The 288,358-nt window shown below is 42.4% G+C and overlaps 9 protein-coding genes and 2 non-coding genes across 12 annotated transcripts; 7 read left to right on the top strand and 4 right to left on the bottom strand.

Moving 5' to 3' along the window:
- Nucleotides 1-72,953: 72,953 nt before the first annotated feature.
- On the top strand, nt 72,954-114,507 carry SUSD5 (sushi domain containing 5). The gene is made up of 5 exons (XM_009492618.2): nt 72,954-73,047; nt 81,248-81,425; nt 94,219-94,337; nt 103,360-103,548; nt 113,225-114,507. Exons 1-5 carry the CDS (start codon nt 72,954-72,956, stop codon nt 114,505-114,507), a joined length of 1,863 nt encoding a protein of 620 aa, XP_009490893.1.
- Nucleotides 114,508-123,608: 9,101 nt separating this feature from the next.
- Nucleotides 123,609-147,265, bottom strand: CRTAP (cartilage associated protein). Its single transcript, XM_075705011.1, has 7 exons — nt 146,816-147,265; nt 143,099-143,248; nt 142,323-142,494; nt 140,374-140,502; nt 138,062-138,207; nt 135,518-135,601; nt 123,609-123,668 (listed from the first exon to the last, which is right to left on the bottom strand). The coding sequence occupies exons 1-7, from the start codon at nt 147,263-147,265 to the stop codon at nt 123,609-123,611; spliced, it is 1,191 nt and encodes a 396-aa protein (XP_075561126.1).
- Nucleotides 147,266-148,124: 859 nt separating this feature from the next.
- GLB1 (galactosidase beta 1) lies at nt 148,125-194,734 on the top strand. The gene is made up of 16 exons (XM_075705010.1): nt 148,125-148,178; nt 159,940-160,109; nt 167,573-167,723; nt 168,028-168,088; nt 168,917-169,011; nt 170,316-170,496; nt 171,783-171,841; nt 172,737-172,858; nt 172,957-172,997; nt 173,459-173,571; nt 176,597-176,671; nt 182,404-182,493; nt 183,771-183,884; nt 185,004-185,135; nt 190,137-190,376; nt 194,469-194,734. Exons 1-16 carry the CDS (start codon nt 148,125-148,127, stop codon nt 194,727-194,729), a joined length of 1,959 nt encoding a protein of 652 aa, XP_075561125.1. The 3' UTR covers nt 194,730-194,734.
- Nucleotides 151,148-152,932, top strand: TMPPE (transmembrane protein with metallophosphoesterase domain). Its single transcript, XM_009478885.2, has one exon. The coding sequence runs from the start codon at nt 151,229-151,231 to the stop codon at nt 152,546-152,548; it is 1,320 nt and encodes a 439-aa protein (XP_009477160.1). The 5' UTR covers nt 151,148-151,228; the 3' UTR covers nt 152,549-152,932.
- Nucleotides 194,735-211,304: 16,570 nt separating the features above from the next.
- On the bottom strand, nt 211,305-212,434 carry CCR4 (C-C motif chemokine receptor 4). Its single transcript, XM_009478886.2, has one exon. It carries the CDS (start codon nt 212,432-212,434, stop codon nt 211,361-211,363), a length of 1,074 nt encoding a protein of 357 aa, XP_009477161.1. The 3' UTR covers nt 211,305-211,360.
- Nucleotides 212,435-225,413: 12,979 nt separating this feature from the next.
- CX3CR1 (C-X3-C motif chemokine receptor 1) lies at nt 225,414-233,504 on the bottom strand. Its single transcript, XM_075706033.1, has 2 exons — nt 233,496-233,504; nt 225,414-226,492 (listed from the first exon to the last, which is right to left on the bottom strand). Exon 2 carries the CDS (start codon nt 226,476-226,478, stop codon nt 225,414-225,416), a length of 1,065 nt encoding a protein of 354 aa, XP_075562148.1. The 5' UTR covers nt 226,479-226,492; nt 233,496-233,504.
- Nucleotides 233,505-257,590: 24,086 nt separating this feature from the next.
- On the bottom strand, nt 257,591-260,717 carry LOC104029469 (C-C chemokine receptor type 4-like). The gene is made up of 3 exons (XM_009480819.2): nt 260,703-260,717; nt 259,864-259,911; nt 257,591-258,667 (listed from the first exon to the last, which is right to left on the bottom strand). The coding sequence occupies exons 1-3, from the start codon at nt 260,715-260,717 to the stop codon at nt 257,591-257,593; spliced, it is 1,140 nt and encodes a 379-aa protein (XP_009479094.2).
- A 6,378-nt stretch (nt 260,718-267,095) lies between these two features.
- Nucleotides 267,096-273,352, top strand: SLC25A38 (solute carrier family 25 member 38). Its single transcript, XM_075705864.1, has 7 exons — nt 267,096-267,116; nt 268,182-268,303; nt 268,955-269,039; nt 269,589-269,768; nt 270,232-270,400; nt 271,041-271,207; nt 272,619-273,352. The coding sequence occupies exons 1-7, from the start codon at nt 267,096-267,098 to the stop codon at nt 272,739-272,741; spliced, it is 867 nt and encodes a 288-aa protein (XP_075561979.1). The 3' UTR covers nt 272,742-273,352.
- A 9,819-nt stretch (nt 273,353-283,171) lies between these two features.
- On the top strand, nt 283,172-287,350 carry RPSA (ribosomal protein SA). 2 transcript variants are annotated; one of them, XM_075704847.1, is made up of 7 exons: nt 283,172-283,200; nt 283,460-283,627; nt 284,137-284,255; nt 285,553-285,798; nt 286,581-286,709; nt 286,945-287,113; nt 287,209-287,350. In XM_075704847.1, exons 2-7 carry the CDS (start codon nt 283,495-283,497, stop codon nt 287,301-287,303), a joined length of 891 nt encoding a protein of 296 aa, XP_075560962.1. In that variant the 5' UTR covers nt 283,172-283,200; nt 283,460-283,494; the 3' UTR covers nt 287,304-287,350. The 2 variants fall into 2 exon arrangements, with proteins under 2 accessions (XP_075560962.1, XP_075560961.1); XM_075704846.1 differs by lacking the exon at nt 283,172-283,200 and having other exon boundaries at nt 284,137-284,267.
- On the top strand, nt 284,881-285,040 carry LOC142593077 (small nucleolar RNA SNORA62/SNORA6 family). Its single transcript, XR_012830879.1, has one exon. It is a non-coding gene; the product is annotated as a small nucleolar RNA SNORA62/SNORA6 family (small nucleolar RNA).
- LOC142593076 (small nucleolar RNA SNORA62/SNORA6 family) lies at nt 285,960-286,118 on the top strand. The gene has a single exon (XR_012830878.1). It is a non-coding gene; the product is annotated as a small nucleolar RNA SNORA62/SNORA6 family (small nucleolar RNA).
- Nucleotides 287,351-288,358: the final 1,008 nt, after the last annotated feature.

The following is a 288,358-nucleotide window of genomic DNA, read 5'->3' as shown; positions in this document are numbered from 1 at the left end:
TTTAACATACCTCTTATGAATAAATTTAAGGGGTTTATATTACAAATGTACTTAAATATAATATACTGAAGTAACTTAATTGCTCCAAACCACAATAGCTTCTTATAGCAAAAGAGGATCATAACTTAATTTCATTCCTTCTCCTGAATTCCATGCTACAAACATAGCCTCTCAAAGGGCAACACCAGTAGGTACAACATAAGAAACATAAGAAACATAAAAACCATAAAAATCCAATACTGTGTTTCTAAACAGCACAAAGGTTTCAGACACAGAAAAGGATAACCAACAGAAGGACCACAGACCTGTGGGGTTTTCTTTATTATGTCTTAGCAAATGAGAAACACAAGCTTTTTTAAAGGCAACTGAAAAGATTATGTTAAAGCTCCAAGTCTTCTTAGACACATTCAGATAGAGGCAGATGCCAAAATGTTTCTCCTACCTCTGTAAGATCTTCATTTTTAACATCAGTATAGCAGAGGAGTTGGCAATAAAATTTTAAAAGAGCGGTGAAAAAAATTTACCCTATATATTATTGTAAAGCTTTAGGCACAGTTTGAACCACGGTTAGCAAAATATACCAAATGAAACCCATCTGGATTTTATTCATGCAACTGAGAAGCTAAAAAATAAAATCCAGAAGCAAATTCATTATTGTATTCTAAATTTAATTTGTATCATCAAACAACAAACAATAAACCAGTTCAGATTCAATTAAAGAATTGTATTTCCCCGTCTTCATTTTCAGATGTCATTTTATTTTGTTATGCACATCTATGATAGCATTAACACAGACATGTTTTTCTAATGGAAGACAAGACTGCCCTAATCCCTTCATTATATGCTGAAAAGGACTTTAATCCACATATACCCGCGTTTCAGGCAAGGTTCAAACCTTATAAAACAAATGTTCATAAAATGGTAATCAGATACACACCAAATCAAATCTAGGCAAGTCAGCGGTAAGAAAAGTTGTTCAGCATTTTATTGTTTCAATCTCCAAGTCCTATAGCCAAGTGTCCAGAGAGCTTTCAGCACTAGATGGCACCCTCACAGAGAGAGACTCGGGACCACCAACAAAATTATCCTCTGGATCGTGAAAGTGATTTGGAGGATCTCACTCTGTCCAGAGGCACCATTTATACCTTTACTTTCTGGAAATGAGCAGCTTTGAATTTCTAGAGCCCTGTATGTATATCATATATGCAAATTATCTGATACATAGCTGGCACCCAAAATTGAAATACTCATCCAGTGTAAAAAAAGTCAAATACAGAGTTCTTTTTCCATTTGCTCCTTCAAAGTATTATTACCTTGAACTTTAGCCTTTAAAACGTGTGAAAGCAAGCACAGTCTACGGGATAGGCAAAATGGGCTATGCTCTTAAATATAACCATAGGAAAGAAAAAAACCCAAAGACACTAACCTCTATATCCGTTTGAAAGTTAAAGAGGTCTATTCTTTGCCAGTTGCTTCCATCCAGAGCTAAAACATTCCATGCCTACAGAAAACAAATACAGCTTATTTATTACCTCCACTGACTGCTCCCTTCATTTGCCTCTAAGCAATTCAAATATAACAAACTCAAATATAACAAAATATACAATTTCAGGTAGCATTTTTTAAAAAGAAATATAATTGTAGGTATTAGTAGTCATGTAATATCAACTAGTTGAAAACATAGAATCTGTGGAAATGAATCTCAAATCTCCTACATGGCTACACTTCAAAGGCTAACTTATGCCCATAAAACATGCAGGAAAGCAAGAAATTAATGGTCAAGTACATACATGGACACAGCAAGATTTATCCCTCCATTTTTAAAAAAGCTTTTGTAAATTTGTCTAGTGAGTTACTTTTGCTAGATCTATATGGAGAAAAGTGACTGCAGATGAGATTCCTTCCAATAAAACCACAGCTCCTCAACCTCACTAGTTACTATTCTGAGAGGAACAGAAACCTTTCAGAAAACTGCTGACTTTCCACTGTTAGGATCAGGCCTTTCCTTTACACATGCTAAGTTACATGTACGTATTTGAGAATTTGTCCTTCACTGTTGAAGCAACAGTTGTTCAAAGGAAAACAAAATAAAAAAGCCAGAAAAACACAAATATACTCAAAAAACCAGAAAAAAGAATACTGCATCCAACTGACAGGTAGTTCTGAGAGAAAAACACAACTTAGAAAAACACTTTGGTTTTCTTCCACTGTATTCTAGGCTTTAGCTGAAAGTTCTGAGAAAACCTGGTATGAGCTCACAAAACTTACTGAAGTTGCAGACCAGGGTGGTAAGGGTGTAGCAATGAAATGTATAATTAAGTGTGTAACAATTAAGTCAAACTAACAGAAAAAAAAAACCCAACAAAAAAAACCCCAAACCCCAATCCTCATTAAAAGAAGAAAAGCATGAAATAAAAAAGTTCATTCATGTTGTATAAGAATATACTTCATTGTACACACCTGATGTAGGAACAGTGTATTTTTCCTTTTAATTCAAGGAAAAAAAAAATCAAGACAAGCTAAACATAAAACCTTACTTAGCATGCTTTCTCTATTATCTTCTGTGTGCCTTTTTTCTCTACTAGTAGTCCATCTACTTAACACCTTTTGTACTTGGCAAGCAAACGATGGATGTACTTCTTAGACACATGGTGCACATTAACCGAACTACATGGAATTTTAAGCAGAAAATGTGTCTGAAAAATAGTGTTATACAGCCACATGCTTTATAAAAAGCAAATGCCATTATGCCAAACTGGGCTTAATCCTTTCTCCAGATACAGAGCATACACTACTGGATATCTTTTCCATAGCCTTTAAACAGAGGTCCAGTACAGAGCAACTAATTCCACATCTGAATGCAAAACTGGACCCACTGTTTATTTGTTTTAATAAACAAAGAGGCTGAGAGAACTATTTGATTTTTTTGACAGGAAGCAGATTGCCCTAAAGCCCATGATTTGCAAATAATTAAGAGAATAGCTTCCCAAAGAACAACAAAAAAACCCAACAGAAATACCTGCCTTGGAAACTTGTGCACATCGACACAAAGTAACTATGTCCAAGAAAGAAAATATTCTAGGAGGAAAGGAAAAGAGCAACAATTAAAATGTTTTATTATAAATTCAGACTAATACATGGATTCACAGTTCTGTAGTTCTATGGAAAGATACCAGTTACACAAGAAGCAAGTTAAATGCAATATGAGTGTTTTACCAAATTATCTTGCTTATTGAGACTTACGGAATAATATCATAGCTATCATCTAAATGCAGTCAACACCAACATACTAGAACCAGCAAATGCTTCCTCTGAAAATCTGTTTTCTGTTTCCCTCTCCTTACTACCCAAACATGTACGAATAATAACAAATTCTTTTATCTTCTTTTTGATTCAGAGAAACTAGATTATATACCTTTAATTGTGCAACAATTAAAGAAATAACTTACACAAATACAGGTGATGATTTCAGAGGCTGGTGAAGAGTAAGAAATGGGAAACAACACATAGACAAATCCAAGTTCAGGAATCTAAGTACTAACACAAAGAACAATGGCCTAAATTTCTAAAGGGGTTTCACAGCGACTACCAAGTCAAACACAGTCAGTATCTTTTTTTAATTTACTCTACAAGAAACAACTACAATTGAAAATTCAGTATTACTATTCTGATCATGGAACCAATTCCTCAAGGCTGCCAATTCTTAATAGTTTTCTGAAAGAAATTTTTCACTGTCAAAATGAATTTTGCTAAATACCATTTCCAAACAACAATGAAATTGGTTCAAAGGCTGTTCTCGGAGAAAAACAAATAATTAGCTTAAGCATGAAATATAGATCCTATTCCAAAATAATTTTCTATTACAGAGAATGAAAGATATGAAATATATGAAAGATGTTACTGTAATTCAGTTATAAACTGTTACCTGCTCACCAATGAACTTTTTCAGCCATCAAAACAATGAACAGTAATAATAACAATTTCATCTTATAGTACAATGTTAACACTGAGGAACAAACACAACTGGTAGGAGATGCTGAATTTAATAATGTAAAATTCTGGTTACTATTTTCGAAGTGGAAATCTGAAGCTAGAGCTCGAAATGGATGCCTACATCTTAAGGGCTGTGATTTTTAGCTCTGGTAAGAGTCAAAAAATGTAACGGATCTTAATGGAAGTACTTCTTAAGCATAACAGCCTTCTGGACATTTATTCTGATCACTTCAGATATTAGTTTTCCAATATTTCATTAACACATGAAAACACTTTCTCTTTTTCACCATACAGTAATACAATTTTTCTCAAAAAACTATTAGCCATGCAAACAGGACAGACATTCTCAGAAGCTATGAAACAATTCATAAAACCCTGTCGATAACATTTATTTTGATAGCATCTATTTAGTCATTTGAACATCCATTCTGAGGTCTGTCCACTTCAAGAAACTTAGCAGCATTTCATACACAAAGTACACATTTAATGTGCTCAGCAGGAAGCTGAACGGTTCAGATGAGCACTGAAAGCGTTCTCCCTCTTTTAAGAGCAGCATTTATACCAATGACCCACCATGAACCCTCTTCTGAAGTCACCTTTCCCCCCACCGTGAGGCAAGCGACAGACGATGAGAGTGTGGAGATTATGCTAGAGAGCTGCAAAAGCTTCTTGGCTTGTAGAAGCTTACTCATAGTATCACTGTTTGAGTGGAATCAGAGGGTTATCTTAGATTTACAGAAGCTGAAGCACAAAAGACAGATTTCTATGTTATTTTTAAGTAAGAAAGGAAGGGTTGTGACAAACCATTTCATGACACAATACTCTTGCCCAAATAAAGAACGTGACATGCTTTAGAAGTGATATATCAAGTTCTACTGAAATAAGAAATAACAGAAGGAATTGTAAGATGTTGAAGAAAGGGTATTTTATACACCCCCACTACTCTGAGTTGTCTGGCAGTCTGTCTTCATGTTTGATTGTTTATTGCTGTTAAGAGATTGATGTTGATGCGTGATTTCTGCTAAAAAAGTAAATTAAAACCAAATGCAGAACAGATGTATTTATTTTTGCTCCGTTCTGTATGAAGTGACTTTTTAAAAAGGCAAAAATTCTATGTTAAAAGAAGAAATATTTTAGTAAGTGTAAACATTCATGATGCTTTTAGTTTTCAATTTTTGTTCTAAAGAAGAAACTTTCTTGCAAGGTGGCCCAATCTGTCCCCATCAAAATAGATAACAATGTTAGGATGCATTATAACCCAGCACAATCAGAAAGATTATTATTCAGTTAAATACTATGATAGGTAAGAGATACCAGTAAATTCTTTTACAACTCCTAAGAGTCATTTTGCCAACTTGCTTGAAAACATTTTTTCCACACTTTTATATTTATTTACCCTCTACAGTACAGTCTTACAAGCAAACCACTAACACACACTTCCTTCTCTTCTTGCAGACCCACTAAACTACTAGCAAATACTTACCAGTCAGGCAAACTAGCCAACAAGACACAAGACGCTAAGGTTTAAAGTCATTTAAAGTCCTTAAAAGACTTTAAAGTCTTTAAGAGATTTTAAACGCAACCAACAAACTGAGATGGAGATAGCAACACTGACATTGTCAGTCATCTGTCAGTGTCAGACACTGACCCATCTGGCGCTTAGGGTGAAGGACTATGTCAGCAGGCACTTGTAATTTTAAAAAGTGGAAAAAACTACCAAGTAGGGCAGCTGATGGTTGTATAGCACATCTGTCCTCTACGACCGCAGCTACGCAGATGGAAGCTAATGCAGCCAGCAGCAGGATTAATTTCCACTTAAGCCTTTGGCAAGGATTAGTACAGGGAAACTGGAAATTAAGTTAATAGATCCACAGTAAAGTTTAGGATCATCTATTCTGACTTCCTATAACCCAGGCTATTAAATTTTCCTTAGTTATCCTGTATCAAGCTCAAGAAGGAGAATCTTCTTACCAATAACTGAAGCTCTTCAAGACTTTTCATGCCTAGGCACATACCACTCTGGACACATGCCTCATGAGCGTGGCCTTGGAGATCTTTCAATGTTAACAGTACCTGCAGCACACATGAGCTTCGTGCCAAAGGCACAAAGACTTGCACAAGCTCACAGTTCCTGAACTTCTTTATGGTAAACTTGTATTTGGCTGAAGTCTAACTTCCAGAAAAGGATCTATTCTTGATTTGAAAGCCTTCGAGAGATGGAAAATCACCACCGTCTCTGGTAGTTTGTTCCACTGGTTAATCACTCTGTTAAAATGTTTGCCTTATTTCCAAGGTGAATGTCTGACTTCCAGCTTTATGCTTTTTTTCTGCTTTTCTTCACCAAATTAAAGAGTGCTTTTGCAGTTAGTACTTTCTTCTCACCGAGTTTTAAAGCCACTTATCATGTCATCTTTAATTCTTCTTTTTAACAATCCTTTTACTTTAGTTCTTTAAATCTCATTTTCTCTGCACATTCTCCTTTTTTCCAGTACGTTTCTTCAAATGTAGGTATCAGAAGCATGTGTAGCATTAAAAAATTTATTAGTATCAACAAAGCTGTACACAGACAAAGTACGATTTCACTACTCCCATTTTCAGAGCCATTTCAGGCCACTCTAATAACCTTTTTGACACAGCATCAGACAAGAATCTTACAGTATCTTACCCATTTCACCCTCACATCCTCTTCTGGGAGTACACACTCCAGGCCACAGCTCTTTCTGTATCATTCTTTAGTTCTGTATATCTATCCATGTAAAATTAATCTGTAAAATTAATCTTGTTTGAACACAACCCAATTTATCATGTTATTTGGACTTCTTCAGGAGTACCTTGTCTTCACAGTAGTTTACCAGTTTACCATTACAGTTCTTTTTGTGTCATCTCTTACTTTTATCTCCAATGACTTCTGAAGCAGTGATTTCCAAAGCATTAAATTAAAAAAAAAAAAAAAAAAGAATGATATTGGGCCTACCTGTCGATTGCTGCAACAACTGTTAACCAATCCCAAATCCCTTTAACATGCACTGATATACTGCACAGTGCTACTTTTAAAATGAGAAGGTCAAATGTTAAAGTCAAATGTCTGAGTAGAAACATGTAATTTTGGTTGGTAAAGCCAACCGATTGTTTAATCTCAAATAATTATATTGTCCAATCACTTATTTTCCACAAAACCACAACTGGCATGTATTCCTCTCCCTCAATTTTCTATCAGACAAATCTATGGCAAGTTTTTCCACTGCATACTGAATATGAGGCTGAGTTTTCTGGTCATTTCTCCCTTGACGAGTTAAAAGTGTCACAGTCAAGATTCATATGCTTCTAGTCTTCTGGAATTTTCTCGATACCCAAGACTCACCAAAATTCAGCGTAAGAGGGCCAGATACCTCCTAAGTCACCTTTTTAAGGCATTTTCACTGCAATTTATATGGTCCTGCCAACTACAAGAAGTGATGACCTACAATCTCTATCATCTTCCCATGTATTTCCACACATGCTTCATTATTCCCATATGCTATAAACAGACTGTCCTGTGCCTTTCCAAACACAGGGGTGGCTGTCTCCTAATATTTTGTTTCCCTCCCTATGGAGCCACAGAAAGAAACAGCTATTTCTCAAAGCCCTAACACTGTGCAGTGTACCACCTACAGAGTGAGAAATCAAACGGTGCCAAGAGTCAAACTGCTTCTCTCTCACCTTTGTAAGGCCCTTCCCAATTTGATCACGTAAGGAATAAGCTTTTGCAGTAACAGCCCAGTAACTACTCATTTTAAGTATTTTGATACAATGCTATCTGGATTGATTAAAAAGTGGATAACAAAATGCATACAGTAAGTACCACACACACATACTGTGACTTCCTGGAATTTTTGGCCCAAAACCCCAAATTTGGTATGACAGAAATGCCTGACAATTTCTAAAAAGCTTCAGCAATAACATGTTAGGTTTTTTTAAAATAACTGACTTGAGAATGGAATTCTATTTCAGAACTTCTATTTTTTACCTCTTTTAAATTTATAGTGGTTTTGCACACAAAGAATGGTGGCAAACTCTATCAAAATGAAAATCAAAATAATAAGGATGAGAAATGCCTGACTGAAGACAGCACATCATCTAGATAATCTGCTGAGAAGACCCTTTCAACTTTACCACACCATCCAGTTGTTACAAAACAAACACACGACGAATTTGTCATGTCTTCCCCATTTTAGACTATGAACTTCTTAAGGAAGGGACTTCATTACTGATTTGTACAATTCCTTAAATAGCAAACCCACTCTCATGAAAGTCCTTTAGATGCTATTAGAATGTAAACGCAATATGGAAGAGTAAAGCCTACACATGTGAAAAAGTGTCACAGAGAGACAAAGTACAGCTTTCACAGATTTTATTTTCCTCTTTTAGCACATTTTTCTCAGAATTTTCTGGAATAATGCCCAAGCACACTCTGTTAACAAGCAACAGGGTAACAGCATCAGCCCCTCTCAATTCACTACTAATCACATTTGAACACATGCAGTCGCAAAGTCTTGCAACCACCATAGAAGCTGTCTTGTATTTCTCCTAAAACTTCCTATTCAATAAATACAAAACATTATTACAATTCTTTATATGTGGAAGGTTTCGCTTCTCTCTTTGTCCCCCATTTTACTAAACATCCTACCGAGGTATGATGCACGTCACCAATAGCTGTAGTCCAGCAGTACATATAAATACTACAATAAAAACATGCGGGCTAGAAAACACACACATAAGCTGAGTAATTTATAGCCATAATCAGTAAAAGTAGAATTTTGCATGCATAGATCTATATCTATATGATTAAATTAACAATTCTAGTGTTGGTGGTGTTCTAACCTTCACCAACTTTACAGGTAGGAACCTGCTCCATTGGTAAATTCCAGTAATATCTTATTCAATAAAACCCCATAATAATACTTGTCTTCGAAATGTAAATGGTGAAGCATACTAAAAGTTTGAGTCTGACTATTTTCTATTAAAAAAAAAAAAGTATCTTTTAGCTCATTTCTGTCAGAGTAAATTTTCAGTAGCATGTCAGAAAAGGCTGACAAACACCAATTTCTACATGAAGCACATATCTACTGACTCATCTAATGCTTGACCTTTCAGGTCAATTATTAAAACAAATCCCTTTTTACTAGGGATGTGCTACTTTGTGAAGTAAAGCACTTAAACTAGAACCGGTGTGAGACACTCCAAAACTTTCCAGTAACTTTTACCCTTACAATTTCCACTTGTAAACTACTCTGGCTAAGATGCCTTTCTCAGCAGACCTACGCAGCAAGTCTTTCAATAACAAACATGGCACCAAAACCCATTTCTTTACAAGCTAAACATTTTCTTTTGCCAAGATGATTATTGCTACACAGCCATTACATAAGTATTAGCAATTGCAAAAGAACAGGCTGTCTACAGGATGCCTAACATCTATTTTCAGTTGAAACAGAAGTCAGCTTTTTCTACAAATAATCAGTTCTGCTGGATTCATTTTATAGTTACAGGACAGCATCTAACTTTTATGGCCTATACATTACTTGGAAGACAAGTGAGTCATATTACTCGCTCCTTAAAAAAAAAAAATTGTACTTATTCGTAAAGTATGACCATATGTAACACAACTGCAACATTTCCACTACATAATTCTCTTAGTATCTGAAAGAAAATGTCTGATGATAAATTCAGGAAGGGCCAGTTCTGTTTAATTTGCCATCAAAAATACAGAATATAGCAACTACATTACATGGTAATTTCTTTTGCAGGGTCAATTATGTAGCTAACAGATACAAGTACGTTATGCAAATTACAAAGTAACTTTAGTCTGAAAATTAAATACAGAAGATAGCAGGTGAATGCATTCTTGTTGCATCTCTGATTTATATTTACTTGGATATTATGGATGAGTAGTACAACCTAAAAGGTCGTATTTTTGTAACCTTTTAGAAGTCAAGTTGAAGACTCGAACACAAAACTTGCATATAGTAAGTGTCCAAGAAAAGCTCAACCCATGAAACAGATTTTATCTAATGTTTCACAAAAGGTCAGATATATGCTAGAATCAGTTTCAGCATCGTTGCTTAGCTCTGTTTCACTCAAAACAGCTGTTGACCTAACAATTTTGAGCCATCGCCTCATTGCACTGGTTATCCTGATTCATATAATAGCAAGACATGAGGCTCTTAAGCAGAAAAACTGTGACAACTGTTACTAGAAAAGAATCTTAACATTTAACATCATTAAGTCTTTAATAATACTGGTTAGGAACCTCACTGTGGTGCTTCCAAGAGAGAAGCTGAAGTAGAAAGTTTCAGAATGTTTTCTTTACTATGAGTTTTCTGTCTCTTTTTTATGTTTGTTTGGGTTTTTTTAATAAAAATCATCTTCCTCCCTTCCCAAGACAATATTCATTAAAGACCAAACACTGTCTTTCAAACTAAAGGATAAGGCAAGTCATGTGCTCTACCTAGAGATGAACTGGTAACAAGCTAAGAGGACTCCCAACACCCCCTCACTCATCCTTCATGCACATCAACATCTCCACAACATCCTTCATGCCTTCCTAAAATTGGATTATTTGTAGAGGGAGATGATCCAGATTTCTAACTTTAAAAGCCTCATGGATTGTCCAGTTTAATCACTTCTTGTAAGTGCTGCATGAGCTACAATATTCTGTAATTTCTAGAACCCTGCATGTTGCAGCTCATATGACTCTAGCTTCATTATCAGGATTTTTATCAAAGTTTTAGCTACAGGTGCTCTTACCTAGAGCACAGGCTTTTTTTTTTTTTTGGGGGGGGGGGGCGTTTTGGGGTTTTTTTTGAGGCATCAACCAGTAGACAGAATTCTATAAAGAAAAATGGGGCTCAGCTGAAGGCTTCTAATTTACAGAAAACCATTTGATAAATGAGAAATGAACTACTACTTACAGGAAGACAGGAATTCATGAAAGGAGACACAGCCTGGGGAGGGATACTTCATGCACCCATACAGGCTGGGGGCCACCTGACTCAAAAGCAGCTTTGCAGTAAAGGACCTAGGGATCCTAGTGAGCACCATGTTGAAATTGCCTCAAAAGAGAAGGTTTGGGGGGATCTTATCAGTGTGTATAAATATCTGACAGTAGGGAGTGAAGATGACAGGCTTCTCAGTAATGTCCAGTAGCAAAAAATAGGCAACAGACACAAACTGAAATATAAGAAATTCCACTTAGACGAAAGAAAAACTTTTCCGATGTTGTCAAACACCGGACCAGGCTGAGTAGAGAGTTTATCAAGTCTCTATGCTTTGAGATATTCAAAACTCGACTGGACAATGCCAAAACCAGCCCTGCTCTAGCTGACCCTGCTCTCAGCAGGGGAGTTAGAATCATAGAATCATTTAGGTAGGAAAAGACCTTTAAGAACATTGAGTCCAACCGCAAACCTAACACTGCCACGTCTACCACTAAACCACGTCCCTAAACACCACATCTACGTGACTAGCTGATCTCCAGAGCTCACTTCCAACCTCAGCTATTCTATAATTTTTTGAATATAAATTCTATTTTTATGAAGTGATTTTATAAAGTACAAATTTGGCAAGTATAAAACATCTTACTAAATAAAAGCAGTTAGCCTAATGATTAGTTCAGAGTGGTTTTATTTGCAGCCCACAGTCCCAATCCAACCTGTTGGCCATTCCAACTATCCTAGGGTCTATCTTTTCCCACAAGTGAAGGAATTATATAGTTTGGGCACCAAACAGCCAAAAATCAACCACACCAACCCTGCACCCTAGTGGCTAGGTAGAGATGTGGAAAAATAACATGATGCCCTGGTGGTATGCAGCTTAGGGATGCTCCATAAACCATGATCGCTACAGCCATAAAGTTTATGGAAACTTTGGTTAGTTGCTGGACTAGGATTTGGTAGACCTGATCCAACCTGTAGCTTTGCTGCTGGCCTTGGAGGATGACCTCGAATAGAAGATTTCTCTTCCTGATGCCTGTGTCTGCATCAGGAAGACATAGATCAGAAATCACCTCTTCTTTAAATACTTCAGGAGTTACAGACAAAAAAAAAGTATAAATATTTGGTATTGTTATTTAAACTGTCTAGCATCAATATTTAACAAAATGAAAATTTTTTTTGTAGGGAGTTAGAGTATCTTTTGAATAGTCTTTATGTTTGGATGGCACTTTTAGCATGGAAATGAGGAAGAACAACGCTTCGCCCTCTGCCTCCCAAAACTCCATATAAAAAGCATGACTTCTTTATATCACTGATACTTCTGAACATTTGGCTGTGATAATTTGTTAATCAAGAGATTGAGTTTAAATAAGACTCCAGCTTCAAGGTAAATAAAGCTCTAAATAGAATTAAGTCTTGATTAGTTAAAGAACAGATTCTAAAGAGAAGCTTAATAGCAAATAAAAGAAAAACAAAATTAAACAAAATAAATGGTAATATATGATTCTAAGAGTTGTGTAAGTCATTGCTATATCCTCTTCAGCTGTTACTCCTGCTTCAAATGCTTGTTATTTACTTTCGTTTTTTCCAGTATGACAAATCCTTTGTCACATGCATGTTCTTACTGACAGATATCTGTACTCGAACCAGATAATGCTGTGTCCTGGTTTCGGCTGGGATAGAGTTAATTTTCTTCCTAGTAGCTGGCATAGTGCTGTGTTTTGGATTTAGTAGGAGAAGAATGTTGATAACACACTGATGTTTCAGTTGTTGCTACGTAGTGCTTACACTAGTCAAGGACTTTTCAACTTCTCATGCCCTGGCAGTGAGGAGCTGGGAGGGGGCACAGCCAGGATAGTTGACCCAAACTGGCCAAAGGGGTATTCCATACCATATGACATCATGCTCAGTATATAAGTGGGCGGGAGTTGGCCGGGGGGCAGCGATTGCTGCTTGGGGACTGGCTGGGCATTGGTCGGTGGGTGTTATCCAGGCAAGCACATTGTCACCTGGCTGCTCTGATGCTGGGACAATGGGGCCAGTAGCCTGGAACTAGAGGGTAGGGAAGCCAAGCAGCTGGGATCCCTTTCTAGGGAAGGGGGCATTGACAAAGTGATTGGAAAAGGAGCACAAACCCTCAGCCTCTGGAGGCGACTCCTGTCAGGTATGAAGGAAAGGTATCCCCTCAGGGAAGATGTTATATGTCACCCAGGCAAGTGGACCACCAGGGAGAGAGGTATCCCGTATCTGAGGGAATTAGCCATGCTGGAAGTGATTTATAGTGACCTGAACAATAAGCAGTTATCCAAAGATCCGGATGAAGTCAGGTGCACACGGCCCATGTGGCAGAAGCTTGTGTGGAAAGCACCATCGTCACATGCAAACTCATTGGCAGTAATGACATAGAAAGATGGAGAGGAACAGACGGTAGATGAATTGGCTGTCCAGCTCCAGCAATACGAAGAAAGTCTCTCTTCTTCCCTATGGGCCTGCATCTCAGCTGTGGAAAAACTGTCCCAGGAGTTCCAGCAACTCAAAGAGGCTATGTCCTACTCCCCACCTGTATTGACCAGTACCTCAGCCACTAGGAGTAAGTGTCCCTCTGCTCAAGAGAGAGGACATAGAGGGTACACACCACGGGCCAGCCTGTGGTTTTACCTGCATGACCATGGAGAGGACATGAGGAAGTGGGATGGAAAATCTACCTTGACCCTAGAGGCACGGGTATGTGAGTTGCAAGGGAAAACAATCACACAAGGGGGTTCTTCCAGGAAAATTGCTGCTACAGTTTCCAGTGAGCAGTTCCCCAGACCGAGTAGAAAGGCTGATCTTACTTCCGATCTTAATCAAGGGACTCCTGACTCGTATTTGCAAGAAGTGAGTAGCAAATACTATGACCAGGACTAGAGGGGCCCTGCCTCCAGGTGGAGGAAAGGGACAACCGGGTTTACTGGACTGTGTGGATTCAATGGCCTGGCACATCAGACCCACAGGAGTATAAGGCTCTAGTGGACACCAGTGCACAGCATACCCTAATGCCATCAAGTTATAAAGGGGCAGAATCCATCTGTATTTCTGGAGTGACAGGGGGATCCCAACAGCTAACTGTACTGGAGGCTGAAGTGAGCCTAACCGGGAATGAGTGGCAGAAGCACCCCATTGTGACTGGCCCAAAGGCTCTGTGCATCCTTGGCATAGACTGCCTCAGGAGAGGGTATTTCAAGGACCCAAAAGGGTACCAGTGGGCTTTTGGTACAGCTGCCTTGGAGACGGAGGAAATTAAACAGCTGTCTACCTTGCCCAGTCTCTCGGAGGACCCTTCTGTTGTGGGGTTGCTGAGGGTTGAAGAACAACAGGTGCTGATTGCTACCACAACAGCGCACCGGCGGCAATATCACACCGAGAATCCCTGATTCCCATCCATAAGCTGATTCGTCAACTGGAGAGCCAAGGAGTGATCAGCAAGTCTCGCTCACCCTTTAACAGTCCCATATGGCCAGTGCAAAAGTCAAATGGAGAGTGGAGACTAGCAGTAGACTGTTACTGTTCACTAACAGTGGCCTGAATGAAGTCACACCACTGCAGAGTGCTGCTGTGCCGGACATGCTAGAACTTCAATACGAACTGGAGTCAAAGGCAGCCAAGTGGTATGCCACAACTGATATCACTAAAGCATTTTTCTCAATCCCTTTGTCAGCAGAGTGCAGGCCACAGTTTGCTTTCACTTGGAGGGGCATCCAGTACACTTGGAATCGAATGCCCCAGGGGTGGAAACGCAGCCCTACCATTTGCCACGGACCGATCCAGATGGCACTGGAGCAGGGTGAAGCTCCAGAACACCCACAATACATTGATGATATCATCATATGGGGCAATACAGCAGAAGAAGTTTTTGAGAAGGGGAAGAAAATAGTCCAAATCCTTCTCAAGGCCGGTTTTGCCATCAAAGTAAGGTCAAGGGACCTGCACAGGAGATCCAGTTTTTAGGAATAAAATGGCAAGATGGACGTTGTCAGATCCCAATGGATGTGATCAACAAAAGAGCAGCTATGTCTCCACCAGCTAGCAAAAGGAAACACAAGCTTTCTTGGGCGTTGTGGGTTTTTGGAGAATGCATATTCCAAATTACAGTCTGACTGTAAGCCCTCTCTGTCAAGTGACCCAGAAGAAGAACAATTTCAAATGGGCCCTGAGCAATGACAAGCCTTTGAACAAATTAAATAGGAGACAGTTCATGCAGTAGCCCTTGGGCCAGTCCAGGCAGGGCAAGATGTAAATATGCTCTACACCACAGCCAGGGAGAATGGCCCTACCTGGAGCCTCTGGCAGAAAGCACCAGGGGAGACTCGAGGTCAACTCCTAGGGTTTTGGAGTCAGGGGTACAGAGGATCCGAGGCCCACTATACTCCAGCTGAAAAGGAGATATTGGCAGCACATGAAGGGGTTCAAATTTCTTTGGAAGTGGTTAGTACTGAAGCACAGCTCCTCCTGACACCCCAACTGCTGGAGCTGGGCTGGATGTTCAAAGGGAGGGTCCCCTCTACACATCATGCAACTGACGCTACGTGGAGTAAGCGGGTCACAAATCACACAACGGGCTCAAATAGGAAACCCCAGTCACCCAGGAATCTTGGAAGTGATCATGGGCTGGCCAGAACGCAAAGACGAGGAGGTGACACGTGCTGAAGAGGCCCCAATGTACAATAAACTGCCAGAAAATGAGAAGCAATATGCCCTGTTCACTGATGGGTCCTGTCGTCTTGTGGGAAAGCATCGGAGGTGGAAAGCTGCTGAATGGAGTCCTATACGACAAGTTGCAGAAACTGCTGAAGGAGAAGGGGAGTCGAGTCAGTTTGCAGAGGTGAAAGCCATCCAGCTGGCTTTAGATATTGCTGAACGAGAAAAGTGGCCAGTACTTTATCTCTATACTGATTCATGGATGGTGGCAAATGCCCTGTGGGGGTGGTTACAGCAATGGAAGCAGAGCAAGTGGCTGCCGCATTATGGCAAGATATTGCTGCCCAGGTAGAGAACCTGGTTCTAAAGTATGTCACGTAGATGCTCATGTACACAAGAGTCAGGCCACTGAAGAACATCAAAACTACCAGCAGGTGGATCAGGCTGCTAAGACTGTAAGTGGCTCAGCTGGATCTGGACTGGCAACATAAGGGTGAATTATTTATAGCTTGGTGGGCTCATGACACCTCAGACCATCAAGGAAGAGATGCAACATATAGATGGGCTTGTGATCAAGGGGTGGACTATGGACACTATTGCAGAGGTTATCCATGAATGCGAAACATGCGCTGCAATCAAGCAAGCCAAGCGGTTAAAGCCTCTCTGGTATGGAGGGCGATGGCTGAAATATAAAAAAGGGGAGACCTGGCAGATTGATTATATCGCACTCTCACAAACCTGCCAAGGCAAGCGCTATGTGCTCGCCATGGTGGAAGCAACCACCAGATGGCTGGAAACATATCCTCTGCCCCATGCCACTGCCTGGGAACACTATCCTGGGCCTTGAAAAGCAAGTCCGATGGTGACATGGCACCCCAGAAAGAATTGAGTCAGACAATGGAAGTAATTTCTGAAACAACTTCATAGACACCTGGGCCAAAGAGCACGGCACTGAGCGGGTACATCACATCCCCTATCATGCACCAGCCTCTGGGAAAATCGAACAATACAATGGACTGTTAAAGACTACCCTGAGAGCAATGGGTGGTGGGACATTCAAACATTGGGATACATGTTTAGCAAAGGCCACCTGGTTAGTCAACACTAGGGGATCTGCCAATCCAGCTGGCCCTGCCCAATCATAACTTTTATGTACTGTAGAAGGAGATAAAGTTCCTGTAGTGCATGTAAAAAATATGCTGGGGAAGACAGTCTGGTTTACTCCCCCTTGGGCAAAGGCCAACCCATTTGTGGGATTGCTTTTGCTCAAGGACCTGGGTGCACTTGTTGGGTAATGCAAAAGGATGGGGAATCCCAATGTGTACCTCAAGGGGATTTGATTTTGGGTGAAAATAGCCAATGAACTGAATTGTATGATGTTAATTGCTATATAATGCTGTATGTCATCTCTTTTATGGTTGCTATATGCCATATCAACGGTATCACCCAGATTAATGAAGAATGAACTTTGATGAAACGGAGAAAAGTGCAGCAGTAATGGAAACAGAACTGGCAATTCAACACCACACACTATCTCTCCTGCCCTGAAAGATTGTTATGACAGATGGCACCTAAAGTGATGGACTAAGTGAACTCAACAGACGCTTAAGAGGGATGGCCCATAGACTAAGGGAGCGATATCTGTGTGTATATATCAAGACAGGAAAAGTGGTGGTGATTAATTGGAATGTATTGGAAAGGGTAGAACCTGTGCATGACGTAGATGGTATAGAATAAGGGGCAGATACTGTCCTGGTTTTGGCTGGGATAGAGTTAATTTTCTTCCTAGTAGCTGGCATAGTGCTGCATTTTGGATTTAGTAGGAGAAGAATGTTGATAACACACTGATGTTTTAGTTGTTGCTAAGTACTGCTTACACTAGTCAAGGACTTTTCAACTTCTCATGCCCTGGCAGGGAGCTGGGAGGGGGCACAGCCAGGATAGTTGACCCAAACTGGCCAAAGGGATATTCCATACCATATGACATCACGCTCAGTATATAAGCTGGGGGGAGTTGGCCGGGGGGCAGCAATCGCTGCTTGGGGACTGGCTGGGCATTGGTCAGCAGGTGGTGAGCAATTCCATTTGGATCACTTGCTTTATATATTATTATTATTACTATTATTATTACTACTACTACTATTTTATTTTATGTCAATTATTAAACTGTTCTTATCTCAACCCACGAGTTTTCTCACTTTTACTCTTCCGATTCTCTCCCCCATCCCACCAAGGCAGGGCAAGTGAGCGAGCAGCTGTGTGGTGCTTATTTGCTAGCTAGGGTTAAACCACAACATGCTGAAGCACTCCATTTATAAGAATGCCCCAACTATTCAAGCAGAAACATTAAAGAAAGTATTTCTTTTTCAGAATTCACAAATCTTACTCAGAACCTTGACAGAAAAAAAATCTTAGATTCCAAAACCTCCTCTCTGCATTAACACGCTATACAAGAGCACTATCGTGCAACTTTCTGCTTGTGTTCTTAGAGCCTCTCACATTTTTAAAGTAATTCCATCTGAAACATCTCTGCCCCAAACATTCTGTTTTAAGCTTACTCTTACATTTGTCTGTGAACAAAACCAAATCACTTAAGTCTATTAAACAGAGGATGGCAGCTACCTACTCCAGTTTCAAAAGGCCAAACTTAACTGATCGTCTAATCATTTGCAAGTATTCAGCATCTCATACAAAGAATCCAGAAAATGCATACGAAGTGCCAACTCATGAGGCAAAGAACTGAAAAATATAAACTTGCATCTGGAACTGATCTTGGCAAGAATTTCATATGCAGACAAACAATACATGCAGCAGAGTAACAAAAGGTCAACATGAGACCTTTTCCATATTCTGAAGGGGGTACGCTGACCACCAAGCTGTTGAGTCTTTTGTTTTCTCAGACAGAGCAGAAATTCTGTCGTGAATTTGAGGTAAATCACTGGGAAGTTTTAAAACCCATTCCTACTTCAGAATAACTGGAAAATTTTCTAACAAAAGCTGATTAATCAGAAAACTGCGACTAGTTGCGTTCTCAATGTATATTCGAAGTTAGATATACCACCTTGAAGGCTGAAGGTACAGAGAAACTAAATTTTAGGGTTTTTAACATCATTTTAACATCAGTAAATCATGTTAAAACAAATAAAAATAGTATTGGTAGTGTGATATTACTTACCAATTGCTGCTAAAGCATGTAAGAATTCTGAAATCACCCAGTAAGTCTTAAATAGTCCTAAAGAATTACCATTCTGCTTTTTCCCTGGCTAAAGATCAAAATATTTAATCACTTTCCAGAGGCTTTATCTTGTCCATGACCTGTGCCTGTGGTTCATTCTGATCGCTTGCTCTGTTGGTTTTCTGGTCACTTTTTTGGAGGTAAGGACCACTGGAAATGAGTATATGACTCCACAGGAGTGAGTCTGAATTTGATATTATGCTGTTATCAGCTGTGGTGTTCTTGCTTGCTTCCTGTCAATGTTAGTCTCTGTATTTCTAGTTAACAAATATGCTTCCCTCACCCTTATCTAACAGAGTTTTCTACATTGAGTAGTTAGTGTGAGATTGGAGTGTTGTAGCTGCACTGCACTAATTCCTTGGACAGATGTATTTCAGGCATGCTAAATCAAAGGACTTTACTTAATGAAAGTTGCTTGTACAAGGCACTATTAGACTTCCCTTTACAGAAACCATAGATTTGTGTAAATATACAGAAAGGAAATAGTTTTACTTTCATAAGCAACTCCTATACAATCAATTCGGTTCATAATCTGTATGAATGCAGTTCATGTACTTGTATCAATTTGGTTGTTTCTGATTCTAAATAGCTATATTGTAATTGCTTGGCACACTACTATAGAGGACTTCAAAGAGATGCAAAATGTAGTCTACAATCAAAATAAATGGCTGCATGTGCATTATAAAACTGGAATGTTTTCCTGAGATTGTCAAACACTGAACAGCAGTCTTTGCTACTCCGGGTGAAATATTGCCCTATTTAATTATACAAAACCTTGAAGTGGGGAAAATTAATCATGTCTGAGATGATAGATTCTCCCCCCTTCAAAATACATGCATTGTCTATCTGCTTACAAAACTCTTAACAACTAAGAACAGTTCCAGACAAGTTTATATTTTTCAGTTCTTTGACTCACCAGTCAGTACTTTGTATGCTAAGATGCAGCAGCCGAATTTTACAGTGACTATGAGCCATTTAAGTACCTACAGTACCTAGCTAAGAAATACCAATGGCATTATGACAATTTCTTCTTGTAGCCTTTGCTATATTTCTTTTCTATTTCCCCCACAGTTAGCACACAGATGGTAAAGCATCACTTCAAATATACCAAATACTATGTTTGAATTCACTCATTTTAAGCTTCTGGTAATTCTTCTTCTCTATAATAATGAACACACTAAAAGCTGAGCAAAAAGCAGCATGCAGTAATAAAAACAAAGAATAGAAACATGAAAACATATATAATACTTCATTAGCCAACTCACAAACTCCATATTCTTGCATACAAGAAAAGCTGCTGCTGGAGCACAACTCCTGGGTTCCTCTCCTAATCTGAGTCCCAAAACCTTGCTTATCCTCTTTTAAATCTAATCGAGCATCCAAATTTTGAGTCTGATGACTAAGACCTATTATTCAAGTACATGTGCCCAATAAGTATGGTTTATAGCAGAACTCATAATAGCTTCTACATTTGTGGTACAATTTATGGAGTTGGTACTTTGTAGGCAGAAAGGAACTGAAAATGGTTCAAGTGGCCGAAAGGAATAAACACCTCTGTTTCTGGTGTGCCATTTTCGTGCAAAACCTTATAGCCACAATGTTAGCAGTTAAAATAAAAATGAACAAATGTTATCTGTCCTTCTACATTCCAAAAGTACTGGCTATACCTAAATTTTTAAACATGTAAAATATTTTTGGAAGCTGTTGGAAAGTCAGAACATTCTAACATTAACATTAATTACATTCACTTAAGTTTTTTTGTTTCCAATGCTGTTCAAACTCATACTGTAACTTTAAAAATCCATTTTTTTTTTCCCAACACATTACAAGGAAACAAAGAAAAAGATGATCCTCTTCAAGGCTGTGACATCTTACTGCAAAAGTTGTTACCATTAAAATTGCAATAGTCTATCTCTATTTCTGATTCTTCTGATGATAGATATGGGTTTATTAACTTTAGACACCAATGCAAATCCACAACTAATGTGCTGTATAATCAAATGATGCTTTTCCACAAACACACAGGCTAAGAAAAAAAAATAAAGCTACAATTGTCTGAAAACATTGTTTAAATTACATTGTTTATAATACCTCTGCAGGATTCTTACTCAAACATCATACAATTGAGCATTTATTCAACCTTTCACTTCTTGTAATATGTAAGAGCAGAGGGGAAAGAGTGTTCCTTGCCAACTGGCAAACTAATAGCACTGCAACAGCTAACAGGGGCGATCATTTTTCTTTTAGCTTGAACAGTACTACAAATCAAAGGTTTTAGAAGCAGCCTATTTCTTCCACGGGGGAAAAAAAAAAAGAAATTACTCCAGTATTACAAATAAAATTAAATGCCCATAAACCAGAAAAAGTTACAAATGAAACGCCTCCCTCTCTCCACTCAAGCTATTCTACTTACCTCGAAGCATAACTGGTCCCTCCAAACCAGGGTCTTCTTCAAAACCCCCACTGTCCATGTTAGTCAGATATCCTCTTCCTCCTCTGCCCAGTTATCTGGGTCTACTTGAGAAGGAACAAATCATCTCTGGTTTCGTAGCCTTTCAAATGAGCTTCTTGCCTGAAAAGCTGAGGGTTTCAGTCATTTACTTACAAGTGTAGTAGATATTCTGTAGAAAATGTGCAAGAGACATGACACTGCTCTGAAAACCTTCCAATCTAGTTCTAGTTGTTAGATAAATAACAATGAGAAAGAGTAAGAACTGCAGTGTAAGACCAAGGGCTTACTTTGTTCAACTTTAGAGTATGCAACTATAGCAAGAAATTAATAAATTTTAGAGTGGTAGTATTTCCTCAGTCTACCATCAGAATATGGTTTCTCAATTTTAGAGAAAAAAATGGGTTGCTTGTTACAGTCAGATTACAGAAGTTTAAATACTTGATGCAAATGAGAACAAGACCGATTCTTGCAATAGAAGAAATGGTGTTTACATTTCATTTCCAGATTATTTGTAACAAGATATTAAAAACTCTTTTTCCATGTGTCAAATTTTATGGTTTTTTTCTTTTTAAAAAGAGCTGTAGTGCTTTCCAACAGTTTTCATACATATCTGATATAAGCAAGCAATAAACTAAGTGCATTCGATGACACTTTCAACAGTATTTACTATTCAGTTCCGGCACTGTGAGTAAAATGTTTCCACTGCAACTGGTTTAGTCTCCTCTTAATTAAAGGTAGACTGCATAGTTAATATAGTAAAAATAATTAGGATATTAATTACACTCAGTGCAGCAATATTTAATCTCTCCTGTCATAACCATATGGCAAAACAATTTTAAAACATGGTGTAGCATGAGCATAAACTGTTTTAGGTGTTGAGCGACATTCAGGCTCAGTCTTACAAAAGCATTTATGTGCAGGAGCATAAAACAAATTCCCCACTGATAATCCTTCAGACAGCCAGGTTTGCACCCCTGAATTTCCCTAGCTGTCTACACTCTGCAGGGATGAGAACTCAGACCCACATCCTATCATAACACTCTCTCTAACATGCTCTGCCTCTGGCCTTGTGAGTTGGTCTCCGCAGCAGTACAATCTCAGAAGGAGGTTTACAGAGCATCTCTCCCACCCATCCCCTTCCTCTCCATTCCACAGCCCTGATGGTCAGCACAATAACATGGGCGTTATGAAATGTGGACATTATTTCTCTCTGGCTATGGGCAAACCACCACCTGAGTCCCAGCGTTCAGCACGAGATCATCATGGTCCTTACTGAGAAAGCTGACTGTCCCAATTCAATCTCTCCGATCATAACTCTTCTGGCTACAGCGGCAATGCTACTTTGGTAGATCACTCTGCAATTGCAAAGAGGACATACGTGCACAAGAACTAGATGGTTGGTTGAATCAGTTCTGTGTATGCTTGACCTGGGCTATTTTATTTTGCCATTCCAGCCGCAGGAAGCCCTTCAACCATGCAAAAGGCTTCTTTAGACACTGCCACGATAGTGTAGTGGCATTGCCTAGCTGCACCACTTCCTCAGTTGGTTGAATACAAGGTGAGCCTATATATCCTCCGTGTTGCTCTGTAAGAAGTTATCTTGAATACAAGAGCGAACAGCTAAGCCACTGGTACTGTCCAATTACTTGCACGTGGTTTCTTTTCCTGTTGAGTTCTTTAAAATGTCCTGTATCATAAGATATATGTTGGAACAAACATACTGCTCAATGAAACAAACAAGCTACTCCCTATATAACATTCTGAAGAACTTACCAAATTTGGTGTTGGAATACTGTGGTGGGTTGACCCTAGCTGGATGCCAAGTGCCCACCAGAGCCACTCTATCATTCCCCTTCTCAACTGGACAGGGGAGAGAAAATATAACGAAAAAAAAAAAAAAAAACTCGTGGGTTGAGATAAGGACAGGGAAATCACTCAGCAATTACCATCACAGGCAAAACAGGCTCCACTTAGGGAAAATCAGTTTAATTTATTACCAATCAAAACTGAGTAGGGTAATGAGAAATAAAACCAACTCTTAAAACACCTTCTCCCCACCCCTCCCTTCTTCCCAGGCTCAACTTCACTCCTGATTTTCTCTACCTCCTCCCCCCGAGCAGCGGAGGGGGATGGGTAATAGGGGTTGTGGTCAGTTCATCACACGTCTCTCTGCTGCTCCTTCCTCCTCAGGGGAGGACTCCTCACACTCTTCCCCTGCTCCAGCATGCGATCCCTCCCATGGGAGACAGTCCTCCACAAACTTCTCCAATGTGGGTGCTTCTCATGGGCTACAGTTCTTCATGAACTGCTCCAGTGTGGGTCCCTTCCACGAGGTGCAGTCCTTCAGGAGCAGACTGCTCCAGCGTGGGTCCCCCACGGGGTCACAAGTCCTGCCAGCAAACCTGCTCCAGCGTGGGCTCCTCTCTCTCCCACAGGTCCTGCCAGGAGCCTGCTCCAGTGCAGGCTTCCCATAGGGTCACAGCCTCCTTTGGGCACACCCACCTGCTCCAGCATGAGGTCCTCCCCGGGCTGCAGGTGGATATCTGCTCCACCATGGACCTCCATGGGCTGCAGGGGCACAGCCTGCCTCACCATGGTCTTCACCACGGGCTGCAGGGGAATCTCTGCTCCGGCGCCTGGAGCACCTCCTCCCTCTCCTTCATCACTGACCTTGGTGTCTGCAGAGTCGTTCCTCTCACATATTCTCACTCCTCACTCCAGCTGCAGTTTTGTGTCCCGTTGGTTTTTTTCCCCTTCTTAAATATGCTATCACAGAGGCGCCACCACTGTTGCTGACTGGTTTGGCCTTGGCCAGCGGCAGGTCCATCTTGGAGCCGGCTGGCATTGGCTCTATCGGACATACGGGAAGCTTCTAGTAGCTTCTCATAGAAGCCACCCCTGTAGCTCCCCCACTACCAAAACCTTGCCACGCAAACCCAGTACAAATACACAATTCAAGAGACTGACACCTAGAAGTCAGATGCAGGAATTCTCACAGTAAACCTCAACACATTAACTTTATACATGCTACTCATGATTACTCTAGTTTTACTTTCACTAAAAAAATAATCCAGCCACCAAGCCAGAAAATGTGAAATTAATTATTACTATACCCTTGACTGTTTTAGTGGTGGACTTGGTAGTGTTAGGTTAATGGTTGGACTTGATGATCTTAAAGGTCTTTTCCAACCTAAACGATTCTATGATTCTATGTAATTAGCATAGACACCATAATTTAGGAATTTAGTATCTATATAGCTTCACAGATAATTTTTTATCCTGCAATGAATACTGAGGCATACTACATAATCAATAAGTTATTTCAAAAGAAGATGTCTTTACTATCTCAGTGCACAGTACTTTTCACTGTCTAAACCACAGCAACAAATTCTGTTGAATTACATAAATGGGATACTTAGCACCCACAACAGTGGGTCAGTCATTTCCACAAACATTTGGAGAGTCCTACTGCTAGGAAAGAAGTGCTTGCAGATCATGATTCTTTGCTAAGGAGGCAGCATATTAAATTGACTTTTATCTTGTAGTTCATGTGTGGCATTGAGTGCAACAAAGCAAAGTTATTAGAATTTCTGTTCAGGGCATCATTCAGTGACGCGTCTCTTTTAATCACATTTTCTAAACAGTTCTACAAGTCTAATTTACAACACTGTCACCATATGGAATGAGTATTTCTCAACAAAAATGAAAATCTTTTTTAAATGCAACTCCTTTAACAACAGACTGCTTCTTTAATACCACCAAGAGACCATTGTGATAGTACAGACACAAAAAGAAGTTATAATGTTTTAAGAGCACTTTCTTCAGACACAAGATGGAAAATACCATTATTTGAGACATTTTCCCACTTCAAATCAAACAGGAAGCAATGACATACATACAAGCTAACCCAAACATCTCTTTCATGTATTAAGAAATCATCAGCTCAATTTCAATATCATCATCACTAAAAACTGTAATTGCACCATTATAAGCAAACACCATTTTTGTTTTTTCTTTCCCCTCAAGGAGTGGGCTGTAACAAAACCTATATGCGGGTACAGAAGACATTGCTAAGCCAGTTCAGTTCCAGCTCCGAAGCAGTCACATCCAGTTGAGCAGTATCTCCACATTTGGCAGCTTTGCTGGAAATCAACTTTCACCAAGATGAGAGCGTGAAGACATCCATCAGTGTCTCAATCATGGGCTGAACTTACTGATCTTGGTGTTGTAGCTAACTCCTGCAAAGGTGATTTACTCACACACCAGCAAGCTGATGAAATCTATGACTAGCCAAATGACTACAGTAAGAAAAATCCTCCTGTTGGTGCTACCTTACATAACACAGACTGGCAGTAATGGTAACAGGTAGCGCTCTTCACTGAAGTGACTTTTTGAAAACTTGGAAGTTGAATTTATATTTATTTTGTTATAACAAAGTTCATGACACGAAGAGTGTGAACTACATTAGAGAAAGGATTATAGGCTCTTCAGACAGATAAAACATTGTGCAGTGTGGAAGAGCTGACTACTCTGTACACCAAAGCTTTTTGGACATTTTATTTCTCTTCTTTTTCTCATATGCAAGGAAAAGATCACTATTAAATGACATCTTCCATGGTATAGTACAATTTGAACACATTATAACAAATCAAGACTAACGAAAGACAAGAAGTTCAAGAATTCCAAGAATTAAATCAGATATGATGCTATTTATTTCAAGACAGATTTAAGAAAGAATGAATAGCGCTTGACAGCCTGTAAGCCACATAAGCAATGTACGATCCTCAGGTTTTTACTCCTTAACATGTTATGTAGAATTACCTTAACAGAAGTTCTTTGGGTAGTTTTTTGTTAATAAGGGCTTCATCATTATTTGAGAAAACCTAGAAATGGAAAGAAAAAACATCATTTAAAAGGCCAACAAGAAAAACAGCTTTTAGAGAGTCTTTTCACCTTCTACTTAGGTGCTTAATTCTTTTAAATTACTGTTAATGTCAAGTTTTCAACTTGTTAGTTGGCAGTACTATAAAATTATTTCAGTATACACAACAGGGCCACACCCATGCATACACCTGCTCTTCTCTAGTACTAAGATTTGACTGCACAAAAATTGTGGAGCAACTTAATAATCATTAAACAAGCAATCAGAAGCCACACTTACACCCCATAAAGAAGTATTTTAGGCAGTAGTGAAACTTCTAGCAATAGCAAGACACAGAGGAAATGGGCTTAAGCTGCACCAGGGGAGGTTTAGATTGGAAATTAGGAAAAATTTCTTCGCCGAAAGGGTGGTCAAGCATTGGAACAGGCTGCCCAGAGAGGTGGCGGAGTCACCATCCCTGGAAGCATTCAAAAAAACGGGTAGACGTGGCACTTTGGGACATGGTTTAGCCTAGTCTACCCTTAACTGGTTTAGTGTGGACTTGGTAATGTTAGGTTAATGGTTGGACTGGATGATCTTAAAGGTCTTTTCCAACCTAAACGATTCTATGATTCTACAAACACGCACTAGTTGCACAGTCCTAAAACCATCCCATTACAGAAAACAGAAACTGGACACTTTCCAGTTATTCAGGTCCCTTCCTTCACTGTCTACAGCGTAAATACTTTGGCCCAGGTATGTGAATATGGATAAAATATAATAATCTAAAGATTTAAAGAATTTACTGCCACAGATATGACAGCAATTGCTATATAAGCAAGGGAAGCACCTCAAGAAATGCTACAAGAAAGACTAAAAATACCTCTCACCCAGAATTTCATGTTACTAACTTATCTCCTAAGACAAAGAAAGTGAAGACACTGAAAGAAAATGCCCAAGGGAAAAAGCAGGCAATACTAATATTATATAGGAAAATGTTTCCACAAAAGGAGAAAAGGATCAGTCAACAGTTACATAGAAAAACTAAACAAAGGAGATATTGACCAGACTTACAGCTTATTGTAAATATTTAGGTTTGAGAAATTTTGCCAGAGGAACACAGCAATAAACAAAAGTGAATCAGAATTTAAGGAACCATGGCATAGACTGGAGGAAATCAAAGTCACAAGGAATCACTTCCCCTGTAAAGAGAAGACCTTTATGGAGTCCGTTTGCTGTCCACATTACCAGAAAAAAAAGCTAGAAAGAGGGATCCAAAATAGCCAACAGTTTTCTGAATGCTAAAAGGTAAATATGAAAACTAGACAAAACAGAAACATGAAAAACAACTGGAATAAATCTTTCCCCTGTTCTTCACTGAGAATATGCTGTTTCTGACTCAAGCATCAGGGTATTACCCCTTGTCCAGCCAACCATCAACAGATATCACATAATTGGTAACTATTTGCTTTGCTTCTCAGTTTAAAAAAAACAAGGAAGCTCAACAAGAGCTTCTGAAAAAGGTACTGGTTCTGAAAAAAGGTACATCAAGCAAAGAATGAAGAAAAGCTGAATATAAGCTTGGCTCTGTTTTCATAAAAAAAAGGGAGACAGCAGAAAGTACACATCCAGGAATTCTGAAAATATCTCCCTAAAAAATACTGTAGGATTAGAAAACTTGAATTTCCTTCTGGCTGCCGTCAAGAACCTTTCTTCTCTTCCAGTACATCCTAGGCTAATTTCAGGTCTAACTGCATATTACTGTTTGTCAATTTTGACACAACAGCAAAAGCCGCTTTCTTCACCCACCATCTCTGTGCACAGTTATCCACACATCTAAGAACAATAAAACTGTCAACTTTCAATAGGACCAACAAATTCAATCAGGCTTCCTTTTCCTGCAACTGTAGCAGTACAATTATTCACAGACTGGTGACCGTAGACATTCAAAGCGTAAAACACCTATGCATATATATTTCAACAGGACAATTCTAGTTCCTTCAGAAGGGAGACATTCTTGGCTTTAAGCAGTTCCACATGGCTGACCACAGGTTCAGGTTTGCTCTGGTTCTGCTTTACATCCGATACCCATTGCTGTTGGTATTTTCAGCCTTTACGCTGAAAAACACTGGTTTTAGAACTGGTTGACTGCTTCTGAGCTTGGCTATGGATAGATTGATGAATTAGCTGCATGTATGCCATTTTAATATTATATGCTGCTCGCAGTTTGCAGCTTATAGCTTGAAAACAACAGTATATATTGGGATAATTTTTTAGAACAGTCAAAACATATGCCTAATTGTGTTTATTGCAGCACTCATTCAGAAAAAGGAGACACATATGCCATCCCCATAGAAGTTAAGATAACTACAGAGCAAAGTGGGGAAATATTCTTGTGCATTACAGGTTACAAAAAAAATTAATTTGCAAAAAAGGAAGTTACCTCCGTGAAAGCACACAAGGTCTGTGGTAAAACAGACAAGTGAACTTAGATCTCGTTAATTCTGGTCCAGAATCTGAGCATTCAGTATCGTAGACCACTAAAAATCCTCTTTTAACTTAATTATTCTATACTTGCAGATAATTCCTCAAAAGTTACATCATCTAGCATACACTTCCCACTAATATGCATAAGTATGTATTTTTAAATAAAGCTACTTTGCAGCCTGTTACTAGTTTACATGCGCGCCATCACTTTGCCAGTACAAAAGCTGTTATTATCCATTTTTTCTTTACACCATAGATTCCCAGATATACAGTAACATGGATATATGCTTACTGTGTGAAGGTGACACAGCATTTAAGTTAGTAAGCTATGAACAAGTTACTATTTTATACAAACAGCTACAATGTGTGCTCAAGACTTTTGAGCATTTCCAACTACTCATCGACTCCTGCATTAAAAAGCCAAATCACTAAAAACCATAACATGGATTCTTGGGAATAGCAAGTATTTTTCTACTGGGGCCAAGCTGAAAATCTAAACCTGTAATCAAACTGGCAACTCTTATGGGAAAAAGGCTTATAACCTCTATATGTTTATGTGAGGTATCTTTAGACTTTTAAGTTAAAGTTGGACGGACAAACTATTTTGAATACATGGCAGCAGGTATGACCAATATGGTTGCATATTGGAATCCCAGTTAAAACTGAAAAAAAATGCAGCTTTTACTACTGAATACGAGAAGCGTGCGACTTGCCCAGACACACAAGGTACCATGCCTGCCACACAAGTCACAGATGAGGCCACAAACACAGTCAAAGCTGTTTCCCCTCAAACAGTAAGTTTTATGTGTTCTTGTATGCATCAGCTATAGTTATCATATAATAAAGTATTGTTCTTATGGAATAAGAATATTTAGAAAAATGAAAGCATCTCTTTAAATTATTCTTTTACTCTGAAAAAAGTATATTAGCCTTTAGAGTCATACTGCATTTGCATCTCAGAGGAATAGAGGGACTTCTTTAAAGCCTCTTCAATACTAGTTTTCCCCCTCAAATGAAGAACAGGCATGGGACAGCTGCGGTAGTCATCTTCTAGATGAAGACTTGTAACGTGATTTTGAATATGTGCAAGCCAAGAGAAAAGGCAGAAGGTGTAAACAGGAGAATACATTTATTCTTTGAACAAATCCTGATAATCTAAAAACTTCCATTAATGAAATAAATACCCTGAGTACATTTATGTATCAACTCCCTGAAGTAAACAGTGACTTCCTTTTTATTTTTAACTTGATTTTTATCACACAACTTCTAGTTTTCTGTTGCTATTTATAAAAAACCCACCAAAACCAATCAGTCAAGGAAGTATTCAATCACTGTAAAAAATATTCTAATAACCTTGTCAAATATGATTTATTTTTCTGCAGTTACAGATAGTGCTGACAATGACATGCTCTCAAAATACCTGTATACAGTAATACAAAATAACAATTAAGAATACCGTGGATGTAGAAAGAATATTTCTTCCTCCTTTGCTTTTGCATTTGGTAACAAGTTTGACTGTGTTAATGACAGGTTATCTCAAACTCTAGAAAAGTCTGGTTTTAACTGCATAAAACCCCAAAATAAAAGACATATCTGTACAAGGAAAAAGGATAGGTGAGATTGAACATATGTAATAAATGTTACTCTAACAGTGGAGACACCCAATTGCTGCCTGTGCAATCGCCCTTCACCATGCTACTGAAATTGCCTCTTGGTTTAGCAGCAGAAAAGGCAGTAGACCAGTTTTGCTACCCAGAGCAGTTCACAAGCGCACTAAAGTAATGAATGGCACCCTAGAAACCTCTATATTTAAATACAGCAGAAAAATGGAGGAGGAAGAAGAAAAAGGAAAACAATCTTCCTTTACTATAAATTTTGTATTATCTCACGTTAGACTATAGAGTGCTCTCTAATGGTCAGAGAATTACTGCTAGCCGGCACTTCCTCCAGAAATGTACAATTAATGCATTAGGCAGACAGGCGGAATCATTTAACACCATGCAAGCAGCAAAATGTAACCGTATCTAGGCAACAAAAGGAGTGTTAGTCGAATGGATATGCATTGCCAACAGAACTGAAATAAGTGATATCAAAGACACAGCAGCTGATGGGCACAGGGCTAGCGTTAAATTTAGAACCCATGGTAAAGCTTTCTGTATAATCGATAAAATTACGACACACCTGATTGAACCTCGAAAGGCAATGCCCTCTCAAACCAAGCTCGTCTACAGCAGAGACAGACTGGCAAAGTCTTTCATTTCAACACACAGACACTATCTGCCCCCCAGGCTCTCACTCCCATGCTCCAGCTGCTCACCATGCTCTGTCTCAGGCTTTGACTTTGTGCACTTTAAAATCCCAGCCATCCTGGTCTGTCGTGGTCGCTAACCCCTTTTTTTCCTTGGACACCCTCTACCACAGCCCAGGGCATTGTCTTCAGTAGGCTTGTAGCTTCTTCCTTCCTGCCAAATACCCACTGGATCTTTTGCACCGGTCTTTCCTCAGGATCTTTTCCCGCACTGTGGGAAACTGACTGATCAAAAGCAACTCACACCTCATATGAAAGCCTCTTGTTCTCACTGTGTTAGTCATCTTAAACAGTTAAGCCTCACCTTCAGAGAACAAGATCAAATGCACCTGGGAACACCCCTCTGTCTTTCCATAAAGCCTTCCACTGACCTAGGGCTGCCTATAAGGGCCATATTGCTTTTAAAGTTTCCCCAGAGTAAGTGCTGTCCAATATAATAAAACCTGCCAGGCAGAAGCAGCTGGCCACACTGCCCACTTTGCTGCTTGGTTTTCTTCCAGAAGAGCCATCATTCTTGTTTTGCCAGCACTGGTATTCATACCACATCATTCACATTTTACTAGAGGGCATCGGTCTGGCCTTGCAAGGCCCTGTTCTCACTGGGTGACAGATCAAGGTCATTTGTGCACTTCAGAGCTGATGTCTGTAGCTGCACAACTCCATCTCAAGGCCTTTGGCCGTTCCAACTCAACTGCCTCTTAGCACGGAGCAGGAGGTGCTTGGAGGTTGCCTCGCCTGCTGTCTCGAGCACACCAGCTCATTCTCAGTTGACCAAATAGCACACATAACCCTTTCCTGTGTGTTTTTCAGAAGGGCAGCCACCTACTGCCAACAACGTATTTGGAAATCGCCAATCAAGCCTTCAAGAGTATGGCTTAATTACTGCAAGCAGCCAAGGTATCAAGGCCCAACAGGCCAGCCTGACCTGTTAGCAGAGCTGACCATCCGGTAATGCAAGACTTAACCTCATCTCCTACAAAGTCACCAAAGGGACAGCAATCCTCTGAACTAGCCCCACATAGTAAGCATACTTTAACATACTGCTGTCTTACCAGCACTGTTATTTAAGGTGCTGTGACACAGATTTATTTGACATTTAATTCATTGTAAATTCTGATACAAACCAGAGAGGCACAGAACAAAGTCAAAGTTGCCTAAATTTTTCTGTACCATGTCAACATTTCAGACTGACTTGAGTGTGATAGCTCCTACTTTAACTTGTTAAAAATTATGAAGGGAACATCCAATGTTTTGCAGAATTTGTGACTGACCTAATTACTTGCAGGCCTAAAATTCAGTTGAAAGATAGCATTTTATCAATACTTACTATCATGTAACTCATGTTTGGTAGCCTGCATGACAGAAAACATTAGGTTCAATCCAATACCTAACCAAAAGAAACAGGCATTACACTATTATTTGCAAAAAAGGTTTGCAAGTTCTGCTTCCCCCATGTCACACTGAGATAGGAGCTACATGGATGACTAACCCTCCATTCAGGTTATGATCCACCCAGTTCACACTTTGTCTTTTAAAGCATGTTGTTCTAACCACTACCAGAGATGGCAAAACAAACCTGAACCACATGGAAGAATAAACTGCCCCTTAACTAATCCTTCAAGACTAGAGACTGGTTCAGCTCGGGGGCGGGGGGCCGGAATATCCAACAACTACTGTTTAAACACTAAGAAATTTGCAAAAAGCTGCTAATTGTATGCCCATGTATTGTGTAAACATGCATAAAGAGACTGCTGAAAAAACAGGTTTGACAAAGTTTAATCCTCATCATCTGTTAGTCATACACTGATTGGTAAATCTTTTCTTCAGTTTGTTTTCTTAAAAAAAAAAAGTAATGACTATATATTCCTTCTTCAGCTATTTATCCATTATTCCTCTTCTAAGATCATGCACTTCCAAATAAAAACAGTCCATGGTGAAGCATTTAGACATTATTCCTATAAAATAATATAAAGCATTCAGTTAACAGTCAAATCTACAAATCACTTTAAAGTGGAACATGGGGAAACCCGTATCATCTACTTCACAGGCTTGGAGATCAATAGACCTGCAGCAGAAAATTAAAATCAAATGGATGAAGTAGTTGTTGACTGTAGTCTATCACAAGGGTAGATTATACATCATACAGATTCTGTGCTTTCTTTTTCTTGACCAGGTAAACAACAAATCCCTCCCTAAGCACCAAGCAGAGACTCAAATGCAATTTGCAAAAGCCTAGGTTCAAAACACCTGAGAAAGGTACTTTCCTTTGACCACTCAAGTACTTTGAGACTCTAAGCAGAAATACCGCAACGGATTGTAAGGCAGCTTCCACCACAACATTCACAGGGACTGTGCGCTCAAATTACAGTTTGTTTCATCACAAAAATAATTGATTTGGTTTCATGCAGTCTTGTAGAATCATGCTATGTAATACACATTCTCAGACATTCAGAGCATGATACATTTCTGAAAAATCAGGCCAACAGAAAAGTTGGTGTCCATTTGTTTTAATGCAGCAATATTTGGTTAGGGATAGCCATTCAGTCTCAGCCATCCAAATTTAATCCACATCACAGATTCATCAGGTCCCTTAGGAGCACACCTTTCAAACTCCTCCTCTGAATCATCACTTCTGCATATAGGTGTTTTTACTGCCATACATACAGCTAAGTTTTATTCCCAGTCTCCAGTATTATCATACAAACTAACCCACTGATGGCATGACAATGGAGATCTGAAATCCTCCCAGAGTGTGCACACAGATTCTTCTGCAGATCCATTTCTCCACGAGTTTGCACCATTCTAATTTGGACTGCCAGAGTCCTCCCTTCAGCCATGCAATCCCACATCCAGAAAGGCAATTCTTTTTCTTACCGTACTTAGCTCAAACTGTAAATGAAATTACAGCTTAAGTCCTGACTGCATGGTTGAAACAGAATCCCTTCTTCTAAGCACCTGTGAAACAAAAATGTTGGATACTAGTATTTTCCCCCCCAAGATAACTGTTCTTCAAAAATATATTTGAGACTTAAAAGGTATAGTTCATTACAGAAATGACTCTATAGCTTCTACAAAGCCATTTCAAAGCAGTGCTTGATCTGCATCATAAACACTATGTCAGAACCGATGTTTTTCCTAGTACTGAGAGTGTGAAATCTTTATTAAGATGAGCAAACCTTCTCTGCAAGGCAATCTCCCTAGAAAAAAAGATGACAAAATCTGTGTTGCGGCTGTACACGCCATATATGTAGTGTATAACTAATAAAAGCTTTCAGTTATAGAAGACAGAATTAGGTACCTCTTCATGATTACAAGCAGCAATTATAACTGACTTCAAAGGAAACAGCATCATAGTAGCATTTCCAAAACATTTTTTTCAAACTGTTTGAAGAAAGGTAAGAGGTTGAGATTTAGAGGAGAAACTGGACACTCACTTAATTGTTAGTATTTGCCAAAATTTATGGTTCTTGAATATCTGCAGAAATAAAATAGCCTTGATACTTCTGCTTAAGAAGTAAATTATAGACCATTTTCAGAACGACAAGCACACTCAGGCATTTTGTCCCTTAATACTCAGATAACTACTACGTAACATCAAGTCATGATATGGAAATGCTTTTCCCCTGTGAAGCCCTGACCTCAATTTCAACCTCTGAAGACAGACAAACTTGACATACTGGTAGAGTTTCATATTTATGCGGATTTGATATCTTGTCTCCTTACTGATTTAAATTTACAGAACACACTGGTTAACCAGTTGAACAGCAATCAAATCCAATGAAAACAGAGTTTACTATTTCCTTCTGCCTGAAGGAGAATACAGGAAAACACTGCGATAGTAAAAGAGAGTATACCATGAAGTATGGCCAATATTTTAAGGGCAGCAGCTTGATACCAAATCTTAAGTACTTTCTTGTGGGCTACACAGCAGCAGCTTGTGGTTCCAAGTAGTTGTAAGTGTGCAAGCCCAGAAAAAGGCACATTTCCAGTTCCAGTCCTCCACTAGCACGAGTGCAGTGGTTCCTCAAAGGCAAAGAAAACAACCCAGAGGGAATCACTCAAGAGATTGGCTGTAGTTGATTGTATCAGCTGAGGTGTGCTTGTATTTTAAACAACACAACTAGTGTTGCATTTCCACTACCTCTCTGTACCCAACAGAAATTATTTCAGTCCATTTAAATACTTAAATTTATACTGTAGTTTTGCTTGGTGGTTTTTGTGTTTTGTTTTGTTTGGGTTTTTTTTTTTTTTTTGGGGGGGGGGGGGTGGGGGGTGGGGGACAGTCAAATGCACTTTGCAAAAGCCTAAGTTCAAAACACCTGAGAAAGGTACCTTCCTTTGACCATTCAAGTAATTTTGAGACTCTACACAGACATACTGAAATAGAATCTAAGGCAGCTTCCACCACAACATCATTCACAGGGACTGTACTCAAATTAAAATTAATCTCATCACAAAAATAATCCATTTGGTTTCAAACAGTCTTGTAGAATCACACTAAATACACAGATTTTCAGACATTCATAGCACAGTACATTTTTTGAAAAATTAGTCTGAAAGAAAAGTTTGATTTTCACAAATCACTAGTAAAAAAAAAATTCTTCAATCTCAAGAACAATTAGTTTAAACTTTGATAGAGACATACAAGTAATTTCTTGATCCTGAAAAATAAAACATGGAATTGACAGAGGAGACGCCAGTATGCTGTGCATTTTAAGTCCATCATTATACTCTTTCAGTACCTTCTGTGTACCTTTTTCTGTTGTAACAACAGATAAAGATATCCTGCATTTTTAAGAATGCAAATCTGATTTTCACCATTTAGAAGTTACTCTGTGTTTACAATCCTCCTTCTCAGAAGCTTTACAAACAATTAGAATATCCCACCCCATGTTAAAAGTTCAAGTGGGAAAACTGTTTCGTAAAAGCTCAGGCAGACAGCTGGAGCCCAACCCTATGACATTCAAATCAAGTCACCCAAAATACATAGCTCAAGCATGATCAGAAATTGTACCAGTTTTTGCATTGTGCTAAAACATAAAGAGAAAAAAAAAAGAAAAAATCTATGGAGTACATGGATCACCTTCCTAAAAAAGTTATTAGAAAGAATGCAAGTCAATGTTGTGGCTATTGTCTAAACTAGCTCGAGGCTACTGTCTGAACTGCGAGGGAGAAATCTTTCGTTTCACAATTTCATCTGGTTTTGTCCTACTTCACGTATCCCATTTATGTGTATTTCTGATTCAGTAGAAACACTACCAGAACTTTTACACAAGTTGATAACAATTTATATGAAATTAGTGCAGTTATTTTGATTTCTAATTGACAAAACAGCTGAAGTACTGTTAATGTGTAGCTTTCTGCTGGCATTCAGATCGATATTGTCACAGTGCCAAGATTAGTACTACTTTCCTACACTAACCTAAAAATAGTTGCCATGCCTCAGTGAAAATCTGACTTTTATTTTAAACTTTCCACATCTGCTAGCCCCATGTTATCCCAAATTTTAACCAAGATGAGTAAATATTCCAGTCTATTATCAAAATATGAAAGCAATAATCTAATGGTCCTTCTGATTTGTACGAACACTGATATTCCCTATACTAAAAGGTCTGGTGTTAATTGGTCAAAATTAATTCTTTCCTCACCTTTCTTGAACTTTAAACTATGCAGCTATGAAGAATTAAGAGAGAAAGAACAACCTAAACAGGACTAACCCTATAACAGAGAGCAATTCAAGTATAAACATTCATTGAATAAAACATCAGAAAAATATGAAAAGAATAAAAAAAAAAAGACACTATTTCATCCTTTCTTATCAGCTGTCAAGTGCAACTAAGGAGCTGCCCAATATATGAATTTGCACAGCAGTAAAGCTTATCCAGTATAACTTCTGAGATCTTACCTGGGCAGTTACAGCAACAATTCAGCGCTGCTTTGCAGATTCTACATCTGCTGTGTCTAGACTGCTAAAGGTTATCTAATCAGGAATGTCAAAATGAACCATACCTGGAGTTCAGTAAATGGAAAATATTTACTTATATTGTGAAACAGTTTATAAAATATTTTGTTCATTGTTTTTCAGTCCATAATTTTTCCTAAGTTTAGAACATGAGATAAATCCATTTTATTCGACTGACTTTAAGACACTCCATATCAGAGAAGATACAGTAAGATGTGTGATGGAATACTAATGTGAAGTAGGACATGTCATTAAGTCGCTTCATAACCACTTCACCAATACTACACCATTTACTGATATTTACTCCTCCTTGTAGCAACAGATACATCCTAAGACCCTTGCAAACCAAATCCAAGATTATTCTACATAGAAGAGTACTGCAATCCCACACAGTCTATTCATACTTTTATTCCACCTCACGTTTTCGTTTTACAGGTTGTTTTGCATAGGTTCAAAACATACAGGCTAGAATCAGGAAGGAACAGAAGGCAAAGTGCAGGAGAAGAAAGAGAAGGCGCACGAACAAGCCTTCATGCAAAGGAAGGAGAGAAAGAAAAGTTACACCACCACGGGGATATGCTCCTTCCCTTTGTAAGGCTGAGTGCTCCCTCTCCCTCCCCAGAACTTGCTACAAGAAACCTACTATCATTACACACACGTAAATATACACATAAAGTGATTTTCTGCCTTAAAACACTGCGCATTTCCCCATGCATGAAAGGCTAGCAGCTGTGCCTTCTTCCTGTATAAAACTACCACTGCGAAGCAATAAGGCATCAGGCACTTAAGTTGTAATTGAAAACAGGGATCATACCAATATCCTTTCCAAACATGCCATGCCCGTCCCTACTCACTCCCCCTTACATGCCTTGTCATCTTCCTTTCACAAACATAGTGATGCACCTCTCCCCTGCCACTCGCTGCGTACACGTACTGTATCACGTCCCCACATACTCTCCCCGCAGAGCAAACCTCAACCACTCTTCCTCCTTTGCTGCACCCTCCACACACACACACTCCATGACACACCATCTCTACGTACAGATGCAACAAACCTCGTGCCCACCACATACATACCACAAATCTATTATATTTATAAATGCATCTCTGCATATACATAAACCATCACAGCTATGCATGCTTACACACGTAAGCAACTGGCACTGTATACACACAAAATACCATACCCTGTATCTGCTACATACATATAAAAGTACAGTTAATCCTTGCCACACCCATAGCATACATGCCTGTAAAAATACCCACATATTATGCCACATCCAGTGTTCACTATATATACACACACAGACACAAGCCCATACCAGACAGCAGTATACAGACGCAATTACATACATACGATGCCATGTCATGTCCCTGCACATAATGTCATATCCCTACTACGACACAAATACACATACATCAAAGCCCAAATCATAGCAGATACACACACACACTGATACAGAGGTGTAATATTACCCTCATGTCCTACCATACATCTGCTATTGTCCTGGTTTGGCTGGGATGGAGTTAATACTCTTCCTAGTAGCAGGCATAGTGCTGTGTTTTGGATTTAGTAGGAGAAGAATGTTGATAACACACTGATGTTTTTAGTTGTTGCTGAGTACTGCTTATGCTAGTCAAGGACTTTTCAGCTTCCCATGCTCTGCCAGGTGCACAAGAAACTGGGAGGGGGCACAGCCAGAATAGCTGATCCAAACTGACCAAAGGGCTATTCCATACTGTATGACATCATGCTCAGTATATAAACTGGGGAGAGTTGGCTGGGGGGCAGCGATCACTGCTCGGGAACTGGCCGGGCATCAGTCAGCGGGTGGTGAGCGGCTGCATCACTTGTTTCAGGTTTTTTTTCCCCTGGGTTTTGTTTCTCTCCCTCGTTGTTCTCCTTTTCATTACAATTTTTATTACTATAATTTTATTTCAATTATTAAACTGTTCTTACCTCAACCCATGAGTTTTCTTACTTCTGCCCTTCCGATTCTCTCCCCCATCCCAGCGGGGTGGGAGGGTGAGCGAGCGGCTTGGTTGCCGACATGGGCTAAACCGCGACAGCTTCACGCACGCATCCCAGGCCACACCCTGGCTTACTGCACACGCACAAGCGGACAGCATCAGCGGCCCACCCCGGCACCCCCGCTGTAACACCCCACGTCTGCTTGTGCACCGACACACACGTTAGCCTCACCCCTGCTTTATACAGGGGGACAACACCGCTATCGCGCCCCAGACGCTTTACGCACCCATATACACACGGTACCCCTCCTGTGTTATACGGGGAGGGGGGGGGGAGACGAGACGAGACGAGACGCACCCCTGCCACACCTGACCCGCACGGGCAGACTCCGAGCGTGGCTGCTCCGGCGTTATACAGGGAGGCAAGGCACCCCTCACAGCTCACCCGCAGGCATAGCCTCTCCCCGCCGGTGCTATAGCGAGGGACGACGCAGCCCCACCTGCTCTGGACAGACGGACAGACAGACAGACAGACACGCTCTCTCTTCCCCACCGTGACGGCGGGGGACGGCACAGCCCCCCGCAGGCACAGCCCCGCTCCCCGCGCCGCGCAGGCCCGCACGCCCGGCACCGCAGCCGCACCGCCCGTACCCTGCGTACCCCCGCCCGCCCGCCCGGCGCAGACATTACGCCTGCCCCGGCCGCCACCCTCCCCTCGGGGATGAGGGGCCCGCCCGGCCCCCGCGGCCGCTCCACACGGCCCGGCCAGCGCCCGCTCCCCGCCCCGCCACCTGCCCGCCCCGCCTTACCGCCGCTCCCCGCCCTGGGCCCCAGGCGGCCTGGGCCAGCCCCCCCCCAACACCCGGCGGCGGGCCGGGCCGGGCCGCAGGCTCACCATGGCAGAGGCGCCGCGGCGAGGCCGGTCGTCCTGGCGACGCGGAGCCCCGAGGAGGGCGCCAGGTGCAACGCCTGCGCGCTCGCCGCCGCCGCCGCCCCCCCGGCTGCCGGCCTCCTCCCGCCTCAGGTGGCGCTGTGAGGCGGGCGGCGAGATGGCGGCCGGCCTGCGGGAGAGGGTGGCTCTGCGGGGCGGGGGCTGCGAGCGGCGGGAAGGGGAGCCGGCCTCGGGTGGGTGCGTGGGTGGGGAGCCGGGAGCTGATAACATCTTCAGTCGCTACAGGGGAATCCCCAAAAGCCTGCCCGGCAGGGAGCCAGGCGCCCGGCAGCCGCCCGTGCTGCCAGAGAGGACAGCTCGCTTCTGCCAGCGCGCTGGCTGCCTAGAACCGCGCTCAAAGCCGAACGCGGTACTTGCTAACAGCAGGCTTTGCAGGTTACACCTGCTCGGCGGTGACAACACCACGTGCAAAAGTGAGGAGATGGCGGGGAAAAACTGAGGCGAGGAATCGATCCCAGCAGGTGGTGGTTTCTGTTGACTCAGCCCTTCAGACTTCTAAGAAACGTTAAGTGGCCTTTGCAGAATAACAGGAGTTTGCTATTTGGAACGGGCTGCACTCCTTCCTTTAAGGAATGAAACATTCTGGTTTGATTAACAGTAACAAATAGTTTCTTAACGACAGTGTCCTTTCTCAGAACCCGCACGGAAATAGTTGGTACATGCGCATACCATTTGTTGGCACATCTCTGAATCTACTCTCTTACAGGCTCCAGATTTTGGAGAATAACCTGGTTCATACAGTTGATCTGGTTTGTATAGTAGGGAAGAAAGCCTCAGAAATGTGAAATATGTATAAACAATTTAGACATGTTCAGCTGAATTGCAGAAGGCCCAGACTAGCAGTTTCTAAATTCTGTTGGTTCACATTAAAAAAAAAAAGAGACACGATTATCACATGATAGGTTTTCTTTTAGTTCAGTGCAAATCTCTGGACTCTATTATATAGTGACAGATTTTCCTATCACTACCGTAAAAAGAAATTTAGAGAGCTAGAATCAGTTTGAGTTGCAGCAACCTGAAGAAAAAGAAAAAAAAAATAGATTTTGCAAAATAATAACTGTGTTCGATGAAGAGGAGTTCAGGATAATTAGCCCAGTTGGGATCTGTTTGTGCGAGACAGGAGGCAAATGTGCGAGTAGACTTTCCGTGGCCTAACATCAGCTCTCATTTGATTGAAAACCGTCGGAAGGGGTGGAACGTTACAGAAAAGATTTGAATCAATATTTTATGTGTAAAAAGACTGTAGGAAAGAAAGCTCCTTGTTTCATCCCCCAAGAAAGAGAAGGCAGCCATATATTTGCCACCTGTGTATTTGTTTAGGATGTGAGAGGCTGAAATCCGTGTCCTTGGATCTGGACCAGCTAATGATGTTATAGCGCCGCACTGCTGACTTTCTGGACTCCTTTTTGTCTATGCTGTGGTAACACTTGAAAATTCAAGAAAAGCTTACTCAAAAAAGCCCTCTAGATTGGCTTGAGTTTTGTCAAATAAGCAAGTAGTTGTGGAAATGAGACTTCAGAAATGTGTGTACAGAAGTGTATACGTCTTGGTCTGTCTTCTCCATTTCCCATCTGTGGAATGTCTTAGTATACACATCTGAAGTGTTAAGAGAATATATCCATGTTTTGTGTGCTGTTTTCAACCAATCCACAGCAGTATTGTCTGATGAAAAATGTTTCATTGAAAAATTCCCAGCTAGCTCTAATTTTAGCATTCTTCTAAAATCATTACATTTTTAGATAATGCCTTTGCACTGGTCATTTTAGAATGACCAATTAAGTAAGTTATTACTGCTGTCTTTTTATATTTGGTAAACTGCAGAGCTACATTCAACAGCTTGATCTTTTAACTTGACTGTCTGAACTTCCTCCTAATTGATCTAGACTCTCATTGAATGTCAACCCAATTCTGTCTTTCTTACTTTTTTACCAAACTTAAATGAAAAATAGTTTAAATAGCTGTCAGAGAAAATGAACAAGTGCCACCCGTGAGAGAGTGCGTTAGTAGTATGATTCCGGAGGTCTTTGTTCTCACTAAACAGCAGCTTCAGGGCTGTTAGGTCCTACAGCCCAGAAGAGACTTTCAGATTCCAGAAAGCCATTGCAGAGACTGAGTAGCCCAGTCTTGCAAAAGGAGTTTTGTTTCTGGATTCCACCCATTCATGCTTTCCCCAGATTCACTCCATAACCAGTGAAGATTTCCCCATGTATGTTGTTTCTGAACCTTGCCAGGCTGCAGTAACTGAACCTTTTCAGTGCAGGAGGAAACTTGCCATGCAGTAGCTTTCTCTACACTGGTCCTTTGATCGTTGAACTCCCTTGAGTCTAGAAGTGGGTCGGTGTTCTTAGTAGTGGACATGTGCTTATAATTCTACATATAAATGTTTCCCAGAATTTGCCTTGCTGGCTGAAAGAATGTGGTTTGAAACAAGCTAATTGTTACATCTTTCCTTCCCTTTTCCCCATCTCTCTTTATGCGAGTCAAGTGGAATTACATCCCAGAGAATGGGCACAATACATTTAGGATCATAGAATCATAGAATCATAGAATCGTCTAGGTTGGAAAAGACCTTTAAGATCACCCAGTCCAACCATTAACCTACACTACCAAGCCCACCTAAACCAATCAAGGGCAGACTAGACTAAACCATATCCCGAAGTGCCACATCTACCCGTTTTTTGAACAATTCCAGGGATGGGGACTCCACCACCTCTCTGGGCAGCCTGTTCCAATGCTTGACCACCCTTTCCGTAAAGAAATTTTTCCTAATATCCAACCTAAACCTCCCCTGGCGCAGGTTAAGCCCATTTCCTCTCGTGCTATCGCTAGCTACTTGGGAGAAGAGACCAACACCCACCTCACTACAACCTCCTTTCAGGTAATTGTAGAGAGCGATAAGGTCTCCCCTCAGCCTCCTCTTCTCTAGGCTAAACAACCCCAGTTCCCTCAGCCGTTCCTCATAAGACTTGTTCTCCAGACCCTTCACCAGCCTTGTTGCCCGTCTCTGAACACGCTCCAGCACCTCAATGTCTTTCTTGTATTGAGGGGCCCAAAACTGGACACAGTATTCGAGGTGCGGCCTCACCAGCGCCGAGTACAGGGGGACAATCACCTCCCTGCTCCTGCTGGCCACAGCATTCCTGATACAAGCCAGGATGCTGTTGGCCTTCTTGGCCACCTGGGCACACTGCTGGCTCATGTTCAGCCGGCTATCTACCAACACCCCCAGATCCTTTTCGGCCAGGCAGCTTTCCAGCCACTCCTCCCCAAGCCTGTAGCGTTGCATGGGGTTGTTGTGACCGAAGTGCAGGACCCAGCACTTGGCCTTGTTGAACGGTTCCCACTGTTTATTACCGCTCTTGCTTCCATGGTGTTAGCAGAGGCTTGTGAAGCTTACTTGGTGGTAAGCTTCAAGCTAACTTGCACAAAGACTGATTGTGTTAACACAACTCAGCTGTGAAGGACTTTGACTACAAGCATGTAGGAAAGTGGTTGTAGGTAGTTAACTTTTTAAGCTACTATACTGTAGCTCGATGTCCACATGGAGACCGGTGACAAGTGGGGTCCCTCAGGGGTCCATACTGGGACCGGTGCTATTTAACGTCTTCATCAATGACACAGACAGTGGGATCGAGTGCACCCTCAGCAAGTTTGCAGATGACACCAAGCTGAGTGGTGCCGTTGACGCACCAGGAGGATGAGATGTCATCCAGAGGGACCTGGACAAGCTGGAGAGGTGGGCCTGTGTGAACCTCATGAGGTTCAACAAGGCCAAGTGCAAGGTCCTGCACCTGGGACAGGGCAACCCCCGGTATCAGTACAGGTTGGGGGATGAAGGGATTGAGAGCAGCCCTGCGGAGAAGGACCTGGGGGTACTGGGGGATGAAAAGCTGGACATGGGCCGGCAATGTGTGCTTGCAGCCCAGAAAGCCAGCCGTATCCTGGGCTGCATCAAAAGAAGCGTGGCCAGCAGGTCGAGGGAGGTGATTCTGCCCCTCAACTCTGCTCTGGTGAGACCTCACCTGGAGCACTGCATCCAGCTCTGGAGCCCTCAGCACAAGAAGGACATGGACCTGCTGGAGCGGGTCCAGAAGAGGGCCACAAAAATGATCCAAGGGCTGGAGCACCTCTCCTGTGAGGGCAGGCTGAGGGAGTTGGGATTGTTCAGCCTGGAGAAGAGAAGGCTACAGGGAGACCTTATTGCGACCTTCCAATACTTAAAGGGGGCCTGCAGGAAAGATGGGGAGAATCTTTTTAATAAGGCCTGTTGTGACAGGACAAGGAATAATGGATTTAAACTAAAGAAGAATAGATTTAGACTAGACATTAGAAAGAAGTTTTTTACAATGAGGGTGGTGAAGCACTGGAACAGGTTGCCCAGAGAGGTAGTGGAGGCCCCATCCCTAGAAACATTCAAGGTCAGGTTGGACGGGGCTCTGAGCAGCCTGATCTAGTTAAAGCTGTCCCTGCTCCCTGCAGGGGGGTTGGGCTAGATGACCTCTAAAGGTCCCTTCCAACCCAAAGCATTCTATGTTTCTATGAACTTTACCACAGTCACTCAAATAATGAGTTGGCAATGTCTGACAATTATTATCTGTGCGTGAGACTTGGATAAGTGGTGGCACCAGTCCTGTAAGTGCTTGTGTTGTTGGTTAGCCTCACCTACTGAAGTAGTTCAGTAAGCACAAAACCAGAGCTGCTATAGATGTTCCTCCGTATCCAGCTCCAGAATTTTCTCTATATGTACTTCTAACATGGTAGGTTTAAAGTGCGTTTCAGAGCACACTTTAATTTGCCCTGCAGAAGGATATCTGCTCAGGTGTTTTTAATTTAATTTCTAGTTTAAGTAAGAAGTGTTGAAATTTCTGTCGCATTTAACCTTAGAAGATATTTGTTTGGGAAAACTAGTTTGATAAAAGTTTGGAAAGTTGACTTATATTCCTGACAAGGACATAGTACATACATTTAACTGCTGTTGCGTATATCTATCAACAGTACACAGATACAGACTAACTTCCCATGTGGTACGGACTTGTGGTAGCATTTTGACCATGTATGGCTTCCCCGGTAGCCTAGTATATTTGGCTTAGAGCTATGTTAAAAAAACTGAAGTCAAAATTAGAGGAATAAAAAGTCACTGTAGTAAGATTTGTGTGGCTGCAAATAAAAATAAAACTTAGGTTCACGAGTAGAGTGGTATTTTATTGCATGTCCTAATCTTCTGCCTGTGTCAAAATAAATTTCAATAAAACTTACTGTTTAATACTTCTTTGAATTAGTTCCTATTTGTTGCATTCATGTGAAACATACTAGGATGACAGAAGCAGTGATGGAATAGGATACCCTTTATGAAGTCTGATAAGAGTCCTTTGCTCATACACTGTGCTGCTGTGCTTTTTGCTTTTTTCTTTTTAATTTACAGAATGAAATTTAATTTAATTTGTAAGCCACTCACTAGCAGATAGAAATGTGAACTCTTAAAGATATTTTGCAAAGATTTTTGCTTGAGCTTTGTGTTTTGGGGGAATGTATATGTATTTATTTGCATAAAAGCACCAGACAAAAATTTTCAGATTGTTGCACTCAAATTACCGGCAAAGTTTGGCAGCCCTATTTTGAGTTTAGATTAAGTGTGTGGTAGCATCCAACAGTTCTGCAGTTTGAAAATGATGTTTGATAAACCCGTTCTATGAAGTACGTAGTATCTTGGAATTTTCTAATAATGTTAGTTTGCTTTTTAGTGTAGTTAGTTGTTGGTCAGGTAAACTAAAAATCATTGTGTCTGTGTTGTCTTATCAGGTAGAAACCTGAATGGAGTTTATTTGGATAAAGCAGAGGAGAAGATAAATACTAGACTTTTAAATGGAGAATGAAAACGATTGTGGTCAAATGCCTTGGCAGCATGTCTACTTTCTCTAAACTTGGAATGCATGCTGTTGCTTTAACAGAACAGATATTTCATGCCTCTGCCATTTCCATTATCATCTATTTCTTATTTGTGATTTCTTAAATGTAAAAAATGTGCTTGATTCTTTGAAAAAGCAAACTTTATGAAACATTGGACTTTGGATTAGACTTAAACGTAGAGAGATCCTTCCCATCTGGCTCACCAACAGAAGGCTGGAGCACAGTAGGGAACTTAGATGAAGAGATAGCATAGATGCCTATTTTATGCAGTCTTCTGGTTCCTTCAGAGTCATTGCTCCTTTCAGTGATGATTCACTCCCAAATTACCACTTTGAACTGGACTCCTGAGGCTTTTGTTTTGTTTTGTTTGCATTCAGTTGCTTCAACGCACAATTTTGGACACAGCTGAGTTTTAGGCATCTAAATTAGCTGCTTAAATTAGAGAAACAGATTCCCTTTATAATGACCTGTGAGAAGTTAAGAATCCACCTGCTCCTTATTGACTGCATAGGGAACCGGAAATTAGATGCCTCAGGATGTAAACGCGGTTATATGGACAAAGTGAATCATAAATATTAATGTTATCAGGGTGTTTTTCTGTAGCATTTAGTGTAATAGGTCCCTGAGTGGGACCACTAGATACTGCCGCTACAGGAACAGCAGGTGGGTGTTACACATGTGATGCCCACATAGAAATAAAGAGTAGGGTAAGATCTTTCTGAAAATTTTGCTTTTTGTGGACTCTTCAGAAGGGTGCATTTCCACTGAAGATCTCAGTGTGCTTCTGTCACTGGCACCGTTAGTTCTCAAATTACCTAATGAAGCATTTTGTCCCCAAATGCCATGGGACAGTTTTTGTTTCTACTCTAAATCCAGGTAAACTGAAGCATGCAGACAGTATGGCCCATGTTCAAGTAGATATAGCTGGTCAGAAGCAGTGTTAGAAATAGAAAGCAGGAGTTACAGAACATGGTATACACTTGTAGTGCAAAACATGGGTTGCCTGAATGTTCTCCCAAAATTAAATGAACATTTGCAACCTAAGCTCCAATCCTCCAGACTCCCATTACTAAGTAGACTACTTGCTACTTTGATTTCACAAGGACTATTAATGGCAGCAAGCACTGCTTTGGATAGCAAGTGTTTGCAGATGGATCCCTAAATTGCCTTCTATGGAATACAAAGGAGAACAAGAATTTTGAGGGAGGTTGAAACAACTGCTAAACCTATTACTAATGGCTGATTGGAAATACTGTAACATATCCAAAAAAGTGTGCAATAACATAGAAAAACATGCAAAAACAAGGCCAGACCATACTTCTAAAGAATTTCCATAATCTCTGCATTTTTATGTAGGAAATGTATTTTAAATATTGAATACATGAGATCTAAAAATAACTTTCAGTTTGGTTTACATCAAATGGTGACAAAATCCTAATGGCAGCCCCTCAGCTATCTGTTGCAATAAGCACATTAGTGAAGAGAATAAAAAATTATGAAGGGTGAATCATACTTATTTCAGGTCAGATATATTATTAAGACAATATATAGATCCATACAGGATATATTTTTGTGTCCTTTCATGACCAGAAAAATAAAGGTGCACCAAAAAAAATGCTTAACTTTACTTCAACAGCTTCTTTCCTTGACAGTCACAGAACTAAATTAATCTCCACTGTAATTCTACTGACATCAATGAAATTAGTTCAAGAATTCATACTATCAATTTCACTTATAATTTTTTTCCTTTAATTATACTTTATATGGAAAAATAGAAACAGCCAAGCAATCTCAAGGGATTTCTAGAAATTATCAGTGAAATGCCATCTGCTTTCACAGAGGTTATCCATTGCAATACATACTTCTTTGGTACATGTATTATGATGCTGGTTTGATTTTCTGGAGGACAAGCTCTTTGCAGGAATAAAGATTTTCCAGAATTACAACAAATACACACACAGTGTACCCCAAATAGAGCAAATCTTTCACAGATACAAAACGGGACAAGTACTTTAATTAGTCTAGGGGCAAGGTCCCAATTTCATTAAGTCCATTGGAAAGATGACACTGGTATCAGTGGCCCAAGATTTGGCGTGGTTTAAGATTTCCTCAGAAGTCCATGAGCGTTTTACATTCAGTGCTAAGCGGTATAAAAGCATGTACCTTGTGCATGGCGAGGCCCTGATCTCTTGAATAGCTGCTGGTGGTCCCGTCTGACATTGAAGTGATGTCCCATGACTGGGAGAAGCCAACAGGAGTCCTCCAGGTTGTTCCTTGAAGAGCCTGAACATCACCTGCCACTAGGGGAAACATATTTAAAAGTGGCGTGCATGGACAACACGGATGATAGGTACCAGGTCTCACAAACATCCTGGGTTTCTGGCGTTCTCATGGCTAGTCAGTTCACGTGCAATGTCTCCGTTCTTACGTCAATTAATGTATTATTTAAGGTCACTTACTGGAGCGAGCCTTACCTCCTATTTTCTTCATCCATAGCAATATTACCAAGCCTGTGTATTTTTGCATGTGTTGTGTACGTTTTCTGCAGTCGGGTGACTGGCCTTACATGTTTTCTCTTCCTGTCAGTCACAGTCTGGCTAAAACTAAAGGTGGAAAACAGTCAGGTTTAAGCAGGCTTAAGATCTCTGAAACTATGGGGAGAAAAGTCAGAATTTGTAGGAGAGTGAAGATAGACGGAAAACAAATGTTATACAGAGGAATCGTGACAGCTGGGTGAAGCAATTACAAGTTTCAAGCAGAAAGAGTTATTGTTGTTTAAAGTGTGAGATTGATGCTAAGCTATTACTACCAATAATGTATACTGTGACCTTAGGTGGTATACTCTTTTATTTTGTTCTGAAGAAAAGTATCAATCCTGAAGTGAAGGCAAACAAAATAATCTTATGTGAGGAAGGTAGAGAAAGCTTTTTACATACCAGTTAAATGACTTTGCTCGCAAATACTCCTTATATAACATTCTGCAACATTATCTCTTCCTGATGCTTTCTCTGTGATTTTACATGGTTGCACTGGAGTTACCCATGGTCATCCTCCTGCTGTGTTCTTGGCATTCACTGACTACTGCACCAGTACAGGCTTGAGGTGTGGATTTAGGAGATAGGATGCTGGAAGAAAAAACTCAAATGGAAACACCGTAAGTCTCAACATTTCTCAAGAGTCAGCTCTATAGAGCTTATCAATTGGGAAGATAGCCATGATTTTAGACTAGCCTTAAAATCTTTCAGACTGCAACACAGTATTCATCTGCGTGCAGAATTTCAGACAGGGTGAAACGGACGTATGAGAGGTAACTACAGCTGCCTTTTCCAGCAGCTGTTTTTCTGAACAGCACACATAATGATTTAGAATTACGGAATCACAGAATAATTCAGCTTGGAGGGGACCTCAGGCAGTCATCCTGTCTGACTTGCAGCTCAGAGTAGGATTGGCTCTGAGATCAGAGCAGGTGGCTCAGGGCTTTAGCCAGTTTGGTCTTAAAAATCTCCAAGGATGGAGATGGCACAGTCTTTCTGGGCAACCTGTCCCACTGCCTGATTACCCTAATAGAGAAAAAGGTTTTCCTAATATCCAGTAAAAACCTCTCTTCTTTCATCTCATGTCTGTTGTCTCTTGTCGTCCCATCGTGCACCACTGTGTGAAGAGCCTGGCTCCGTCTTCTCAACAGCCTCCCAACAGGCACTGGCAGGCTTCTATTAGGTCCACCCAAAATCTTCCCTTCTCCAGGCTGAACAAGCTGTGCTCCCTCAGCCTATCCCCACAGGACAAGCACTCCACCCCTCCCTAACCATCTTGGTGGCCCTTCACTGAGCTCACTCCAATTTATCTTGTACTGGGAATCCGGAACTGTACACAGTATTCCAGACGTGGTCTAATGAGTAGAGGGAGGTAATAACTTCTCTGGAACTACTGGCTGTGTTCCCATTAATACAGCTCAGGATGCAGGTAGCCTTGTTTGAGGCCAGGGCTGATGTTCTTTGCTGCTGGCTGATGCTTGGCTTGCTGACCTCCAGGGCCACCAGAGTCTTTTCCACAGAACTGTGCCCCAGCCAAGGGGATGCCACTTTGTTCTGGCTTTACCTCTTCCACTCACCGTTACCTCTTCTGTTGACATGGACCCAGAGTCCAAAGGTTCCAGCTGTCCTGCAGGTGGATGGAACAAAGGGCGTTTCTTCGCAGAAAGGGTGTGATAGCCTAGGGCTGCAGATATTGCAAGATGAGCTGCAGCCTTTGTGTAATGGATGCAGTAGGAGTATGTGCATGGTATGTGTTAGCCCTATAAATGAGGCGTCTGCATTCCCCTTGTAGTGAATGAAGAGAGGCAGGCTCCTTTTTCAGTGAGGCAGGTGTGAGGCCGTGACTACACTAACAATTTCCCTCAGCAATCACTTTGCTCCCATCATTTGCTCTTCCTCAGCTGAGGAGAAGTCTGAGAATCTTAATTTCACACCCTCGCTGCACATCGTGGAATCTGAAATCACTGATGAATAAGTATTATCAGTTCCAGTTGCTTTATCCATCTTTATTTTTGTAGAATTATTTGTTTTTCTTTGCTTGTCTTTTTGCCCTTTCCAGATGAAATTCACACTTGACAGCCAGAGTGACCACTCCATGTTACAGAAAAGAACTGGAAAATGATACTGAGAAGCAAGACATTTGTGTGAGCATATTTGTAGAGGATTAGGCTTCGGGTGGGTGGAATGTGCCTGTTGCAAAGGTTCTGTGGTAAAATTTACTGGAGCACAACACTGGGGATTTGAAAGACATGGATAAGCCAAACCAACATATGTGTTTGCACTGTTCAGAGTGGCATTTACAACACAGGGTGGTAAACCAACCTCGTTTCAAAACAAACCAATTCTACAGGCACTGTTTAGATCAGCAGGAAATTGAAGCCTATGCTCAGAAAAAGGCCAGAATAGAAACTAGTACAGTTTGACAGACAATGCAGCACTGCACTAGGGTCATGACAGGAGGTGACGAGGTAGGAAAAGCTGGAAGAAAGTCAGTGTAATTAAAAATCGGACAAAGAAGAGTGGTGCAATTGCCTTTAGATCCCATGTTAATCTTTTTCACTTACTAAAAATGTATTTTTCAGTAGTATTACATTGAAAACAGTAAGTTATTGTGGTGACAAAAATTTATTTCCTTTATTCAGGTTATTTTCTGACAAAAAATAAGTCAGCTCTGGACTGGCACTTAACGTAGTCTGATGTCAGGATGTGTCACACTTCAGCTAAAACCAAGGGTGGTCAGAATCAGTTGTAGCTGTAATATATTTAATTGAATTTCACCAATTTAAGCTGACATAATTTGGAATAGTAATTTGGAATAATAATTTGGCATCACAGTAGCTGTTTAATTGGAGTGTTATTAAAAAATTCTGTAGTCATTCAGTATGCCACAGCTTTATACCACATGTTCATATTCTCAGAGTTGCTATTAAATTTAACAGTTGTTAATTTCCCTGTAGCTGGAAATAATACAGATAGTCCAAACTTCTGCTGCAAATTATACATTAAATTACCTAAACCTGTCATTCAAATAGCTTTTTAAAGATCCACAAACCCAACAGTTGTATCCTATCTGTGCCCAGTTTGGGGGCACATGTGCTTGCCCATAAGATTGCCTGTGTAGCATCTGTGCATGGACATTTAGGCCAAAAGTTTTAAAACAGAAGAAATTGCAAAAGAAGATATTGAGACCTCTGAACTTTGGAAACAAGGCTAGTAGGTAAGTGAATAAGTACTGACTTGCGAGTCAACCTTCTGACTCCTCCTGCACATTGTTAGAAAATGGTTTGTTGCTGGTGTTTCAATAGCCATAAATTGTAGTCAATTCCAAAGTGCAACAGAACATCCATGCACACAAAGAGAGTTTATTTTGCAATGATAAATAAAGTGAACAGCTACTTCACACTGGTAATTATGTGGCACTGTAAGCCTAGGGAGATAGAATGTTGACTTCCCAGCACCATTATTTTCTTTCAGAACCAGTATTTTCTTTCTCTTTTTCACTCTTTCTAATCTCCCAAATTGTTTTTTCAATGACACAGCTTACATGCATGTAATGCTTTTCATCCAGAACAATGCCAAAGTGCTATACAGACTCTGTATTGTATTAGTGAAGCTTCACAACAAATGCATTTTTCTGTATTAGCACTCTCTAGAAAGAAAAGGACCCTGTGTACATGACAGAAAGTACGTCAAGAAGACGAGAGCGTGTATATTCACATGTGGTATAAATTGTTAAACCAAGAGTGAAGATTAATGTAGAACCTCCAACACTGTTTGTATTCATTTTCCTTTTAATTAATTAATTAGTTCAAGTATTTTAATGGCATATTAGTTAAGGTTTCATGATTTGTAGGATAATCAGTAGATATTCCAGGCTTCTTGAAGTTATGAAAGAAAATGAAGCGGGAAACATAAAAAACTATAAAAAACTGGAAAATGTCATTCTGAATTTAATCTCCCCATATAAACTGCGTTTTCATTTCCATTTCGCTTCTTTTGGTTTTTGATAAATAGATGTCTACAACTCTCTTCTTTCTCTGTAACAGGGAAAAAAGCACAGATTTTTTGGTGATTTTTTTGTAAGTGTAACTATTATTGAATACTTTTTGGTTTGCATTTAACATCCAAAACATTGTAGTAGCATGTACATTGTAGTATTTTAAAAGCATATGGTATTACATATAGGTAAGACTTGCATTCGAAGTAAGTGTTACCTATATTTTCTCATAATTAGTTACGAAGCTTGCCCTTGATAAGTCCTCTGGGATATAAACCAGCTGAACTTTGCAGCTATTTATTATCTCTACAGGGGTTTAAATAAAAATGCTGCATAATAGTTTCTCGATTTGAGGGAATTTCAGTTCTAACTTTGACCCTAGCATTTCAGCAAGGTCTAAACCAGGTTGATTATCTATCTCCATAATTACAGTATTAAAAATGCAGCTTTATATCCTTGTAATGATATGAAACTCTTAGTTCTTTGCTTGAATCTTAAATAACAAAGCTCTGCTTTGGTAGGAACCACTGAAGAGACCTACCTTTTCCAAAATGTGGGGACCTGAAAGTATAGTGCCTCTGCAACTTCCATTTCAGTATACAACAAAAAAATTATGCATACTGTATTTCAGTTTCCTCTTTGAAAGGATTTTTGACCTCTGGGTCTGTTTGTGCGTCACATCTAATAGTTCTTGCATACCTCTTGTGTCTCTCCCTGTGCTATCATGTGCCTGTGAGTATTGGTTGTTGTGCGAATAACACATATCCACACGCTCAGTGAGACTCATCATAGATTTAAATAGGATCTTAACAGCAGCCCTATCATGCTGGATTGAATTTTCCCAGCAATGCCTATTGCTAGGCAAAAGTCTGAACTCCTTATCCATAGTGGTAGCTCTACTAGCACAAATACAAGGTCAAGCATTCAGCATTGCTTCCTCCTATCCCATGAGCAGAAGCACTCAGCAGTATAAATTTAAATTCCCTGTCACAAGTGTGACAAAAGTGCACCTACTGTACAGTTCTCTGCCTTGAGGTTTTGATTATTTGCTCAAAACTCTGGTGACCTTTGCAAGGGTGAGAGGGTGCTCTACCATGACACAATGGCAGCCATCACCGTCATCCTGCTTAGTGGTTTGCCTGGAAATTGCTTGCAGTTTAGAAAAGCTTTCCTTTTAATTTAGTGCATATGTGAAATAAATTATACTATGGAATGGTGCTGTCAAATATTTATTTAGTATCTCAGTACTTGAACTCACTTGCCAATCAGATAAAATTAGTTTTGAATTCTTTTATACTGACATCATTTTCCTAACTTACAAATTCACTCTCAGACACAGAAGTAACAAATGTTTGCATTGGCCTGTTGTGAATAGCAGCGATGTTTAGGAATTTTAATATACAGTTTAGTGTTTTCATAATGTCACTGTGAATCAGTGCTTAATTTTAGCTAGAGACAACTTTGTCCTTAAACTACTTACTTTGTGTGTTTTCCTATTTTCTAATTCAGCCTGAGTGTTAACGTTGGCTCCTTTTAGATGTTTTGCATAGAGTTTCAAAGGCATAGGATTTCCCAAGACATTACTAAGCAGCAACAGTGGCTGCAAAGCCAAGTGTATATTGCTGGGTCAACAAGTTTGGCTTTTAACAATCAAATAGAAAACATAATTGAGAATAATGACTAGTATTTTGAGAATTGTTTTACTGTATGTGTTACTTTGCCAACATCTTTCCACATAGTCCTGATGATTATCTCTCATAAAAATAGCATATTAACTTGTGAAGTTTATGAAAATAAGGCCTGCTCTAAAATGTGTTGAAGTCAGTGCAACTAGTTTAGAAATAGCTTTTCTTCTCTGGTATTTCCTTCATATAGGATGATAAGTTGTTATAAGATAAGTTATGCTTTAAGCACTTAGCTGAAAATTTTGTACAGACTTAAGTTAACCATGTAGTATACAGAAGTAGCATCTTATTTATATTCATTCTATATTGCTAGAGGTTGGTCAAAATCCAAAAAATAAACACAGACAAAAATGAGTCTATATGGTTTTGCTGAATTTGCTTGCTGAAATGTAGTAAACACTGAAAACGTAAGAGCTCTAATAACATTGCATTCCCATTGTGTATTTACCTTTTTACTTTGTGTTTTGCATGACTGAGAATTTTATCACTGTCAATTTTCAGTCAGAGAACAGAACATATTTGAATAAGCTTTGCATGGCCAACGTAAAAAAGAAGAAAACCGTGCATGAAATGATGGGGAACAATTCATTTTGAGTTTCCAGTTTTTCAGGTTTCTGGTTGGGTTTTGTTCCTTAAAGCCTTGTCTATGTGGCTGCGTTACTGATGCCTACCTCACTAGTGAGGGATCACCAAAGCAGCTGGGTTCTTGGGAGCACTGGTGGGAATGCTGCTGAAGCCATTAGTGGCGAACAGTAGAAATATGGGAAGGTGAAAACATCTCTTCCCCTTGACTGCCAGGAGAGAAAGAGAATCTCTCTGTATGTATGCTGACTGCCAAGGGTAAAACTTGAAGAATTAGGTTAATTGGGCAGCTACGAAAAAGAAAGGTTATTTTCTTAAGCATTGTCATATTTTAGGAAGAGGCATCACAACAAGTCTGTAATTCGAGTGGTTATTTTACTGTTTATTGATGAAAAGCCCTAACTGTGCTTTTATAAGGATTGCTTCTGTTTAACTGAGCCATACCAGCTTTTTACTAGAAGTTAAAATGGAAACAGCAATTAGATATAACCATATACAGTCTAACTTGGTAATAGAGTCCAGCTTCTGTGGGGCCATTTACATCTGTGATCATATAGAACAGCCTGCTACAGGATTATCCAAGAACAGAGTGAGCTCAGGCTGAAGAAATCCCAAAGAGTACTTTTGTACTCAGAATTTCTCAGTCATAACCAAATATGCAGCTTTCTTTTCATGTCGTGTTATGCACAACCAGACCATAGAAAGTATCACTTCCACCATTTACGGTGAAGAAGGCCAAGAAAAAAAGGCTGAGGAATTGAGGATCTGAAACTGTGGTGTGTGGATGGATAGCAGAGCTCTTTCTTGTGGTTCATTGAAAAAAAATTTTTAGAACTATAACATGGTAGATTAAGCTACCGGTACCGGAAGGGAACAGGGTCTTCAAGTAGATATTTTCCTTACAAAGTGGTCTGCTGACTGAAAATCTGGAGCACCATCAGAGTTCAACTAATTGAGCCAGACAGCTTGTTAGACTGTCTTATAAAAGCTGGATGTCTGGCTAGATAGCTTTTGGCACTTTGAAGAATAGAGAGGCAGATTTATGAACTGGACAAATGAGCGTTACAGTCAGGAATTTTTCTAACAGTTTGGCTGTATCTCTGAGACCCTTTGGCTTTCAAAAAGATGCTGCTTCAAAAGCCAATTTCTGCCAGCTCCTAAATGCACCATTCAGCCTCGGATATTACTGCTGATTTTAAGCACCTTATCTTCCTGTGCAGTTCACGTAAGAGCCAGGATAAGTTTAGAGTCTGTTTTATCCCCATTTACCCAGTAGCACAACAGCCTCAAAATGGCAAGAAGGTTCAGGAAAGAGACAAGTGTGCCTGCACGTAAAGGAGGAACAGGGTGATGTTAACATGCAGGAAGAGCATGATGCGCTTCTGGAAAGGTGAACCTGAATCTACGTTCTCCTAACATTCTGAGGCTTTAGAAACATTCAGCTTCCTCACAACGTACGTATATCTACAGCGGGCATGCATCTCTGCGACACACCCGTAAAACTCTTGCGTTAGGTTCAATTTGGACAAGAATTGCTGAATCCCTTCCATGGCTCACCCTCAGCAATTAAGCCCTAACTCACCATGTCCTGAACTACACTGTCGATTAGTCTCCACATCCTCGCCACCAGCAAACAGCCAACAGCAGCGCTGCCAAGGTTTCTGCACTTGTTTCTGCCTCCTCTGTGTGGAACGTCATTCCGATTCAGATCCATCAAACTATCCACCGCAGAAACTGAAACATCATGGGCAGAGGAATACACAAAATCAGAATTTCTTGGAAAAACCCCAGTCGCTGTAATTGTAAATAGCTGTTTTTCTTCTTTGTATGCTATTTCCTTTATGGATTCCACAGTTTCTGATTTCCGAATCTTAGATCAGCTTAGTGTGGAATAGATGGATTCGTGCCTGAAAATGGTTGAAAAATGAGGTAGTAGCTTCACAGAGAGGAACATGTCATGTGGTATTTCCAGTACGACTTGTGTTAATCAAACCAGAAATACTGTGATACCTACTGGATGCCAGACACGTTAGCTACACAAACAGAAGTAAACAACTGAGAACAGGGAACACTGTCGCACTTTTGTAATTTTTTGATGATTCTGCTCCCTCTCCTAACAAAACAAAATAGAACATGCAAAGCCAATGAGAGTTAAACACTTTTTCATCCATCAAAAAAATCTGGTCAGGTTTGGAGAAGTTTCTTATTTAAGCTGAGCCATTGCTGAGATGTCGTTAAGGCTATTAAAAGCAAAGCAAACAGGAGGAAACCAAATACCCCCCAAACCCAAGAAGAAGATGATGCTGTGGCCTTAGCATGTTGCCTTCTCACCCCTGGAAACCTGAGGAGAAATAATGCTCACCACTTGCCTGCGTTGTCACACTACCACTCATTTTTGTCATCATTTGCTATCTGTGGTCACAAGGGGACATGTAGCCTGGTGGACTAGCCCTAGAAACAAGGCAGAAAAGTGTGGTTGGTTCAGAGCCAGACTCAGAGCCCATCTTCATTTGGGAAGAGAGAAGGGAGGGAGCACAGCAGTCATGAAACTCCTGTATTCCCTGTTTTGATTGCTGCTGCTTCTTTTCACCAGTTTTCAGGGTGCACACTGCTGTTTTGCTGGCTTGCGGATGATAGATTTTAACAGTTGGTCTTCAAAAAATCCTGCACTACTAATAAGTAAGAGTAGAAGAGGAAGCAAACGTATGGAGGAAGCTCAGACTGATTTTTGGCAAATCCTACGCTTCATCCACGTTGCAGTGTTGCCAACACTAAGTGTTCCAAACTCATACATGATGAGGGTGGCTTAAAAATAATCAATTTGGAGTTCCTTTTTATTTGCCTTCTGGCTTAAAAATAATCAATTTGAGGTTCCTTTTATTTGCCTTTGGTTTCTTAGCCTTCAGGGTACGCTCAGATAATGTTTTCTCAGAAACCACGTGTGCTAGAAAGCTGCTTTCTCTTTTCCAAATAAAAATTACTATTTCTCAAGTCAAGCCCCAGCCCTATGCTAAGGCTTCACGTACCAAATAGCAGGAGATGTGCAGTAAGCTTACTAGAGTTGCAATCCTTCATCTTGTTCCCCTCATATTTTGTTTTGTTTGTTGTAATATGAAGTCTAAGGTAGGATGACAGAGAAAGAAGAAAGTGGACAAGTTAATATGGATAAAAACACGAGAACAGAGAGTTAGGGAAGGAGAGGCAACAACATAATAGCGGAAATATTAAACAGAGAAAGGGAAGCAAAGATGGAAACAGAGATGAAGCAGGAGGATGGCAATATTCACAGTAGGGGGAGATTTAGAAGAGAAAGCAAAGCAAACAAACAAGAAATGTCATTCTGCATATGCCTATCCTTTTAGTGTGGCAGCTGCTTTAGGGCTCTGGAAGCTATCAGGGCTATAAATAGCTATATATCTGTAATTAATGATTTGAAGCTGTGCCAGTATTTAACCAGGGATTAGCCCTGCCAGAGGAAATGGGCAGCAGCATGTGGACCTTTGGAGACCAGGTATTTTCAAGCTTTTAAATGTTGCACGCTCATATTGTTCTGCATATATGTGTCTTCCAGAGGACAAAGTTAACTTGAAATTCAGAGATCTTTAAGAGTGTTGGGTTGGAGGGACACTCTTAAAATTCTTAGGTCTGAAATTAAATCTGCAAAATTTGTTTTCTTTAGCAGGTATATAACGCTGCTGAGGACTGTCACAGTCTGCATTTACATAGCCCTAGTATTTGTGATGCCTGACTTTCAGAAGGCTTGAAAGAATATTTCAGCAAAACACACTGGTCCGGCTATTCCTTCAAAGTAGAAAGGTTGTTCTTAGTTTTAGCATTTCTTCCCCTTTTACCCCTCTGTATATTTTTTGCTAGTGTGTCTCCTGTAGCGTTCCTAACCCTTTCATTTGATGTATAATTTTCTTTTCATCGCTCTCTTTTATTAGACTTTTTAATGTTTCTCTCTCTGCCCCCAAAATCTGAGATGTCCTACTTAATTACATTGAACTGCCTCCCATCTCCTTCTAAATCTGTCATTGAATTTGCAAGATTTCTGGCTACAACATGCTCTCATTGTATCCATCTACTCTTTCTTACAGATTGTGAATTAGATGTGTCATGTTTAGTCCCTGTTTAGCCACTCCAAGTATCTTGTGTCACTATGGGACAAAGAGCAATTAATAAGTTATATAGTTCAGGAGGCTGGATTTACCTTTGTTGTAGTTGGTGAGCCATATTTAATCTAGGGTAAATGTCAGGAGGTTTTTTTTTCCCCAGATTCAAATGCAAAGCCCAAATTAAAAGAAGGTTCCTTGTACAATCTACCTGGATGGAAGTGTTTTCACTGAGGGTTGAATAAAAAAACAGAGAAATCTAAGGATAATCATAGAAGCACTGATACCGTGACTTGGGTGGGAAGCTAAGATTGCTTTTGTGGTACAACTCTGACTGGTAACGAAGGTTGAAACACTGAAAAAATAAAATTCTTTCTATTGCATTCAGAGGCACAGAATATTTGCACTTGCATTCATGTGCAAAGCTCTCATGCACTCATCTCTTCTCCCCTAAGACTGCTTGTCTTAGTAGTAAGTATTGGTTGTACTCCACAAGGGCAACAAATAGACTGAAAGAGACCGAAAAAGATCAGTCAGATAAAGAGAAGAGATGGATTGATAAATATGCTATCATCATAGACCAAGCCAGAATGAGCAGATATTATTTTAGGCACTATCTATTGGTCAATAATTCATTGCTGATTTAAAATTGGCTTTTAGTAAAGTAACTTGGTCAGCAATGCCTCAGCTACTGAAATTAGATAATATTTATTGTATAATTAAATGCTGGTTTATTTATTCAAATATTTTATCAGATACCTTACTAATTAACCTTCCTATTCCATAACCTTTTTTTGGCAAATATTGAGCTTTAAATCTAGATTAATTTCATGCTTTAGAGTGTCTTTTTCATACATTTACTGAAACATATCACATGTTCATGAGTTGCACAGAAAAAATATCAAAAGTTGTCCAAGTGGGAAGCCTTACCCACAAATCTAATTTTGGAGGTATCAGCATATGATGAGGTCTGCAACATTAGATCCATGTCTAATCATCACCTATTGCCAGGTCCTGAGCTGCAAAAATAAAGAAGCAAGGAAAGTTTTTCTCCTTTTTTCTCTTCCTTGCTCTTTCTCATACACCCGCATGAGCACACCCACCCACACGTGAGTGTTCATGCACGCATGCACGTAAGCACAAAAAGCTTCTGTTTTGATTCAGTTCTCCCAGCTTCTTTGTACAATTACAAATTGCAGATGTTCCAAACTTCAGGGCAGGGTTCAATTTCATTTGCAAATGAAATATATGATTTATATATTAAAAAAAAAAAAATTAGTCATCTCCTCAGTAGCAATATTCAACCCCCAGACTGGCCTGGGAATGCAGAGTTGTTACAAATTTCCTTCTACTTATAGAGCTAAAATGATCAGTTCTTTGAGGAAAACACAGTGTTGATTTTTCTTTTACCAAACAAGGGAGAATAATTCTTCTCTTTTTTAAATAAATATCTTAATATCAAAAATATCCTGGCTACTTCCACTGCTAAGAGTGCATGTTTTGATGTCAGTTTAAATTTAGTGTAACAACATACATATATTTTCAGTATTTTTTTACCTAATAATAATCCTCTACTTTTTTTGTAGTGGGTAATAAAAATCGATGGTTGCAATGTTAGTAGCCTTGCATTTGTGGATACACCAAGCACAATTTCTCACATTATTCAACTCAAACCTGCTTGCAAGAGCTGACCAGTTCGGGGGGCTGACATTAACTCATAGACTTTTAAGACCAGTTACTGATTTTGGTACACAAATTATGTTATTGCCCACCCCCAGTTGTCACTATGGCTTGTAGGGTGTACTTTAACAGCTGTTTAAGTGTTAGTCAACTCTTGATGATTGGACTTACTGCAAGGATGGAAGTGTAATGAATGAAAGAGTCCTTGAGTAGTGTAAGCACTGCTTAGCAACAACTAAAACATCAGTGTGTTATCAACTTCATTCTCAAACTAAATCCAAAACACAGCACTATGCCAGCTACTAGGAAGAAAATTAACTCTATCCCAGCCAAAACCAGGACAGTATCTGCCCCTTATTCTATACCATCTATGTCATGCACAGGTTCTACCCTTTCCAATACATTCCAATTAATCACCACCACTTCCCTGTCTTGATATCTACACACAGATATCATTCCTTTGATCTATGGGCCATCCGTCTAAAATGTCCATTGAGTTCATCTAGTCCATGACTTTGAGTTCCATCTGTGATCACAGTCTTTCAGGGCAGGAGAGATAGTGTGCACGGCGTTGGATTGTTACATGCTGAAGCCAGTTCTGGTTCCAACACTGCTGCCCTTTGCTCCGTTTCATCAAAGTTCATTCTTCATTAATCTGGGCGATTCTTACTGTAATACCATTGATGTGGCATATAGCAACCATAAAAGAGATGACATACAGTATTATGTAGCAATTAACATCATACAATTCAGTTCATTGGCTATTTTCACCCAAAATCAAATCCCCTTGAGGTACACATTGGGATTCCCCATCCTTTTGCATTACCCGACAAGTGCACCCAGGTCCTTGAGCAAAAGCAATCCCACAAATGGGTTGGCCTTTGCCCGAGGGGGAGTAAACCAGACTGTCTTCCCCAGCATCTTTTTTACATGCACTACAGGGACTTTATCTCCTTCTACAGTATGTAAAAGTTATGATTGGGCAGGGCCAGCTGGATTGGCTGATCCCCTAGTGTTGACTAACCAGGTGGCCTTTGCTAAACATGTATCCCAATGTTTGAATGTCCCACCACCCATTGCTCTCAGGGTAGTCTTTAACAGTCCATTGTATTGTTTGATTTTCCCAGAGGCTGGTGCATGATAGGGGATGTGATGTACCCGCTCAGTGCCGTGCTCTTTGGCCCAGGTGTCTATGAAGTTGTTTCAGAAATGAGTCCCGTTGTCTGACTCAATTCTTTCTGGGGTGCCATGTCACCATCAGACTTGCTTTTCAAGGCCCAGGATAGTGTTCCCAGGCAGTGGCACGGGGCAGAGAATATGTTTCCAGCCATCTGGTGGTTGCTTCCACCATGGTGAGCACATAGTGCTTGCCTTGGCAGGTTTGTGAGAGTGCGATATAATCAATCTGCCAGGTCTCCCCATATTTATATTTCAGCCATCGCCCTCCATACCAGAGAGGCTTTAACCACTTGGCTTGCTTGATTGCAGTGCATGTTTCGCATTCATGGATAACCTCTGCAATAGTGTCCATAGTCCACCCCTTGATCACAAGCCCATCTATATGTTGCATCTCTTCCTTGATGGTCTGAGGTGTCATGAGCCCACCAAGCTATAAATAATTCACCCTTATGTTGCCAGTCCAGATCCAGCTGAGCCACTTACAGTCTTAGCAGCCTGATCCACCTGCTGGTTGTTTTGATGTTCTTCAGTGGCCCGACTCTTGGGTACATGAGCATCTACGTGATGAACTTTTACAACCAGCTTCTCTACCCGGGCAGCAATATCTTGCCACAATGCGGCAGCCCAGATGGGTTTGCCTCTGCGCTGCCAGTTGCTCTGCTTCCATTGCTGTAACCACCCCCACAGGGCATTTGCCACCATCCATGAATCAGTATAGAGATAAAGGACTGGCCACTTTTCTCGTTCAGCAATATCTAAAGCCAGCTGGATGGCTTTCACCTCTGCAAACTGACTTGACTCCCCTTCTCCTTCAGCAGTTTCTGCGACTTGAAAATGACTTGAATTGTATGGTGGTGATTGCTATATAATACTGTATGTCATCTCTTTTATGGTTGCTATATGCCACATCTTTCCCAGGTGGCCAAGAAGGCCAACAGCATCCTGGCTTGTATCAGGAATGCTGTGGCCAGCAGGAGCAGGGAGATGATTGTTCCTCTGTACTTGGCGCTGGTGAGGCCGCACCTGGAATACTGTGTCCAGTTTTGGGCCTCTCAGTACAAGAAAGACATTGAGGTGCTGGAGCATGTTCAGAGAAGGGCAACAAGGCTGGTGAAGGGTCTAGAGTACAGGCCTTATGAGGAGCGGCTGAGGGAACTGGGATTGTTTAGCCTAGAGAAGAGGAGGCTGAGGGGAGACCTTATCGCTCTCTACAATTACCTGAAAGGAGGTTGTAGTGAGGTGGGTGTTGGTCTCTTCTCCCATGTAGTTAGCCATAGGACGAGAGGAAATGGGCTCAAGCTGCGCCAGGGGAGGTTTAGGTTGGAAATTAGGAAAAATTTCTTCACGAAGAGGGTAGTCAAGCATTGGAACAGGCTGCCCAGAGAGGTGGTGGAGTCCCCATCCCTGGAATTGTTCAAAAAACGGGTAGATGTGGCACTTCGGGACATGGTGTAGTCTAGTCTACCCTTGTTTGGTTTAGTGTGGACTTGGTAATGTTAGGTTAATGGTTGGCCTGGATGATCTTAAAGGTCTTTTCCAACCTAAATGATTCTATGATTCTATGACTTGTCGTATAGGACTCCATACAGCTGATGTATTACATCTTGCCCTGCCTGGACTGGCCCAAGGGCTACTGCATGAACTGTCTCCCTTTTAATTTGTTCAAAAGCTTGTTGTTGCTCAGGGCCCCATTTGAAATTGTACTTCTTCCGGGTCACTTGATAGAGAGGGCTTATGATCAGACTGTAATTTGGAATATGCGTTCTCCAAAAACCCACAACGCCCAAGAAAGCTTGTGTTTCCTTTTTGCTAGCTGGTGGGGACATAGCTGTTATTTTGTTGATCACATCCATTGGGATCTGACAATGTCCATCTTGCCATTTTATTCCTAAAAACTGGATTTCCTGTGCAGGTCCCTTGACCTTACTTGATGGCAAAACCGGCCTTGAGAAGGATTTGGACTATTTTCTTCCCCTTCTCAAAAACTTCTTCTGCTGTATTGCCCCATATGATGATGTCATCAATGTATTGCAGGTGTTCTGGAGCTTCACCCTGTTCCAGTGCCATCTGGATCAGTCCATGGCAAATGGTAGGGCTGCGTTTCCACCCCTGGGGCAGTCGATTCCAAGTGTACTGGATGCCCCTCCAAGTGAAAGCAAACTGTGGCCTGCACTCTACCACCAAAGGGGTGGAGAAAAATGCTTTAGTGATATCAGTTGTGGCATACCATTTGGCTGCCTTTGACTCCAGTTCATATTGAAGTTCTAGCATGTCCGGCACAGCAGCACTCTGCAGTGGTGTGACTTCATTCAGGCCACTGTTAGTGAACAGTAACAGTCTACTGCTAGTCTCCACTCCCCATTTGACTTTTGCACTGTCCATATGGGACTGTTAAAGGGTGAGCGAGACTTGCTGATCACTCCTTGGCTCTCCAGTTGATGAATCAGCTTATGGATGGGAATCAGGGATTCTCGGTGCGATATTGCCACCGGTGCACTGTTGTGGTAGCAATCAGCACCTGTTGTTCTTCGACCCTCAGCAACCCCACAACAGAAGGGTCCTCCGAGAGACTGGGCAAGGTAGACAGCTGTTTAATTTCCTCCGTCTCCAAGGCAGCTGTACCAAAAGCCCACTGGTACCCTTTTAGGTCCTTGAAATATCCTCTCCTGAGGCAGTCTATGCCAAGGATGCACAGAGCCTTTGGGCCAGTCACAATGGGGTGCTTCTGCCACTCATTCCCGGTTAGGCTCACTTCAGCCTCCAGTACAGTTAGCTGTTGGGATCCCCCTGTCACTCCAGAAATACAGATGGATTCTGCCCCTCTATAACTTGATGGCATTAGGGTATGCTGTGCACCGGTGTCCACTAGAGCCTTATACTCCTGTGGGTCTGATGTGCCAGGCCATTGAATCCACACAGTCCAGTAAACCCGGTTGTCCCTTTCCTCCACCTGGAGGCAGGGCCCCTCTAGTCCTGGTCATAGTATTTGCTACTCACTTCTTGCAAATACGAGTCAGGAGTCCCTTGATTAAGATCGGAAGTAAGATCAGCCTTTCTACTCGGTCTGGGGAACTGCTCACTGGAAACTGTAGCAGCAATTTTCCTGGAAGAACCCCCTTGTGTGATTGTTTTCCCTTGCAACTTACATACCCGTGCCTCTAGGGTCGAAGTAGGTTTTCCATCCTACTTCCTCGTGTCCTCTCCATGGTCACGCAGGTAAAACCACAGGGTGCCAATAATCAGCATTATTCTCATAGTAAATCCAAAACACAGCACTATACCAGCTGCTAGGAAGAAAATTAAGTCTATCCCAGCCAAAATCAGGACAGTATCCACCCCTTATTCTATACCATCTACATCATACCCAGGTTCTACCCTTTCTAATGCATTCCAGTTAATCACCACCACTTCCCCTGTCTTGATATGTACACACAGATATCATTCCCTAACTCTATTCCAGCCAAAACCAGGACACCTAGCCATTGTAAAGCTGATGGCAGGTAGGTCTGCTGTTGTAAGTTGCTTAGGTATTTGATCTTCTTTGAAACAACATTCTCAGTATCATCACAGCCCAACCTAACTGCCCCCTGCCAATTCCTCTGAACCCCTGGTAACCATCACCTTGCACGGGACCCTGTCACTCTCTTGGATTCAACTGCGCTTTTCTTGGGCCTGTGTCTGTCCAGCAAATCTGGCTCTGCTTCTTGAACCTTCCCCCCACCCGGAACAGCTAATGGTCAATATGAGACTGAGAAACTGAAGAGTTGGAGAAATGATGCAGAAAAGGTGCAGGAGAAGAGATTGAGAAGAACCTGATAAACATACTTTCTGAAAAGATGGAAAGCCACACTGTGGGCAGGGATATAGGTGGAAGATTGAGAAAACAGAAATTAGGCTTCTCCAACCTAAGAATGAAAGAGCTTGATCTTTTTCTTTCTATCCTTCTTCTCTCCATACTTCAGTGCCCCAGACTCCCGCAGTACCTTGGTACCATCTGTATCTGCATTAGCTTTTCTGATCTACTCTCTGTCATGCTAATTCCTCCAGTGATCTTTAGGCAAACCCCCACACATATCACTCAGCAACTCTGCACTCCCAGATGCTCAGTTCCACTCTCCTCAAGTACCTGCATATCTTGGGGAGATCACAGAGAGGTGTGAAAGAGGTTGGACTGTGAAAGCTAAGTGTGCTGACTGGAGGAAGAGAAGATGGGGACTGTGGAAGGGTATTTCCTTCCCAGGTATGAATGAGCATCTATGACAAGAAAGACTCAAAGCTTCTTCAGCATTTGCCTTTCTCGTATTCTCTATTGTGTTACCAAAAAGTTACAACAACCTCAGTAATGGCATGTTTGGCTTGCGCAAGGAGGGAAGGCATTTCAAAGATTGATATCAACAGCCATGCCTTCATGTCCCTGTACTCAGTTCTGCTGAGTTAGGAAACATGACAACATTATCTTAACTGCTTCAGTGTATTTGAGCAATGTCATTTTCCCCAAGTGGAATTAGGAAAACACAGCACTTTAGAGTTTGCATAAAACTCTACTTAAAAATACTACTGTTAAGTGCAAAGCACTATTGGAAGGTCTTGCATATGCTTTGCAAACTGCAAAGTGTCCAGGCCAAAACACACTTACATTTCATGACTATACCATGTCTGGTTACTGTGACAGCCTGCCATAAAAACCTTTTGCTTCAGCAGAGCCCTGTGCTCTCTTTGGCTCAGCCATTTGTTCCACCTTGACCTTGAACTCCAGGCGCTGAGGTGAGGAACTTTCTCAGTTGCGTTTTACTCAAAGCAGCACTTGGTCACATCCCCAGCAGCTGAGAAGCTGTGGGCTGGATCAGAGCCACAGGTTGAAATGCATAAGCATGCAATAAAGAAATTTCAGTTGAACTGGTTGGTATTGTAAAATGCTGGGGTTTAGGTGGGCTATATTTCAGAGTTCTGTTGTTTAAATGGCTACAAATGGACCGGTAACCCACTCGCAGGAGGCACAAAATATGTCGTCAGTTGAGTCAACATGTAGATTTTTGACCATTTAGCATTTGACCAGTCAGCTTTTAAACACCAACTGGGCTTTATGGCAAAGCCAGGAGGCTGTAACACAACATCCAGTCCCTGTGTTGCATGCAGCACTAGAGGGCAGAGCTAGCAGCTAATGAGAAATTAAGGGTGCCTTGAGGTCCAGGGAACATATGTTATAATGGAGTTAAACAAACTTTTAGGAAATAGCTGGAGAAGGAGGCTGAGACACAAAAGCCAAAATATTAGGTGACTGGTAAAATAAATGGCAAATTAATTGCTATGCTGGAAGCATGACAAACACTACAACCATGGCCTTGCGTATTCCCCACAGCCCTGGTTGGGAGCGTTTGCAGCTCTGAGAGACACCGTTTCCAACTTGCTGCACGCCTCCTTCTCCTCTATTTGCAAGGGTCTGTTTACAAATGGAAGGACTAGACATGTCCCTTTGAAAACCAAAGCTGAGATGCTGGAGCAAAATTGTGCTGTGGAAAGAAAACTCTGTGCCAAGTGCCACGTGCCAGAGAGGTGCCACCTTACAAATTTGCTGGGGCTGAACTCTTCCTGCCACAGGTGCTCTGGCCCTGCAGTATTCCTGGGTCACCATGCAATGGGGCTCACAGATGGCTGGAGGGACTCAAGGTGGGAGTGGATGGAGAAGGTGTGGGGATCTGTGATAAATGCTGAAGTTCAGCTGTTGCTTGTTGGTCCACATTGACCTTGTGTGTCCAAGTGGAGTATATCTCAGAGCAATGTCTGCAGCATGGCACCCCGCTGATGCAGGTACGGGTGCTGGTGTGGGCACCCTGCTTCAGAGGAGACTCCCAGCATCAGTGAGACCCCTAGAAAGGGACTGTCTTTAATTTGGTTGTTGCCCAGGGACCATGAGAAGATGAGTCACATCCCATGCTTGCTCACGCCGCATGTCCCCAGTGTGAGGCGGTCAGCAGCTATCAAATAGGTAGGTGCAGGTAGCCTTGAATTTAATTTAGTTGCTGTCTCTCATCTAACTGAAGACCATGGCTGGTGAAGGTTAGAGGGTGTGAGAAAAGGAGGGTGAAACTGTGAAACGGGAGTGGTTCGTCTGCAGGCTGAAGAGGGAAATCCAGGCAAGGTATTAGATTCTGTCTCTACCCAGACTTTTACAGGTGCCCACAGAGACCAAAGAGAAACCATTTGGCTAAACTTGAGTATTTTTTTACACTGCTACATAATTTTCACCCATTAAACTCCTGCAAGGTTTTAGAAAAAGAAGAAAGTAAAAATTATCACCCTCCCCCAGCCAAATAACACCAACCAAAACCAGGCAGATGTTTGGTTTACCTCTGTTTGTCAGGAAAAAAAATTGAGTTAAGTTTGTATATCACTAATACTGCGGCTGCCATTTTATGGCCAGATATCTTCATTCTCTTCTTGAGACTGCTCAGTCTTCAAGAAATGAAGTGTAATTTTTACAGTTTACATGGCAATGATTTATATGAGGGTCGTGGCCTGTCACATGACAACGCCTGACCCCGCATAACATGATGTAAGTGTAAGAATCACACTCTTTCTCAGGGTCAGCAGCACCATGACACAGGTCCCTGTGTTCAACACACCACCCACAAAGTTGGTGGTTTTTTTTTTTTTTTCTTTCCCTTTTTTTTTCAATTTTTTTTTTTTTTGTCAGCTCCCTGAATTACTTTCAGGTAGTTCTGCACGTTTCTACTTTTTCATTTAATTAGGTGCAAACACTCTGTATAAATAAAATAAAAAGTTCCCTGCAGCTAGTAGACTGTTGCAGACTGCCAGACACTGAAAAATGTTTGTCTCTGTTACTGTTGCTTAATAATTCACGTTTTATAAACAAAGAAATCTTTCTCTCTCTTTTTTTTCTTTCCCTTTTCCAGTTGGCTTTTGGGGGTTAGAAGCTTGGATACAGCTGCAGAATAAGTTTGGATCCCAGTATACAGTAGGTGTACTATCCGTGAATACAATAAGTGTACAGTACTACCAAGGTTTCCTGCCTGCCTTTCAGTCGCACAGACTCCATATCCTTTAGGAGATGTCAGTCATTGCAATGCTTATATGTAAATGCTATATCGTCTACTTGGCAAGCCGAGCCATAATTCTTTATGTCCTGTTTCTAGCACCAGCTCAAGTCACGCACTTCTGGAAGCAGATATCCCCCATAATAATGATATGATACTACAAAGGTATCTATAAAGAAACTTACATTGCTTTACAAAGAGTGTATCCGAATGGTGTGTAAAGTTGGTTGTCTCCATTTATAAGTGAAGAGAGAGAGTCTGAAGAGGTTGTGCAGTCTTACAAGTTGACGTGTTGGTAAGCTGCAGAACCCAAATCCTCTTGGTTTCCTCATTTCTCACCACTGTATCTAGGGAGAGCCATCGCCAACATCTCTGGCCTGCAGGAAATTAACTATTTAATGACATTTACATATATTAACTGGTATCTGAAAGTTTGGATAGGATATCTCGTACCTGGTCATGGATCACCATAAATGGTTATGGAGTTATCCAGTAGAGTCATCCTTTCATGCAGGCTCTGCAGCTGAGTGTAGGGCACATAAGAAGCTGTATGCTTCAGTTATTTCTGTATTTATGTCCTTTCAACTTCATCTGGAGACAGTACTTCTGAAGTTCCAGACTGTGTGATAAATTCTAATAATGACGCTGGTTAGAGCAATTTAGGTACCACCTTGCTCACATATTAATGTAGATCTCTTTCTTTAAAAAAAAAATTAAAATTTAGGATGATAAATAAACCTAAAGCCTATATTCCATTGAAATTCAGTTCTTCAAGCTAAATTATGCAGACTGTCAACATCTGAAGCTATTGCATTATGCAGAGAAACAAGCTAAACAGAATCTCATGCTTTAGTGACAGAGAAGAGAGGTATCTTTTTCTGAACAGAAACTTTATTTCTATTGTGCTTTATTCTGATATGAAAAGTGACCTTTCCTATGACTTTCCCACATTCTTCAAAGACCAGATTCTTTGCCAGCTGCAGCACTTTAACAAATCTGCCAACATCTGCCCAGCTTGGCTTGAGATAGCAAATGTTTCTGAGAGTGTCTATTTGCTCAAGGCCTTAGGATCCTAGGTCCTTATCTTGCAAAGGCTTAAGATCATGTGTTAGAATTTACAGAATTGGAGCCTTTACATCTATAATGTTTATAGTATATAATTTTTTAATGGTAGAAAGTAAATACTCCTAGTAGCAGATATGAAAGGACCAAATACAATAATCTCTATTGTAAATACACATGTTCCTGTCTTCAAATGTGTCTTTGTTCACTTGTATTTCTTTTAGGTGTTTTATTTAGTATTAAAAATCCACTCTAACTTGAATGACATATTCCAGATGTAAATGCATATAGATGCTCTTCAGGTACTAGATGCCCAAACCATTATTGTATGCTTCACAGCGCATGAGTGTTTTGTGTGTGTACATTCATATGTGTATGTACGTACTTTATGGCCCCGTGCCTTCACATGTCTTACTCCCTATGTAAAAGTTTGCATATAGTGAAGCACTGTTTTATAAAATATCACCCTTGGCACATTCACTACTCCCAAGGAAGGCATGATCTATGAGTTATGTAAAGCTGCATGTACAATTAATCTTTTGTAATGTGTCATAGTACATTGTACATCATACACTGAATAGTTTGACCAATGTGTTACTGTAGTGCTATGAATGCCAGAGATTTTGAGTAAAAGGTTATATCTGTTTCTAACCATCTTAACTTCCAGATCTCATTTTGAGGTTTTGGTTCCAAGAAGCCCAAAATCTAAAGTCAGGATTATTGTTGATTTCAATGCAAAACAATGTGTACATCATTTCATTACAAAACCTAATCTGCTCAGCTTTATGTAAATCTTCCAAAACAGACTAGGAGCCGGGATTTTTGCTGATAGAAATATTAGATTGGAAGGGCAACTGTTTGGCAGTAAGGTATTTACCTTCCAGGAGTTAATAACTCTAAGTGTCCTTACCTTTGCACACTTACAGACTAACTTTACAGTTGAGATGGGATGACAAGAAGAAGCCAGGTCATTCTACAGACTGGTCATGCCTTCAGAAAGGAACAGATCCTGTGGTCCCTTGTAATTCTTTAAAATCAGTAAGATGTTCTACTCAAGAATACAAGCTGAGATTTTCCAAGACAGGAGCCAGAGTGGCAACATGCCTTTACATATATCAACACAAGGAAATGATCCAATTACAGCAAAACTAATCCAACAGACCTTTGGAATTTTAGATGGAAATCCGGAAGATACTGTCCTTTCCTCCAGCTGCTTTGGCCAAACTCATGAGGACAGCAAAGGGCCAACAAAGTCATCAGCCCTATGACAAGTGCCAAGGAAACCTGGAGCTATTGCAGTGGTCACGTCAAGACTCTATTAATGGCTGTGTGTCTTGCTGTAATTACTTACTCAGTTTCATGGAATCTCTTTGCTATCTCACTATAAGTGTGCAGAGTCAACATATTCTCTCATCTTTTTGTGTCCACCGATTTTTAAAACAGGGGTAGAACTATTGGTGTATTGGAGGGTTAAAACTGCATTTTATGCTATTAGCTATGTCACTAGTAAAAGAAACTCAAATTCGAAGAATACTACCATTTTCTATTTTCTTTTCTGTCATGTTATATGTTAATTTCTGTTGTATAGAGCATACAGTTTCCATTGAAATGAAATGTAGTTACGTAGTTACATTATGCCAACCATTCCATGTTAAGGATGGAGTGAGCAAGAAACTGCCCTTCCTTCTAATTCTGGAGGTGTTCCTTAGAAGTTATGCTGGCAAGGCAATGTAAAGAAACCTGCTGCCATCTCTGTTCTCTGGATAAACAGAAAATTCAAAGCTACCTGTCTGAAAGCTTTCAGCGTGACCATTCACATGTCATGCATGGGTATAAAGAAGGGGAAGAAGGCTACAGTTCTTTAAAAGTCAACAGGATCGGAGCATTATGTGCCCAAATTCATCAAACATAGGTATTTTTAAAGCTTCCAGTATTATGGTGTTACTTGCTTCCTTGAATATCACATACAGAAGTTCCTGAGCTTGAGTCATTTCAGTCGGATGGAAAACAACATTGGGCAGGTTCGTCATTATCAGAAGATGCCTGCAACTGCCTACCAGCACCTTGCCATGTAGGACACCGGGGCCTCTGGTGGGTGGGGGGGGGTCATGTCCTTACTTCTGTTCCTGGTGGCTCAGAGTTTCTAGCAGACAGCATTTTTTTGTCCAGCTTCAAATTTCTAAGGGAAAAAATTTTAAGAAGCTGAAATAAAAGCAAAATAGGATCGGAATATGAAAACAACATTTCTGAGCCCTGTTCAGTTCCAACAGCAACACAAAACTATTCCGTTTATATATTTAGCGAAATAAATCCTGGCATCACCACCAGTATGTTTCCTCTTATTGTGGGGGTTTCTTTTGAGTTGTGTTGGGACAAATATAGGAGGAATGAGAATAAGGGACAGATGTCAGTGCTGTAAGTGCTAGTGGGAGCTGGAAACTCCTCTCATCAAGCTGCTTTCAGAGCATTCAAACCTGACCAGCACCAACCGATTAATCTGGACCAGGAGTGCTGATGGAGACCAGCTAACAGACTCCCGTTTCGACCTTCAGTTCTTCATGCCCATCCCAAGCCCAGGATCTGAAATAGCAGGATTAACCCATCCCAATCCCAATCCCAGGGAGGCTTGGCTGCCAGGGTCCCACACCATTTGCCACCTTTCCTCAGCCCTTACCTGAAGACCGTCACTCTTGCTGCAGCAGCCCTGACCTGCGACCCTCAGCAGTGTACCGCTGGCTGATTTCATGTTGCAGAGAGAAAACACTCCCTACGCCTGAACCCATCCCTCCGGAGATGCACAGCTAAGCCCACAAACTCACCGTGTACCAGTGCCAGCTATCTAGCTGCCCTTCTTCTCTCAGCCAGGGATTTCTTCTGCTTGTCACTTGTCCTTTCCCCCCCTTTTCTCTCCCTCCTGGCTTTTACATTTCTTCCACTGTGATCCGTTGGGTATTTACTGACAGGGTAATGTGACTTTTCACACCGGCTCTCTGCATGCACTGCCCTGCAGACTGGGCTGGATAAAGCCGCTCCCCAACCCCAGCTGGCTGGACATCTCCCCCCGCACCTTCCCCTCCCCTTCACACTAGCCAAGCCAAGGATTCCTCTCTCCCTCCCTCTTTTTTTTTTTTCCACCCCTCCCGCCTTCAGTGCAAACCCAAGACGCAGGATCCTGCCGAGGGAAAGCACTCCTTGAAATCATCACCGCAGACCCCACTGTGAAAGTGCAGAGGAGGAGAGAGAAAAAGCCTCGGCAGCCAACCTCCTGCGGCTGAGGGCTTTGCAAGCAGGGCAATGGCTTCAGGCTCTCAGAGACTGTCTCCCACCTTTCTCCGGGGCGTGGGATCTGTCTTCTTCATCCTTCAGATCATCTCTGTTCAGGCTGATGGTGAGTCCCCCATTCAGTTTGGGCTGGGTTGCTATGGCTGGAATGAAAGCTGTATGTTGAAATGTGTTATTGCAAAAAAAAAAAAAAACCCACTTATTTTTTTTTAATAAGAAACTTAAATACACGCCCCAGTTTGGGTTAGGAAACGTCTGATTCAGAGGTTTTTGAGACTCTACAAATATCCTGGGGTTAAGCACAGAAAGGAAATAAGATCCCAGAAGGCTAAGATTATTTTATTACAACAAAACGACAGGATAGTGAACTTTTCCAGAGGAAATAAGAATAATAAAACAAAGCCAGAACACGAATAAGAAGACTCAGCTATATTTTAGGAGAGCTGTCCTTATAATTAAAAGTATCTTTTCTCCAAAGAACTTCCCTATCTGCCCACTTCAGATGCCCCCCAATGTCAACCGATACAGGCAGGTACTCGAGGAAGGGAAGGCAAGAAATCAAAGGTTTCCTTATAACCTTTTCTGTTCGGTACCACACACGCTGAAGACGACTGCTGACCTTTCTGCACCTGAGTTTCATCTGCATTTCACTGACGAGGGATTTGATCAGGACATGAATTTGGCTGAAGCACCAGCTACCAGTTACTCTGAAATGGGACTTTTTACTCGCTGATGATAATCCTGAATAGCTGCATCCCTCGAAAGTTCCCAGTAGCCTATTGCCCTTTTAATGGTTAAGCCTGTAGTAATGTTGACCAACTTGCCTTAGCAAAAACACAATTTATTTTTGAAACAACTGTGTCTTTTCCTGGGAGAGCAATGCTGAATGGCCACATTTTTTCACTTTCACAGCTGCGATAGATTTATGCCTGATCTCAGGATTTTTTTTTTTCGGTACGCTAATCCTTTACCATTGATGTTTGCTGCATTATTGCAGAGAACAGATCTTAAACATTATAGGGCAATAAAAACCTCTTCTTTTTGTTCTCAGAGTGTTTTTCCTCTTTAACGTAAATTTATTTCAGCTGATGACAAAGTATGGCAAAGGAAAGGGAGAAAATTAATCTTGCCTGTATGTTTCTACCACTTTGTGTAAAATACCATTTATATAACAGAACCCTGTCTTGTAAATTTGAAGAAAATTACTTTTCATTAAGAGTAAAGGAAAATAAATGTGTCAGGCAACTGCACTGTGTTGCAATAGGGAAAACTGCGATTCTGATTTTAAGAAATACTCCTTCCCTAGCAAAATGCCTCTGAAATGAGGAAAAAAAATGCATACCCTTGAAAGAGGGTTCTCCACAGAACTTAAGAAAAGGGAAAAGGACAGGAATAATTAATTTCCCTTGCTAAGAGTGCTTCATCTGAAGAATTCCCTTATCTTTTCAAGACGACTTCCCAATTTGTATTATTTCTATAGAGTTAATGGCATCTTCTTGGTTCCTAAACAGACACCCTCTAAAAGAGAAAGGGAAAAAATGTTGGAGATCATTTTAAAGCAAAGTTCATGACAGATTTTAATTGTCATTCAACAGTTTGTCAAATTTACTTCACACATGGTAAAGCAATTATAAGAATGAAAGGGTAGAATATCTGAAGTACATTACAGTTGTAGAGCATTATTGTAATACTGTAGGTTCCATTTTTATTTAACTTCTAAGTATTATTGTGAAAAATGTGCAGGTCCTCTATTAACATGCTCTTCAGTGTGTTCTCCTAATATTCAAGCAAACAACTCTAACGCTGTCCTATAAACCATCTGGCTTATTATATGTTGATACAGAAGAAAACACTTTATGAGAACTTTAAAATTTACCACTACGTGTAGGCTTACGTGTTTAAGAAGATCTGAGAGTATGAAGCAGGATTAATACTTTCTTTTATAACAGATTCTGGCCTGATCCAGACAGGAAACCACCTTCTCATTTGTGTAAGCTGTAGGTGAAAATACAATTGTGCTACTCTCTGATGCATGCAAATGTCACTTAAGTGCCAAAGGACCGTTCTGGGTGACATATGTATTTGTGTATTTATTATTTTTAACTAGAAGTAACTGACTGTTTTGCAAACCGCTGAAGGGATTTTGAGTTCATCTTGTAAAAACCCTGTGAAATTCAGACTGGCCCCTGTTACAGGCAACCCTCCGAAACTGGTTACAATATATTTCCCTAGGGAAGACTTTCGCTTTATTATCTCGCACACAAATAATGACAGAAAGCAGGCAATAAAACTGGAGACCATCGAGGTCTGGTGAAGGTGTAAAGCCTCGAAGCTTAATTGATCTCTTTTGACTAGTATTTACCACAGCACAAATAGCTGTAATGCAGATAGACTCCAGAAAGACCAAGGTAAATGGTGAAGTAAAAGATAGCTTTGTTTCGCTTTGCAGTTTTTTTATGATTGAAATGTGCTTGCTCATAGCTGTTGAGGTCGGGGTCAGATGGACAGAAGGCTTCTCAAGGGCTTGTTCCTGCTCTGCTGTACCATCGCGTGCCACTACTGTTAGTGCAGTTACTGGAGAATAATATAGGTTATCGTGACAGCTCTCTGTTATACCAGTGCAAATGCAGGCTTTTTAAAATTTCTTTGCCTTTGCGCTGGAATAGGGGAACAAGGATGCGGCTTCATGCGTCCTGCACAGGAGTTGCCTCTGCTTTATTTTACTCCCTCTTTTGTCTTTTCACGGCTGCTAAAATATCCATACATATGAACCATAGTTTTCTGCAGAGTACTTGCTCTGAGATAGAGCATGTCAGGAGAGAATGATGGGGACTGATCTACCTTACTAAGACACTCCTGAACTGAAAAAATGTGCTAATTGCAAAACTTTACTAATTGTTCCAGAGTGGAGTTGGTCTGTTGGCTAAATTTGGGTTACATGAAAGATCTGTTGGTCAAGCCAGTCATCTGGTAGTGACCATGCATAGTGACTGCAGAGGTTGAAAAGTGGAAGGATCCCGAATCCAGAAAGCTAGGCACCATTAGGTGAGGATCTGAGATACGTACTTCTGACCTAGAAACAGATACGTCTGATGTCAAAGGTAGGAAAAAAACCCTACTATACTCTTTCCATTGGCTTGCTTTGCGCCTTTTTTGTAAAGAAAGGAAAAAAGTATGCTTTTTCTCTTCTGCTCTCTCTAGACACTTGCATTTGAGTAGCAGGTGTCTAAGTATTTCAGGCTCCCGCTGGCAAAACAGCACATATTCTTGTATGTTGCAAAAATAAATGCATAAACAATTCCAACTATTCGATCCTAAAGCGTGTAGTAAAATTAAAATTTAAGCTCAAACTGAATTTAGCTGAGGAGGAACTCAAAGGTGACCTCCCAGTTTTGCTATTTTTCTGGTGAGGTAATATTTTAAGCAATTTGAATTAAATAAGACATCATTCACTTTAGTTTCTCGCAGAAATACACTCTACATTCATGAACACTAAGCAGAACTGGTAATTACCCAAATCTCTGTCTGTAATTGTACAGTTTTACTGAATTCTCAACCCTTACTATTACAATCAAGGCCATTGTTACATACAGCCATAGAAATGGAAATTAAATTGCTCTTGAAGTATAGAAGTGACCTTCCCTTCCTCTGCTCTTTTTTACCTCAATTTGAAGTTTTTAACATTTAAGTAAAAATAAATTAGACTCCCCATTTGCACATCTTTCACTGCATTTATTTTGTTGAAACCTATTAGGTTTTATCCTTTGAACTAGTAAGTATCATGTCATGAGATCAGCACACTGGGCATGCCTTTTAAAGTGCTTTCATTTTATATTATTTGTGAGAGACATTTGTATTTCAAAGTATATTTGGCTATGCAGTTTTATGTCTCTTCTTCAAGCATGATGTAAATCCTGCTGAAGACATGGAGAACTTTGAGCTCATTTCAGTGGGCTTTGAACTGTGCCTGTGTGCCTCAGAAGAACTTCTTGTTGTATCTGTTACTGTATTAGAATAAATTAGCCAAGCTCTGTCTTCTTGGTAGCCAAGAAAATTCTGCTTATTTCCACTGAGATTCCTAAAAGTGTGAAGAAATGGGGTTTGGACTGATTTTATTTTTGAAGAGTCCCTTTTTTGCTCTTCCATGTATTTGATTATAGATGGCTCTTCAGCCCTGAAAGCATAATAAGGTGAGTTGTTAGAAGCTGAGTTTAGCATAATTTGAAACTGGAAATAAGGTGGAGTGAGAGTAATGAACCATTAGAACAGTTTACTATAAAGTGTGCTGTAAATTCTCCATTACTTGGAGTCATTGAATCATGACTGGATGCCTTTTGAAAAGACATGCTCTAGTTCAACCATGAATTTTTGGACTCGATGTTGGAATTACTGGGAGAAATCTACAGTCTAGTTATGCAGGAATTAAACAAGGTGATAAAAATCAATCCTAGAAGCCTTAAGATCTGTGCTTCTATGGGTATGTTTTCAATCAGAATATATTTGGGTACTTTTAAGTAAAAACTATATTCAGCTATTGCTTTTTTACAAAGCTTCAGTGTCAAACAATAATAAAAATGATTATTTTATCAATATATCAAAATAGAATCAATATTCTGTAATAATAGTGATCAGATGATGGTAGAGGCTAGCAATATAATATAGGCTAGTTATTAAAGAAAGGCTCTTCTTGGTTTCAAGTGTGAATTTTTTCTTTAGAACTATGAATCCAGCTGTTAATTAACAGTTGGAAGAATTATGTTTTACCATTTATGTCCTACCATTGAAATTAAAACTTTTTCACCGGTTTCAACGGGGAACCTGAAGAACCTTACTGTGACAAGAGCATTTTTCATTCTGAACCTGCTAAACTCAAGATGTGCATTAAGCCTCCTGAGAAAGACTACTTTGCAGGGATTTTTAGCTTCATCTTGAAACCAAAGGGACTGGCTTTGTTTAAAAAGGCTTCACAAAAGTACGTAGAGTTTTGGGAACTAATTTCCACACCACCTGTCTCATTATCACATTATGGGAAACAAATGTTACAGGGCAGAAATGGAGAGAGTTGAGAGGGAGCTCAAACATGGCGGCTGTTCAAAGGTACCACAACCAAACACATACTACATTCTTCACACAAATAAACACAAAAACAAGACCCTTCATCCTGTGCCTTATGGAAATATAGAACAATCTCATATTTAAGATTGCTTATTTAAAACAGAATTACAGTACATCTCATGATATTATCTCAGAGTAAATTGATTTCAACTATTCCAGACTGTCATAATATGCTAGAGAGAAAGGGGATACTGTTTGAATTTTTCACAGCCCCAGTACCAAAATTGCCTGTGATATCATCAGACAAACCTTTTTTAAAAACTTTTCATTACAACTAGCAGTGATAAAAGTTTTACAAATATTTAATGAGGACCCTTCAATCCCAAGCTTGAACATGACACTACTTCTGTGATTAAAAGTGAGAAGAGTTCAATATATTAATATCTCAAGCATATTAGCCATACCACCGTAAGGTGCAGAATTCGATTTTAGTCTTGTAGTCTTACTGATTTAAGGGGATTTCCTCTTTTGATGTGCTTTTGTATTTTCCTATTATCATGCTAGCATGTCTCCTATATTTTTTTCCCGTAAATGCCCCTCAGTATTGTGACACAGCTCAGGATACTGGCGATCCAGCTGTTCTGTTGGTCAAGCATCAGATAAGTGAACCCTACTTGCTACTATATTTTCTAAGAAATTCGGCAAAACAGAGGGCACATGTTAAAAACTGGGCAGAGGGCCATATTGCTTCTAAAGCTTTGGAGAACATTCCCAGGTCAGTCTGGTAAGCAGGTCAACCTTCTTTATCCACTTCTGGCTAACCAGAATTTCCTATAAGGCAGTTCACTATAATTTTCCCAACCAGTAAGTCCTTCCTAGCTTACCCTAAAACGTATTTGTCTACATAATTTGGATATCCCAGATACATTTTCGAAGGTCAGGAGTCTGTTTTGAACCAGCATCTTCATAGTTTCTAGTAAAAAGTTAATTTATCTTAAGTACTAGCAAACACGTAACAGTAGTTAAGGAAAGCTGTCTCAGCCCCAGTCTTGGCTAGCTAAACTCCTCTAAAAATGTAATTGTCACTTACTGGTAAAAAGATTAATGATTAACTTAATTTCTTCTAATTATATCTAGATGAAACTCGATTCTTAATGATTTTCTTTTAAGTCTTCTAACTAAAATACTAATGGCTGGAAAATAGGGCTTACTGCCATGTCAAACTAACATTTATGATTTAAGTCAGATGCTACACAAACTTGCCCTATATGTCTTTGATGATGCATCTCAATCCTGACAGCCAAATTGTGAATTGTAGAATGTGGACAAGTTTTTATTTGGGGCAAAGCCTCAGTAAAGCATTACACTTAATCCCTGCTTACCTTTACTAATGAAAGTTGTTCTGCAACTTGGGAATCATTGTTTAAAACCATCATCCTTCTGCTTATATTATCTCCCTCCCTACCCCATGCATACTTCACTAGTCTATTCATGGCTTTGGAAACAACAGCCTACAGTAGAGTTATGTGCATTATTTGGGGCATTTTGAAAGAATCCTGAGGTTTTGGTACTCAGGACTGTAGAGACTTGCTTTTTTCACTGTTCTGTGTAAACTCTCCTGTTCTAATTACAATTCACGGTATTGATTATAGCTGAGAAGCAAGAGACTATGTAATCTAGTGGTTAGGACACTGATCTGTGCTTCTGGGTTGCATTCCTTGGTCAACTACTGTTAACTGCATGAGAAAATCACTCTGAGTACTCTGAATTCCTTTTCCTTCTCCACACTGCTTGTCCTGCTTATTTAATTTACTATCTGCCCAAGTCAGGACAACTTCGTACTGTGCACATGTAGAATTCCCACCAAAGTAGGAATATTCATCACGGCCCATCCATGCTTGCTAGCTAATGTAAACACAAATGACATATTTACTTGAAAGAAACTGCATTTTTTGTTGTAAGGACTGTGATTCTTGCAGGGGGTTAAACTGTGCACAGGTGAGAACAGAAAAGCTTCCAGGTACAGACTTACCCTGTATCAGTTCCATATATTTAGGATTAGATTAATATTTATCAATTTGTTGAAATAATGTGCGGTGGGGGTGGCTCTTGGTACAGAATCAGGCTGAATGAGTCTGAGGGATTCCTGATATTGGTGAATATATCCTATGAGTGTGAAGCTAACTACATAGTGAACACTCAGTATGTGCTGGAAGCTATGCATATAACCACTACCACTAATCTATTCTTGAAATAGGACATAAGTGTTTTCAGGCATTTACTGAATGAACAGTGCTTAAAAGTTGTCTTCCTGCACCTGCAAGCAACCTAAATCTGTACCTTTGAAATTTAGAAGGTATTCTGAGGGATATTATCTTCAGAAGGAAGGCACTTACGGCTATTTAAACATCAGTATGATAAACTATCTCATTGTTTATTTCTTTTTCTGGAGACATCCTGCTAATGTGTTTCTTCTATAACCCAGTAACTTGTCAAGCTTTATTGCCAAAACCCCAATTGCCCTGTTCCCAGTTGCCAAAACCTCTAACTTTCACCCTTACAGCTCTCACAGTGTTAGATAAAGTAAAATAAACTGAACTGAAAATAAAAATAACACAAGAAATTGTTATGCTAAATGTGTTCTCATGCTCATTGAAAAAAGCTTTCCATTAAGAAAAAAACTCCTCTCTCTTTCCAGAAAGATACGAAGACAAAGAGGCTTTGCAGCAGCATTTAGGACAAGTTGCCATAGAATAACATAATTTTAATTTTAGAGAATATGTATAAACCTATTTCTGATGTGGAAGAGTGAGTTGCAATGATGGCTTTTAGTTTTGTGCTTACTTTATAGATGTCGTTGTTATAAACGTAACTATAATATGCTTAGTAATTAATTCCAGCATTATAGCTTACAGCAGATGTTCTGACTCTGACTATATATGTGCATGTGAGAGATCCCCAGATCTTAAGCACAGACCTATAGAGGCAAAAAAAGGTTCTCATATGGGCTGGGAGTGAACAGGGGCTTAGCCATACTTGCCTTTCTGTTGATGAACAAAACTAAAAGAAAAGCTAAGACAAGGGTATTTACAGTGTTGATAAAATTACTCATTCCAAGAAGTAGGTTGTGCATTAGAATGAACTTAGTAAAAGCAAGAAGACTTTATTTGGTGATAATTTGCAATATTTTTGTTGAATATGTATTGAGTACAATACCATGATGAGTGACATGTCCTTTCTTGGTGCTGCAGGGAAAGTGTTTGCACTTGAGTCCAAGAACAACTCTCAGGGTCTGGATTTAGCTGGAGCTGAGAAAGCTTGTGTTGACCTGAGTGCTCGCTTAGCAACTGCAGAAGAACTGAAAAGGGCTGTTCTGGACTGTTCTTTCGCTGGCTGTACCACAGGATGGCTCGCTGGTGGCTCCACTGGGTAAGGACAACAGCATAACCTTCCTGAGAAGTATGAATGACAGCTGTCAAGCAAGTTTTTCTCCTTGACTAAGAATATTGCTGAAAAACACTGGCCGCAATTCAAGCACCATGATGTATAGCTAAATAAGCCACTCTCCCCACTAAATCAATTTTGTACAGCTAATATTTCAGGGACGCAAATATTTATCAGTCTCAGATCACATATTCCACAGATCTGAAGTGATTTCCTCTTCCTCTTTCCTTCTGAATGATGTCATTGTGGTTCCTTTCCACCTGGCCTGTAGAGGGGTGCTGAGCCCTAAAGGAGCTTGCAGGCTGTCGGCACCGAGCTCAGTTTGCTGAGCTTCTCATGGAAACCACCTATCTGTCTCAGGTATTTATGTGTGTCTGCATAGACAGTAGGCATGTTCAAATAGGTATGACTTTAGGTGTACTTAGATATGATAATGCACATGTGGTAGAGAGCTTGTTGAGAAAGCTCACCAAGGAGCTGATACTGTCACTCGATGTGCTGAATGGTGTTACTTGAGGTAGCTTAGGTGACTCGACATGGCACTGGGCTGTTCTTCGCCTTGCATTACAGACAGTGTTGCCAGGTGTACTGGCCTGCCACAGCCTCTGCAGAAAGCATCGTTGCCTCTGTAGAGGCCAGTTCAAAGCAGGAACCTAAAAGTGTCCTGTGGTAGAAACTGCTTCCCTCTGTTGATCATCGTTTCAGGAGGCTAAGGTCAGCCTTCATGAATACTACGGAAGTCCAAATGACTTCCAGTGAAATTATGAGATTTTGAGAAGATTTTGAGAAGATTTTGAGAACATATGTCCACATAGGTGCTAGCTGTGTGCCAGAAGCAGCACGGCCCTGTCACCATGCCACTCTGCTGTGGCTGACGAGGGATTGCTGAACTCAAGCTAACTCTGGTTCATTCCAGTCTTGCACAGGTCTAGCTATGTGGCACTGCACTGGGCCAAGCACCCACATCCCAACTGCCCAGTGACTTGCAAAATGAAAGGCTTCACAGCATGCCTCAGGTATAGGTAGACAGGCTTCATATTTGACAGAGACTAAATCACAGAAAAATCAATTAAAAAAAAAAAAACCAAACCAAAATGGAGGAGCTGAGGGTTGACATAAATGTCTTGTGTCACTGAAGCTGGGACCATACAGGAATTGCCCAGAAGGAGCATGAGTGGATCTGAAGCCCCTTCTCTCTCGAATATTTCCTTCAGCAGGCTTACCAACCACAGCCTTAGCGTAATACGTATATATTAATTCCCTTGAGGTCCTTGACAAAGTTCTCATGAGTTAGAGGGTAATATCTAACCTACTGTCAATGTTCAATGGTGATAAAGTTTTGTTTTATCAAGGTATTGTTTCCAAGTTCCCAAACTTTAGTGTATTATTGCATTTTGTGACAGTTACCAGTTATTTAAGTAAGCATTGGTGTTTGTGTATTTTTGGTGATAAAGTTTCCAAAGGACAAAAAATTGCTACTATTAATGAAAGGTGATATTTAAACAACTTCAAGCAAAAGCAACTAGTTGTGGTGATCCTTTTTTTCCAGGTGAAAAATTGTTTGAAAATGTATTTCTTTTATATTTGTATTATTATAACAGTCATTTAAAAAGATCCAGAAATCTCTCAGGATATAAGACAGTGATCTAAACCCTAAAAATTTTTATCCTAAGCCAGTTGCTGAGATGTCGTGAAAGCTGACAAGCCAGGAAAGCTATCTGTCTCTAAGAAGTGCATGGAAAATTTGTTGTACAGGTTCTTTTATACAGCCTCTGAATTATGGAAGTAAGGAGTGCTGATGGGTAGGAGAAGAAACGGTCCCTTTTTTATCTAAGCAATACCACAGTTAGTCCTGAGACATCCTCAATTAATTACTGCAGGCACTGGAGCTACAACTATTAATAGACCAGTTGTGGACCTATCCCTGAATATATCAATATCAAAATTGGATACAGTGATAGTATTGTACACATCACACCATGATGAGGTGAGAATGTACACATCATCATACCCATGGGAAAGGAAGGAAAGGAAGGTTTTTCCTCCCTTCCAACTTTCCAAACTCCATTCCTCCAGTAAACCTGTTCTTAATATGGAAGTCTCTAAACTATTTATCAGAAAGGACATAATATAGTTGGGGCACATCGTCATGTCATTGCTGTGCAGTCACGATTATCTGACCTTCACTGGAGAGCTTCACCAGAGAGAAGAGTTCTTCAGAGCTGGAATTTGATACTTTCTTCTCTGGGACTATTTTACCCATGGGTGGGCAAGCACCAGAATGTATGTTACTCTGTTCGTTGAACTCAGTATTTTTGACTCTGGGCAAAACCAGGAAAAGTATAATGCCTAAAAAGGCTATACTGGTTTCACTGTTAGTTAATGCAGCCCTGTGGAAGGAAAAAAAAAAAGCAGTCGAGTGCAAAGTATGCAAATGAGACAAAGTTATTCAAGTTGGACAAGCTCAAGTAGAATATAAAGATTTTCAGAGGCATTTAGATGAATAGGCAAAATGACAACAAATGGAATTCAATGATAATACGTGCAGGAAGAATATGCAATCTACCTGAAAATATCTTACAGCGTTCTGATTTACCTCAGTCAGCCCAGGAAGGACATGAGGACATCACTATGGACAGCACAAGAATTTCCTAGAGTGCTTATGGAATGGAATGGAGAATATGAAAAATACATACATATATATACACACACATATAGATCAGTGTAACAGCCTCCTTTGGAATATTATATGTATTACTGTTACCACATCTTAAGAAAGGTACTAAAACAGGCTCAAAAAAGGGCTCAAGAATTATTAAAGGCATGAAAAAGATATTAAGAAGGGACTTAAAATATTTTACTAAATTAATTAGTTAATTTTAAAAATATATCTGTGGGTACCTATTCAATACTTTGGGCATTTACATGATAAATGGAAATATGATAGCAAGGATAAAGGATAGCTGGTAGATAGAAAAACCTCAATCCACACTCTCCTCAACTGATTTAACATGAAGAGGGGAAAACAGGCTTCACAGCATGCTTGGAAGGTTACAGAAGTAGGGAAAATTATTTCCAAAATAAAGGACTCTTCACTGTTATTCATCTTGATGGACCTTCACATCTTCAAATGTGATGGCATGGCCCAGGGAGAGAAGTGACCTCCCCATGTTTGCCAGGTCCAAATCCATTCAGGACTTTATAATTTGGGTCTAAAACCTTGGATTCCTCCTAGCAGCTGACTGGCATCCAGTGCAGATCACAGAGCTTCAGTCTAATATTTTCCCATATCCTATTGGACCATGTACATCAGAAAGGAGATGAATAGGAGGGAACATGATAAAAGAAGTTCCTCATTTCAGGAAGAATGCAGTTTGTTTTATTTATTTGGTACCTGGAAAGTATCCCAATCTTTCCCCCAAGGAAAAATGGATTAGACATTGGCGGTAGAAGCAAACACAAAAAATTACATGAGTGAAGTCATTACTGTGTTGCAGATTTTCTGACACACTTCAGTCCTCCTTTCACCACCTAGACTTAAAACTGAACATGAGCTCTAGCAGAGATGTAAGAGACTTTTTCACCTCTAGATTGATTTTCCAGGTTTTGCACAAGTCAGTGACTTGTTCAATTCTGATGGCTATTTTATGGTTTTAGTGAATGATTAGTGTCCCACTCGTAGTAAATATATCCATCACTGTTGGCTGTTGTGTCCTTATTATTTTTACAGCCAAATCAGGGCCTGGAAGCCCATGGGGGTTTCTCCTGTTATGACTGAGGCACATCACTGAGTCAGCGTGAGCGTGTTTGTACTGCCCACTCTTGGGGCTATACTTTTTGGTATGGGCAAAGAGGAAAATTCAGTCTGAAGAACTGGCCCTCTTGGGGTAATTGTCAAATTTCTGATGACCTGTATGTGAATTTCAGTCCATATGTAAGTACACAAAGATTTTGAGATTATAATGGGACATATTCTGTTGGATCCAACCAGGTCATTGCAGCCCAGCTCACTCCAACCTGCTTCTTACTGACCCACTGCAGTGACTGCTGCCTCCTCAGCTGTGCTGGTAAAGGTGCTCATCTCTAGCCTATTGTAAGCCAGAAGTGAGCAGGGTGGGCAACCAGCTAGTAGTCAGGGTGTTAAAAACCATTATTCTGCAGGGAGTGATGCCAGTGGAAGAAGACACCAATTTGCTGGTGGAGATATTCACCTTGCATTCTGTAACCCACTGCAGTCCCTGCAAACCAGGCTAGTCCAAGCAGCAGGTCTGAACAAATATGGTTCATTTCAACTGATGTAGGATGGAAATTGTTTAAACAAATAGCCCCCTGCCAGCAAATCCAAAGAGTCGATAAACTTGGTAGTGTTGTGGTTTGAGCAGCCTGGGTCAGAACCTCTTTGCAAGCATAAGGGGATGTTTTTCTTTTCCACTTTTAGTTGTTCAGATCAACCCAATTCAGACCTCAGGGCTGTTGTTGGCAGGTCTGAGGGCTTGGAAACTTTTAGAGAAGAGCCACTGACAGATAGATAGGGGTAAGAGGATAAGGGGTAACTTCTTCCGGCAGCCCAGAAGTAAATAATCTCCAAGTCAGTCCTGAAATGTGTAACTTACAAAGCATTACACATTGTTACATTTCAGGAAATGAAATGTCGTTAGGCAGGTCTCATTTGTCAGATGAGTCTTAATAGCTATTTATACTAAAATGACACTCATGACTTATTTGCATGTCAGACAAATGAGTCAGTAAACCAGCAAGCGATCTGCCAGAATATAAATGAAAAAAGGTGGCAGAGTTCTTTGAAGGCCTCTCACTGCTATCTTTTTAATTCAGCCGTCGTACTGGAAAACCCTCTGTCAAGTCCTCCAGCGCTGGGCAGCATGTTCTGTAGGGTCTTATGTTCATTTCTGGGGTTTTTGAAATTTGGAAAATGAACATGACACGATTTTTCTTGCGATCAGCCCTGTGCACAGAATAGTAGAAAGCAGCTATTTATTTTAGAAATTGTAAACATCCTCAACAGCTTGTATTAAGTTATTCATAGCAAATTTACTCATTTCCATCACTTTTTTAGGACTGAAAAGCTGAAGCTGTCCTATTCCTTGTCCTGTTCCTTTTTTGTCGACAAAAGAATGAGGCCATGTATCCGTTCTATAAGGGCTTTGAAGCTCTGCATAGACTTTCCATTCTATAATAGACCTCCTACAGGGCTGTCAACCTGTTCCTTTGCATGAAGTTGCCCTGGGCTGGTTCCTACCCAGTCCCTGGGGGATTTATCTTAGAGGGTATAACTCTGGAGTGAGCAAGCACAGTCAGCTAGAATAAGCCTAGCTGTGGGAGTCAAAAGACTGGGGTTCTTTTCTTGGCTGACCACAGACCAGATGTTTGCTGCTAGGAAAATTACTTCATCGCTATTTTTCCTTCCTTTTGTTAGCTCTTCGGGTTTTGCGCTGACTCCTATTGAATGCTTCTACAGTGTCAAACACAACAGAGCCCTCACTGCAGATGACACCAGTGGGAAATGTAATAATAAGACTCAGAAATGACATTTCGCAAGACTACCTACTTCTTTTTCTGCCTACCGCATGGGACTTGCCCAGCACCTGGCAGTAGGGTAATAACAGCACATTTCTTGGGAAAGAAAAAAGCAATATCCAAGGAATGAAATAAAGGTCAATTGCCAACCCGTGCCAGTCCTTTCATCTATGTGTGTAGACCCTTGGACTTGTGGGCCCTGTGAAGTCTATCCAGGTGTACATGCTATAACATGCCCACTTGCTTATTTGCAGAGCAGCAGTCCTAATAGTATGACAATTTGGCAAGCTCTCTTATTTCAAGGCTGTGCTCTGCTGCCTGATGATAACACATGTGAATGTGCTCCCAGATGTCTGTATGAGGTGGGTCAATTAATTCCCTTCAAGAGAAAAAAACAGACACAGCTGACAGGACATGGTCCAATTCAAAATGATAAAATTGGTTATGAAACAGTCTGAGGAGGTCTTGCACTCTGAAATGCCTTCATGTCACAAACTCTAGTCCCACAGCCCACAGCTGGTGTCATGCTTTGCTAGAAGATGACTTTGTCTTCTCATTGTTTCTTGTCAATCATCTCAGAAAGTCTCATACAGAGAAAAGGCAAAGTAGTTGTGTTTCAGGAATAGGGATTTCTACATGAAGCTCAGTCAAGAGACTTGATCTTAATGTATGGACATGGCCAGTTTACTCCAAGGAATGATATCACTGAGCAATGTGGACATGAGACATTTTGCATCAGCTTTGCGGGGGATGCTAATTTTTTCTTGGCACAACCTGGGAAGACAGCATGGGCAAAGTATGACAGCCATGGTTCTTGTAAAACAGCCCAATAATTGAAGAATTTTTTAGAAAATATACTTTTTCAGGAAAAGCATCATAAAAAAGAAAATAAATTTTTGATGTGTTTTCTAGGACAAGCACACAAAACACCATCTGCTAAAATGTAGCATGACAGTCCTCAGAGTAGCCATTTACTTAGCTGAGGATTGCGCTTTAAAATTGTATTTTTACTGGGAGGTTTTTTTAACAAACTTTGAGGGCTTTAGCAAAACTTCAGCAAACTTTGGCGCAAAAGTTAGGGGTATGCTAGTGAATGTAGTTAATGCCAGAAGGTTAGAACTCATTGATAATACCAAGGACAATCACAATATTGAAAAGGAAGGTAAGCCGACTTCAGAGATGGAGTAATAGAAATGTGGTGAAATATCACAGTATTATGTGAAAACTAATCAGAATTTCTGCCTTAAGCTAGCAGTTCAGCAGGAAAAGGCAGAGCAGGAGAAAGAGCTGGGTGTATTCACAGAACACAGGACAGCAGTGAGCCTGTTGTAAAATAAAATAACTCACATAAAAATTGTGAAAAAAAGGAAATGCAGTCCTTCTAAAAGACATCCAGCAGCTCTTCCAGGAGAGAGAGGGCAGTACTGGTGGCTTGAACAAGGCACTGGTGAGACACTACCTGCAACAGTGCAATGTAATTCTTGGTGTCCAAGCTCAGAAGGGATAAACTCAGGCTAGGATCAGTCTAAGAAAGCACCTCTCAGAAGTGATTAAAGGTGATAAGTTAGTTTAGCCTAAGAAAATTAAGGCAGAAGGGGGATATGTTTACTCTTAGCAAATGAATAAGAGCAACTAATACCAGGATTTTAACTTGCCAGTTAGCTCTAACAGGGTTGATTTTCTAATTTTCAAAAGAACTTCACCTATTTTCCCTTCTTTTACAGTGTCTGTAATGTTTAGTCCTATCTGAAAGCCTTGTGTCTGAGAATTTAGCTTCTTTGTAAATTAATAGCTCTCAGCAAATATTTTTGTATTTTTTTTAAACCCTTTGGTAACTAATCAATAACATCTGTTATGAAAGCCATGGATTAAATCGGAGCCCCTAAAATGAAATTGGGTAAAACCAACTTTCTAGTGACACTTGCCATGTCTTTGAGCACCCAGCTAGTCCAGGCCAGGAAGTGACACGATTCTCCTCTACATGCACTAAGAATGCCCAAATTATATGTACACAGCGATATTATAGTAAAATGGCTATATAAAATCTTTCATACTAGGCTACAGTATGAAAATCTGCATGAATGGGCCATATTTATTTAACGAACAGAGGCCTTACTATTTCAGTAGTCATAGGTACAATTTTAAGCACAAAAGACTGCATTTTGGTGTATATTTTTAAGAATCTAAAGGATATTGGTTCTGCCTTGGTAAGACCTCCTTTTGACATTTCCAGTGGCAGTATTGCTGTTGGAATGTCTTCATGTCACACTTAGCAGCTGCTTTCTTTGGGTCACATCCAGCCAAAATTAGCCTCTATAGTTCCCAGTCAATGGACTTTCCAAAGCCCACCTGTGCTCCCCTTCATGACTTTTCAGGGAAATTTTCTTCCCTTTGGTAATCATGAACATGTCATTTATATTTTATTCCTCATCAGAGCCAGCTTTATAATTTGCAGTTTCCCAAACTACAGAAGGGAAAGACTAAGAATAAAAATCCTCTAGTTTGGCTTCCAGACTATTGATTTTTTTTCTCTCACCCAGTTACTGAAACGCAAGTGGTAAAGCTGACCCATGAAAAAAAAATTAGCACAGGATTTTAAAGATTTATCTTGACTAAGAAAAGTGATGAAGTTTTTAACTCTCTAATTAGGGGAAGGTTTGTTACAGTTATGTTATGAACCAGACTTTCACGGTGCCTCAGCTAACACATTGTTGATGATGTTCTTCTGAGTTGAATATATTCATACGCAAGTTCATACTACTATGAATAAATGTCATAAGACCATTCTGACTCAGTTCAGTAAATTTATTGACTAAGACTACAAAACTTGCAATCAATTGACAGATAAAGTAGCAACGACAAAACATCCTAGTCCCACCTACTGGTTTCTGTGCTGATGGATCACGCTAAGTCATATAAACTCAGCTGTTAGCTCCATATGTTTTAACTTGGGTTTACTGAAAAGTTTTCAAGTATTACAAAAGTGCTATGTAATTATCTTATTAAGTAGAAGTACCGGTGGATACTACTATAAACAGAATTTATAATTTATATATAAATATTACATTTATTTTATGTATCTTCGTTATGCATACATATATACAATATATAAAATTCAGTATCATTACTATGGCTTGAGTAGATCATTATGATATACTTAATAATATATATTACATAATGGCATATTATAGCATATTGTGAAATAAATACTATTCATGCCAGTTTTTTCTGCTGTTTCCTTCTTTGAACAGAGGAATTAGGAGAAGTGCAAAATATACCAATTACTCATTTTTTACTCAATAGATTAGAAAAAAATTAACCAGCGCAAAAGTAAAAGCTTCTAGGAAGTCTGGTTCATACCTTATGGTGCTATATATTAAGTTCCGTCCTTATGCACACACATGACAGATGCAATGAGTCATGACCCAGAAAAACAATGATCAGCTTGGCCAACCTCTGATCTTTTTATCGGGGTAGGTACAAGGGAAAGACTCTTAATTGTTCTTAGTTGGATGAACTGTACGGCAGAAATTAAGCTGAGGTTCAACACAGTACAGAGCGTCCGTGGTTTCTTGCCTTCTCACTTGACATGAGAAGAGGCATCATGAAGCATGTTGTCCTTCTAAGCTGGGTAGCAGTGGACTGAGAAGATACTCAGTAGCTTTTGGCTTGGCTTGTCAAGAAACCAAAGGAAACGCCATCAGGCATGCTTCCACTTCCCATCAGAGAGCAGGGGCTGTTGTCAACACCACTAAGCCCCTTCATTTCCCAACCATATTTTTACCTTACTGATAGTATATTGTATTTATACTGTCTATAGCAATAGTATGTGTGATTGGGTTTTATGCTTTGATTGTGAGGGAGAGTTTTTCAGAGTTCATGGCAGTGTAAGAGTAATTTTCAGGAATGCAGCGATGTTTCAAGCAGATATATATTAAATACAGAGGATTATTATAGATGATCTGCAGTCTGAACTCAGTATGTTCTTTCTGAGCATGTCTACTTTCATGAGAGATCTCCACAGAAGGAAAAATATGTATGCCTAAAAAAAGTATTAACTTTGTGGCATTCTGTCAACCATGATGCATGCCCCAGTGCAACAATTCAAAATAGTAGAGGAACAAACTAGGTGACACATTTCCACAACCTCTTGCAGGGTGCTGGAAAGAGTAGGAAAAATGTACGATTTTTTGTTTGTTATTTCAGTATGGCAATGCTGCTGCTGAAGAAATTTTAAAGTACGTTGAATTCTGAATTTATAGACACTTTTTGGTCCTCAAATGAAAAAAAATTAATAAAGTTAAAAGCATCAAAAGCTACCTTTTAGAACTGAGACAAAAGGGTACCTATGTATTTAATCTAAAATTATAGCTGTAAACCTAGCATTTTAGGATTTAGGGAAACATATACCCACCCTCAAGAACTCAGAGAAAAGAGGCTATTATTGAATATTTTTAGTTATACCTGGAGTCCTGCTGACTGCAAAGAGACTATTTCTATACCAAAGGCGTTGCAGGTCTGATCGCTAGACCCGCTACTGAGAAATGCTGAGCACTCCTGACGCTCCTTTCAGCAGCAGTAATGGCAGCTTACTGAAGATGTTTAAAGCTTGCAGGATTGGGCTCTTGGTAGGAAACTACTGACAGAGAAGGAGGAATGGGAGACATGAAATAGATTCTTCTTTTTTTTTTTTCTTTATTTTTTGTATGCTTGCAAGACGTGACTTCTTTTATCTCAGAAGAATTATGTTAGAATGTTTGCAGTTTTAATCAGGTCAATTTTCATATGACAAAAATTGAAATTAAAGTCCTAAGTAAAAGATTAACCAGGTCTGGCCTGCTGTAGGAAAAAAAAGAAATAGACAGGAACAGCAAGTTTTAGACTTCATGTAGCAAAAAAGTTTAGTGAGAAATAAATTTTAAAAATCTTAATGTAATTTAAAGCCTTTCTTTATGTACAATGTTAAAACTATATGCAAGATACACCTTTGTAAGTCTGGTCTCATTGGATAGCAGCTGAGAAATGCTCTTAAAATTAATTAATTAAACAATATATTTTATCAACTATTAACTTGTAATTCATTGTACAATACTTGAAAAAGAAGTAAGAAAACTGCTCTTCAAGTACACAATCTTACATGTGAGCCAGGTATCCTGTTTTGGAGATGACCTGAGTATACCAAGGATGTGTCACCCACAGATAACTTTTTAGCCTCCTGAAGAAATGATAAAGAAATTACAGTGCTTTAGGCAGACGCAAATTATATTGGCTAGAAATTGGAATTAGAAATCAGAAAATTCAAGATAAGATTTTCAATAGTGGCTTCCAATTATCAGGAATTTTATTCATTGATTGAGCATAGAAAGGAATGTGGCCTGATTTTCAGATGGCAACAATCTTCAAAACAGTTTGGTGTTTGTTTTTTTTTTTTAAGAGAGTCTGAAGCCTTAAGTATACAATTACAGGCAAAAGGCACAAATTTTTAGACACATGTCACTATCTGGCTACTCAGTGTTGCAAGGCATAACTGATCCGGGTACCTAAGTGAGTGAGTAATTATAGGAAAGATTAAAGTTGGTAAGTCACTTTTTGAAGGGGAGCATAACTGTTTCATTCACTTAAGCCTTGTAAGACGTAGGAGAATAATATGTGAATATATACAAAAACTTTCTAATTGATGGCCTGATTCTCCCAGTCATCTGAACTTTCTTTGGCAGATCAAGTCACTTTTGTCTAGGTGCCTGATTACTGACTTAGGGGACTCGGACTTTAAATGCATTAAATTTTAAAAGAACTGGATTTTAAACTTGTATGCACAATATTGGTCTTCAAGTGACCCCCCCCCAAAAAATCAAGGGGTGTTTTCCTTACAAGAGAGACATATTTGATTTGAAATCCTAAAGGGGCTTTCAGTAGGGGATGACATTATATAATTTTCCAGGGCAGAAGTGTGGTAGGAACCATTCTGGTATGTATGCATGACCACCACCATATGGCTTGTTTCATGTTGCTTTTGTTTGTTTACATTAAAAGAACATTGAAGTTGTATATTTAACTGCTCAAAAGCTAACACATGCCAGAATTAAGATGGTCTGTACAATCGCAATTCACTCCACTTGTGTAAATCAATTGTTATATAGTATTTAAGTGCATGATCAAATACTGGGTTTGCACTGGATCTTTTCCACGCTCAGTGAATGGGCAGTTAGTCAACATTTATTTTATTCTCTAAACTGAGTGTGGGACTGACAGCAAAATTAGTTCAACCATTGCACAATACAAAATGATGAATTTTCTTCCACTGGAAAGATTCCTCTATGGAAAGCATTTTTTTTCTTGCTTTCACTCGAATAGCTGACCGTGCAACACTTCTACAAATCTGCTGTCCACAAAAAATAAAGCGCACACCATTAATATCCAGCTGCAAAAATTTGGGCTGAATTTGCTTTCCCAGCCTTTGTAACCTTCAGTGTAACAGTAAAACCAGTGTCTTCTATAACAAACTGTCTTTTATTTGTTAGTTTTAAGCAGCCAGTACAGCTGAGAGAAGAGATAATTAGTAGTCTCTTCCTTTATGTTCAGGATCTACAGAGTTCTAAAACCTAATACAGATTTATTACCTTTGTTCAAGCTGATGAAGGGCAACAGGATGGATTAGGTACTGCAGAATACCAAGCCAGAAGAAATGGAGTTTACACAAAGGTGTGGAATTACTGTAAAAAAAAAAAGCTAGCAGCTTTTTCTTGCAAGAACTCAAGACGAATTTTCTGAGCTTGCCTGTGTTAGCTTTTGAGCAGTTAAATATGCAACCTTAATGTTCTTTTAATGTAAAATGCTAATGATTTATAATCTTTCAGACCAAATCTTGAATTTTCTATTCATTTTTATCCAGGTGCCATTGGTGGGAATATGTATTGCTGGAATGTGAGAGCAGAATGTGGCTTTAAATATGCTGGGACTTGGTCTGATGTTTAGAAGTATTACTGAATATAATAAGATAAACATTCTCTATTGCTTCCTATGCCTTGAACTGATCTACAGCAAACATTTTTTTTAATTACTTCTAATTCTCCCTTGGCTTTTTTCATAGATCTTCCCACACTAATGCCTTATGTGCCAACTCTTAAAACAGTTAAGCTGAGGCTAAAGCCTGACTACTGTGATAAAAGATCTCCAAATTTCACCTGCGTGTACAACTCCAGAAGATTTCTGATTATTTTTTTCTTCTTCTTCTTTATTTTAGGACAATTATATGCAGAAAGACGGGCAGCAAACAGCAGAGCGTGAAAGCCATTGATGTTAAAATTGAAACCGATCCCTTTGTGAATGACCAATATGATGCTTTTTGTGTAAAGGATGAAGGTCAGCGCTGATATACTATTGAAATAATGCACAGTCATTGCTGTCTTGCAACATTAAAAGTTTTGCCTTCAATTTTTCTACTGCTGAGAGGCAAAGAGGGAATGATGAGGAATAAATCTTCATAGTAATCGCCCACTGAGGGAGCCAACTGCTACATTGGTTGCAGGAAATAAATTGCATTACTTTTTGTCTTTTGTCTTGCTGCAGTTTAGCAAGTTCAACCAGGACTCCTGATCTGGAAGAACACATTTTGGTGTTCACAGAACATGCTTTATGGAAAAGAATATGTCTGGCACCAATATAACTGAGATGCCTGAAGCATGTCCCATAACCCAGCACTGTAACTGAATGTACCTTGGAAAGCTGGCTTCCAACCACAAAACACCGCACTGTTGCACATCTATCAGTATACAACAGTTGTATGCAAATAGCTTCATTGCCTCCATTGTAAATTTTTGTTTGTTTGTGGGTTTTTTTTTTTTGTTAACATGCATAGACCAGACTGCTAGGGACTCAGGTATATCATGGATGAGTCTGAAACCCAAATTATTCCCAATTTAAATTGATGCTTAAATTTTTTTATTCAAATGCTGAAACCCACAGGCAAAGATGGAGTCTGAAGGCAAAAAATAAATTGTTACTGATAGGCAGGATTGTGTAAAGAAATGTGGGAACCCCTGAAAGATATTGTTGATATCTGCAGTGAAGTTTTGCGTCTCATTTCCAAGAAAAGCAGGGGCAAGCAGATGGCATTTACTGAGAAACAATAAGTTCACAACACAGGGGGGGCATTTTGATAAAGAGTCAGTGGCAGCAGTGGGCATAAAAATATGGTTGAAGTGAAATGTGGCAAAGGTGATGCATATTTGATGTGCAACCAGGCATTCAAAAATCGCAGAGTTTCATTGACCATCCTCTCAAATAACTCTCATGATATCAACTCCAGGCTCCGTGCTGCTATAAGCGATGCCAGCTCCGTCACCCAGTTGCTAATGGTGTCACACAAGCACCTTTGTGCTTTCTTCCATGCTGCTCCTCACATATAGGAGCAGCTCCCTGTAAACATCTGCAAAACTCTCTCATTGTCTTCTTCAAATCTCTCTTTTGTCATCATCCCCCCCTCGAGAAAAACCTTGTGGTGGGTGGAACAGCTGTGGGACGCTGAAATCATTGCTCTGGCCACTATTGTTCCATTGTGCCCTTGTGCTCCCCTGTCTGTCTCCACCTGCTGTGTCTGAGCTTACACGTAGATGCTGGATCTCGGGGAAGGAACTGTGTTTGCCTTTTGCATTTGGTTACTGCTCACAGTAAAGGGGCAGTAAAGGAGAAGATAAGAACATAGCCTGACAATGCTTGTTGGAGAGGAATACTGCATAGGACTCAGAAACTGCATAGTTAAAACTCAGAGGGAAATTCGCATAGTTTACAAAGAAGAGGCAATTTATGGACAACTTGTTTTGTACATGGCAGGGAGTTTCCTGATGACAGAATGGGATGACCATGCCAATACACTCACCAAATAGTCCTTATATACAGAAACATTTCTGGATGACAACAAGGTCCCCTCTTCTTTGAATATATAAAAACTTTTGGATGCAGGGTCAATGTTTGAATAGAAAGGCTTGAGTGAAGTTGTGTGGCAGAGCCTAGTCTGTAGTTGGTATGAAAAGAACAAAGTCCAGAAAGGAAATAGCCTTAACACGCAGGTGTAGCACGCAGTAACACACAAGCCAGCACAAAGCAGTTGACTGATGGAAGAACATCCTACACCTCAAGGATGCCACTTTCAGTTTTGGGAAGTAAATATCCAGCGAGAAGCAACACAGCAAACCCCACACCACAGCCCCAGACGTAGTGTATCTGTTCTGCTGTTTTGTACATGTGGCTAATAACTACACATCTAAGTTATGACTAAGGAATTGTTTCTTATTTGAAACCTCCCAAGTATTTTTTTTCTTTCAGAAAAGTGGACATTGCTTTTAATTGATACAATTTCAATTATAGTACAGTAATACATTAGTATTAAGACCTGTGTATTGAAATCAAGTGCAAAAAGCAAGTTGTTTTGCCCTGCTGAAAGTGATAAATCCCAGGTTTCTTACATTGAGACCTATATCCGCATACACAATAACCACAAGCCCTTTCATTTCTTCCATACCCATCCAACCAATAATCTGCAGTCCCACGTGAAATTCATCTGGTTCTTCCTCCAGTACTTCTTAACCTCACCCTCTACCCATCATCTCCCTGCCTTCAAGGCACTCTCAGCAACTTGCCAGGTCCTGGCATGGCTGGCTAGGCAGGAGGCAGCATGTTCTGTGGCTGCCCTAGAGGTATGAATATAGAATCATAGAATTGTTTAGATTGGAAAAGACCTTTAAGATCATCCATTCCAACCATTAACCTAACACTACCAAGTGCACCACTAAACCAATTAAGGGTAGAGTAGTAATTTCATGTTTCCTGGCTTGGTGGCTGGATTATTTTTTAATGAAAGTAAAAACTAGGAATCATTAAGGTTGGAAAGGATCTCTAAGATCATCAGTCCAACCATCAACCCAACACCACCATGCCCACTAAACCATGTCCATATGATGGATTGTCCGCCCATATGCAATGCCAATCAGCTGGCCAGCAGCGCTTCTGGAAAAGAGTAAGAGCTGAGTCCTACCTGTGCACATCCCAAATGAAAAAATGCCTGGCTTTGGATGTTTTCTTTTTAAACTCATCTTACCAAAATGAGCAGGTGCTCAGCAGCTCTCCCTCTTTGTCAGACTTGGCTGAAATCAGCCAAAAGCTCAGACAGACTGACAGGTTGAGGACGGACAGAGGGAACAGTCATATCAGCCTTCTTCAGAACCTAAGTTGATGATAGTAACTCTTCACAACTCTTTTCAGTTCTTAGGGTTGTGTAAAGGGCATCTCAAACCACCATGAAATTTCTGGTACAAACCATCACAAAATTCCCTTCTTAGGCCTTGATTTACAATTAATCTTTACTCAATTAACATTTAGCATGCAAATGAGTTCAGCTGAATTGCTTAAGCGTACACCTCAGCATGCCTCAACAGCTGGGGCAGTGGGCAATGCCAGCAAGAGCTCTGTGTGAGCTTACAGGATCAGGCTTTTACAAATAAAAATCCTGAAGAGAGAGATACCTCTTTTTGTGCTTCTGAAATGGATTTTTTTCTGTACACACAGAAGAATCACAGCAGCCTTTGATAGTAAGGGTTATGTTCTACAGGGCATTGGTACTAAAAGTTATGTTTGACAGGGAAAGGTGTAGCTGTAATGTGTTATGAATGCTGTGAGTATTGCTGCAGTTTTCACAGCACAGAGAAATGTATCTTCTCAGTTTCTCAGAAACAAATGTTTTATGCAGCCATTAGAGTCAGGAAGACAACTCTGTACCAGCTCGGGATCTGCTGAGATCAGAAAGTGTCTCTCAGCCCTGAGTGCCAAAAATTACCTAAAAATATATTAGATTCTACCTATTCTGAAAATGGAGTATCACACATAAGTCAGATCTGGCCCGTAGAGTGTCTATTTATTCTCTATCAAAGCTCATAAGAAAATGCTTCAAAGTATAAAAGACATAAAGCAAGTAAAACAGAAAGCTGGAATTTTTCCTACCAGTCTTATTTTTTTGTAGGACTGCATACCAGTCAATTTCATACGTATATAATCCTCTCAGTTCCCTTTCTTGTATTTTTTTAAAATGCAACAAAGGAAAGATCTCTTTGTTAATAAGTCCCAAGTTTTACTGCTTCTTTCTTTCAGTGACCCACTGATATTTACACGCAACAAGTAAGATCTCTATTCCATAAGGCTTTGATTTGCTGCCACCATAGAAAAACTAAACAGGCAGCAACTTGTAGTAGCATACAGCAAAAATGCAAATAAAACTTTGTTAAACATGACTGCTGGCTCCAGATGCCCATCAAAGCTTGATGGTTTGTGTACATATTTCAGTTTGCCTTTTTCAGCAGTGAGAAAAACAGAAATTAGTGTATTATTTACAGCAAATATATTAAATGTACTTTAAAAGAGCAATCAAACTACAATTTGCTTTATGTAATATTGAACCGTTTCTCTGTATTTGTCATGCTTTGCTATGGATATGAAGTTTTTCATTTTTTCATTGCTACAGCTCTCTTTTCCAGAGCTTTGCATATAGCTGACAGTGAATTTCCAGCTACCTGGTGATGTCATTTAAACTAATAAATGAAGTTATTCTTACAAGCCCTATCTGATGAAAGAGGTATTGGCATCCTAACATCAGCAGCTAACAAGCAGCACTTACATGGGCTATGACTGGGTTTTGGTTCTTTGTGCTCTATTTGTACTCAGTATTTTTATTCAAAAAGCAAAAATCCATACACTTTAGTGTCTCTGCAATCAAGAAGGAAAACAAACATCCACACTCATCTTTCACAGGGCTGAGCATTAAGAGTTGCGTTTTCCAATTTCTTAATGATGAGATGACATCCTATAAATTCCAGTGGTCTCTCTGGAAAAACTCTGCTGAATTGGGCGGTTGTAACAGGGGATGTTTTATTTCAAAGAGGATGTTTCATGTCAGCTTTCAGAGCATGGTACACAGTTAAAGTAGCAATTGTAGAAAATCAGATTTCAGTAGATTCCCAGTTCTGCCAGGTGTCATGGAAGCTGAAGTCTGCATCTTTTTCTTTTTTTTTTTTTTTTGCATTGACCTTAGGCTGTCCTTTCTGTAGACAGTATTTTATCAAGACATCTCAAAAAAATCTTTACAGACTGATGAGATGCTCATAGTTTAAATCAAGAAGATGCTTCTGGAGGAATCTGGAGTGGAGAGGAGGGGTGCTGTGTTCTTAAAGTGACTTGTGTCGACTCTTTGCCAGAAATCACCTGTCACAAACTCATTTCTACATGTGGTTTGGAGTTAAAGTTACTCTTTGGAGGGGCCATAATTCCTAAAAGCCAATCACAACTGAATGTGCTAACTCAATTAACAAGAGGTGTCTTCAGTCCCTTGTAAAAAATAGTTACTGAGTCTCTAAGAGGTCTGTAACCAGAGTCATCACTAGCCCTAACATATCTATGCTCAACACTTAGATCTTTGCTGTGCCACTTATTCCCATTCGGTTGCCAGATGTTGACTCTATCCTGATTTCTACCCATGTATATTGGGTTCTTGATTGACTGTGGTGGTGATTTTCACTCCAGGAGACAGTCTGTGCCAAATTACTGCTGACATGAGGATCTTCTGTGTCCTTCCACATTGCCACATATCTGTGCTGTGCTCTCTCGCTGCGTACGTAATCCATCCTTGCTTACTGCAGGTCAGCTACCAAGCTATGGAGCCCTGTTAGGTGTTTGACCTCACTGTCAATGTGGCTCAGATTTGCAATATCTCATCTTCATGAAATGACATCCAGGTCACCTGTCGAGTATGCTGCTTGCAGCTGATATTAGGACACCAGAGCTCTCTGTGGCAAACTCAGGAAGGGTCATGATGTCCAGAACCAGATTCCAAGTTTCCAGGTTTGAGGATGTGATCTTGCACACAAGCAGGCAGCTCAGGAGATCTGCTGGATGGGGCCTGAGTGCTGAGGCAAAATAATCAAGCATGTCAGGCTCTTCTACTGGGAAGCATGAATTGGGCTCATCCTTTAGCAACACCAAGAAAATATGCTCATTTACAGGAGGATAGATGAGGGGAAAAGCAGTAGTCCAGATGGAGAGTTCAGCACCTGTTCAGCACCAGAGGAGCCTGATCCCCATCTACAAGCATCACCACTCCAGGCAACCTCTGTAGTTGCCTTAACAAAGAGCCCTGCTGTTCCTCCAATTGACAAGCTGCTGCCAACACATCCTCTGTCACGCTTCGTGGCCCAGATCTGCCTCCTCTCTTCCAGCAAGAAAATAGCCTGAGTGCCAGCACTGAGCACAGGCTTTTGTTCCAAACAAGCCCATGCTTTGCCACCTCCTGGTACAAAGGCTGCAGACAAAAACCCGAAGGGTGTCCTCAGAAGTGGCTCAGTTTGATAAGCTGCTGTGCCAGTGTCACTTCTGTACATGCATTAGAAAGAACAGGTTTGGCAAAAGGCTGAGCAGGAATTGTCATAGCAACTGAGCCTGCAGCAGGATGAGGAGCTGAAAGATGCTGCAACCCTGAAAATTCCTGTACATCTTGCACGGGAGAGGACATCAGCAAAAGGGATGTAGGAACTCGAGTACGTCTTTGCAGGGTATCAGCTTTCACTTTGTCTTGTCCATGCTGTCACTCAATATGCTCTGCAGCAAAGACACAACCTTACGAAGTCTCATATGAGAGATTCAGAAGTTCAGTGTACAGTGGTCATCCATGAACATGTTTTAAATCTCTCCTTTTCTTTCTATTCACACATCAGCTGGATCTCTCTTTCAGGATCTCATTAGTCTCTGTTGCCACATGTTGCCAAATTTTACAGTAAAACTCCCTTCAGGTTCCTTCTTTCCTGGAAGGTTATAATGTGCTTTTTGAATGTGTTTGCCATAAGGTAAATGTATTTAACTAATGTAAGTGTTACTTGTCTGCTTCCTCTGGCCACAGGATTAAGAAGCAAGGCTTTGTAGATAAGAATACCCTCTGACATATAATTGTCCCATACAGCCTTGGGATCAATACTTCCCTCGGAGCGGATACACAGCTCCCATTTGTACCTACGGAAGTAGCTACATAAATAAAGTACATGAAGTGCAGGGGTCTGTAGCCTTCCTATGAGGCAATAAAATATTTTTTTATTCCTTTCATCCACATCAATCTCTATTCATCCAACCAGTTCACAGGAAAGGCATTAGCTGCTAACTGCTCCTCACTTCCTCAGATGCCAAGCCTCCATAAGATTGTACATAAACTGAGCTTTGTGTAGCCTCAAGAGCTTGTTTTTTCTGTCAGTATGTGTGTGCATAACTCCCACTAACTTCTGAAGGTGTTAGACAGTATATATGTATGTGTACAGTACAGAGAATAGACTTCAAAGCTTTGACTTCAGTAGCGTGTCCGTTAAATTAGTGGCAGATGTTTTTCAGCATACCCAGTTAAGAAGTGGTTAGCCAGGTCTATCAGACAATTTCTAAAATCCTGATCCAAAAGAACTTTCACAGGATATTTTTTGTAGGAAGTTCATTTCACTACGAGGTAAACAACTGGCAACTTAAATACATCGTATTTCTAGATAAACATGTATTTACCTATGCCCGGGTCAGAAGTGGGTAGATGATGGGAAAAGCTGGAGCCGGGACTCACAAGGATCTTGCAGAATGTCCCTGGGGCAAAAGCAGGAAAGCCTGAGCTTTTGCAGAAAGTAGATTGAAAAAAGCTTTTCTGTCAAAACTATTGCCCACTGAAAACCCTGGATGTAAATTGGTGTCAATGGAAATGTTGTTTGTAAGATCTTGTGCTGATGCTGTCCTAAAAGTAGACTCTAGCAAAGTAGCAAGGGTGGTCTCTGAAGATATTTCTCCTTCTGCATATTTAGGAGCATAATCTTGGAGGTCACTTTTTCAGCTTCCAAACAAAAGTCTTTACAAGGAACATAATCTTTGCTTAGCCAAGTAAGTATTTAGGTTTTTGTATCAAGGCAAACTGTTTCAACAGCAGAGATCAATAATACTAGAACACAGACCTGGCCCTAAGTTTCCCTTATCCCATATAATTACCAGAACTCCTGAGCTATTACCTATTACCATTTTCATTTTTGGTTGTTCTGTATCAGGACAACAGCAGGTTTTGAATCTTCAGCTATTTTGGCAAATGGAACAGTTTTTTTTTTCTTCCACAGTCAATAAGGGCTCTAGAACCATTGGAAAAAATCCCAGATTTGAAAAAGAATACAGAAGTGTTTGTTTGTAGCAACACTGCACATTTTGTCCACTGGGTTTCTTGGTAAGATCATGTTCTTACATTATAGGTTTTTTTTTGTTTTGTTCTGTTTTGGTTTGGTTTGGTTTTCTGTAACCAAGAGATGTCTATTCCAAAAAGGATTGTAAAAAGTCTGGAGAAAATGGGGATATGGAAAACGCCCCTTCAAGAACACTTCTGAGAGATGGAGACCTTTGAGAGAAAACACAATGCCTAGAAGTTCTCTAGAAGATCTTGACCCACCTTGTTAACAATAGCCAAGAGTTCAAATTCGGTTTACACTGATGTTGGCAGTTGCCTGCCTCCTCTCTGCACTTCTGTCATGCAACCAAAAACTCAATGAAATTGTTTTTGCTATTGTTTACTGTAGTTTTTTCTTCCTGGTTCTTAGTGCTGTCAGCAGAAGTATTATCAAACAACATCCTGTTAGATTTTATACCCCAATAAATTTAGCTCTTCAGATTCTAACAGAGAGCAGAGCTATGTTACCCCTGGGTTTTGTTAAGTTGAAGAGCATGAGTCACCATTTATTTTAGGATGTCTCTAACCTAAAATAGGGGAATTTTGAGTATCTGGGAAGCAACTTTTGATTTTGAGAAAGACTAGAAGCTTAGAGTCTGAAAAATGACTGGTGTCCATCTGGGTCTTTCCTTTCCATGACTGTGGACTGGGTCATTGCTCAGCCTCTGACCGCTTGCTACTATGTAGTAGACAACGTAGTGCCAAACAATTTCACAAGCTTTTCTGCAATTAAGAAAAATGACTGTGTCTAAGCTTTTGTTTTCCAGTCCCAACCTACCCAAGCCTTTGTTAGCCTTTGTAGAAGCAGGCAGAGAAAACAGCTGTAGTTTGACATCCTGGGCTGACTTGTTGGAAACAAAGACCCTCTAGATACATCACTGTTACACATTGGTAACATCACAGTTATCACATCACAGTTATAGCCCAATATATACCTTCCCAATTACAGCTGAAAATAGTTATGAAGGAGGATAAGGGCATGAATCAGATGAGGTGTATGAGTTCTGTGGGCGTGTGTAAGTTTGTCCTCAGGGTAACTCTTTTAGCACTGCTGTTAGCACTGCATTTAAAGCCTATTGCAAGGTCTCTACAATCTCATTTCTTCTTTCTTTTCAGACAAGCCCTGTGGGGACCCGCCATCCTTCCCCCACACCATCCTGCATGGCCACACTGGCTTTGAAATGGGGGACGAGCTGCTGTACGTTTGCGCCCAGGGGTATGTCATGGGCAACAAGGAGACGGCGTTCACGCTGTTCTGCGACAGCTGCGGGGAGTGGTACGGGCAGGTTCAGGCCTGTGTCAAAGGTAAGCTCACCCAGCACACCGAGCATCCCTCCGGGAGGTCGCAGCCTCCCATTGGCCTGACTGAGACAGTTTCAGGCTTACAAGGGTGTCTCCTGGGCATGTGCAATCCTGGTGAAGGACTTGGTGACTAGAGCATCAATGCCTTAGCTGGCCCAACAGGGCTTTTACAATCCCATTGGTAGACATCTCCAGTAAACCACAGGAGAAGATAATTTATTCACACTTATATAAGCATAAAGTTTCTTTCTGGGTGGTAGGAGCCATTCAAAATAAAAAATTGGAATTTTTTGTGCCATATTTATTTTTTCTGTATCCGCAAACCCCATTTCAGGGATTCACTGAGTCTTATCCCAGGGTTATCATTGAGCTCCTGCCTTCCAGTCCACCATCTTCCTTCTTTTTCCCCCAATACCCTTTTTCTTTAGTACTGAACATAATTTTTAATTACTGGAAAATAACCTTTGGGAAGATCCTTCACCTGTGTATTTAATACCAGAGCCAGCCCCTTTCTGGAAATCAGCTGTTTATAATCTTGTATGCGCTCATTCTGTTACTGGTTGAGGTTTGTAACTTTTCAATGTACTTACTTTGATAAGTCAGGGGAAGGGATTACTACGGATGTTACAGGAAATATCAGAGGTATTTTTTACAGAGTAGTTCAAAAGCCATGCCCAGGCAGTGTTAGTGAGCCAAAGACATTGTTTACCAGATAGAGTGCACAATGCAGGTTTTGTATGTCTTCTGCTATGTTTATTTTCATACGAAGCCACAGGGTTGCTACAGAGCAGGCTACTGAAATGAAAACTCGGTGTTTGTTCTCGCCTTTGGGATTCTAAAGCAAGTACAGAAAAAAGCCAGTGTCTTTTTGTAGGCATGCAGTAAGCATGGCCTGCATGCCAGTAACATCTTTCCTTACCATAGACGTGCTGAGGCTGTCCATGGCTTTATCACCTGGTCACCAGCCTTACATCTTCATATGGCGCTACATGCTGAGGCCCCTGAGATGGCATCCTCCTTACAGAAAAGACAGGATGCCATGGTGGTACTGTGGCCCCATGGAGACAGGGGTCCATACCTCTCAAAGGCACAGCAGACCCATACGCAACTCCCACTGCTTGTTTGTATTTTCTAGGTTGAATTGAGCTTACCATCCTTTAGGTGTTCTTGGATTTTTATTTGGGATGCAAAATGGGTAATATAATAGCTGTCCATCTTTTAAGCCCCAGACTTTGTCCACTGGCTTGTAAGAAGCTAGTTTGGCTGAACTAGCCCTTTCTAGTAGTTGCTTTAGTACTTTTGAACTTCTGGCCTTACATACATGATAAATGCTGCTTCCTTTTGGTAGGTTAGGAAAATTAAAGACCTATGTAAGTAAAGAGAGCTGCCCATACCACAGAAGAAGTCTGTGACAGAGTGGCAGAAATACAGTTTGGGTTAGAGCTAAGCAGTGAGATGGAAAAGTTAAAAAAAAAAAATATTTTTTAACTTGCCCCAAAAAAAGGCATACAATTTTTATCTGGTACCATGCTTTCAGGATTTTTGTCTACAAACACAACAGTAGCTACTCAGATATTTACTCAATTAAAAGGAATGAAAGTGGATTTTCTCACCAAATAACTTGACTCAAGGAATCAGGCTTTTATTAAAACAACAAAAACAAAATGTAAAACCTCTGGGAAATTATAATAATGACATTTCCTTAATTTAAACTTTCAAGAAAATCCACCTTGATGTGTTAGTTTCTGCAACAAACTTTTAACTTTCCCCTTGTTTAAACGTAAGCTAAATAGTACCATGAGTTCAGATGTGGATGCAATCCGAATTCCTCTTTCTCATTCTCTTTCTCATGTTACCCTGCTCAATGCATAAAGCTCACAATTTTTCCAGTATTTTGAACAGTCATCAGAGTATCTTACTACTTCTTTCAGAGAGATATCACATCTTTAAGATGGTATTTCTGGCAAAACAGATAAATGATAAGCAAAGGAATGGGCAGCTGTTGGGTAGGTGAGCTATCTATATGGTCTGGAGTTAGCATATCCATTTCAGAACCTATATATTCCTTAATGCCCAGGAGCTTGCAAGAAGTAATTTTTGCGCATTAATATATACCACCAGGCAGTGGATAATCAGGAGAAAAGGTCACACTTGTTCTTAGTAGAAACTGGTCATATCTGTGCACCAGGGAACCAGATATCCAAAAACCATCTAAATGGTATAGAGATTAAAAAAATTAAAAAAAAAAACAAACCAAAACATCTTTCTGAACTCTTTCAGCTTCCAGAACTGTAATTATAAACAGCAGTTCAGATGATTAAATGAAATATTGTGGGGGATAAAAGGGGAGCATGGAGGGAGAGAAGGAAAAAAGAGTATCTACATCTGATAACCCCGTGGGTCTGAATCTCCTATAATCTGCACCAAGTTGATACTTCTTTTTCCTTCCCTGAGATTAATGAAAATGCTAACTTTATCACACGCAGAAATAGAACTGTATTACACCAGAGTAAGGAAGAGAAAGAATCAGGCCATTTAAATTGTCTGTGTTTCACTGTTTTCCCTGGGTAAATAGTCTATTTCCCCTGTTTTTCCTGAGCCTTTCACACAGCCGCAGGGGAGAGAAAAATATTTTTAAAAGAAATAGGAAAGTGTGGCTGTAAAATCACAAACCTCAACAGTGGAACTTGAGGGCAGATGTAATATTGTGGATTATGATTTCTAAAATTATTTAAATGTAGACTTCATGCTGAGGGGCTTCCTTTGATTAATGTTTTTCAACCACTTTAAGGACCTGGGATAGAAAATGGTGTACGTGTTCAATTAATCATTATATATTCAATCTTCCTGATCATAATTCTTAAGAAAGGAGGCTTTACAGGAAGACTGAAATGTGTGATGCTGATGCTAGGATTCATTATTTTTAAAAAGTAAGGATTAAGTGAAAAAGAACAAAAAAATAGAATTTAATGGAAAGAAACCTGATTTACAGTTGACAGATATTTTGGGGTCATAGTAGAGAGAATAATTAATTAAGTACTCCAGAAGACAGCACACACACTGATTTTAAGTGCTTTGAGGCAAGAGAGTGACTTTCCTGTCATGAATGTTAATGACAGGAGAATTTATATCCCTCTTGGCAGAGTGGGCCATTTCTGTCCTAACTGGCTCACGACAGAGGAAAGATGATCGTAAAGCAACTCCAATGAACATTTAAGTGCTATATTTAGAGGCTGGTAAGATGATACAGTTCCCTTGTTCTGCATCCGCGCTGGGTGAGCAACTGGAAATGTGAAGTGGTCCCAATGCTTTTAGGTCAATGCAACAGGACCATGGGGAGAAACCTGCAGTCAGAGGATTAAAAGACATAAGGCCTGTTCCTACATCTTGCACTGTCTCTGAGACCATATTCTCTGCTGCTTCCTCCACCTCATCCCTGAAACAGCGATAATTTTTACCCAGTTTCATAAAGCTTTCTCAGATTTGTGGATGTTACAGCTGTGTGTTACTGTCCTACTTGGTAATGACCACATCATAACGCCCAGCTTTGCAAGCAGAATATCGGACTAAACAGCAATAATTGGGTTTTTCTCATGTTTATGTAAAAGCATTGGGCCTGCTTTACATTCCCAGTTTCTCACCCAGAGCAGATCCAGAGTCAAGGAAGTATCATCGTAGCAGCATCTAAATATAGCACTTAGATGTTCGCTGAAGTAGCTTTATGATCATCTTTCCTTTCTGTTTTGATCCAGTTAGAACAGATACGGTCCATTCTAGCACCCAGGATGTAAGGGTACAACTGTACAACTGGCAAATCCATAAATAAAATGAAAAAATGTATTATGCATCAATACATGCGTAATCCAAAATACGTTGGCAAAACTTGGCTATGGGCATAACTGAACAAAATCATTTTGGGGTTATATTAAGTAGATTCTGGACATAATAAAGTATGTTGTAAATTAAGAAAACAGTATAATGCAAATGGCTTTAATGTACATTGCACACGCTAGGTAATGGACTCTAATTTTTAATCAAGATACTTTTTAAGAAAAAAAGTGGCTCTCTATAGTTAGTGTTTTCCTGCAATTTCTCATCATGAAAAGACCCTGTGTTCTACCTGAAAACACAGGGATATTCAATGCAACAAAGCAACCTTAAGCAGAGAACAGGGAAATATATGCTTTTGCAGTTTATTATTTTTTCTATTTCTGTGGAGAGAACATATTTGTTTCACAAAATATATCCTGAAGATTGGCATTGTAGTAAGGTGTGAAAGCAGATGCTACGTGCCATGCTGTGGCTGTCCTGCAGGCACAGAGACTAAAGTGACTATTGCTAAATGACATTCTTGTTTTCCCCCCAAATGAACCATAGGTTCAATATTAGGAGCATTAATACTGACATTTCAGTGGGGGGTCAGGGCTGTATTGCATTAGGCTGTGTCCTCAAGAGTTTGCTTTCTCAAAGAGAAGGCAGATTAGATGGCTGGGAAATCATGTCACATGTCTGCCCTAACATTGGCTAAGACTAATGTCATATATTTATCCTTTTCCCTTGACTGCTTTGGTTTTTTTTAACTATAAGCTTGTGGCAGGAGAGGTCACATCTTCTGCATATTTAAGGGACCTCTCCTGTGTCAACACTTGGATACTTGTCTGGTGCACTCAGAGCTGGTCTGACTTTTCCACACTGAGGACCATACTTCTGATTTCAGTGTAAGGAGGATTTGGCTGACTTTGACAACCTCTGAAAGTTTCATCTACAGCTCCCAGTCTTTTTGCCTGATTCAACTATTCTTATTACTTCAAACATTGTTTTCTGAGTTTTCAAGAATAGTATTGATTCATATTCATGTGGTCTGTAAGCATGACTAGCCAGCATCATTTAATTCTTTTTCTTTTTCTTTTTCTTTTTTTTTTTTTAATGGGGAGAGTAAAACAAAATGTCTCTAGCTTTTCATCTTATGTGGGAATACTTCTTTTCCCCCGCCCCTGACAGTGCAAAGGGAGAGTTGTGACAGACAAATAAAATAAGCAACAAAATTTGTCCATGGCCTGTCAAAACAATTGTTATGACAAACTTTGGTTCTCTTTTCAGGTCTGTCACTGAGTGGTCGCATTAGATTAATGTAAAGTATCGATCTGGCATGAACTGATTGTGCCAAATCAAATTAGTTTAAAAAATTATGATGGGTTATTTATTTATATTAGCAGGGTTTCTGCTAGAATAAAAATCATCTTCCCTCTTGTAGCTGTTGGAAAAGACAAAAAGCAATACAAATTCTGTCTAGTGTACTCCGGTTGATTTGAGAAAAGTGTGTTCTTGTGCCTGATCCAAGTCAAATGGATAATACTTTGAGAGGCTGTAGTTCACAAATCTGACTGATCTTGGGCAAATCAGTCTACATGCTCTTTTCCTTCCCACCCTTAAAGACAGATGGCAGCTTGTTAATGTTTGCTGTAACTACTTTGAGACTCTTAGAATAAAGATGTTTTTATACAGTACAAATGTTTATGGTGATGGTCTACATAGAATCAAGTTTCAATTTCCTGTACTCCAAAAATACATCCACAAAATATGCAGTGCACTTTATGGTTGTCCAAAATAGCAACACTCAAAATAGAGCTTGGATGCCAATATGCTATCTAGAAGAAAAATTAAACTGATCCTAGAGTGTGGAAAACCAGCCTTTTTGGTTTTGCCTGTCTCTGTGTTTGGTCGCTGTTTTCACATTAGGATCAAAAGTTGAAGGAGATGAAAGCTCTTCAGGACTGGATGCTTCCCAGAAAGGACAAGGCTAAATTAAAAGGATTTTACCTTTTAATTGAGTTTCACATCTTTGGTAGTATGCCATTTCAGCATCTGTTGCTGTAAAATGTTCATTTCAGCCTCTGTAATCCCTCAGACAGTGAATCAAAACTCACTGATCCTTCAGTCTGCCAGAGGATGGTAGGGGGAAGACGTAGCAATGACCAAATATAGAAAGATTTTGGTCTTAGACTAATTAATTTCAGTGCTGGCTCTTCTTAAAACCAGACCTGCCTGGATAGGAAGAAAGATGCAACCACAGTTTAAACTGCTAACTGTTTTAAAATTGTGTATAAATAAAGCTTACAACTATTTGGATAAGAGGTGGAGCTGAATCTACTTTGGTTGTTGCTCTTCAGTACTGAGACTAAAATGCAGAGAGCTGGAAAGCTCAGGAAAGCACTGAGGAGGTGAGCAAAAAGAAGTGCAAAAGTTGCGCAATCTGTTCCTGGAAAATCAAGCTCACGGCTGACTTAAAAGATTGTCATGGTAACACAAACTCACTAAATACCAAGTCCAAGCCCCATTTGAAGGTCTGAGGCCCAGAAGACAGAATAGAGTATTATTACTGTGTAAGGCGATTCAGGATCATATAAATCAAAGCTTCAGAGTAAGGGGGTCTGTATTTCCTTTGATGGTTAGAGAGCTCAATAGTTGCTTTCATTCTGACATCCCATAAGCTAACATTAGTTATGTTGATAGTCTTTGCTATAAACTATACAAATATGGGAGATTGCATATGAAAATACATTATAGCAGCTTTACAACTTGGGCCACAATCTGATTGTCAGAAGGAACAAGACTCCCTTATGTGGTGACAAGCAGCGCATAATGAGCCCCAATCTCAGGCTCTATTTAGACTACAATGGGCTTTTTCTTTCCTCAGCTGAGCATTAAGAAAGCACCAATTCATTTCTATACATGCAGGATCAGGCCCAAAGACAGCAGGTTTGATGGAGACTTGATTGATGGTTCAACAAACCCTTAATATGTTCTGATAGAGCGAGGACTTATATTTTCCTAGGAGCACATGCTCTTTCCTGATGTGCCTTCATAGGACTTTCTTCTAAAGGGCTGAAAGTACATGGCAGGAGAGGCACTAAAGGGGAAAAGCTTCAAACTCTATAAAAAGCATGTTACTACAGTTGTTAAGCATTCACCAATGATCCATACATAAGATGAATACTAGCTGCCCGTTCATATTGCTAACCAAAGAATAGGTCTGGAGGAAACAACACAAATGTATGACTGTAATTTTTGTTCATGGGTGTGTGTGCATGCACCAGAACACCATAATGTAAAAATCAATGTTTCATCCTCAGCTGGATTACTGTAGTCTGAAAAGTAAATGAGTGGCAAAAATAGTTAGAGGTACAGAAGACATACAGGTGAAGACAGACTGGTGTTATGATTCATCTCAAAAAGAAAACAATGACAGTCATAGTTGGCAGATGGTGAGTTCTCACATTATGATGTTCCAGTTCATATATATCCAATAGACACCTATAGGCTATCCTGAGAGACACTGGACTTCAGCGAAGCAGGCATGCCAGATATCAACTTTTAGCAGAAGTCTGGATGGTAAGAGGACAAAATGGCTTGAGGCACCATTTCCATGCAAAGAGAGCACCAGGTAGAAAAATTCTTAAGTGAGAGTGAGACAAGGGACAAAGTGAGACTAGCATTGGATGGCTGCTACATTGGATAACTGCTACATAGCAATGGCCAGGGCCACACAGAGTTTCATAAATATGTTGCTAAAATGCTTTGGTATTCAGAGGTAGCCTCCAATCATTAACAAAGGTCTGAAATACTGTTGGAAAAGATTTTAGGATGAATAAGAAAAGTGAGAGTCCTACCAGGAAGCTTTCCACTCTGAGAGCTGGATTCCCCTGTCTGTTAAGTCGTCTTTGCACCAGAGGGAAGTTTTTTCCTGCTTTGGAGAGGACAGGGAGGATCTAGAGGATTACACAAGCAGATGAGGACACTGGGACTGGGAGGGAGAGAGGTCTGTTGTTGGCACTCTTACATTGTGCGCAGGTTTCCCCCGCACCCTTGCTGTGACATGGGAAGACCTGCTGAGAACATCTAGTTCTCTGGCATGATAGCTTTCACAGAGGAATTAACTCTCCACAGGCCATGTTGCACATTTCAGTTTCCTCAGAATAACTGCTTTGGTTTATGGTAGACCCGGACGCTCTTCCAAGAAAAATACCTTTTGCTAATACTCATTCTGTTCTGGCACCTGGCTTAAGCTGTTCTGGCAAAAAGTAAGTTGGTGCGAGCTGTATCACCACTAAGTGTTTTTGGTCAGACTGGTTTCACAATATTTCTAATCTTTCTTAAGAGTAGACCAAATATGGCTCTGCCAGAAGTCTAGGAAGCAGTCTCCAAGGAAAATGTGACTCATTTGGAAATTGAGGTGGGCCCCAGATGAAAATGTGATTCAAAGTTGGTTGAGTGTAAAAAGGCAAAAAAAGATAAGGCTTTATGAATGCATTGATTTGTAATACAGCTTCTTCTATTCATTTCTTGTTTCCTGTGTCATGCCAGGTCTATTGCTTCACTGTCTTCACAAAAGACTAAACACTCTCTTAAAAAGAAAAATTGTCACCATGATTCAGTTTGTTTTATTTTCCATATCCCAAGGCACTATTTTCTAGGACATTTAATGCCAGCATAAATCTCAGCAATTACATCAACTTTCTATGGAGTAAAACTTGTGTGAGCTGAAAATCAACCACCCTGTCTAGTTTGGAAAATTTTTCATTGAGCTAAGGTTTTAGAATAGTGGAAGAAATATAAATTACAATGCATTATTTCATTCAAATTCAAACATTTAGTTTCATGCTTTGAGTCAAGTCTATTTTGCTATGAGTGGTAGGTCTGTTGAAGCATGGGGAGTAATTTCTAAATTAAACTCAAACTTTGTGATGAATCCACCCCTCTGTTGACTCAGTTATTTTTTTGCCAGTTTGTTTTTGTTTTGGTTTGGTTTGGTTTTTTCTCTTTCCTTTTTGGTAACATTTAGTTTCTTAAAATTGGAAGCCCAAGAGTTGATTACAGATGGTATTATCTTGATACCCAGGTGTTAGACTTTAAGTGTTGGAGACAGAGTTTTCTATCCTTGCAGTCATGGCTGCATCTTGCTTTCTTCAGATGAAGAAGAGCAGAACTCAGTGTCAGCTTTGGTGGGGGGGGGGGGGGGGGTCTTCCTCGGGCACCTCTGAAGAGCTCTCATAGAATGAGAAATACCATTCAGCTCACCTGGCCCGAGATGTCGTATGACTGCAACACCAAGGTAATTGAAGAAAAGTAGTATAAAAAATTGAAAATAAGGTATTGAATATAATCCTTTAAGATCAGCTGGCTCAAAAGGGATGAAGTTGCGGTAAAACTTCTAGTTTTGGGGTTTTTTTTAAAGTCCAATTAGTAATTGATCACTTTTTGCTATACATTCCTCTCCACACCAATTTCTTGCTTGAATATGATGAAACTTTTTCCTCCAGTCCGGCAAAAAGAGTCATGTTAGGGAGAATGAAGGTTTGAGAAAGCAATGAGCAATTGCAGGAAGTCCTCTAACTGCAGATGGTAAGTTATGGATATACTTTTTTAAATTGGGAAAGATAAGATATTAGCGGTTAGCATTGACACCTATCCTGATTTTTTTTTAAAACTTGATACTGCCTATGAGCTCATGGTGGACCATCCCCTTTTCAAATAAACAATAACACTGAATGAAAAATGCTGTCTAAAAGTCACTCCTCATTGCACCTTTCTTCTTGGCTTCTTGTAGCAAATGAGCCCAGTGCTTTTCTGGAGAAATTAAATGTTGGCTTTTGTGGATTTTTTTTTTTAATGTTTCTAGATGAAACCGAGGCACACATTGACTATGAAGATAACTTCCCTGATGACAGATCGATACCTATTGTTGAAAACGAACATGTCAATGGCAAAGAGGAAATTGAGCAGGAGCAAGAAAAGCTTTCCTTCAGTAAAAGTTCAGAGGAAGGAAGAACTGGAAGTACCAAAGGTGTTACTCAGGACACAGACACTTCTGAAAAAGGAAGCAGGGCACCAACTGAGTCCCCCGTGTCACTCCTAAGCCAAAAAAACTTCTTTTGGTTTCCATCGGAGGCTTTCAGTGAGCCCGAATCAGAGAAGGAGACAGATGATTCCACTAAAGCACAGTTTTCTGAAGGTGATAACCACATTGGAGTGAAGACAGCCTATGATGAACCTGGTGCCAAAATGTTTTATGACAGTGAGGATTTCCCCATTGGACCTATTCTCACAACTAATGATACAAAGGCAGAGATAGATGCAGTTGCCATTACTGACGAGTCGTGGTTAGATGGCTATCCAGTAACACAAGAAGTAGTAGAGGATGATGAAGAAGAGAGCGATAAAGTTGATGGTTCAATGGGAACAGAAGACGACATCATCCTCACAACTGACCAACCAAATCACGTTGAAGTAAGAAAATCGGGCAATGGTAGCCCAGCTCCAGAGGAAGGTTTAACACAGATTGTGGCAGCAACAACGAGGATAGATGATGAAGGGGCCAAAGAGACACCGGTACCACTTACATCAGTGAGCGGTCTGGAGAACTTAAGCGTGAGCAGAGGTTATGATGATGCTTCATGGGACCACCCAACTACATCCCTGGAAACTGTGACTCAGGAGCCTGGTACAACAATGCTGTTTGACATAACCAGCTTAAAAATGTCCACGTCAGAAACCTCTGTGATGGTCAGCCCCTCTGATCACATACTGTATGCAGAACCAAAAGAAACAACCGCCTACCCAGCACAAGTAGCAACCACTGCGCCAGCTCCAGATATCATTACTGACATGTCATCCCAGGAATTAACTGAGCAAGAAAATCTCACCCAGGGCCTTGGAGAAAAGCCCATCCCCACTTCTGAGCCGTGTGAGGGAGAGGATTGTCCCAAGTCCAGTAAAGGTGCTATCATAGCAGTAATTGTGATTCTTCTCTGCTTGTTACTGGTTGCAGCTGTACTGGCTGTGTGGTTTTTCAAAAAACGGCAGCAGAAAAATTCTGTCTATAAACTAAATGGAAGGTGTCAACCCAGACATCATTGCTACCATCACTACCACCACCAGCACATCGAAATGCAGAAAGTTTAACCAGGGGTCTTTTGGCAGAGATGCTAGAAATCAGAAGAAAAACATATTGATGCTAGAAGGATCACATGACTCATGGATGCTAAAATCCAGCAGTGCAGAAAGCAGAAGAAAAAAGAATGCTAAAAGAACATAGAAGACAGAAAAGATTTCATCCTTCTGAAATTGCAGTTTAGCGTATTCGACCTTTCAGAGCTAAAGAATCTGTACATTTTTATCACAATGGTCTTTTGGAGACATCAGCAGGACACAGTGTGCTTGGTAGTACATCTACAATTTGTTCCGCTTTTACATTTTGCTCCTATTAATAATAAATTAATTGATTAATTTCTGTGTTACCTGGTTATAATGTAATGGCAGGGCTGGTCAGGCCTTCTTGGTCTATTCTCAGTGGAAGAGGGAAAGAAGGAGGGGAGAAGGATGTTTTTGGAGCAACCACACATTTGGTGTTTGTTTCTTTTTTAGAACCTGCCCAAGCTGTTCAGGATAAACCACCATAACAAATTATTACCTGACGTGTCTTAAAAAGAAAAACTATTTGCTACCATACTTTAAGGGATAGTATTGCAATGATTACTAAGGTACTTTTTCTTCAACGTTGTGAATTTAACAAGCCACAAATGTTGGATCATTACGCTATTTTTCTGGAAGGTGTTCTTTTAGCCTTAGTAAAGAAGTGCCATTCTTGTACTAATCTTTTTATAGAAATCATGATGTCTCCCTGGAATTCAGAGAATACTGTAAGTGCCATTCTTCCTTGAGTATCAGCAGGAGAGGAGTCAGAGCACCTTTGATTCCAGGTGTTATGATGAATAGCCTCTTATTACAGAGCCAAGCAGTGATGAAGCACTTTTCAGGGGAACCCTATGTAAAGTCGGCTGCTTTTCTGAACATGATACCGACTGACCAAGATACTGAATTTTAATTCACAGCCGGTAGTACTTCTGGCAACTGAAGCCATGTATAATACTTCTGCCATATGAACTCTGTGGAAGGACTGATTTTCACCATTCTGCTCTTTCATCAGCTGGAGGGGTGTCTGGGGTGGACACTGGCTATGGGAGACGGGTATCCATTTTGAATGCTGCTTATTGTGGTTTTAAAGATAAAGCAAACCTGGGAAAGAGAGAAATTGCATCCAGTTGAAAAAATGCAAACACTTGGCTTTTAGGCTGGGTGTTGGTGTGAAAACACAGAGGCTTTTCCAACAGCATGTTCCATTTCCAACAGTTCTGAAAATAAACAGGGAGAGAGGGGAGGATGTTTTCTAGAATCCCTTAACATAGTTCTGGTGAGTTTAGTATGAAATACCCTTCCTTACCTTTCCGAATGAACAGGAGACAGACTGGCAACTGTGAATAATCTGCAGGTCAGAAATAAATTCATCTGCCACTCTATTGTACAGCCTTAGCCAAAATATGCCAGTAGTTCAACACATCAAAATATTGGAGTAAGAAAAGGTGACTGGATGGAGTTCACCCATTTTCGTGTTCTGCCTTGAGTCACAGTGGTAACCATCTCTAACTCCATGGAAGGTAGACTTTATGAAATGGAGTGTAGAACTGGGCCCGTCGTATATGCAGCCATCAGTCTCAGTGCTGGTAAGGAAAACAAAGCATTTTTAGATGATGGCTATATGTTATCTTGGAGAATTTGACCTCAGAGTGGTAAGAGTTGAATCTAATTGCCTGGCAAGAGCCACAGTAAATAAAGAAGGACAGAAACTGTACAGATTTGTAAATATTGTGCTCTCTGACATATGCATGACTTTATGCTTTTAATGCATTCTAGACTATGAAATAACCTAGAATTTCTGTTGTAAACTATTTTTTTATGCAGCAACGTTTTAAAAAAAAAGCCAATGGATTTCACACCAAGCAACTTTGTGGAGACTGTTAACTCAACTAAAACATACTTTCTGTAATCTCATGGAAATATGCTGAAAAATAAACACAGGAACATCCATTAAAAATATTGTTCAACTGAAAGGTACAAGTACGTGTTACAGTTCTGTGTAGCATCATTCAAAATGAAAAGTCAATACTATTTGGCTCAGGAACTGAACATGTGAAAATGAGACTCAAAATGTAATTACAAACACAAATTGTACAGGGATCTTATTTGAGACTTAGAAATACTCGTTATTCGTGAACCAGAAGAAAATGTACATTAACATAACGCTTTGGAGGTATTTAAATAAAAATCAGGTTACAAAAAAAGGGAAAGGAAGTGCTTGTGTGTGTTCTTGTGCAAATCATCCATATGTTTATGGAGAAAAAATAAGTCTGTCACTTGGATAATTCTTGCAGAAGACACTTTGATTTTAAAAAAATTAGCTGAAAAGTGTTTAGCTTAGGCTGCCAGCCCCATTCTGCTTCAGAAGACCATCTACCTCCTTTTGCAGCAGCAACCGTTTGTACTCACAGTTTCCACTTTATCAGAATGATTCAGGGAGTTTGGGAAAACTAATTAACAAATGGGCATAAACAGCCCATGAGTGATACATTTGACTTCGATCTCCTTTTGTGTGCAAAACTTGGCTAATCAAAGACAGTAGGGATGGCGAACAATAAATATAGTGCAGTAAATACAAAATATGAAGATGATAAGGTCAAAATAAGTTACTTATTTACAGGAATTAAGAGCTGAAAGTGCCAGCTGTGCATTGGAATTAGGAAAGGAAAAAGGAAAGGGTGAAATATTGGGAGTGATTTTTGTGATGGTGACATCCAGTCATTAAGAGATTGATCTGTTGCTCAGTGATAAAAGTCATGTATCATCCTCTTCTAGGGAAGCCACGTAGTACAACAGGCTGGCCAGAATCAGCTCACTGGTGTTAAGACTGAGATATGATCTCCCTTTCCCCTCCTTTCCTTTATTAACAACTACCTGTTAACTGGGCCCTCATTTCATATAGATCATGTGCTGCTGCATTTGGGCAGAGCCCTGTATAGATTTGCTGTCAGGTAAGCTGAGGAGTGACACTGTGGGGTGTAACATCAAAACTACTGGCAGTGTTTGGGGGTTCAAGCCCTTGCAACCAAAAGATGTTTTCTCCCCTTTGCACAGAAACACTGGGATCATGGATTTTAGGTATTCAGTAAGTTCTCAGTCCGAAATCCTCTCAATTTCAGTGCTTGTCTTTTCATTTGCCACCTAAGATGACAATATATGGTTTATTGCATTGTACTGCCTTATTGCATACTATACCTCAAAAGTTATTATGCTGGGGATTTGTTACCATGGGCATTGAAGCCAGCATAGATTGATTTTTTTTTCCTTCAGTGAAAAGAATTTATGGGTTTTTTTCATATCCAGTAATTTGTAATGCAAAGATACAACATAATATGTAGCTGCGAAAGATGTAGCTATGAATGACCATTTTAAAAATTAGTCATAACAAGAAATTATTAGATAGTTGTAAGACTTCTCAAGCTACAGGGTTATCACCAGTTCAGGATAATACATAAATGCTTAATCCCTTTTCAGGTAAGTGATAGCGAGAATGGGGCAAAGGCATAAAGCCCTAATTTTTTTCTTTAAAGTTAGTAGTCACATAAAGTTACACCTCTGACCCGAATATTTCCACTTGAAAGCAAGCAAGTTCCATTACTTTGCAAAAGAATTAATCAGGAAAAAACCACATTTGTTGCTTCATGCTGCTTAAAAGGCCTGCCCATGAGATACATCAAAGGAAAGAGAAAGTTAAAAATAATCAAAGAAAACTTAGAAAGTTTTACTACAGAAAAGGTTAGCATTTATACACTTAAATTCAGAACTATCTACAGAATTTAGTTTCCATATATCATCAGTACTCTAAGGAGAGAGAAGAGGGGAGGGAGGAGAGATGGGTGTCTAAACCGCTGAATATTTCCTTGCCAAAAATAAATAAATAAATAGGTATCTATTTATTTTAGTATTTTTTCCTAGGCACTGAAGACGACGTAAGATACAAACCCCTGATTTGGTGGGGTGTGCAACCCAACTTACTTTGGCTATTTCTTACTTAACTTCTTTTTTGTATATAGCTTAAACTCTCCACACTAGGTCATTCAAGTCTTGAGTCACTAGAAAAAAGAAGTCGCTGTTTAAAGTATGGCAGACAACCAAAAGCTCAGACAGCTGCAATGAAGGATTAGTTGTGGGTTTTTCTCACTGCCTTGCTACAAACTGCATCACAGCTCTATGTTCAAACATTATTAAATGGGAATGTTTTCTCTGGCACTGACTACTTCTCCCCACAGTTTAAGTATTGAATTTTTTTAACTGAAGTAGCTTTGGTTTACAGCTCACATTAGAACTTAAAAACATATTTCCATAGTAGCTGGCATATGCAGGCAACTGTTTATTCTCAGTACCAGCCATAATAAACACTTGTACTTTTATAATCCAACAAATCTTTGTCTTATCACAACTCCGTTTTCAGAGCTGTAAAATTTGCATGCTATTTAAACAATTTTTCATGAAGACTCTCTAGAAATGGAAAGATTTTCTAAGTCTGCCTGCATTATCAATATAGAACAGTAATTCACTGAAAAAAGCATGTGGAGATACACGGTGGGTATTAATGGCAACAGTTTATTGAGAAAAAGCTTTGTAAAGCAGGACATGCTATAGGATTTTCAGGGGCATAGCTTGTCTTGGGGAAACGCACCTTTAATTCTACCTTGAACTTATTCTGGCAAGTAGGAAGAAACGGCACCTCCTTGGTCAGACGGGCTTTCCAGGTGAATCGAGAACAGCATCCGGCTAACTTTTGGGTTTACATTTTAGCATTCCAAAGCAGTAAAGTTCTGGAAAATGGAGCCATTTGAATTCACTTTTGGCTCATGCATTGTCAATAGAACTAATGAAGGTCTGCTTGTGGAATCACTACAGTGAATGAAAAGGCCCAGCAGGACATTTGAATTCCCGCTGAATTTGCCAGAACTGATCATTCTAAAAGTATTTGTTTTTTGTAGCTGACTTTATTGGCTATTGGAATTGCCAAGACACAGAAGTATGAAGCCTGCGATGCTGTTTTATGGGAACAGAATTAAACTTCAAGATTAAATCACTACCACCCTTCTTCCTTTTTTAATGACTATTGCTATTTATGAGGATGAATTAGCAAGAAGACGGTGATACATGAAGAACTACTATCGGTAAGAGCAGGTATTAATTTGAAAAAGATTACATACTCAGCACAGTCTGTCAGATACACTGATTTCCAACCTGTGAATGTCTTCCCTTGCCCAAGCTTTGGTTCTTACATAAGAAAGATTGTCCTGACAGCCGGCGGTCTTGTTTTTCATATAACCAAGTACCCACTGCAGTGCACCAGCATTTGTGATTCGTCTTCATCTTCAGCTTTCAAGCAGTTCCCCATCATGCAGGACCCCAGCCAACAAGAGATCAAGCACAGGACTCGCACTGTGTGCAGACCCTTGTGCTAGCCTTCTGCCAGAAGATGGACTTCACCCACTGTTAACCTCTAAGTGGTGACTGAATGACATGCTCAGAATTATTGCAGACTTGCTAGTGGGCAACAAAGGAGGATCGGAGGCCAACAGCAGCTACCGGAATAGCCAGCTTTGTTACTAATCAGAGCAATTATTAAAAAGTGTAATTGTACAGCTCCACAACAAGCAATACTACCACCAAGGTTGATATGAATTTTATCTCAAGGATCAGCGCGGAGTCAGCAGACACACAGTAGCAACGTTCCGTTCGAGTTAGTCACACGAACATGGTGGCTTCAACAAAATGACACTTCCCTGAGCATCAGCATCATACTGTAAGCTTTGTCAAAAAAAGAAATGGAGGCAAAAATCTAAATATCCCATTGGGTTAGGCAGAAGCTGCTAACATCTGAGGCAGACAACTTACAACAGCAAGAATTTGGGGTGGGAGAAGGGAGACAAGAACCATATTCCCGCAGCCTCCCAAGAAGAGCTGGCAGGATCAGAGAAGTGGAAGAAAAGACACTAATTTATTGCAGTCACATGTAAATGTTGGCATTTAACAATAGCAGCAGCAAAAGAAAAATCAGTTAAAAGAACCTGAGAATGCTGAAAAAAGCCACAATAAATACTGAAGAATTGGAAGAGGAGCTATTTCTCATTAGAAAAGAACAAAGGTTTGAGAACTACTTGTACTTATTAAGATTGAACTGGCTTGGGACCATATGTAATGGAAATTAAGAAAGCCAGACGAAATCCACAGACACTTGAACAAAATGAAAAAGGGATCACAGTGCCATTTCAGGAGGCCACAAGAGTATCAGTTGCCTCCTCAAGTTAAATGGAACGGTAAAGGACATCAGACTTCCTTCATGTAGGCTTAAGAAAAATAAATCACTGGCTAATGGGCATCTTAGTAAATCATGAAATCCCCACCTGAGAAGGCACAATGGCAAGGGATTTTAGCTGTAAGGTCAAGAGCTGAGGAAATAACTGAACATGAAAAGAGATCAGCTAAGGAAGCCTTAAAGACAGAATCACAAGCTTACCAGAAAATTGATAATACCCAAGAGACTTGCAATGGTTGAATAACTATTTGATGAAGAGGAAAATTTAGGGTTCATAGGTGCTAAATGTATCCCCAGTGTAACCCATTAAGTCAAATGAATCACAAAACAGGTTAAGTCTGGTGCTCAGTGTTTTACTGGTGGAATGAAAATATTACAATATTTTACCACATACTTTGTTCTTTAAAAAAGATTATAGCAATCTCTGACAATTAGTGCTGGAGAAGGGAAGGGAGTTCTTTAACTGGAAAGAAATGATTCTGGGTGGCAAACCAAAGAGATCCTGGAACTGATCTTCTGTCATCTTGTACCTACTGTAGTCTATGCTACTTGCTTCACCAACAGGCAAAAATCTGATTAGAAGCTTTATGCACACGTTATTTTCACACAAGATGTATTGTTACAGAAAACTTCAGGCCCAGGAACTTGAATTATAGGCACCTCTCTTGGAAGTCAATGTTTTGTATTGCAGTACCTACAGACAGCACACAAGAGCTAGGGCATCGCAGAAACAAATAGCCAGGTAACACTCTGTGCTTGGCAGAGCTCCTATGTTGGTTTGGTAAATGGTAATAAGAAAAAAGTAAACTAAAAATGTTGTAAAACAAAGGCAATGTAGATAGATCCATCCACCCCCAACCAACTCCATGCCCTTTAATGGCAGGATTTCTAGATTCGAAAGCTAGAGTATCAAAGATTAATTTATTTGGGCATATGATCTTAACATCAATGCTTGAGTTTCTGAGGAGGAAATCTGGAGTTGTCTTATGCAGGTTGGAAAGAAGAGGGACAAAAGAGGCCTCCCGAGCAGGAACCTCTCCCTTGAGCATACACACACCTCCAGCAAGAGAAAACTAGGGACAAACTGAAAAGCTACCCCAGCTGGGTATTATAGTACGTGTATTTCATGGGGAGGTAAGTGATGGTTTACAATCAACTGCTTGTAAGTTTTAAAAGCAAAGTTACATTCTTACATAAAATTACAATAAACGGAGTCCTAATATTCTGCGGAACACAAAGTGTAAGGAAATCTGATACACCCTCTGTATGCTCAAACTCTGGTCTTGTTACCACAAGTGGAGCTGTATAAATCTCCTAAAGTTAAAGGGCTCTTGATAGATTTTGAGAATAAAACAATCTGCCCATCAACTTCAGCAGATTTTTTATGATTTACACTAAAGAAGCTAAAAAACCCCAAATCTGATCCTGCAAACATCTTTCACACACCCTTTAACATTATAAAATGTTGCATTGCTTTCACAGGCTGGAGGACACTTACACCTGATCTTGTGGATTCCCCTTCTTGTTCTCTGTAGACACTCAACAGTGTAGACACTATACTTTTACAGCATATATAATCTATAGCACCAGGAACTCAGCAAGATAGTGTAGTTCCTGATTTGCCTTTTTAAAAACCTAAAGCAGATTTTGGTTTTGCAATTCACTTCCATTCAGCTGAATTAGGGTTCAGTCATGAAGGCACCGAATGCTCCTGTCTCCCCTTGATGTAAGTGGGATGAAACCACTTGCAGGACTTGGTCCTTAAAAATGAGAGAGGAAAGCAAAGGATGAAATCCTGGATCCTCCTCTGAGGTCAATGAGATTTCTGATCTTCAGTACTCTTGTGCACTAATTCACTACTCACCTCTAACACAGTATTTTTTGGGCCTTCAAAGTACTTCTTTGTATAGGACTCTGCCATATAAATGTCAAATAAAAATGTCAGGAATTCACATGCAAATATTTTTCATGATTACACTTAAAATTGCCTCAGTCTCCACCTGTACTTAATTTTGGATGAAAACTATGCAGATAGTCCCACAAGACAGAAAAAAACATGCAAACTTTTCTGCAGAAGAGAATACTAAATACATTGACCATCATTATTTTATACAAGATTGGCCCCACCTCACACAGGAACAACACGTTGTTTCAACAGAAAGAGTAAGAATTGGTAGGAAGAAGGAATTATTTATTATTCAGTTCTAAGTGACCTCAGTTTCACATCATGGAATTACACTGCTTACAGAATTCTTTAAGCAATTTTTACAAGACACTAGTTGTGCTTTGTTAATCATCTTATTTCAGCTACTTAAAGGTATCTTAACATCTTTCAGGTGCACTGGGATTCAGTATCACTTTATTCATCATCACAGGAAAAGACATATATAAATAATACAATACATAGCTCGGAAAGTCTCGAGGAACTGTTATGTCTTCTGTGGTTCATAATCTGACAAAAGTTCTTCAGAATTTAGCTGTACTGTTATAACTTAGTAGAACAGCACTGAAATGAGGAACCTTAGTGTTAGCCCAGAAAATACAAATAGTCTGCTTTGTTTGTGTAAATGAAAGAAGGCTCAAGAGGAAAACCCATATGCACCAATTCTGTAAATGCACAGTGAAAAGCCATGCTCACAGAAGGGTCAGTGCAGCATGGAAGTGATCTTTCAGGAGTGGATCTTGTGACATAAGGTGGAGCTTAAAGGAGCAGCTTTGAGGTATATCTAACTGGAACTACAGGTGACCAAAAACAATAGGAAGGAGCAATGGTGAGTCTTCACTTTTGTAAAATACTTCGTAGTGCTTTCACTCATCAGGATTCCTTCTTTTCCTCTACTTCTAACAGCTCATCAAGGAATTCCACAACTTCACCCTAGAAAGGATTAAATTTAAAAGAAATAAGTTAACCCTCTGCTGCAAAATCAGTGGAAAATTTTAACCATTTTAATCAAAGCATAAACTGTAATAATAGGTGTCTAAATATTTTTAACACCCTTCATACAGAAGCTAGCACAACAAGCCTATAAAATGCAAGTAAATGGCCCATATAGGGGTAGCAGAAGTACTTGCAGTGACATACAGACCTTAAAAGAAGGAAATGTTACACTTCACAGTAAATCCTCTTGTACTTTTTCAGGTATTTAAATAGATAATGAAATCCTCAAACTTAGAAAGTTGAGGCATAAGAGTTTAAAGCACCTGTTAAATTACGAAATTGTTAAAATACCATAAAACATTAAAGAATTTTAGAAAGCTTAAAAATTCAAAGCAAAAGTGTTTTGTAGAACTGTAATTTTGACTTTGCATCTGTCTGCTCTAACTGTTTATGTCCTCTGTTACACCCTTCAACACGCACCTTCTCTATTTTCAACCACAGATCTTCACATGACATGCTTCAATGCAGCAAAAATGTAAAGAACGAGAGATACTAGAAAGTTTTCCATCCTGGAAACAAATACATTTGGTCTAGATTCAGACCAGAAAATATATATTTACAAGCTCCACTCTGCCAATACAGGGTACCAACACAACATAACGATCCAACTTTCTTTATTTAAATTACTCCTGATGTAGTTGTATGTCATATACTGTAGTCAAATGTCTTCCTGCAGTCACGCCTGAGTACTTTGGGGTGATACAGCCCCACTAGCTGGAATTCACTGCCTTGTCAACCAAGCTACAGCAACTGAGCTAAAACCCGTTGTAATCACTTTCAGCCCAAGGTAACACCTTCAGTAGTGAAAAACAAGTAGCAAACAGCAAATGTGCAGCAGCATCTCAGACCGCTCAAAACTGACTGTAGCAGCCCACCTGCTGGCACCCTCAGAAATACCAGTATTTTCCAGTTTGCCTTCCATGCACAGTTCAGAAACAACACTACCTGAGATGGGAGACCCCGTGGGAATACCTGTGCATATTTACTTTTTTTGATACAACTCAAATACTGAGCTGTAAGAGAGATGTGGATGGTCAACATTACATTTCCAACCTTTTATTCTAATAACTAAAATGTTCCGTTAAACCGTTTTATCTGCATTTTTTTAAAACTTTCCTGCCCTTCTTTTCTTGACATAAACCTATGTTCTAAAAAGGTCTTAAGATGGCATGTAGTTTTTTTTCAAAACAGATAGTCACTTTCTGATAGAAAAATATTCTGCTGGAAAATCAGATCAGCTCTTACTCACTTTCATGTTTAAAATAATGAGAATTTATAACAGTTATGTTGAAAGCAAGTCATCCTTGCATGGATGCTCATTCTCCCTCTTCCCTTCACCCCCCATTCCAAGTCTCTGTGAACTGTATTAGGCTTCTGAGTCTGCTCGATGAAGACTGCAAACAGTATTTTACAATCCTAATTAAATTTTAAGCACACTTTTGCCTAGAAAGGCATTCCTTAGGAAGACAGCACCTTCCAGACACATGCAGTTTGAGACTCAAAGTTTTACAGTTTTCTGTTCTGGTGAGGAAAGGGCATTAAAACTTCTGTCAGTGAAAATTATAAGAGGAAATAGAGAATTTTTGTCTATTTTGAATACAACAATTGTCTTATGGATATGGTGATTAAAAATGTTAACATCACATTTTTCAGAAGTGTGATTAGCCAGGAGAGAAATAATGAGAACAAAGCAAACAAAACTAAAAGCAGGAAGAAAGCTGGCTGAAATAACTGCTGCTCTTGTTCCCTGCTTCACAGTTCCATCTTAAAAGACTGTTGCGTTTTTGCAACTGTGAAGTGGTTTTAGCAAGTCCTGAAGGATGGCAATTTATTTTGCTTTGAATTTGTTCAAAACATCTAAGTATCCAATTCAATAAAAACACAAGAAAAAATGCCAGTGCTTTCATATTCCCTACTTGTCTTCCTGGTTGCAGGAAATCTGGCAATTGGAAAACAGGAATTCAACATTTCTGCACGTTTTCCTTTGTTAGAAGTATTCTGATTGCCTAAGGAGCCCAATCGTGGGAGGAACTCAATACCACTTCATAAATGCACATGAAGAAAATAGCCACTAGGTCCAACAATCACTATGCAAGCAGTTGAAAGGTACAGAAAGAGAGGCATAGAGGACTTCAGGTCAAGTTTTATAGCACAGCTGCTAAAACTGTGGGCACAAGCATTTGGGGTGCCTCTTGAAGGACTGCAGACAGGCAGGTCCCATTAACTGTGAACAGAGTTATGAGACTGGGAATACAGGTGTCTACTACAGCGGTCCCAGATCTAATTTAGACTGATTCTTTTACACCTCTGGATCATAGTTTAATGAAAGAATAACATACATAAAAAAGGATTTCTCTCCTCGGCCTACTTGCAAAGACAATCCTCAAAAGGTAAGAGTCTGAGAGGTAGGGTGAAAGGCATAAGCATCTATTCTATGATTCTATGGTCTGACTGGATGACCCAGAATTAAGTATAAGGAAGACATGAGGATTTTAGTATTGTACCTTTGGTAACTCAACCATATGGGAACTTAATTCAATTCATATTATCGTCATACTCATCAGTAAGGTAGGGTATTTCAGAAGACAAAGAAGATCGAGACAGAATTCAGTTTTTTTTTCTTCTGGTACATTTTCAAATCCAGAAACCCATAAGAAGCCCAAGTTTTAAATGGAAAAGGATATTTAAAAGCAACAGTATTTGAAAAAAAATTGACTGAAATCTGAAATCTCCAGTGCGTGAAATTGATGTCTAAAGGAAAGTATGACAGAAACTAATGAGAAGTACTGGGGAGTAAGAGAGGTTGAATTATGGCAAAAATACAAAAAAGTTGCCAAAACAATATACATACAGAAAATATGCTGTAATGCAACTGAGTAATTGCCTGGATGTTGGTTATTTTTGAAAAGGCAAAAACTCCAGATTACAGTTAAAGACAAACAAAACTATAGTTAAAATATTTTTGCCTGCGCCTTCACGGTCAGAATGTAAAACATTTGCAAGTTGTCCATACTGTGGCTGGCAGCCTAATGAAAAGGTGATAATGCTACATCAGAAGAGCTGATCACATTGTCACACTAGCGGCTATGACCAGATTGATCACTGTCCTTGCCCCATTAGCACTCATTTGATACCGCATCAGGCATTTTGCATGACTGAAGTCAGCAAATATTTCACAGGTGTTCATTCCAGGGAAAAAGCCTCCTGCCTGCTGATACCTAATAACTTCATGCTGGCCTGCAGACCTGGAGTCTGAAAATGATTCTCTGATATCATTTAAGCATTCAGTGTGACAGAGTTCCTCCTGTTATCTGGTATGCTCTTTGGCTCCTACCTACCTTAATAGGAAGGACAGCAAATTTTACATGCAAAGCCAGCTGCAAACCCGTAATTCTTTCTGCTGCTAGCTACTAGAGGGGACAACAGCCACCCGGTTCTAATGTGGGTTACATAAATAACGCTGCTCAGACACAGTGCTGATGTAAATCAGAGTTGAGCAATATACGGCCCAAACCGTGATGTAGCTGTCTGGCTGCTAGGTAGTAAATCAGTATGTGAAGTCTGACTAAGCTCGGGGAAGAGACGGGTTTGCCGCCAGACCAGTACATGCCTGATAGTTAGGCAGCCAACAACTGGAAAGTACGCACATGTGGACTGCTTGATCAGCCGCAGTGAAGCACATCCTCATTAGCAAGCTGGCCCTCGGTCCACAGTCGCTGCCTCCTGGTTTGCACTGTACACGCTGCAGGTACAACAGCTCGCCTGGCACCCCGCGATCACCTCCCTCCCTGTGCTACCAACCTCTTCCCTCTCCCAATCCAGGGACAGTCAGTGGAAAGTGACAGCAAGGATGTACGGGAAAAGATGGGACAGGTATAGTGTGAAATATGGGAGGCATGATACCGAACAGCAGCAGGGGAATGCTCCCAAACTGGTGTGAGTGGTAGGAAGCATCAGAGAAGCTGATCTGATCAAGTGGAGCCTCTAATTCTCTGTCAGATATGCAAACTGAGCACCTTTGGCTTAGATTAACAACTGAACAGAGGCACAAACAGAAAGAACAAGTTTTGTACCACAGTAAGTAATTCAAGAAGGTTTTACAGAGGGTACATGAGTAGGTGGATTATAATAAAAAATAATTCTAAAACAGAGTTCTTGGTCAATTCTGAATAAGCTAACCCAGGTTAGTGAGATTGGTGCATCATTTTAAGTGAAGCTAGAGCATTTGAAAAAATAAGTCCCAAAAAGGAGAAAAATGCAGAACTCCTCACTTATTACCACAAGCTGAGTGTCCAAGACCAAGGTCCACATTGGGCCAGGGATTGTTGCCGGCCATTCCTTATGCAATATTAAATGCTGCATTCACACACACAAAACACCGGCTTTTAGAAGAAACATCTGTACTTTGGAGACTCCTAGCCAGCTATTAAAATGAACAGCAAAGAGGAAAAGCTACCAATATATGGCTCAGTTATGGCCCACTTGAAACGGACGGACCAACACCAACTTTTCTTTCGACAGCAGCATTTAAAAATAGTAGCAACCAGTAGCAGCTATACTGCTCCCTGACAGACCCAGACACTTTGCCTTTGGTTGCTAAGACTAAGTATTGCCTTCTGCATAGCAAATATTAATAATAAATAATCCGGAAAGGCGGATGTCCTGTTGGGAGTCTGCTATAGACCACCCAACCAGGATGTAGAGGTAGATGAGGCATTCTATAAACGGCTGGCAGAAGTCCCACAATCGCTAGCCCTTGTTCTTGTGGGGGACTTCAACTTGCCAGACATCTGCTGGAAATACCACACAGCAGAGAGGCAGCAGTCTTGGAAGTTCCTAGAGTATGTGGGGGACAACTTTCTAATGCAGCTGGTAAGCGAGCCTACCAGGGGAAGTGCCCCGCTTGACCTGCTGTTTACCAACAGAGAAGGGCTTGTGGGAAATGTCGAGGTCAGAGGCCGTCTCGGGCTTAGCGACCACGACATGATAAAGTTCTCAATTTTGAGTGATGCTAAGCGGAGGGGCAGCAAAACTATTACCATGGACTTCCGGAGGGCAGACTTTGGCCTCTTCAGGACCCTGGTTGGGAAAGTCCCTTGGGAGGCGGTCCTGAAGGGCAAAGGGGTCCAGGAAGGCTGGGCCCTCTTCAAGAAGGAAGTCTTAAGGGCGCAGGAGCGGGCTGTCCCCGTGTGTCGTAAGACCAACCGGCGGGGAAATCGACCGGCCTGGCTGAATAGGGAGCTTTTGCGGGGACTCAGGGAAAAAAGGAGAGTCTACCACCTTTGGAAGAAGGGGCGGGCAACTCAGGAGGTGTACAGGGATCTTGTTAGGTCCTGCAGGGAGGAAATTAGAAAGGCAAAAGCCCAGCTAGAACTCAATCTGGCCAGTGCTGTAAAAGACAATAAAAAATGCTTTTATAAGTACATCAGCAATAAAAGGAGAGCCAAGGAGGATCTCCACTCTTTGCTGGATGTGGGGGGGAACATTGTCACCGAGGACAAGGAAAAGGCTGAGGTACTTAACGCCTTCTTTGCCTCTGTGTATAACAGCCAGACCGGTCATCCCCAGGGTACTCAGGCCCCTGAGCTAGAGGATAGGGATGGGGACCAGAATGGAGCCCACATAGTCCAGGAGGAAGCAGTTAATGACCTGCTACGCCACCTGGATGCTCACAAGTCTATGGGGCCAGATGGGATCCACCCGAGAGTACTGAGGGAGCTGGCGGAGGAGCTTGCCAAGCCACTCTCCATCATCTATCAGCAGTCCTGGTTAACAGGGGAGGTCCCTGATGACTGGAGGCTTGCCAATGTGACGCCCATCTACAAGAAGGGCCGGAAGGAGGACCCGGGGAACTACAGGCCTGTCAGCCTGACCTCGGTGCCGGGGAAGATTATGGAGAGGTTCATATTGAGCGAACTCCACAGGCAAGTACAGGTCAACCAGGGGATCAGACCCAGCCAGCATGGGTTCACGAAAGGCAGGTCCTGCTTGACCAACCTGATCTCCTTCTATGACCTGGTGACCCGCCTGGTAGATGATGGAAAGGCTGTGGATGTCATCTACCTGGACTTTAGCAAAGCTTTTGACACCGTCTTGCATAATATCCTCCTCGGGAAGCTGGCAGCTCACGGCTTGGACAGGCATACTCTTTGCTGGGTAAAGAACTGGTTGGGTGGCCGAGCCCAGAGAGTAGTGGTAAATGGTGTTAAGTCCAGTTGGCAGCCGGTCACGAGTGGTGTTCCCCAGGGCTCTGTTTTAGGGCCAGCCTTGTTCAATATCTTTATCAATGATCTGGATGAGGGGATCGAGTGTGCCCTCAGTAAGTTTGCAGACGACACCAAATTGGGTGGGAGTATCAATCTGCTGGAGGGTAGGATGGCCCTGCAGAGGGACCTGGACAGGCTGGACCGATGGGCCGTGGCCAACTGTATGAGGTTCAACAAGGCCAAGTGCTGGGTCCTGCACTTCGGTCACAACAACCCCATGCAATGCTACAGGCTTGGGGAGGAGTGGCTGGAAAGCTGCCTGGCCAAAAAGGATCTGGGGGTGTTGGTAGATAGCCGGCTGAACATGAGCCAGCAGTGTGCCCAGGTGGCCAAGAAGGCCAACAGCATCCTGGCTTGTATCAGGAATGCTGTGGCCAGCAGGAGCAGGGAGGTGATTGTCCCCCTGTACTCGGCGCTGGTGAGGCCGCACCTCGAATACTGTGTCCAGTTTTGGGCCCCTCAATACAAGAAAGACATTGAGGTGCTGGAGCGTGTTCAGAGAAGGGCAACAAGGCTGGTGAAGGGTCTGGAGAACAAGTCTTATGAGGAGCAGCTGAGGGAAGTGGGGTTGTTTAGCCTAGAGAAGAGGAGGCTGAGGGGAGACCTTATTGCTCTCTACAACTACCTGAAAGGAGGTAGTAGTGAGGTGGGTGTTGGTCTCTTCTCCCAAGTAGCTAGCGATAGGACGAGAGGAAATGGGCTCAAGCTGCGCCAGGGGAGGTTTAGACTGGAAATTAGGAAAAATTTCTTTACGGAAAGGGTGGTCAAGCATTGGAACAGGCTGCCCAGAGAGGTGGTGGAGTCACCATCCCTGGAATTGTTCAAAAAACGGGTAGATGTGGCACTTCGGGATATGGTTTAGTCTAGTCTGCCCTTGATTGGTTTAGGTGGGCTTGGTAGTGTAGGTTAATGGTTGGACTGGATGATCTTAAAGGTCTTTTCCAACCTAGACGATTCTATGATTCTATGATTCTATGATTCTAACTGCCCTGGTAACTAATTTGAGTAACTAATGGGAGTAGTGACAAGGAGTTAGTTCATGAAAACCAGCAGATTTTGTTCAAGGACAAATAACCATCTTCTTGCAAGAGAGAAGACAAAGGTTTGATATGGCCGATGGTGGAGGATACATGCTCCGCAGGCCTGATAGAGCCTGCAAGCGCATACCACACAGCGCACTGGCCAGTGATATTTTGTGGGGGAACGACATTATTTTGGGATAACAGTAAAGGATGTGTCAATGGGTGGCTCAGCCTGAAAGGTTTATTCAGCATTTGACCAAGAAAATGTTCCTTCATCTAACCTTCAGTTAAAACACGCGAGTTCACTGTAACCACCTCAAAGCCCTCCCAGATCCTCCACGAGCAGTACAGACCAGGCTGGACATTCCTTGCATTCTAGCAGGGGAAAAAAAAAAATCCCTCAATTCTTTGTGCAGAAAAATTATTTGGCCCTTAACTTGTTTATTTTTCAGATGCTTAGTCCACAGTGTGACCCACTGTCACATGCTTTTAGGGGTTTTTTTTTTTAAATATTAAAAGAGCTTAGTTGTTCTTTAAATGTATGCTAACTTCTTTTCTCAAATATTTTTCCATGTCATTTTTAATGATATATTCTGAACATGTAACTGTTCTCTTCCCATATACTATGGGAGATTGCAGTAGACTGCAGTTATTACAATAGTATTTTACAGTAATCCAATAAATGTGCTTTCCTCTTAACATTTTTATAATGCCTATAAAACATGAGTCAACCCAGTTTCAGAACAACTTCAACACTGCTTCCATTGCACTGAAAACAGAAGCCTTCTAGTGGCTTTGTTTCTGAGCTCTGCTTATGCTCTCTTGGCTGCTTTATGCTGCACACAGAAGCTTAAGAAAATCTGGACAGGTAAAAATTCCTCCTAATGTCAGTACCTGCAGCTTGGGGACATCCTGCCATTTAAGTCCAACCATGCTTGCAGCTTCCCATGGTAGGTGGTTTAAATGGAAGGAGGAACACCTTTAACCAAGATACACATCCGATGGTAAAGAAGCAAGAAGGGAAAGCAGGAACGTTCTGGAGAGCCAGCCACATGGGCAGTTATCTCCACTAGGAAATGATTATGAAAAAATACTTTCTTTTTTCTTTAAAGAAATGTATGTTGAACAGGGACCATAACAATGCCAATAAGCTGCCAGCTCTCTCTGAAATAGATGCCACCCTCTTCCCGGTGTAGCCGTGCTATTGTAGCCGTGTTGGTCCGAGGTTGGAGGCAAGGCAAGTTTTACGGGTCTGCATTTACAACTTGCCGTTACGAGCGCACTTGTAGAAATCATTTGAACATATGCAAAAGCAAGTTAATAAAGCTGAAAATATGTTGTTAGCGATTTCTGAACAGAAAAACAGTCTGAATTCAGACTATTATTTGCTATCAGTAGTCCACTGGGCCCTCTTGGTTTGATGCTATTCCGTACGTTCTCTTTCCACCAGTCATATTAGTTCAACACTTATTCTCCTTTGCATCACACTTAGGAATAGAGCATTTGAATTTCAGTTACTACACAAATGGACACACATTATATACAAATAAAAAGAACGAGATGCGAAAAAAGTGGGTCAAAACTGCCAACAGTTTTTCACCTACTGAGTAAGTACTGAAAGAAAAATCACATTGTAGGATCATCCTAGCCAAATACTTGTGGTTCTTATGTAATTTAGAACAGTTAAGTAGCTAGCCCTGAAAAAAAATTCCTCAAGAACACTGATTTTATGGGCCAGAAACATGTCTCATACAATTAGTGTAGTGCTGAAGTTATATCTACACTAGCTGAGTATCTGGCTCTTAACGGCATTTCAGTTTGCTGTTTAAATCTGTGCAATACTAGGAGTTATATGTATTATAGCCTTTATGCATTACACATATGAACAGAAATCAAGAAGCTTGACTATCCATGGCCAAGTAAGATGACAACACTGTAATGTTCTTTTAACTTCACCGTGGAAAACTGTAAGGATATTTAATAATAATTACTTCTAAGAAAAAGTAATTTGTAGCTAGTTGGCGCTAATATTCTCTGTCACCTCTACTGTGTTAAATGTTTGAACTAGAGTTTTTCATTTCCTTGTGGAAAAACATTAATAAAGTAACACGAACAGGACAGTATTTCTTGTAGTGACATATGCAAAAATCATTACTGCATGTTCCAGCCTCTGCAATTACTGCAATGTATTATTGGAAGAAGCCACATGTTCTCACTCAGTTTGCTAATGGGATTTAAAAAGACACATGGATGATCTGGGATACAGGAGCACTCACAAGTCTGAATAAAGTGAGATTCTCCACTTGGGAATAATGACATATTCACACAGGAAGAGATCCTTTTGCCACACCAATCCTTTTGCTTCACTCAAGGACGAAGAATGATTTTTTCTGCAGATTATTTTATGGGCTTTTTTGGCCCACAAGCAACTTCACAGACAGCAAACATGGACCACAGAAACTCACAAGAGGTATGGCCTATGGCCCAAGAAGCACATGGTTTAAATAAACAGCGTGCATTAAAAAGAGAGGTTGCCTCCGTCCTTAACTATTTTTAATAAAGCTTTTGCTGTAACACCTTATCTGGGTGTTTCATCAGTTTTCAGCATTCCTATAGAATAAATTTTTCTATCCGTGCCAGGAGAAATATTAAAAAAAAATTCCACTTACGCTACCAGGTCCTGCCCATAGAGCAGAAACTGCAAGGTAGCGATTTTACCTTTGTGCTATTCCTGCTCTGTCTGGACTTCCTGGAAGGCTCCTGCAGCCAAAGAGAAGTTCTGGTAGCCAGGGATTTATGAGTTCACTAGCAAAGGCCAGAGCCAAGCCAGAGGCATGGACAGCCTCCATCCCTCCCAGGTTCTTCTGCTCTAGTAAGCGAGGGCACAGAAGCCCTTCAGCTTTTCCTCGGGAGAGGAGAATGATAACTTTCCTAATACTATGAGAGTGTGGGGTAGGGATACCTGTGGCATGACCAGGCCCAGTAATTTTGGTTGTTTAACCCAAACATATAATCCAGTGTAATGTGACTTCCTTGACGCTTCCCCAAAAGTTTAATTGACATTTCCACTGTACTTCCCTCCTGCAGATTGCAAGGTCATTTATAATTGCACTGGTGAAATGGGCTACAGGAATGAATGCCAGCAAATGAATGCTTGTTTATTCTACACACTGTGCTTGAGGCTGAAGATTGTTTCTCTAATCCTTTCTTGTAACAACATACAGGGAGAGCTGTCACAACGGACTGCTTCTCCCCTTCCTTAATTACTCATCCCTGTGTTTTGAAGCAGCAGATGTGAAAGAAGGAAAAAATTACAAATTAAGTTATGCCTAACATAAGAAAACATTATGGGCAAAGCACAAACCAACAAGGGAATATAAAAAAGTGCTCAAGTATTTCCCACCCTGATGAAAATCCGTACAGACTAGTCCTCATCTAAACTTAACCTTATAACAAGCTTATTAAACTGTCTTTCACAGAGTTTTATCACAATGGAAAGTCTTCCTAAAGTCTGGTAACCTTGCAATGGAATTTTACATATAGAGATGTTTTCAGGTCACTAGCCTACTGAAGGCAGCACAGGTATGTTATTACTTCTCCAACATAAAATATTAACTCTCCCTATGTGCTGGATAACATAAAAATTGCAAAGGTGATTTCATTTTTTGACATTAGCCATCTTTCTTTTTTCTAACTAAAAAAGACCTCAGCAGTGCTCATTACAAGTACCCTGCCCCATGCCATAACTGAACATAGCTCTTTCCCAATGCCAGCAACAAACTATTCCATCATTTGAAGATTTTTTTAAACCTTTAAATGAAAGGTTCTGAAAACAAAGCAAAACAAAAGGCAATCCAAAGCCTCCATGATTTATACTTTAATTTCAGCTGTGGGAGACAAAGAAATGCCCTTTCAACAATTTAACTACTTTTCTTGCACAAAAAATCCACTTCACATATTTCCAGTCTAATAGTAGTCATTATATGTTATTTGGCCATGAATTCTAACCATTTAAGAAGCAAGACTGGGTGACCAAAATGTTACTGTGCAGAAAAAAATAACAGATAACAAGACTTCCTTTTGACAAAAATTACAAATTAGGTCATTACTTCTAGACAAAATTATAAGGATCTTTAAATCTAATATAAACAACATTTCAGAAAAAAAAACAACAGAAAAACATTTGGTTTAAATATATATACTACTTCTCTGCCCCCTGGTGTTATAGCTTGCAAAGTGGATTTTCTTTTTTTGTGGGCTGAGTGCATTATATTTACCTTTGTGTTACTACTGCCTGTATTTTTTTAAATGGTATGTGATGTTCTTTGGGTTTGTTTCTTATATTCCATTTACAAAAGAAAAATGTATGATAAATTGGTCATGGTTACAAGAAAATTTTTGCATATTAGCTAAATCCTGGAATTCCATCTATGTATCATCTTCACTTTAATGCAATTGCTGGGTTTTTTGACCACGATTTCCTTTATAGAAAACTCACCTCATCATCATCCATCAGATGTTCCTTTGCGAATTCATACATTTCCAACTGGAGTGTGGTTATGTTGTGGTATCGAACTGCCTCCTATAAAAAAACCCAGAGTTTCTTTAGGGTAGCAAGACAGGGGAGTGTCATCACATGTCACCTGAAACTATTCCAGTGAGGTCAGACCCATACTTAGGAGAAAGGAGATCCCAGGGGGGCGGTTTTTAAAATGTTTAAGAAAGGAAACAGCAGAACAGCAAGCAGCATATCCAATGTCTTCTGTGGCTCTTTCTAAGCACTGGCTCCATCGGTGTGAGAAGAACAAAGCACTCTCCTCTCTCATGTTTCAAAGCATTGGCGAGTATGAGAATAAGGAATGAGACTGCCAGAGCTGAGCAGCAGCCTGTGCCTGCATTCCAGCGGGCTTTGGAGTGAGAAAGCCTCTGTCTCCCTGTGCGCTGGCGTATGGCGGCAGGCAGTTCTGGGAAAAAGAGACGCTAAGCTATTTTGCGTGATAATGACTCACCACCCCAGCCCGAGACTGGGCTAGGGAAATTCTGCATGGTCACCCACCTGTCCCTCCTCACTTCCCCGGCTGTTTGCCTGGACAGCACAGGTTAGCTCAGTCACCTACTCTCGTATTTGTGAATACCATCAATAATCTACTTTGATCATCCCGTTTAACTCTTTTTGGGGAGGAAAACAGGAGACTTCCTCCTTCACAAGAACATCTAAAGCTTAATGCCAGAGCCAAATGCTGCTGTCACCCCACTACCACTTTGTGAAAATAAACCAGAGGCATTATGGTTTTCATGGCAAGTGATTAGGACAGCAAGCAACTTCTGTTCATAGTTACACGGATCAAAGTACAAGAAAATACAGCTGTATGCATTTAATATTTTATATTTAAAAATTAAATTATCTGTAGTCCCCAGCTCCTGAGAAGTTATCAATGAAACATTCAGAGTTAATGTGTAGGGCCTTGTTCCGTCTTTTCTGCACGTGTATGCCAAATCTGTCTGTGGTTTGCAGTTTTATACTTTTGCTACCCCTCACTCCCACCACCGTCAAACATTGTCTCCCAATATGGCTATAAAGCACAGTTTTGTTCCCCAAAGCAGTGACAAAGGAGTGGTCCCTTTCCCCTGTGAGCTCAGACTCACTCCTGCTGACTGAAAGAACCAAATGCATTTTTGCTGTCTTCTGTCTCAGTGGGCCCTGCAGGGCAGATGTGGATTTCCAGTGTGCAGGTAAGGTGTGTTGCACATAACTCAAGAGCTGTCCACAACCAAAAAACACTTAACTCAAATGGAGTGGTATTTTTGACTTGAGCTGGCTGGCCTGAGAGGATGGAAAACGTAATTACCAAATCAGTGCAACCTACAAGGTGCGTATGTGAACTGCTCTGCAGTATTGCTACACGTAAAGCCAGTCACGTAAGCACTATATATATGTACTGAGCTTAATGCAGCATTAAGAATCAGGGGATATGCCTTTGGGCCAGTACAGGTCTCGGTGACTGAGATGTCTGAAGAAGCAACGTGGGAAAGGCAACTGGAACACTACCCTGTGGGATGCCTGCTGTTGCTTCAGCTAGGTTAACTTAAATGACTCTTCCACAGGGAAGTTGTGCCATAAGAGATAGAGGAGGCACTAGATTTAATTTATGGAACATGTATTGCTAATGACTAACTACTTGTACAACACATACCACTGATGCCTAAGGAGTCAGGTGTCACAAAGCAGTTAATTCAGTTGCATGACATAAATCCTGGTAACAAGAAATGACAGAAAATCCAACTTGATTATCATAGTCCAGGCTGCAGGACTCCAGAAACACAGCAAAGATATTATTACATGTAAAATTTCCTTGGACATGGAAATTTAAGAACAGCAAAGAAACCCATTTTTAGAGTCATTTGTCAAAGCCAGATCACAATTATTGCTGGATGGACTGATGTTTACTGTGGGTTCTTTGCAGCAAGCATTCTAACTGAGCTAATTAGGTGCATAATGGCTGTAAGCCTTTTCCCATCATCATCCACCCAACTATGTTCTAAATTGAGTAAGTGGAAAGTGAGTTTAGCTGGGGTTATCATATCTGGACACATTCCAATGTACACAGAACCTGAAATAACGAGCAGGTGGGCAACTACATGTTGGCAAATAATAAGTCATTGACAAAAGCCCTAATGTCCCTGGAGTGATCTTTTCATCAGGAGATTTCAGGGGCCAGCTGCTTTATTTATCAAGGTAGATAAAGATACAAATATACATAAGTGGCCGACAAGTATCAGCATGAATTTACTCATCATCATATCATATCATGTTATATCTTATTGTAGTATATGTCAACACAAAGGGAGGAACTATAATGAGATTCACTGTCTACATTTCACAGTACATCTCTGTGTACAACTTTCTGTATGGTGTTAATAAAACAGTATGTGTTTTAACTCCAGAACCAATAGATAACCTCCATTTTCACAAACTCTAACCCAGAGAGATTCAGGGAAATACCTGAATTTGTCTAGAATGCATTTTAAGTAATTCACCTACCGATCTGGGCTGAAAATCCTCTTCTTTAAGTCCCCATTTGTCTTTGTGGTACTGATAATAGACCATGTTCTGTTTCATTACTTCATCTTTCTGGTCAAACAGAAGGTAACTAGCAGCACAAGAAGCTGCATTCTTCATGTCATTCACTAATTAATAAACACACACACACACACACAAAAAAAATCGAGATAAGGTAAATTAACAAATTCCTGCTATTATCTAAGCTCTGAAAAACTCAGATAGAAACAGGACCCATTTTCTACCTCTCCACGAGCTACACAGAAAAAAAAAAATGCTTCCCAGAAAGGATATGCTATTTTTGTGTTCTGAAACAGGTAAGGCCATGATTCAGAAATGGGGACTTACCTCTGATAGTTTTCCATGGAAATCCTAACCAAATGTCCCTCCCAGGTATCCCAGTATCAGTGAGGTATCAGCCCACAGCTTGGTGATCTCCACTGGGGCATTTATTAAAACAACAACAACAACAACAACAAACTACCCCCCACATACACTTCTTTGTACTAGAATTGACAAAGAGGGAAGAGTCAATGTGTAAAATGTGTAGTCAAACAACATAAGCAAAAGTCATTAATAGCTTGATTCTACATGGCTGGATGTGTCTCCCCTTTGGGGCTGGAGCCTGCAGGAATAGCTGTAAGGGCTATCTGTGTTCTTTATAGTGCAGGTAGTTCCTCAAGAAACCACAAAATTCACTGAATGATTTACCTATCAAATGTGTAATCACTGAGCACCAGAACACTACAATTTCTGTTAAGTGGTCCCCTTTTTCTTCAAAACCCATTTAGTCCCATGTGCCCCATTCTAACAAGATTATAAGAATCTACTAGGAAAAAGCGAATGGTAAGAAATACTCTGAGTTTGTCTGTGGAAGAAATTCTGAATAGTAAATTGAAAAATGAGTATTTATTCAATAGAATAAGTGGTGTTATGTTAAATGTGTTGCCTTGAAGTCACAATCTTTCTTCTCTCTTAACTGAATGAGTTAAGAATGTTAGGAAGAAAATTCTTGTTAGAGCTATACATTCAGCTGCTTAACAACCATGTGGGTCTGACAACTTGACCACCATGGCTTTTTGGCACAAATCATGTTTTTTTGTACACAGGTGTACAAAATAGGTCTGTGTCATTGCATGTGTTCCAATATATAGGTGTCCTGGTTTCAGCTGGGATAGAATTAATTTTCTTCCTAGTAGCTGGTACAGTGCTGTGTTTTCAATTTAGTTTGAGAAAGAAGTTAATAACACACTGATGTTTTAGTTGTTGCTAAGTACTGCTTACACTAGTCAGGGACTTTTTAGGTTCCCATGCTCTGCCAGGTGCACAAGAAGCTGGGAGGGATCATAGCAAGGACAGCTGACCCAAACTGACCAAAGGGATATTCCATACATACCATATAACATCATGCTCAGTATATAAACTGGAGGGAGTTGGCCAGGGAGCAGCAATCACTGCTTGGGGACTGGCTGAGCATCAGTCAGCAGGTTAGTGAGCAATTGCATTGTGCATCACTTGTTTTGTATATTCTTTTATCATTATTATTATTATTACTTTCTCTTCCTCTGCTGTCCTATTAAACTGCCTTTATCTCAACCCATAGGTTTTACCTTTTTTTTTTCCCCGATTGTCTCCCCCATCCCACTGGGGGGATTGGGTGAGTGAGCAGCCGCGTGGTGCTTAGTTGCCGACTGGGGTTAAACCACGACAATAGGAAATGGCTGACACTGTTTACCTTAATATGTTATATTATGAGTGACTTCAGAAAGGCAGAAGAGTTGGTGTATCATTTAAACAGCTAAAATACATTTGATTAACATTTATCATTTATATGAAACTCTGAAAAGTGTAAGCAACTTGTGCTGGCAGTAGGTATCGTATAAAGAATGAAGGGCAGTGATGGATCAGATCACACTTAACTCTGTAACTGCGTCATTTTTCCAACACCCAAGTGGAGACCAGTTACAACCGTGCATAACTTAAAACAGGGGCCTGCCCTGGGCAAAATCCAGACCATGTGGGACTTAACGTTCAGCAATTTATCTTGTCATGGACAATTTTATGAGCACGGGCTCTATACATAACATTTATCTTCCATGTCTGTTACCCTACAGTTATACTGGGAGAAAAAGACGCCAGGCAGCTCAGACTTTCTGTCCCAGAACAGGTTAAAATGCAGATTCTGGAGGCCACTATTTACGCTCTAAAGCATTATAACCAGAGGGCAAAGATTATGAATGGAAACTGTCCCACATAATCCCAATGTTATTTAAGCACATTAAATCACTACTTACATTTATAATAAGCAAACTGCAAGTAATGGTACATGGTGGCCACAAATTTCTCAACAACAAAGCCTCCTATAATGGGTGTCAGATTACTCTCGCACTGCACTTTGCATGCAAGGACTTCAATATAATGATCTAGAAGGAAGAAAGCAACAACACAAGATATGGATAGCGCACAGTGAATTGTTATAATCCCTCCCATTAGCTACCCATTAAAATTTGGTCTTATAATGCTCTCCTGGGTCCTGTGCATCTGGATCTTGCTGCTTGGAAGTACTGAGCATGTACAACTCCATCTGAAATACATATGAAGTACTGGTACTCAGCCCTTCTGAGAAAATCAGTGTGGTCTGGACAAAGCTGCAATTCCAGAAAACTAAGCAGTTATGTTTCACTGACCCCTACAGGCAGTCTGTGGTGGTAGGTTTTATATAGAGTGTTAACGGAGTATCGCATTATTTCATAACTGTGAACTTAACAGTACTATTTTTTAAAAAATTTTGAGAGCCTTTGCAATTCCATTAAATTATTGCATGAATAAGGTCTGCATGCTGCTAAGTACAACTGCGTCACAGAGAAATACAGCAGGTGATTGGAAAATAAACCTCCAGAGAGGGCTGCATTTTATGCCTGCAGTTTGGATGTTCTAAAAGAGAAGACAGACACGAAGATGCTGCTCACTACAGAACAACTTTCAGCTAGAAAAGTTTAAGTTCACAAGCTTACGTGGTCTACAAAAGGTTGGTACAATGAGATAGGACTAGAGGTTATCTTATCTTCAAGAAAATACATTCTGAGAAGGCCTTCCATCAAAGAATTACAAGGGTTTTCAGGCTGTATCACAGACACCACCACCAAACAGAAATATTGTAAAGCCTTAGTTTCCCTGTTAGCCACATTTGGCAGGTGAAAGCAAGTTATCTAAGCTTGTGTAGCAAGTCTCTGACCAAGGCAAAAGAACGGAAAGGCCTCTTCTGTTGTTTTCATCTCTGACAACTCCTAACAATAGCCTGCAATAGCTATTCCACGTCAGCTGTACTGGTGGATACCAGTTCCTCACTGTGCGACAGTGTGGAGCTGCTCTTATACTTTACATTTATGTATCAATGTATTTCACAGAAGTTTCCCTCCACCAGCACATCTGATGGCTTCAGGACAAAAAGTTGGGCTGGTTTTCCTTCTGGCAACTTAGAAATTCCATTGCATTTTTCATGTTTTTAAGTTTGTTGAGAAAACATGCAAGCGTTCCCCACGCAACTATTGTCAACAACACTGAGTCCAAAGCACTGGAGAAATGACTTGTTTCTTTTGCTTCCAAAGAGCATAGATGAAATGTGGATGTGTCATTTTGACAGCACTCAAAGAGGTGGTATCTCTTTTTCTTTGCAAAGCAATGGATTATTTTTTTTAAGCTACGCACCAAAGAGAAAGAAATCTTATCTGCTAGCAAAACTCTGCTGTAGGAAAGATGAAAAAAGGCAACAGAAACTTGTCATGTTTATGAGAAAGGAGATACATATCACCAGGCATATACAACCCACAAAGCAGATTTTGAAGGCAGGCTAACCACTGAGCTTCAAAGTCAGCCAAACTGATACTGAAATTATGGTCAAGAGACCTGCCTGGATAACTATTGCTAGCCAGATGGATGGAGTAGTTGTTATTACTTACACATCCATTTTATTCTGACACACAACTTCCACATTAATGTAAGAACTCTGTTCTGATTTGCTGACAGGCCTCATTCATGTTACTGAAAAGAAGAAAAAAGTAAACCAGATTTCAAGCAGTTTTCCGTGAATAAACTCAGACTGGCCCAAACTGTGCAGGGGGCACCATGTGCATTTCACATTTCACACTGCAAACTGAGGAACAGGACTTTGGTAGCCAGTCCTAAAGATCAACTGAAATGGCGCTTTGGAGACATTTTTGCTTACTGTTTCCTAACCACTCACCTGCAATGGAGAGATAGAAGTCTTTAAAATCTTTGATCTCTCGGGAGCCTTCACAGGCTGCTGTACAGTCATCATAGGCTTTGAAGAAGTCAGGAAGGGCCAGTTCCATGTCCGAGATGGATGTTCTCCAGTTGTCACCGTTGTATGCTCTCACAGCCCTGACAAAGAGATTCTGAAAAATTGGCAGGACTGAAAAGCAGCAGTAACTGATCTGTGGAAAGCTGCGTGTAAACTCAAAACCAGTAAGTGATGTATATCTGGATTACTACGTAAACTGTTATGCAATGAAGATGAGGACAACAAATACAGATGACTAATGGATTTCCTAGAGAGCAGAGCACGTAATTCCATTTCAGATCAACAGAAAAACTTGCTGGACAGAGGGAACGGTGTGAGTCTAAAGCACAGGTTTTGATAAAGATTTTCAATGGAATGTTTAACCCCAAACGTCAGAGTTATTTTAAGCTGTGCTGCTACAGCACTTGTGCATTTGAATAACTCTATGCACCTGCTTAGCTGCAGTAGTGATCTGCATGTAGTAGCTTTCAGGTGTGGCACTGTCTATGCGCTACTGTGACTTATGGAACAGTGAAAAGCACAAGAGGTGAGAACTACTGAAAGCGTCAAGAAGGCAAAACAGAGATGATGGAGGAAGACAGCAAGAGGGACAGAAGAGTAAGAACTGAGAACACATAAGCAAATGAGATCCTTGAATCTCACCCAGCAAGAGGAGTAATAGAACAGTTCCAAAAGACCAGACTGAGTAAAAAGCATACCTCATAAGGTTTTGTCTCCAAGTCTTTAATATGCTCCTCAGCATCAGGTATGGTCTTATAGTAGGCCATATTTCTTTGCATCATTTCATCATCTGGATGCTTCAGAAGAAACGTGTGAGCTGCTGCAATAGCTTTTGGAAGGTTATTAGCCTAAACAGGGATAGGGAAAAGAGGAAGCAGGGAAAAAAGGTTAATTGGAAAAAAACCTGCAAAGTTTTTCAGTTTTTGTCAATGAACTTTCCTGCAGCCTCTATATTCCTAAAAACTTACTTCTGCTGAAACCACAGTCTCAGCAGACACAACAGTACAGTAAAACTGATAGAATTCTTCCCAGTTTTATCACTAGTTGCATCACTAGGAACATTTCATTGTTTTTTTAATTATATTTTAAAAATCAATTATTGGTGCAAATAGCATAGTTTTTTTCCCTTCCCCCTCCCCTGTTCATAAAGCTGACAAGGCACAAGAGTATTCTCTTGCTGCTGTGTGGGATTAATGTCCCAGCAATTACTGATGCTAACCTATGGATACTGGGCAGAAGTCATCACTGACCATGTTTACATGGTGTTTATGTCGCTTATTTGCCTAGCAGCACAGAATTCAATATTACAATAATGTATCTTCCTGATGGCATTACGAAGTTACAGCAAACAGAGGGGACTTACTCAGTAACTGTGTCCTAAGGTACTAGGTAATTTTCTGTACCCATTTTAAACCTAACTTTAAACCCCGTTGGAGATACTTTGTGAAACGTGTATTCCTCATGTACAACTGCATGTGCCAAATAGGCATGTACTTCTGTGTGCATGCATTTACAGTTTTTATTTTATAGATATACCTGTATTTTTATAAACTATATAGTATATGTACACATATTTAGGAAGAGTGAGAGAGAAAGTAAGTCTTAAGCATTTGTGAAGTGTTAAAGACTTTTCCCTTGTAAGCCAAGAGCCATATCAACCCATTCAGCATACTGATGTGTAGGTGATACAGTCCCGCCTCCCATCTGAAATAGCTTATGGATGTGTACGTATAAAATTATGAGCAAGAATCACAAGCACATATGCACATGCACTCTTCTGTTTGCATCTACAAAACCGTACCCTTTCATTTCAGAAAGAAACTTGAGAGATGACCACATCAAAGAAAGACTTCAGCCCTAACATGAGCTCTTGCTGCTGTACCGCTGTAAGTGGCCCGGCACTGGAACTCTGCCAGCTGCCTTTCCTGGCTGTCCCAAAACTATGCGCTTCCAGTCAGCCCAGACAGTGCTAAACGCAAAGGGAAATCTCAGCTGCACTTTCGTCAAATGCCTGGTTTCTTTTGTGCTTTATGCTTTGACCTTGTTTCTTGGTAGGCTGACAGGTCTCTCATTTTTGCTTAGTCCATAATTCACTCTTGGTTTCAATTTTCACCACTTTAAAAAAAAAAGAAAAAAGAAAAAAAAAAAAAAGTTTTGTAGAAACACATTTCTATTTGGACTCAGTGGCTATGAGAAAGCTCCCTCCAGAGGAGCAAGCAGCAGCGCAGAAACATCTCCCAGGATCAAAGACGTGGCAAAATTTCACTGTTGAACCCAACTGAATAAACACATGGTCACTCTAAAAAATGACATATAGCATTTCCCTCTGCCTTCTTCCTATATTATAAATGCTGGTGGCGGGGTGGGGGAAGTGATATTCCTTTCTTCAGAAAACCACCAGCCAGGAAAAAAGTCCTTTGTACAACAGCAGTCTGTACCTCTACAAGACCCATTCAGACTCCCCAAGTGAGTGATAAGAGCTCAGAGCTGGACTACAATCTAGTAAGAAAGACAATAGAAACAACTGACACTAAAGGCAAAAACACGAAACTGCACCGCTCAAACCGACTGCAAATGTGATTGAAAAACAGTTTAAAGGGAGGGGGGGGGGGGGGATTTCTCCAATTTCCCTCTCACATTCCTACCTGCCAGTTACTTAACTGTATCAGAAACAGTAAGCAGGAATGATTTTTGCTGTGATGCACACATTGCAAACTTTGTACGTACCACAAAGGGGGAATGAATAGTTAAAGTAAGACAAGAAATGGAAACATTTGTGGTGATGTCATTTTGGTATCCGTATATGGCTTTGGGAATGTGAGGAGTGCCTGCCCACTCTGTTATTCAAAATAAATGTCCCCTCTTTGATACCTTCTGTTCTGTGTGTGCAGAGGCTTTAATGCATAAAGTTAAGTTCTTCTGTATGGTCTTAGGGATGGCTTTACATGCACAGAATTTTGCCAGTGTGATTCTCTGCAGGTGGATACTGTTCCTGTTTTATGAGAACATATTTCCCTGCATCTGTTTGTGTAATTTGGGAAAACCATTGAATATTTTCATGAGAAAACAGCACTCCTACAAATAAGACACAGCAGAAGTTAAGATCTGTGTTTTCAAGCAGCAAACTCAAAAAGAATGCACAAGCATACAACCCTATGTAATGTATACAGGGATATGTGGGGAGTGAGTCCATAAAACAGAAAACAATGTAACCAAAAAGTTCAGCTTGCTTTCTCCCCCTCCATACGTCCCATTTGTTTGAAATGCAAGTATTTGCAGTATCTGAAGGGATGTCATGAGGGATGGACCTTGATTTAGAGAACAGAAGATGAAGATGAGGAGGGGGGAGAAAATTGTCAGTTAGATCCTGGACAGAAGAATGACAAGAAGCTAGAAAAACGGGATGAAATCTGTTAGGAGAGGTGTGTCCCCCCAGTCTTGGCTGACCCAAGAGCACAAAGTAAATACCTTTCCAGGGCTAGCATCAGCATCACACTTCAGCAGCCAATTTTCGCTTTATTCCTTCCCATGGCTGTAACAAAACTGGAGTTTTGCACGCATCAGGCTATCTGCAAGTCACAGGCTAGGGGCTGCTGCACTTGAAAGAACTGGACTAGGAGAGAGCAAGTGAGGAAGATGGACACACTGACGGAGAGAAAGCAGTGAAGAGTGCTTGCAATAGCAGAGTGGTGACATGGAGGGAATGAAAAAGGTTTCAGAGAAGGTTAGAAGAAAGTAAGGTGAATGGAAAGATGAGAGGGGCAGGGGTAGGAACCGCACAACTACAGGAGAAGGAGGCAGGGTCCAGTGGCTGGGAGTTTGGGAAGAACTGGAGGGGCTAATCGAGGGGACGTGCTGGATGATTTGTGGAAAAACTGGTGCAGAGCGAGCTGGATGGTACTACGTGGGCAAGCAGTGGGGAAGACAAGGCACAGGGTGGTCCCAGCGCGGGCCACACGAGGTGGGTGGGAGGATGCGGCCGAAAGACTTGACAGGGAGAAGATGATGATGTGCAGGGTGGGCAGCCCGGGAGGGCAGGGACTGGGGGGCCCGACCATGAGGTGGGAGAAATGGAAGTGGGGCGGATACGAATTGGCAGCTAAATTGGTGTGGAGGAGGTGACGGGGAACGAGGCTTCGGCCCAGCGTAACCAGCTTGGAGGACCTGGCGGGAGGTCGGCACGGCGGGAGGCTTTTCGCGCATGTGGCGCGCGGGGCACAGGAGTCCATCGAGGCTGTGCAGGGACACGCCACGCTGTCCCCCTCCGCCGCGACACCTTCGGGGTGTCGCCGACAGGCACGCTCGGCTCGGCTGGAGGGTGACACTGCGCCAGGCAAGGCCCAGGGGGGAGCCGAGGCAAGGCAGGGCAGCGAGATGGGACGGGAGGGGAGGAGGGATGAAGGGCCGGGCCTCACCTTGAAGTAGGCGAACTGCAGGTACTTGTAGGGCTCACGGCGCTGGAAGTCCTCGAGCAGGTCGCGGCCGGGCTGGGCCTGGCGGAAGGCGGGCAGCCCCTGCTTGCAGCGCCGCAGGCACTGGGCCCGCCGCAGCACCCCGGCCAGGAGGCGCAGCTCGGCCAGCTCTCCCCCGGCGGCGGGGGCGGCGGCGGCGGCGGGGGGGGGCTGCCCGGCGGTGCTGCAGTTGCGGTGGCAGAAGGCCTCGCTGTCCCGCAGCAGGCGGTAGAGCCGCATGCTGACCTCCAGGTAGTTGACGCTCTCGGGCCAGTTCTCGGTGCTGTACTGGTCCAGGCCGTAGCGGTAGGCGGACTCCAGCGGCATCAGCTCGTCCCGCGGGAAGCTGCGGAAGCTGTAGCGCTCGTACTGCGCCCCCGCCGCCGCCACCAGCGCCGCCAGCGCCAGCCACATGGCTGCGCCTCCGGCCGCCGCCCGGCCACCACGTCGCCGACACGGGGAGAGGGGAGCGGCGGGGCCGGGGGAAGGCTCGGCTGGCGGGGCGGGGGAAGCCGCTCCGGCCCCGCCCCGGGGAGGCCGCGGGAAGGCGGTGGTGGGGAAAGCGGGGCCGGGGGGGGGCTGATGGCGGCGTGCAGGCACGCTACCCTTACGGTGCCCGACCTTGGAAGCGAAGCAGCGGCGGGTCCCGGTAGTAACCCCACGATGGGAGACCCCCCGGGGACACTCTTTTGCCTCTGCCCCTTTCCGTTCTGGGGTTTTCCCCTGCCTTCTCTTGCCCTGGACTTCGTCGTCCTCCTTCTAAAGCCTCCTCGCACACGACGTGGAAATTGGCCGCGGGGGTGGAAATGGGCGTAGGGCCATCTCCCACCTCCTTTTTGTCCCGTCGGGGTCGCGGCCTGCAGCGTCAGCGCCCCCGGTGCTGGCCTGTAGACCGGGAGACGCATCTTCCACCGCCGTGGGGTAGGGTGGGGCGGGTGGAGGCGTGCGGGGCACTTCTGCCCGGCCCAGGCGGCGGGGGTGGGGGTGGGGGGGAGCTTCCTTCGTTCCCCGCAAGGAGCGGGGGCAAGCCCCCGGGCCTGGGCCGGAGGGAGCGTGTGGTGCGGCGGGAGGCGCAGGCAGGAAAGGCGCTGAGGGCCGAGCGCCAGCGCTGCGGGTGCGGGCGGGAAGGAGAGAGGCGGGCCGCTCCCCGGGCCCCTCCCCGGGCAGGCGGCGGGGCGGGCCCGTCCCGGCGGGACAGTCAGCTGACGCCGCCGTGTGAGGGGACGGCGGGCTGAGGAGCGTCCGCTCCGCCGCTGTTTCCTGCCCGCTCGCCATGCTGCGGCTCCTGCTGCCGCTGGCCGGCTTGGCGGGGCTCCTCCGGGCGGCGGTGAGTCCTCCCCCGCCTCCCCTTCCCTCCCCTCAGGGCGCCCGGGCCGGGCGGCCGCTTGGCTGTTGGGGGCGGCCCCCAGCTCTGAGGGGCGCGGGGGCCCGCCGGGCCGGCACGGCTCCCGGCTGGTAGGGGGCCTCCTCCCGCCCCCGGGGGAGGACGATGACTGCGGTCCCTGTGTGCTGCCTCGGCGATTCGTGGTGGTGCGGGCGCAGGTGCTGGGCCTGCGGCCGCGCCGAGGGGGAACTGGCCGGGGCAGGTGCGGCGGCGGCGGGGGGGGGGCGGCTCCTTGTCCTGAGCGGGCTTGCCCGCTCCCGGCCGCCGCCCCGGCCCCTCGCCGTTCCGTATTGAGGAAGGGCTGGCCGGTGCCTGCCCTGCTGTGCCGCCGCCTGAATTCAGGGGCTGGGCGCCGGGGTCGGTGCCTGCTGGGCGTGCGGGCCCGCACGGTGCTGCCAGGCTGTGCCTCTCCCACCGCTCAGACTCGGCTCCGAGTGGGAATGTATTACCAGGCCTCATTAAGCGACGCGGGGGGATGGAGTGGGGGGGGTGTGTGTGTGTGGGGGGGGGGTCAGAAACCGAGCGGCAGCTGCCTGATCCCGAGACTCCATGAGCAGATCCCACGGGAAAACGTGCTCTTCCTGTGGTGTGTGAGAGGAGTTGCTCCCCTTCTGCCCTGGTTTGGCATCGACTCTCTTGTTGCTGCTCGTCCGGTGGCATGCCGTACCGCTGCCTAAGCAGGGGCCTGGGCAAATCCTTAGTCTTTGGAATCGCTGTGGGAGCCGTGCCTTGCCGCTTATGCCTTGAGTTTGAAGCAGAGCGTCAGTTTTACCTTGATAGGTGTTGCAGTTGAGTGATGCACAGGTGGTTAAAGCTGTGTGAAAGGTCTCTCATGGGAGATACTTATCAAGGGGAAGATTGGGTGACAGTAACTGTGGTCTCTGAGGTGTGGGATTATGGCTGAGACTTAGAAAATTCTGAAGGTGGTGGGTAAGAGGAACAGAGAACCAATACTCACCAAATTTGGTAGTATTAGAAGAGTGGCACTTGGTGGATTTAGTAGATTAGTTTAAAAGAGAAAATACTTTAAAAGTATATAGTGAATTTCAGGAATCTGCTGTTACGGGAGGTTGTAGAAGTGGACAGTATTTAGCAGATTCCAAAAAAAAAAGTATTAGCCAAATTGAAGTACATCAGGTTCATAAACAACATCCAAAAATGACTAGGCAAGGGTTTGTCTTCTAACATCCCTAATGTAACAGCTTTGTCTGCTGGAGGAGTATGAAGGAAGCAGACCACAGACAATGGCTAGGGTCATGTCATTTCTTTAAACAGCATTTCTTATTGCTCTTGTCCAGACAGAATATAGCCTGGTGTCTAGAGGAACTATGGACTCAAACCAGTAGGCCATTCTTTATGCTGTTATCTTCCTTATTTTGTTTAGTTTATGTGGAGGCATGTGTGTAAAATAGCACTGTTTTTTAAGAATAGTGTTGTACAGCTGAGAGGGCTTGAGGAACTGAGGCTGGGAGGCACGATTTCTCTATCAACCCACAGGTCCCTGACCAAGCAATGAGAGAAGGGGTCATCTTAAAACTTGGTCTAGTCCTCAAAATATAGTAGGGTCCTATCACCACAGAGGTGCTAATATTCTTCTAAATTAGCTTGGGAAAGTATATGCTGCAGATAAGCAACCTGGCAAACTTGGGTTTGTAGACTTCTGGGTTCAAGCTCACTGCAGAGCCCTACAAGGCTGGTTTTGTGCCCTAGTTCTGAGATATTTTTGGCTCTAATGATTGCTTACTTTTTCTCTATTTAAGTGTGGACTGAGAGACAGGAAGTGTTTTGAAAGCCATGCAGTGACATACTTTAAGTAAGGTACTTTGTTATCTCAAACTTTGTCTCTATTGTATCTTATGAAAGACCATCCAAACTTTTTTCCAACTATGGTAAGAATAAAAGAGTAGGTTTATTTTAAATGGAAATTTGCAAACTAGGCACGAGTAGAAACATTATGAACTCTGAGCAAAATACAGAGCAAAACAGGGAATTCTGGTATGATTGAAGCATAGCTGATGCTTGCTTATTTATTTTCAATCTGGGAGCAGAGATGCATTGGACTTAGTGCTCCCTTTACTTCTAAAGGAGCACAGTGTGTGATGTTTTAATTCCCTTTCAACTTGATTGCATCCTGGTAGACTAGGATATGCTGAAATAGGTGTTGAGTCTTGGGAACTGTACATGTAGTGGAAGTAAGCAGGAAGTGAGTAGCAAAACACAGCGTGGGCTTCACTGGCTCTACCAATTTTGAGGGCTTTGGGGAAGTCTTATTGTCAACTGGAAGCAAGGATATCTGCCAATACTTCATCTGCAGTTTCTAGGACCACAGTTGCGTCTGGTAGCTATTCCGGTGGGGATTTCACTGCTGCTGTAGTACGTGTTAGTAGAACCTCTTGCATTCAGTAACAATGATGTAGGGCGATACCTGCTTTTGAAATGGAGCCCACTGCTTGGGAAGAAGAACAGAAAACACAGCATGTTAAGTTAACAGCAGAAGCAGCTTAGTCACAGAACATGTATGGGATTTACAAATACTATAATGATTGTTTGCAAATACTATAATGATTGTTTCCAGTGCTCATTTTATCACTGTTGTGATCTATTGCCATCTACTATAAGGAAGTTGTAATGAGGAAATGGCACATTAAAAAAAAAAAAAGCAGGGGGGGAGGAATCATTGAGGAAAGCAGGCAGGGAGCTTGGAAGTGGACTGCCAGAATCCAGTGTTTCCAGTTGTCTGATTTATTCCACATCAGGAAATCTCCTCCCTGTCTTTATGATAGTGATTTTGCATGACCCAGTGTCCTGGGTAGTATGTACAGAGCAACAGTCCTTTATTGCAGTCTGGGAAAAAGGGAATGTGTTTAATATTTTAAACCGGCTGATACTGGTTCCTGGTTGCAGGCTTCGTTGACCCAAGGCATCACTTCATAACCACACTATTGCCTACTGGAGACTTCTACAGAACAGAAGGGAACTGTCAGGAAGCAAAGATGATCTCCTTCAAGCAACTGCCTCTTGAAGCAAAGGCTGCAGTGGCTGCAGGAGTGGTTTTCTTCTCCATGATGCTATCACGGAGTTATCTGGCGGAACAACTTGAGCTCAGGACACGGCGTTGGCTTCTAAGGCTGCAGATGGCACTATTTGCTAATGCGCTCATGTTGATAGGATCTCTTCACGTTTGGAGAAGCACAGTCACCACGTTCTCCAGGTCTTCAGCTGCCAGCTCCTTCTGTTTCATGCCGTGGAAAATAGCTGTGTTCATGTTTCTAGCTCTGGCTCATTCAAGCTTCTTTACGTTGCTATTTCTTGTTGCAGAAGAGCCTTATTTCTTCTCTTTAGCTGCCTACACTTGCCTGGGGGCCTATATCATTCTTATCTTCTTCCTCTTCACTCTAGGCTCTGTAGAGCAGGCTTACAAGTTCTTGGCTGGGAGAGGTGCTAAGGCAGTTACTGGCAACAAGAACAGTAGAACAGCGATGAAACCAGTTTTGGCAGTCATGCTGACTGTTGTGCTGACTATTGTCGGGCTGTTAAATGCTTCCCAGCCTCCCACTGTCAATTCAGTGGAGGTTCCAGTTCACAAGCTGCCCTCAACAATGAATAATCTCAAAGTGGTGTTGCTGTCAGATATCCATCTGGGGCCTACGGTTGGGAAGACCAAGCTTGCCATGATTGTGAGAATGGTTAAGGCTTTGAAACCAGATATCACCGTGATTGTTGGGGACCTGACTGACTCTGAGGCAGAGATCATACGACCTGCTGTTGAGCCTCTTGGAGAACTTAACTCCCCTTTGGGGACTTACTTTGTCACAGGAAACCATGAGTACTACACATCAGATGTCAGCAACTGGTTTGAGCTGTTAAAATCATTTAACATTCGTCCACTCCATAATGAGAATGTGAAGATCGTTTCACCGAAGAGCACTGATGACTGGTTCTGCCTGGCTGGCGTTGATGATATTGAAGCAGATGTATTGCGCTACTCAGGGCATGGCATGGATTTAAAGAAAGCTCTCAGAGATTGTAGCAGTGAGCATGCAATAGTGCTGTTAGCTCATCAGCCAGTTGCTGCAAAGTGGGCCCTTCAGGAGAGACCAGACATAAATTTGATTCTCTCTGGCCATACTCACGGAGGGCAGATGTTCCCACTAAATGCTGGGGCTTATTTTCTGAATCCCTTCTTTGTTGGCTTGTACAAAGTTGGGCAGAACACCTTTGTATATGTCAGCCCGGGGACCATGTACTTTGGAATACCCATGAGGCTGGGCAGCAGAGCTGAAATAACGCAGATAATTCTACGTTCTCCTTGAGGAGTTTCCCATTTGACAGACTTCTACCATCCTTTTTGGTCAGTATATTGGCTTTTATGCTCTGAAAGCAAATCCTTTTACAGGGAAGCCAGAGAAGATGAGTTAGGGTGGACTTCAGCAGGTTCTGTTAAGCTTGAACAGAAAATGCTAACTGTGTCTTGGGCCTATGAAACAAATTGGGGGCATGTTAAGATACTGAAGAAATTAATTCTTTGAGTTCATTATTATTGAGGTTCTGCATTTAAAGATAACACTGATGTCATGGAGATAACGTGTGTCCTATGCATGTTTAGTAATATCTGTGTCCTGCGGCTACTTCACGTTCCACTGTTTATTACCCATCAGGCAGCTGCCTTACCGAATCTCAGACAGGTGAAGTTCTGATCTCTTGCAGTGAAATCACATGCATGTTTTGCGGAAGGGACTGCAGAGTGTCCAGTGAGTATGTAAACTCTAGAAGCCTTATGCTAGAATGTTACGTGAGGGGAATAGTTTTGGTTTTTTATTGAGGCTGGATAGCTTTATCCTGCTATCTGTATGCAGCATGCACTAGGGCTTCCAGTCTGAGCTCCTTACCAGTGCAGTAAGGTGCCAGGCATCAGTTCCTGAAATACAATTTTTTCCAGTTAAAAAGCTGGGGAGACTGATATCAAAGGGTAGAAGTAGCTGTGTTTCTGCAGGCGTCCCAGAATAACTGGGCATCTAGTAATTACTTACTGAAAATACTTCTAATAAAAGCAAATGAGAAAGAAAATTCGTAATTAACAGAACTTCTGTTGTTGTCTGAGCATACAGTACCTGCTGATGTAAAGCACAAAATCCAAAGATGAAATACACAGTCTCTCTTCATTCTGTATTTTTTGTTGTTTATGCTTAATTTTTCTTCTGTGATTTTTCCCTTACAAGAGTAAGGAGATGCTATTTGAAAACAATACAGATAGGTTAATGCTTGAATTTTGTTTAAGGTTTTAATATTTCAGGTAAATGGTATCCTTTTTAAGAAGACTAAACTTTGCAGCAGGTGACTTTCCTTAATAGCATTTGCACATCAATGTCCTGGTTGTCTGGTAGGCACATAGCAGAATAACTGCTACAGGATAATGAGGGATGGAGAATTTATGTCTGTCTTTCCTAGAAAGGCTTAACCCAAATTAATATCGTTCTGGGAAATTTGAGAGATTAGAAACTGTTAGTAAAAACGTTCTTGCTTCCATATCTTTGTGTTCGTCTAAGAAGGCCAGGATGTAAGTTAATGTGTGTATATTGTCCAGGCTGATAAAAGAGTTTACTTTTGCACATCTTCCTGTCTCCTCCCCTTCCACCTCAGCGTTGCTGTATGAAACGCCACAAACAATACAAGTCTGGGAATCCTGCCTCTGACTCTGAGGTCTCCAGCTGTAGCCACAGGGTCTCCCTTGCTCTGCCTTTCTGCTCACCAGGTTCCCCTCACGCAGACCTGTGTAGCATTGGGCAAAAGAGATCAGTGCTTACACAGGAGGCTGAGGATGGCAAGACCAGAACTGCAGTGTTGAGTCTTTTCCTGCCTTCCTGTGTGATCCTGAACCAGACACACTTCTTCTGGTTTGTTCTTCAGCTCCTGTTCTCATTTTGCAGGAGGTGTGTGTGGGGGGGTGTATTTGAAGAGTACCACAGGCTTGGAAAAGTTGAGTTTTTCTGTAAGTGAAGTTTCACTTCATCCACTCCTTTCAAGCCCCCTCCCCCCGGCACTTTCTAACTGCTAAGCTGTTTTTGTATCCTGGTCCTCTCTACAAATATCTTGCATTTTTTGTACTCACAGGAATATTGAGAAATACTGTAAATGTGTCTGTGCTCTGGAAGGTTGGTGGAAGAGCTGGAGAAGTCACTGCTCTTTTAGTCTGAAAACACCTGACCAGCCAGGCTCTCTACTTGCTGGACTAGATCATTTCTGTTTCCCAGCACCTATAATTTTGTAAACTTTTTTTATGCTTGGGCAATAATATCTGCTTAAGTATCCTAAAGTTTCCACATATATTTAACACTGCCCACATAGGGTTGTTCTGAGGTTCTTTCCCATCTGTGGTGTAGTGTCAAATGGTCTTGCATAGAGAGAATCTTGATAGCCTTGATAACCCCCTGTTTACTTATCAACATGCCTTCAGTTAAAAGCTGTGTTCTGGGTTTAGTAGCGCAGAGTATTCCCTCTAGGCCAGTGGTCCAGGAGGACAGCTTTCCATTTGTTACGCTGAAGATTAGTACTGTGTTAAGGCTAATTTTTAAGCAAGTTTCCTTATCGGGAGTCTTTTATGGGACTGGTTTTAGATGGTGTTAGTTTCCCAGTGAGTTGCTAGTATTATTTTTTCTTTTTCTTTTTTTCCCGCTGCCCTTTTTATTTCTCTCCTTGTTCTGTCCAAATGTGTGCAAAAACCTAGCTGAAATGGTCCTTCCATCCCAGGGGTGCACAGATGACTTCTTCAATAATTTGTACATGCCCTGCTTTGAGGATCTTTGTGTATCCTTTTAGGAACAGATACTATCCTTTTAGGAGTGGTCATATTATCATTTCAGAAATTTATCGAGTTCTCCAAATGTAATTTAGATCTTGCTGGGTTTTTTTCTTTAACTCCCTCCCTCTGAAAGCTTGTTTGCTTGATGATTAGTTATCACTTAAAATGTTTTCCTTCTGTGCCAAAACACTTCAATGTCTTTTCTTGTTTTGCTTTTTTTTAAGTATGAATGGAAAGTATCCTAGATCAACTTTCTTTTTGATAGTAAGAGGAATTAACCTTTTCTAAAATCTCTCTTAGGACAGCAATCCCTAATTGTCCTTCAAAGCTTTTTCTGCACTTTTTCCAGTTTGACTTGAATGTGCATGATTTAGACCTGTGTTCAGTATTCCAGATGAAAAAAATTGCTGTGCTGCTTATTTTGTAATTTTTTTTATTTTTTTTGTAATTTTTTTTTGTTTGTGTGGAATGTATTTTATCTGCAGAACTTAGCTAAATGAATATATATTTCTTCCTATAAAAGGCCAGTTCACTGTGGGGGGATTTAATGTCAGAATAATACCAGAATAGAATAGTATCATCACTTTGTCAAAGTTATATTTATCATGTTATATAATCAGTACAGAGTGGATTTGAAAATATGTAAATTGTGGTATAACAAATGCTTTAAATGTTGGGATTTAATAAAACTTTATTCGCTTATCAAGAAAGATGCCTCTAATGACCTTTTATTTTGTACCAATATTTATAGTAGCAGTATATGCTGAATAGTTTTAACACACTAATTTCATTTGCCAACAAAAAGCTACTGGCAATAAATCTGACTAGTTTTGGAAAATCTTACACCCACACTGCTAAGTGAGGCATGGTGGAAAGTGGGAAAGGTAAGGCCGCTATTAAATTTGCCTAATGCTTACTAGGGGGAAGAAGTACAGGCTGAAGAGATGAGGATGTGATGCGGAAGGAAGAACCACTGCAAGGGCAGGGAAAGGATACCAAGAGGTTTTTTTGGAAGGAGCAAAAGAAAATGAGTGCTTTGTGGTTCTCATTGTTGATACTTAAAGCTTTGGGGTAGAGAAAGGAATGTTCTGTGTTTGCATGGTCAATGTGAGAGATGCTAGAAATCTTCACAGGTGGAGGGGTTCATTGAGGATTTGTATCCATATTTGTTTGCTTTACAAGTAAGAAAAAAAGCACCTGTTTTTGTAAATTTGGAGAATGAGAGATTCTAGCTATTATTAAATAGGTTTGTATGCTGAAACTATGAATTTTTTTCCTATGTTGAGACACATGGGTGTTATAAAATGTTGAAAGAGCATTAAGGTTGCAAAAATAACTTCTTACTTGATTTAAGAAAGGACAAATTCTTTAGTTCTTCCCTTTTCCCTGTGAGCATGTTCTGAGCATGTAAGATGCGACATTATACCATTGCCTCTAAGGGTCTGACTTTTCAGCTGGGCATTAATATGATGTGGTATGAATGAACTGGTGTCCTAAACAGTGTGCAGTTAGTTTTGTGTCTGTTGAATCTGCTTACCAAACTAGCAGACCCACTACCCCATCTTCTAGGGAGATGCAGGGAATTCATTCCCACTGTATATTCACAACCATGAGTATACATTATTGTCAGAGACAGACAGATTCATGGGGAAAACTGTTTTGTTTTCGTTGCAAGCTCTGGTCTGCAAACAATGGGTAGAGACATGCACTGACAATAAAAGAATGTTGAATAAATGAAGGGAAGTCTGTTTACAATGGGCAATGAATGAGTTAAATCAAAGTACTCCGGAATGTACTTCCCTCTCCTCACCCCCATAATAATACTGTGTCAGGGAGTGTATGTGTAAGGAAGGTGATTTACAGTTACGGTCACAGCTTTAAAAGCATGGCCTTTAAATGGTAACCAGTTCAATGATGATCGCTTTCATAATTAATATCTTCTTTTCATTGTTCTATTGTTTTAAGAAATTCTTGTTTCTCTGCCAGAGGTGTCTTGTCCCCTGAGGGTGGAGTTGATTCAGTGTTTAGCATCTCCCAACAGTTAACTGCCATAAACGGAGCAAGTGTCTTTTCCATAGGCCTCTTGATTTGACATGGTTAGTCTAAGTGAGGGGGTTAAAATCCTCTTTCAGAAGGAAACAACAGCAATTTATTTTGACTCTCCTTCATTTCCAGGGATAATGGTCTTTTAATGTTTTTTTTTCTAATGCTTTTTTTCTTCCCTTTTTTTTTTTTTTTAATATTGCAGAATTGTGTTGCTGCACCTGGGTTCTGAGTTTCATTTAGTCATGCTCGTTTTGAAGCACTCAGTTCTTCATTAATGCTGCAGCTTGTCACAGTGCCCTAGAGTAAAAAACATCCGAAGAATGTGAAACATCTGCTTGGTGTTCATTAGGGTGAATGGTTTCCTTAGGAGATGGATACATACAGTACAATTCCATCCTAGTGCAGCATGTCCAGGAATCAAGGTACAGGTTATAGATTAAGTATCAGCAAAATGTCACTTAGATTTGAACTGAAAGAAAGTAAGCAGATGGTAGATACGTGTGCATCCTCCGCAGCAGTAATTTACTTGAGGTTTAGCAGCCTGGAGTTACTACAGCAACGTAATTTCCCAGGGAGAATCCCAACCTTTGAGTTACTTTTGTTTTGGAGCAGTTGGTTTGTATTTCTCAGCTCTGTAAAGGCCTGATTTTGTGGACAGCTAGCACATCCATACCTTTGTTTAGTCAAAATTTATTTCAACTTTCATGGAACTCTTTGTTATGTTAAGAATGGGTCCGTGTTTGTGGGATCAGGGCTTAAATAGCTTCCCCTATGCAATACTTCGCAGTCCCTTACAGTTCTTGTTTGCCCACCAGCTCAGGGCTATATCTTCTCACATCTGTTGCTACGTGTCCACCACACAGACAATTTTACTTGTTCACTGTTGGCAGAATGTTTTGGATTGCCACAACTTTATTTTAGGCTTTCTGTGAAGAAATGCCTTTATCACAGTTGCAGCGCACTGTAGTGTTCCTCCTCCTTCGAGTTTGCAGTCTTCAGATGTTTGTAGAATGTTATCTCAGTTGCTCCATTTGATGGCAGTCCAGGGGTAGGCATGTTTACTCAGCAATTTCATCCTCCAGTTTTCAGGAGAGTGTGTTTTTCTTTATACTCTTGTTCTTTTGGCCTGTGACACATTGCGCTGGCTCCTTTTTGCTCTCTTGTTGCACTGAGAGTATGGTCTTGGTTGGCAGCTGTGTCCAGTTGTTGGCCAGGAGTCTCAGTACTTGCAGCTGATGGTTATACATGCCTGCTGTATTTCACTTTTTCCATTCCTTTCTCTTTACCTGTAGTTGTACACACTATTGTAACAAAATTGTTCACCAGTTAACAGAAAGAAGTGATTTCATGGGAAGGGTCTTCAAAACTGTGTGGTCTGTTGGTCCCTACTTAACCTTTGGGCAGATTTCCTCAGATGGTGGATGGCTCTTGTGTAGTGGGGGTCACCTGGGGTTGAATGGCAGTCTACATCTCCCTTGCCTTTCTAATTTAATCGCTTTTGTTTCATGTAATCATTTTCTTAATTGCTAAGCCCCATTCTCAATATGGCCAAGGCCCATCTTTTCAAGAACAAGGCTAGTGTCCTTCAACAGCTTTTGATTTATGCTACTGAAAGGTGTATTTCGTTTGGACTAGTATCATGTCCAATGAATCATGCAGTTTGGTTGGTTGACTTCTGACTTATTTTCTGGTAGGTATGGAGAACTAACTGATTACATTTGCTGACTTGTGATTTTACTTCATAAATCCCTACTGATCTTTCATTGAAGGGATTTTTTTTTTTAATGTGCTCAGTAATGAGTCTGATAAAACACAAATGCAAAGTCATAGAACATGAAGACAAACAACAGACTATTCAGTGGTGTGTGGAGGACAAAAGTAGTACTAGTGACAGGGATGCCAAAGATACATGGGAAATGTGAGATGTTAAGGTTTGTTTAAAAAAAAAAACAAACCAAAACTAAAAGTTAAAGGTTCTTAAAGACATAGGGCCAGGCACTTAAAAAAAAGTCTGTTTCTCTTTGTTTTTAGCAAGCAAAAGAAGTAGTGCTGTTGGTCACAGTTTAAATATTACTAAGATCATAGGAGGATTAATCCTATGCTCTTGAAGCTAAGGTATTTTTCTTATGGGTCGGAAGTCCAGATTCTTGTTCTTAATTTACCTGTGTCTTTTTTAAGTTCACTGGTTTGGGTGTGCTTAGCAGGAAAAGTATTGAAAGTAGGACTTTCCCTGAAAATGACTGATTTTTAGTGACTTATATAAATGTATGCAGTTTGCCAGACTGATCTATCAAACAGTTTTATACTTACTAGAAACTAAGCTTCCAGATGTGTATGTATCAGTGCCCTGGAGCATTTAGAATGTGGTATTCGTACCTCAAAAGCTCCCAGCTGGCTTTCGCTTCTAGACTTGAGCGTGACATTAAGTTGGAATTAGGGCTGTATTTTCCAACATTTTAGTCAGTTGAAGCATTGAGTGCAGAAGTGTTGGCACTCACCAAATCTCCCCTAATGAATTCCTCATCATTTGCACTGGTGTAAGCAACTGCAAAATGTGTCACTGTAGAAAGATGGTACTATGTACTCGTTAAAATTGGAGAATGCATGTGGCATATTTTGGTGTAGTAGTGAATCCTGTCATTGCCGAGTGGTTGGCGGATGACCTTTGATGTATTAGGCTCAGGTGGGCTATATGTAGCTAGTGGAGAGCCATTCACCATCAGTTATTTCACCATCATTGTACCTTCTGTTGTGGACAACCCACAGATGTTGTGTAGACTCTTGTCTGTGTCTTTCAATGCAGAAAAAGATTATATTGTGTGTGGTTTGTTTTGTGGTTTTTTTTTTTTTTGTACACAGAACATACCCCAGCGGAGTTTTGGGATTGATTATGACTGTGACTGCTTTGTCAAGGATGGGAGACCTTTCCGTTACATCTCAGGTAGCATTCACTACTCACGGGTGCCCCAGTATTACTGGAGAGACCGCTTGTTGAAGATGAAGATGGCAGGACTTGATGCCATTCAAACGTAAGTAGCTGTTGACTTTCAAAGTGATTTGTAGTCCTGGGATATGCATGAGAAGTAGTTAAGTGGAATGCTACTATTGTTACTTGGTTTATTAATTTTTAAGTAATAGGTGAGAAAGCTCCAAAGAAGTGAAGGGTGATATAGGATGACCTCTAACAGCATAGACTGGGGCAATTGGGCAGGTTATAGCTAACAGTCTGCTTCGCTGCTGCTAGGCAACACCTCTTGCTTCACAACCCAGGGTGCAAATGTGACTTGAAATAAATTGGACTGAACTTTGGCAAATATGAAACAGTGGTATGTGCCCTGCCTCTGCCAAGGGCATTGTAATGTCTGGTCAAAAGGTAGATGAGGTGAGAGGGGACAATAACCTTTTAATACAGCCTAGGTTGTATCGCCCTGAAGCCTTGAAAATATTGGCAAAGGCTGCAGTAATATTTAAAGCTATTTCACCAGGAGTGTTTAAATTTAGAAAAATGGTTGGGAAGTAAGTGTGCTACTTTTTTTTTTTTTTCTTTTCCTTAAAAAAAAAGACCACCGTTTAAATAGCTCTCAGTTGCTTGTACCAAACCTTTAGTCCATCTTTTTTGTCTTTCCTACCTGGTGTGTACTTAATACAACAGGTGAGGCACAAATGAAAAAAAATGCAGCTTACTCTTATTTTCACCAAAGCTTCCTTGACAAGGGAAGAGGAGTGGTAGAAAAGTGTAAGGCACAGTCTTTTCAAGCAATGGCTGTACTTCCCACACATGTTTTTCTTTCTGAAATCATTACAAGGCTTAGAGCTTCTCTTTGAAACAGCCTGCTTGTGTGCTGTGGACTGCCAGACAGTGTTGGTTCTGGCACTGCAGAGCCTGTAGGCTGGGGCACTCCGCTCAGCGGTAGTGTTGCACCATCCCTCCTTCCCCTCCCTTGAAGTCTGTATTTTGTTTGACCTGCAAGTTGCAGGGTTGCCTTGTACACCTGGGGATGTGATTAGTAAGGGTTAGTACGTGAAGAACAGGTGGCAGGGAAAGAGAAGCAGCTGCTTGGTGTTTTTTGGGGTTTGGGGTTTTTTTTGGTGGTTCCCTCCCCCTCCCCCCCCCAGAATTTAGGGTTCTCTATTTTTTTGTATGTCTTAAATGGTTCTGTGTTGTGATGATGTAGTGACTTTTTCTTTGGTGGGTGTGTTTTGTTGTTTTCTGATAAAGCAAGCAAGTTCTATTTTCCCTCACATAAGAACAATGGGATTAAGTAATACACTTGCTCAGGACAGAGTTGCTGGAATTGCCTATGTAATTATTTTGTGCTGCAATAAAAGTAATCTCAAATGGGCCTGAAAATTACACATTTTGATGTCTGGCTTGACGATCAGCCTGGGTCCTGACAGCAGCTCTGTGACTCCTACGATGTAGTGTCTTATACTTCCCTTATATCTCTAATTTTTTATTTTCCTCCTCCTCCCAACACCCATATATCTTCAGCGTCCTCTGTTCATTTCCAGCTTTTTCAAGCAGTCACTTCCTTTTTTCTTTGGAATTGCCTGTTCATGTCTCTGCTGCGTCACTGGCCTTTTGAGATAGGAATCTTTTCTTTCCCATTCCCCCATCACTATTCAATGGCAAAATTGCTGCAGATCTGGGTCTTTTTTTCCTGTTGCTTCCTTCTTCCTTTGTAATCTTCAACTGACAAGGGTTTTTTTTCCCCTGCTTTATTTTTTTCCCACTTGTTGAGATCTCTTACTCTGTGCTTTACTGTTTTGCATTAGTGTCCTTCTCCTGTGCGGGAAAGAGTGGAGATTGTCTTCTGTTGCTGGTGTTGACTGGTTGCTGTTGGTCTTGGGAGAGCCAAGTTGTTTCTGTTTGGGCACAGAAGGTATGATACAGCTAGCAAGTGTTGCCCTGTGGTTATGTGACCTATGGCCTTAGGTATTGTTGCTGGATCACCAATGACAGATAACAGGTTTTTTACAATCTCCTCTTCTTTTTGTAGAGCAGACTGGGATTCTTTAACTTTCTGCCTCACCATTGCTTACCTTTGGATTTTTTCCACTGTGGTGTAAGATAGCTCCTGAATATGAATCTTACAAGCAGAAAGTACCTTGCATTTTCTACAAGAATCAAACCCATGCATCTTTCCATTTGACACTGACCCCTCTCTCTTTCTCTTGTGATGCCAAAAAAAAAGCCCCGCCCACCAAAACCTTTTTGTTTTTCTTTGAAGTTTGCAGATACCCAAGACCTACTGCTCTTGACAATTTATTGCTTTATCTCAAATAATCATGTTACCCCAGACAACTCTGCTGTGATTTTCTGTGGTTTTGGTAAAAGTGGAAATTGGTCTAGATGATTATTCAGTTGTGCTTTTGTTTTCTCTTTTTCTGCCTACTCTTTCCTGGATTAGTAAAACTGTTAGCAAGGGACTGAGATACAAGTTGTGTGAAGTTGTTCTGGAATGGGCAGCAGCACTGCCAGACCTTCTGGCAGAACGTGGTACTTGGACTCCCAACCTTGGGGCCACCTCTGAAGACTGATTTTGCTGCTTGGGGGTTTTCCCATGAGACAGGGAAGAGTCTTGCTATAATTTGAAATATGGGAGCCTTCCTTGTTCTTATCAAGGTGCTCCCTGTGAGGCTTCCCACTTCAAGGGAAACAGGATCTTTTTATTACAAGATTTGTCCTCGTAAATGCCTTGTGGTCAAAGCAAGCCAGACCTGTTCTCCCTCCTGCTCTCTGCAGCCTCATTTCCAAAAGACTAGCGATGCCTTGATGCATCATTCAGCTAATGACTGAGTCAGCAGCTCACCTGGGACTCTTGAATGGGTGAAGTCAGTATATGTATATAACCATCTGCACCTGGAAATATCTTAAGCAGTAAGAGAGTATGAGAAAACAGGTAACAGGAAACTTGATCTTATGTTAAAGCTTAAGATATCAAGGCCTAAACCTTCCAAATAGCAGAAGATGATGGAGGTGTACCTAGGAGCTCCACTCCTGACTGCAGCAGGTAGCATGCAGAGGCGTCTGGTCACACAAGGGTAACTGTCCTTGTTTTCCTGAACTGTGTCTCCCAACTAGAAAGGAATGTCATCAAAGACATCTGGAAAGGACTGAAAGTTGGTTTGGTTTGGCTTTTCTTGACATGGAGGAGATAAACAATTAACCACTAGATGGGGCTAAATATTTACAGATCAGTGGAGAAGATTCCTGGAATAATCAGCGGTTACCTTACAGGATTATAGAAAGCTAAAGAATGTTGAGCATTTTATTTCTTTTACTGTATTTGTTGACTACTTTAAACTGGTAGAAGCTTGCTCTAAGAAAGAGCTGCTGTGTAGAATACTTACCAATTAAAAAATAAGTAGAATATACTTTTTCTAAAGACTCATAAATGTGTAATTTAACTAGCATGTATAAAATCCTGCTCTGTTATTTATGAAATTAGTACAAGCTATTTAATATTACACTATTTAAAAACACCCCTGATACTACAAAGAGAATTATCCTGTGTATTAAGGTAGTTAAAGTGGGTTTTCTGTCTGTTGACATCTGTCTGAAGTAGGAGAGGAAAATTGTGACTTTTAAAGAAAAGGAAGGTTATAGGGTAAAGCTTAGAAATTGTGTGTAAATGTAGAGTAGACATTATTACTCAAATATTGAAGAAATACCACATCTCAAGTTTGAAAAATGAATGTGTCATTCCTTTACAAATTCATTATTCTGTAGCTAAAGCAGTGCAGCATTAACAACTGACTATACATTTGTACAAATGTATATAGGAATTATACCTGCTAATAATAACAATTTCAAAGTAAAATGATTTAATTTGAGGACATTGCTAGCTGTAGAAAATACACTGGGGGATTAAAGTGTATTAGTAACAATTTTTAGACCAGTGTTTAAAATAAATTTATATCATGATGCATTCTCTAAGAAAGCATTTCACATTTTTTTTCTCTTTTTTTTTCCTTCCCTTCTGCACTAAAATCTGCTTTTTTTTTTTTCTGGCCTTGTGGGGAAGCATGGGATATAAATTAAAACTGTTTCTGGAAGACTTTTTCTGTCTTCTTCCATCCTGAGCGTAATGGAGCTGGAGACACCCTTTTGTTCCCACCTCAGATGCTATTAGGCATATTTAAACTATCAGACTTGTTTCTAGAACAAGCTCATAAAACTCTCCAGTGAGCCTATTTTCCTAACTAACAGGTTACAGGGTGTAGTTAAATTACAGCTAGAATGTTTTTCTCACATTAACCTGTAGTTTACTTGCCAGTTATTTATAACTTGTTCGGTAGCCTAAAGAGAAAGAACTATAAGCAGTTGCTGTCTTTTTGTAGTTGTATTTCAGGCAGTGAGAAACTTACAAAGTTAGTATCTAGTTGTCTTTATGTAGCTCAAACAGGTGCAGCTCTCCGCTATGTTGCTACATCAACATGCCTGTTAATTCCTCCCAGAAAGAACTTTGTGTCTTACTGCAGCGTCATGTTGGTGATTCATAGTCAGATGGTACTTTCAGTCATACCTGCAGACCCTTTTCATATTAATACCACTTCCATGTGTCTTTCTCATTTTGTATTTTTTGTCTTTTCCTATGCAAGAGGGAATTAAGAAGTGGTAACTCTTAGTTCCTTGTTGATATCAGACCATGTTGCTCATTAGTTAAGAGCATTTAGAAACCTAATCATGTTCACTGACAAATTTGCAACTGCTCCCCATTTGCAAAGTGTGCTGTGCATTACATCACCTAGATGTCAATAAAAGCTTTGGATGTAGTTAGACCTACCAAAGAGACTTGAAATACCCCTCAAAATATCCCATTGCTTTCCCAGCAAATTGTGGGTCATTCTTTTGTGGTTAATTTTTATTCTATGTTAATGTTATACCAACTAGCCTCTTTTTTTTTTTTCTTGTTTCTTGTAGGGGTGTCGTACAGCAAAGTACGACCAAAAGCCGACTTAACAAAAGCCTTGCTAAGTCAAGCGACATCACCTTTTTTCCTTTTCTCTAATCCTTTAGGCAAGTTTTCCTGTGAACAAATGGAATTAGGTTTACCTGTCCTTGACAAATCCCTAGTCACATATATATAACTTTAAAAAATTCTGTATTTTTAAGCAATAGTTTTGAAAATAACATAACTGTTACGGCTTAGAGCAAACTAAAACTATTCTGCAGTGATAACCTGGATAATGGTATATGGAACAGGGAAAGCAAGCACAATATGATACTGTGGTATTGGCTTCTTTGAGGTAGGTTGGTCATTTGTTTGTTTTAAATAAGTTTTCCACTTCATCTACTTTGATCTTAAATGTCAGCAAACAGCTTGCTCCTCTGCTTGAAATTTAGACAAAGTGCACAAAACTAAATTAACATTGACCGTATTTTCACATGGTTCATATATTAATTAAATACACATTTAGTTTGTTCTACAAGTGAGTTAATCATCTGCTTTGGAAACAATTCAAGCAGGTTGACAAAGAAATAAAATACACTACATGGAGGGGAAAGTCTGCATTTTGATGCCTGAGTGTGTTGTTTTGACTCCATCCCAGCATACAAATTTTAAGCTTTATCTTTTCAAACAGAGGCTTAAGATTTTGACATTTGTGAGGCTATGATATTAACTAATGTTGCTGGAAGATTATAATTTTTGTATTCGATGTTCATGTGCATGTATGTCTGAGTGTGGCCATTTCAGTAGTGTGCTTATGTGAGGGTTCCTGTTTTTCTTGCTTAATGAAAGTAGTGTTTTCTGCACTTTCTTTCTCTCGTGGGTAGTTCTTACAAAATTAACTCTGGAAAATATAAACAAACCCAGACAGTAAGAAAAGTGTTGCCTGAGAGGATCTTTGCTTGACTAACCACAATTTTGGTTTTACAAATTTTTCTCAAATCTGTTCTCTCTGGAACAGTGGCAACAGTTCTCTTAGAGGGATTGCACACCTGTGTGCAAAAAAGTAAATGCATGGAGAACGAGTTTTCCCATCCTCTTGAATCCTTTCTCAGGCTGCACTCATCCCTAATTTTAATATCTGTCTATGTTACAACTGCCACTTACTACTATCCCAACCCAAAACTCTCATGGTTGTCAAGCATCGGCCATAAGCTACAACACTGCGCATACTAGTTGGTAGATAACATGTTTCTTTGTTGTCTTGCAACCAAGTGTATTTTTTTTATCTTCTGTGAGATGTTCTGTGGTGAGTTTGTGGTTTCCTAAGTCCTAGAAGTAGCAAAGGGGTGTTCTCTCAAATGGTTATCTGCTTGTTTGGCAGCTTTATTACTTGGTTGAAATGAAGTTTTACTTTGTCCAGGCTCCTGGGCACCTTAGCATCCTCTAACTTGACTGTTCTTCCCATGCTGGTTTTCAGAACCTGCATTGCTCCTGCTCAATGAAAACTTTTGGGACCTAGATGCAGTATGATTTGATACTTAGACATTTTTAAGTTCTTTGTAGTGGCAGCAGTATGGACCTGTCAGCCTAGTTGGTATTTCCTGTGCAAGCTAGGTAATCCATTCGCAAAGGGTCATGCGCTGTTTTGGGCAAGCTTCTTCTTGACCACCTCCTCTGCGAGTGCCTTACAGTATTCATCTCTTCGCAAACCTCCCACCACTCACTATACAAGTGGCAGCTGACTTGCTAACATCAAAACTGTTAGCTACTTAAATTTTGGAATAGACGTCATGGTTTCAAAATGGCTGTTGTGGTTTAACCTGGCAGGCAGCTAAAAGCCACCCAGCCGTTTGCTCGCTCCCCAGTGGGATGGGGGAGAGAATCGGGGGGGGGGAAGTAAAATTTGTGGGTTGAGATAAAGACAGTTTAATAGGACAGAAAAGGAAGGGAAAATAATAATAATATAGAAAACAAGTGATGCACAGTGCAGTTGGTCACCACCTGCTGACTGATACCCAGACAGTTCCTGAGCAGTGATCGCTGCCCCCCGGCCAACCCTCCCCAGTTTATATACTGAGCATAATGTCATATGGTATGGAATAGCCCTTTGGTCAGTTTGGATCAGCCTGCTTGGCTGTGCCCCCTCCCAGTTTCTTGCGGACCTGGCAGAGCATGGGAAGCTGAAACGTCCTTGACTAGCATAAGCAGTACTTATCAACAACTAAAACATCAGTGTGTTATCAACGTAATTCTCCTACTAAATCCAAACCACAGCACTATGCCTGCTACTAGGAAGAAAATTAACTCTATCCCAGCCGAAACCAGGACAATGGCACTACCAAAATCTGTTCTTGCATTGATACAGAATCCTGCGGACACACTGCAAAGTAAGCCTTATTTCAGTATTAATTTTAACACCTTCTGCCACATGAAGTACCTCACAGAAGAAAGGCCCCGGGAGTTATTCTTGTATTTTTCTGATCTGAAGATCAGTTCAGCATTCATCAGATCTCTGGGGCCTGTAGTGTAGTTGTTACTCGGAGTTCTGGTTTAGTCTTGCTTTCCTAATGGAAGGTGATCTTCTCTCTTCATAGGTATGTGCCGTGGAACTACCATGAACCCCAGCTGGGCGTGTATGATTTTTCTGGTGACAAAGATCTAGAGTATTTCCTGCAGCTTGCTAATGACACTGGTTTGCTGGTTATCCTGAGAGCTGGACCTTACATCTGTGCAGAATGGGACATGGTACAGCCTCTTGTAACAGTTATCTCATTTCTAGGGTAAATCTAAAGCAAGTATTTCTGTCTTAAAGCAGACAAACATACTTGGTGTATCCTTGGACAAGACTCTTGGTTTAGCGTATTAAAATCCATGCATCCTAAGTGATTCTTACAACGTAAGCTTACTTTGTGTTTCTTTTTTCATTGGGAATTATTACTTAGCTATAGAAAATCAATCTTCAGGTCTCAGTATATGTTTTGATAAAAGGCTAAATTCTTCTTGCATTTCCTAAAAGCGGTCACTGAAGTGATTCCCTTTCTTTTCCCAGGGAGGTCTTCCTGCATGGCTGTTGGAGAAGGAATCTATTGTTCTCAGGTCTTCTGATTCAGGTAGAGACATCAAAAAGGACTAGCAAAAATACATTTTAGCAGCAAGGCAATTTGCTGTTTGAGGCCATTACTAGATAATTCATATTTCATCTTACGTTATCTTGTGAGTAAAATCTTCAGTACTTCTAATTAGAAGTGTGCATTCAAGAAGTATATAGAATGAACAAAGCAGGGTGGAAAGGTTCCAAGGTATTGACAAGTTTCATGAAAATTGATGCCGAGAGAGAAATCATTGTCACCACTGAGGAGAAGACAGGTAGCTCTCAGCTTTGAATTTTTTGGTTTTGCAATGGCCAACTCGTCACCCATTGTGGAGGTCCTTCCTGGCTGGTCAGTGTGCAGGTAATTCCAGAACTAGCTACAGCATTCTTATGTGCTACCTGGTCATGGACCGGACATTGGAGGGATGAGATGAGACAGGAGATTAATATGGTTATTGGAGTGCGTATTAGAGGACAAAGATATGTATTGCATCTGATTTAAGTTCTGCTCATTGTGGGATAAATTACCTATTTAAGTAAAATAGTACACATCTCAACATTTGAATTTGTTTTCCTGTTGAAAGGTATTAGGACAACCTGTGTGAGACCTGTTGAAGTCTCTCTGGTGATTTTCACGGTTCATCAGTATTTAAATGTTTTATTTTTTAGTAAACTGTACTGGAAGCTGACATTTATGAACAGCTATGAGCACTTCAGTGCATTAAACGCTGTTCTGTTATACTTTACATATTTAGAACACTAGGTAAAAACTAGCCATATATAATTTAAAACAAAAACTAGAAAAAAGCAGAGAAGTTGTGAAAAATTTGTATTTTGTGTATCACAGATTACCTGGCAGCAGTAGAGAAATGGATGGGTGTCCTTTTGCCAAAGATGAGGCCTCACCTCTATCAGAATGGAGGTCCAATCATCATGGTGCAGGTAACTTCCTGAAAATCAGATGAACCCAAGCAGCATGGATGCTTATGTTGCTCTTGTAGATATTCCATGGGTGTTGGGTGATAATGTCACAAATGTTCCGTAACAGTTTCAGGTAGCTGAAAGATTTTGATGGAATCCTTTATCCTAAAGAACCAAATGCACCATTTCCAGAATTCAGAGAACACTCGTCTGCTCTGTCAAAGTTGGTACCCACAACTGCAGAAAGCAATAGAGGAAAATTGCAGAGCATTTTAGATCTGAGTTTATGCCAGTTCTTGCATAAAGCCACAATACATTACAATTGCCTGAAACCCTCTGACAGGAAAAAGGGGAATAAGGATACTTGGAGATAGAAGCAAAAGCAGTTTGGAGTAAGCCTAAGACAAAAACAGCCTCAAAATTTAGGCTTTTTAGTTCTTAGCACCTAATTTAAGCTGTAAATGTTTCAGGACACAATGTTGTGCGTTCATGGTGAGTAGCTTCTCTCTTAAACTCCTCCTAGATGTGCAGTGGTGACTGTTCCATATTCTCAGTATTTGACCATGACAAAAGCTTTGGGGTTTTTCTTTGTTGTGGTTTTTTTAAACTCCCTGGTTGGCACAGGATGGGATAGGAGACCCTTCTAATATGCCCAAGATCATTGTTCTTGAACAATGTGTTATGTCTATTGAGCAAAAGCACTGGGTAAAATTATTCCTTGGCAGAAACAAGATGCTTACAACAGGATTTTCAGAAATAACCTTCAAGTATGCGTGGCATTGGATCTGGAGCTTGAAAGTCCTAACCCTTGGGGAAAGGGCAAGATGTGTACCTCTCAGTAGTAGCAGGCTTGTCCTTTTCTCCTCAGTCCTTTGAGTCCATTGCAGGGCTTTGCTGTTCATGGGAGTACCTTGTAGGTGTCTCTGTTCTGGAAATCCAGTTTTGCTGCAGTTTTGATCATGTCACAACCTGTTCTGTGGTTTTATTGTTCTGCTTGGGAGGTGGGTCATGGTTTTCCATTTTTAACAGAGAGTGTGTTTTGATCATTGTTGCTAAGTAGCTAGGGTAGATATTTTTATGTGGAGGGTGATTTTTGTAGGAAAATGACTTACCTCCACAGAACGATTGCTCCACTGAAAGGTATGGGTGAGAGGAATAAGTGCCTAAAAGTGTTGTCTTCTATCACTCCTCAGGTCTAGAGTTAAAATTACATTTTCAGTGTTGCTGTCAAAGGAAGAGGACTGTTGGATTTGGGCTTTCCAGTTTTGGTGTTGGAGGCAGACTGAAATTGGCTACTGGTTTACTGACTTGCTTTTACTGTGCAGGTAGAGAATGAGTATGGAAGCTACTTTGCTTGCGACTATGACTATCTGCGTTCCCTTCTGAAGCTCTTTCGCCAGCATCTTGGGGATGAGGTGGTACTGTTCACAACTGATGGTGCAAGCCAGTTTCACTTGAGATGTGGAGCTCTTCAGGGTCTTTACGCAACAGTGGACTTTGCCCCAGGTTGGAGACTGCGGTTTGTTACCAAAAATTCTGTTGTGTGTGTGTTTGTGGCAGGACAAACTGACTTGACTGCTTGACAAACCTGACATCTTTGTTTAAATGGGGTAATAGAATATTTCAAGTTGGAAGGGATCCATAAGGATCATCCAGTCCAACTCCCTGTAATTTATGTATATTTGGTGTACTCTTAAGCATACAAGAATCACCCACAAGTACCCAGTTAGAGAGTCGTAATCACTTCCTTGCATCATGAAGTCATGAATAAACAGTTTACACTGCTCACAGTGTGTATCTCCTAGAAATTAGCAGTAATATTTGGCATTGATTCCATTGATTTTTTTTTTTAATTTTTTTTTTATGCTGGGGATTTTTGGTTGTTGTTTTGGTTTGGTTTTTTTTAATGTCCTCTGTCTGTCCCAGAATCCAGCCCTCATAGTTAGTCTCTTTATAAGCCAGTGGTTACTGGAAAAAAAAATTACTGATGAAGATCATCATTAGAAATGTGCACACTGCCACAATTTGCAGTGATGTGGGCTTGAAGAATGGCTAAGCAACCATGGTGTGTTCAGAAAGTGCACTTTTGATAGAAGAAGAGAGTTAATGAGGTAAAGGTTCATATACTGCATGGACTTAGCAAAATAGGCTTAAGGCACAAGAAACAAACTCCAGGGTAGATCTTCCCATATTTTTTTTTTTTTACATGTGGCCTCTTTTGTACATTATTCTCTCTACAGTCAAAGATGTGTGCTTAGCAGGAATCTGTTTTCTTACAAGTAGCTTGAAATTGTGAACTCCTTCATGCATGTCATCTATGAGATGGTGAGCTGCTCATGGAAGTAGTTATTTCCAGTCCCTATGGCTTGAGCCACTAGGAGTGATCAGAAGTGAAATTCCTCTTTAGAGATTGCCTGGCTTCTGTTCTTTCCTGTAGTTTTGGTACTGCAACCCCTGGCCTATACTTTCGAATGACCAAGTAGTGATTCTGACAAATCTCAGACTTTTTGGTGCCAGGATGTCATTCCTGAGAAAAGCTGGGTTTTCAGAAGATATATCTCAAAAGCAAAGATGTACATGCATGCATGCTTACCTGTATGTATATATTTTAAATAAGTTCTGCAACTTAAACACTGGAATCACAGGTATCGATTCCTGTGTTTTCTGAAGTAACTTTCTTGTCTGGATTTTTGCTGGGTGTTGGAAGGGACGTAAGACACCTATTACAGGGAAATGAAGGACTGAAAAAGTCATGGATGTAGCAACTCAGTTTTATTTCTATCTGCTTATAGGTGGCAATGTCACAGCAGCATTCTTGGCTCAAAGGGGCAGTGAACCTACGGGCCCTTTGGTATGTCTTTTCAATTAAATTTCTTGTATCATTCCTAATCTTGCAGTGGTTAGAGAGGAGTTGACAACAATGTGTTGGATGGTTTTAGGGACATGTTTATGAAGACCTAATTTCCAAGTCAGTCAGAAAAATTGAATAGAGGAGCTTCTCTGTGTGTTTGTCAAATCCACATTAACTGTTGTTCTGCAAATAGTATTTTAGTCTCAAAAGGTATTGATTTTGCTTCAGTATTTTTCCTTGCTAAGACAAATGTTTACAAAGCAGCGGAAACAGTATGTATGATTAGATGAGTTAGTGAGGTACATGTGTGGGTGGAAGTTAAAAGCAAAATTAAAAGGGCAGGTTAGAAGTTGCTTCCTGTTTTCAGCTACCCTAAAAGGTTTACACAAGCTATAATGGGATATGAGATCACTGGAAGCCATTTTGACAAAGGGAAGAAGACCTGTTGAGGCTACAAGATTATCTCTGTGCTATGAAATTGTTTAGAATGCAGTTTGAGTATTTGAAAGATTTATTTTTCATTACGTGTAGTTTACGTACACTATTCTGCAGAGATTGTGTTGGTTCCATCGTTTATTTGAATGCCAAGCACCTGAAACATGTTCAGGTTGATGAATTTCAAGGAAATCCATGCTTTTTGGTACTTAAGCAATTATTTTCAGTGTCCCTATAAAGTTATTGAAACAATCCTTTAATTTCTTTGACCGGTAATTTGCTGAAAAGGAGTGACTTGGTGTATACTTTGCTGTATTTATAGTAGTTTAAAAATGGCTCAAATGAGCCAAGGTGCCTTTTTTCCTTCCCTTTTACAGTTAGTAACCTTAAATCACATTGTGTTCTGTTCTTGTTCCCTCTTCATGTTTTCCCTTCCTCTTTTGCCCTTCCTCCATTTCAGGTTAATTCCGAGTTGTATACCGGATGGTTGGATCACTGGGGCCACCATCATTCTGTTGTGCCTGCACAAACTATAGCTAAAACACTGAATGAAATCCTGGCACGTGGTGCTAACGTTAATCTGTAAGTGTGTGTTCAGTAGAGGTTAATTTTGGGCAGATTTTTTTTTTTTCCAATTCAGCAAAACCTGATTTAAGTGGATGGCTTTTTTTCCTTTTTAGGTACATGTTTATAGGTGGGACTAACTTTGCCTATTGGAATGGTAAGAAATTATTTAAGTGATACTAATGATGTAGGGAAGCTGTTTATGAATTAGGTAGTACTGTATTCTGTGAAAGAATAAGCTATGCCTGCCTTCACATGGCAAAAGATGACTGCACTAGCTGTTCTCTGTCTATTGCCAGCATGTTGTACTAAACCCACATGGTATTTATCTTTGCTATTTATTTCTGTTTCACTCAGTCCTGTGAAACAGTTGAAACATGGATAAATTTGTTTCTCTTCAGAATATTTCTGAATGTGTAACAGAGCAGTGTGAGCTCAGAAGGACATTGTCCTCCATCAGGAATAGTTTCTCTATGCCAATTCCCAAATACCACGGCCTACATTGAATCTTAAAAAGTAGCAGAGTTGGCTGTGATTAGAAAGGATCCTGAAAGTTAATACCTTTGGAAAAAACAACTCTCTCACTGTTTCTATTGCTTCCCCCCCCCTCTCTCTTAGGTGCTAATATGCCCTATATGCCACAGCCCACTAGTTATGACTATGATGCTCCACTGAGTGAAGCGGGGGATCTGACAGAAAAATATTTTGCCTTGAGGGAAGTCATTGGTATGGTAAGTGTCTCTAGGACATGTTTAGATTGGTTCTTTGAAACATCCCTGGTGTACTGCAAGCTCTCTTGCTCTTGTGTTGGTATCAGTTACTTCTGAATTTACTGTTTTCTGTAGGTAAGAGAAGTAGAACAAGGTGATTAGGCCAACCTTGTTGTTACAAAAGGGGAAAGATCTTGCACCTCTCTGGCTATCCTTTCTGTCCCGATGGCTCCCCTCTTTCTTTCAGAGTTGGGGATACAGGTGCAGGTCTGATACCGAAATGATTCAGCTCTGCTTTTTTGCTACATTTGTTTTCTTTCAACTCAAGGTCAGTAAGCTGAGTTGGCTGGCTCAGTCAGATGGGAGCGGCGGCTGGCACAAGGGGAACAGAGGGAGGCAGGAAGGTTTGGCTGGGAGTAGAGATCGAGGAAGAGTGAACAGAGCTTTTCCCTTGTGGCATTGATCAGCCATTCAGTCAGCTCAGGCTTATCCCTTGCTGTCATCCTGATATGCACTGCAGCTTAGTTTTTTGGCTGTCTGTATCCCAAGCTTCACATTGTGGTTTTTGGGCCTCTGAGAAGGAACCTGCTTATCCAAATGAACACATCTTGGTTTTGTGGTGCCACAAACTGTAGCTAGTGGGTGGGACCAGCTTTGCCTTTGCTGTAAAAATACACAGTATCTCTACAAACTGGAGATTGAAGTGAATCCTGGAACCTGTATTTGGATTTTCAATAGCCTTGCACTAGAGGCCATTCAGATGAAGCTGAAAAACAGATTCCATCGGAATTGTAATGCCCAGTCTTGTGCTCGCTATCCTGTTGCATGCCAGCAACGTTCCTATTCACTAGAAGACATTTTGTTTGATGGGAGTAGATCTCCCAAAAGTGTATTACACTTTCTCTAAGGTTGAGAATGCCTTTATCTCCGTACCTGTGAAAGGCCTGGTACGGATCACTTTCTTCAATTTCTGTTATCCCTAAGCTTTCCATTAATGGGATAATTTTGATAGCCTTTCAAGGGGAACCTCCTGTCTTGATACAGCTTTTCTCACCAGATAAATTCCCAAACTTCCTGGTTTTGAGTTGTTTTCTTCAAGGCAAGATCCCTATTTGAAATGTAAGTCATGTTCTAGTGCACTGAGATAGCTTTGATAAGATCTGAAGCGTTCAGTATAACCTAAGGTGTGTTGGGTCATGGTACAGCTTTTTTTGGTGTGGTTTGTTTATCTCTTACCTTCGGTATCCATAGGATCTCAGTGAAGTTTTCCTGTTGCTGCTGTGGGTTCTGAACCTGTAACAGTCTATCTACTCAGTTGCAGTTTGAGATGGAGCTGTTGAAAGAAAACTAAGTTGCCTGTAACTAATGACTGCGTTCAACATGTTAGCTGTGCTACAAGGCTAACCTGTTACTATCTTCCTTTACTGTTTCCTTAGTTAATAAATGTAATAAAGAAGAAGGGTTTCAGTCTACAGCTCCTTTCAATTGCTGACAGCATTCTCTAATTTTTACTATTTGGGCTGAAATTTCCTACTTTTGGCTTCTTCTCTTCGGTGAATATAGTTTTTCTTTTTTTTAAGCCTAAATATATTGATTATTTTCAAATACAGAGAGAAAGAAATGAACTTGTTACCAGAAATATAAATCAGGCTTTTGTCAGTCCATAGTTGAAATTTGACAGGGGGGCATTGGGAATTATACTGTTGTGGTCTGGTAAAAAAAAAAAAAAAAAAAAAAGACCAGCTATGCAAAAAAACCCCTTCTCTTGGTGCAAAGGCAAGCTTTTGAGCATGAGTTTTATGCTGGAAATACCATGTGTAAGCCCAGCAAATCATGCCTTGTGCTAAAACTTTCAAGCTGAAATAAAAATAAAATTTCTTAAGAAAAATACCCTTTCAGCCCCTCACCAAATTTATTTAGAAAAAGAACTAGGAGCTGCCAAAATAAGCACTCAGAAGTCACCAAATGTGCAGATTAAGACAGCCTTCACAAGGGCAGTCATTTATGCATGTGTATTAAAACATAGGCTTAGATTGCTTGATCACATGGGTAGCTTGTCTGCAGAAGTTTTTTCTCTATAATGTGCAGACAGGGTCATGTTCAGTAAATGAAAGAACAGATGGGAAGAGTGGATGTTACAGGAGACTAGTAATGGCAGGAAAGGGAGAAGAGGATGATGGCAAGGAGAAAAGAAGGTTGTAGGCTCAGAACAGAGGAGGCTAGGGTATACGGGCAGAAAGCCACTGTCTAGACTTGCCATTCCTCAAGGCATCCAAGAAAGTGGTGGACATCCTTCACCCCTTCTCTCTGCTGATCTCAGGTGGTTCTTCCTAGAGATACAGGGCAAGAAGTAAACAGAAATAGCCTGGCAGTCAGAGTGTTTCCTTGTCATGTTTCCCTATGATTGACTGGGCAGTTGTCCAGACCAGGACCAGGGGGAAGCTAACGATGGGATCTCAAGGGTTCATGGAGCTGTGGAGGAGGCTGTGGTCTCAAGGCCTGCTTCTCAAAGAAACTAGCCCAGGCAGTAATGGATTAGCAGGTGGTGGTGGAGTGTAGGAACACTGAAAGGAAAGGCACAAGAGGCTAATAATTCCCATACGGAAGTACTGCTAAGGAAGGGTCAGGTGGAAATACTGCTCTATAGGCTTGGAAAGGTTAACTCAAGCTCCCATGGACTGGGGAGATGACCGCAGGAGGGTTGTAGAAGACAGTAGCGCAAGCTGTAGCCACAGGAGGGCTCCAAGGGCACTGTGATTCTTTGGCAGTTTGTTTGTTTGCTATGCTTTTTACTGCTACCTCGAGTTGAATACCTATTAAAAATTGTTTACTATATGTGATCAAGTCAGATACTTTTTTAAAAAAAAGAAACTCTGTCTTAGACTAGATGCAACTGTAATCGTTTAGCACAGTGAGATTATCTACTTTTAGCCAAAGTTCTGCTTTTGTAAATTGTGAAGTAGAAAGTGAGAATTCAGTTAAAGCATGTTTGTATTGAAGTTGTGTGGTTTGTTTTTTTTTTTTTTTTCCCTCCTTATCTTTCTAGTATAAGCAGTTACCAGAAGGTCTTATCCCTCCGACAACACCCAAATTTGCGTACGGGAAGGTTCGCTTGCAGAAGGTAAATTAGTATCTGTAATACATTGTGTATATTTCTGTGATGCTGTATGTTTGCTTTGTGCAAAAAATGTTTATGAGGGTGTCATGGCAGTCTCTAGATACCATACAAAATAAAGAGGAAAACCCTGAAAGCAAGCTTTCAGGAAGGAGGGAGCAGTGCTTGGGAGTTACGAATCATGCCCGTGATGGAAAATGAGAAAATGTATGTTATCTGGATATAAAAAGATAATTTTTACAATATGCAGTATGTGCCTGAAGTTTTACTAAACTGAAATTAATATATTATTAACAAAACAGAATCATAGTTGTCTAAAAACTCATGTATGAGTAATGCAGATGGGGGTATGCTAGCATGAGAGCTATGAGCGAACAGTGGTTTTGTAGCTGGTGATGCCTCTGAAGTAGAAGCAGCAGGTAGGATATACATATCTTTTAAATACTTCTAGGTGTTTAAATTTTGAAGATGGAACATTTATCAATAGGACTTACAGATTTATTGAAAGGTTTCTTACAAGATTTGTGAAAATCTATGGCTGATGAGAAGAATTAAATTAGTTTCCTGATGGGGAAAGCATGCAGAACCCAGCCTTGCTATGCCTGTCTGACAACAGTGGTGTAACTGGTCAGCACGTGGGTAGCTGGGGTTTGTCCACAGCACCATCATTTTAGGACCAGTGACAATCTCCTGTGAAATATAGTTGAGAACTAGGTTCCTGCAATGAGTGTAGAGGATGGTTTAAGGGGGGATGGAAGAGACAACAGGTATAAACTTGGCTATGTTCATTCTGCTGGGCACAGACAAGTTGTTTTGAGGTGGAGGATTACTGCAGTTGGTGTACTGGATACTGTAATTCATAATGCTTTGATTTTATACTTTGTACTTTTAATTTGGCAGCCACCTTTCCAATCAGTGATGTATCTGATCTGTTATGCACTGCAGCTGAAGTGCTGCAAAATTTCGTAGTGATAAGGCTTTGCAGGCATTTTCAAGTCATCCTACTGAAGTGGTGGGCAGAAATACTTTTTGTACAAAAGTGATTCACCAGGAAGTTGAAACAGATCTATATTATTCTCAACAACTTTTGAGTATCTTCAGACCTTTTAGGGCAGGGGTTCCCATATGAGGTTTCACTCAACTGGCTTATATTTGGTAGTGACTAATTATATACTGTTATCAGTACACCCACCACTTCTATTGCTATCATAAGTTGCCAGCATTTGGGAGCCTAGAAATCAGATTTTGACTCTCCCATCTTCTCATGATTCATGGTTCTCCAAGTAGGGCTGTCCAATTTCACTAGAATGATGAACTTCCTCTTTCATGCCTTCAAGAAATGAATGCTGCAGGGTGCCTGGCCCAGGCACCTGTCTTACCAAGGAGGAGTCAGATGACTAAACTTGCTCAAATATCACAGCTTTGAGCTGGCCATGACACTGGGAGCCCTGTTCCTGCACCTTCTCGCCTTCTACACTCCCTGTTTTTTTTTTTGAGAGGAGGTGTTTTACTCTCTACCCAGCAGTTTTTGGAATCCAGAGGGTATGTCTAAACTGCCAAGTGTGAGGTTCCTGTCATTGCCTGTACATATACTGCCATTTGCACTGAAAGCCTCTAGAATTGTTTTCTGGGAAAAAGGCTGCTTTTTGCTCTGTGAAACCACTGCTTAACTTTAGCAGCAGTTTAATTCTCTGCTTGATTACCCTGCAATACAGGATGAGTCTCAAATCACAGAGGGTTTGTACCGTCCCAGCCACAGCCATTCTCCCAACTCCATCATGTGTTCTAGCCCTGCTGGGACCAGGTGCAGTGCACCTTGTTGTATGGAGAAGTCTGAATGTATTTGGGTGAATATCAGAGAGGGAATATTCTAAATTATAGGACTTAGCTTTAGCAATAGTAAACTTCCTAGCTATGTTGTTTGGAGTGACAGTGCTAAAACAGGTACTATGTGAAGCTACACTGTGCAGTCAGGGTCCAGCAGTCAGTCTGCTATGCAGAGCATTGAATCTACTGCAGTGAACCAACTCCCTTGACACTTTTGCAGAAAGGAAGAGGGAAAGGAGACGCCAGAGTATTTTCAGGAGTCATATGGTGTACTTTACAGAGGTACGTGTAACCAGAGCAGGCTGTTCTCTATTTTCCACAAGATATTCTGTGACAATTCAGTCCTTAAGTGTCTGATCAGCTACTTGGGACCTAAACTTGAGGAAAAGAGATCTTTGCCCTTAGCAGTGCTGCCTGTCATATTTGCCAGTTTTTTGGAGGTTTGCAAATAGGTTGCCCGAGATGAAAATAATTGGGGAACCCAGGCTAGTTGGGGAGGGAAAAGAAATTAAAAAAAAAATTTAAAAAAAGGAAAAAATCCCCTGCTGTTCCCTGATCAGGCAGTTGTTCATTTTCAGCAACTGAATTATTTTAAAGAATTCTTCTGGGTGGGGAGAAAAAGGTAACTTATTAAAAGATGCTGGGGACACTGACGTTGCTACCGAAGAGCAGAAGACAGGAAAGCAGGCAATAAGGAAAAAAAATCTTATTGCATAGATGCAAAAGAGAAGGGTTGAAGGTGAGGAATGAGGACAGACAAAGTTAGAACAGCAATAGATGGGCTGAAGAAATGTGAGCAAGATGACAGGGTTTAGGGGTTTAAGACCCAGAATGTGGGGAGCATCCTTTCCAGAGGGAAATGAATGAGTCTTAGTGCCTGCAATGTGTCTATGTGGCTATGCAGGCTTGGGAGCCTGCACAAGTTTCTGGTCACCACTTGGAGGGCCCTGAGGAGTGCTTGGTCACAAGGAAATGCCTGCCCTAGCACTGCAGACTCATAGGTTCTGGAGTTGTACTCAGTTCTTGGGATTTGGAGAGCTCAAGCAATAGCAAGTAGCAGGCAACGCTGATGGGAGTTGGGGGTAGAAAGGGGGTTAAGCAAACAGGATGCTGCTTGTAGTTGATATCATTCCTGTTGGAGCTATTTTGGTTTGTTTTTTTTTTCATGCTTGATCTTACACTTTGGTTTTGAAGACCTTGCTCTGGAGGACAAAAAAGTACTGCTATTTTTTATTAGTAGTCATCTGTTGTTTTACAGGCTGAGTTTTTAAAAATTCTTGACAGTATTCATAATTTTTGAATTTACTGTTAAGTTTCTGTTGTGATACTGATTGTCCAGTAAGTAGCAGTCAACAGGAACTTGCAGCAAGAGCGAATCTTGTTTTGGATTTTTTTGTATGCACCACTTAAAAGTGAAAAGCTGAACAAAAATAATCCATTGAAGTTTCAAAGAAACAAGCTTCTACCAACCCGGTCCATAAGTGAATCATATGTGGTTGACCTGTGTTCAGAACAGAAGCCCCATTGGTAGCAGAAACTTAAAAAAAAAAAGTTAAACAGTCACATGTACAAGCTGCTAATAGTTCAGCAAGGCATAAAGCAGCACTTATTGCCAGTTAGTAGCTTATTCAAGTGACCATGTGTGTCTTAATGCCACTTACATTAATTTCTAATTTCGTTGTCCACCTGGGGCCAGGACTATTAATGCCCATAGGATTGTTGTTTAGTTCTATAATTCCTCTCTGTCAGTGTCTGTGCAAAGACTCATCTCTTGCTTCACCACTGTTGTACAAGACCTGGCAGTTCAATATCTCCTGTGGCCTGCAAAGTCCTGCATATTGCTTTAACACTACTGGCTCCCTTGCAGGAGCACAAGATAAGGAATGGAGCACATACACAGTCCAGAGCATTTGTGGAATTCTGCTCTACAAAAGCTGATTGTTATTTTAGGTGCGATGCTTAAACTGAAAACATAGGAGCTAACTACTCCCATCAAAATTTTGCAAGCCATTGTTTGACTGACCTATGGACTAGTGAGGGTGACCAACCTCCAGGTAGTGATGGCATTACCCTTTGTATACTTACGGCCTCCTTTTGCTTTCTTGTTCCTAGCTAAAGAGTTGAGAGAAGCTCATTTCAAAAGTCCGTTTAGATCTATGTCCACCCAGTTGTTGTGCTTTAACCCCAGTAGGCAGCTAAGTGCCACACAGCTGCTTGCTCACTCCCCCCTGGTGGGATGGGGGAGAGAATCAGAAAGGTAGAAGTGAGAAAACTTATGGGTTGAGATAAAGATAGTTTAATAGGTAAACCAAAAGCCGCACATTCAAGTGAAGCAAAATAAGGAATTCATTCACTACTTCCCATTGGAAGGCAGGTGTTCAGCCATCTCCAGGAAAGCAGGGCTCTGTTATGTGTAATGGTTACTTGACAAGACAAACACCATAACTCTGAACGTGTCGTGTGTCATTCCCTCCACCTTCCTCCTTCTTCCCCCAGCTTTTATTGCTGAGCATGACATCTTTTGGTATGGAATATCCCTTTGGTCAGTTGGGGTCAGCTGTCCCAGCTGCGTTCCCTCCCAACTCCTTGTGTGCCCCCAGCCTACTCGCTGGTGGGGTGGTGTGAGAAGCAGAAAAGGCCTTGACTCTGTGTGGGCACTGCTCAGCAATAATGAAAACATCCCTGTATTATCAACACTGTTTTCAGCACAAATCCAAAACGTAGCCCCATAAAGCTACTATGAAGAAATTTAACCCCAGCCAAAGCCAGTACTATATTGGAGAAATAATTGCGTGTACATGGATGATTCATGCTGACTTCTGTCACACACAGGATTTCGCACAATGTACTTTAATATATAATTTAATATTTCAGCACTGCTGAATTTCATGAATGCTCTGCAAAAATTCAATAGTTCTGTTATTGAAGTAGCCTCAGAAGTTTGTATTGCTGTGAATGCTCTTACAGTATAAGATTTTAAATGCCTAAATTTTTACTGGTTTTTTTTTTTCCCAAGCATTTGAAATCTGCATTTGAGAAATATTTTGAATGTCTGATGTCACTGAACAGTGACAATACTTCTGGTGAAACTGACATCTTGCATGAAAAATATGAATGCAATTGATTTTTTTTGAGCTTGTAAGACACTAGGCATATTGCGTTCATCTTGACTAACAAAATTGATAGTGGACTTAGAGAACTGTAGTGAGTAGAAAACTGTAATCACAAAAGGAAATTGCAGATGGCAACAAAAGGCAATTTAGTTGTACACGTATAAGTCCTTATTCAGCAAGGTACTTATGCATGTGACTAGCTTAAACCTTGCTCGCGGTCTCACTAAAATTAGTCCAGCTACTTATATGTGACACTGAATTACAGTGTTAGGGTTTCTAAAATCATTTAAGACTAAATAGGGTAAATTAATCTTGGATAACTCTTGATGGAAAGAAATTGTATCCCTACGTAGCTCAGAATGATTCCAGAGTAACTCACTGGAAATCAGTGGCATTTTTCCTAGCTTGATTATAATATATAATAGTATAATAGAGCAAAATTTAGATAATATAGTTGTTTTGTATTAATTGTCCAGAGCAGTTGTGTTTGTTTATAAAACTTCTGTGAGAAACTCCTGGGTTAGTTCTCGTTAAATAATAAAGGATCACTTTTATGAATGCATAGCAAATTTAGAACATCTGGATTTTTAAAACATTGCTCCACATGTAGCATGTTTCTTTTGGGGTTTTTCAGTTCTCTGTACTGTATTGTATTATTAATGTGTCTGTAAGGATGATGTAAGGGCTTAAGATTTCCTTGCTTTCTGGACAGATGCAGCTAGGTGGCTGGATGTGCAAGCTGTTACTTTTGGACTGAAATTTATTGACCTTCATATATCTGCTTTTTCTATGCTGCAGGTAGGCACTGTGCTGGAGGTTCTTGATGGACTGTCACCTGCAGGACCAGTGAAAAGCACTTACCCATTAACCTTTGTTCAGCTAAAACAGGTGAGGATTCCTTCAGTAAGCACTTTGCAGTAATTTTGTAAAGCTTATTTGAACAACCCTCTGTGGTATGACTCTTCTTATGTCTTACACCTTATCTCAGCATAGAGGTAATGATATTACGGCTCCTTGATCACTTCTGTGCCGAATTGCGCAGACTGAAGCATGGGTGCTAATTGCTTGCAGCTAAAGTAACTACTTGGAGACAATGTGATGGTGGTAGTAGCTGGAGGAGGGAGAAGAGATGGAAGCAGTTCAGCAGATGCCTGGGATATGGCATTAGTCAAGTAGGGGCTCAAAGCTCACATTTTTCCTTTCCAAGCCTCTAATAGAGAGATGTGAGAAAGGCTGCAAGTAGTGCATTGTGGCTGGGTGTAATTTCTAGTGGGCTTTTCTCTCTCATCTTCTGGCCTTCCCACCCTTAGTACTCTGCTTAGGAAAACGCCTGAGAGAAGAGGGCAGCCAGCGGAGCTTCCTAGCATATCTTTAATTTTTTTTTTCTTTCCCTCCCCCACGCCCCCCTTTTCTGGGCACCTTGTTTCAAATGTAATGCAAATATAGTAATTAATAGCAGAATGGAAATGGTTTACTCTCACTTCTTCCTGCCAGGGTTACGTTCTAATCCAAGTCTTGAAGATAAATGGTTTTGTGGCTACTCAGTGAAAGAGACAATGCATTTTTGACTTTTTTTTTAATTTGTGTTTCACTTTGTGATGAGAACAAATCCAATGACTGTGACTCTTTTTTCTTTCTTTCCTGATGGGGATCTTAGTGAAAAATATTCCAAAATGTTCCTGATGTATAATTGGGTAGTTCTTAATTGATAATATTAACTTGATGAATATGTCAATTTATGGGCACTGGGTGACAAGTGCACTTTCAAGTTTGTTATATAAACTCAGTTATGAAGGGATTTTCCAGCTATCTTTTCATTGATTTTAATGAAGAAATAATACTTTCAGTCATTAACTGCTTTGGTTTTGTTGAGGAAATACCTTCATAGCAAAGACCCTTATCTTTTGAAGTTACGTAAATGTTCTGATGAAACATTTAAAAATGGAAATGCTGTGGAATTTACACCCATTACTTAAAGGTCAAAGTGAACTCTAATCTGAAGCTGGCATCTGTGATAGATGCTATCTGAAGTGAATGTAAGTTAATGTTTCAATCTGAACATGTAGGCAGGAATGTGGGATATTTCTAATTCATGACCGGAACTGAAGCTACAGAATGACTTGTTTTGTTTTGGTTTTTTTTCCCCCTTTCTTTTCTTTTCTTAGTACTTTGGGTTTGTACTGTACAGAACTAAGCTTCCAAAAAACTGTACGGAGCCAACACAATTGTCTTCACCTTCAAACGGAGTCCATGACCGTGCCTATGTCTCTGTTGATGGGGTAAACATTGTTTGCTGGTATTCATTTCTTCTATGAGTGGCATTCATGAAAGTTATGGATACAGTCTGCCTTTTTTTTTTGTTTCTCCTTTCTCCAGCTTACCAAAACAATTTTATTAGATAATCTTATTTAGTCAGATGAAGGAAGTAAGGAGGTATACAGTTGACTCATACTAAATATTCATATTTCAGAAAATATGACTATCTGTTATTTCTAAGGAAAATGTAATTGTTTCCATTTTTGAGTGTTCATACAGATTCATGAATTCAGTGGGGGGAAAAAAAAAACCTAGAAGAAGGGTTTACTTGGAGGTTCATGAAATACATTAATGATATATATGGTTGGTGGTGGCTTTCTACAGTGTTTCCATAGATTTTTATTCCCCCCCCCGCCTCCACTTCTTTATTTTTCCTTTGAGGGTGGGGGGAAGTGGAAGCCTGAGCCTATGTCTTACCTTATGCAACTGGCTTCTGACCACAAGTTTAAAAAAAAAAAAAAGTTTATTGTACAGATGTGAACATTATCCTTCCCTTAAGCAGGGTTTTGTTCTGTTCCTGCTTAATGAGAATTAATATAAATTCATGGACTTAGCCTGTTTTTTAATTATTCTTTGACCTGTGCTGACTCATCACTTTTGTGTCCAGGTCCAGCTCTTCTTTCCTTATGTTGTGGGAATGGGAATAAATAAAGCTAAATATTGATGCGAGCTTAATTGGAAGATGAAGCCTGTTTTAATCATTGATATTGCCAAAATCTTTTCAGTCACTAGACTAAATTTGAGAACTTACTTTTTGTGCATCAGGTGCATCAAAAACACAAGGGTTCTAACAGTTGATTGGTTTAGTTGAATTCAGCTAAGGAAAGAGATGGTGTCACTTAGACAAATGCTGCCTAGTAGCGCATCCAGTTGATGTACTGAAATGTGAATATTGACATAGCAGCTTTTTGTGTGTGTGTGTGCTCACATGCAAGAGGAGGAAAGGAATTTTTGTTCTTTACTTTTCTTGTTTGTTTCCTTTGTCCCCTTTCTTTTCTTCATGCAAGTTGAAGAGATAAATAACAGGGTTTTGTTGGTTTTCAGTGGTTATCGTTTTCTTCCTCTTGGTGTAATTCATACAGGTTCCTCAAGGTGTCCTTGAAAGGGACAAATCACTTATGATAAATATAACTGGGAAGGCTGGAGCAAATCTGGACATCTTGGTAGAGAATATGGGCCGAGTCAACTTCGGTAGATACAATAATGACTTTAAGGTAAGTAAAATCAATTGAGTTACTGGATTGTGGTGGCTTTTCCTCTTTTCCACAGGTTAAAAAGAAAGTAGTGGGTTAGAGCAAAAGGATCAGGATTACACAGCTGTAACTCTACCTCAAAATGTAACTACTCACTAGTTTTCATTTGAGTTTTTCCAGTCACCAAAATCAAAGTGGAATTCAAAACTAACAGACATCTTTTAAATTTTTTTCATTGGTTCACTTATGTTATCAGCCAAAGTGTCGCCCACAAGACTTTCGGGTTGAGTTGAGCCTGTAGCTAACATTTTAAAAATGTGCAAAGCTGTTTGGATAAACTCCAAAAATGGGTTGGAAATCAGTCTAGACCTTGGTCATACTTCGAGGCTTGTGAATCCTGGGGTTGTGTGTGTGTATGTGTGTATGTATATATATATGTACACTTCTATATCTCTTTCCGTGTCCCATTTCATTTGTCAGTAGCATACCCTTGTAATATTTTCGGTGTGGCTAGGAAAGGCTGTCTCACAAGCACTTTACCATGCAAAATTGCCAGTTCAGATTTGGACTGATCAGGTGTTAGAGATAATTATCAGAAAGCTTCTGAATGCTTCTGGGTCAGTGCTACACTTTGGGACTGTCACTTGCCCACATGAGCAGCTGTGGTGGGTTGACCTTGGCTGGCTACCAGGTGCTCACTAAGCCACTCTATCACTCCTCTTCCATCAACAGGACAGGGAGAAAAGCTTGTGGGTTGAGATATGGACAGAGAGATCACTTAGCAATTACCGTCACAAGGCAAAACAGACTCAACTTGGGGAAATTAATTTATTGCCAGTTAAACAGAGTAGGAGAATGAGAAATAAGAACAAATCTTAAAAACACCTTCCCCCCACCACTCCCTTCTTCCCCAGGCTCAATTTTACTCCTGACTGTTCTGCCTTCTTCCCCTGAAAGGTGCAGGGGGGATGAGGAATGGAAGATGTGGTCAGTTGATAACGCTTTGTCTCGGCTATGCCTCCCTCCTCACACTCTTCCCTGCTCCAGCATGGTGTCCCATCCGCAGGATACAGTCCTTCGTGAATTCCTCCAATATGGGTCCTTCCCACGGGCTGCTCCAGCATGGGCCCTTTCCACAGGGTACAGTCTTTCAGGAACAGACTGCTCCAGCATGGGTCCCCCAAAAGGTCACAGCTCCTGCCAGAAAACCTGCTCCTGCTTGGGCTCCTCTCCATTGGCTACAGCTCCTTCCAGGAGCCTGCTGCAGTGTGGGCTTTCCATGAGCTGCAGCTTCATTCAGGGCACATCTGCCTGCTCCAGCATGGGGTTCTCCACAAGCTGCAGGGTGGATATCTGCTCCACTGTGGACCTGCACAGGCTGCAGGGGGACAGCCTGCGTCACTGTGGCCTTTGCCACGGGTTGCAGGGGAATTTCTGCTCTGGTGCCTGTAGCACTTCCTCCCCCTCCTTCACTGACCTTGATGACTGCAGGGCTGTTTCTCTCCCATTTTTCTCACTCCTCTCACAGCTGCTACACAGTGGGTTTTTTTTACCATTTCTGAAATATGTTATCACAGAGGTGCTACCAATGTCACTGATGGACTCAGCTTTGGCCAGCAGTGGGTGCATCTTGGAGCTGGCTGGAGCGGGCTTTGTCCAACATGGGGGCAGCTTCTGGCATCTTCTCACAGAATCCACCCCTGCAGCCCCTGCACTATCAAGACCTTGCCAGATAAACCCAATACAGTGGTGATGCCACTAATGTAACACTAGGAAGGACAGGGGCAAAATGGTTTTAGACTTCATGGGATCCCAAGTACTGTGTGATATTAGCTGAAGGAGGGTATTGTAGAGGCCAGTTGTGTGTTTCTACTGTGTTCAGTGCCACAGCACACTGTTCTGTTTTTTTTTTTTTTAGTTTTTGATATTTCTGGGTTACAAGTAATAATGAAATAATGACAAAGCTTTACAATTAAGAAGTCATTTGCAGCCCCGTAAGTGCAAGAATCTCTTAAACACCCCCTAGATTTGACTTGGCCTAAATTGATTTGGCAGTGTTCAGAAAGCTTGTCTAGTGTTTAACGACTCTCCACGTTAATAGCTCTCTGGTGATTGTGGTGCCTTCTGGTGCTAAGGTGATACCAGGTAAAATAGAAGCGTATGTTTCCTCTCAGTCTAAATTCTGACTGTGACAGATGTCTCAGAGCTGAATTAGGACTTGTCCAAAGTGTTTCTTGGTTAGCTTGGATGCAAGAGCTGGAGAAAGATAAATATTACAGGAAAGACATGTGCCTGAATAGTACCATTTAGTTATCAAGCAAAGGCACACATGCTGTGAGGAAGTAGGATTTTTAAGGTTTTAAGTAGGGGAAAAAGTAAACCCAAATATGTATGCATCTTGAGTAGCCTAATTGATGAGACCACAAACTCTGGTTGAGTTTGGGCCTGTTACAGCATCCAGTTCAATCATAAAACATAGACCGGAAAGAGACTTGCAAGATTTCCAGTAGGCACAATCTCCCGTTCTCACACTTGTATTGCGTTGGCATGAGTAGGATGGGCCTGTTTGCATTGTTACAGCAGGATATATTGGTTATGATTAAGCAGCATGGCAGAATTAAAGATGAGGCTTGGTTTAAAGGAGACTAGTTGACCAGTTATTTTACTCTTTAAGTGTATTGTGATGAGTATTTTTAAGTGTATTTCCAATTATGCTAAGACTCTAGTCAAGGCAAAGCCATATAACTCTCAGCATTTGCAAAGCTGCTAGCTTACAGGCTTTCACCATAACAAAAAGCAGTTTCACCCATCTTATGCTTTGGAAGGCATACAGTTATTTAAATCCTAATCAGAACAACACTGAATATATGTGGGGACTTTTAGGATGTATGAAAGCCTCTGAATTGAAAGCATCAGCAACTGAGGGTTTTCTGTGCTTGTGGTATATAAATTCAGTGGGCAGCAGGAGTGCCAACTCTGTTTATACTCTCTTCAAGGTACCTTGACTATCTCAGTGGCAAGAGAGGGCAGCTAGTTCCCCAATGTTTTGTCTTTCTGTAGAGGCAGCAGAAAAGTTGCATTTATTTATTTATTTAATAACAGGCCAGGTGATAAGGAACCTATGTGCTTAATGCTAAATTAAGGTAGCAGAATAGAGGGTTAGAGGTTAGATTAGGGATGTACTCAGTGTTGCTGTGGTTGAGCTGAAATTCACGCTTCTACCAGAGTTTCAACCTTCTAAAGATTTAAGAGTGAAAGCAAGTTTAGTAGATGCGTGCATTGTGAGAATAATCCTCTAAAAGCAGGATGCTTCTGTGTAGAAGAGGCAACCTTTCTCAGATAGCTTTGGAAAATGTGCATTGCTTCTTCCCACAGAATCCTTACTTCATGCTGTTCTTTGTGTTGATTTTGAAAACTGGGAATAATTTTACCTTAGGTTTTAGAGATTTTGGGCTTTGAAAAGTAACTTCAGGGGAAGACGTTCTTACCTTGTGAAGCCTTGCATTTTTAAGCAAGTAGGTTAGCTTTTCTGGGTTTTGGCTGGTTTTTTATTACTTTATTTTGAGCTTGAAATGGAATGAGGCATCTAGCTTTTGTGAAGGAATCTTAAAAGGGTTTTGGTTTTAAAACATCCTGCTGATCTAAGTCATGTTGTTGAAGGACACAAAGGAAGGAAGAGTGTGGTTTCTGTTTTTCTATATTTTTTCACATGCTGATTGCCACCTATATCTTTTGTTTTACTTGGAAAAATCTGGACTGTTGAATATGCATTGTTAATGCAGACCAAAGTAAGAATGCTTAGTAGGCACTTCATCTCATTTGAAAAATCACACTGTTTGTAGTGCCTAAAGATGGGCTTAAGGAGGCAGGTTAGAAAGCTTGGGCTAAAGTTATGTTGCATTGCTTAACTGTGTGCTAGACAGAATGAAGTCTAGGTTGTATAGAAAAGCTTTGCTACTTTGTGCAGATATTTTATTTTGATATAAGAAAAATAAGTTCCTGTTCTGTGAAGTGGGGACCTAGGTAAAGGAAGAGAAAACCAATTAGTGCTTGTACTGATGATGAGCCTTGTGGAGTCACTGCAATGCTTATTAGACATGAGAACAGACACATGACATAGTAGCAGCCCTCCAAGGCCACAGAAAATGTGGTTTTGCTTGTTCCTGTTAAACATGTGGTGTTTGCAACAGAATTTAAATTGCACTGAAAAACAGCTACTACACAGGGTCTATCCAAGCGATTATATGGATGTAGCAGCACTGGTTTAAAATCAGCCCCTTGCACTGCACTGAAACACAACTTTAGAAATAATTACTATAACACAACTAGGACATGTGCAGGGGTAACTTAATGTTCCTTTCACTCTTCTTAAAATCATGACCTTACCTTGCTTTTGCGTTCATTGTGCAGATACCCTGGTGTGCGGCAGACATAGTTCCATAGAAATGAAACAGGACTCTGTGGGTTTGGCGCTGACTGTAAACTTAAATAAAGTACTGAATCAGGGTCACAAAGCATGTGCCTTGATTTTGTGATAGTGTATGTTAGCTGTACAAGATTTGTAGGAAGTAAATACTGCTTTCTCTGCTATTGTGTAGGTTAATGTCTTGGGTTAGTGACTCAGTGTTGCCAAATCTCTTGATGGTATCGCAAACTTAAGATATTGAATGCTTTTTCTGCTTTTTATCAAGCCCCAGGTTTTGGAATCATGTTCATGTTAAAGCAAAACAAATTTTCACAGTTACGGGAAAAAAGTTCGAAAAAAACTTGGGCATCGGTGAAAGCTCAAAACTTTGAAGAGGAACAGATCTTCCACAGAGAATAAATGAAACCCTTTATTCTTAAGCAAAGCTTATAACTTGGTGAAGACCAGATGCTTTTTTTTTCATACACAGATTGGCAGCTGTTGCAAGTACTTCAAGTCAGTTTTTATTCCTGGCCGATTTATAGTTGCAGTCAAATAACTTCAATAACATGAAACTAATTATGTTATTTTTTTGGTGTGTTTTTTCCTCCTCCTAGGGTCTAGTTTCAAATTTAACTCTTGATCAAGATATACTTGTTGAATGGGAAATTTATCCTCTAGACATAGATGGAGCAGTGAACCGTGACATTAATGGCCACCTTGACCGACCAAAGAGATCTGTTGGAAATCCACTGAGTTATGAAGCACCTACTTTTTACACTGGTAGACTTTCAATTCCTGAAGGAATTCCAGATTTGCCTCAAGACACCTATGTCAAATTTCCTGGCTGGACAAAGGTACAACTTTTTGTTGTAAAAACTTGAAGTCTGCTCAGAAAGCTACTGAAACTTCTATGGACAATCAAAGTCCACCCCTCTTGGATGGGTAGAAGTTCGTTGTAGTGGTGGGGCGTCTCAAATATATTTAAACAACTAGGAAATGGATTCCTTGCTTTAAGTAAATCTGGAGATAAACTATTAAGTGAAGGGAAACATATTCAAAAGATACATGGTATTGGTCTAGAAAATGGAGCATCACAAAAAAACCCCATAGTTTTTCAACAGTGAGAAAGATGAACTGTCAGGCTATTTAGAAATGCTGCATTTAAGTTGTGTTGTTTTTTTTTTTATCTTGATGTGGAGCAGAAACAGCTTTTTGGAGGGAGGGAGTGAATACGTGCCTTGAGATAAAACAATTTTTTATTCTGGAAGAAGTAAGATGTTACAGAACACTTTCCTGGCTATATTGATTGATTAAAAGTAACAACATTTTTAACGGTGTTGCGCGAGGAAGTATGGATCCTGTTACAAAGCATAGAGAGCGTTGGACACAGCTGCTGGTGTTGTGCCCATAGATACAGATCCAATGGATGGAAGATGTTACTGCTTGTCTTCTGGAGGTTACCTGTAACTGGACTGAATGGATCAGAGAGCACTGCTCTAGGAAGCTTGTGAGCAGATCTCTGTTAATAGAAACTTCTTATAGGGCTGGAGCATAGCTAGGGCAGCAAAGAATGTGTTTTCACAGTGCCATGTTTGAAACGGCCAACGTGCAGGATGGGTAAGGACCAGCTCAACTAGCTGGTGGGAGGCACAGAGAGCACAATGTGTGCACTGAAGCATCACTCCTCTTGGAGGCCTAAGCATTTAAGTCCAGGCTTCAGGGAAGTGCCTGTGATAGTGTTCGGTAGCAAAATTATTCCTTTCTGAAAAAAATTAATTTACTGCTATTAAAATAGAGTAGGAGAAGGAGTTGCTGGTGATCTGTCTACAGTATTGTGGTGGTTAAAGCACTTCCCAATATGCAGAAGACTGATTCATTGCAGGCACTTAAAGCTGCTGGCACTGAGCTTGGATGAGGAAGTCTGACTTACGCACATATATAGGAACAGCGACTGTCTTACCCAATCACTGAATAAAATCCAAAAATAGCTCTTTGCACAGGAACTGGAATCTGAGACTTTTGCAGTGAATTCTGTGACCACATGAGTCATAAATCTTCAGGAAGCAAGATGACCATACCTGCTTGTTGGCAAAGTAATCTTTGAAGTGGCAAATGAGTCCAAGAAGTCTCATGTATTGGTGGGAATCTTTTCCTTTGACCTATTGAACATAGAAACTTCTGTTTTACATAGTGTTTATACCCTCTAAGGCAGTCAAAGTGAAGAGATCCCAGGCAAACTGTAAGTAGGGCTATTGAATTGATTGTTCAAGCTTTATATGGATTGGACCAAAGTTTTAGATAAGATACCTAGGAGTAATAAGATTGAGGTGATACTGGGTGTGGAAACTGAGACTTCCAGATAACTTCACCAATGAGCAAATGCCTTTAAAGCAGAGGGTCATAAAGGTTTAAATTTCACTCAGGTCTCACTGGATCTGGGCCTTACTTCCTTGAGTGGTGCTGTATAAATTGCTGAAGCCAAGGTGTGGAGAGGTTCTTTTAACAGGGGTTAAAACCCACCTGTTTGAGTAGTTGGAAAACCATGGAAACAACACTTACAAGAAAACATATAGTTCTAATGATGATCCTGTATTTGCATATTAAAGACAAGGAATAGGTTATGCTGGACAGCCTGGAAGAAGGGTGTAGCATTAATAGTCATGACCCGTGTTGTAGCTAGCTTGCCTTCAGCAGTTTTTAAACCCTTCATATTAATAAAACTTCCTCCACCCTTGCTTGAGGAAGCACAATGCCCTTAAGCGTACATGCCCCTAAATGTATGGTTAGATTTATTGGATAGGGTTTTTTTTTATTCAACAGAAAAGAGGATTTGGAGTCAGGACTGGTTTTGATTTCTGTGGAATCGTGGGTTGTAGCTGCTGACGCTGCTAAAGGAAATCTTGTTACTGAAGATAGAGATCCCCCCTCCTTTGTCTAGGGCATATTTATTGGTAGTGTGTATAGTGTCATGATTTACTGGTTTAGCGCATACAAATTCCTGAGTGTGCCGTCTTTAGAAACTGCAATGTTAATAAGGACAGTTTGGAATTGAGAAATTAAGTTCATAGCTTTACTGGAAAAATGTGTTACAACCAGTGACTGATTAAGATCAGAAACAGAGACCTGTCTGATCGTGCATGCTGCGTTAGAACTCTAATGCAGTTGTTTCCTACAGTAAACTCCTACTTCCCCTAGGGTTACGGTCACTGTCTGTAGTAGGTAGGCTACTGTCTGGTGGGTATATTCGCTAATTCATCTTGTGTGTGGGGAGGTTGCATTAATGCCATATTTTCTTCTAAAACTACTACAGAAGCAGAGTAGTACGCTTGAATAAATAGCTCTTCTCTTGCCTTTAGTACAGCAAAAACAAGCCACAAAGCAAGATAAACTTCATTTTAAAAAAAAAAAAAAACAACACCTTTGACTTCAAACTTTTTTTTTTTTAAATTAACACCTTGGCAGAACTGTGCAAGATAGGATCTTATACCACGGAAGTGGATACAGAGCTGAAATAACTCACGTGTGTTTGCAAATGTACTGACTCCTTATTAAATTTCTCTTGCGAGTTTCATAGTATTTGTTTTCATAAATACTTGAAAAAGAAAACACAAGAAAAATACCTCCAAAACAGCTTGAACAGCAATACTCACTATATTGCAGTTGTGCTTCTGTAAATCCTTTAAATTATTCTGATTATTCTGATTTCAGCCATCCCAGACAATTTTAGAACTCACCAAGAGTGCAGTAAAAGTTCTTACTTCCCAGGGATTTAGACTATTTTATTATTTTTATCAGTGTACATCAATGTCATGAGTGGTTTGTTTTTCCTCTATATTCTGATTACTAAAGGCCAAAGCAAGAGGGAAAGCACAGATGCGGTTATCTGTTCCCATCCCTTTTCTTGTCCACTGAGCTCTTGTCTGACTTATGGTGGAAAGACTTAGGAGGAGTAAAAGCAAATTATTTGTCCAAATCAGCTGTGTATCCTCCCTTATGTCTTGTTTAATGAACCAAGGTTCAGCTCAACTCAGTAGGAGTCCATTTACAGTTTTGCTGAATGTTCTGCAACTCACCAGTTTATAGCTTTTTGGAAAAATCTGCCTTTGTGTCACTTCGATGTGTCTATTTTGTGGTGTATAAATGACTGGTTTGACTTTTTTTCTTTCCTCTTGCCCAATTTTCTTTTATCTTTTGAACTTTAGCTACTTATAATGTAAGAACAGTATTTTGAACTAGCAGTTCTGGCCACCTCTGCTATAAAAAGTAATTTAAAGAGTTTGTATGCCAAGTTAACCACAATTTCATTGAACTTAAATTAATGCTAGCGGGCACCCAAAGATTTTAGTGGTTGTAGGTAACTACAATAAAATACAGCACTCTCTTGCAGTGTGATTTCACAAGTTCTTTTGTTGACTAAGCTGTTACAAGTATATTAAACATCTGAATTTCATGTTTCTAGACAAGCTGTATCTTTTTCATTAAATCATGCAACAGGAAGGGCCTACAAAGATAATGTAGTTTTACACTTGTACAGACAGCCACAACAGCATTAGGATCTGCTTTTTTCTTTTGTGAATTCTTTCTCCTATTAACAATCAGCTTCAAGCAAATACAGTTTTCAGGTTTGCTGTGGTCTGAAACTTGGTGCAAAATTCAGTGCCAGGAACCTGCAATTCTGTTTTCCTAAGTATTGTCATATTTGGAATTACTGCAGTATTTGACCTCTTTGTAAATATTAATGATGGCTTTAATTCAGCAGGGAATTTAGGTTCTTTTGACTGCCATTAGCATTTTCTTGAACAGTTTTTCTATCCTTGGATTCTATCAAACTGAAGGATGGAGGAAATTCAGTTACTATGCAAAGAGCATTATGCTTAAAGCTATTTTGTCATTTGATCTCTGTCAAATTATTAAAATGTCATTATGTTTTCTTTCTCTCTTAACAGGGGCAAATTTGGATCAATGGTTTTAATCTCGGTCGCTACTGGCCAGCCCGTGGTCCTCAGTTGACCCTTTTCGTTCCAAGGAATATACTTGTTTCATCGGTGCCAAACAACATAACAGTGTTGGAGCTGGAGTGTTCTCCTTGCAGCACCCAGGCATGCGAGATAGAATTCGTAGAAAAACCTAATATCAATGCAACTGCACAGTATGAAAAAGATGCCGCCCAACTCTTTGTTAGAGACATACAGCTGAACCATCTGTAATGATTTGAGTATTTCCTTATCTTCCCCCACTTTGCTTCCCTTTCCCTCAAACCTTACTTACCTTTTTTAAAGATGTGGTGTTAATCAGTAAGTTGTTTAGCTGAGGCAACTTTTAAAATTCTTCAAAGGCCTTTTATTTTTCCTAAATCTGCTAGAGTTAAATACTGAAATTCTCTTAAAAAATAAAAGCTGTACCTTTAGAATTTGCCTTGGACTGTGAAATTGAACTCAGCTGGAAGATAACGTTTGCATCAGTCTAGTAAAAATGTAGTCCTTGTAGGCTGCTTACATTACAGGAACCTTCTTAAGCTTTTGGGTTTTTTACCATGTTTTGCAGCTGGAGAGGAGCCTACAAAAGGGGTGCAGAGTCCCACTAGCTTTCTGTTTACTCATATGGACTGGTAGGTCAGAGCTGCCAATAGACTTTCAGCTGATTTTTATCATCTGGTTACTATCAGTAGTCTGAAGGGGCTCACTGCCAGTGTCAAGCAGACCTCATTTTTTTTCACCTCCATGCAACTGACCTTGTAAAAGTTTCAGCTGGTTTCTTAGGAGAGCAGTGAGAACTGTGGAAGAGAGCACTCAAAAGCAAGCTGGTCCAAACAGTAGTAATGTGGAGGGACCTTGTAGTCTGCATCTGTGCCCTCTTGGAAAGCCAGTTTACTGCTTCCCTTCTGCTATCTCTGAAGACTTCAAGTAAATTGATAAGTACAAGGATATATGTAAAATTTAGGCTGTTTTGGTTGGACCATAGCCTCTGATTAACCTGCCTGCAGAATGTAGTCTTAAAATGAGCCATTCTTCCTTCTAATGGATCCTTTTTTTTTTCTTGTTCCTTTTTTTTTTTCCCTTTCTTTCTCTAATGGGCCTGGAGTACCTGTTTTTCATAGACCAGGACCTTGGAAGTAGAAGGCTTTAAGTTAAAGAATTTTAATTCCCTTCTAGTCATTAATTCACATCTTCTGCTTTGTTCCAGTAAGCCGATGATCTTTGTAAGTGCAATGCACAATCCCTGTCAGTAAAGCTGACTTTCTACAACAGACCGAACCTTCTTTTTGATTCTTATGGGTTTGAGGTCAATCATGCAAACTCCTTGGTCAGATTTAAACAGCAAAAGATTACGATAATGGAGTCAAGTATTTTCATAATCTGTGGTTTCTTCCTTTGATTTTTATCTGACATTATTAAAATGGTTCTTTAAAGATTAAATCCTTCCTGTGTGTGTTTGGGAAGGAAAAAGGGGATGAGGAAGAGTTATGAGCAGTTATGGTATTAAGGGAGAAATGAGGTGGTAAAGTCTGTATGGACAGTGAGTTCTTGCTGATGTCTCATTTGTTTTCTGTGTTAGGAAGACGTGTGCAAAGTACAGCAAAACAAAGTAGTTGTAATGGGCTGTGTGGACCCCAGAGGTACCACCCTTTTCTGAGATGGCCAATGCAAAAACTTAGTCCTCATCGGCTGAGAAGAAATATCACTGTCACCTGAAGGGAGAGTGAAAAGGAGCACCACTCCCTTAAGTATCTACATCTCTGCTATGTGTTTGACATGTATTTGATGGGCTTTCAAACCAGACACATGCGGTTCACCTGAGCCAGAGAGTTTCTACTCTTAAATTCTCACCTCAAATGCAAAGTCTAATGTCTGGGGGCTGTGTGTTCAGTACCTGACACACTTCATTCTTGGAATAAAGTGGTCTCCCTTGACCCCAGATGTGTGTTTTTTATCGGCACCACCCCTATGCAGACCCTGGAACATGCTATGCAAGCAGTTTATTATGAAGGATTAATTACCTCAGAGCCAGGCCTTGAAAGTAAGGAATGGAACAGAATTAGTTTCCTACTGGTTGTGGGTTTTGTGGCTTGAAGTGTGCAGACAGTACTACTTAGTTGTTATTCCTACAACAGTTCAGTGCTTTAACAGCCAGGAGTACTTTATTTTTCTGGTGGCTAGTGCTGTGAGGGGAGTGGAACTCCTGGCTCTCATTGTAACTTCATTTTGGTTTACATTGTACGTGTGAAAATGTAGCGTAATCCATGAGACTTCACTTTTTGCCATTACTCTCTGTAATATTGAGAGCAGAAAGGCTTTGCATCAAGGATTACAAATATGCATCTGGTTAGATGTAAGACTAACAAGAACAACATGGAAAAAACAGGCTTAAAGTGTTTCAAGTAGGGCTCTACAGAGCTTCATTAACACACCTGCCTATTTACTGCTTTCAGTGGAGTGATCTCTTGTCTACAGAAAAGAACTGAAGTTGGGGCCCTGATTCCTAATCCGGTCTACCTACATGAAAACACCGCTAGAGGTTGCCAAGCGGTGCAGTGCGGTATTTATTTGAATATGCAGAAGGGAGGTCTCAGTGACAAGGGGCCTTCAGAGTACAGTGCTACCAAGAAGAACCTGTTGCCACTTGCTGCTGCTTTACCTAAGGATGTGTCTGTAGGTGCTGCAGGAGGGTGTTCTGCCCTGCCCATGTCTCATACTGCGTCGCTGTGCCCACACCACTGCTGCTACTACATGGCCGGGGCTTATCCTAGGTTTCCTAGCCTTGGCATGCAGTCCTCTTGGGACTGAGTATGTGATACAAAATGGAACAGCTTGGCATTTGCTCCTTTGCAGTCTTGAGCAGGTCAGTTATTTTAACCTTCCTCAGATGTGGTTCTGTCATCTATGACCAGGTGTTTTAATCTCTTCTAATATGTATCTTTTCCAGACTGCAAACACCATTTTAACAGATAATACAAGATGACAGGTTTGTGAGAGATGATCTAGCCCTGTGCCTCTGTACCTTAAGCCAAGTCATCTGTATCTAAAGAATTCCTGGTATATTTGTTTAACTTGTTCTTCAAAGTTTCTTGTGATGGAGACCCCAGACTTCCCTAGGCAAGCTATTCTAGTGTTTACTGTTAGGAAACTTGCCAACAGCTAACTGAAGTCTTCACTGCTGTATGTAAGCCAGCTATCAGTTTCACTGTCCACAGCCAACATGGAGTATGTTGTTGTGCCCTGAAACTGTTTTGTGCCTCTCTGTTACCTTCTTACCTCCCTGATGGACTGGATTTATGGAAGTTTTAAGAGGTGCAGAGCAACATAGAGAAGACTCGGAAAGGATGTGAAAGGGTGACAAGGTCCTGAATGACCTGGTGCAGGTGCTGCAGCAGCTTTTTTTGAAGAAATGACTGAGTTGCAAGAAAGCGGTCTTGCAGGCCAGGACTTAAAAGCATGGTAGCCAGCCTCGAGGTCCTGGCTGGAAGAACAAAAGGAACTGGAAGCTACAGAAGAATGAGGTCTCTTTTAATGGTTCTCCTTCAACAAGAAGGAAAAACTGGGCAGGATGAGATGATCTTGAGACTTGATGCAAAGGGCTGAATGGAAAAATGTTGGAAAAGATGTCATGGGCATCTTTGTCATGCTGAATAAAGTATGTATGTCTAAAAATCACTTGTGAGATGGTATTTCCTGTTGCTTGTTATGTTATCAAAGATGGGAGTAGTCAACCAGAGTCCCTAGCTTTGGGAGAAGTGTTGAAGGCACATGTTACCTACAAGAGATTTCACAGAACCAGTGCTAGTTTCAGGCCTTTGGTAGTGCAATCCCCTCTCAGTAGGATATTATGGTCTTTGTGGCCAAGGAATCAGCAACATATTTAAGAATTCCTGTTTTGGACTTTAGTATATACACCTGTCCCTCAGGAGCCAAGTATACATAGGACTCCAAAGCCAGGGTCTTAGGAAGATCCCACTTTTAATTCTGTTGTGTTGTAATGGGCAGCACAGTCTTACTCATTAAAATCTCCATCATGCCTTCATAGCAGACTTTGTGCAAGCATCATGATAAGATCACTATCTTGCACCTTTGTAATGCCCTTACAGCTGCATGACTGTAATTAGCCTGTTTAAATTTTTTTTTTTGTAGACAAGGGGGGGGAAAAAAACTCCCTAATGGAACTGGGAACTGAGTTTGAAACTCCAACAGAAAGGGCCTTTGTTGAGTAGAGCAGACCTGTTGAATACTGGTGCAAATCTAGTAGGAGAATGCAGCCAGTGTCTATGGTTTGAAACGATTTTTCTGATAAGTTTCTTTAGTCCTTATAAGTATATACACTGGTGGTTTTTTTTAAACTTGGTGCTTCTATACTAATAATTAACTGAGCATTTGCAGTGTTGTCTGTGGTTGTGGGCCACAGCAGAAGTCTGAGCACAATGTGGGGAAATGCCTAGCAATTGTGGGTCATCCCTCTAATGCTAGAGCTAAGAAATTATTCTTCTCTGTTTCCCATTTCATTCTTCCTTAAGTTATGCTGGTTCTTCCTCTCATACTAGGGAAGTCTTTTGTGTAGAGAAACTAAAAAAAATTTCCTTCAATGTGTCTTTGGTTGTCTGAAGCAGAGTTGATCTCCACCCCTTCCACCTATCCATCATTAGTTTGCAAGCTGGATGAAAATGCCTTTGCTTCCAGCTTGCTTACACCTTTCTCCTTTCTTCCAAATCCCATTCAAAGGTTCCTTTTCTCAAGTCCCACAGATCTTGGTCAGGTGCACAGAGCAAGCACTCTCTGGATCTCTATTCTGAATGTAGCCAGAGGTCTCCCCTGGTTGTGGACTTCTGCAATAGCACTCTCCAAACACTTGCCTTGGGAGAAGGTGAATGGCTGCGTGTTGTGCGTGGTGGCTGCAGGATCTGGATGTGTTCCTGCGCTATGGGTGAAGGGGCCTTCTGATAGAATTGTTGAGGAGAAGGAGGAAAAGAAACTTATATCTTACTCTTAACCTTCCTGATGCCATGTCTGTTGCTGAGCTTTAGACTGGAACCTTTCTCCTGTTTACTGAAAATTAGTTGCTGTTGTCACAGCAAGCACTTACAGGATAAGAAAGAAGCTGTGCAGAAGGAAAACTTGCACTCCTTTCTTGCCTCTTCCATGTTAAATTTTATTTCTGGATGTTGAAACACTGCTATACCAGCAAGACTTCCCAGAAGACTTCAGGATCTGAGGGATGGGTCTGGATCCTCCACACACCCTACATACCTTCTTTCAAGCTTTCTGACTTCACCCCCCCACACCCCCCCACCCCACCCCCTCAGTTTTAGGAAGTGGTTTGCACTAATCATGAATAGGTAGATCCGGTGTGCTGAAGAACCTTAGAACCTAGTACTGAACTCGGGAGGGGTTAGCATGATTTCCTGCAAAATTTTGACAAAGCAGTGACTTCTGCTACAGTGCATTCCTATGTTGCTCTTTTGGTGCTTTGATGCAGAGCAGTATCTTCTTCAAAAGCTGAAGTTAAAACAATGTGAGTCTTTTGACTACAGCTGAACATAGACGCCTGTAGATATGACTTTATTTAAAGCACTGAGTCCACCTAGCTCATGTTGAGGTAGAAGAAAATTGCTGCCGGTGGGTATCTGCTGAAGCAGCTCTTTTTTTTTTTTTTTTTTTTTTACTTTCTCAAGTCTAACCTCTCAGGTCTGTTTGCTTTGACTCAAAGGCTTCAGAGATGTTGAAGAAAACCTAGAGTTTCTACAGTTCCGTTCTAATTTTAACTGTCTGACACCAAGACAGTTGGTGTTTTAGTATTAGCTGAATTTTGGACTCATCTTAATGTCTTTTATTGGGGGGGAAAAAAGGGACACACCACCCCCTCTCCCCCCCCCACCCCACAATTAAGCTTGATCACCCATCCTAGGAAATAAAAAGAACTTGGACAGAAGGTGCCAGTAATTTAGATGCAAGAGTAGAAGCTAGCTATGCTGAAATAGCCCAAAAGGCTGCTTTTTTTTTTTTTTCCTAAATTCTGAAAAACCCAGTCTGTGCAAAGATACTGAAATGAGATTACAGTAGTTAGCCTACTTGACTTGCATGAAGGTTCTTTCTCCTTTGTACTGTCCCTACAGGAACAGTGCTGAAACAGGGGTTGTTTAAGCACTATGGAGATACAAGCAAACAAGAATATTCAGCGTTAGAAAACACCATCTGGATGAGAAGCCTTGTGAATACAGAGGAGAAAGCATAATAATGTGTCAGGTAAATAGTGGATTGTTTGTCAGGTTTTTTAAATTTTTTTTTCTTTTTTCAAACCCAAGCAGGTTGGCAGTGGAGAGGAGAAAGAAAATAATTTCTCTTTCGGTGCCTCCAGCCACCACCAACCAGGTACAGGCAACTGTACATAGGACAACTCACTGAACTGGCAAAGGCGAATGATGTTGAGCTCTGTAGCTTTCAGATTTTCATAGCTACAAGTAGAAGATTTTACATGACAGAAAGGAGGTGAACTGGGGTGAAGATTCAGCTCCCCTGGCTGGTTGTGCAGGGTGGGAAAAATATATCCAAATCCTAACAAAAATCCACCTAACTGCAAGGTTCTGAATACCCACAGCTCTGCTGGTACTTGCTCCCCAACTGCTTATCACCATCTTGTCTTCCATTTTATCCTTGCAATTCAAGGTAGAAACCATGCTTTTTCTGACAGTCCTTGATACGTATCACATATTTTCAGTTGTTCACAAAATAATAAGGCTAGATGCTGCCTGGTTTGGTTTCACTGTGGTTTCTGGTGAGCAAGTACCTTCTTCAGAAATACAACCACACTGTTGTACTTGTCCTGCAAGGTAGGTGAAAGAACATTCAAGGATTCCCACCATTTCTTCTCTCTCTGTGTAATAAGTTTGTCAAGGGTCTGCCCAATTGGCGCAGCACACGAGTATGCTTTTGTCTTGGAGGCCGAGGGCTTCAAAAATACACAGAGCTCAGCTCATATTAGTTGGTTTGTTTTCTTTTTCTCATTTAATAGAAGTGTATTTTTTAATATAAGAATAATGGTACTGAGTTTGACTAAGGTCCATCTAGCCCTGTATCCTCTTTTGAAGGTGAGCATATCTGATCATCTCTTTCTGAGTTTCAGTACCTGAAACTTTCAGGTGAAGTCTTTTTTTCTTACTAAGTTGAGCTGGAATTTCAGTGCTTTTAAAGTCTTTTCAGTAGAAGAGACTCCGCTTTGACTGCTGATTCAGCTGCTCACTGCTCGCTCACTGTGATTCAGTTTGCAAAACCACCCCCCGAACTCTAAAGCTCACACTCTGCAATGCAAACTGGTGTACAGCTATTGAGATTATTTAAAAGCATCAGCTCTCTTTTAACAACCTTGTTCTGTGCTCCATAGTGCATTTTGATTTTGGGGTTTACTCAGTTATTGTCAGGCTCTATGCCTTTTGATGCGAAAACGTGATGCTGGTTTGACTTGGAAAGAATGTTCCTGTTCTTATGAAGTACTTAATTTTTTCCTGCTACTTATTTTAGCATATTCATGCAAATTGGTGAAACCCCCTGCTGATTACAAACGTCAAAACGTGAAGTAAATCAGGCAAGCAAGTCTAAAAGGGGTAGGGGTTTTGTCTGCAAACCTTTGATTCAGGACAACAATCACCCGTTGACTGAGAAATGTTAGGAATAAATTGCTCAAAACCAAAGGTTTTTTCTTTAGAATAATGCATTATGAAATTGTTTTCATCTTCTGTGGAAGGAGATGAAACTTTTTGGGCTGTGAGTAAAAGAGTATGCATGGTTCTCAATGTCTTGAGACAAGGCAAGAAATCGAACAATGAATACACAGATTTTTGTCTCTATAATAATAAATACTTAGTTTTGTTGTAGTACTTCTCATCTGTAAATTGCCTTGTTTTACAAAGGAGGGCAGAGTCCTGATTTCCATGTAGCAGATGCAAGAGTGGAATTGACTGAGCAAGGCTGAAAACAACACGTTAAAAAAAGGTTTTCTGGTTTAAGTCTGCAGCGCAATAAGGATGCCAGTGCAGACAGTGGAAGCCATCTAGCAAGCTGCAGGTAATAAAACGTGTTTTTTTTCCTAAGCACAAGCATTGTCCACATGAACACGACCGGGGCCAGTTGCGGTCTACCACTGTGCGCCGCGGTCTGTCTGCATAGGACTCTCTGCATTTGCTGTCACAAAGGAGGAGCGTCCTTCCGTTCAAAGGGCACATCTGGCTGGTGGGTCTGTATGAGGTCTCGTGTACCTGGTTCTCAGCTGCTGCTCTTGTCGGAGTAGACACATCTAGCTTGTGCCATTCACTGACCAGGCAGACGCGGATTTTGCTGTGAAGGATTTTTTTTTTTTTTTTAACTGTACTGTGTTTTGCTTTTGCCAAAGCAGGAATTTTGTGGGATCTTGTGGCCTCAGGTCTAGAAAACATGGCAGATTTTATTAGGAGGTGTCACTAAAATAAACATTCATACTAGCTATCTATTTGCACCATTGTTAGGGAGTATCAGCTTTTCTACAGCTATTTCAGTACAAGTAGTTGACGTTTCTAGAGCTCTTTTTACATTTTTCCAGGAAACTGGAAGCCTTTACTTACCCAGTGGTTTATGTTGCCATGACAGTTCATGAATTGGGCATGTGGCCTCCTGAAAATCCAGCCCACATTCAGGCCTATCATATTATGACTTAGTTTTTTATTGTGAATTACCTTACAGAAAAAGTGAGCTTTTTTTTTCTTTTATGACACAATTAGTAGTTACCCTGCATCTGTACAAACCCATTCCTGGAATTAAAAAAACCCACATACACACACCCCCACCAAAAAAAAAAAAATATGCAAAGAAAAATTCTGCAGAATCTTGGATATCTAGTGCTGGCCTTGCTTTTTCAGTCCCTGACACAAATTGTTAAATAATTATCACTTAAGAGTTGACCTTTCATAAATGCTAAGTTGAGGTTTGATCATTTAAATTTTATTCACATAGTCCAATTTTCATAGAGTCTATAAAACACTGTAGTTTTTTTACACTATAGAAGCAACAAAAGTTAATTTGCTAAGCAAATTCTCATGAACAAAGTCAGTAGATTTAAAAAAAAACCACAACAAAAAAAACCTTTCCTGTCTGGTAGTCTCCCACAGTAACATTCATCACTTTACTGAAATTTTGCTTCTAATGCTAGCTTTTTCCTAAATTCTGGCACACTCCTAGGGGTATGTGGGATAAGCTACTGATTGAGCAATGTAGTAGACTTATTCTATTGGAGTTGTTAACAAAAAATGTATTGGATAAGACAAATTCATGAGTTCGACAATTTTTGGTTACATGAGGACTTTTGAAATTATCTTCTCCATCAGAATAAAATTTTAATAAGAATTCAGAACAGAAATAATTAAGTATTTGATTTCAATGATGTTGAAAAATAGGCTGCGCTTACTCTAAATGAGTTTTAATCTGAAGCTGAAACAAAACACAAAAAGCTGCTGCCAAAAATCTGTTCTCTCCAATGTTCAGATTTTCATGAAACTGCCTCTTCAAATGCAACATGTTCTGCCAATGTAGTCAGCAGACAGACATCATACTTGCGTGACCGCCACGTGCAGAGAATGAGCTTAAGCTGATGAGGAGATTAATAGATTTGCTCCCAACTTTATGTGACTGTGGGATAGGAGGTTGCAGCGTACACATTCATGCAAAAAGCCAGGAACAGATGGGACCCAGCCTCCCCATGGGGATCTTGGGGGTTTCCTAATATTTCTGAGGAAAGGAAGTGAGTACTGACCTGCATTATGCAAGGGTGGGCTGGTGAAGCAGAACTGAGGAGAAAACAGCCTAAATCCAAACTTCCTTTTTCTTTCCTTTTGTAAACTCTTCAGCCCCTTCTTTGCAGTGTTGCAGGTTTTTATGTGGCACCTCATGCTATGGGTTTCACTCTTCTAGAAACCGTAAACAAGATTTTTGATAGCGAGGGCAGACCTGTGTTCTGCAGCTTCTCAGCACTGTTTCTCTGCCGGGCCTGCAGACAACGTTGTTGTTCCTTGCAATCAGCCAGCCTGATTTTCTTGCCATTCCTGGTGCTTGTGAATGAGCAACAAGGGCATAAGTAACAGGAAAAGCCATCCTTCTCTTTCTTCTCTACGTGCTTTTTACACCTTTCCCAGATACTTTGGTAGTGGAAAAGGCAAGTCACTCAGTCTGCAGTCATGGTCTTACTTGCAGTCCAACTTCAGTTTACCAGTTATGAGCAAGTACAGAGATCTTTTGTGGTCTTTCTTCACTTGGATTAAAATACTTTTGTGTTACTACTAGCTGGTACGGCTCTTTCTGTTTGTGTGTGATGGCGACAGGTTAAAAGTCACGGAGGGACCCTCTTTTCGATCTACCTGCCCAAATCACAATACTTCTGTGGAGATATTTTAAGGAGTGCAAAGTCCCTGTGCAAGAGAGACGAATATGGTTTTCATGCAGGGATGTCCACCCGTTGTTCCAGTCACTGTCCCACGTACGAACCTCTTCCTGAACTTGGCTGCTTGGAGCTTCTTGGAAAATGCTGATCAAATGCCAGTAGCCTCTTTTGAGCAGAAGAGTGGATCTGGTAATGTCAATCTTCATTCAGTTTTTGTTGTCTTACAGGTTGCTAGCAGCACCGAGAGTGCCTTTTATGAGGGTTTCATATCTATGGAAACAGATCAGATTCTTGCAGATCAGATTCTTGATTACTTGCTATAGTCGTTAAAAGCAAAAGCAAGGAAACAAACATCGTCTTGGATTTTTAAAAAAGTCTTAGTGCCTTAGTAATTTTTATTTTGCAACACCTGAAATCATAAAAAGCTTGCAATGTGCAGTTACTGAGCAAAATAAGCTGAATTCATGCTGTTTCTCTGCAAGAAGAAACTAAAACCCAGAGGAACTTCAACCTTTCCAAGATGAACTTGAAATAAAAAAAAAAAACCCACCCCCACAAAAACTAAAGGAGTATGATGCACTGATCAATCATGTCTTTGGGCTGCATTTATACAGAGGATGAATTTGTTTCTCTTTTGGTCACCTGCAAACAGGTATCCTTGCTCTCTGGTGTTTTAAGACAGATAACACCCTCTGGTACCTGCTCCAGTGAAGAATATCTTTTATTGGAAGATGGCATTAGCTGGTCATCTTCGTCCACTTACCTCTAGACACCCTTCACATTAACCTGTGGTGGTCCTCGCAGAACCTGGATCCAGACGGGGACTTTCCTGGCTGGGCCATTTCAGATTTGGCTACCAGAAAGGGCACAGTAGGGGCAGCTCTTACCTGGAGTCCCCCTTTGTTCTGGTTTCGGGGGGAGTTGGCCGGGAGGCTGTGATTGCGGGGGTTGATCTCTGGATCATATTCTTAAATAGTTGTTTTATCATAAACAAGACCTGAACTGCATTCAGAAGATACAGCAGTAGGAGGATGCTGGTTTGAATATTGCAAGGATATTCAAAATTCTCAAGAGCTGTTGTAAGTAGCCTGAAGGAGAAAGGGATGGTGAAGGAGCAGGGGAAAGTGTCCCCCTTTGTCTCCCCAGTAGATCTGTTCTCCGAGGAGAAGAGGTAAAAAGTGTGATTTTTAATAGTTTCTGAGAAATGGCTCCCGAAGCTCCCAAAGTACAGGAACAATGGCAGTGCTGAGTACAATCTCATGACCGATAATTTTATCATACATAAGCCAGTGTTACACAGTACAGCAAAGCGATAACTTTAATCCAGCTCCCAGAGGTGATAAACAGCACCACAGGGAGCGCATACGGCAACCAAGGTGTTACATAGCACAACTCTGAGAACAAGCACAACAACTGTGAGAGCAAATGAATCAACATTGCAACCAGTGACTATTAAACTAATATAATGAATGCTTATCACAAATTGTTTTAACACACTCTGGTCAGATCTGTCGTTATCTCAAACCCTTCATGCCGCACATTGGGCACCAAAAAAAAAAGACTGTTGTGGTTTAACCTGGCAGGCAGCTAAACACCACCCAGCCGTTTGCTCACTCTTCCCCTCCCCAGTGGGATGTGCGAGAGAATTGGGAAAAAGAAAGTAAAATGTGTGGGTTGAAATAAAGACAGTTTAATAGGACAGAAAAGGAAGGGAAAATAATAATAATAATAATAGTAATATACAAAACAAGTGATGCACAATGCAATTGCTCACCACCTGCCAACTGATGCCCAGCCAGTTCCCGAGCAGCAATCGCGGCTCCCCAGCTAACTCCCCCCAGTTTATATACTGAGCATTACGTCATATGGTATAGAATACCCCTTTGGTCAGTTTGGATCAACTAGCTTGGCTGTGTCTCCTCCCAGTTTCTTGTGCGCCTGGCAGAGCATGGGAAGCTGAAAAAGTCCTTGGCTAGTGTAAGCAGTACTTAGCAACAACTAAAACATCAGTGTATTATCAGCATTATTCTCATACTAAATCCAAAACACAGCACTATACTAGGAAGAAAATTAACTCTATCCCAGCCGAAACCAGGATACCCTTACCAAGCTGGAATGCAAACCCTCCCCAAGGAGAGCTAGGAGGGCCCTGAGATTCTGTCAAAAACGTTCATTGTGCTCATAATGTCTGAGCTCTTGCTCTCTGCCTCAGCTCCCCTAGCTATAAGACAGCAGCGTTTTAATAATAAGGTTGAGTGGCCAGTGATGCAGAAGTGATGACATTAATTACTCTTTTCAGTAGAGATATCATATGCTACCATTTCTCAGAATTCAAAGGAGGACCAGAAATAAATTAAGAGAAAAGCCTAAGCATGACCTGTGAGCAGTCTTCTTTTGAGCTGAGCGCATGAGGGATATGTGGAGGGATATGCTCTGCCAAGGGAAAGAGAACAGCAGCATTGGTCAATCATGCCAGTGCTCCATCAAGGAGTTGGCAGAGGACTTGGATTTTGCTGGTCTGGAACAGACAAAGGGCTTTTCCACTTTCGAGCCTTATTTCTGTGAGAAGTGTCTTTGACTCAATGACTGTCCCATAAGATGGGATTTTGTTGATTTTTCTGATGGATGTTGCTGCTGAATGACTATGAAAAAGAAAATCGTCCTGGAAGCATCTAACTTGGTGTCTCCTCATTGATAGTGCCTGCTCCATTAGGAGTGGTTTCTCCATGACTGCCAGTGGCACCTGCATGCATCATTGCTGTGTTACGGTAAGATGACTGCAGATACAACCAGTACTACATGACCACCTTTGAGTGGTCTTATTGGTTATGCAAACGCTAGAAATCTCACCACAGTTACATTGACTATTCATTTCCAGTCTCCTACTTAAAAGCTTCTTTCATGTCTGGAGTAGCTAAGTCCTGTTGAGCTCTGTAGGCATTGCCTTAAGCACCATTTTAATGATCATTTTGATTGACATTACTAAATGGACATATTTGCATAGGAGATGGGAGTTGATGAGGTTGGTCTCTGGCTGTGTTAAGAGAGAGATGTTGGATAAAACTGGAAACCATTAAGAGCTCCTAGAGGAAAATGTGTGAGTGCAGATCCCTGCTGGCAGTTTTAGACCGGCAGCATCATGCTAACAGAGGAGCACTGTAGTGCCTGTTGAATTGCACCCTCCTTCAGACCAGGTGTGCAGAGCTGGTGCTGGGACAGTGGCAAGCAGTAATAGTGTAGGAAGGAGAACGGCGATTCCTTACCTTCTTTCCAGGGTTGGCTCTCAGACTGAGAGGAACAGATCAGGAGGCTGCTGATCATGATGCTTCTTCTGCACAATCAAAAGGGATGAAGCCATCTTCCAGACTAAAAGTGTATAATTCAGCTTTATGTTTAGGGACTAACTGTGGTGGCCTAAGTGCTGTATGAAAACAAACCAACCGACTTGTGTTTACCTTTTCATCATTATTTATATTTAATATGATTAAGCTGATTTTTTCCCCTTGTCTACCTTTCTAGGGCAGCTTAGTGCAAGTGAAGAGAGGACGCAGGCTGGCCTTCCAAGGAACCCTGATGTAAAAATGTGGGTTTACAAATGAGTCAGCTCTGCTTCACTCAAATATCTATCTATTCTCTTTCATGGTTCAGTAGGTCTGTACATACCGTCGTTTGTTGCTTGGAAACTCTTGTTCAGCTAAAATGACACCTTTGGTCAACTGACATTTTGAAAATCCCTGCTTTATTTTTGTCTGTATTAATACTATTATCTCATCCTTTCTCATCAGCAGATTTCAAAGCTCTCTCTCAAAAGAGGAGTGGCATTATTCACTGTAGCTCGGTGCATGGGGGCGGAAGGTTAGTTCCAGGTGACGGAGAGGATGATACCACCCAGGTTTGGTGAGCTCCAGTCCCAGGACCTGGATTCCTGAGCCCATCACTTAAAGGTGAGCTCCCCCTTCTACCCAATTCAGCAAACCTGCTCAGAGCACAGCTTTCAGCTCAGTTGCTCATCCAGCACACACACTGAGTAGCTGTATTACTGGGAGGAGTGGAAGAGATTATTTGGACAACATTCACGTGGGGGGAGCTCTGGCTGCACCAGGTACCCTCTGCACCAAAGGCACATGTGCACAGGCTGTGGGGCACAAAGCCAAGCAGCGATGTGAAGCACCTTTGAGTTTTGTGTGGAAAAGGGGCTTTACGCTAACTCCATTTATGGCAATGCTGCATGGCCACTGGGTGCGGCCTGTGAATTCCACACATGAGCAGATTCGGCATCCTCCCCCACCAGAGCCGAGCACAGCCTGAGAGCTGCTGGTAGTCTCGGTGCCATTCCTCAATACCGCTCTTAGCCCCAGAACTCTCGTATCTCACTGTCGTCAAGAGCCTACAGCTTGCTTTTTGCATGGTGGCCATCATTTTTGCCAGGCCAGCACAGGCAGCCCTTCCCCTGGTCTAGAAAGCAGGGTTTCTCAAAAGGACCCATTTATTCTTACTGACTAGAAGGATCACAGAGTAGGACCAAGAAAAAAATAACTGCACTGTGCTGTCCGCCTTCGAGGCTAGTCTGTGTACTTGACTGATGCATAGCTCAGCAGTTCACAATGCCTGTGCCATCAGTATCACATCTGTGAGGACAATATGCCATGCCGGCTTGGGACTGACATGTTGGGTTCAGTAACATCTGTGAGACTTTGAAGTACCTGACACTTGCAATTTGTCGTCTTCTTCCTTTTCAGAATAGGTAATGGATGGCTTAACCCACCCCTTGCAGCAGTTCTTCCCAAATTATTTACTCAGTGGCTTGTAAGGTTTTGAGTAGTAAGAATTTATAGTGTTTTTCTTGGGAAGGAAGACACTTTCTTACTATAAGTAATGTCTTCTACAGCTATTCTCATTATCTGCATTAATGCAGATCATTGCTTGTCAGCCTCAGCGAACTGCTAATGGTAATGCATTCCCAAAGTTAATTATGATAGATATGTGTGTGCATGAGTATTTAAGTGTGTTGCTTTTTATTTTTAGTCTTGTATCACGAGAGAGGTCACATGGAGGTAAGCTTCCACTTAACGTTTCTTATTTAGGGTGATGAGAACAATGGCACTACAATATTTTTACGTTTCTTCTCCAGCCCTTTCCTGATGCAATTCAATGTCTTGCCTGCTCTTTGCAGCCATGCCTGAATGCTGAGCAGGCACTTTGTTATTGACAGCCTAAGAAAAATAAAAGTCTTCCTGCTGAATGGTTGTTGTCCAGCAAAAAGACACACCAGAAATATCTTCCAATATGTGTTTTTCAATTCTTACTTTGTCTGCTACTACATTACTGATTTATGCCCTTTTTAAAATTATTTTTGTGCCAAAATCTAAACATTGCTGTGTGAGTTTCCTTCCTGTTCCAGATCTCTGATTAATATCATGTAGATCTGTGAGTGGCTACTGGGGCATCACACTCTTCCCATTTTGCTGTTATCAAATGCTAGGATTCTTTGTGTGGTTTCTAAGATATGACAGACCATTTTCACACAATCTCTGTTTTTACTTTCTTTTGTTTTGCCAGATACGTCTCCAATGAATGAAAACTGAGTCTTGGGGTTAAGTACTTTTGGAACAAAGAACATTCACTTTAAAAGATATACTTTTAACCAAGATGTTTCAAATCTATTCACACATGATGGAAAATAAGGTTTTTAAAAAACTTTTATTCAACAGTATTTAAAACATCTTCTATGTTCATTAAAATATAGAATTGCTATCTTGAATTACAGCGATAAAGTAATTCAAAGTGCCTATATATACACCTACACATATGCCTATGTGGCAACTTGGATACTTAAGAGAAAACGTGTCTATACCACAGTGTAATGCATTTGCTTTGCATCTTTGTGCACATAAAGAATATATTTTTCGTCCTTTTTATTAATGACAGAGGGTGTATCCTCTCCCTGAGATAAAACATTTAACAGTAGTGGGTACTGCTAATAGCTTGCTAAGAGTCAGAGCAAACAAGTCCTATACAGATCAATGGTGGAATAAAAAAATGTGGTAATAACCATTCTTCTTGAATAAATCAATATATTTTCCAAATGCATGTGCTGATGACAAGCAGCTCTCTCTCCTCTGCCCCTCCATGCAGGCCAACCTCCGTCTTGATGCTGGTGAAAAAGCAGAAGCACAGCACAGTGCTTTCCAGAGAGCTGAGGCTGCTGTTACATCTGAGCAGTGATTTGTAATCACAGCAGATAAAACTTGCATGTCCGTCTCCTATGTTTCACGTCTAGGACACCTTCAGTCATAATATTCAGAAAATCTAGAGGCAGAAATCAAAGCTGAAGTAAGTAATTATCCGGCACTAGCTTATTGTTAAATGCATGTGCATTTGCTTAGCTTTTTAAAGTTCCTGCTTTTGTCAGTTTGCTTGCTGCTGAGTTCAGTGGTTGGTCCGAAACACATTACAGAGCGTCTTGATCCCCCGTAGATTGTGTGTGGAATGAACTGGTAGATTCAGTGTGGTAAGTGATGTGAACTCCACACCACTTGCAAATATGTCCAGGTAACCGCCAGTTCTTAAAGAGCATCTTCAGGTACTTCTTAAATTTTTCCCCCATGAAGAAGTAGATGACTGGATTGAAACAACAGTGCAAAAGGCCAAGGATTTCCGTTACCTGGAAAGCATAGTCCAGACTCCTGCTCACTTGACAGTCTCTAATGACTCCTGTAATTTCCAGCAGTTGTAGGAAAATAACAATGTTGTAAGGGGTCCAAAAGAAGAAAAACACGATCATGACAGCAAAGATCATCTTCACAGCCTTATTCTTTTTCTCATTTCTACAGTGAGCTAATGTTTTAATGATCATGGAGTAGCAAAATGTCATAACTATAAAAGGGATTAGGAGCCCTAAAATGTTGATTTCCAAAGTGGAAAAAAGTCTCCATGTCGTGACATTGCCTGGATATCTCAGCTTGCAGGTAGTATAATTATGTTCGTTAAAAGATTCTCTAAATACAAGTTCTGGAACTGAGGCTGAAAGAGCTACTAGCCATACAACAAGGCTAGTAATCAAGCCATGGAAGGCAGTCCTTGCTTTCAAGGAAAACACTGCACGAACAATTGCCAGGTATCTGTCTATGCTCATAAGCATAATAAAAAATATCCCACTGTAAAACCCAACCAGGTAGATCCATGAAATGATTTTACACCAGGGAGTTCCAAAAAGCCATTGGTCTATTGAGAAAGACCAGAATGGCAAGGATAAAACAAAGAGCAAATCTGAGATGGCAAGGTTTAGTAGGTACACGTCAGTCATGCTCTTCAGCCTCTTGTATTTGAAGAGGACCACAATGACCAGGATGTTTCCCATGAGCCCAACCAGGAATACTAGGGTGTACAGAACAGGTAGGAAGGAGGCTGCAAACCTCTTGACGCTTTCCTTATTGCACGGTTTTGGAGCATCGTTATAACTATCGTAATAGTCATATAAGGTTGTGATTTCAAATTTAAAGAATTCTGTACTTGAAGGACTCATGTTTTTTTCCCCAGTTCCTGAGAAGGAAAGAATATAAAAATGTCAGTGACTTTCAGTTCATGAAGACCGTGTGGTTACTCCACAAGCCTGAATTACTAGCAATGACTATCTTTCAGTTCCAGCACACTTTCCATTACAGGTTCTCAAACACTATTTAAACATTATGGGATGCATATGCACACTTGCACAACGTACTGTTCTTAACACGCATGTGATTAGTCCTTGCAACACTGTGCAACTTGGATGTCAAGCACACAGAACACTGTTCAAATGGCAGAGAGGAGAGCAAATAGGAATGAAAGATAGAGGCCACAGATATCAAATCAGAGAGGGATAAATCCTGTGTGGAATAAAGTAAAAAGCAAAGCCACTAGTCATAGCAGTTCAGGAATTCACCCACCTTTCCAATCAAGCAAACATCACTGTAAGAAGACAGTAATAAAAATGCATCTGACTCTTCCTTCTAATGAAATTACGCTTACTGAAAGCTGATATGAGTTTTCAGTAAGTGCTGTCTTCAGTGGCTAAATGAATAACAGCAACTGGTCATTTTCATATGTATGTCCTTTTCTAATAGGCAGAGACAGCGTTTCAAGCGATATTACTTCAAGGTAAGTAACTTGGGCACAGTGCAAATATATTGCTGATGTATTACTGCACGTGTTATTCACATCACAGCAAGTGTCATTTTTTTAGCCTAACATACCAGAATTTTCCCCTTTGTCTTTATTTTTATGAATGGAAAGCAGAAGAAAAGTGAGTATCATTGCTTTATTTGTCTTTGCACTGTACGTTGCTGCTACATAACAATGAACATTGACTATCATTAATGTGACCCCTACTGTGTGTAGTCCCAAGCATGACACCTCTCCAGCCTACAGTTCTGTTCTGTTATACACAGAGAGGAATTTAATCTGGATTACAAGTCACAGGGACAAAACTGTTTGACACCAATGGTCTAGAGATGACAGCTTTGCAACAACTGCACCTAGACATACCTGAATCTAATCTAGGCTCAGCATAATATACTTAACTATTTTAAACTGAAAACATACACTTACATAACGTACATACACCCACTTCTGATGATGCAGGAGTTCTTAAAACCGCTTTAAAAATTACCTGAGCAGCAATAAAAGGTAAATGAAAAAGCATTACAGTCACACACGATGAGCGTGCATGATACACAACTGTCTCAGCAACAGCATTTTGTGAATTTTACCTTTTCTCCTCCTTTCTTCTGAGATGATGTGAAGAAGCTTCTTTGCTCTAAGGGTGCAGAATCACTTGTTTCTTACCAGGTAGCTCTGTCAGGGACGTGCTGCCTACACAGCGCTATCCAGCAGCTGCAAAAAGCAGATGTCACTAGGTAGCTGTGTCTCTTAACGGAAACTTTGTACTTCCTTACAGATTGTATCACAAATGCTTCTCTCCTCAATGCTCATCAGAGATGGTCCCTTAAACTCAGAAGTAAAATTAAACACATCTTATAATGTGTAAGGAAATGCAAAGTTTCCACTGACAGCCTGATTATAGAGTTAAAGCAGTTTCATCTTACCCAGTAATCATTACAAGCAGATGTCACTAAGCAGTTCTCATTCAACAGAAACCTTGTTCTTTCTTATGGGTTGTAAAATGCATCTTAATCTCAGAAAAAAAATAATCAAAAGATTATGTGTAGTGAGCAGAGAGGAGGAAGGCACTTGGTGGGCGTGTGGAAGGTGTATTTCTAGTCCCTGTCTGCCAGATAACTAATTTTGCAAGTTGCGCTATGTAATTGTAGAAGAAAAGAGCTGTATCGATTTAGCATAGGGAAGGTTCCTTTTATTCATTGTTGTTTGATCTTCCTAACTCCTACTTACCTTGCTAAGAAAAGAAATGAAGGCATGTTAATTCATGCTCCCTTTTTGCTTGATGCCTCCTGTAGTGGGTTTTATATACAGCAAATCTACCTCCTACCACTTACCTACAAATGGTAACAGTGGTGAAAATATCAAATAAGAAGTAGAATGCGTGTGTGCATGTGGTGTAAGGGCAGAGGGTGCGGTGGTTTACCATGATTCTTTGTCACAGCAGGAAGGTCAGCAGCTTCTATGAATTTCTCCTGAGAGTGCGGTGGGCCCTATCTGTCTTTTGGGAGATCCTGGGAAGGGAATAGAGAGCACAGAGGACATGCGCTAGTCAAATATGATGGTTTTGAGTCCCACCAGCAGAACAGCTGTGCTAGCAGCTGGCAAGTGCTGTGCTCCTCTATGTCCCAGAGAAGGCCAGCCAAGCAGAAGTAAAAGCCATTTCTCAACAGGAGAGGCTGCTTGCTTGTTAGCAGGAGAAACTGAAGAGTCACAGTGAGAAGCAGAAACAAGAAAGCTATAGGAGGTGGTTGGGAGGGAAGGAAGAATCATAAATCTCAGTCCATGAGAAGTGATAGATCTTCTAGGTCAACCTCCTTTATTATTCCAGACACAGTTATAGCTTTTCTTTCAGTTATGCTATTTGCTGCTACCCTATATGCTTCTGACATTGTTACTTTGCCCAGTAACTTACATTTGGCGGGAGTGTTTCTTCCAGAACAGCTTCATGTGAAGACAGTATGAGATATGGGATCTACTGGTTTCGTGTTTCACCGGAATAAAGTACTTGTACGGGAAATAGCTTCTCAATTGTCTTTCACCATCTGCATCTGTGGAGATTTTGAGATCTGTCACTGGGAGCTGTTCCTCTGGTGCAGACTATTGCTCTGCAGATCATGTATGTCTTCAGTTTACTAGCAGTCCTTTTAAAGATGTGAACATCAGATAAGCAGACAACATTATGGTACCATAATGTTCTGTGAGCTCTGCTCACAGAAACTAGAAGCTGTTCCTCTTGCTGCTCTTTCGTCCATGTAAGGGTCTCATTAATGTCTTTGACTTGTTGTTGCACTAGGGACATAAGTTCAGTTTTTCCTTCAAGCACCTGCTTTTTGGGAAAAAAGCACCTCTTGCTCTGTAGGCATTGTTCTTTCTTAGTTTTGGCTGTAATGTTTTTGCCTCAATAAACCGCTGTGCGTCTGCATGCCTGTCTTTTCCCACTCACTATTTTCTACTCCATCAAACTAGGTGTTTCCTTTGAATTTAATCAGTGGTGATTTTTCTTGATTTCCAGATGAAGTAGCGAATAGAATTGAATCCAGATACAAACTCTCTTCTATCCTGTAAGAACCCTTCTTCGTTAAGGGATGTTTTCCCATCACCAGTAACCTTTTGAGGTCTGTCAACCTGTCCTTAGCACACATGCCACACTTCAAATATGCTTCTGGTCTTTCAATCATAGTGTTAACAGAGACCAAGTCTGCAGCCTTATGAATGCCAGTTTAGCTTGATTCATATGGCACTGGCCTGAAGAAAGGACCTATCTGGCCTATTGCCTTTTGCCCAGTCCTTCCTTGGAAGAAACGTTTTCAAGTAGCGAATGCTTCCTAAGCAGCTTTCTGTACCTGCTCACTGCTTCAGATGGAAAGCTGGGCTGCTACCACCAGAATAGTGCAGCAAAGGCTTTTTGTCAGGGCATGCATGTGTGGCTGTGGTGAGGAAAAATGGCTGAACCATACTGTCTTGCAAAGCAGAGTTGTGTTACTAAGCCTGCCATACCAATGCATTTCATGCTGCATCAGCAAATGGGAAGGTCTGTCTTTGTAAAGGAGACTTTGAGCAAGAGTGTGTCTGCAGAAAGAGGAATGCTCAGCCACAAAAAGAGAAGAATCGTTGTGGCTACAGGCGATGAAAACTTAGGCTGTATGAATTCCAGAAAATGATGCTAAAAAAATATCTGCCAGTTCATGAAAAATAAGAGAATAAAAAATGAACCCTGAAACACCTTCTGATGGCCTACCACGGGAGAGCCTGCGAGGAAAACTGCAGAGGAGGGAAAAAAAAAAGAAATCTCTGAGCAAATGAGATGATGCAGAAAATGGATGAAAGGTGGAGTGAGTGAAGATCCTGCAATGGCTTGAAGAGAAAGAAGAGTGAAAGGGACTAAGTATAACTGTAGTCCATAGTGGGAGAGCTCTGAAGTCCCCTTCTAACATGGCAGTGTGGGTTTTTTTCAGCTTCTCCTCGGAGAAGAAGAACCTGTCAGAGACTAACAAAAGAGGGATGACAGGAGACCATGAGTTTAAGAGGAAAGGGGAAAGGGATCTCAATGAGATGTAGAGGATGTTGCTGTAAAACTAACAGGTTGGCAGGTGAACAGGAGAAGAAAGAAGTCTTACCTCTTTACTAGATGGTATCAGGTATGTGGCACTGACCAAATAAATCACAAGAGTGCAGAGAAGTGGACCAAACCTGATTAGCCTGACTGGGAGGAGATTAACCTTTTATAAGGGGAGTGGAGGGGGCACATTAAAACCAGCAGAAGGGAACTTAATAAAAGCAAGAAGCAGAACAACCCAAACCACAGAAACCTTGCTTCTTGCTAAAAGATGATGTCAGCCACTCCCACCTTTTACAGAAAGTCTTGTCATTAACTTGCCATTTTACAGGATGCATAAGAGTCTTGCCCAAGGAAGGACTGGAGATACACATTTATCTAACTCACTAGCTAGGCTGTGAGATACTCACCACTGATATACCACTGCCCCATCCATTCCCTCTGACACCAGTCTTGGCCATGGATAGGTGATTCAGAAGTGTTTATTAGGGAAGTTCTCATCCAGAAGAGACTGCCTCAGGAGAGAGGCAGGTGACAGTAACTAAAGGTAGCCAACTATTCCAAAAAACAGTATTTTGACTGATTGTGTGGATCAGCACAGGATCCAGGCCTCCAAAGTCACAGCTGGACAAACAATTACCTTTCTCAACAAACCGTCCTCTCCATCAGGCGACCAACTCGCATGGTCAGGCCTTGTGCAGTTCTTCTTTTGCAAGTCAAGTGAATTTGAGTCACATTTGCACATCTGTACTTCCAATCTTTGCCTGCAAGGAAAGTGTTTGTGCCACCTATTCATTGTGAAGTTCTCTTATAATTTCTAACTTATTCCAGATTTCCTGTGCATAAGTAAGACTGCAGCAATCTGAGAGAGAACTAAAAAAGGAAAGTGGATTAATTTCCTAGTTTTAGAGACAACCACTGCCTACACTGTTGTCCCCAGTGGTTCACTCATAATTTACCTTGATCTTTTTGAACATACAAATTCCCTTTGGCTAAGACAGCTGCTTGTGCTGACAAGCAAAAGATTTAAGCCCAAAATGTGTTTTCCTTGCTCAACACTGTTAAGCTGGAATTCCCCACATCTTTTTTTCTTTCAGTGGTCTGGTCTTATGCATTCTGCTGTTTGTATCCACTGGTGATTCTGTGAATGGTATTTGCCATCATTTTCCTCAGCCTAATTTGCTTTCTTTCCATGTGCTGTGCTTCAAAGTTGCTATATTCAGAACTCCTCATAAAAAAGAACTGAAACTTCAAACCTCAAACATGACAGAAACAGTAATTTTGTATGCTGAATTTTACTTGAAATCACTAATGCAAAAACCATGAATTGTATTCTTCTTAAAATGTGAAATGACACCATGAGGAGCTTGCTTTGTATTGTTCAGTGATCTATCAAATGTTCCCAAGCTGTTTCTACAGGAAGATGACAAATTTGGGCTGTTTCCACTCTGAGGAGCAGTTGATACCTGAGATGTAATTTTTCTTCTTTAGAGTTCCTAGCCATCACCTAGCCATCACTATGATGTCCCCATTAAAGGCTGGTCTCTCCAAAGAGAAAAGAAAAGACAAAGCAGTGGTGAATAGCACAGGCCAGTTTGTTTGATGTTTATTTCGATTCCTGTAGATACAGAGGAATGATGGCAATTTGACGTAAAGGCTTTGGTTTCTGTTTGCTTTGTGGTAGTGCCCCCAACTCTCAAACACTGTAGTTGTTGGTAGACTTAAAAAGCTTATTAAATGACTGGCCTTATCCTAAACATCTACACAACAAATATCTTCGCAGTCTCTCCTGCCATGTTCCTCTCATGGCAGCTGTAACATAAAGGAAGCTAGTTAGAAAACCCAAAGTATATGCAGAGGATCAAGACCGAGAAAGAACCAATACTTGCTCTTATCAATTACTAATCTTCTTTCTACGTTTGCTAAGACCCAGGTACTCTGCCGTCACATGGTAAAAGCTGTTTCACTGCAAGTCCTCTTCAAGACAAGCTGTACAGACAATTTACATAATATTCAGTTCACTTTTAACAGCAGATGAAACCACTTGGGGCACTGAAATATAACTGTGATAGCAACAATAAAAGGTTTTCAATGGAACATCTCTCTTGTCTTTGTGATTCACAAGATATTCCGATGTGTTTTGTGAATCGTTGGTGAAACCGCTTGTAGTTAGTTTAACATCCACAGGCTCTCATTTGCTCAATAACAAGTGAATAAAAAAAAAAACGCTCAAAGAAATTGATGTTTCTTCCAGCAGCAGACTGTAGTGACTAATTTTTTCTTACTTTTCATAAATATATTTTTCGCTGTCTGTACTTGTTCATCAGTGACGCCAGTAGCTAGACTGCGGTGTCCTCCTTTACCATGAATGACTTTTACAGTCAGTCTGACATTTAGTCAGATAGCATTTAATAACGCCACCATCTGGTGGAAATGCAAAGAAAGCATTGAGGTTAAAGACAGGCAGAAGAAATGATGGAGCGAGCTTAGGACAGAGGGTCCTACATGAGCAAGGCTGATTACAGGGGTAGTGAGAGGCTATGGTGACGCTGGAAATACTTGGCTCCAGATGCTCTTAGCCTTGTGTAAAAAGATGTATGCCACTGCCTATAGTTGCCTTTTCTGAATCTGACTTAATCTGTAAACTCTGGCCTGTGCATTCAGTGTTGTCTTTATGGTAGCTTGCATTTTGTCCATCCCTTGCACTGTAGCCTCCTGAAACCTGAACTACCAGGTGGATCTGGAGAGCAGGGACCAGCAACAGGGCCAGGAACTGAATCAGAGACCAAATGATGGTGAGCCTTAATGATTCAAATGAGGGGTCCCTTAGAAAAAAATCAGCTGACAGCAGTACGAGGATACCTATTTCCTAGGATAGGACCCCAAGGGGAAGAGAGGCTACAATAAAGCAAAGACTTGCTGGAGAGGGGCTCTGAAGCCACGCAGGGGTTATGACCTGGTCAAATTTTATTCAGCTCTAATTTGCCTAATTGACAAAACAGACAAACCCAGCTTTGAGCCTCCTCAGACACCTTCCTTCCAGGGCAAAGAAAATGTGCTGGTGAAGGTCCTTCATCTGTACCAGGAAGTCTAGCGAGATGTCCCTAGAAAGTGCTGAAAAAGCAATTCCTATGCACGCTTACCCCAACTCCCCATCCCTGAGTGGTTTTAGGCCATTAGCACTATTGCTTGAGGCCCTTCCAGTGGGAAATGCTCCTCATTGCCATGCTCCTGCTATGGGCAAGTTGGGGTCTATGTTGCTCAGCAATTGCCCAGGGCAAAGGGGATGGCAAAGGGCTGTGGACAAAGGTGGTGCAGCAACCTGCTCCAGGTGCCTCTCAGACATACCATTTCCTTCTAGTTTGCTCCTGCCTGGTTGGAGCCCGGAAAAATAATTGAAGCTGCAACTCAGGGTTTCAAGCAGTTCTTAATCTGTAAGGAACTGTGCTGGTAAAGTGCATCGGAAATTGCACATAGAAATAGCAGCAGTAGCGCATGTTTGGCACTAGAGGGAACCGTCTTGTCAGCAGATGCATGGACCCATCTACTGCTTCCTCAGCTTCATCAGTGCCTTCTGATGTGCCCTGCAAACCATGACCATTACAAACTGTGCTGCCATTTCTTTGTGTCACAGTGCTGCTGGGTTTAATTTTAATCTAGCAAATGTAGCATTTATGGGCTAAATGCAAACTTCTTGTGGCAGAAATGCAGTTACTTTTAGTTGCCTGCATTATCCCAGCATATGGACCTATATGTAGCTGCACTGTTGGGCTGCAGCTGAATATGGAGCAGTGACAAACGCATATAACTTATCAGAGACTTAAAATCTGAGTGGGGTGGAAAACAGACTGTTCCAGTTACAGCTGCAGTTGGCAAGTGGATAATATCTCCTGTATAGTGAAAAAGCTGTGCCAGAGTCCTTGCTTGCATTCTCTATCCCATTCACTAACTTCTGCCTTCAGTGATATAAAGTTGATGTTCTGCTTCCTGCTGATGGAAGGATCACAGCTGGAGGTCTTCACAAGCAAACCATTTTCCCCATGTCCAGTGGGAGCTATTTTACAGTATTTCTTTAGGGAGAGGAATGACAAATACAATACATGAACTATTGATATTTGTGTATTGAATATTACTGTAACAAACAAAATTATACAGGAGAAGTTGGAGGATATTTTTTCCCACATTGAAAACAATGTGTTAACATTGGCACTGCAAAACCCAGGTCTTGAGATTTGGGGGTGTATATGTTGAAAACCAAGCTCTTGCAGTAGTTACCAAGTAAATTAGGAAGTTCTTACTAATAATGGCAGCGGAATTATTACCAGCTTCAACAGAAGCCGTATATATGTGACAAATGTCAGAAGCCATCCTTTAATCATTATAAATTGTTCTCAATTTTAGATTCAATTACCAGATTTGAATTGCAAAATAAAAAACTCTGGAAGTCACAGGTTTTCATTAGAGTTTTGGATATCTTACAGAGTTACGAAACTGAAGAGCAAACAGTAAGTCTTTGAGCAGGACTGGGTAAGTACTTAATACAGAAAATAGTTCATTCATTACTAAAATGTGGCTATTTTGGAAGTGGTATGTAAGTGGACTTTGGCAAAGCACCACAACATGCTTGGGCAATAACTACAGAGAAAAAATGTTACCAGCTAGGAGCTGCAAAAGCAATGGTGGGTAGACATGATGCAACTCCTAGAATTCAAATTTGGAAGAATAAAGCTGGTAACTGAGATTTGCTTTGGAAAACTCTGCTTTGTTGTTTAGTGATAGCAGGACTTGGGACTTGCATGGATTGGACTTGTCCCCTCATTGGCAACAGAGTGTCCTGCTAGGACAACAGTTTCGTATTCCCTACAAGATCGTAGTGAGGGACCTCGCAGAGGTGATAGAGATGAAATGGAAATGACAGAACTTAACCCATAACCAGTGCATTTATAAATAGTTTCTCTCTGAAGCATAGGCTTAAAACTTCAGACTACCCTGGACCAGGACTTCAGATCCACTCCCAGCAAATTCTAAATCTAAAGGAAATATGTGGGTAGCCGCTCCTTTTGATGCCAGTGTTGAAAATGACAGCTTTCACTACTGAGCAATTTCCTAAGTCAGTGTAATGCTCTGACTGGCTGCATTTCTAAGTTTTTTGTACAAGTTGAAAACCCCAAAAGGTCAATGAAAACAATTCAAAGCGGCCATGCCCGGCTTAAAAATGAAGAAACATAAATCCTATGATTTTGGGACTGATATTTGAATGAGAGGGACTCTCAGTGGCACCTAAAAAAGATACTGATGTCCATGTATCTGACTGCAAGTAGTTTGGCTAAATATGTGTCTTGTTAATTATATTTGTAAGTAGAACATGAAGTATAGTTGTGAACCTGCTGAGAAAATTTGGATTGAGGTTTTATTAGTTCCTCAAACTGTAACACAGCTGGGAAAAGATTTATGTTAAGTATCAGTGTGATTCTCAAACAGGAAAAAAGTTGATCATGATGAAAAAATAAGATGCAAAGATAGCTCACCACCCCTCAAAACCCCAAAGCCCAATCTCCCCACCAAACCCAGAGATTTCCTGACTTCCTTTCTGCACAACCAAATACTATTCAATGGATAGATATAACAAGTGTGTGTGTGTGTGTGTGTGTGCATTTCCTGTGTAAATTGTCATTTGCTAAGTAAGCAAGTCTGTCCTTAATTTATGGCAGATGAAAAGGTTTTATCCCATACCAAGAGACTGGTTTACTTTCTCATGTGTAATGGGTAGGGACTAGATGTTGCTGGTCCTCAGGGATGTGGTGATCCAGTCTAAGGATATATGCAGCATTAGTGCTGTACATAGAAAAGCGTATGTTGTAAACTAGCTGGGCAGTTAGAAAGCACCAGTTTCCTGCCGCAGAGGTTTTGAAAGAGAAGTACTATCTTTAAATAAAGGCTACAATTAACTGAAAGTCCGGTGGAGGGACTTAAAGAAACATCAATGGGCTTTCAGTCAGGCTCGAATGGTGCAAAGAATACCTCAAGGAGTGTAATGTATAAAATTAGCAGAAACCCAGGAAACTACACAACATTAGTTGTCCAAATTGGACAAATAACAACAGAGGCATGGTGTGGGCAGGAGCTGCGGGGCTGCTGCTCCCTATGCATGCTGGTATGGTGCAGTACAGCGATGAGAAACAACGCCTGTCTCAGCTGCAGCTGAACCCAGTCCTCGTAAAGTTTGTTACTGGTTGCCCTCAAAGCACTGGTATGTTTCATGGAGGCTGAAGTTTTTTAGGGGACAATTACAACAAAACTCTTCCTGCTAATGCAAACAAAACAAAAACGTTGGTTTTGGTTTTCAGCGGGTTTGCAAAGATTTACCACTTCTGCTATGAGGAGGCATCTGCATAAACTAGCTATCTGTTGCAGAGCCCAATGCCTAGAAACGCCCCTGAAGCTTTTAATCTCATACAAATGTTCACATATTGAGCAGTAAGATCTTGCACATAAATATCAAATTCTATATAATAACTTGCAAATACGTGGTGTAAAAATTAATGATGTTGTGCTGACAATCCTTGGAAGTCTTCCATTGCACAGTGTGGCAAAGAAAACAGAAGAAATGCAGGTTGTCAGGAGGGGGCCTTGACTTGGAAGTGAAGGATTTTTGCAGATACAGTTTCACACATTGCAGCTTGCAGAGGACCCAAGCCTGTCAAGGCAGTTTGACTCACAGTAGCGAGTCTGCACTGCCAAAGGGAGATGAATCTGGGAGGCGTGTGTGCTGTGATGCACTGTGCTGGTGATGGGTTAGGATTCCTGAGAAACCACTGGGGCTAGGCAGGAAAATGCTCTCCTTTCCTAGAGAGCTGGCAGAAAGCTCTGGGCTTGCACCTTTCATTCTGGAGACAGCAGATGGATCGTATTTAAAGGTGCCTTTTACTCTTCCCACTCAGTAACTCACCATTGTCTGAAAAATAAAAGGAAAGTTAAATAAACCAAGTGCGATTGCATTGCTCAGCCTGGCAATCCACTCTCTTCAGGCTGATTTCATGCAGATGACTTCTTGTTTAGTCTCAGAGTACCTTCCTCTTTATTTCTGCACATCTTAGCATTTCTTTAAAAAAACATTGTAAAAATACCATTTCGTAAAAATACCACTTGCTTGGGGGTGGGGACAGAGGGATTTGTCTTATCTCACTTGCTTAGGCAGACTGAATTTTGAAAAGTAATCTAATTTCAAGTGACACTCATGCTACACTTAATCTTAGACAATGTCTGGAGTCTGAAAGTCTTCTTATAGCTGAAATTTTGGAAGTTCAGCATATAGAATATATTTGCACCTAATACAAGGCATTTTATGAAAAGGGGCTATTATACTGTAGAGTGTGCTGAATGTTCAGTAGCAAAAACCAGAATATTTAATATTTATGGAATTATTACATATAGAAAATTGCTCAATGGAGAGGCTCTCCTCCAAGCTTTCTTAGAAACGAGGTGGTACTAAGGTCCAGAAAGAAAGCGACTCCTCCTCCCACTGACACTCTAGAAAAACTCTTTTGTGTTAGTTGGAAAGTGAGAGCGTTTCTCCAGATTTGACATATTGCCAGTTCCATCAATGTATAGAAATAGGGTCCCACTGGCATGGCCTCATTTTGTACAACTGGTCCTTGATTTTTCCTTGTAAGGTGATCTCAGCTTCATAGATGGCAACAGTCCTTTTTCCATTCACCTAACTCCAGTTCACAGTGCCAACAAAATCTCCTTTGCTTTTGCAGCAGATGATGGCAGGAGCTTCCCGCGGAGGCCCCTGGGGAAGGCCTCTTACTTGTCTTGTCTGATTGACATTTTCCACCCCCAATGCATTGTCATTGCAAAAGTAAAAAAAGGATATTTGGAGGCTTTAGAGCACACATGGTAAATGTGACCTCCAGGAGTCATTAAATCTGGGTACACCTGCAGGTTTCCCTGGGGAAATCAGCTGTGGTGAGGTGAGGCCACAAAGGTTGAGGAAGGTTGTGGTAAGCAGCATGGGCAAGTGGTTATTTTGACCCAAAACCCATTGTCTATGATGGTATAGACACAGTTAGTATTTGTAACTTGTGGCAAGCAGAGCATGGGTGTGAAGCATGTACTTACCATGCTCTGCAAGCAATTCACAGCTTGATTGTGCCATATTTGGACCAAGCTCAATGATACCAAAACCCGTAACTCCAGTTCCTGTTGTCCCAGTGTGCGCTGATGTCCATTGATCAAGCTGGCAACCCCTTGCTCAGCAGAGCACTCGGAGATGTGCTGAGCGAAGGGCTCCACCAAACCCTGGCCTTTGGCTCAGGCCACAGCCCGTGGAAATCAGGAGATGTGCCTACTGGCTTGGATCAGCTCCAGGTCAGGTCCCAAATCCTTAAGGACAGTCCTTGCTCTGATTATTGCATGCTATAAACACTGAGTGCATTGTTGGCACTAAACGCATATTCAGAAATAACTCTTTTTTTTTTTTAATAGTAGGGTTTTATTACTTATGAAAGCACACGTAAATCATTTGTTGCAATCAGTAACTCCAAAATTTTATTTGCTTTTGCTTCTACTTTCCCTCTTCCTCTCTCTTGATTTAATTCCATGTTCAGCCTTGACATATCATGCTGCTTTTGTTTTTGAAATCTTTACTGTTTTAGAATATTTAATGCTTAACAAAAGGCATGTCAGTAATTCAGTGCAGCCCTTAAGTCTCTTCATATGGATAATGGCAGTCTCTCCACAGTGGCAATAAGACATATTTACATATATTTCTCCTTCACAGAGCCTTTTAGACAAAGACAGAGCCTTCCTGGTCACTGGTGTTCAGGGTTCTGTTGCTGTTCGTGATGCTTTCTGCATAGCTAGCAGAATAGGTGACCTGGTAGCGACTGCAGGGGCCACAGAAACACAGGAATGGACAGTACTTTAAGCAGACATGATAAAGATATTTCCTGAATTTTTCCCCAGCAAAGGCATAGATTAGAGGATTGAGACAACAGTGACTGAATGCAATGGTTTCGGTCAGGTGCATTGCATAGTCCAATGATTTTATTTGGTTGCAACTTGTGAATAACTCATAGTGCTTTAAAGTCTCTAGAAAAATCAGTACATTGTAGGGGGACCAAAACAGAAAAAACACGACCACCACAACCAAGATCAGTTTTATGGCTCGTGTTTTTTTCTGATTTTTGCAGGACAGCAGGGTTTTGATGATCCCACAGTAGCAATAGCATATGATACAGACTGGGATGAAAAAGCCAATGATGTTCAGCTCCATATTGCAGAACACCAGCCAGATGTTCTCCAGCTCCTGGGGGAAGACAGAAATGCAGTCATTTTCTACCAGCTGGGAGAACACAAAATGTGGCACTGAAACTAAAACTGCTATTGCCCATACTCCGCAGGCTATAAGAAAGCCATGTTTCATTGTTCTGTATTTCAGAGAATATGTTGCCCGGACAATGGCCAAGTATCTGTCAATACTGATAACAGTGATAAAGAACATGCCCGCAAAGAAACCTATGTAATACAGCGAGGAAACAGCTGTGCATGGAATAGTCCCAAGGGTCCATCCGTGCACTGTGTTGGAGGCCCAGAAGGGGAGGGAGATCACGAAGAGAAGGTCCGAGATAGCCAAGTTCAGGAGATAGATGTCAGTGATGCTTTTTTTATGGCCTTCTTTCACAATGGCAAAAAACACCATTAGATTCCCTGTGAGGCCAAGAGCAAACACTGCCATGTAAAATATTGGCAGAAATATTTTCCCAAATTCTTGGATGTCAGTCTTATTGCAGGAAAAAGCATGTTCGTCGTAAGAGTATTCAGCTGTTGTTTCTGTGAATGCTTCCGTCATGCTGAATTTTCTGGCTACAGGCAACATGGAAAGGGAAAAGAGAGTAATGTTAGCAAAAGAGATCCAGTATCTGCTATGGTAAAATACTGAGAGACCTCACCAACACCCACGCTTTGGGATTTTGTCACTATTTGGGTTAGTGAGAGTTGTATTACTGCGGAGGTGATGGTAGTTACTAACAAAAGCCCAGACTCTGCTGTTCCATATGCTTCACTGAAAATTAGCTCTTTAGGATAAGAAAAAATAAATGAGAATTTCAAGAGTTGTCAAATAAGCCTCTGCTTATCAGAAGAGCAGCAGAAGCAGCAGCAAACTGACATCTGACTAACTGAGCTCTGCAGGCGGTGCATCGCAGCATGAGAAATGCAGGTGCTCTCACAGTCAGTCAGGCAGTGCGTAGCAGGAAATGATACCACCCATGTAGATGTTGATCAGTGTGCGATGCCTGTCAACACCACCAAGAGCCGAGTCTCGCCCCACATGTTAACCCCAGGGTGGAAGTGTGGCAAGACGCCCAGTTTGGCCAGGTCTGAGCCGATGCTTGCTGACATGGCAGGAGCAAAGTTTGCACTGGGACACCCCGTGGGAGCAAGCATATCTTTGATGAGTTTGGGTTTTTTTTTAAAATCATCCTATGATCAAAAGAAGAGAAACTATATTGATCCTTTTCCTCAAGCACCAAAGTGTCTTGTGACTGCTTCTGCCTTGGCTGCAAGGTAGTCAGGTTGGAGCCAGGGCTTATTAACTTGGAGGCTGCATGCAAAGAGAGTATGGGGTGCAAGTGTGTGACCTCTGGGCTCACTGGTCTGCACATCCAATAACTCAGGCTGCCAGTCAGTTCCTCTGCATTCCCTTGGGATGTGGTGTTCAAGTCTCTGCAAAGATTTCTGTTTGCAGGGAACCAAAAATCCTAGAAGGGTGCAGAAGTTACTGCATTGGGTCTGCTCCCTGGTTGGGGTAAAGAGCTTGTAAGTATCTGTTACTTGCTCTCACTGTAGGAAATGAAGGAAATTGCGTGTGATACACTGTACAAAAGCCCAGGGAGATGACAACACAGCCAACCCAGCCTGTTAAAGCTGAGACTGAAAGGAAAGGTCAGTGATAACAAAACTGCAACTAATAACTACCCCTTAGTCACAGTGTCTCAATCTTCTTACAGGAACCCCCGTTGACTCTAAAGAAGGGACTCAGTTCGGTGACTGTAAGCTGTCTCTAATGTAGATGTTTATATCTCCTGTTACTGGGAGAGGTAGTCAATACAGCCAATGAAGAGTAGTGCATCTGATCCAATGCAGGTCAGCCCAAATCTGCTTTAAGACAAGACAGACTGCTTTCCAGACTCTGATGACTGCGTTGATGAAACTCTTTCTGACTATAAGGAGAGCATGGGCACATTACTCAGTGGTAGATGCCAATGGTGTATAACTACTCCCACTCCTGACGCTTGGAGCAAAGTCCTTGGAATACCAGCCTGCATGTCCACATTTCACTGATAGCAGTAGTTTTTATAGCCTCTGTTTAAAATAAGCCTTGCAAGACTAAGCATGGAATAAAGATGTCCTGAGGTGTGAGACACTCCTTGCCCAAGAAATTTCATATGACATAGTGGTAACTACAACAAACTCCCCCACGGGTGGCTACTGTGACCATAGTGACATTTTCTCCTAATGCCTCATTGCCAGAGTGCTGTTTGTGGTGTGGGCCATCAAGTTCTGGCCTCTTATTTTGTAGTCATTTCTCAAAGAGTTGTTTTTGTGCTAGTTGGATACGCAGGCTCTGCATTTTAAAATATCTTCTTATTTGGAAAGTTCAAAGGCTAGTTGTCCCCAAAACATTTAAATGAGAAGTGCCCACAGTCATTTGAAAAACACCTTAGTGGTTTTGCACAGTAAAAGTGGGCTAGATGATGGGCTGTCTCAGCACTGGTAGTTTCAGGTCATGGGCATGGTGCGGGGAAGGCTGTTTGCAGCAGGCAGGCACACCCACAGGCTGAGCAGCACTTGCAGTGCCTTTCCGCTTGAACTGGGAGCTGAGTCTGCCTGCAGAGTCTGTCCAGCCCCTTGCTTGCAGCCCAGTTTAATTCTCCAGCTTCTGGACATGTGGTATCTGACACCAGCAGAATTAAAGGGGACGAATAGGAAATGCCTAGGTGATGGGGCAGAAGCTGACAGCAATTGCAAACAAGATACTGATTTTCTACAGGTGAGATAACTAATAGAGTTGCCTGCAGAGATATGTGACAGATTCCTCGTCTCTTCTTGTGCATGTCCAATCATTACTTTATCTACCCTATTGAGGGATACAGAAATGAGCAGGCGACATCGTACATAATCCCAATAGCCCATCGTTTTCTGCCTTCCCATCCTGCTATTTTCTTTCTCCTCTTCTGAGACTAAATGTATGCATCACGCGCTTTTAAAATGAAAAGAAGTGTCGGGGTACACCAAGTCTCTTGTGCCAAATATGAGTCGCTACACCAGCCTACCCAGCTCTTTGCCACTGAGCTGTTACTGCACCTATCTGCACAGCACCAGAGCCTCCCTCTTACTCTGTGGGCTGACCACAACTGGTTCTTCACCAATGCACCAGCGTGCGGTAGCTGAGGGCTGCCAAAATGATTTGGGCTGGAGCACGTGGTGTATGAGAAGACACTGAGAACTAGGTTTGATCAGCCTCAACAAGAGACATCTCAACGGGGATCTAATGATAAGGTGTAAAGGTGAAGCAGACAACTTTCCTCAGAGGAGTAAGAGGCAATGGCCATGGGAAATTGTTACTTACTATATGGAAAAAAAATTCACCACGAGGGTGGTCAAACACCAGGACAGGGCTTCAGCGAGGTTGTGGGATCTCCATCCCTGGAGATACTTGAAACTCAGCCAGCCCTGCTCTGAGCATGGGTTCGGACAAGAGACCCACAGAAGTCCTGTCCTAACTTTGTGACTCTGCGACAAAGCTGGACAAGAGGCCACAATGTCTCTGCAAAGTGCCCCAGCTTCTTCTCTGCTGTGTAAACTCCTGTTTCAGACGTGCTTCCTGGTGTGACAAGCAGAATCATAGAATCATAGAATCGTTTAGGTTGGAAAAGACCTTTAAGATCATCCAGTCCAACCATTAACCTACATTACCAAGTCCACACTAAACCAATCAAGGGTAGACTAGACTAAACCATGTCCCTAAGTGCCACGTCTACCCATTTTTTGAACACTTCCAGGGATGGTGACTCCACCACCTCTCTGGGCAGCCTGTTCCAATGCTTGACAAACCTTTCCATGAAGAAATTTTTCCTAATATCCAACCTAAGTCCCATCATGCATGGAGGAAAAAATTGATTGATGCCTGCTTGTATGCCATTAGCATCTTTGCTCACTGCGCAGGCATCCAGAGAGGGCTGCTCGGTGGTGCTTGCCTAGACTGTGTGTGCTGTGTGAAATCCCTGATCTGGAAAGAAGGAGTGCACATCGGTTTACTCTCCTCTCTGAGAGCCTCTAGCTGTGCTGGTCTTTCCCATGCTCGCTCCCTTAATTCATGTCTAGAAAGGCAGCTTGTTCCTCTGGAGGGTTTCCATATGTGTCAGTACAAGACGCTGCGCTCTGTTGGGCACAGGGAGGATTTCACATATGTGAGGAAATGCAGCTCCCACCACGGGGTAGCTCTCAAGTCTGGCCGACTTCTGCACAGGCTGCGCCCACTGGCATTGCCTGGAGAGAAAGCTGGGCGTGCGAATGGCCACCTTCTTCACAGGAGAACATTTACATGGAGGTGCAGGATGAACTCCTAGCCTTCTTGAAATAAAGAGGAACATTACTTGGGCTGGGATTTTTCCTGAAGTACCTTTTCAGTCAGGTAATCTCCTCTGATGGGGATCCTTTATTTCTACAGTAGCAAATTATTTTCTTTGCCCCTGGATGGGTGGTTGCAAAGCCTGAGGTACCTACACCAACAGAAGGGGCAAGATGCTGCATAGCACACCCAGGGGGAAGTGAGAACTGCACTTCCCAAAATGACATTGGCATCCAAAATTGCTGGCACAGTCTGTGGCTTGTTCACCCTCTAGCTCCTGGATTTTGTATATCACCAGCCACACACTCGTATCGTCCCACCGCCGCTCATCTTGCATATGCAATGCCGTCAGTTCTTTTTGAATATTTAGCTCCTCTGATACCACTTTGCTCGGTTTAAGCTGATGTTACTCAACAGGTGGGCTGCAAACTCCAAAGGGCTCCCAAAACCCAGTCCATGACAGATAGGCATAATGTGATGAAATTTTATTGCACCTTAAAGCGAGGAAACTTAGCTCTGCCCATCCTCCATCTTTGCGTGCCAGGTATTCTCCATCAGCCTTGCAAAGCCCACCGCAGTGCATGCTATATTCTTCTCACTGTCAGCTTGAACCCAGTTTTCTCTCTTGTGCTTACAATAAATGTTCACCTAAGGCGTGAAGTGAACTGAGGAGTGTAGAGGACACTGAAGAAGGACTGCAGGACTGAAACATCCCTCCACCAGACATTTTCCCTTGCTGAGTACAGGAAATCGTAGATTCATTTCTGCTTCTTATGGAACTGTTCAACCGCTTTGCTCTCTCTCCAGATTTCCCCAGCAGTTTTAGACACTATTCTCCACAAACACTTCTGCTTTTAATCACATTTACAGCTATCTCAAAGAAAATAGTCTGCAGAACCAAACCCCCTGTTTCTCAACCCAGCTATTCCCAACAGCCATGTGCGCTATATGTAATACATAGGGAAGTGAAATTATGAGAGATCCACAAACTCCTCTAAGCAACGGAAGTTGCATTTCAACCTTCAAACAGCACTAGCATCAGGCTGGGTGACACAAGAGCCAAATCCTCTTTATGCATCTGATCTTTCCAGTTATCACCCCTGGTGCTTCAGCCAAGTGCCATGTTACAAGCTTTACCGCCAAGAGGAGGGGTCCATGAACACTTTGCCTCTCCATGATGCCTCTGCCATCACCGAATGAAAAGAAGTTAAAAAAAATAACCAAACCCAGACCTCTGCCAGAAGGTCACACTTCAGATTTGCACAATACACTGGTAAAAATATTTAAGCCTCAGAAAGATTTTCACACCTTAGTCAGCATTTCTGCGTGAGGCTGATTTACATGCTTTTCTAATGCAAGCAAAGCATGTTTTCAGCACATGCTGAACGGGACGGAGCTGCATGCTGACAATTCAGCTGGCCTAGGGAAGCTTTTGGCTTTGTGGGAACCCCTGTGAAACCTTACAGGGGTGTATGCCTTTCTCACCCTTAGATCTGAGCTGCCACCAGCCTACCCAAATACAAATGTCATTGCTTCAGTGCATTTGCGACTACACCCATCTGCTTCTTGCTGGCTGGTGATTCTTGACAAGACCGTAGGAACGTCCTCGGGTACCTCCAAATCAAATGTCGTGGCTGCTGGTGGCACCTCTAACACACAAAAAAAAGAGATTTAAGGGAATTAACCAGAACTGTGTGGAAACTAGCAGGAGAGATGCGAGTCTTAAAAGCATTCTGGGTGAAACTCTTAACTAGCCTGGCGCCAAGCAGCTACCACACAATCACCAGACTGCTGCAGACACCTCTAACCACAGGTTGGATGATACCCAAACCAAAACAGACATATGGGCAATACGCTACCTAGAGATGGGGCCCTACACCCAACTAGTTCCTGTAATTCTCTTAGCTTATCTTTCAGAACAGCGTGGCTCCATTCTTAGGGGACAGTCTCTGGAGTTGCTTGGCATTGTGTTAGGTCATGTTAGATCATGTTAGGGGTAAAAAGCAGGCCCAGCCCAGCAGATGAAGTTACTTTAAATCTTAAATCTCAGTCTTTTATTCAGTCCTGAAGTGGGAAGACATGCTCCCTGTTCCACCTCTACAGGTGGTGGAAGCAGCTGACACAATGCCAACCTTCGAAAGCAGAAAGCAAGGTGAAACAGCTAGTGCAACCTAACCTTTAACCTGGGCAAAATAAAATTTAAACAGTAAAGGGGGAGAGTGCATCTAATGCCAGTCTGCATGGCTTTACAGAAGAGAAGCTTTAGTTTGCACATCTGATGAGATTGCAACATTGGTAAAGGGTGTGGCATGAGAGAGTTGGAGCTTTGACTTGCACTGCCTGTTTATTTGATTGACACATCTCTCCAGTCCAAAGCAACACAAGCCCAACAAAGCATTACAATGGGATATGGGCTGGTTAGCTGTCAGATCTCAAAAGCCAGCCATCTGTGGAGGAAGCCTCACTGAACTAGGAATATGGCTTGTAAAAGGTCTGTGGGAACGACGAGTTGAAAGCCAAAACCTCTTCAGTATTTTCATCGTTGGTTTGTGTCGTGGTTTAGCCCCAGCCAGCAACTAAGTACCACGCAGCCACTCGCTCACTCCCCCTACCCCAATGGGATGAGGGAGAGAATCAGAGGAGTAAGAGTGAGAAACACTCCTGAGTTGAGATAAGAACAGTTTAATAATTGAAATAAAGTAAAATAGTAATGATAATAATAACAATACAATAATGACAATAATAATAATAATAATAATAATAATAATAATAATAATAATAATAATATACAAAGCAAGTGATGCACAATGCAATTGCTCACCACCCGCTGACCGATACCCAGACACTTCCCGAGCAGCAATCGCTGCTCCCTGGCCAACTCCCCCCAGTTTCTATACTGAACATTACATCATATGGTATGGAATAGCCCTTTGGTCAGTTTGGATCAACTATTCTGGCTGTGCCCCCTCCCAGTTTCTTGTGCACCTGGCAGAGCATGGGAAGCTGAAAAGTCCTTGACTAGCATAAGCAGTACTTAGCAACAACTAAAAACATCAGTGTGTTATCAACATTCTTCTCATACTAAATCCAAACCACAGCACTATGCCTGCTACTAGGAAGAAAATTAACTCTCTCCCAGCCGAAACCAGGACAGCTTGAAAGCAGATTGGGAATCAGAGCTGGCAGGGGGAGGTGATAAAAGAGTTAGAGAATTGGATAGTGATTCAGACAGACCTGAGTAATCTGGGGCTTCTCAGACGATTCATGTTGGCCTTAATGTAGCCAAAGTGAACGCCTGGGAGTTAAACAACACAGACCATGTCTCGAGAGTGGGGCCACATCCACTAGGAAACCTGACTGCCAAAACAGGCAGGCTCTGAAACTGAGTGCCCAGCCAGATGTTGTGGTAAGAAAAGGTGATGCAACTCTTGGGTGTTTAAAGAGGTACTAAACAGGAAGGAACAAAAGAGGGAAGATTTTAACATTGCAGAGCTTGATAGTAGGGCTGTAGGCATACTTTGATAACACTTGATTTCACTTTTGCTCCTGTTAATAATCTTGCTAATGTAGTGGGATTAGCCATACCATAAACCGATGCATGGAAATTCAAACCAGAAACGTGCAAGCTAGAAATCAGATACACATTTTTAACGGTGGAAGGCTAATGACTGGAACAGACTTCAAGTAGGAGAAGGATATTTTTGCATGTCTGAGGGTCTCCACATCAAGAGAAGATATCAGCCTGGGAAACGGGTTTAGGCCAGACAGTGGAGATGCTCAGCAGTGGGGTACTGGGTAAAACCCTACAGCCCCTGATAGGCAGGGAAGCAGAGCGAATGGGCTATTGGGACACACTCGTCTTAACAACCATGACTCTGTTTTGGCAATAATTGACTGAAAAAGCCAAACTGTCCTCTCCCCAGGTACGTCACCAGCACTAGCTAGCCCAAATGCCAGGACGGGACCCCCTGGAAGGAAGAGGGGTCCTGTGAAGAGCACAGAGCAGCTGCTGGGGTTGGGTTAGGGGGGAGGCTATACGATGGCTGTGGAAAGCGAGCAGCGCAGTTTGGGGACAGGGATATTGTTATCAGTCTATACTGTCTCTGTTAAACCCTGCTCATTTTCCCTACTTCTAACCAGTTCTTTTATCATTCCTCCGTCGCTTCTGAGTGGGTGTGGTGTAATCCCAGGTGCATCCTTGCTCCCTGCTCCCCGAGTCCTTCCCTGATGACTTTAAGGTGAGGAAATTCCTTTCTTTGGTGTTTCTTCTTTCTTTTGTGATTTATTCTCAGATAAGCTGGACCATTTCTGTGGCCTGGCAGAGTTTGGCATGCTTAATAATTGCTTATTGATTTGGGTGATTTAATTTGTGGAGGGTCCCCCCAGGACTTTGAGGATAAGTTTTTTAAAAGCAAGTAGTGATCTGAGCTGCTTCATTATTGGATTTTCCAACTCAAGGTGGAGTTCAAGGTGCAGAAGCATGATGCTGAGGCTTTCTGAAAATTAGGGCATTTAAGGTGTCCTAAATAAAGGACCCAGAAATGGAAGCCAGTCAAACCACTGCTGATTAAGATAAATACAAGCCTGAATATTGCAGAGGCCTGTGGTCCCTTTACAAGGACATTTAGGTCAAAGAGATGAAAAAAATGCCCTTTCCCTGAACCAGTTCTACAGTTTTTACACCAACATCACAAACTAAATTCGAAGCAGACACCATTAGCTGGAGATGAGCAGCATGTAAATCTACAAACTTAAACCAATCATTTTGGATAAAAAAGACACATTTAAAAGGATCAGGCTTGGATTGTGGAGGGCAGGAGGGGATAGTATAGAGTCCAAAATCCCCAGGATCTCTCTCACATTCACCTAAGGCTGTATAGCATTGGAAACTGCTTTCTCAAAGATGCTCCATGCTAACCCGGAGATAACTTCAGGGCAGCAAGTAACCAGGGCACAAGTTTCAGCTTAACCCATCACATCAAAATTAGGTTCACTCTGATTTATAAAGAAAACACAAAAACATGGACTTACTACTGTCTCTGCCGGTGGTGAGGGCTGCACAACCTGTGCTTCAGAGCAACCACAGAGGCATTATTTTGAGCAAGATCTTACTGTTGCACTGTCAGTGCGTGGTCCAGCTGGCCGTGTCAGTGGCCTCGCTCAGGCTGGTTGTGCTACCATCGCAGCAAAGCGGGCACAGGGGACTGCACCCCGATGCCCTGGGCGAATCCTGGCCCCAGTGACATCCCTCCACTTGCTGGTTTTGTTGCCCTGACAGGAAAACTTGCTGCAAGCCGTCCAGAAGGGACAGCAGCACTGCAGCGGTGTGTGGTTTCCTGGGGCGATGGTAAACCCTGCCAGGCCCCTGGCAGCTCACCCCTGCAGTTGCTGGTGTATTTATAGCAAAAGCTGTAGGCTGAAGCCTTCAGTGGTTTCAGCTCCTTCTGTTGACTCCAGGGAGGACAAAGCTCCTCTGAGGCTGACAGAGTGGCCATGCAGGAGACTTGGTGCCCGCACGCTGGGGGTCCCACCTGCTCCTTAATGGAGCAGGGAATAGGCTCAGGTTTCAGGGCATGACCAAGGCTCTTGAGCAAGTCAAGTTGCAGATAGTCACATCAAGGCATTTTCCTGGGCTGCCATCATTGATTCAAATCATTATTCTGAATGGGAGCTAAGCACTGGGGGGGCTTCTGAAAAAATCTTACAAGGCATTGGTCTGAACCTCTGGCAGTCAAAGTGCCTTTAGAAATCTGGCCCTAAGGAAGTCGGAGCCTTAAATATACATTTCAGAAATGACTTATGCATTTAGGAAATATGACCTGACAGTATGATTCAGACTCCTGCATCTCCCCTAGATCTGCAAATCAAGGTTCAAAAATCACTGAAATCATTCTGATATTTTCATCCATGACTCTCAGGGTCATGTTTTTTGTGGTCTCAATCCTATAACCAGATCCAAGGGTCCTCTGCAGAGCCTCTGCAACCTGAGACAGTTACCAGGCAGTGTCCTGCCCCCAGGGACCAGCCAGGGAATGGAAAATTAGGTAAAAGGTGTGAGAATCACGTTGAAGAGCAGTATTTATTTTTGTCCTCACAGAGGCTGGGGAGCACTTTCTCAGCTGCCGGGGAGGCAGTGGCAGAGCTGGGGAGGGACCAGGTGCTCTCCCAAGAGCTGCCCGCATAGCACTGGGTGTTCGGGTTTGTCATCTGAATGGCTGGTGATGGCCAGGATCAGGATTTTCTTGGAAAATTTGTTTCACAGGTATTTGCTCCAGCCTGTTAGTTCCCCTATTTGCCCTTTCTGCTTGCACAGCTGCTCGTGACACTCCATATCTTTTTTTATATGTACAGCTGAGTATTTTGCCTGTGTTTTCTCTTACCTGCTCTTCCTCAAGATTTCTTTTTCCCAGGCCTTCCCTTCTTAAGCGGCATTCAAATTTCTTTTGTATTTTCTGTTGAAGGCACAGGGAAAACAGATGATTGTTTGTAGTGATGTGCTAAGCTCACATTGCCTCAGCATCCTTGAGAAATCTGAGAACGCTCTCTAGAAATGGGAGATCTCTTAAATCGTCTTCTCCATTGTTTTAGAGAGCAGCGCACATTACCCCTTCTTGACTGTGTCTGGATGAGATTTAAGTTCTGGACCTGCCAGCCCCTTCCTGGGATGATCACATTTACTATGTGATTTACTCTCAATTTACTATGTGTTCTCCTTTGTCAAACTTTCACCTTTTCCTCTCCCTTTTGGACTTTTTCTGCACTGCCCAAACCCTTGTAATTCACTGCAGTTGCGGTCTTTCATCCCGTCACCCAGTTACTGCCTCTGGCTGCGCTGCCTCCATGCAGGGTTTGCCCCAGCAGACCAGATTTTGGGAACCGCTGTTTCTGGATCTGCATTTATATCACACAAGTGCTTAACGGGCTGCTGCCACTGTATTACCCAAATGTCCCACCTAAACCAGCAGATATCTTTGTGCAACATCCTTCCTATGAAAAGCTGAGTCACAGAGAAATTAAGTAATGCGGTCATATAGAAAGCTGGGTTTTCAAGTTTTTTTTAATTTCTGCCATTTCCTTGCTGGTCTGTCCACATCAGACACTTTCTATCGTCTACCAGATTTTCTATATTGGGCTGTCTTTCAATGTCAGTGATGTTTGGGATGTTGGTTCACTGACCAAAACTAAAAGCAAGCAATGCTGGTGAGTTGTGAAATCCCTGCAGACATCTAACAAAAAACTTCTAATGAAGTAGAAGGGCTGTATCTTCTTAGTCTGTCCTTCTGAGCTAATGCTGCACACTAGTCATCTGTCAGCATTTTGCTTTAACCTTGAGGACTTCTAACCAGGATGAATATTTCTCTTACCACAAGATGCCACAAATAATTAGTCACCAAGTGAAATTTCTCTGCCCTGGTCCCCTTCAATTAATAAAGGTGTTCCCCTTTCTACTTTCACAATTTGTAAACATTACCCACATCATCTTTACCCAAATTAAATACCATTTAGATTCCAAGCACTAAGCAGTGAAGGGTTTCCTTCAGTTCATAAGACACCATTTTTTATCATCCTGCTCTGTCAAATTGTAGGTCAAATATAATTGTCTCTTACCTTAATTCACAGCTGCATGTTTTCTTCAGGCTGAGCCTGTTTGGGTTCAAATGTATATTTCCTCTTCTCTAGTGCTGATGTCTACCCTATGAAATGTGAACTTTAGTAGGGCAGCCTCCTGGGCTGAGCTTTGGGGCTAGGCTGAGAAAATATTAGCGTGCTCTGCTCCAGTCCTGCTGACGCCTTGTGAAATTGTGAAGCAGGATGCGGTCCCTCAGAGGGGCAGAAGGGCTTACAGATGACAGGACTTGCACAGGAGAGAGAAATGCCTGAGGAGCTTCATACTCAGTGTGTAAAAGCTCTCACTCCCCTGGTTCTCCCTATCCTAGGCAGAATGAGATATTTTTGACTCAGACACAATGGTACAGTGTATAGAAATACAGGTCTGGTCTGATAGCAGGAGCCTTGAGCACTGGGAATGCGGGATGCAGCACACAGGAGTACAGGTACGGGATGGTAAGAGATGGGGCACAGGCTAGCACTGGGGATCCCCACAACTATACACAACTCACTCATGGTCAGTTACAAAAATGTAGACCTAGATAGAGCTGGCAAAACTGGGTTTAGTGGTAACAGACAGAACAAAGATAATATCTAACATACATAAGGAGCACTGCACATAGTAAACTGGGTGTAACATGAGGTTGCAGACTGGTGAGGACAGAAGAAGGTATAGAAGCATGTTAGAAAACATATAAAAACAACCCCAAGCAGATCCTAGAGGAAGGCAGAAAAAAAACATGAGCGTGAACATCACATTTGTCCCAGGGAAGGACTGGAGATGCTGACAGCTTGCTCTAACATCCTATCCCACCACCACCACCTGGATGAAACCACCTGCCTTAGGACCCAGAGGAGCAGGGGAAGGGTAAGTGCACCGCCAGGAAAAGGGCTAGAAACTATGTGTGTGCAAAACAATTTTAACGGCATTAATATTCTTCCTTTTTCTGCGACCAGCAGATCTAGACTGATAATAATTGGAACCTTGAGATTGCCATTACATCAACAATAAATTCTTGGCTTTACCTATACATACATTGTGCCTCCTCTTTGCCCATAAACAAGATTTTGAGTGTAACATCTCTCTGCAGCCCAGGGCTTCCAGTGGACCAGACAAGTCTGAGGGTTTAAAGTATTGGCATGTTCATTCATCAAGGAGCCTTCTTGGCCCCTGACCCAAGCATCATGCTCAGGGTTGTGTCATGGGTGCACCCACAACAGGGATGTTGTGTAGCACATTTCCAGGCACTGCCGGGGTACACAAAGCAGTTCATCTGGGGTGAAACCAGGCAGGAGGCTGTGCAGTGGGGTGTGTTATTATGGGCATCCAAGACACTGCATCTGGCTGGGGGCTGTACCAATACCAAGGTCCTCCGGGACACGCAGGAATACAGTCCTGGAAACACCTCCAGGTACCGTCCCTGCCTCAGATGCCGAGGGAGGTTAAAATGCCTTCTTCCCAAAGACAGAATTGTGCTGCCTCCGTACAAGCTGAGCTGGACGGGGTTTTTGGGGTGGAGAGCATCTTCCAGGTTGACTGAGTTGTTGTTTGTTGATTGGTGTAGCGAGTTGCCAGGCAAATATTCTTGTATATGTTTAGTTCTGGTATTTCTGCCAGTAACATGTTTTTTCATGATGTTATGCTTTATCTAGCAAAGGTTACATCCCCAACAGCTACATAGCAATATACCAAAGGTCAAACTGTGGGCCTCCAACATCAGCCAAATTATGCAAATGAGGTTAGCCATGTAGGCCAGGACAGGAGCCCATGGAAATAATCAGGAAACCAATACCTGTGTAGGTGTTAGCCAGGAACAGCAAAGATACACTGCTGAAAATAAAGTTTAAAGGTTAGGGAATAGTAAAGGGCAAAGCAGCAGATTTTCAAAACTCACCTTTTTCTCTGACAAGTGCCAGCAGCCCCATCCTGCCCCTTCTTTAAAAATAGATTTAAAGAACTCCGCACTTTTTTCACGAAAATGTCAAAAGGCTGCTGGCCGGTTTCTCCCACACACTGAAAGCAGGAGCTATGGCTGCTGAAATTATGAACTTTCAACTTTCAGAAAGATGATTTCTGGTATATGGTACTAAGGAAACATTCTCATTGTGTGAGAACTGTAAGTTTCAGAAAGGCGAATGAAGGCTTCCTCGATGCCAGTGATAGTCTGATGTTACGCCTGCAGTGCTGCCCTGGCCGTGGGTCCTGTAGAAGGTGTGCTATGGTTCAGAGGACACCCAAATCTAAACCTGTCTCCCACGTCCTCATGGGGATAACGAAGGGCTGTGTCCTCCCCAGCCACTGCCTTCTGCAGACAAGCCTTGTAAAAAAAGGTGTGGATAATCTGGTAGGAGCTTCCCCACCAGGGATGTGCACATGCCAAGCTGGTTTGCTGCTGACCTGTAAAAGGTGGGTTGCCAGAGCCCAGGCAGCCACAGCCGTCCTCGTGCCAGGAGGACGTGACCTGCTCCTGGGTCACCAGTACTCAGCACATCACCTCTGGCACTGCTCTTTGCAGTCAAAAACCTTGCAAATAGGGGTCAGGACTGCCCATGTAACAGCAGGAGAGACAGTCCCCAGCCACCACTTGCCTCTGGGTAGAAAAGACTCCCTTGCAGCTGGGTTTACCTGAAGGCATTCGTCAACCCCTTCCCCCCAGCGCTGCCCACAATTCAACCAGAACAGAATACAGAGCAGGCTATTACCCTCGTGAAGAAATTAGGTTTGCCAAAAGGAGTACCCACACAGGTTTTAACTGGAGGACTTCAAATAATGAGAAACCAAGTCAGACTGACTCACAGGTATCCTCAGCAGATCTCCCCGGAAGACAGAAAAGGCTTTCTGTTGTATTGTGCTGTTAGTGATAACCCTAGATAAGAGGGTTGTCATTGTCATGGTGTGCGCTTCTAGTGCAAGATGAATAGGTATGAAATGAGCACCACCTGAAAGACAACTGCAACATCAAGCAATATCTCCGCTCTCCATCTTTGACCTCTGTTCACCCTCTGGTATTCAGGACACAGTTCAGGGATAAGAAAGTCTGAGAAAGCTGCTGGAAAGACTTTCATTCCTGTCCATACATGAGGGGGGAAAAGCATTTCTGTTTCTCCAAGATAAAAAGAGACATTGAATCCCTTGTAACCAGAGACTTTTCCTGGGAAGGGCTAGGTAGAGCTGCAAGGCACAGGAGAGTTTTCCTCCGTGGACTTCAGAGACCTGCCGGAGTTGCATGTTTCTTTTTGTTTGACTTATTGCTTTGCTCAAGTGGAAAGCAGTTACAACTGAGACCGTGGCAGAGCTGGACCAAGTAAGCGGAGGCAAAATGCAGTTTTGGAGTTGTAGCAGAAATGTCCCTTGAGGATTTAATTCCTTGTAGATAGGAAGAAAAAAGGCTAGTGTAGAGAATAGTCTGTTGAGACTCTATGTCCAGACAAACTTGAAAGAATCTGTACATTGATGATAAAAGAGCAGATACGGTCCTGTTTTGACTCTCTCTGCTATGCAGAGCACCTGCTGGGACGTTTTGGTCTTACAACTAACTTTGGCTGTAAACCATGGCTGTTTGCATCATGTTTGGCTTTTGCTTTGAAGACACCACAAAAGCTTATCCAAATGATTGTTCTGAGGAGTGGACTTCAACCCTGGAAAGCTTACAAGCCTGAACGGTGCATTTGAAATGCTCCCAAGGGGTGCTGAGCTCGGGAGGCAGCTGTCTGTTCTCTTCCCCTGGGGCCACCAGCTGCGGCTGAGTGGTGATGGCACCATGCTACTGGGTGCAGCTACAACAGGCGCTTGCGCTCCTTCCCCAAAGCAAAGCAGCGGCAGCACCCAGATGACTCACGTCCCAAGAAAGAGCTCTGCCAGCCTGAAGCCCTGCCAGGTTCTTCTGCATTTGTTTCAAGCGGAGGGACAGGAGCAAAACACAGGCAGCTGTGACCTTCACCACACTGTCAGTAGTATGCCAGGAAGCCGGGAGCTGTATTGTTCAGGCTGGGAGCTGTATTGTTCAGGCTGTATCCTTCAGAAATCCTCGTTAAGGCTGGGCAGTGAGCAGGGATGGAGCCCCTGGGTCCCACTGGAGCTCTCTGATGCAGAGCTGCCCTGCACGGCTCAACAGCAGGACACGCACCATAGCTGTGACTGCACTGAACCCTGCTGGACACTTCCCCCCCCCCCCCCCCCCCCCCCCCTTCTCTTAATTTCTCCTCCAAAGCTCTCCTCTTGTCTTTTCTGTCAGCTGGGTGGAGGCACTTTTGGAGGTGCATCCCTGCTGCAGCAGTGTCCCATTCCTCCCGTGCTCTCCTGCAGCAGAGCTGCTGCCTGCCCAGAGCCCGCCCAGCAGCTTTTGGTGCAGGTGTGGGCACCAGCTGATCACATACACACACAACCCTTCTCAGAAATCATTTCTGTGCCTCACTTCTGAAAGAAAACCCAGCAGAGGGAGCCTCATCCCTTCACATCTGTCCTCGTTTTGGCTGGGATAGAGTTAATTTTCTTCCTAGTAGCTGGCATAGTGCTGTGTTTCGGATTTAGTATGAGAATAATGCTGATAACACAGTGATGTTTTGTTTGTTGCTAAGTAGTGCTTACTTACAAGGACTTTTCAGCTTCCCATGCTCTGCCAGCTGCACAACTGGGAAGGGGCACAGCCAAGACAGTTGATCCAAACTGACCAAAGGGATATTCCATACCCTATGATGTCATGCTCAGTATATAAGCTGGGAGCAGTTGGCCGGGACGCAGCAATCGCTGCTTGGGAACTGGTTGGGCATCAGTCGGAACCTGGTGAGTGGTTGCATCACTTGTGTTTTTTTCCTGGGTTTTGTTTTTCTCTCTCGTTGTTCTCTTTTCATTACAATTTTTATTACTACTATTATTATTATAATATTTCAATTATTAAACTGTTCTTATCTCAACCCACGAGTTTTCTTCCTTTTGCCCTTCCAATTCTCTCCCTCATTCCACCGGGTGGAGGGGGAGGGTGAGCGAGCGGCTGTGTGGTGCTCGGTTGCTGACAAGAGCTAAACCATGACAGTCCTTTTTGGTGCCCAGTGTGGGGCTATGAAGGGTTTGAGATAATAACAGATTAACCAGAGCTTATTAAGGAATTTTTATCTGTTAGTAGTTGCGGGTCACAATATTGACTCATCTGTTCTCAATCTTAGTTCATTTGATCTGCATCATACTCTGTTTTTTGTTGTACGTGTTAAAGATTGGTGTTGGTTTTTGCAGTTTGCTGTGCTCTGCAGTGATTAGTGATGTTTTGCCTGGGAGATTTGTTATTAAAACACTGACCTTGAGTCTGGGTTTTGTACTGAAACCATTAATGTACTTTGGGTACCACCTTGTGGAGACAATTAGCAATTATGCTACTTCTTCTGAGAGGTTTTTTATGGAGGAAATACAGAATGGCACCTTTGCTGCCTTCTTCTATGAAGTTTCATCCTTCATTAGAATAGCTTTTCAGTATTTTGAACATCCTTGGGTAATTAAGATACTTCTATTGGTATTTCTTGGGAATTTTTTTTGTTTTGTCTACGATTAATAAGCAATTTAAGAATATCACCCAGAAATCTACCCCAAGGCTGGATAGTTATGAGTGGCAGGGTGTGTGGGATAGCATGGGCAAATGCTTAGGACGGTGGGCACCCCCAGTGTTTTGGAACTTCAACCCTGAACAAGTGCAGAATCCCAAAACATTAGTAGAATATTTGGAAAATGTATGCTGTCACCCTGGCAACTCCAGAGAGACACAAATCACTGCAATGCGCTGGGGCCTGGCCCATGCCTACTGGGCCCTGTTCAACACTATTCAGAGCAGTCAAGGGGAAGAGAAGGTCTCTGGATCTGATGACAAAGCGACAGGCACTGCAGCTACTCTAACCCCGGTGACTGGCACTACAGCTACTCCAACCCTGGCCACAGGCAGTGCAGCTACTCCAGGGAACCAACCTGTGCTGGTATCAGTCGCCCCTATACACAAGAAGAAATCTTGGAAGTGAAAGACAGCTGGTTTAGAAAGGGATGATGAAAAACCAGGACCATGACAAGGAGAGGAGGAGGAGGAAGAAGAACTCATAAACTAGACAGAAACTGCCTGATCCTTATCCTTGAGTGAGCTACAAGATACATGAAAAGATTTCAGCCATCGTCCAGATAAGCACATTGTCACCTGGCTGCTCTGATGCTGGAACAATGGGGCCAGTAGCCTGGAATAAGAGGGTAAGGAAGACAAACAGCTGGGATCCCTTTCTAGGGAAGGGGACACTGGCAAAGCAATTGGTAAAGGAGCACAAATCCTTAGCCTCTGGAGCTGACTCCTGTCAGGTATGAAGGAAAGATATCCCTTCAAGGAAGATGTTATATATTGCCCAGGCAAATGGACCACCATGGAGAGAGGTACCCAGTACCTGAGGGAATTAGCCGTGCTGGAGGTGATTTATAGTAACCTGAACAATGAGCAGTTATCCAAAGATCCAGATGAAGTCCAGTGCACATGACCCATGTGACGGAAGTTGGTACGGAGTGCACCAGCGTTGTATGCCAGCTCATTGGCAATACTGTCCTGGAAAGATGAAGAGGCATCAACGGTGGATGAAGTGGCTAGCCGACTCCAGGAATATGAAGAAAGTATCTTGTCGTCCCTCGTCTCAGCTGTGGCAAAACTGTCCTGGGAGTTCCAGCAACTCAAAAGAGAATAGGTCCTACTCTCCACCTATACGGACCAACATCTCAGCTATTAGTAGTCAGCATTCTTCTGCTCGAGAGAGAGGATACAGATGGTACACGCCACGGGGCACTCCGTGGTTTTACCTGTGTGACCATGGAGAGGACATGAGGAAGTGGGATGGAAAAACTACTTTGACCCTAGAGGCATGGGTACGTGAGTTGCAAGGAAAAACAATTACACAAAGGAGTTCTTCCAGGAAAATCGCTGCTACAGTCTCTGGTACAGAGTAGAAGGTCTGATCTTACTTCTGATCTTAATCAAGGGACTCCTGACTCATATTTACAAGAAGTGAGTAATGAATACTATGACCAGGACTAGAGGGGCCCTGCCTCCAGCCAGGTGGAGGAAAGGGACAACCGGATTTACTGGACTGTGTGGATTCAATGGCCTGGCACATCAGACCCACAGGAGTATAAGGCTCTAGTGGACACCGGTGCACAGCGTACCCTAATGCCATCAAGTTATAAAGGGGCAGAATCCGTCTGTATTTCTGGAGTGACAGGGGGATCCCAACAGCTAACTGTACTGGAGGCTGAAGTGAGCCTAACCGGGAATGAGTGGCAGAAGCACCCCATTGTGACTGGCCCAGAGGCTCTGTGCATCCTTGGCATAGACTGCCTCAGGAGAGGGTATTTCAAGGACCCAAAAGGGTACTGGTGGGCTTTTGGTACAGCTGCCTTGGAGGAAATGAAACAGCTGTCCACCTTGCCTGGTCTCTCGGAGGACCGTTCTGTTGTGGGGATGCTGAGGGTCGAAGAACAACAGGTGCTGATCACTACCACAGCGGTGCACCAGCAGCAATATCGCACCAACCGAGACTCCCTGATTCCCATCCATAAGCTGATTCATCAACTGGAGAGCCAAGGAGTGATCAGCAAGACTCGCTCACCCTTTAACAGTCCCATATGGACAGTGCAAAAGTCTAATGGGGAGTGGAGACTAACAGTAGACTACTGTGGCCTGAACAAAGTCACGCCACCGCTGAGTGCTGCCGTGCTGGACATGCTAGAACTTCAATACAAACTGGAGTCAAAGGCAGCCAAGTGGTATGCCACAATTGATATCGCTAAAGCATTTTTCTCAATCCCTTTGGCAGCAGAGTGTAGGCCACAGTTTGCTTTCACTTGGAGGGGTGTTCAGTACACCTGGAATTGACTGCCCCAGGGTGGAAACACAGCCCTACCATTTGCCATGGACTGATCCAGATGGCACTGGAACAGGGTGAAGCTCCAGAACACCTGCAATACATTGATGACATCATCATATGGGGCAATACAGCAGAAGAAGTTTTTGAGAAGAGGAAGAAAATAGTCCAAATCCTTCTGAAGGCCGGTTTTGCTGTCAAACAAAGTAAGGTCAAGGGACCTGCACAGGAAATCCAGTTTTTAGGAATAAAATGGCAAGATGGACGTTGTCAGATCCCAATGGATGTGATCCACAAAATAACAGCTAGGTTCCCACCAGCTAGCAAAAAGGAAACACAAGCTTTCTTAGGCATTGTGGGTTTTTGGAGAATGTATATTCCAAATTACAGTCTGATCATAAGCCCTCTCTATCAAGTGACCCGGAAGAAGAACGATTTCAAATGGGGCCCTGAGGAACGACAAGTCTTTGAACAAATTAAGCAGGAGATAGTTCATGCAGCAGCCCTTGGGCCAGCCCAGGCAGGGCAAGATGTAAAAAATGTGCTCTACACCGCAACTGGGGAGAATGGTTCTAGCTGGAGCCTCTGGCAGAAAGCACCAGGGGAGACTCAAAGGTTGACCCCTAGGGTTTTGGAGTCAGGGATACAGAAGATCTGAAGCCCACTATACTCCAACTGAAAAAGAGACATTGGCAGCATATGAAGGGGTTCAAGCTGCTTCAGAAGCACAGCTCCTCCTGGCACCCTAACTGCTGGTGCTGGGCTGGATGTTCAAAGGGAGGGTCCCCTCTACTCATCATGCAACTGATGCTACTTGGAGTAACTGGGTTGCACTAATCCCATAACAGGCTCGAATAGGAAACCCCAGTTGCCCAGGAATCTTGGAAGTGATCGTGGGCTGGCCAGAAGGCAAAAGTTTTCGAATATCACCAGAGGAGGAGGTGACACATGCTGAAGAGGCCCCACTGTATAATAAATTGCCAGAAAATGAAAAGCAATATGTCCTGTTCACTGATGGGTCCTGTCGTCTTGTGGGAAAGCATCGGAGGTGGAAAGCTGCTGAATGGAGTCCTATACGACAAGTCACAGAAACTGCTGAAGGAGAAGGGGAGTCGAGTCAGTTTGCAGAGGTGAAAGCCATCCAGCTGGCTTTAGATATTGCTGAACAAGAAAAGTGGCCAGTACTTCATCTCTATACTGACTCATGGATGGTGGCAAATGCCCTGTGGGGGTGGTTGCAGCAATGGAAGCAGAGCAGAGGCAAACCCATCCAGGCTGCCACATTGTGGCAAGATATTGCTGCCTGGGTAGAGAACCTGGTTGTAAAAGTTCGTCACGTAGATGCTCATGTACCTAAGAGTCGGGCCACTGAAGAACATCAAAACAACCAGCAGGTGGATCAGGCTGCTAAGACTGTAAGTGGCTCAGCTGGATCTGGACTGGCAACATAAGGGTGAATTATTTATAGCTTGGTGGGCTCATGACACCTCAAGCCATCAAGGAAGAGATGCAACATATAGATGGGCTCGTGATCGAGGGGTGGACTTGACTATGGACACTATTGCAGAGGTTATCCATGAATGCGAAACATGCGCTGCAATCAAGCAAGCCAAGCGGTTAAAGCCTCTGGTATGGAGGGTGATGGCTGAAATATAAAAATGGGGAGACCTGGGAGATTGATTACATCACACTCCCACAAACCCGCCAAGGCAAGTGCTACGTGCTCACCATGGTGAACTTGTGCATGACGTAGATGGTATAGAATAAGGGGCGGATACTGTCCTGGTTTTGGCTGGGATAGAGTTAATTTTCTTCCTAGTAGCTGGTGTAGTGCTGTGTTTTGGATTTAGGATGAGAATAATGCTGATAACACACTGACGTTTTAGTTGTTGCTAAGTACTGCTTATACTAGTCAAGGACTTTTCAGCTTCCCATACTCTGCCAGGTGCACAAGAAACTGGGAAGGGGTTGATCCAAACTGACCACAAGATCCACAAGAAACAGTTGATCCAAACTGACCAAAGGGATATTCCATACCATATGATGTCATGCTCAGTATATAAACTAGGGGGAGTTGGCCGGGAGGCAGCAATCACTGCTCGGCAACTGGCTGGGTATCGGTCGGCAGCTGGTGAGCAGTTGCATCACTTGTTTTTTTCCTGGGTTTTGTTTCTCTCTCTCATTGTTCTCCTTTTCATTACATTAATAATAATAATATTAATAATTTTATTTCAATTATTAAACTGTTCTTATCTCAACCCACGAGTTTTCTTCCTTTTGCCCTTCCGATTCCCTCCCCCATCCCACCATGGTGGGGGAGGGTGAGCGAGCGGCTGTGTGGTGCTTGGTTGCCGACAGGGGCTAAACCACAACAATGTCACTGTCCTGGAGAGATGCAAGGAGACTACCCGCGAGGTGCCAGCGGCCTGTGCCACTGCAGTCACAGTGCACAGTGCACAGCTGCCCGTCGATGTCTTGTCTCTTCTGGCCAGTGCTTCCCCCATAGGAAAAGCCTGGGGTGGAGCTCGGTGAGCTGCAAGCAGAGGTGCCCTTTGGCATCTCCAGCTGGGGACAAAGCCTGACCCCAGGAAGGCTTGTGAAGCCACCTGTGCCGTGGGTCTAGGGAGCAGCAGTGGCTCCAAGGGTGCTTTGTGCTGCTGTGTCTGTGGCAGCCAGTGCAGGCACCAGAGGATGTCCTGACACATCTGTGCAAACACCACAGGCAGCATGCTCCTCTCTCGCTCAGGCTCGCTGAAACGCCTCCCCCAAGCACGATATCTGTGGTGTGAGCGTCCCAGGTGTCACCCTCAGTCCCATCCACAGCCCGGGTTGGCTTGTGAGCCTCTCCTTGCTGCATTGGGAGATGCCTGGGCATTTCAGAGCACCCAGCAGTCTTGGTGCTGCTGGGGCTGCTTGTTCCTTATGCTCAGGCAGCCTGTCATCTCTATTTAGGAGACAAGAGGTACAGAGCTGCCTAAGGGGGCAAATTCCTGTGTACAATTGCTGTACTTGATACATGCCTGTTAGTGTGTGTTGCTTATTTGCTGGGTGCTGGTCCAATAGTTGTCTGCTGCTGTTAACTTCAAAATGGATAACAGAGATATTTCTTCAGCACGGCTTTAGTCATGAAGTCAAGAGAACCTACTGATGTGTACGTTTTTAACCAAATTGTGTTTGAGTTCACTTTAGTCGGCAGCAATAAGCCACAGCCTGTCACTGGCCCAGGAATACAGCGCACTGCATCCGTCCCTGCTGCTGTGAAAGACACACATTTTCTAAGGATCCCAAATAAAATCTCCTCTCATCCTCCGTGGTGTGTTAGAATTCATCAAGGATATGCATCCAGTCTGGCAGCATCCATCCCAGAGGCAGGCGTCAGATGTGCCCCTTCAAGATGCAGAAAGCTCCAGCACCATGTGGCCTTCCTGAAGGACTGAAACCTGCCCAGACAGCCACAAACCTATCTGCTGGTTCACCAAGCCCTGCACAAACCTTGCCCTGGGCTGGGTGCTGGGTCAAGAGATAGGTACTAAAATAGGTATTTCATGATTCATCTCCTTTTTTTCTGAAACAGCCTCCACAGTCATCTGTCAGTAAGTTCAGCACCAAGAGTTCAGGTTCAGGAATGAGTCAGGCTGGGGCTGTTCCTCCGTAGCAGAGAGGACCATGGTGTCTTTGAAGAGGAGCATATGCATGTACTGCTGAGCTGTTAGGAAATGGAAAGATGAGCAGAAATCCTCTGTTCCACTCTGTTTCTCAGTGTGCCCACTCCCTTTGGCAGAGCTGAAGCTTGGCCATGCTTTGCTCCTGCAGATCATTTCACATGTGCAACACACCCCTGGGCACTATGCTCATGCTTTCCAGAAAGATCAGATTTATCTCCAAGTATGGGTCAGCAAACAGTTAGGGCTTTGAGGAATGATTGCCTTGCTGCACTTCATCGGTTAACAGCCTGGGTTTGGGTTTTTTTGTGTAGAAAAAGGAGGAAAAAATGGACTGCTGAAGGCATGATAGCCTTGATCTCAAGCCCCTCCTGAACCTGTGCTGTGATATCCTCTAGGACAGGCAGGGTTACCCAGGCAGCTAATGGTGGACAGATGTGATGTGAAGACGCCAGCTGGTTGTGGCGCTTGAGTGCCCTTTCCTTTCAAAACTTGTGTGAAGTTTACCTTTGGAGAAGGTAAAGGCCTTCTCTAAGCCCAAGCACATGGAGGATTATGGAGACTGAACATCCTCAGAGAGTGCCAGGTAAAGAAAGGGATAAATGTCTTGGTGATGCAGACATGCCTGCCACACATTCACTAATATTAGTGGGAAGACTGCCTGGACACAAGAGTATGGTGAGGAAAATTAGTATTTACTGGGGTAACGCAGCTAACATTGCTCTTTGCTTGGTAGTACTCTTCTCTTCCATATATCTCATCCTACACGGCAAGCCTGACCCAGCTGCTGATGCCAGGGTTATGCTGGCTGCACTGACTACTGGGAAGCACACTGGATCTGCACGGACAGTCCCAGCCAGCCGCAAAAGAGAGTATTGTTGGGTTGGGACGAGGCCCCAGCAGATGCACTCATCAGCAGAGGCTGTGGGAACCCAAATAATACTACTGCTATTTTGAGGCGGGGATTTCAGTGACCTGGCTCTGTACATTTTGGCATTTCAGCTGAGTCTACAAAAATACAGATTTATGCAGAAGCGCACAGACATGCAGAAGCACACTGCTCAGAAGCCATACATCAAAATTGGCATTGTACAGCAGCAGCTTTGCTTTGCCCACCATTACTTGCTGCCTCTGAGGTACAAATATTAACCAAACCGTATGCCAGCCTGCACATTACAATTAAAATTGACATATTCAGACTAAGGATATAATTCTCTTTCAATTTCCCAAACTTTTTTTACATCTGGACAGAATACCTAAAGTCACGTGGTTTTTTTTTCTGTCATGATCCTTTCTAGATCCTCTCCTGGCACAGTTAGTAATTTCCATGCTGCTTCATAATTGGTATACTAAATCAGTGTTTTCAAGAGGCTGAAAATAAAACAGGATTATTCTGGACATGATACAATTACCAGGGGTTTTGGGAGTTTTGGGCATGCTAATGCAGGCCCATCACTGCTCAGGAGCATCTTTCAGCCAAGAGAGGTGCAGGACACAAATACCCTTCATTAACCTTTCTTTTTTTCCCTCATAAAACTTTTGACTGGTTCTGACCTCCAGGTGTAGCTGGATGCTACCACAGCAGAAAGAGGCAGAGTTGCGCTGCTGGCTGGGAGGAATCCTCCAGAAACGATCAAGTCAGAAGCTCCTATCCTCATCCCCAGACTGTATGCAGTGGCCTGAACGAGTGACTTGAAAGCCAGAGATTCTGCCAAGGATTTAATTAGTGTTGTCAGCACATTGCCTTGGGAAGGAGGCTTCAGCATAATGCCAGAACAAGCCAGATATGGACTAGTTTCATACTGCGGGATGCCATTTTGGAACAAGATGCTGAGATTGTCATTCCCTGTGCTAAAGTGGCAGTCCTGCAGCTCAGAGCTGAGAGATGTGGAAGGATCCACCAGGTCCCACTTCACACTATTTCCCAAGGGATCTAGGAACACCATAAGCTAAGATGTCCTCATATATCCCACTTTTTGCTGGTGTAGTTCAACAGCGTGGGTCCTTAAACACACCCTTTTGCTCTCTACAGGTGCTGCACAGGTTTGCACAGTGTGGCAAGTGACATTTGTGCAAGATGAGCCCCACTAATGCCACTGCAATGCTGCAGCCTGTCAAGGCCTTTCCATCCAAACACACAGAGCATCATGGGTGGCATCAGACAAAGACTTGACCTTTCTAACTTCCCTCTGTAGAAGGGACCCTCTGGTGTAAATAACACCAATAAATCAAAAGAAAACAAGTATGTATTTTAGGTTTAAGCTTGAATGTGGGTAACAATTACTCTGGTTTCTGTTTTAAGATTAAGCCAGAATAAGAGAATATCTGACTATTTAATGTGCCAACATCATCCTGAATCCTCTTTAACCTGCATCATCTCAGCAAAAAGAAAAAGCAAGATCAGGATATAAAGCTAAGTAGCAGATATGAGCGGGATCAATATAACGTGGCTACTTTTTATGCAAGTAGGTGAACAGGTATGGGGTCTGTGCAGGATGGTCTAGCCTCAGCAGCTGGGTGCTTCTTGTGCTCCCAGCTCTTGAGATGACCCTAAAATTTGGCGCTACCCTCAAGCTGCCCAGCAGCTTGTACAGATGCAGGAAGATGCCTCCCGCTCTCCTGTGCTCTTAGTGCCCTCACAGACACTGGCAGGGCAGCAGACTGCTCCCGGGCTTGTCCCTTCAGAAAGGAGAGGAGCTCTGAGACCCACAGGGATGCTCCTGGCTGCCCACAGTGACGCAGGTCAGGTCCTGCCAGCCATGCATCCTCCGGATGTGGGTCTCATCTTCTCCCTTTGCACAGGAAGGCAGCAGTAGCAGCTCAAAGAAGTTGGGCTGCGAGAAGTTGAGGTCAGGTCCAGCTTGGGGCTCCTGGTGTTGCTGCTGCAATGGAGGAAGGCAGCTGCCTCTGGCAGGAAAGCCTTTGAGCTGCAGAAAGCGTCTCCCACCTCCCCGCTGGAAGGGTTTGCAAGCGGTGCTGAGGCAGCAGCAGTGGGAAGATGCCCTTTTAGACTCTAGGGAGAACTAAGAGAAGTGAAAGACTTTGCAAAGAAGGCTCTGCACGTTTATGCTACCCTCACACCACAGGGTTACAGCCCTTGTGGGGAAGCCCTGGGTCACAGCCTCACTCCAACAGCTACACAACAACAATCAATGAAACCTCTGAAAAGAGATATTCCCTAGCAGAAATGCTCAGCAGCACCAGGGAAAGGCGATCTTCTTGCCAGCTTGGGAAAATGGGCTCCAGCAGCTGTCCCAAAGCGCTCACACAAGGGCTGCAGGATGGGGCTGCAGGGCTGCAGAAATCGTTCCCATCTCTTGTGCTTCAGCTGAGTGAGGTCTGATCTAGAGGGCTTATCCTGTGACTCTGCAGGGGAGATAGCTGGTGCTGTCCTCCTGCCCACAACCTTTTGTCTTTCTCCTGAATTTTTATGAATCCCCTTCTAGAGCACCTCAGTGTTTGCATATACAAAAAAAGCCTAGTCACCCAAGGGTGGTAAGGCACCCAAAAGGCAGCAGCTGTACTGCTGCGCCTGGCTGCAATCCTGCTGTTGGACCTAGGCAGCAGCTGAACCTTTTCCTCTGGTCACAGTCTTTGCTTTAGAATTTAGAATTGTCCACTGCATCAGTGGACAAGGGAAAAACAATGGATGTCATCTATTTGGACTTCTGTAAAGCATTTGACACAGTCTTCCACAGCATCCTTCTCTCTAAATTGGAGAGATATGGATTTGATGGGTGGACTGTTCTATGGATAAGGAATTGGTTGGATGGTCACATCCAGAGGGTCGTGGTCAACGGCTCAATGTCCACATGGAGACCAGTGACAAGTGGGGTTCCTCAGGGGTCCGTACTGGGACCGGTGCTGTTTAACATCTTCATCAATGACATAGACAGTGGGATCGAGTGCACCCTCAGCAAGTTTGCAGATGACACCAAGTTGAGTGGTGCCGTTGACACACCAGGAGGACAAGATGTCATCCAAAGGGACCTGGACAAGCCGGAGAGGTGGGCCTCTGTGAACCTCATGAGGTTCAACAAGGCCAAGTGCAAGGTCCTGCACCTGGGACGGGGCAACCCCCAATATCAATACAGGCTGGGGGATGAAGGGATTGAGAGCAGCCCTGCGGAGAAGGACTTGGGGGTACTGATGGATGAAAAGCTGGACATGAGCCGGCAATGTGCGCTTGCAGCCCAGAAAGCCAACCGAATCCTGGGCTGCATCAAAAGCAGCGTGGCCAACAGGTCGAGGGAGGTGATTCTGCCCCTCTACTCTGCTCTGGTGAGACCTCGCCTGGAGTACTGCATCCAGCTCTGGAGCCCTCAGCACAAGAAGGACATGGACCTGTTGGAGCAGGTCCAGAGGAGGGTCACAAAAATGATCCGAGGGCTGGAGCACCTCTCCTGTGAGGACAGGCTGAGGGAGTTGGGGTTGTTCAGCCTGGAGAAGAGAAGGCTGCGAGGAGACCTTATTGCAACCTTCCAGTACTTAAAGGGGGCCTACAGGAAAGATGGGGAGAATCTTTTTAGCAAGGCCTGCTGTGACAGGACAAGGACCAATGGATTTAAACTAAAGAAGAATAGATTTAGACTGGTTATAAGGAAGAAATTTTTTACAATGAGGGCAGCGAAGCACTGGAACAGGTTGCCCAGAGAGGTAGTGGAGGCCCCATCCCTAGAAACATTCACGGTCAGGTTGGACGGGGCTCTGAGCAACCTGATCTAATTAAAGCTGTCCCTGCTCACTGCAGGGGGGTTGGGCTAGATGACCTCTAAAGGTCCCTTCCAACCCAAAGCATTCTATGATGCTATGATGCTATGATTTGGAGAATGTATGCCATGGCCCACATGAGGCAGCACGTATTTCTTACACACCTTCTGTTACTGGCCTGTTCTTGCAAAAGATTGTACCTTGCAGATTGCAAATACAAGTACACATTAAAATAGTAAATCCTACCCGAAGATAGGCGGTTTAAAAGAATTATATTTTGTGTTTTGTTCTGCTTTTACTCTAGGAAGTAAGCCCAAGGGTACTCAGTATGTATGGAAACACTACAAGGGCAGACTTACAGGAAATTAGATTTCTAGAATAAAAGATAATCTACTCTCCACTTCTTTTTCCCAGGGGAGGAGGAACAGAGAGGGAGAGAGAGAAGGAAAGAGGCAGCTGGAGGGATTGTCAGTTTTGTAGAACTACCCACAACAGAAGAAAATGCACAAGCTGAAAGAATTAACAATGAAATAGGCTCCTAGGATTGTGCAATTATACTGCATGCAGTACCTTTATTATTAAACTTCAAATATGGTGATAAACAGATCAAGACTACAAGCTTCAGAACACCATTGCATTTATCTATCAGTATTTGTATATATTAAAAAAAATATATATAAGCACATATATGTATGTGTATATATACACACATGTGCACGTGTGTGTATATATACACACACGTGCATGTGTGTATAGGCCACTGCCCTGGTCTGTGGCTTACCAGCCAGCAGGTCCTCTGTGGCTTACCAGCCAGCAGGTCCTCGGAAGCTTTGACATACGACTGTTACCACTCTCTCAGCTCACATTCAGTATTTTTTCCACTCTTCAGCCTTTTTATCCAGGTAACTATTTCTTCACTCATCCCTAGGGCACTTGTTCATTCCCATAAGGGTTTTTTGTTGACACCCACAGTGTCATTTCCAGGCTACAACTTCCAAACCCTTCCAGCCCAGGAGCTGCAGGCCCTTGTAGCAGATGGGGAGTCAGGATCATACCTAAACATTCCTCCACATTGATTTAAATAAAACACATGCATAGCATTTATTTCTTTGTTGCTTATCTAATTATTCACTCACTAAGCTCTTCCTGGGCTGGAAGCCTTGTTCAGATCTGTCAACTGGGAGCCAGATCCTAGCATGATGCCTTAAACTTGGGCACATTTCCCTCCAAAGAGCGGGTTCTCGCTCCTGCTGTGAGCCCTGTCCCTGCCTACAAAGCCAATCCACTCTGCTGAGATGTAGGAAGGAGCGGCCAAGTGTCCTGATGTGGTGGCTTGACCCTGGCTGGATGCCAAGTGCCCACCAAAGCCGCTCTAGCACTCCCCTTCTCAACTGGACAGGGGAGAGAAAATATAACAAAAAAAAAAAAAGCTCGTGGGTCGAGATAAGGACAGGGAGATCACTCAGCAATTACCATCACAGGCAAAACACTCGACTTGGGGAAAATCAGTTTAATTTATTACCAGTCAAATCACAGTACAAAAATGACAAATAAAAACTAAACCTTAAAACACCTTCCCCCCAAACACCTCCCTTCTCACTGGGCTCAACTTCACTCCTGATTTTCTCTACCTCCTCCCCCCCGAGCGGTGGAAGAGGATGGGGAATGGGAGTTGTGGTTCATCACACGCTGTCTCTGCCGCTCCTTCCTCCTCAGGGGAGGACTCCTCACACTCTTCCCCTGCTCCAGCATGGGGTCCCACCCACAGGAGACAGTCCTCCACAAACTTCTCCAATGTGAGTCCCTCCCACGGAATACAGTTCTTCACGAACTGCTCCACCGTGGGTCCCTTCCACAGGGTGCAGTCCTTCAGGAGCAGACTGCTCCAGCGTGGGTGCCCCGTGGGGTCACAAGTCCTGCCAGCAAACCTGCCCCAGCGTGGGCTCCTCTCTCCCCATGGGTCCACAGGTCCTGCCAGGCGCCTGCTTCAGCCTGGGCTTCCCATGGGGTCACAGCCTCCTTCGGGCACATCCACCTGCTCCAGCATGGGGCCCTCCCCGGGCTGCAGGTAGATATCTGCTCCACCATGGACCTCCATGGGCTGCAGGGGCACAGCCTGCCTCACCATGGTCTTCACCACGGGCTGCAGGGGAATCTCTGCTCCGGCGCCTGGAGCACCTCCTCCCCCTCTTTCTCCACTGACCTTGGTGTCTGCAGAGTCGCTCCTCTCACATATTCTCACTCCTCACTCCAGCTGCAGTGTGTGTCCTGGTGGGGTTTTTTTTTTCCCCCCTTCTTAAAATGTTATCCCAGAGTTGCTACCACTGTCACTGATTGGTTTGGCCTTGGCCAGTGGCGGGTCTGTCTTGGAGTCGGCTGGCATTGGCTCTATCAGACATAGGGGAAGCTTCTAGCAGCTTGTCCTGGTTTCAGCTGCGATAGAGTTAATTTTCTGGAGTTGCTGGCTGGGCTTAAACCATGATACAGCTTCTCACAGAAGCCACCCCTGTAGTCCCCCACTGCCAAAACCTTGCCACACAAACCCAATACACCCGAGTTCAGAAACATAAGGAGTTCCTTTCAGTACTGAATCTGAGGTGGGGGAAGAAATGTTTCTAAGGCACCTCTCCATGCTGCTCGGGCATTGCAGGAGTCTGCTGGTAATTTCAGCCTCCCTTTCAAAAAGCAGGCAGGGCAGGACGTGCCAAGGTGTCGTGGTTTAGCCCCAGCCAGCAACTAAGCACCACGCAGCTGCTCGCTCACTCCCCCTACCCCGATGGGATTGGGGAGAGAATCGGAGGAGTAAGAGTGAGAAACACTCCTCAGTTGAGATAAGAACAGTTTAATAATTGAAATAAAGTAAAATAGGAATGATAATAATAACAATACAATAATGACAATAATAATAATAATATACAAAGCAAGTGATGCACAATGCAATTGCTCACCACCCGCTGACCGATACCCAGACAGTTCCCGAGCAGTGATTGCTGCTCCCCGGCCAACTCCCCCCCCCCAGTTTATATACTGAGCATGACGTCATGTGGTATGGAATAGCCCTTTGGTCAGTTTGGATCAACTATTCTGGCTGTGCCCCCTCCCAGTTTCTTGTGCACCTGGCAGAGCATGGGAAGCTGAAAAGTCCTTGACTAGCATAAGCAGTACTTAGCAACAACTAAAACATCAGCGTGTTATCAACATTCTTCTCCTACTAAATCCAAACACAGCACTATGCCAGCTACTAGGAAGAAAATTAACTTCTATCCCAGCCAAAACCAGGACACAAGGGAAAGGGAGGAAGATGCTAAAAAGTAAGAAACCCAAAGGCAAGCATGATAAAAGCAAGCTCAAGCAGTTGCTTCTGCTTTTCCTAAACCTAAAAGGTTGCATAAACAGTGCATCCCTGTGCATGACGTGCTAGGAGGATTTCTCAACTTCAGGTCACCTGTTCAGGAGTAAAGTTCTTGACTTGTAGCTCTACAAGACAGTGCCAACAAAAGACGACTGTGAGGATGCAGTGTGCAGAGAGGAGTGCTTGTCCAGGCTGTGCCCATTGAAAGCACCGCAGTCTTTGCAGATCAACAGAAAACGTGTGTATTTTCTGAAAGCTTCACAGAGATGCTTCTTGAACTTCTCTCCTACAAAGGCATAGATGACTGGGTTGAGGCAGCAGTGGATGAAAGAGAGCGCCTCAGCCAGCTCCATGGCTAGGTCTAGCCTTCGGCTTGTCTGGCAGTCATCAATGACATATAAGTTCCTCAGAGAGTCCAGAAAAATCACAATGTTGACGGGGGTCCAGAAGAAGAAAAACACAATGACGACAATGAAAACCAGTTTCATTGCTTTGTACTTGTTCTGAGTATGGCACTTCTGCAGGCTTTTCAAGATGCTGTGGTAGCAGAAAATGAGGACACCAACAGGCATCAGCCACCCCAGGATATTGACTTCAAAATTACTGAAAGTCTTCCAGCCATTGTTGCTGTCAGGATAGTGAGGGGTACACTTACTCTGGTTATTGTCATTTGTTTCCTGGAAAAAAATTAACTCTGGTGCTGATGCTAAAATGGCAACTCCCCAAAGGGCCAGGCTGCTGATAACCCCATGGGCAGTTGTCCGAATCTGTAGAGCGTAGACAGACCGGACAATGGCCAAGTACCTGTCAACGCTCATAATGGTTATGAAGAAGGTGCTGCTGTAGAAACCAATGAAGTAAGCTGAGCTGATGATCTTACACATCACATTTCCAAAAGTCCACTGGCTCATGATGGAGTACTGAACCAAGAAGGGGAGGGAGAAAACAAAGAGGAGGTCAGAGATGGCGAGGTTCAGCAGATAAACATCAGTCATGGCCCTGACTTTCTTGAAGACTGTTAGGACCCAAATGACCAAAGCATTTCCCACGAGGCCAGTCACAAACAGTAGGGAGTACAGCACTGGTAAAAAGGTAGATGCAAATGCTGGAATATTTTCAAGATCACAGCTGATGTCCAGTCCAGGGTAGAAGGGATATTCATAGGCTGCAGAGGAGTTAGATGTTGGTGATGTGTAACCCACCTGTTCAAAGACAATGAAGTTCATGAGGCCCAAATCCCAAATTACCCTCTTAGTAAATATACTAGGCACAAGTCAGCTCACACCAAGCCGCATGAGGACAAAACAACTGTGCCTCAGCTGTGTTGGAGGATACAAATGAGGAATGAACATGAGTGACCAGTCCTCCCCTGCAAGATCCAGGATGAGGTTCTTGCACCAGAGGGGCAGAGGAGATCAAGGAAAATGCAGCTGTGGTGGTAAACCAGAGGTTACCAGTATCCCCCCGCTGGCTCCATGTGGGGTGCCCAGTCCTGTGCCTGGAGTCCAGGTGGATGTGGTGGGGCACCAGGGCCAGAGCCAGGGAGCATCCCCAAACCAGCAACCAAATGGGCATAGTCATGGGGCTGAGAGACCCTGACAAAGGTTTTGGGGTCCTATTCCACGTTTCCTTCAGAAAAGAGAAAGGGAGCAGTGCTCAGGGAGGAACTGGCATTTAAATGCTCATCTCATAAAAGCTTCGTTTCCAGTTAGCTGAGTGCCAGAAATACCCCTTCATGTGACAAGTTACTTTTGCAGAGAATTCCCGCACAGTTCAAGCAGGTTTTCAGCTGTAAAGGCACCAGCACGTACAGGTAACTGGTGGTTGTGGCACATTGCACACTCTTTCCATGGGTGAGATCAGTGGTGGCAGCTCTGGCCTGAGGGGCAACTTCCCAAAGAGCACATGGGGGTTTCTGCCCGTTCTTCCCTCCTCCCCAGCAGGAATTTTGCCCTATTGGCCTGTGCCAGCACAAACTGCTGCTGGCAGCAGCTCCTGCCCACCAAGACTTTACTTTGCTAATGAGGATGGCTGGATTTCCTTTCAACATCAGCAGCTCTGCTCTCCTGGCACCTGTCAGGATACACCAGCAGCAGCAACGTTCCGCTTCCCTGCTCCCTCCCTCCCTCGCAGCCCCCCAGCAGCAACCACCCACATCCCTGGGCAGCACCTGTGACTGCAAACAGCTAAAGAAGATGGGTGGCAGCACATCCCCCATTCTCATTAGCCAAAGACATTTTCACTCACTGTTTTTTTCGGAGAACAACAATCACACTGATTTCTTCTAAACCCTCGCTGTCCCTACCAGTACTATGTGTCCCCTTAGCCAAAACTGGACCCCTCAGATGTGCTACTGGCCTCGGCTTGCAAGGCAGCAGCCCAGCAGAGAATGACTCACCGACATATCCTCAGAGACCTCTCTGCCCAGCAGGTACATCAAGTTCCGCTCCGTAATTCAACACTGTGTCTGAAAGAGTGTAAAAGAAAGGCCTTTATATCACAGGTTTTTAAGAAGTGGGCATACCTTCACACATATATGCTGGCAGTATTTACCTGAGCTTATGTTGCAATGCAAAGTCACAGGCAAGGTCCTCACCCTAGCAGTGCATAGTCATAAAATGCCTTTTCCTTTGAGTGATACATGTTACAATAAAGATCTATGACACCCCAACCCAATCAGTTACCCTATTTAGCTGACATTCAGAGAAACGGAAACATGTCTGGTTTATCTTCTAAATGATCTATGTCTTTTCACTTTGAGCACTAATATGAACGTCAGTGGAAGAGACTTGCAATTTCCCCCACGCATCTGCAAGGTGCTCCCATCCCTCACCTGCAGCCCCTGCTCTGCAGCCCCCATGGTTGGGAGAGGGGAAGCAGCGCTGCCTCTCCTCTGCTCCAAGGATTTTCAGTGAAGATGTCTGTGGGGAATGGCCCAATGCTGCCGACAGCCAGCAGTGGCAAAAGGTATCATGTTTGCTTTGACATTTTTCCTTGGAAGGCACCTTCCCCCTGCAACAACCACCCACAGACAGAAATACCCAGTGGAACACAGATTCATAGAATTGTTTAGGTTGGAAAAGACCTTTAAGATCACTGAGTCCAACCATATACCTAATGCTGCCACATCCGTATCAACCTTCCTTCCCAAAACATGCACCCTGCAGGCCCTCTCAGAGACTAACACTGAAGTAAAGCCCTGAACAGCACTGGATTTCCACTGACTCTACCAAGTACCTGCTGGGGCCTCATTCTGACCCAACATGGCTTTCATCCTGTTGAAGGCTAAATCTGAAACTTAGTTAACATCGTATCAGGCCAAGAGGTTTTTGTAAGCTGGCAAGTAAAGGACATTTAATCATCCCTAATCCGAAGAACAAACATTTAGCATCCTTTAACCAAAGACATCCCGGAGCAACTAGACCTTGAAAAAGTACTGAGAAACTGATAAAAGGGAACATCCTACCCCAGAAGGTGCCAGAAAAACTGGATGATTGCCGAAAAACAGTAACTGGGGGAAAGGTAATTCTGGCAGGGGGATATCGCGACAACTGACCCAATTTAGGACCAAAACGATTCGCCCCCCGCCTCCCCCCGTAAGGAGCATGCATGCTAATTTACATAGCAAGTGAGGCTAATTAGAATATAGTTGACCAATAGTAGATAGGATGGTAATTACTAACCAATAATTGCAAAAAGGATAATTACTAACTCTGTAAGTTTTGTGTATAAATAAGGTGCAGAAAGTCTCATTCAGTGTGCTAGCTTTGTGGAATTACCACGTAGCACCCATCTCTGACCAGAAATGAAATAAAATCAGTATCTTGACTCAGTGTGTGAATTGGATTGTTGCACACTGGGTAACGAACTCCCTTTGTGAGACAACAATCCCACAGCTGTCTCCGATTTCCCCTGCAACGCAAGATGTATGGGAAAGAGCAGCACTACTGAGCAACGGGCAGCATTTGAAGTGTGTGTTGTCTCCTTAAATACTGCTGCTCCTCGCTATAGCCTGGTGCTGTTACTGTAATTCAGGCAAGTCACATCACCTTTTTTTTTGTCTTTGAGCAAACAGCACCTCACTGGGTGTCAGTCCATAGATGTGTGCTGGAGATCCCCATGTGGAATGGTCTATCATCTCTCTTAAACCCTCTGAATGCCCACCTTCATTCACCATCACTGCAAAGGCAGACGGATAAATCTCCATGAACTGAGAAAATCTGCAACTATTACACATGTGGCAGTGGCTGGCTTTCTTTGGCTGTGGTGGGCAGTATGGTATCGGATCAAAGTTTTATGTGTGTGTATTGGGTTTGTGTGGCAAGATTTTGGTAGCGGGGGGGCTACAGGGGTAGCTTCTGTGAGAAGCTGCTAGAAGCTTTCCCTATGTCCGATAGAGCCAATGGCAGCTGGCTCCAAGACAAACTCGCTGCTGGCCAAGGCCAATCCAATCAGTGATGGTGGTAGCAACTCTGGGATAACATATTTAAGAAGGGGAAAAAAAGTCCAAAGGAACACAAAAACTGCAGCTGGAGTGAGGAGTGAGAATATGTGACAGGAACGACTCTGCAGACACCAAGGTCAGTGGAGAAGGAGGGGGAGGAGGTGCTCCAGGCACCGGAGCAGAGATTCCCCTGCAGCCCCTGGTGCAGACCATGGTGAGGCAGGCTGTGCCCCTGCAGCCCATGGAGGTCCGTGGTGGAGCAGATATCCACCTGCAGCCCGGGGAGGACCCCACGCCGGAGCAGGTGGGTGTGCCTGAAGGAGGCTGTGACCCCGTGGGAAGCCCAGGCTGAAGCAGGCGCCTGGCAGGACCTGTGGACCCATGGGGAGAGAGGAGCCCACACTGGGGCAGGTTTGCTGGCAGGACTTGTGACCCCACAGGGCACCCACGCTGGAGCAGTCTGCTCCTGAAGGACTGCACCCCGTGGAAGGGACCCACAGTGGAGCAGTTCGTGAAGAACTGTATCCCGTGGGAAGGACTCACATTGGAGAAGTTTGTGGAGGACTGTCTCCCGTGGGTGGGACCCCATGCTGGAGCAGGGGAAGAGTGTGAGGAGTCCTCCCCTGAGGAGGAAGGAGCGGCAGAGACGTGTGATGAACTGACCACAACCCCCATTCGCCATCCCCCTGCGCTGCTCAGGGGGAGGAGGTAGAGAAAATCAGGAGTGAAGTTGAGCCCGGTGAGAAGGGAGGTGTTGGGGGGGAAGGTGTTTTAAGGTTTAGTTTTTATTTGTCATTTTCGTACTGTGATTTGACTGGTAATAAATTAAACTGATTTTCCCCAAGTCGAGTGTGTTTTGCCTGTGATGGTAATTGCTGAGTGACCTCTCCCTGTCCTTACCTCAACCCATGAGCTTTTTTGTTATATTTTCTCTCCCCTGAGAGAAAGGGAGGAGGAGCAGGAGAAGGAGGAGGCAGGTGCCCAGGAGGAGCAGAGAGGGCTGCAGCTGTCCCTGGGTAGCCACCCTGCAGGCGGGACAGTGCCTGGGCGCTGGTGCCGCTCCCGCTGGCAGTGTGGCCCGGACAGGATGCCCTGCTCTCACCTGCCCACTCCTCGACCTCACAGGAGTGCTTACGGTGTTACAGCAGATGGAAAATATGAGTAACAGCATGAGATAAATATAACCTGTTTCTTCTGGACAGAGACTCAGCAGAAAATGTCCTGCAGGCACTGCAGAGCCAAATCATCCTAGTAACAGCAGAGTCCTGGTCTGCAGCATGGCACCACACATCCCCCTGGGGATCCTTTTGGTTTGGGCCAAAGGCCGGAAAACACCTTTCTTAACTTGTAACCACAGATTTGGCACCTTCAGCACCCACGGCGTGCTCGGCTGCAGCGGTGCAAAGAGAGGGGTGGTGCTGGGTGCAAACACACCTGCCAGCTTCAGCTCTGCCTCTCAGGGCTTGCCAGCAGCACCTTCCCTGCAGTGATCATAGAATCATAGAATGCTTTGGGTTGGAAGGGACCTTTAGAGATCATCTAGCCCAACCCCCCTGCAGGGAGCAGGGACAGCTTTAACTAGATCAGGTTGCTCACAGCCCCATCCAACCTGACCCTGAATGTTTCTAGGGATGGGGCCTCCACTGCCTCTCTGGGCAACCTGTTCCAGTGTTTCACCACCCTCATTGTAAAGAATTTCTTCAGTCTAAATGTACCCTCCTTTAGTTTAAAACCATTACTCCTTGTCCTGTCACAACAGGCCTTGCTAAAAAGATTCTCCCCATCTTTCCTATAGGCCCCCTTTAAGTACTGAAAGGAATGATGTCAAGGCCATTTGCTAATCTGCCCGACAACATGTCAGGACATTGTCCTGCTCATGTGCTCTGGTGTGCCCATTCCACTGTGCACTATAAGCCACGTCCGTGCCTCCGTCACATGTGGGTGCATGTGTGCAGTATGCAGGTGTCTCTCCTGCACTGGCAGTGGCTCAAAGCAGTGTTTGGCTCTGCAGAGAGGCTTGCTCCCTCAGCAGAGTCAGAGACACTTCACCTTTCAGTTCCTGTCTCTCAGCAGCTGGGGGAATTTGGGACCATGGTAAGACTGTAGTGTGAGGCATGGGGGTCGAAGAGACCATGGGTTCAGACAGAGCTGTCCTACACCTAAAGCCAGTAAGTGTCTGGGCACCCCAGCTGCAGCCACCCCTGAGCAGGGACCAGTCCAGACCCAGATCATGCAGGTAACTTTTGCCTCCTCGCCTTTTTAATGAAGAATAAATGTCTCCCACTGGTGGCTGGAAAGCCACCAGAGCTGAATTGTATCTTTGCATCTCTCCAGGACAGTGACATGAAGGGATGAGGCTTCCTTTGCTGGGTTTTCCTGCAGAAGCGAGGCACGGAAATCATCCCTGCAGAGATGTGTGTGATCAGCAGTGCTGCTTCATCTCCTTATTCATCGTGAGTCATATTTTAAGGGAGCAAAACTCTTCCAGGTCTACAGCAAGCCAAGAACACGGAGACTGCTGTTACTGCCAAGGTTTCAGGCTGGAAGAGCTCCTCCTTGGGATGTGCACCGTTTGGCCACTATTGTTACAGTCCCTGCTTTGCTTCGGGAAACAACGCAAGTGTCCATCGTAGCTCCACCCAAAGGCATGGAGGGAGAGGATCCAGCCACACCACCCCCAGCTCCATACAAAAGCTCAGCTCCATACAGAAACATTTCAAACGCATCATTTGGGTTTCTCAGCCTTATTAGAGTTGTTACGCTCACTCCTCTAAACATTCATTTAAATGTGTTTTTACTGCGTCTTCAAAGCAGAAGTCAAACAAGATGCAAACTGCCATGGCTAAAGTCAGAATTGGTTCTGAGAACAAAACATCCCTGTAAAGTGCTTGGGTACCTACCCAGTCCCATCCAGCACAGCAGAAACACACCAAAGAAAACCAGCCAAAGGAGATTTTTCAAAATGACACATACCTCCAAGCCAGCTTCCTTGTACAATCAATAATGTATTGGGTTTACATGGCAAGGTTTTGGTAGCGCAGGGGCTGCAGGGTTGGTTTCTGTGAGAAGATGCCAGAAGCTGCCTCCATGTTGGAATTAACCAGTTCCAGCTAAATCCCAGATGGACCCGCGGCTGGCTAAGCTGAGCCTATCAGCGACACTGGTAGAGTCTCTGTGATAACGTATTTAAGAAGGGGTAAAAAACACTGTGTAGCAGCAGCTGTGGGAGAGGTGTGAGAATATGTGAGAGAAAGAGCCCTGCAGACACCAAGGCCGGTGAAGGAGAGGGAGGAGGTGCTCCAGGCGCCGGAGCAGAGGTTCCTCTGCAGCCAGTGGGGAAGGCCATGGTGAGGCAGGCTGTCCCCCATGGAGGCCCATGGTGGAGAAAGATGTGAGCTGGGGAAAGAAGCACCAGGAGGGCTGGGGCTGAGCTGATCCTCTTTTCCAGCAGTTAGCAGGCAGAGTCAGTTAATGAAATGTAAGATGACAGTCACTCCCCAAAGGAGGGAGCTGCATAACAAGAGAGAGGAGCTTGCAAAAGGGAGGACCGAGTCCCTAATGACTAGCTGTCCTGGTTTCGGCTGGGATAGAGTTAATTTTCTTCCTAGTAGCAGGCATAGTGCTGTGTTTTGGATTTAGTAGGAGAAGAATGTTGATAACACACTGATGTTTTTAGTTGTTGCTGAGTACTGCTTATGCCAGTCAAGGACTTTTCAGCTTCCCATGCTCTGCCAGGTGCACAAGAAACTGGGAGGGGGCACAGCCAGAATAGTTGATCCAAACTGACCAAAGGCTATTCCATACCATATGATGTCATGCTCAGTATATAAACTGGGGGGGTTGGCTGGGGAGCAGCGATCGCTGCTCGGGAACTGTCTGGGTATTGGTCGGCGGGTGGTGAGCAATTGCATTGTGCATCACTTGCTTTGTATATTATTATTACTATTATTATTATATTGTTATTATTATCATTCCTATTTTACTTTATTTCAATTCTTAAACTGTTCTTATCTCAACCCAGGAGTGTTTCTCACTCTTACTCCTCCGATTCTCTCCCCAGTCCCATCGGGGTAGGGGGAGTGAGCGAGCGGCTGCGTGGTGCTTAGTTGCTGGCTGGGCCTAAACCACGACACTAGCGTTTGCTAGCCTGTGTGTTACATTTTCTCAGAGAACTACTTTCCCTCTTTCTTAAGGGGCTGCCATGTGGCAAAGCGAGCAAACAAGAGGAAGCGGTTTGTGCGCGTGGCTATTGCTGCACCCAGAATTTTCTTTCTAGGAAGAGCCCAACTTCCCTGGAGCGTGACATGTCTGTACACGCAGCCCCTTACTCAGCCAGGGCATGGCAAGCTGGCCGGTGAGATTCTCGGAAATGCAGCTCATCGAAGCCGCTGCGCACTCCTCCTGCTTCGCTGATAAAACAGCAGCTGGCCCTGCGGGGCCTGCTCCAAGGGGTGTAGAAACCCGTTCTTCATTAACAAATGCACAGTCTGAGGGCTGAGGGCACGGCGAAGATGCACAATCTGAGGGGCTGACGCGGGTCTAAAATAGAAGCGCCTCATTTCAGCGCCTCGCTCCTTCAGTGCTCTGGAAACCCAGCCCTCCTCTGGTCCGGGCCCAGGATGTGGAGGACCAAGGGGCAACACCAAGTGGAAACACTCGTGGTAAGAAAGCGTCAGGGAGCAGCCCAGCTTTTTGAACGCCACAGTCTCCACAAAAAGCCGGTTGCGGGGGTGGGGGAGGAGGGAAGATTTGCCCCTTATAAACGGCCCCCTTCCCGCTGGCCGAGTCTGACAGAGCCCACCGGGGCTCAGTTGCTGGATACTGAATAGCCACGACATGTGACAAAAATGCCATCCCGGGGGGGGAGGCGGCTGGCTGCGGCCGGCTCTTGCTCGCTCTCAGGCTCGGTCCCGGCGCTGGCCAGGCCGCGGCCCGGCTGGGCCCGGGAGCGCAAGGCCGCCGGCGGGGGCAGCCGGTGCGGGGGGGGGGGGGGGGGGGCGCGGCGCGGCGCGGCACCCGAAGGGTTAAGGGGAAGCGCGCGCGCGCCTCGCAGCGCCGCCGTCCATACCCCTCGCTCCGCGCCGCGGGGTGGCTCAGGGCCGGCGGCTCCGATTGGCCGGCGGGGGCGAGGCGCGGCGCGCGTCACTCCGTCCCGCCGCGCTGACTGGCTGCGGAGCGGCGCTGGGATGCCGGGGCGAGAGGCAGAGGTAGTGACGCGCGGCCGGGCCGTTACGGGCCGTTGGGGTGCCGGTAACCGAGCGTCGTCCCCGGGGGCTCCTCGCTCGGTCTGCTGAGGAGAGCCCGGCGGCTGCGCCCGGGTGGGAGGCGGCGGCGGGGGGGTGGTCTCGCTGTGCTCCTTCCCCTCCTCCTGTCCTCCGCTCTCGGGAGGCAGGCCCCGGGGCGGCCTGAGGGACAGGCGGGACGGTGGAGGGCGGCCGCTGCCTCGGCCGTGCAGCGCGGCCGCAGGGTCGTAACGGGTTTTCGGAGGGGTCTGCAAGTCGGCGGTGGAAGGCAGCCATGGGCAGCTCACTGCGAAAGACGCGTTAGTGGCTTCTGAGCGTGCCCCTCCAGAAACCACCGTGCTGCAAATATGTTCTCTAACGTGACTCTGCTCCAAGGGGTGTAGAAATCCGTTCTTCGTTAACAAAACACCATTATGTATTTTAATAAAAAAACCCTCAACCTTGCTCTGTGGTTTGCACCTTCTGCCTTATCACCTGAGAAGTGCTGAGAGGTGACAGCCGGTGTGGATAGGAAAACCAGCCCTTAGCTGAGCAGGTTGTGCTGTGCTTTGGGTGTGTTTGAGCCGGGTTTGAGTGGTGGGCAGTTTTAAGGGAGAGCTCTGCTAGTGCCCATGGCAGTGGGAGAGCTTGGTGTGCAATGGGGAGGAAGGGCCGGAGGCGCTGAGCAGAGGTGGATGGGATTGGGGCTAAGGCACAGGCAGTTGGGGCGGTGGGAAGGGGGCACCCATTTCCTTTAACATGGCAAATGGTTACCAAATGGCTGCTAATACATTTGATGTTCAGAAAACTTTCCAACTGCTGAATTGCAAGAAGATTCTGGAACAATCTCGCAGGTAATGCAGGGGGACCAAAAACCACAAATAAAACTTGATCAGACTCTGAAAAGGTCTGAAAAAGTTTCATGTGCCCTAAGCAGCAGTCCTTAGCTAGTCTTCCTTTCCTATAACAAGTGACGTTTCAGCTCCTATATTTCCTCTTGTGCCATCCTTAATTAAGTGGCAGTTTAAAGTCCTCCTCTTCCTCTTCCAGATGCATCCAGTCATAAAGGCCTTCGTGTGTGGCTCCATCAGTGGTACTTGCTCCACACTCCTCTTCCAACCCCTTGACCTGCTGAAAACCCGCCTGCAAACTCTGCAGCCTGCTGCGAATGGGTGAGAGAGTGGGGATGTCTATGTGTGGGGGGTGCGGAGGTGCACCACCGTAGGCTTCTGCCTGATTTGCTGGCTGGGGCTTGGAGTTCAGGGTTGTAATTCAGATACTGAGAGCCTTTCTGAAATAGGAGGTATGGAGAGCATGGAGAAGGATTGATATTTTGCTCCAGAAGAGAGAAAATGGCTGCTCTTGTGAACACTACTTTAATAACATGTAACCAGAGCATTTGTATGTATGCATCTGAGAGACTGGTGTTTGCTGGAGTGGCCACCATGCAGTTTCACAGGGTGTCCTGTGCCTGAAAAATCATGTGTTGTTGCTACATAGCCTGTCCACATGTGCAGCTGCTCCCATTTGCCAGGTGTAGTCAACTATGACTACACTGGCTGCTAACAAAGGGAGTGAGCAACTGAAGGTGCTAACGAGAGAGGCCTCTCACATGTGTTACAAGTGGTGGGAATGCAGAAGGTGACAGAGAAGTGAGTGCCTGGAATGAGTGACTGAGAAAAGTAGGCTGAGTCTAGAAGGAACACCTCTGAGGTGCTGGGGTAATGCACAGAGAAACAAGTGAAAGGGGGTAGCTGCGTAGTATGGCTGCTAGAGAGCATAAGCAGGTCATCTTTGCAGTTCCTGTCTTGTCTTCCTTTCAGGTCCAGTCGTGCTGGGATGGTAACGCTGCTCTTTAGAGTTGTTCGTACTGAGAGTCTTCTGGGGCTCTGGAAAGGTGTCTCTCCAGTAAGTGGCTGCCTTAACCCTGACTTCTAAAAATAAATACATAAATAAACCTACTGTTTATTACTAACTATGCACTGGATTTAAATAGCTGGCTCTTGTACAATTATGAATGAAACCATGTGATTCAGATGGTAAAATCCTATTTTAAGGAGTTAATGTTGTGAATTCCACTGATTGGGTCATAGCAGTCACTGTGGATTGCAGTCCTGAGCAGCTGAATACTTGAATACCATTGCAAATGTGGGGTGGCAACCGTACCAACCTCATTTTGTTTTGGAATATCTTGTTCCTAGAAAACCGCTGTTGAGGAATGCATTAAGTCCTGGCATCATTTGAATCAATTGGCTGTCAATGCTGTAAATGATTTTTATCTTGCCTTCTTTTCCTCAGCATGTTAGCTGAGGAAAAAATTGCTGAAGTTTTTTTTGTTTGTTTGTTTGTTTTGGTGCAAAGCTTCCTGTCAAGTTTAACAGTCTCTGAAATGTTCTGTAGTATATTTTGTCTTACATGTGCCTTTTCTTTCTTCATCTGCTTCTGTTTCTTCTGAAGTCCTTTGCAAGATGTATTCCTGGGGTTGGGATTTACTTCAGCACTTTGTACATGATGAAGCAAAGGTTTCTATCAGACCGTTCATCCACAGCCCTGGAGTCTGTCTTTCTGGGTGCTACCGCACGTGCGGTATCTGGGATTTGTATGTTGCCAGTGACTGTAGTGAAGACCCGATATGAGGTGAGTGTGACTTCCTAATTAGTTCCCTGTTAATGATGTCATACCCCTTCCGCATGATGAAAAAGAATTTCTGCCATCTGGAGAAGATTGCTGCCACTTGAGTGCAGTCAAGGATGTAGTCCCGATTGCATCCCAGTTCAGACATTGTGCAGGAAAAGCCATGCACTGATTTTTAGGCAAGAAGTGTAACATGAAACAGAATTCGCCCTGAGATTTTAAAGTTTCAGTTGTATATAATGCGTAATTCTAGCTTCTTTCTTCTTTTACCGTCTTGAAGGTTTGTTTTAAAAGCTGAGGTAGGTGGAACCCAGTTTTTGCCTTGGGCTGTCCTCTGTGCTGCCATCTCAGGCATCACATGGAGCACATACTAACGCTTGTTTGGACAGGGTGGCCTTGGGGTGTGTGTAGGGCTCCTTGGCCTGTGTCTGGCACATGGGTGACTGACTGTTGTCTACCCTTGCAGAGTGGCAGCTTTGGCTATGGGAGTGTATATGGAGCTCTGAAGAACATCTATCAGACAGAAGGGGCTCGTGGCATGTTCAGCGGGCTCACCGCAACACTGCTGCGGGATGCACCCTTCTCTGGGATCTACCTGATGTTCTACACACAGACCAAAAACTTCACACCTCAGGGTACGGCTGAACATTGGAGGCTGTGATGGGAGATGTTTCTTTTCTCGCCTCTTGCCCTGCAGTTGACTGCCTGCATGCTCTGCTTATTGCCTCAGTAGTTAAATCAGTCTCTTGTAGGGCTTTAGGTGGGACATTCATATTTTCCTGTGGAGAACTGTAGGCCTGTAGCTCAGGTCAGTGTAGAAATGGAAATTATCCTGAAACTGATTGTCTTTTATGAAGACTGATGCATAAGGTGGGTTAGTGAACAGTTGAAAGAGAATGTGATGTGTTGAGTTGAGAATGTGAGAGTTGATGTGTTCAACCGTCCTTTCTGCTGCTGGTTGTCTTGTATACCAATCAGTTTCCACTAACCTGGGGTTTCTCTGATGTTAGAACTGGCTGGGGCAACACTTGCACAATCTTTCCTTCTCTGGGTTCGTGTCAAATTCAGTTCCCCAGCAAGTGAGGCTTTTTAATACTGCTAACTTTTGACTTGTTGCCACTTTTCCCCTTGAAAGGTTTCTCTACCTTGCATGGATTTAACTTCTTTTAGACCCCGATGCCAATTTAATCATTCAGTAGCTTTTCACTTTGTCATGCAGGGCAAGTATTCCTGGCCTGTTTTGTGTCTGAGTGCATTCCCTTTGCTCTGTTGCAGACCAGCTGGATCCAGTGCTCATGCCTGTGATCAATTTTGGCTGTGGGATCTTTGCGGGAATCTTGGCCTCCCTGGCAACACAGCCTGCTGATGTCATCAAAACACACATGCAGCTGTCCCCCCAAAAGTACCGCAGGACAAGCCAGGCCATTGCATTCATCTACAAGGTGAGGTGAATCCCTTCTAATACGTGCAATCACAGCCCCACTTTTGATCTCCTTGCCCAAAGCACAGCTATGATAAGAAAGTTGTTGTCTTTTAAAGGGGGTGAACAAATGTGACTGCTGGATGTGTTCTTGCAGTCAGACTAATCGGTGCCAGCATTTTCAGAACCTGAGGTGGGTCATGCTGTGGGAGACTGACACTGAATCTCATCACTGGTTTATGTGCGGACTTGTTCAGTAATAGCTGGAAAGTACTCTGTCTGATGGTCCGAAAACAGTCAAAGGCTTCAGTCCATTCCTCGCTTTTCCCTGTAACTAGAGAGGCTATTGTCACTACTCAGATGTGTTTCTTGCTCCTCTTGAATGGATTGCAAGGCAGTGAACTTGCTCCATGATTATTCTTGCAATTCCTTAGTCCTATATCTGTTTTCACAAAAATACAGATGATGGGGAATTGAAGAGCAAGCTCAGAGTACTGGAGCACAAAGCTGGGCATATTCTAGCAAGCGTCTCTCCACACAGGCCTGCTTCATGTTTCAGGCTGGTAAATGATTTCACTTCAGTTCTGTCTGTTATGTATTGATTCTTACACTGGTAGTGGTGGAAAGTGCTTAGCTTATTTCACCTTAACTTTATTTCAGCTTAGCTTAGTATGTAGGCTTGGAGGAGCTGTACTTACAGCTGCTGCTGCCTGTGGTTTATCGGTGTAGGCACATCTGTGATTACCACAGTGGGACACAGGGTTTCTTTAGTATGTAGCATGAAATGCCAGTTTCAGATATAAGCCAGCTACAAAACAATTCTTTGCCCTTTGGACACTAAAAGAGAAATAAATGCCCAGATCTGTATCCCAGGAATGGGATGGAGATGTACTCAAAGCCCACCTTTCCCTTCCTGCCCTCAGAAGGGCAAATCTTGGCAGGTTTGCTCTGTTTCCATATTGAACTCTATTCCTAAACAGGAACCTGTTTATTTGTGCATGGATTTTTTTGTGCATGGTACATTTTTCTCATATCAGAATGGTGTTTTTTACTTCAGTACTTAAAAATCTCAGTTTTTACAGAATAGCTAAGTGACTTTTGTAAATATGAAGCTCTAAACCAAGGACAACTCATTTTCCTGAAGTGTCTTGAAACCGTTACACCCTCGCGTTCTCTTTGTTGGGCTTGAGTGTGGCTTTCCCGATCCAGGCATTCGCTTCTTCACTCACTGCTCTTGATTTCTTGGGTAGCCCTGCAATTGCATACCACTACAGGTTCTTCCTAAACATTAAATGCTATTTAAGCCTAGGTCTTTCAGAAACTGATCTGGGTCTGAGCTGAAATATGTCCTGTGCTGTTCCATGTAATAAATGATGAGAAATTAGAACACTAGAGGCAGATTATGATGGATTGCTGTTTATCTCCCGTTGCAGGACTTTGGGCTGGTCGGCTTTTTCCGAGGTGGTGTGCCCCGTGCCCTCAGGCGGACTCTGATGGCAGCAATGGCATGGACGGTGTATGAACAGATGATGGAAAAAATGGGCTTGAAATCTTGATTGACTTGCACAAGAAATGACCAGCTTCACTCCTTCTCCCGCTTGCTGTGATCAACTGGCACTAGGAAGTTCCCAGTTCCACAGAGGAATAAGCCTTGCTCAGCCAGGAGGAAGAAAGCCCTTCTGAGACAAGGGATTAGGCCTTTGGGCAAGTAGAGGAAAGAAGGATCAGAGCTTTGCGTCATGTGATCAGTGCATTCCAGAAGGACTGTACTTGCAGACTGCCATGGGAAATGGCAGGGTTTCCATGGCCTGGTAACTGTGCTGAGAGAAAAGCCCCTTTTAAAAATAGCTCTGTGCTCACCACCTTTGTGCAGTGAGACATGGCTGAGCAGAAGTGTTTGAGTGCAGTGATTGCAGAACCTGCCAGCCTGTTCCTTGCTGGTCTGGCCAGTAAGGCCACAATGACCCACCATCTGATGTAGATCCTCCTTCCACATATGCTCTGTTCTCACAGGGTAACGTTGCAGACCACGGTGAGAGACTGTATGTGTCTCTTAATGCTTATATCGCAGGAGTGGGTGGAAGAGAAATGAAGTGCTGAAGGAAAGCCAGGAACACGGTCTCTGTCATCACTTTTGTACTGTGGATGATAGCAGAGAAGGTAACTGGAACCTCCTTGTTGTGTCATGTGCAATTATGTGAGCATCTTAACACTTGAAATGCGCTTCGGCCTCTACAGCAGTGTTTGCACAGGAATTAAGAAGCATAAGGCACTTTAGAGTTGATTGCTACCAAAGTTCTACTTGTTCTCTGAAAAACATGTTTCCTGCTGGTCTGACTATATCAGGAACACTGAAGTATTTTTTTTTATCCGGTTGTACTAGAGACTGATTTGCTTCCGCTTGTTCATTTGTTAATCCCAGATCAACACCCTCAGTGCGAGCTGGTCCTTAGATGTAGCTTTTAGGGTCATAGCTCATAATGCATAAATGTATAATGGAAGCAGATATAGATACTGACACTGCAGATTTCCCTTAAAAGCTGCTGCTGATTGCATGTGCAGTCTCTTTGGATTTGCTCTTTTCTATCAGCTTTCTCCACAGTTTGAGACCTGTGAGTGTTTGGTAGGGATCTTTAATTCTCTGGCTCCACACAGACCCTTCACAGTTTCCCAGCTGATCATTTTCTCTTAGTAGGTCGTCCATATTTCAGTATTCCTGAGTTTAGGCTTAGAGATAAATACACTTTTTTCATCCACTGTGCCTTCTGTTAGAAAGACCTCATAGTGTGTGCTGTCCAAACCTGGGTACAGCCTGCTCCCCTCTTCACTTGTGCCTCTGTGCTGGCTGGCTGGGTTGGGACTCTTGCAGCTCTGTTGGCGTTGCTGCAAAGCTGGGCATAGAAGTGTGCATCCTGTTCTGTAGTGTACCTTGCAGAAAACATAGCTTTGGCTTTTATTTTCTTAAATATCTAGGGATATTGCAGTTCACTTTAAAAACAGAGCAGATGTCTCTGAATATGAAGACATGACAGTGTAGCTGTACAAAAAAATGGTACTACCTACCTGTTGTTTGTAAAATTTGGAGTGTAATTTGCACAATCACTGCCTGTGCTGGCAACCTCCTGAGCACAAGAGTAGAGGAGATGTGGGTTGTAAAAGATGTTCTTCATCAGATTCCAAATCCAAGAAGGTTTGATGGCTGACGTGAAAGTTAAGTGTGAGTAAAGCATAAGGGGGCAGGCTGGAGGCTTGGAAGGTGCTGCCTGTTTTTAGCCTCAGCCCATCTGTGAGGGCAGACTGGTGCTACATAGTGCAGGAGTCTCCAAGAATGATGGTGGAGGGTCCCATGTGCACGTGTCTGTATGTTAAGAATCGAGCACTGCATCAAATCATTCCACGTTGTGACTGACAAGCTGTCAGATTCCCTCTGCTGCTTCTTACTGTCAGGCATGTGGGCACATCATTTGCCAAATCCTAAATATGAAGAACCCTTCCTTTCTTTTGCTGTCCCTCTTACCCTTAGTGACCTGAACTGGTGAGGGTGCGTGGAACAGTGGTAACTGCACATCCTGCTGTCTGTTATCCTGAGCACTGCTGGCACAGAGAGCTGGAGAACCAAGTCTAGGATTGCTAACCGGGTGGAGTGAGGTGGCAATTACATGAGTTACCTCCTATGTCTTTTAATTCCCTATGCATGGGGTCAAACCGACATATTACACTGAAAGCCTGAATTTATTTGGGGCTTTCTTAACCTGGTGTTTGAGGTGGATCTGTTGTTTATCCTGGGCTGTGGCAGTCAAGGGTTGCGTATAGTGTAGCCTGCAAGGTGCTTCATGAATATTTTAGTTCCTGATTTAGCAATGGCAAAGCAGTGTGCAGCTTGTGCAGACAGAAACTTAGGCTCTTAAAAATGAGGCAAGCAAGCAAAATTGCCAGGTGATAAATCTTGCATTAAGTAACGTCCTGATCAGAAAGTTGAAATGCAGGAACATTTCAGTGACTTTTATGCCATATACTCCTGCCTGGTCACATAACAAAGGAAGAACTAGAGAATTTATTCTGATATGCAGTGTCTTAAAGTCTACCAATTTTTTTTTTTTTTTAAATTGGGATTCATGTGTTATGAAGGCCTAAAGCAGTGTTAGCTTTTCCTTTGGGAAAGTTCTTCCATTCCCCTCACTTTGTGGAGAATGAGGAGGCTCTTTGTTGTTGCAGTAAAGTGAAAAAATATATGCTTTTGACTTGTGAATTAGTCTGGGCTCCTTTGAGTTTAAGAAATAGAAAATCTGAACTGCACTGTGTTTCATCAACCCTTGGTGCTGCAAATCCAAAAACTTCTTTACATGTGAGCTGGGGAGTGAGTTTTGCGGTGCAAGTTTGTTGTTTGTTTTTCTTTATTATTTCTTTTGTTAGGTCTCTCATATATGGGAGAAGCGAAAGCCTGAAGTTCTGTTCCACTGTCTTCTGAAAGCTGTATCACACAGGCAGGCACAAGACTATTTCTCAGCTCTGATCCTTACCATCCTTTACCCTTTTCCCCTCTTGAAAAACATTGTTTCTAAACTGATTTATTGAAGTTACTTCTTGATAGCTATAGCAAGTCAAGAAAAACAACTGTGTGGACTTGAAGTTTAGATATATTGCCCTTGAGGTTGTGTGCTTCTAATTAACAACAAATAGTCACTGTGCAGCCTAAAGGCAAAGTAAATCAAATAAAGATCTGGACACAGGTGCTTAATCACCTACCTGAATCATGCCAGCAATTCAACACTAACAATCCTATCAGATAATCATTTCCAAAGCCATCTTAGCTTGGATTCCAGAGAAGGTGATGTGATCCCTTCTGTATGTGGTCGGATCCCTCTCGGAATGGCCTCCGTTGCTGGCAGTATGCTATTAGTGAACGTGCATTGGCTCTGCTTGCCACTGCAGCTGTGGTGTAAGAACACACCTGGTTAACATGTTGAGGCAGTCAGTATTTAAGCGAAGTGTAAGGACACAGGAGAAATAGTCTGATTATTTACGTTTTAGAAACTTCACGTTTCCATTCTTCCTGTGCTGATGATTTTTTTTTTTTTTCTTGCACTGTTTAAACAAAATTGGAGCTTTGGAACATTGCATAGGTTTGAGTATTGTGAGTGTATGTGTCATATAAAATATTTATGTGATAAGGTGTATTATATGTTTCTATTAAAAAGTGGTTGCCAAAATGAACCATGTCATCTCTTTGGTGTTTCTTTTAAAAAAAACCAAACCACAAGTCAATCAAACCCACAAGGGATGGGATGGAATAGAGGCTTAAGAAAGCAAAAGAAGTTTCCCAAGACAACAGAACCGTTGGGTGAGTTCAGAGCCCATACAAGGCAATGCGTATTCTCTTTTTCTATGGGGTATAATATCCACAGGCTGTGCTAGTACAACCTAAATCAGCTTTACTTAAATGGAAAAACCACATAGCAATGGGGAATCTTGTCTTTTTCACAGCTTCCTCTGCCTGCCTGCTGTGTGTAAAGACTGATGGAAATTGAATCTCTGTACCAGCTGGTGAAATACCTGCCTTCAGGACAGTGGGGTTCTGAGCACTCTGGGGAGACTGTTTTTCATCTCCTGCCAACCAGGTGTTTGCTACTCAGGCAGCCTGATCTTGGTAGGGGACCAGAAATTGTACTTGGGGCATAATTCTCCGCTGTGAGGCATGCTGCGAGGTGACGCTGGGTTGCTGGGATCTCCTCTTGCTGTCACAGCATGGTCCTGGGATTCAGTAGGAGGCAGGCTGTGCTAAGCAAAACATCGATATTGTTGATACTGAGATGTACATCTTCCACATGGGAAGATCCCAAACCTCTTCTCTTTTTAGATGTTGCCTAGATGATGCATTCTTATATGAAGCAGTTTTCACAAAGAATTATCTGTGTGTAACAGACTTACCACGCAGTCCTGGTGTGCAGCTTTATGCCAGCTGGACCCCAACTGCTTGTGCAGGTACCTGATAACCAAATTAGGCTGGCGATGGTGCCCGCTCTTAAATGCGGCGGGCTTCCAGAGCTCTCCTGCTGCCTTGGAGCACCACCTCTGATGTAGAGGGTGTTTCAGCTCACGCTGCTGACAGCTGCTCCAGCTGTGAGAGGAGATAGCAGACAGGCTCCCTAGCCCTCTTGGGTGCTGGAGGGTGGGAAAGATAGAAAAGGAACAGCTTAAAGGCCCTGTCCTTGTAATAAAACATTGAACTACGGATCTCCCTTTCACCTAAAAACCAGGCAAACGCTTCGCTTGCTTCTTTATTTTTAACGTATCGTGTGCCATGCATGATCACTGACACTAGTACTGAGCAGAAAATACTCCTTGTCTCACACACACATATATATATGTGTACTTCTGCAAAGCCAGTGTGGAGCCCTTGAATGTTTTTATCCCTCCTAGCATTGCTTCTGGTTTCAAAGTATCGAGCTGATTTTCCACATTGCACTGTTTGTTAAATTTCCAATTTTATCACTATAAAATGCTTTGGGAGATTTTATCATAATGCATTAAGGAATTTTAGTAAAAATGACAAAAAACCAGACATTTAAAATGAGACATCCATAACTTTTGTGACAGATGTTAGGCAATTCTAGCTTTGTAGAACTAGAAGTAAGAAGGGAATAGATTTGTCAAAGTATGTTTCCCCAAAACATAAAAGAAATAATAACAAACTTTGAAACACAGCCAAGTTGGTATTTACATAGAAGCACAGTATTGTGTAGCTTCACTGGAGGTGGGTCGATCTCCGTGGGTTCCTCTGTATCTTCTGGAGGGTCCAGCTCCAGGGGTTTCACACCATCTCTTGGATGACACCCACTGACACTTTTGGTGGGATAGATACTGCCCAAACATCTATCTTCCCAAGACCCTTGGATCCATTTGTCACAGGACCCCTTTTGGCAGCAGAGAACAAAGGGGAAATGATCACATTAATGTGCACTGCAGCCCAGTGGCTCTGTCCCACCACTGGGACGTCCTGTTACAGCCCCCTGATCCAGTTTGTGGGGGCATAGGCCGAACTCAAGGAGAAAGCTGCCGGTAAGCACTCTATGCTAAAATCATTATTTGGCATTTCCATGTGTATCAATAAATATGTGGCTTAATTGCATGTGTGTCAGGCCCATGGATTTGGGAAATGATTTTATATCTGCCTTTCACACAGAGTTGTTTTCTGCCTGCAGGTTTCATACTTGATGTGATTTGTCCGCTCCCCTCCCACCCCCTGTGCTTTTTTATTTGTTTCTTTCTTTTTTACATTAAAATTTCCATATTTGCGCCAGGACTGCAGGTGATCCTCTGCCAAATGCAGCTTTTCTCTTGTGACACTAAACAGATCTGTGATCTGACAACATCTGCACCCAACTGCTGACCCTTGCCGCTCCGTTGCGGAGTTGCCCAAGGCTTTGGGAGTAGCTGTCTGGTGAGGCAGAGAGAGGTTTTGTTATGCTCCAGGCTGTGCCCCAGAGACCCCGCTGACACGGGGGGGCCCGGCAGGAGCCAAGGTCCTAACCATGAGCCACCGGAGCTCAGTGGGAGTGCAGGAAGCTCTGCTGCTCTGGCAGGTCAGGCATTGGCATGTACAGTATGAACCTGCTTGTGCTTTGCTGGGACTGGGTAGAGGAATCAAGGCTCAAGCAAAATAATTCCCCAGCAATTGAATAAGGTCAGTAAAATCCAACCAGACAAATCTGGATAATAATAGGGGCCTTTTGGGGTGCACAGCCACTCACATTGAGGAATCATGTCAATAAAATCATGCATGCTGTCCTGGTTTTGGCTGGGATAGAGTTAATTTTCTTCCTAGTAGCAGGCATAGTGCTGTGTTTTGGATTTAGGAGGAGAATAGTGTCCATAACACACTGATGTTTTAGTTGTTGCTAAGTACTGCTTATGCTAGTCAAGAACTTTTCAGCTTCCCATGCTCTGCCAGGTGCACAAGAAACTGGGAGGGGGCACAGCCGGGATAGCTGATCCAAACTGACCAAAGGGCTATTCCATACCATATGACATCATGCTCAGTATATAAACTGGGGGGAATTGGCAGGGGGGCAATGATCGCTGCTCGGGAAGTGTCTGGGTATCGGTCGGTGGGTGGTGAGCAATTGCATTGTGCATCGCTTGCTTTGTATATTATTATTACTATTATTATTATCATTACTGTTTTACTTTATTTCAATTATTAAACTGTTCTTATCTCAGCCTAGGAGTGTTTTTCACTCTTACTCCTCCGATTCTCTCCCCAATCCCATCGGGGTAGGGGGAGTGTGCTAGCAGCTGCGTGGTGCTTAGTTGCTGGCTGGAGCTAAACCACAACACATGCCCATCAGGTGAAGGTAGCAGAAGTGCCAGACTTGCGTATGGATGTAGCCACCGAATGCCTTGCTTTTGTTTTCTAGGACCTGAGCCTGGCTGAACTGGCTTTTGCAAGCACAGTCCAGCCCACAGAGCGGGCTGCTACAGAAGCCATGCCTGGGTGTGCTGTCCCAGCTGTCTATGGGGGAAGGGATGGGGCAAGCACCATCCCACCCCCTCTCCACGCCCTCCCAAACCTCTCTGCACACCAAACCAGAGCAGCCCAAACAGGAACAGCCCCGTCCATGGCCTTGTCCGCCTGAGTCGCTCGACAGCTTTGCCCACCGTGTGTGCTGTTCCCCACAAGCGTAGGGTAGCCTGTGATGAGAGTGGCGGGCTGCATCACTCCAGGGGCTCCTCAAGAATTTCACTGATTGCCGTCAGTGACTGACAATGGTTTGCACAAGAGACGTAGGCACGTCTCTATCCTTCACATTCAAGCTCATTACATTTAATTAAAGCTTCAGTATCTTTGTAATCAGATATGGTGTCTAAGCTGTAAGGAGTTTCTCTCAGTTAAGGACTATTTTGAAGCTAACTCAACTTTTAAAAAACAACATCCGCCACACCCTGCATATAATTATGTAACCAAGTTCAGTGTGAATGGTGACGGGAGAGACATGGTCTAAAATACACAGTAAGACAGACACCCTTCTACTTGAGGGACGTGTTCATTAATGACAGAGATTTATTTTAAAGTGTCTCGGTATACAGTTAGAAAATAAAACAAACTTTCAGGTTGCTTAAGAAAATGATTAGAAAAGCTTTGCTGTCAAGCTTTAGCATGACTCTTCCAAGCCCCCTCATGGGCTGTGGAGCTCATGGTCTACCAGAAAGGGCCCAGACTGTAAGAGCATGAAATAAGTATCAGAGATTCCTGGGGAGTCTGGAATGCTTCCCAGCAGCATTCCTTTGGTAACATCATATTTACTGCAAGATTCGTTACTGAACTTCCAATCATTATGTTCAAATACACTTTTTAATACAGTTGGGTTCTGATTATGCAGAAGAGCTCTCCAGACTACAGCCATTGCACACACTACGGTAACACCGCCACCTCCCCTCTTCCCCGCCAGGCTAACGTTCACATATTTAGGAGACATACGTTGTACATAGCCCCAACGGGTCAGCTCTCACTATCCACAGCACACTTATCAAAGCGCAACAGAAGTCTACAATCTGTTAGGTACGGGTATAATAGTTCACGTTCTTGTTGAGAACTCACCTATTTGCTGAGTTTCGTTTTACTTACCTTTGTCACCACCCTGTGGCAAATGTGTGAATTAGTCTCTTAAAGAATATTCTAAAACTGATTGGTAACCTTGCTACTTAAGATCATCTAACAGTGTCCTGGTTTTGGCTGGGATAGAGTTAATTTTCTTCCTAGTAGCTGGCATAGTGCTGTGTTTTGGATTTACTAGGAGAAGAATGTTGATAACACACTGATGTTTTAGTTGTTGCTAAGTACTGCTTATGCTAGTCAAGGACTTTTCAGCTTCCCATGCTCTGCCAGGTGCACAAGAAACTGGGAGGGGGCACAGCCAGGACAGCTGACCCAAACTGACCAAAGGGCTATTCCATACCATGTGACGTCATGCTCAGTATATAAACTGGGGGGGGTTGGCCGGGGAGCAGCGATCGCTGCTCGGGAACTGTCTGGGTATCAGTCAGCGGGCGGTGAGCAATTGCATTGTGCATCACTTGCTTTGTATATTATTATTACTATCATTATTATCATTACTGTTTTACTTTATTTCAATTATTAAACTGTTCTTATCTCAACCCAGGAGTGTTTCTCACTCTTACTCCTCCAATCATTGGGGTAGGGGGAGTGAGCGAGCGGCTGCATGGTGCTGAGTTGCTGGCTGGGGCTAAACCATGACAAACAAGCATACAGAAAAAAAGAACAGTGTGAGAGCCAGCTCCTGACTTGCAGGTTGAAGTTTTGTGGGAATGACGGAAAGCAGCTGACAGTAAATGCACAAACTGCTGCTCACCAAAACAGGACAAGGTCTCTTTTACAGTAAGCAAAGAACATATGTGATGCTGTGTAACCTGCTGCTTAAATAAACTCCAGAGCCACTCAGTGCGCAGTCATTGCAAAGGAGCTATCAGGAGGGTCAATGCCCAACCACACTGCTATAGTTGTATTAGGTTAAAATAGATGAGAGAAGACTAAAGGAGTGTTGTTATTAGAAAGACATGAATGTGAATTATCACTTGCAGAAGGCACTGGCAATAGTGTCTGCACCATCCAGACACCTATCCAGATCTGGATGATAGCAAGCATAACAAAGTAAATATCACTTCTTTTTTCTAAGAAACTCCACTCTCAGGCTTGTGTCTGCTCCCTGAATGTGACAGAGGAGAAAGATGATGGAGCATGTGAAGCCTGATCGCTTTCTGCTGCTTCTTAAAAGCAAACAAACAAAAATAAATCCCCCCCAAAGGGGAAATCGTCACATTGATGTCCACTGCAGGACAGGATGTGTAGGTTCAGTGCCAATTTAACCTACTTCTACTGTAATTTGTAATTTCTCTAAACGACAGGGACGGCCTCGGCTGCACAAGCTCTCCCGCGTGGTGCAGTGCCACGGCAGGCACTGCCGGTGAGCGGCGGAGGAGCGGGAAAGCAGGAGAGATGCTGCAGCCTCTTAGAGGCCTCCTGCCGCGGTAGGCCACTGAGAAGCTGTGTATATGCTTCATCAGACAACCATCAGCCCCTGAAAACAAGAGAGTGTATTTCGCTTTCAACAGGAAAACAGAATTCTAAAGTGTTACAGTAAATCTGTGCTTTGTCTTTGCTTCAAGTGCTCAAAAGAAGCCCTCCTCTCTACAGCTACCTGAAAGGAGGGTGTAGTGAGGTGGGTGTTGGTCTCTTCTCCCAAGTAGTTAGTGATAGGACGAGAGGAAATGGGCTCCAGCTGTGCCAGGGGAGGTTTAGGTTGGATATTAGGAAAAACTTCTTCAGAGAAAGAGTAGCGAAGCATAGGAACAGGCTGCTCGGAGAGGTGGTGGAGTCACCACCCCTGGAAGTGTTCAAAAAACAGGAAGACGTGGCACTTTGGGACATGGTTTAGTGGGCATGGTGGGGCTGGGTTGATGGTTGGACTGATGATCTTAGAGGTCTTTTCCAACCTTAATGATTCCTAGTTTTACTTTCATTGAAGAATAATCCAGCCACCAAGCCAGGAAACATGAAATTAATTATTACTCTACCCTTAATTGGCTTAGTGGTGGACTTAGTAGTGCTAGGTTAATGGTTGGACTGGATGATCTTAAAGGTCTTTTCCAACCTAAACGATTCTATGATTCTAAGTTTGCTCAGAGCACAAGCCACAGCACGCTGAAGAGGCCGCTCCCATCTCACAAATTTGTTCCGGAACCGCTCCCAGAAGAGGGGCGGGAGAGAGCTCGGCAAGAGCGGACGCTGCTGTAACGCGGCCCCGGCGCAGCTCACGCCCCCTACCGGCCCCGCCCCTGGCCCCGCCCCGGCCCCGCCCCCTGCTGCCTTAGCAACCGGCGGAGCCCCGCCCTTCCCGCGGCTCCCCATTGGCCGGGGAGGCTATATATAGGCGTCAGGCGGAGCCCGCCTTCCCTTTCGTTCCGCGCCTGCCCGGGCCTCCACACGGCGTTGTCAGCGTGAGTGCGGGCCGCCGGCCCGGGGGGCTCGGGGGCAGCGGTGGTGCGTGGGCGCCGACGGCGGGGCCCCTCCGCGCTGCCGGCGGCCGGAGCTGGCCGAGCCGCGGGGAAGGCCAAGGCCTGCCGGCTGCGGGGCAGGGCGGGGAAGGCGGCCGGCGCAGCCAAGATGGCGGCCGGGGTTCCTGGCGGGCCCTCGTGGGGCGGCGGGGGGGTGGGAGTGGAGCCCTTGCAGGGCTGATCCGGGTGCTTGTGCCCGCAGGTTCCCTGTCGTCGCTTCCAAAGGGAAACCCCACAATGTCCGGAGGTCTCGATGTCCTGCAGATGAAGGAGGAGGATGTCCTCAAATTCCTCGCTGCCGGGACCCACCTGGGAGGCACCAACCTTGACTTCCAGATGGAGCAGTATATCTACAAAAGGAAAAGCGATGGTAACCCCGTCGGATGGATGGCCCTGGGGGGGCAACGGGGATTTTGCGGGCACAGCTGAGGAAAGCAGGAAAGTGCTAGTGCTTGAGCGCTCTGGCAGCTTCTCCGTGGCCTGAAAGGTGCAGGTGTCTTTAGCGATTGCATCGTGTTACTCGGAGAAGTAGGACGAAATGTGAATTTCAGAACTTGGTAGATCAGTCACAGCTGGATTTGGGTGCTTCTGCTAGTTCTTGACTACAGTGGCAAAATGGTTTTAATGTCTCAATAGTGATTTCTGCTGCTTGTTTGCATTGTTCTTCAATCTGAGCTACACCCTGTTAAAAGACTGAAACTCATACCAGGCCCTGGTTCATATTGATAGGTGCTGGAATTGTGCTACAGTAAAACCATGTGGGAGGATTTCCCTTGGAATAGCTTTCTACTAACTAGAATTTTGGAATAACCACAACCATGTGACAAGTTTTAGGATCTTGTATTTGCTGGTTGTTCTAAAGCCTTTTGTCACCATTAGGTATTTACATCATCAATCTGAAGAGGACCTGGGAAAAACTCCTTTTGGCAGCCCGTGCCATTGTTGCCATTGAGAACCCAGCTGACGTGAGCGTCATTTCTTCTAGAAATACTGGACAGGTATGGACATTTGTTGGTCATGAGGCCTGCAGTCTTGGGAGCAGGACTCTCTTGCCATGCATCATTGCCTGCCAATGGCAGCTTGGTGTTAAAAGGGAGTAGCACAAATTTTGCCTCCAGGAACACTGTTTTGGAGGCGTGTTTCTTGTGTTGCACTTGCAGCTTAGAAGACATCTGTTGAAACCCCCCATTTCTGTAGTTTCAGGGCTTTGATAACTTGTTTTTGTTTCATATCTGCCTTTGGGTACTTCCCGTTGGATTTCTGGCATATTGGTGGTCAGTCCCCTGGTGGCCCCCCTGCCCCCAATAATTCTGTGAGTCATTGGCACTGCTTTTTGGGGACAATAAGCGCCCGATACAAAAGTTTTCAAAGACATAATTTGTTCTGTTATTGAGCAAGGTATAGAAACTAGTGTATTTTTGATTTTGTCTCCAGATTTTTAGAAAAAAAAAATCTGTTACAGAAGGGGACACAACTTTCAAATAAAATCTCATCAGCCACTGAAGTTTATCTGTGAGCTTAGTTTCTTTGGAGTAATGCCAGTGGTGCCACAAACATACAGGAAGATTATGAATGACGTGGGGTGGATTTCCAAAGGAAAAGCTTGGGTTCCTATGGACTTGACCTGCACACTGTTAAAGCTTGATGCTGAGGTCAGTTTTTGGCCGATGAGCTCTCAAGTGTCGGAAGTGTGCTACAGCAGACCAGATGGCAGGGTTTTCGCTAACGCCAGGAGAGGAGCTCCCTCTATGAATGGAGTTTGATAGTAGGCCCTGCCACATGCCTGAGAAGTTGAAAGCTGTTCTGCATGAGTAGGAATTGCCAACTGCAATTTTAATGGACACAGCTACAGTCTGTGTGTATTTACTACTGGGCTTTTCCTGTTGTTCCTGAAGTTATGCTACTAGATAATGAAAGGATGTAAAAATGATGGAAGAAAATTTTTTTGCTTTTTTCATAAACTGTTTGCCTTTTCTCCCCTTTCATGATTTGATTATGAGACTTTGGAGTAGAGCTTGCAACTAAGTTAGGGGAAAAAAAGTTTTTTTCCGTATCCTGACTTCTTGCTTTGCTGGTGGATATGACCTTTTTAACTTCTGGTGTTGGTGTAGCTATTTTAAAAGCATTTTTATTTTGTCTCATTTTGAAAGCAGAGCTGTTGGTGAGCCCTGATTTCACAGGAATTGAAAGAAATAGTTCCATTAAATTTTGTATGTGTTCACTGAGTGGCATACTTGGGTGACTCGGTTGAAATGCAGTTTTCCGGCTTCACCTTTGCTGTGGTCCATTTTGCAGCGTGCTGTTCTGAAGTTTGCTGCTGCTACTGGGGCTACTCCCATTGCTGGACGTTTCACCCCTGGTACCTTCACAAATCAGATCCAAGCGGCTTTCCGTGAGCCACGGCTCCTGGTTGTTACAGACCCCCGGGCTGATCATCAGCCACTGACAGAAGCATCTTACGTCAACATCCCCACCATTGCGCTGTGCAACACCGACTCCCCGCTGCGCTATGTGGATATTGCTATTCCCTGCAACAATAAGGTAACGGCTTTGCTGTAGCTGCTTCCTCCAGAGCATGCCCTAGGTTGCAAGATGGATGTTTTCTGCAGGGGAGGGTTGCCTTGTATTTCACATGTCTCCCAGGGTGATGAGCTAATTAAGGCCTCTTGCAAGCTAGCAGGCAGGTGGGGAGGAGGAGATGAGCTGCACACAGTTGGAGCTTGGAGCTGAGGCCAGTTTCTGGCCAAGGAACTCTCAAGTGTAGGACGTGTGCTATAGTAACCTGGCAGAACTTTTCGCTGACGCCATGAGGGTCTTTGTGGCCCAATGAGTGGAGTTTGATAGTCATTCTTGCCACAGTTTATGAATATGAATGAAACGTAAAGTGAACTGATGAAGAAACTAAGGCAAGCCAAGTCTGTGCATGTGTGTAAGATTTGCTCATTTGGTCAAATTTTCTATTTCTTCATTCTAGCATATGTAACGAGCGTAATCCCTGTCTTTTGGACCAGATTCACGTGGGGTAGTGAGCAGTATGAAACTCCATAGCAGGAGAATTGCTTCAGGCTATGTGATATACAGCAAATTCAGATGCTGGTGATTGATGTGCGCTGTGATTTCTGCAGAGGCCTGAAGATGTCACTAGGAACTCAAAAAGTTGCCCTTTCCTGGGTCCAAGTACATAAGTCTGGGCATTGGCAAGTAATACCTTTCTCTTGCCAAGCAAGAACGTTGGATCGAATGCAAATAAGTCTTTTGCTCTTTAAAAGAAAAAAAGTGTTTTCAAAGGTTTAGCTTTACAGGGAATCTTTCTTCTGTTCCAGGGAGCCCATTCAGTGGGTCTGATGTGGTGGATGCTGGCTCGGGAGGTCCTGCGCATGCGCGGCACCATCTCCCGTGAGCACCCGTGGGAAGTCATGCCTGACTTGTACTTCTACAGGGATCCCGAGGAGGTAGGAGACCTGCGAAAGGACGTGTGGCTGTGTTGAGATGTCCTGCTTGTGCTCCTGCCCCGTGGTCCTGTGGGCCTGCTATTGAGGGCAGGTTTTGCCAATGTAATAATTGCACTTCACAGTTAAGGAGGTGGTGGTTAATTAGTCATCTCTGGTTGGTGTGTATGGTCTGGTGTGTGATAGTGAGGGCGGTGAGGTGTTTCTGGGAGTCTGAGGCTATGCTCTTCCATTACAGATTGAAAAGGAGGAGCAGGCTGCTGCTGAGAAAGCAGTTACGAAGGAGGAATTCCAGACCGAATGGACGGCCCCAGCTCCTGAATTCACTGCTCCTCCTCAGCCCGAGGTTGCAGATTGGTCTGAGGGAGTGCAGGTCCCCTCTGTGCCCATCCAGCAGTTCCCCACAGGTCAGTTTGGGGGATGTCTGTGGGAAGTCGGGGGTGTGTTGTAGTGGGTGGGAAGAGCTGGGCTGCACTAAGCGTTGTCATCTTTGTAATTGCAGAGGACTGGAGCGCCCAGCCTGCCACCGAGGACTGGTCAGCAGCTCCCACAGCCCAGGCTACTGAGTGGGTTGGCACTGCCACGGAGTGGTCCTAACTTCAGTCCCACTATACTGTGAGAGAAATAAAGACTGGTTTAATACACACCGTGCCCAGTACTGCTTTCGTAAAATTAAATTAACACCCACTTAAATACATGGGTAGCGGTCCTTGGCCAAGGGAGGGAGGGTCTGTAAACTGTTTCACCCTGGTCCGTGGAGTTGGGCCCATGGGTGCTGGCCCTGCCCGCGGCAGTGGGCCCGGCTGCCCGCCCGCCCTCCCCGGCGGGTTATGGCCCACTGCCTGGGGTGGCCTTCCCATTTCTCGCCTTCCCCGGTGACATGCCCCACGGTGATGCGGCGGCTCCCTGCTGGCCAGGCAGAGGCCAACTGCGGGGCTGTCCGGAGGGGAGGGAGGATGTGATGTGCGGGATGGGGCTGGTTTTCCCATCACTCCCGCCGTGCCGGGCTCACCCCCTCCGCGGGGTTTTTCATCACCCCTGCCCAGGGTTTCACCAATTCGGGGGGTGAGGTGGGGGGGTCTTTGCGGCCGGGTGCGGGTGGCAGCCCGGCCACATGGCATGGAGAGGAGAGCCCTTGAGTGGGAGCTGCTCCCATGGTGCAGCACCACTTCTGGTGTCTGTTACTGATTCCTTCCTCAAAAATACTTAGGTAATCCTCGGGGAAAAAAACATTAATTCATCTGCTTTAACTAAAGATTGTATTTCTGTGATTAATAGCAATAATGGGAGGTAGACCCTTCACCAAGAGAAACGGGGGTTTTGTTTGTTGGAGGTGGAGACATGCTGAACTGGGATCCCTTTTTCCATACTGCTGTGGCCTCAGCATTCTCCTTTTTCTACCTTCAGCCATGCCAATCAACCTGTAAAGAATGTTTTCCCTCAGCACATGTCCTCATTTGCTTTTACTCTAAGATGCATATTAGCAATAAAAAACCTAAAGCAAGCTCTGTATATTATTGCACAATACCTGTCCAAAGGAAGCTGAGCTTTTTTCCTCTTGCTTTTACCGAGTAGATGCAAGGCAACTAAGGATATTGTTAATAATTAACAACTTTTAGCCAAGAGGTGTGTGAGCACTTTACTGTTTGGCC

Source organism: Pelecanus crispus, chromosome 2, assembly GCF_030463565.1.
Source record: "Pelecanus crispus isolate bPelCri1 chromosome 2, bPelCri1.pri, whole genome shotgun sequence".
Classification (NCBI taxonomy): Eukaryota; Metazoa; Chordata; class Aves; order Pelecaniformes; family Pelecanidae; genus Pelecanus; species Pelecanus crispus.
Note: the sequence above shows the minus strand (reverse complement) of the source record. Positions and strands in the feature narration are given on the sequence as shown.

What these genes read in the sequence shown, in the direction of transcription:
- SUSD5 (XM_009492618.2), top strand. Translation starts at nt 72,954, where the DNA reads ATGGCTTCAGGCTCTCAGAGACTGTCTCCCACCTTTCTCCGGGGCGTG. An exon ending in CATCTCTGTTCAGGCTGATG is followed by an intron (nt 73,048 to 81,247) that starts GTGAGTCCCCCA and finishes TTGGTGCTGCAG; the next exon opens with GGAAAGTGTTTGCACTTGAG. An exon ending in TTTTTGTGTAAAGGATGAAG is followed by an intron (nt 94,338 to 103,359) that starts GTCAGCGCTGAT and finishes CTTTCTTTTCAG; the next exon opens with ACAAGCCCTGTGGGGACCCG.
- CRTAP (XM_075705011.1), bottom strand. Translation starts at nt 147,265, where the DNA reads ATGTGGCTGGCGCTGGCGGCGCTGGTGGCGGCGGCGGGGGCGCAGTAC. An exon ending in TGGAGACAAAACCTTATGAG is followed by an intron (nt 142,495 to 143,098) that starts GTATGCTTTTTA and finishes CCAATTTTTCAG; the next exon opens with AATCTCTTTGTCAGGGCTGT. An exon ending in AGGATTTTCAGCCCAGATCG is followed by an intron (nt 135,602 to 138,061) that starts GTAGGTGAATTA and finishes GTTTTTTTATAG; the next exon opens with GAGGCAGTTCGATACCACAA.
- GLB1 (XM_075705010.1), top strand. Translation starts at nt 148,125, where the DNA reads ATGCTGCGGCTCCTGCTGCCGCTGGCCGGCTTGGCGGGGCTCCTCCGG. An exon ending in AACAGTGGACTTTGCCCCAG is followed by an intron (nt 170,497 to 171,782) that starts GTTGGAGACTGC and finishes ATCTGCTTATAG; the next exon opens with GTGGCAATGTCACAGCAGCA. An exon ending in GATACAATAATGACTTTAAG is followed by an intron (nt 185,136 to 190,136) that starts GTAAGTAAAATC and finishes TCCTCCTCCTAG; the next exon opens with GGTCTAGTTTCAAATTTAAC.
- TMPPE (XM_009478885.2), top strand. Translation starts at nt 151,229, where the DNA reads ATGATCTCCTTCAAGCAACTGCCTCTTGAAGCAAAGGCTGCAGTGGCT.
- CCR4 (XM_009478886.2), bottom strand. Translation starts at nt 212,434, where the DNA reads ATGAGTCCTTCAAGTACAGAATTCTTTAAATTTGAAATCACAACCTTA.
- CX3CR1 (XM_075706033.1), bottom strand. Translation starts at nt 226,478, where the DNA reads ATGACGGAAGCATTCACAGAAACAACAGCTGAATACTCTTACGACGAA.
- LOC104029469 (XM_009480819.2), bottom strand. An exon ending in AGGTCTCTGAGGATATGTCG is followed by an intron (nt 258,668 to 259,863) that starts GTGAGTCATTCT and finishes GTCTTTGAACAG; the next exon opens with GTGGGTTACACATCACCAAC.
- SLC25A38 (XM_075705864.1), top strand. Translation starts at nt 267,096, where the DNA reads ATGCCGGGGCGAGAGGCAGAG. An exon ending in CAAAAACTTCACACCTCAGG is followed by an intron (nt 270,401 to 271,040) that starts GTACGGCTGAAC and finishes GCTCTGTTGCAG; the next exon opens with ACCAGCTGGATCCAGTGCTC. An exon ending in CCATTGCATTCATCTACAAG is followed by an intron (nt 271,208 to 272,618) that starts GTGAGGTGAATC and finishes CTCCCGTTGCAG; the next exon opens with GACTTTGGGCTGGTCGGCTT.
- RPSA (XM_075704846.1), top strand. Translation starts at nt 283,495, where the DNA reads ATGTCCGGAGGTCTCGATGTCCTGCAGATGAAGGAGGAGGATGTCCTC. An exon ending in CTATTCCCTGCAACAATAAG is followed by an intron (nt 285,799 to 286,580) that starts GTAACGGCTTTG and finishes CTTCTGTTCCAG; the next exon opens with GGAGCCCATTCAGTGGGTCT. An exon ending in TCTACAGGGATCCCGAGGAG is followed by an intron (nt 286,710 to 286,944) that starts GTAGGAGACCTG and finishes CTTCCATTACAG; the next exon opens with ATTGAAAAGGAGGAGCAGGC.